The sequence below is a fragment of the Buteo buteo genome, chromosome 25 (genome assembly GCF_964188355.1).
Source record: "Buteo buteo chromosome 25, bButBut1.hap1.1, whole genome shotgun sequence".
Taxonomy (NCBI): domain Eukaryota; kingdom Metazoa; phylum Chordata; class Aves; order Accipitriformes; family Accipitridae; genus Buteo; species Buteo buteo.
In genome coordinates, this window is record NC_134195.1 from 2,566,925 (window position 1) to 2,851,793 (window position 284,869).

The 284,869-nt window shown below is 42.0% G+C and overlaps 11 protein-coding genes and 2 long non-coding RNA genes across 23 annotated transcripts in view; 8 read left to right on the top strand and 5 right to left on the bottom strand.

The window, feature by feature from the left end:
- The first annotated feature begins 4,089 nt into the window (after window positions 1-4,089).
- F7 (coagulation factor VII) lies at window positions 4,090-12,459 on the top strand. Of its 2 annotated transcripts, XM_075057348.1 has the most exons (8): window positions 4,099-4,209; window positions 6,410-6,570; window positions 7,117-7,141; window positions 7,235-7,348; window positions 8,236-8,376; window positions 10,805-10,911; window positions 11,421-11,541; window positions 11,753-12,459. In XM_075057348.1, the coding sequence occupies exons 1-8, from the start codon at window positions 4,140-4,142 to the stop codon at window positions 12,289-12,291; spliced, it is 1,278 nt and encodes a 425-aa protein (XP_074913449.1). In that variant the 5' UTR covers window positions 4,099-4,139; the 3' UTR covers window positions 12,292-12,459. The 2 variants fall into 2 exon arrangements, with proteins under 2 accessions (XP_074913450.1, XP_074913449.1); XM_075057349.1 differs by lacking the exons at window positions 6,410-6,570; window positions 7,117-7,141 and having other exon boundaries at window positions 4,090-4,209.
- Window positions 12,460-14,469: 2,010 nt separating this feature from the next.
- On the top strand, window positions 14,470-26,935 carry F10 (coagulation factor X). Its single transcript, XM_075057347.1, has 8 exons — window positions 14,470-14,805; window positions 17,152-17,312; window positions 18,789-18,813; window positions 21,494-21,607; window positions 22,559-22,699; window positions 23,563-23,813; window positions 24,638-24,755; window positions 25,556-26,935. The coding sequence occupies exons 1-8, from the start codon at window positions 14,736-14,738 to the stop codon at window positions 26,101-26,103; spliced, it is 1,428 nt and encodes a 475-aa protein (XP_074913448.1). The 5' UTR covers window positions 14,470-14,735; the 3' UTR covers window positions 26,104-26,935.
- Window positions 26,936-40,181: 13,246 nt separating this feature from the next.
- PROZ (protein Z, vitamin K dependent plasma glycoprotein) lies at window positions 40,182-55,373 on the top strand. The gene is made up of 8 exons (XM_075057441.1): window positions 40,182-40,632; window positions 46,491-46,654; window positions 47,289-47,313; window positions 50,237-50,350; window positions 51,719-51,850; window positions 53,627-53,712; window positions 53,792-53,915; window positions 54,447-55,373. The coding sequence occupies exons 1-8, from the start codon at window positions 40,467-40,469 to the stop codon at window positions 54,956-54,958; spliced, it is 1,323 nt and encodes a 440-aa protein (XP_074913542.1). The 5' UTR covers window positions 40,182-40,466; the 3' UTR covers window positions 54,959-55,373.
- A 156-nt stretch (window positions 55,374-55,529) lies between these two features.
- On the bottom strand, window positions 55,530-70,488 carry PCID2 (PCI domain containing 2). 3 transcript variants are annotated; one of them, XM_075057444.1, is made up of 15 exons: window positions 70,360-70,488; window positions 68,545-68,629; window positions 66,945-67,034; window positions 66,307-66,380; window positions 65,493-65,560; window positions 64,897-64,936; window positions 64,352-64,406; window positions 62,544-62,647; window positions 61,731-61,806; window positions 61,465-61,606; window positions 60,250-60,350; window positions 58,140-58,213; window positions 57,844-57,969; window positions 57,512-57,635; window positions 55,530-56,474 (listed from the first exon to the last, which is right to left on the bottom strand). In XM_075057444.1, exons 2-15 carry the CDS (start codon window positions 68,578-68,580, stop codon window positions 56,385-56,387), a joined length of 1,200 nt encoding a protein of 399 aa, XP_074913545.1. In that variant the 5' UTR covers window positions 68,581-68,629; window positions 70,360-70,488; the 3' UTR covers window positions 55,530-56,384. The 3 variants fall into 3 exon arrangements, with proteins under 3 accessions (XP_074913545.1, XP_074913543.1, XP_074913544.1); XM_075057442.1 differs by lacking the exon at window positions 70,360-70,488 and adding an exon at window positions 69,008-69,135; XM_075057443.1 differs by lacking the exon at window positions 70,360-70,488 and adding an exon at window positions 68,731-68,994.
- Window positions 69,680-106,571, top strand: CUL4A (cullin 4A). Its single transcript, XM_075057440.1, has 20 exons — window positions 69,680-69,932; window positions 70,449-70,564; window positions 75,123-75,226; window positions 77,409-77,478; window positions 79,252-79,325; window positions 80,824-80,986; window positions 83,504-83,593; window positions 84,973-85,055; window positions 88,223-88,290; window positions 88,823-88,941; window positions 91,475-91,667; window positions 93,083-93,187; window positions 94,959-95,069; window positions 95,409-95,494; window positions 96,511-96,618; window positions 97,822-97,935; window positions 99,039-99,144; window positions 103,498-103,670; window positions 104,498-104,650; window positions 104,938-106,571. The coding sequence occupies exons 1-20, from the start codon at window positions 69,761-69,763 to the stop codon at window positions 105,031-105,033; spliced, it is 2,304 nt and encodes a 767-aa protein (XP_074913541.1). The 5' UTR covers window positions 69,680-69,760; the 3' UTR covers window positions 105,034-106,571.
- Window positions 106,572-110,551: 3,980 nt separating this feature from the next.
- LAMP1 (lysosomal associated membrane protein 1) lies at window positions 110,552-131,302 on the top strand. Its single transcript, XM_075057679.1, has 9 exons — window positions 110,552-110,752; window positions 120,545-120,660; window positions 122,022-122,235; window positions 122,341-122,502; window positions 126,193-126,410; window positions 128,136-128,258; window positions 129,219-129,288; window positions 129,460-129,630; window positions 130,291-131,302. The coding sequence occupies exons 1-9, from the start codon at window positions 110,710-110,712 to the stop codon at window positions 130,428-130,430; spliced, it is 1,257 nt and encodes a 418-aa protein (XP_074913780.1). The 5' UTR covers window positions 110,552-110,709; the 3' UTR covers window positions 130,431-131,302.
- A 3,332-nt stretch (window positions 131,303-134,634) lies between these two features.
- Window positions 134,635-174,051, bottom strand: GRTP1 (growth hormone regulated TBC protein 1). 3 transcript variants are annotated; one of them, XM_075057370.1, is made up of 8 exons: window positions 173,809-174,051; window positions 171,052-171,203; window positions 164,674-164,832; window positions 157,397-157,521; window positions 153,904-154,000; window positions 137,591-137,763; window positions 137,283-137,468; window positions 134,635-135,137 (listed from the first exon to the last, which is right to left on the bottom strand). In XM_075057370.1, exons 3-8 carry the CDS (start codon window positions 164,777-164,779, stop codon window positions 135,048-135,050), a joined length of 777 nt encoding a protein of 258 aa, XP_074913471.1. In that variant the 5' UTR covers window positions 164,780-164,832; window positions 171,052-171,203; window positions 173,809-174,051; the 3' UTR covers window positions 134,635-135,047. The 3 variants fall into 3 exon arrangements, with proteins under 3 accessions (XP_074913471.1, XP_074913470.1, XP_074913472.1); XM_075057369.1 differs by lacking the exon at window positions 173,809-174,051 and adding an exon at window positions 172,996-173,472; XM_075057371.1 differs by lacking the exon at window positions 173,809-174,051 and adding an exon at window positions 172,476-172,869.
- Window positions 174,052-192,801: 18,750 nt separating this feature from the next.
- LOC142044686 (uncharacterized) lies at window positions 192,802-204,660 on the bottom strand. The gene is made up of 2 exons (XM_075057388.1): window positions 204,035-204,660; window positions 192,802-200,049 (listed from the first exon to the last, which is right to left on the bottom strand). Exons 1-2 carry the CDS (start codon window positions 204,088-204,090, stop codon window positions 194,838-194,840), a joined length of 5,268 nt encoding a protein of 1,755 aa, XP_074913489.1. The 5' UTR covers window positions 204,091-204,660; the 3' UTR covers window positions 192,802-194,837.
- A 21-nt stretch (window positions 204,661-204,681) lies between these two features.
- ADPRHL1 (ADP-ribosylhydrolase like 1) lies at window positions 204,682-226,352 on the bottom strand. Its single transcript, XM_075057390.1, has 7 exons — window positions 225,881-226,352; window positions 221,958-222,122; window positions 215,588-215,713; window positions 212,837-212,977; window positions 210,079-210,206; window positions 206,629-206,761; window positions 204,682-205,571 (listed from the first exon to the last, which is right to left on the bottom strand). The coding sequence occupies exons 1-7, from the start codon at window positions 226,092-226,094 to the stop codon at window positions 205,414-205,416; spliced, it is 1,065 nt and encodes a 354-aa protein (XP_074913491.1). The 5' UTR covers window positions 226,095-226,352; the 3' UTR covers window positions 204,682-205,413.
- Window positions 207,288-215,555, top strand: LOC142044691 (uncharacterized). Its single transcript, XR_012654396.1, has 3 exons — window positions 207,288-208,077; window positions 213,552-213,703; window positions 213,825-215,555. It is a non-coding gene; the product is annotated as an uncharacterized LOC142044691 (long non-coding RNA).
- LOC142044690 (uncharacterized) lies at window positions 226,291-230,063 on the top strand. Its single transcript, XR_012654395.1, has 3 exons — window positions 226,291-226,430; window positions 228,566-228,993; window positions 229,724-230,063. It is a non-coding gene; the product is annotated as an uncharacterized LOC142044690 (long non-coding RNA).
- A 137-nt stretch (window positions 230,064-230,200) lies between these two features.
- Window positions 230,201-259,116, bottom strand: DCUN1D2 (defective in cullin neddylation 1 domain containing 2). Of its 5 annotated transcripts, none has more exons than XM_075057392.1 (7): window positions 258,977-259,116; window positions 256,109-256,478; window positions 252,752-252,920; window positions 249,946-250,076; window positions 236,887-236,969; window positions 234,394-234,490; window positions 230,201-233,650 (listed from the first exon to the last, which is right to left on the bottom strand). In XM_075057392.1, the coding sequence occupies exons 2-7, from the start codon at window positions 256,281-256,283 to the stop codon at window positions 233,571-233,573; spliced, it is 735 nt and encodes a 244-aa protein (XP_074913493.1). In that variant the 5' UTR covers window positions 256,284-256,478; window positions 258,977-259,116; the 3' UTR covers window positions 230,201-233,570. The 5 variants fall into 5 exon arrangements, with proteins under 5 accessions (XP_074913493.1, XP_074913492.1, XP_074913497.1 ...); XM_075057391.1 differs by having other exon boundaries at window positions 256,109-256,325; window positions 258,977-259,112; XM_075057396.1 differs by lacking the exon at window positions 258,977-259,116 and adding an exon at window positions 258,418-258,533 and having other exon boundaries at window positions 256,109-256,325.
- Window positions 259,117-259,267: 151 nt separating this feature from the next.
- Window positions 259,268-284,869, top strand: part of TMCO3 (transmembrane and coiled-coil domains 3) — a 35,338-nt gene continuing 9,736 nt past the window's right edge. The window contains exons 1-11 of one of the 2 annotated variants that reach the window (XR_012654394.1): window positions 259,268-259,496; window positions 259,829-259,927; window positions 262,289-262,831; window positions 267,469-267,648; window positions 271,358-271,549; window positions 272,372-272,500; window positions 275,383-275,475; window positions 276,556-276,742; window positions 277,630-277,747; window positions 278,327-278,522; window positions 284,781-284,869. The exon at window positions 284,781-284,869 is cut by the window's right edge and continues 62 nt beyond it. Coding sequence is in view for 1 of the 2 variants with exons in the window: in XM_075057389.1 (XP_074913490.1) it covers window positions 262,385-262,831; window positions 267,469-267,648; window positions 271,358-271,549; window positions 272,372-272,500; window positions 275,383-275,475; window positions 276,556-276,742; window positions 277,630-277,747; window positions 278,327-278,522; window positions 284,781-284,869 (1,631 nt within the window). In the remaining variant the exon portion in view is untranslated. The remainder of the gene's footprint in view (window positions 259,497-259,828; window positions 259,928-262,288; window positions 262,832-267,468; window positions 267,649-271,357; window positions 271,550-272,371; window positions 272,501-275,382; window positions 275,476-276,555; window positions 276,743-277,629; window positions 277,748-278,326; window positions 278,523-284,780) is intronic. The other variant, XM_075057389.1, reaches the window with a different exon arrangement.

The window sequence follows — 284,869 nt, forward strand, 5'->3', positions numbered from 1 at the left end:
CCTCGGTTGCTCATGCGCTGTGGTTAGCTCAATATATCTCGTCATATGTAAATAAACACACACACCCCCATCGTCAGTGGGTTCCAACTGTTTCGCTTGGTCCAAAGGGCATTCACAGTGAAGCATCCTCACCCAAAGCTCAAACCTTTTCTTGAGAAATTTGGGGGCAACGCTATGTCCGGACAACAAAGCCTCAAGAGAAAAACAGCAGCTTGGTGCACGCAAAAAGCAGGCTGCAAGACAAAGTGGTAATGTTTCCCCATCTAACCTAGCAGCATAGCAAGAAGATGAGTCCCTCAGCCCTTTGCAAGGAGACGTCGAGTTGCAGCCAGGGCAAAGGCAAACCACAAGGAGCTCTGCCAGCTCCTCCAGGGCTCTGACCCTGCCGAGACAGGCCAAAATCACCTACAACATAAAGTCCCTATAGCAGGAAGACAAGATGACGCACTAAAATATGCTTGGCAGGCATCTTTGCACCTCTCCCCTGCCTGTACCAGTGGCAGCCTAAAGATGGTGGTAGAAAATCAAGGATCAAGTTTTGCATTTTTATTCTGAAATGTTTTTACTCAGATTAGCTGGTTTGGTGCTGAAATATTATCTTTGACAGATCAATTGAAGTGAATCCATCAGTCACCTTTCAGGTTGTTGTATCTATTCATTCCACATCAATTGACAAGACAGCAAGGTCCCCAGCTGCATTTAAAAGACTACAGATTTACCAGTGGTGCTGTTGCAGCTGTGATGGTCTCAGGACACAGTCAAGAGAAGGTCTCTAGTAGAGTTAGTATCTCTTATCACCAATGGAGATAGGTGGCATTAGACAAACAGACAAACTTTGGGGCACACGGCCTTTATTGCAAATTTATTTTGCACTGCCTTTTCTATGTCTTTTCCTTCCTTTATTATCCAGGTATCTTCAGATATCCTTCTCCTCGGGCAGCAAAAGAAGAGAAAGAAATAACCCACATCAAGATTAAGAAACAAAATAAAACATTAAGCACTTGTATTCAGAGCTCGTCACAAAAAAAAATTATCAAAAATATTATCTCCCCATCTTCTGCTTCCTCTTTATGAGAATAATTGCTGTATGGGGATACAGAACTCAGTCAAGCAGGCAAGTAATTTTCTCCTGGAAAGAAATAGTTCTCTTTTGAGGTCTAAAACCCAAATCATTTGCTTTAAAGCTTAGCAGCATGATATTCATATATTTAGATTAGTACAACAGACAGGAAATTATTAACTTGATCACAGGCTTGGCTTGCTTTTAATTAGTCTGATAAATGAAGGATGGCAAGTTAGTATTGTTAGTGGAGATTTAAATTGAATTTTCCAAAATTCGTGAGGCAGCTTGTTCCTAAACCTTTCTTACCTAGACACAGCCTTGTCAGCTTACTCAAATGGCCTCTTTGAAATAGAAATCATTGATTTATTTTTTTAAATTGTTCCTGAGTGCTGACTAGAAAACTCACGTTTAAATGACCAGTGACCTGTTGGATCAGATCAAGTTGCACAGTTTCCACTAGCTTCCATACCTGTCTTCTCTTCAACCCCAAATAGGAAACTAAAAATAACAACATTGTTAGAGTTTTTCTTTGAAAAATGTCAGTAGGAAACAAAACAAAAATAAAGAATGGTATGTTCTGAGACATCAGTTCATCATGTCTTCCAGGTTAATGTTTCTGCTTTAGATTTATTTATTTTACATTGTTAACATTTTTCATGTTTAATTTTTTTTAACTTTTTTTTTTTGGGGGGGGGGGTAAAGCAACTTTGGCACATCCAAAGCATACACTAAAAAATACCCTAAATCTTCTGAACAGCTGTCCCCAGACTGATTCTAGTAGCACCCATGAGCAGCAGGGGTGCACATTTGCATTAATATACATTCACTTTTAATTGAACAGCGGATTATTTTTCTTGGAACTGCTCAGAAAACATAAGCCAAGGCTGAAGCCTTCCCAAGCAAGGAGATTTATAGAGCAGAATGCCAGGGCAATTCTCATGAACTACAGCAAGACCACACAAGAAGAAAAATGAAGTGAGACTTAGGGATCTTCTGGGGAAGAAAAGCAAAGGAACTGACGTTTGCTCCTCTGGCTGGGGTCTAAGACAGTAAGGAAGGGGAGCACTTCCTTAAAAACAGAGCTCTTCAACCAAAGAACTGGCCAGGCTGAAGTTAGTAGGACATGGCTGTGAGACGAGGTCTGTCAATATGAAGTTCATGAAGGAAGAGCTGTGATGAAGTCCTGGGACTGCTGAATCCCCAGTGACCCTCCTCGTGGGCACAGTCATCCCTGATGAAACCTAATCGCATGAATTTTTCTTGGAAGAAGGACTGTCCCCATATGAACCGACTGTTGTTCCCAGCACTTGAGCTTCCCCCGGGCTCTAAAAATAACAACACTGTTTGGCCGTATTCCCAAGCAATAAAAGCAAAATCTTTCATGTTTAAGGGGATGCCAACAGAGGAAGAAAGACAGAAGGAAAATACTGCATCAGTCCTAAAGGATGTACAGGATCTGCACACTGCGAAAGAAGAAGAGAAAGCAAAGGGCTGCAGAGGTGCAGAGATGCTGCTGTGGAGTGGCAGCCACTCCCCCCAGCAGGGAGATGCCCCCCAGCCTTGGTCAGTGCGGCTGGGGGGGCAATAGGCACAGCCTCACGCTCTGATCTGCGTGACTCATTCAACTAGACAGGGCTAGGTCTTTCCCCAAGAAGATGAGACAAAGAGAGATTTTTCAAGCGGCTTCAACAAGCTTGGCTTTGGTCTTGCTAAGCCGAATGTGCCCTTGCTATTTTCAACTCACTGATGTAGGCAAGCAAACAAGGAATGAGGATCATCGCATGCTATGAGATGTGGAGAGGGTTCCCAAAAAGCAGAGATGGGGATGGCGTGGGGCTGCTGTAGCTCTTTTGTATTCCAGTAAGTGGCCTCCTTCCTCTGCCCCAGGACAGGACCTGCCACCCGTCCCCGACCATCCCAGGAACTGGGCTGCTGGGAATTACCCAGGCTTCGATCCAGAGAACTGCCCAGACGCCCCTTCTTGGGAAAGCGATTTCAAAGCAGGACGTCCAGCTGTGCTCACCGCCGCCAAACAACAGGATCGCATGTGAAGAACGGCCGGGAGCTCAGCTTTCCTAAGGAATCACGGCTTCTGCAGGGAGATGCGCTGAGTGTTGGCAGCAAAGTAAAAATCTAGCTGCTGCTTTTCTTTGCTGCAACGTTCAGATGCAGAGCTGACCTTCCTTCTTTTCCATGCAGGAAGGGGAGAACAGCCTGGAAAATACTCTGGCCTTCAGCCAACGCTTCACTTCTCATAGGCAAACATGCTCTTTACCTCGCTGCTATCTTAAGTAAATATTTCCACAAGAGTGTTGTCAACTCTCTAGTCTGATGCCATTAATTGATTTCCATTAAATCAGAGGACTGCTTATGTTCCACATAAAACATTTTCTGCAGATTAGCCCCTCAATCCCCTATCGTTACTAACAAAATACAGCGTGGATCGTGGATCAGCTCAGTGCCTCCTCCAGCCAGTACAACTTGTGCAGGCCACATGGGTCTTGCAGGAAAGATGGAGAGAACAGCATAGGGTGCCTCTTGCTGGTTAATTAGTGTTTCCAAGTCAAGTCAGCCAGAAGTGCAGAGTTTCAGCTGGTGGAGAAATGGGAAAAGACAAATGTCATGATTCAATCATACTCCAAAGCACGGAAAGGCCCTATCTTGACCACCAATTCAAGATAAATGTCACATCGCTGCTCTCTGCATACAGGACTTTGTGGCCAAGTTAGTGCCAGTCATATGGCCGCAGGGTCCTGGCATTTATGTTTCTCACGAAAAAAAGCATGTTAGATGGAAAACAAAGGTGGAGATAGCAGCCTGTGTCATCAGCATAGCCTTTGCACAGGTCAGGAGAGCGTGCTTCAAAACCAAGCTCCCCGCTTGTGTGAAAAGGGCACATTGCAGGATTTGCATGTGCCCTTCTGCTCAGCTCGCCGGGCTGTCATGGATCTTTTTCTGTTTCCATGACTCGCCGGCCCCTCCTCTGGCTCCGAGCATTTGAAGTCGAGCTCTTTGGCCAAACAGTCTTTGCTGAAATGTCAATACACTACCGGGACGCTGGCTCTCAGGGTTCATCATGGTTTCCAGGCAGTGCGTGGCTTTGTTTCTCTGCTCTCTACTACTGGTTCCTCTTTCTCTGGATGCAGGTATGTTGTAGGATATGGCTGTAATTATGTTTACTGACAATGGACCTCTCCCCTGTTACTCAGGTGTTATTTTCATTGCAAGTTTTGAGCACCGTTGCATGTTTGTCCTGCCTCCGGTTGTCCCTGTGAGTTATTCTAAGGCTCTTGTTTGCTTTCAGTGATGGCATCCACGCGCTTGTTTTGCCAACTAGGGAGAAGCACCTGTAGAGTGCTAAATGAATCTATTATCTCACTGCACAGACAGCAGGCAAACCATCACCTATGTGAAAAAAGGAACTTGGATTTATTGTTATTTCATTTTGAATTGTGGCATTTTTCAAACCAAAGAATCGATAGTCTGTCATTCAGCTGATGAGAAATTAAAGAGGTGAGGATCCACCTGTTTCAGCAGCAGTAGAAGGCCGTGAGGTCGTAGCTCTTCAGTGGCTCTGGTACGTGTCTGAAAATCAGCTCCCAAATTAATAAAGCAGACCCAGTGCTTTCAGATTCCCAGTTAGCCATTGACTGGGTCTCCTGCATTGCAGTGAACAAAGCTGGAAAAATACATAGCAAAGTCAAAAGCATTCCAATGTAAATAAGTGGAGAACACTGAAATAAAAGCAGGAGGATGTCCCCAGCCACGCGCCCAGGCACGCTCCTCTGTCAGAGTCTGTGCCTGTGCACTGACATGTGTCATGTCTCTGCAGTGTAAGGTTAATTAAAAGCCTTTAAAGAAAGCCATATTAAATGCATACAGCCTGACTTTGAAATCACGGCAGAAAGACCCAGTTGACATTCCTGAGCAAATGTTTATGAAACACCCTGGGATAAATTCAATGCACGCCACACAATATTTTATTCCTTAAGTAACTTTGAAATACAGGGAAAATTCCCACTATTATGCCTGTAATTCAGCAAACGTTCTGATTAGACACAAACATTTAGAGACACCTCACCCGACTGGAATAAACTCTCTCAGTATTTCTGTTTGTGTGTGTGTCAGTGAGGACACACATGAGTCCTGTCCTTCAGCAACTACCTCAGGGCCCTTCCAGCAGGTAGGAGATAACTCCTGCTCTCTCAGGAGTCATGTAGTGGAGAATGTCCTGAGGGAAAGGCAGGTGATATGCATCAGCCTCAATCCCCAAATCTACCCACAATCCCAGATGAAAGAGTTAAAAGTGCTGACATGTAAGTTACTGTTATGAAGCTCCAGAATCCCCTGCTGACATAGAGGAGATTAAAAAAATGCAAAATTAATTATTTCAAGACTTGCTCTGTGTCGTACGTGGAGCAAGAGCACACCGCAGCACTGGGCCTTCTTGTTCCTTATCCTGAATTATACCGGGACAGCATAGCTGTGTGATGTGCCGGTATCCTGAAGCTGAGGAGCAGGTCAGCGTGGTGACAATGCTATCGGCTCTTTCAGTGCACGCTTCTGTCAGCTGCAAGTTGATGTAGCTCTAGGAAGCGAGCTCTGCTGATGTCTGCTGTCGAACCTGAGTACCCGATGTCTTTCCGAAGCACGGCAGAGACGCACAGGGAGAAGACCCCCGTGGCTGTGGTCTATGGTGCTGGCAGCAGCAAGGAGCCATCCGCGGGCTCCACCAGGAAACGCAAACAGCCTTGTCCAGCCTTCCCATGTACTTTAACGTAGCCTTTTTTACAGAAGAAAACTAAAGATAAACATATTAAAGCAGCGGTTGTAAAATTGTGGTCTACTAGTGGTGGGGTAAATGCCTTCTGCAGGTCCAAAGAGTGAAGGGGTGTGAGATAACACGTAACTGTGGGCGAAGGGGTGACTGTGGTCCACGTGTCACCAAGTGACTGACACTGTAGCAAGTACAGAAAAATCAGGTGTCGCCATGTACATCGCTGCTCGGTGAAGCGACGCGGGCTTTTCAGCTGCTAAAATTGAAAGAAACTGTGCTGCGCGTGTTGAGACCTACTATATGACGCGCGATGATACCTTAGGAGTCGCTGATGTACGCACTGGTGTAACGTGCCATCTTCTCTTAAGGTCTGGGCTCTGTAAAATTCACGTGCTGCCGCTTTACCTGGGAGGCACGCCAGAGAAAGGAGTCTCTTTCACAGTCACCCATTTCTTTTCAAAAGTGTCTCAGAAAAAACTTGGGAAAAGCTTTGAGGGGAAATCGTCCCCCTGTCCTCTCTGTCTGGAGAGCGCAGCTGATGACAAAGAGACCATGCTGCTGTTTTTCAGTCTTTCTAAAGCAGGAAGAGGCAAGCGGCTTTTTGGAAAGGCAAAGGCGAGCCAACAGCTTCTTCGAAGAGCTAAAACTGGGGTCACTAGAGCGAGAATGCATGGAAGAAAAGTGTTCCTTTGAGGAAGCAAGAGAGATTTACCATGATGATGAAAGGACAGTAAGTGACACAGGCCTGGGTGAGCGCTCACTGTCAGACTGACTCCCCCCGCTCAAGGGTGTGCTTTGACACTTTAAGAGAGAAAAAAAAAGCACTTTGTGTCCTGCTGTTTGCATCTTTCTCTTATATTTATGGGGAGGCACGCAGCAGCAGTGAGGTGCAGGAGGGTATACTGTATGGGCTGCCCCAGGCAGTACCGATCTGGGGGATGGTGGGAAAGTGGACGCTCTCTAAGTCGTCTCCGCAACCTCGCAGTAATTCCTGGCCTGACAATACCTTAAATTATTGTATTGTGCAACATTTGTTTCAGTCAACCCCCCCTCAACTATATGGAGGTTATTATGGATCACCTCTCTGTGTGTGCTACACAGTGCCCTTCTCTATTGGTATATGAAAATAATGTAGAATATTTTATGGATATCAACTGTCATAAAGGCAAAAGGGGCATCACTGTGGCTGTCTGTACCCCCTCCTGTGCTATAAGTGCTGTAGGACTTAACCTGAGTTAATTTTTCTTTAATTAAATCTCGCATCTTTTTCTTCCAGAAAGAGTTCTGGCACATCTATTCTGGTACGATTGTTCGGGATGTTCTAACAGCTGTGAAAACACTCCCACTGCTGCAGCTCTTCGTGTGAGCCGGACTGACACTGAATGTTTTTACAGACCCTAACCAGTGTGACTCCAGCCCCTGTCAGAATGGCGGGAGTTGTGACGACCAGTTTCAGGATTACGTTTGCCGCTGTCCCATTGAATATGAGGGCAAAAGCTGTGAAAAAGGTCAGCTCTGGCATAGCTTAACAAAATAAAAATGCCATTATTAATTCAAATGCAAGGCATTGAGATAAACAGTAGCAATCATTATCATTCTGCGTAATTCTAGCCATGACAGCTACTGTTCACACTGCCTGTGGTGTCACACGATGGATGTAATCAGCTGGCAGTCAGGCACTGCAAGGCAGTGAGATAATTATGACCCTATGATGACTTTGTTAAAAAAACATAAATTGCCTCTTGTGCACCATCTGAGAGAAAAGAAGGAATTTCTTTTCCTACCCAAGTGCTGAAGTTACTTTGACCTCAAAGCTCAGTGCAGTATGTGAATGATAACTGCGCTGCATATGCATCGTACAAAGCCAGAGGGGAGAGATCCAGCAGTTAACGAAGTCAATGTACGTCTTTCCATTGATTTCAGTGGGCGCTGCACATTGAGTGTTACACTTACAGCCTCAGAACACACTGAGCCCAAAGAAGGACTAGGCATTCATCAGGTCTAACCAGGCAGCATCAATGGTCATCCCAGAGCATTCCTTCTCCCAAATGGCAAAATACAAGAGAGTTACAATTTTTCAGCCGTATATTATGATGGTTACCACACAAGTACACCACCTCCATCCTTTAGACAGTTCAGCTACTGCGTAAATGCAGACTGATTTAATTTTAGGTGTATGTTTCTTAAGCATAGCCTTTTCTTCCCTAATCCCTGGAGATCCAGACCTACTTAGCTTTTGCCACATGGAAGGCGCTTTTGATGCAGTCACTGTACATAAATCACAGAAATCTGCTTTGCTGCCTTGCTTCCCTGTCAACATTTCAAGTCACAATTGACTCATGTTAAGCACCAAAATCCACGTTTGGAAACCTAAATGCTCTTTCTCTGATTTTAGCTGTGGCTGACAAACTGAAGTGCATTTACGACAACGGTGGCTGTGAGCAGTACTGTACTGACGAGCAGTCTGAAAAACGAGTGTGCTTCTGTGCGGACGACTACGCTTTAGCGAGTGATGGTGTGTCCTGCATTCCCCAAGGTAAGATACTACTAGCCCGATGCTAAGTCTAAGCCAGCTCTGGAAGAAAAGTTTTCAACACGTACACATCGGGAAGTGCGAGGTCGATCGCGCTCAGCCACCAGCTCCCCACCTCTTCTTCAAGGGCAGAGTCCAGAGCAGTACGTTTGGGCTTCTGGTGGAAGTTAGACACCCCAGAAAAGCAGCTGGCAAAGTGTGCACACCGAGCAGGGAGCCTTTTGGACCTCTCTTCGCTGGCCCCAGAGTTCCACTCCTCCGGGACATGGGAAATTCGGGATTGAACATCCCACCTGCTAGGAGGGAGGAGGGAGCTGGACCCCTGTCTCCTCCTTGGGGAGTGTTCCCACCACTGGTCTAGTAGAGAAGAGCTGAGCAGTGGAGACAAGCTCATGGCTGGGTGGTCTAAATAAAGCAGAGCGGCAGGTAGTCAGGGATTTGGGGTCAGGCTGAGGGGTTTCTGGTGAGTGGAGGGGCTCTGGGCCTCACAAGTCCTTTTTTTGTTTAGCTGACACCCGCAGTGGGAAAATATTTTGGGGGCAGCATTGTTTTAGTGTTGGATCTCCAACCTGAAATTGTGACTATAGATTTATTACCGTATTTATTTCAGCGCAGGAGGCAAGAGAGGAAGAAACCTATTAAAAACCAAAGAAAACCAGTTATTCTTTTTCTTTTCTTTTTTTCTTTCTTTTTTTTTCTTTTTTTCTTTCCTGTTTGGCAGGACTAATACACTTCTGGTACTCCTCTAGACACTATGGCTAGATATTTCTCTCACTCATCTGACAAGGTAAATTTCAACTAGGACTAGGGTAGCACAAGTTAAATATTTTTCCAATAAATGAGCTGGCACCTGACTCTATTGCAGATGCCTACTTGAATTACTTTATTAGAGGGGAAAAAGAGACCCCTGGGGATATGAACATAACGGACAGAGCTGCAGGGAGCATGCAAAGTAATTCTGAGTGGCGATGCCCCCCCACACACACCTCAATGGAGCACTCATGCAGAGAACTGATAATGACAACCTAGCTCTCAACAACAGCAATTTCATTAGAAAAAAAAGTCTACTAATGTGCTTATCCCTTATTAACAGATTCTGCCATATCACATGATGGGGAAGCTGCTTTTGTTAAAAGCTGAGAACAAAGAATTCAATATTCCCCACAGGCTTTTCAGCATGTCTTCCCCTGCGAGGAAGATGTATTTGCTGCTGCTTGCTTCTTGGGGACCAAACCAGCCATAGCGCTGACCGTGTGTCGCAAGGAGACACAACTGTGTAACTGCTCAGTCCTTCACCGTCCTTCTGTCGTCTCTCACAATGGCCCTTTCAAATGCCCAGACCGGCGTTGCCCTGCATACAGTGTTAGAGGGTTTGTGTCACGTCTATTCTGCTCTTTCACCAGCTGCCACCAAAGATCTAGTTCTGTTTCTCCATACCTTGCCTGTACCTGTAAAAGCTTGACGCTGTCTTCGTATCAGCTGAGGCAATCGGCATGTTCAGGCTATTACAGATCCGCGGAGATGTCGGATTCAGCTCAGCATAGACTATAGGGCCCTGGCTCCTAAAGTGATAGAAAGCGAGCACTCCTTACTGCATTATCGCAGAGTGACAGAGCGTTCAGTTACAGCACAGCCACGTGGCACACAAAAACCCCCAGAGGTAGACCATCTTCTTCTTGAAAGGAAAGCTCTGTTGGGTGAACGATGTACTGAAAACACGAAGGCTCCCCCTGCACTGCAGCTCAGTCGCAGGTTCAGTCCTCAAGATTTGATTCTCTTACTGCCAATCTTCACATGCTTGCCCAGGCTAAAAACAGACCTTAGATGGAGGCATGCAGTCCAAAAGAATCAAGGATGCTCTGGACCCAAGCAAACTAGGCACAGTCTGCCGGGAGGCATACCAGGAGACATAGTGTCTGCTCTTAGGAGATCTTTGAGTCCACCCGAACAAGGGACAGCAAGCTGCACGTCCCACGCTTAAGCCGGTATCTCACCATGCCGTGGATGCTGTGCACTTGGTACAGCGGAGTTAAAAGTCAGCAGGGTCGCTGAAAATACGTAGACTATAAAGCTGGACAGAGTCACTTCTGCTCTCCAGCCTGCAGCCTACCTCATTGTGTTGATATATCTCTTAAGCAGGTATATTGTTTGCAAAATCCTGTGGTAGCTGAATATATGTCAATGATAATGTATGGACCTGCACTCTATCTATAAAAGCATTTCTGGCTGTTTCCAAACAAAAAGACTACTTATCTGCTGAGCTGCTTTAAAGTACTTTTGAGAACCCATGGTCCCAGACTAGAGACCAGTTTTTCAGCTAACATAACTTCACTGAAGACCTTACACATTTTGCTGTGAATTCAGTGCAATAAAATCACACTTGCTGCCCTTTGTTGTTTTTGGTTTTGTTTTTTTTTTCTTTTTTTTTCAGTGAAATACCCATGTGGAAAAATACCAGTACTGGCAAAAAAAAATGCAACTACACGAGGGAGAATAGTAGGTGGTTCAATCTGTCCTCCAGGTGAATGTCCATGGCAAGTGAGTCTTCAGAAATCTTTCATTGCCTTTTTTTTTTTCCCTTATGAAACCACTATCTTAAACTCATTGTTTTAAATCTATTATGTTAAAAATCCATAAAAAGTGCCAGGTCTGGATAACCAAATTCCCTCTTCATCCATAGGTAGCAGATCTACCTGTTTCAATTATGTATCTTAGCCTTGTTCTGGAGTGCCTGCTTTCGTAGGAGTGTAGTGGTAATACAACCTCCTCTATCTCCTGACTCCTTAGTCCTTAACCTTAGTGCCAGCAAGAATTTTAGTTGCAGCTTGCAGAGATACACTTTTGGCCATAATAGGCAGGGTCCATACTACAAGATGGAAAAAATGTCGATGGGAAGACTCCCCCTCCTAAATTCTCCATGCAATCAGCACAGTATTCTCAAACACAGTTGCATAAAGTGACAGAAGGAAGCAATAGGAAACCCAACACTACTGAGATTCAGGTCAAGCCCATTTGATGCAAGACATACATTTGCTTTATGTTGGCAGGCCCTTATAATACAGAATCAGAAAGAAAAGTGTGGCGGTACCCTGCTTTCCCCAGAGTGGGTGGTCACTGCAGCTCACTGTTTGGAGTATACTCTTCCTAAACAGCTTCGGGTGAGACTGGGTATGTATCTTCCCCTCCTCATGTTATCGAGCTGTGGTTGTGGCGGCAGCTTCTCATCCTGGCAAACCAGAGTAAAAGACCAAATGTGCAGGCTTTGGTAGTATAAGGGAATTGTCTTTAGGAGGTATCAGACTAGAAACCCCTTATCTCCTCAAACTTCTGAGGAATCAAGGAGCTGCCTGACATGACCTGCGATTTATAACTTTTCCAGGTGAACATGCAACAAATTCCGATGAGAAAACTGAGCAAGAAAGTGGAGTTGCCAGGATCATCATTCATGAAGGATACACGAATGGACAAGTCAATAACGATATTGCCCTCCTAGGCCTGGAAACACCTGTAAATCTCACCGACTATGTGGTGCCGATATGTTTGCCTGAAAAGCAGTTTGCAGTGTATGAACTGTCCTCCATCAAGTTCTCCACAGTGAGTGGATGGGGACGCCTACTAGATAAAGGTGCCACATCTTCTATTCTGATGAGAGTTGATTTGCCACGTGTAAAGACACAAGAATGTGAAAAGGAGACCGATTTAAATATTACAGAGAATATGTTCTGTGCAGGAGACGTGACCGGCGTTAAAGACTCCTGCAAGGGAGACAGTGGTGGACCTCATGCTACAAAGTACAAGAACACTTGGTTTCTGACTGGGATTGTCAGCTGGGGAAAGGGCTGTGCTGTTAAAGGCAGCTATGGGGTTTACACAAGGGTGTCCAAATACATCGACTGGTTGAAGAAGCACATGGATTAATGATAATGAACCAGAGCATTTCCAGATTGTGCTATTGCCCCCCAACCCCTCTCTGTCATTTTCCTATTGAAGCATTTCTTCATTATCTCAGCTATGTGATGCATGTGATACCCACACCACTACTAATGATTTGAAACGAGCCTAATGCCTACTTGAATATATAAAATAACTTCCCTATCGGTATTGTTTGTAAACGTGTGCGTCTTGTCAAGCGGGCACAGAATGGCCATAACAAATCAGACTCAGAGTCCCTCTCGTTCTGCATCCCTTTCTGCTGAGGGACAGAGCTAGATGCTGAGAGAAACTCTGTCAGCAGACCTTGATCCGTCTTCCAGCTACCCTCTCAACTTCTGGTAATCAGTGATGTACAGACTTCCTGAGCCAGAAGTTGCATTAGGTTGAACAATCATGAATGAACTTGTTGTCCACAGATGTGTGCAATCTCTTTTGAACATGTTTATGCTTCTGGCTTTCACAACTTCCTATGCTGATGGGTCCTGTAATATAATGATGCAATAGCAGAAGAAATAGAAAAAGTGTTTCTTTTAGCGTGTGTTAAAGTAGCTTTCTACAACAGTTGCAGTGGCAACAGGTAGATTTGATGAGGAGGAACTGTAGAGAGTCTCCAGGACAAGAAAGCTGGAAAAAGGTTAATTCCACATTTACAGATCTGCTACAAAAGCTTGATCTTAGTCTTCTTGCACTACGCATTATTGCAGTAAGGCTGTTAAGTGTAGTATTTAACTCGATGAGTGGTGAAAAATACCACTGATTTATCTTTGCCTTGCTCATCGATACAGAAGAGGGAAAATGAAAGGGAACATTTGTTTCATTTGTTGTCCAGTATAATCTAAATTGTACTCTCTGTCCTGAGATCTAAAACCAGAATAGAATAATTGTCTGACTATCTGCAAAACACTGGCCAAAGACCATTCTCTAAAGCCTTAATACATAAACGGTAGAACCTGAAGCACTCTGAAAATACCATCAACCATTAAAAAATGTACCTTCTGATCTAAGCATGAAAACAGTGAAAAGGTGAGGGACAGAAAATGGACCAGGAGATTATAAAACTGTTTCAGTATCTTACGCAAAACTTACACTTTGGATTAATTCAAATCATGCTGAATATCAGCTCAATCACAAAACCATATCAGCAAGCAGGACACTTACTATTGATCATACTCTATTATTAGGAGAAAACATTGACATTATATAGTACATATACCATGCAATACTAAATAACCTATAACCTGCTTTACTGGCATAGAAGAATGGTATTACTGTTCACTTAAGGAGTGACCTGAATTGGGAAAAGCAGCAAATTTCAGAGACCTGAGAAACAAGAGGTCTTGCAGTATGAAAACGTGCTCCAGAGGTTCTCATTACTCCTAAAAGGAAAGCATATATGCCAGCAGAGTATATTCCCTGGGGAGGAAGGTGACTAGGAGCAGCGACCAGCAAATAGTCTCATTTTCACTGAGATGAGGCACTCAGCATTGCAAAAATCATCCCTCCAGACCCCTCAAGCTAAAACAGTTTTGAGTTTTCCATGCTCCATAGGATGATTTCTTCTCCGCAACGTTCCAATATTGACAGTTATGAACAAATCATCGTCTTGCAGAAAAAGGGTAAAATGCTGAAAGAAACCAACCAGTACTAAAGGCTGCACAGAGCGACTTTTTCGAAACAAAGCTGGGGTTTAGGTATGTTTTTAATACAACAGCCTGTTTAAGCAAGCCGAGAAGATGAAGGAGACCCGACGGCAGGCTCTGGAAGCAGCAAAGACGGGTCCTCCACAGGGACCCCCCCCCCCCAAAAAAAAAAAAGGGGAGATGGAGGACAACTCCCGGTAAGCCCCAGGCCGAGATCAACCGGGCCCTGGGCGTTGAAAGCCCGGAGCCGGCAGGTGAGGGTTGTCAGGATTTGGGGAAGGCTGACGGGATCTGCCTCGGGTGGTTGGGCGGGTGTTTTGGGGTGGAAGCCCGGTTTTCCCCCTGCTCAGCCTGGCGCCGAGCCCCACACCTGCCAGCGGCGGGAACGCCATCCTCAGCCGGCGCTTATTTATTGAAGTGACGTTCCAATTCCCCACACCCCCCCCTCCCGCAAATCAAAGGTACGATTTAAAAAGCCACCTTCCTTGGTTTATTTAAAGAAAAAAAAAAAAGAAAAAACCCCAGTCTCCTCGTCAGGCCTCCCCCCCCACCACACACACACGCACCCTCCCGTCTGAGAGATCCCGCCGGCGGCTTTCCCCCTTCCCCAGCGCTTCCGCTATTTCTGGGCAGGGTGAGGCAACGCCGCTTCAGTCTCTCCCCACCCGGGGCGGGTGAAGGCTTCGGATCCCGTCCCCGTGTCCCCCCGTCCCCGTGTCCCCGTCCCGCCGGCGTGGCCCCCTCAGGACCGGCACTACCGTGGCGGGGGGCGAGGGGCTCCGCGCCACCATGGCCGACCGCCTGCTGCTCCTCCTGCTCTGCGCGGCGCTGGCGGGCGAGCTCCGGGCTGAGGGAGGCGGTAAGGCGGCACCTTTTTTTTTTTAGTTATTATTATTTTGGGGGCGGAGGGGGGGGGGGGGGTGACCCCTCTCCTCACAGCCTTTGGGAGGGGGGGGCTGTCGGGGGAAGGCGGGAGGCGGTGGCCGGGGGCTGCGGGTGCGTGAGGGGGAGAGAGCCTTCCCGCCCGTCGCCGCTGAGGGAAGGGGTCCCGCCCGGCCCCTGCCTGAGGGAACGGGTACCCCGGGGGCTCGTCTCCCCCGGGACGGTTTCCAAAAAACGGCCGAGGGATTGTCCCTGCTGACCCCCGCGCCCCGCCGAAAAGATGGGCGACCTCCTCCTGGGGGGCAAAGGGGGCACCTCGGGGTGCTTGAGCCCCGGGGGTGCCATGTCCCGCCGCGGTCCACCGAAACCTTTCCCAGGCTGTTGCGCCTTCCCAGTTTCCCGCCTTCCGTGTTTCCCCCTCTATAAAATGGGGTTCCTGGCCCTCGCCGCCGTTGGGTGCCCTCGCACGCAGCCCTGGGGGGGGCTCATGTCTGTGAGGGGAAGCTTGGCCAAGGCTTGGTTGGGTGCGCTTGGCCGTGGAGGGGCCGGGGCGAAGGGAGGGAGCGCGTCCCCGCCGTCCTCTGTGCTGCTAGGGTCAACACCAAAGTCCAGAGCACCGGCAGCGAGTGGCTTTTCAAAAGTCATTAACTCTTCCTTCAGTGAGTCAGCCCGCTTAGGCTTTTAAAATGAGGTCTTCGGCACGTTTCTGGAACGTCCTGCTTCGGCTGACCAACGCCTGTTGCTCCTTGGTGTCTCCGAAGAAAGAAGCGTGACGGAAAGCTTGGGAGAGAGAACGACCAGCGGAGAGTTCAAGTTTACAAAAACATCCAGTTAGGCGGATGATAGGGAGGCAAAGGAACACAGAGGCAATAACCCCAGCGGCTGCGTCCTGTCACTCTCCTGTGGCTGCAGAGAGGGTTTTAAGGGCAAACAAGGTAGTGGGTGAATGAGCTAACAGTTGCTGAGCTACAAGTTACAAGCACTTTCTGTAAGCCTTCCTTGCGAGGAGCCTTTTCAGAATAAGCAGGGCTTCAAGTTATGCATAGGCTCTATGGGATTGCTTCATAGAAATAGCACTAGCAGAAGTTGGCTTTTTGTGGCTGATCCACCAATTCCAGTGAAAACACAATGAATCCCCTCTGTGTTCTCTGAGAGGATATTATGGTATATGAGTACTATCAGCAAATTTATTGCTGAATTGAACTGCACGAAGAACGCTCCACAAGGTAGGTGCAAGCTGCCCACTGAGTGTAAGCCATTGGACTTGAAGTCCCATCTGCAGCACTGTCTTCCACGCTCCGGTCTGTGATTGGAAAGTATTTTTTCTCTTTAAATTCCAGGTGTTTATAACATAATTAAATGCCAGCTTCCAAACTCTGCAAACTTTCCTAGAATATATACTTTTTACAGTAATTGGCGATTTATTTACTCCAGTGTTGTTTCTGTTTTTCCTGTCTGGTAATGTGTTCACAAGTCAGTGGAGAGTAATGCTATTGTTCATGCAGCCAAGTGGCTGAGCTGAGTTTAATGCCTCTGATCCTTCAGTTTAATTCAACAGCTTGAACTTGAAGGCAGCAAGTCTTATGCTTCCGTGACACCAAGCTTTTAAAAAATAAAACAACCCACATAACTAACCTCAGGCAGTACTTCTCTGCTAAAGCTGACATTCGTTTACTCCTGCTCTTTGTTAAATTTTAGAATGCAGCTGCCTTAGCTCTACCTGCACACATATCGGTAAGGCAGGAACATTTCTACAGGCAGCTGGGAGGTGGTGTTAAGAGGGAAGGAAGACCCCAGGGCAGCACAGTGGGATTTGGGGTGGTGAAGGGCAGTGGAATTCATACATGGGCTTTCCCCATCTGTCGTAGAGATGTTACTGCATCCTGAGTTCGTGTGGCATTCAGTTTCTGCACCACAAGCCCCTGGAGCAGGTGGTGGTGGTGCCTGGTGGTCAGCTTTAAAACCAAGTCAAGGAATGCAGTCTCCCTGGCCTTCAGGGAAAGTCATTCTGTTCAAGACTGGAGTCCTGAGCAGGACCAACACAAATATAAACCCTCAGCGGCAACCTGCATGTTCTTATTTTCAAGACTAAAAACAGTAGGAGAGAATTTTGGGGGCCTGCAGTTTGTTCTGGAGTTGCTGATTCTCAGAGAGAGACTTCTCTGAGAGATTCAGAGATGTATCAGTCAGTGTGAGGACTAACCTCACAGGTAATGTTGTCTATAGGTAGAGTGGTGAAAGGGTCTGTTTTGGTTTTGTGTCTACTTCACTGATTTCTAATGGCTCTTCACCTGCCACCTGTATAATTTTCTCTGTTGTCTAGTATTCATCAAGAAAGAAAATGCTGACAAGTTCTTGGAAAGAACAAAACGTGCTAACTCTTTTTTGGAGGAATTGAAGAAAGGGAATATTGAAAGAGAATGCAATGAGGAGCGCTGCTCGAAAGAAGAAGCAAGAGAAGCCTTTGAAGACCAGGAGAAAACTGTAAGGACGAACTAATACAAAACATAGGTCTATAATATTTCATGTTTACAAAGTATCATTAAGGTCTTTTGAGCTGGTCATCAGAACTCACAAGTTACTCCCAATCACTTAACACAAAGAATAAATGGTGATTTTGTCTGTGGTTGGAATTGCTTAGGCTTAACTTAATTTAGCTCTTGCAAGGCCAGCCCATGTTAAAGCCTCCGTGCTTTTACCTGTTCTGATCTGTTTAATTGCCATTGTGAGGTATTTGACCTTTAAATGCTTTGATACTACCTGTGTTGGAAATACGTTCACCCTATCTGGGTGGCATAGCTGAGTGTCATGACGATGGTCAAGAGTTCTTAGGTGGAGAGTCCACAGGAAGGTTGAGAAGGAGAATGCTGACATGGAACTTCATTGGAAAATTTTTGCCAAACTTATCTGAAGCAGCTTTGCAGTGCTTATCATTTTGTGGCTGTCTTTTTCAGTACCTGATTTGACAGAATGTATACTGTGGACAGTTCTTACATGCTTTAACGTTAGATTGCCCACATGGAATGAAGTTTGTATGTGCGACTCTTATGTCACCTGCCCTACCCTGATGGCTGCTGAACTTCAGACAGAAATGTGATATGTTTCCAAGTGCAAGGGAGAGTTAAAGAGATGGGGCAGCTGTGGGGGCTGGGGTCAGTAGAAAAGGTGATATTTGAAAACTCAAAGTGTCCTGGTGGTGAAGGGGAATTGGGAAGATCAGCTGTAGCTATGTGGCTGTTAAGAACAGCCCTGAAACTGGAGTTAAGGCCAGATTCATTTCACTTTAGCATTACTTGATGGCCAGAATGTTCCTGGAGTGGCCCTGAGGTGACCTGGGTGGGGAGTCATGGGTGCATCGCCAGGGTACTTCAGAGCATAAGGGTTGGCTGATCTATAGCAGAACCAGCACAGCCTGTTCTGCCTGGTGCCCAGATGTCACTGAAAAGGACTGTCTTGGACAGACAGCATACCTGGAGTCCTCAGTGCAGAGGGAAAGAAGAACACAAATTGGACAAAATATTTTTAAATCTCAGGATTTCTGAGGTCCTGATTGATGGGAGTACGGGGGGGGATGGAGACTGAGAATTTGGCATTACAGGAATGTAAGTAAATTCAGTCAAAACAGATGGAAAGATGCAATTGTGCAAGAAATCAAGCTCCTTATGCTGAATGAGTCACACTGGGAAATGTCTGAGGAGTTCTAGATATTTCTGAAAAACACATGAGACTTGTTTCTGTAGCGCTGGGCACTATGGATGGATGATATAGTTTTAATTTACTAAATGGTAATAGCAGGCTGCAAGGCACTGTATGTGCCTGTAACTTAAATATTTTATTTAACAATTGTTAGCTGCAAGTATCCTCTGTATGAAAGCTCTAATATTTTTCTGAGGAATTCAGTAATTCTTGTCTAACTTTTTCTGTCTCCTTTTATTCCCCTTTTCCCACACCTGCCTGTAGGAGGAATTCTGGAACGTCTATGTAGGTAAGAAACACTCTGTGTTTGTTTAGAGAATTAAGCTTCCTTATTGCAAGGTTAAAAAGGATGCACCTCTTAAGTAACCACTTCCTGCTCCCTTGCTTCCTCCCTTTTCACCATGGGACACCCTCACTTTGTGTTTCCTCTGAAGAAGGAATATGATTTACTGGCCTTGCTTTTGCTTGAACCCAGTCAGTTAATTTGAAGACAAGGTTCAGCTGCCTCCAATTGCTGGGATAATCTTTGCCCTCTCAAAAAGAGAATAGTGGCCCTTTGCACACAAAGGACAGTGAGAAGCAGAAAACTGGGTGTGTGACTCTGCTGGTCAGTTGTCCTCTGGAGGGGGAGCCCCGGATGGGGGAATTCAAGATGCAAAGAGTCATAAATGAGGGCAGCGCTTAAATGCCATAGCCAAGACAAAGTTAGTAAACTGTTTCGCACAGTCACTTGCCAATTTCGTGTCACCTTTCATGCCAGACTGTTGTTGACTTCTGTATTATAGCCCGTTTTGGGGGGTGTGTTTTCTACAGGTCTGTTTGCCATTTAAGGAGGACATGCCAGTAGATTGGCAGATACTACCCATCAGTCTTTTCTGTTTTTTTCTAAAGGTCTGAGTTGTTTTTATTAGGATTCTAGTGTTGGTAATCACTATGCAGGGACAGATTTTTAATGTATTAGTGTTTGGTAACATGTTCTCCTGAAAGTATGTGTCCAGCTTGTGTGTTAGGAGCAGTACCTCAAAAATGTTGACCAAAGACAGCTCGGCTTTGTCTTTTGGAGTCTGCAGAAAATTAAAGACAGTTGCCACGAAGAAGATGCAGACTTTCACAATCCTCTAAGCAGGGGATGAACTCTGGAACCTACAGGCTGAAATTTCAAGCAAAGCCTGCGTCACTGTTGCAGTGAACAGGAGTGGAAAATTTCAAACCATTTTCTCATGAGAGTACAAGCAGCCAGTGCTCTTAGCGGAAATGCCAGTTTCATACATCTTAAACCACGGTCCACGAATGCTTTATCGGTGTTCAGAAGTATTGAAAACCACAGCTATCCTTAGCCAAGTTACTAGAACAATTCATTCTTACTTCCTTTCATAGTAGGGGATTCTGCAATGCTTTTGTGCAATATTGATGTAAAACTCATTACCACAGTGGCAACTGCAATGTAGGGAAAAACTAAGCGAGTATGGTTTCTAACAATAGGATGCTGCTTAGCTAAGACTACTACAGAATGGAGTGCCCTGGTACTGCAGAGGAGGCGGAAACCAGGAGATGTGCTGCAGGCCTCGAGTCTGTCTGTCTTTTGGTAAATGGTGCTCTCACCTTCCCTCTGTTGAGGATGGACATCTGTGGTGGACCACACAGATGCAGCATTCGGAGCACTGTTGGTTTTGGTCACGTGCAGGTACAGAAGGGATGTTGAGGTGTGAGGGCAGTACACAAGGGCCAGCAGATGTTCCCTGTGGCAGATAAAGCTGCAGCAGATGAGGTCACAGGCCAGAGCCACCATGCAGGTGGGAAGCAGGATCCTTAGGATGAACAGCTTCTTGCATCTTGTTTCCTCTGTGGGTATTGCTGTTCTGCCAGCTGCTCCAAACAGGGGCAGAACAGGTGGTAAAATACAGAAATGTGAAGAGCGTATTGTGTAAAGCAATGAATTATTAAGCAAAAGTCATTCTCTGGATATCCTGCTTTTCTTACTGAACACCGCAGAAGAGCCCAGCAGGGTCATGTGATGGGAACACATTTGTTACAGCAGGTCACTGAGTGGGAGAGACTGTGGCAGCGAGCATCGGTGTAGGAGTGAGGTACCTTTGTGTTGGTGGGAGAAAAGGCTGCTACGTGGAACTTGTCTCCGAACGCGGTGCAGCCTCACTGTCCTACGTGTAACTGAGTTTGTGAGATTACATGTGGCTGGGGCCCTGGAGTCAGGTCAGCCCCTTGTGTCCAGGTCACGGAAAGAAAGAAAGAAAGGCTGCAGAGCTGCCTTTCAAATGTGGGAGATCCCAACATAGATGTGGGGAGCGTGAGGTAAGAGCTAATATTTTGAAGTTCAAGCTCATACTTTGACGGATACAATGGGAAAGTGTTGGTACTGTAAGCAGCACAAAAAAGGAATTTGGCCTGCATGCTTGAATTTAGCAGGGCTTTGTAAAGCATTTTTTTGGTTTTGTGTATTTTCTGGTTAATACGCTGGTGTCTGTTTCTTCAAAGGAACAGCACTGCAGGCAGAAGACAGGCACAAGGGATGAGATGACCTTTAAAGAAATAAAAGTTGAGTTGCCATTATTATGCAGAAATTGTAGGGAAATGCAAGAGGCCAAAAGGTTAATATCTTTAGACAGTAGTTGCAATGTAGAAATGTCCTGTCTGCTTTTACAGACTGTAAATGATGTATACTCTGACCATGATGTATTACTTTTATCTTAGTACAAAAAAAGGCTCATGTATGCTCTATCATAAAGTAGCTACCAAAAACAGATTGCAAAACTGAGGATATGTGTAAGAATCATTGCTGGTTTGGAATGATTGCATTTATACTCTTTGTTCCATCTGGAATGTGGCAACTCACAGGACATACTTTTAAAAGGAAAGATGAAAGATTGCTTATTAAAACTAACACCCCTTCAGAGTTCACTGAAGATGCTTAGACTCATACAATAATTTGTTTTTTTGGTTTGTTTTTGTAGATGGGAACCAATGCAGCTCAAATCCTTGTCATTATGGTGGACATTGTAAAGATGGAATTGGTTCCTACACTTGCTCATGCTTGGATGGTTACCAAGGCAAGAACTGTGAATTTGGTAGGTTTCTGCTTTATAGAACTGTGGCAGTGAATTTCCCAGGGAGCTGAAACAGAGAGAGTTAACTCTTTCTTAACGAGCATTATTCGTCTCTTGGAAAAATGCATAGAATAGGATGGCAGTCAACAATGAGTTGGAGGACAGTGCCAGAAAGTCAAAGCACTGGTGGCTATACAGCTGGATAGTGTTAGTGAATGCTCCGAAGTTTCACTTGCTCCAAAGAAAGCCCTCTTAATTATGATAGTGCCTCTACATATGAACTTGAATCCCCCAAATATGATGATAAAACTAAGAAGCATAGGATTCTTATAACTGATATCGAAGAGCCTTTATTCCAAGCTCAGAAGTACAGCCTCCCTGCTCAGCTCACAGCAGTGAAGAACCAAAGAAAGCAGATTTCGGTAGACAATTCAGAGACTTTTTCAGCTTTGCAAGGAATCATTTTTTGCATATAAATCCTTCCCAAGTCTCACTTCTGTAGCATACAGCTACTACCCTAATGATGTCACTGGAGCGTGTATCAGTAGCCAGGAAGTAAGAGTGGAGGGTGCGGAACTGAAGTTCAGACACGGGACTGCAGGGAGTGATGAGGAGTGGAGTTTTTTAAGGCAGGAGGGAGGAATCATGTGAGGATATACCAATATGTGGACTTCTCTGTTAGTGTTTTATTCATTCTTCCACTGTCATTTTGTCTCTGCTTTTTTAAGCTTACCATGATATGGCCACTGGGCCCACGCAGACTTGGCAAGATTGTTTCATGCGGTGGATGTGACTGCTTTGTAGGGCATAAGCTATTGTTAGCCGCTCACATTGTTACTAAGACATGCTTCAGGTTTTACAGGTGGAGATATAGATCCTGTTTAAAGAGTGCGGTTTAATTTGGTGAACTTTGAGATCTTCTGTGAAGTCACTGTTTATTTAGTTTTTTCTCTGAACTTATCTCTTTTATAGTCATACCAAAGTACTGCAAAATAAACAATGGTGACTGTGAGCATTTCTGCAGCATCAAAAAAAGTGTACAGAAGGATGTTTTGTGTTCCTGTGCAAAAGGGTATGTTCTAGCAGAGGATGGCAAACGCTGTGTTCAATCAGGTATGAAGCCACGTAATAAACGAATAGCAATGGTGGTGAGACTTGTTTCACAGTTAAAGAATGTCTTTTCAGCTATCAGTATTCTACATGACATAGATTTAACACTGACGCAAGCCAATTTGTATTTCCAAAGCCTTCCATGTGGGAGGTGATGTGATGGACTTTCAAAATCTAGCTGATTTCAAACCCTTTCCAAGGTGCCTCTCTCAGAATTACCTGAGTAAACTCCACTGTTGGCAGGAGAGAAGTGATGGCAGTTATATCTCATTTACTTAAGCACTTACACTCCATATAAAATAGCAGCTTGCAAAAACTTTTCTACTTTAGATTTCAGTTAATCTGATCAAATAGTAACTGATGACATTAAATAATTCCGGTTAATGCTATTTACATTTGTATATTTTTGTTGTATTTCAACAAACCTGGGGGGAGGGATAAGCCAACTATATACTCATGATGTCAGTTTTTATATCCTTTATAACTAATAATAATTTTCTGTCATGAGCCATATTATTCCTAAAATAAAACACTTCATTTCCTAATTAAGGTGGTTTTACTAAGAGCAAGGACATGAACATAAAAATGTAAACAATTTAAGATGGTGTTTTAAACTTTAAATACATTGAAAACACTGTCCAGAGACTGAACCTATGGACAAGTTTTTGGACTACAAAATGGCTTTCATTTTTCAAACCATCTGGTCTTCCTCCTTTGTTGCATCTGCCAAGGTTTTGCTAGTGTTTTCAAAACGGGACAGCTGCCAGCTGCATTAACTGATTTATTGTGAGGTGGTGTTGTCAAGGAGTTTCCTCTTGTGCTGGTGTTTCTGTCTGTCTCTGATTTTAACATTCTTGTCTTTACAGTAAAATATCCTTGTGGAAAAGTTTTTGTGAAAAGAAAAAAAAGGTCAGTTATTTTACCCGATGATAATAGCAACGTAACTAGTAATCAAGATGGGCCTCCCACAAATGGAACAAGTTTGGAGGCGGCCATTGTTACTACCACAGAAAGCACAACTGTCCGTCCTGGCAATGGTACAAGTAGCAAGACTCCGTACGTCAATACCAGGATAGTGGGTGGTGATGAGTGCCTTCTTGGCGAATGTCCATGGCAGGTAAATCTGGTGTTTGTGCTCTGCATGTAAGCAGGATGTGTTTCTGAGGGAAAGCATGCAATTGTTCATTTAACCCGGTTGCCTCCTGAATGTCACCCATGTAGTACGCCATTTGTAGCTGGAGGGAGCTGAATTGCCTGAACCTAGGCACTTGGATGTGCTGTTCTGCAAACTGCAGCCTTAAAATGTCAAAATGAAAGGCTTTGTGCAATTTTAGATGGTGATGCTTAACCTGTCACCAGAGAGGGTTTTTGAGTCATGCTGACCTACCAGTGTCATTTTTGCAGGTTACATTCCAGTTCTGTCTGATAGCAGTCCGTTTAGGTAGTATACCTGAGAGCGTGTCAGGTCAAGCATGCATTTGCTTCACAAATAGGCTTTCATATCTAAGTTTTCCTGTTGAGTTTGGACCAGCCAAAATGAGTTCCTGTGTTTGGGACGCTAAGCGGGGGTCAAACGGGAACAGAACTTGGACAGGACTTCTTTAGGGTGGTGAGTCCAAGGGATGAGGTGATTTGGGGGCTGCACTCTCCCTGCTCAGTCAGTCAGTGTCTTGTTCCTAAAAGACATTACTAAGCACTGTGAGTGAGGTGACATAGAAGCCAAACATCTACGTCACGTAAAGACAGTTGAGACTCTGTAGCGGTACACGCCAATCTGTAGCATATGCATGTGTGTATGTAATATTAGGAGACACCTGCAGAGTAGTACATGTTGTAGTAATAAGCATATATGTCATGTGCAGAGGAATCAACTACCTGTTTATAGCTCATTTAACTTAAACTTCTCTTCTTAATTCTGCACTTACCTTTTTTCTTTTGCAGGCTGTTCTGTTAAACGAGGCAGGGGAAGAGTTTTGCGGTGGAACTATTTTAAATGAGAATTTTATACTTACTGCAGCTCATTGCATGAACCAATCTAAAGAAATCAAAGTTGTTGTTGGTAAGTGGTTATTTATTTTACTCCTGTGATGTTTGAGCATTTGTTGCAGACTAATCCTTTGTGCTCTAAATCTTGTGTGAGGTGTATTCGTATTACTTTGTTATGGTTTGTTACTTTGTTGTTGTTGTTTTGCTTTTTATAATTTCTTGATGTTGTAGGAATCCTGCTTTGTAATAACAGGGGCTAATGTGAAAGGTGATAATGGTGCATCCCTTTCTTCTTTGCCAGCTAGTTGGAAGTGATTTAAGAACAGATGTTCTAGGAGCGTTGGCTAGCATTGTGTTCATCAGAGTGGTCCTTTAGAAAGCTTATCATTCCTGGCACATCTGAAGCATACAGATTTGTTTCTGCAGGAACACTCAGGAAAGCTGTGATGACACATTGACTAGGGGAAGAAGAAACAAACTCAGATTGTGACTGCTCCACTTCTGAGGCATGATACTAGATCAACACAACTTTATATTTGCACTAAAACATAGTCTTGACCCAGACCAGTTTCTCTTCCCTGATATAAGCCAGGCTTAAGCTCCTGTGAGAGCTTCCATGCAAAACTGCATTAGTTTAGCTGAATCAGTTTATGCCTTTATGTAAACTGATACAAAAATCTCCATAGACAAAAGCTGGGAACCGAAACTGATCCAGGTGCTGCTAATAAATATTGCAATACATCTTTACTTGTATGGTATAAAGGCTTAGGCAAAGTGTTAGGAATGGCTATAGTACTGTCCTCCTTTATCAAGGTTGTTCTTAATTTCTTATATTATCTCCATATTAATGACCCTTTTAATAATCTTGTACAGGTGAAGTGGACAGAGAAAAGAAAGAACATTCTGAAACGATGCATACTGTGGACAAAATACTTGTTCACTCTAAATACATTGCTGAGACTTACGATAATGACATAGCCTTGATAAAGCTGAAGGAACCTATAACGTTTTCTGAGTACATTGTCGCAGCATGCCTCCCTGAAGCAGACTTTGCTAATGAAGTTCTGATGAACCAAAGGTCCGGGATGGTTAGTGGCTTTGGGCGTGAATTTGAAGGTGGACGACTATCCAAAAAACTGAAAGTGCTTGAAGTCCCCTATGTTGATAGGAACACTTGCAAGCAATCCACTAACTTTGCAATAACAGAAAACATGTTTTGTGCTGGTTATGATACAGAGCAAAAAGATGCTTGTCAAGGAGACAGTGGAGGTCCCCATGTAACCAAATATAAGGATACTTATTTTGTTACTGGAATTGTTAGCTGGGGAGAAGGATGTGCAAAGAAAGGCAAATACGGTGTCTATACCAAACTGTCCAGGTTCTTACGCTGGGTAAAAACAGTCATGAGACAACGTTTCTAGTGGTGTGGCTCTTGATCCTTCTATTCGCTAACGAGACACAGTTTCTGTAATGGGAACTTTATTCTTTTTTTTTTTTTTTTTTTAGCTACATCTGCTAAACTTGTTTTGAGAGCTGATTCCTTAAAAGTTATGGTGCTTTTCTTTTTGTTTTATTCCTGGCTTTAAGCATGTATATGTGGACTGCTGGTGTTGTTTTGAATTTGTACAATGAGGGGCTTTCCCCAAACAAAATTGCTGCTCAGTGGGGTCTTTTCTTTGCTTGTTTGGTTATTTTTATATTGCCGTTTTGGTTCCTGTCTGTTTGCCCAAGTGCTTCCACCAGAGGCTCCTAGGCATAATATGAGCCTCCACTAATCATGATGAAAGTGGCAAGGACAGGACTTCAGTTAATCCTCGTACTGCAGCCAGCTGGCTCTGTAGGGAGTTTGTTATTACTAGAGCTGTTTAGCAGTTTGGCTTCTACCTGCAGGTGTATTTAGAAGATTAAGGGAGCAGGGAAGCTTGCTTGGTAAAAGCTGAGACACAAGTAAGTATTCAACATGTGATGCTAAATAACCACATGTTCCACAAAATTGCCTGCTTAGGTCACAGCAGCTAATTAAAATGGGGTTTTGCTTTATATGGATTGTACTTCACTTTATTTTAATTTGAACACTCTGTTCTGCTCATCAGGAAAAAAATAATATGTGCATGTTCACTGTTTCCTGTATCATGTTCTGGATTGTGTATGGCTGAGGATTGGAAAGCTGCTTGCCTGTTTATTGTTCTAGGTGTTTCTGTAAGGTGCAATATTGATGTACACCAGCATTTGAAATAAAATATTCCTTCTTTTTTTGTTTTTTTTTTAATTTATTCCCTCCAGTCGGCTTACAAATATGTGAAGATAAAATTTCATTTGAGAGTGAAAAAAGAGTGAATATCCCTAAACAAATATGTGTGACACATTCCACCTGCCTTATGTCAAGGAGGAGGTAGAGAATGGAGGGGGGTAATTAAAAGGCTTTCATTGGCCTAGAGGTTCATAAATGGCAAGAAAGATGCCAAGATACTAATTTTCTTAGAAAGAGGCAAACTCAGCCAGTGATTCCCCACACATAGTCTGTTCAGGTACTATGATCTGATCTGTGCTGTAAGGTTTCCAGGCAGAAGCTCTGCACGCACTTGGATGGTTTTTTTTGTATGTGGAGCGGTGTTCCTCTGTATATTCTTTAAACCTTCTCAGCTTCAGTCCTAGTTACAGAAATCATGGAAAAATTTACAATGGAAGGGACAGATGAAAGGAATCTGGTCGGAGACCATGCTCAAAGTGGGGCTAACATCAAAGTTAGAGCAGGTTTTGCACGGTCTGGTCCAGTCAAGTTTTGAAAAACTTCAGAGGCATAGAATTTGGTACCCTCTGGGCAACCTGTTCCTGTGCTTTAGCACTCTCATGGCTAAAATTTCTCATGTTCATTTGGAATTTTGCTTGTTGCAACCTCTGACTACTGGCTCATCTTCTTTCTGCGGGCACCTCTGGGAAACGGTTGGCCCTGTCTTCGCTGCAGTCCCCATTTAGGCAGTGGCAGACTGCAGTTAGATCCCCCAGCTCTCCCTGGCTGAACAAACGCAGAGCCCTCAGCCTGTGACTGTGCTCCATGTCCTCTAGGCCCCTAACCATCCTGATGGCCTTTCCAAGGCTCCTCTGATCGGTTGCGCTCCCCTGTTGTCTGAGGTGCGCTGAACTTCACCAAGCACCTGCTACTTAATCTCTTCGGGTTTGAGCTGGTCCTGACTACTTTCATATAGCAAGTGCTGTGAGCAAACCAGGCTGACAAACTAGAAATACAGCTCCGGACAGCAGCGAGGTTTTGCTGCAGTCAGCAGTAAATGTGGGCAGGAAGGACTGCAGGTCAGTTACCCCGGCCTGGTGGTCTCCACCTCTCTAGACCCTCAGCAGGCTTACTTCAATGTTTGTTCAGCAATGTTTGTTCCCTGAGTTCTACTGTCCGTTGGATTCCTGCTCGAATCCCTTGTCCCGCTGGTAGCCTGCCCTGTGCTCCATCGAGGTGAAACATCCCTCTTCAAAGGGACAACCTCAGGCTAGGCACTACCCAAACCCTATTTACGTACTTGTGCTAAGGGCATTCTTCTACTTCGGTGAAGCTTGCGGACAGAAGTGAAACTGGACTACGTAAGGTGTTGAGGTAGCTGAGGGGAGGACCTCCCTCCGGCAACGGTGGCAGTAGCTGGGTTTTACTAGCTGGTGTGTGTTCCCGTTCTTGTCAAGCCAAGCAGCACCTTGAGAGCAGGCACAGAGCTGGTTTAACAAATGAGCGTGCAAGAGGGTGATGAAGGTCTGTGTTTGTGTGCAACATGACTGTGCTTAGAAGTGTCATTACGCTGCTGAGTATGAGAGACGCTGTCCTTGGGCTTCACTACCAGAGTTTGTCTTTTACAAAGGAAACCGGTTCCTAGAGAGCCTTTCTTCTGTGCCATGGTGCCTATAGTGCCCAAGGCTCAAGGGCTTCATATACATTCCTCATTCTGTAACAGTGTCTCTGCCGTGCTGAGAGGACACGAGTGAAACATCTGCTTGCACCTTGGCCTCCTACTGAACCCCATAACCAGCTCTAGGGCCTGCAAGAAAAGAAAGAATTAAAGCACTCTTTTTAATGTAAACTAATTACTTGGGGGTAATTTCACGTAGCAAAATTTGAACAGATTGTAAAATCCAGGAAAGAGGTACAGCACACAGCTGCTGAGTAAACTGGTGGATTTTAAAATACCAGAACTCCTCATGGCAAGCAAACAGTGCTCGTTTAGGCAAGAGCTGACATTTACCAAGGATGGCGGAAGGAAATACTCTAAGCTATCCTCTAGTGCTCAGGTTTCCTCAGCCTTCAAGGAAAAGCAAGTCCCAAGAAGAAAGGAAGGATGGTGAGGAAAGAGTGCAATCACTTTGAAGCTTTGAAAAGGACTGATATGATGAATAAAAAGGTAGGACATTGCTCAGGCCTACTCCAAGATGACGTATCTGCGCAAGAGACTCTTGTGCATGAGGCACTGGGCTTTGAAAAGATGAGGCTTCTTTAGACTAAAATAGAGAAAGCCTGAGGAGGAATGTAGCAGTAGCCTTCGTGCGTGCAGAGACATAGGAACTGATCAGATCTTCATGTCTGTGGTGAAGATAAAAAGGCACAGCGCATCTCAGTTGCAGCGAGAAAGTTTCAGGGAGATCCCAGGGAAAACCCTTCTAACGCAGTGACTAGAAAAGCCCTTTAATAGATTTTGTCCGGAGGGCTGTGAAGTCTCCGATGTTGGTAGTCTTTCAGAGCAGGAGAGGTAGGGAGCCGTCAGGCGGGCAGTATGAGGGGGACTGACCGAGGGAACAAATATGGATGAGCTGGCCTTCGTCATGGCATCCTACAGCATGGCAGGAAGACATATTTTTGCAGGTGCAGTGTCCAACTGGAAGCAATTTCCCAGAAGGTTTCTTCGCTGGAGCCTTGGCCAACATACCAAGAATAATAGAGGTAAACTTGATCCCTTGTTGGTTCAGTAAACTGGGCTGGGTGATCCTGGAGGTCTTGCCAGCCCCTGTTTTCAGTTTTTCTGTGTTTAAGCAACACAAGCAAAGGGTCACTGTTGCGGTCATGTATTTGTGACCTGCGCTAGCACAGTAATAACAAGCAAGGTTTTCCTTCTTCTTTACTGCTCCCTGACACAGGTGACTCACTGACAGGATTGTCTTCCATAAGCACAAGGCCCTGTCAACAGCTGTCCTCAGGGAGCGGTGGAAGCCAAAAAAAAAAAAAAATCCATCCAGAATAAGACAGCAATTGATGAATTTGTGAAAGTGTGGTCCGGCCTGGTGCTTGTGACAGAGACTGGATTCTGTGTTTGCGAGAGGTCCCATCCAGCCTGCTTCATCTGTACAGGATACCTGCTTACCAGCTCCACTGGGTTCAAAGGCTTCACCTACAAGCATGACAATCAATTTCACCCTACCTCAAGCACTTCAAACTGCAGGGGTTTGGAATAGAAGAGACCAAAACCTTGTGCAATACCTTACTGGCCTAACCCAGAAAAAAGCCTGAATTTTCCCTCAGGTTTTTTCTTGTTCTGATTACCTCTGTGCTTTACTTGCTTCCTTAAGGCACTACCAGAGCTGGGAGGCAACATCTTTGCACTATGCTTTACTGAGCTCTGCAAATTTGGTGCCCTGAGCTACTCCTCGCTTCTGAGACGCTTTCCTGCTTCTGCCCAGCTTGCGGGAGGCACAAAGCTCTGGCTCTGGTTGTTCTGCCTTCCTTGGGGCATGGGCGACAGCCAGATCATTTACTCTAGCTGCTTGCTGCCTGGCTAGTAAAGCTCTTTTAGGGGGGGGCTTTGCCCATATTTCCTGAAGACGTAGAGGCACCCACAGCAGACAGGGAGAAAGGGAATAGCCATGGACCATGGTCCTGCAGAGGAAATCACCAAGCGGCAGCCTGGTACCTGGAGTTTCAGTAGCATAACCAAGTTTAACCATGCGACTGCATGTACTGTACTGAGGCATAACCCGCCCTGGTTTATGGGCTCCCCTCTTCCTGAGGAGTCTGAAATACACGGGTGTCACAGCCTCGGTGGCAAACCCAGCTCCACGCTGCCCATGTGGGAGAGGGGGGCTTTGCCAACACGAGATGCCTGCAAGCTCTCGCAGTGGCATTGCTGCAGCACAGTGGCTTTTTTCTGTTTTAACATTGTCCTGTGCTGACATTGAGCCCAGCCTTTGCTCTTAGAGGTTTTGTTTTCTTACGAGTTAACGACCTTTGCACTGTAGTGTTTCTCATTTAGCAGCTGCCCAAAGCCCTGCAGGGAATCTGGTGGGAGACACACAGTGAGCTTGGAGGATGGCAATGGCAGGTCATCGCGGGACAATGTGGCTTCTTCCCGTTGTCCTCCTTTTCCTTCAGATGGTGCAGGCAGGTACAGCCTTTGCTTTAACTTGGCTTTGTGCTGCTTTGCCTAAGCCACGCAGATAATTATTTGCCATTAGTTGTGCTTTGTGGACCAGGGTGACATGAGCAAAAACCTGGTAGCTTTGCTTTCTCACCCACCTTGCTCCCATTTGTCTGCTGCAGTGCAATAATATATCCAGGGCTGAGTCACCAGGGAAATACCATTTTGGACTGAAACAATTGTGTCAGTGTAAAATATGGGGTTAATATATCAATATGCAGGGCTTTCAAACTGACAGCACAAATGATGTGCTATTCTTCATGTCCTCAAGAGATGTGATAATGAAATAATCCTTACTATCCATTCATAAGCTATTGGGTGACAAAATGAACCCCACAAGGTTTAACAGTGCAGAGGGGGACGAGAACCCTACACCGTCACCCACTGTGCTTGCATAAGTCTCAACACAAACATCACATTTCCACTTGAGGAAGCGTCCCACCTGTCTTTGAGGTTGGACCCTGAGATGCTTCTCTACAGAGTAAGTGTGTGAATCATACTGCAGACATGATGCATGCCTTGTTGTTTAATTTTGCTGTAAAAGTCATTTGGTGATTACAGAGGGGTGGTTGGAGACAACTGAACAAACACCTGAGTCATCCACTTTACAAGAGCTCAGAGTTAGATGAGATTTTGACATCCCAGAAATGAGGTGGGAAAGGTACTTAGTGGGACACATGGTGCCCTGAGAGTCTTCAGGGTGTTTCAAGGAAAATTTTCTCATATGAACATGTGGAAAGCAATTTTGAGCGCACTCATCTATATTTGATTTTAATCAACAGACTAGAAGTGGCTGGCAATACAAAGACAGAAGATGACTTTAATAAAGGTAACTGTAAAATGACAGAGGTCATGAAGGAAGTAAAGAAAAAGAACAAGAGAATAAAATTAATGATGTATCTTTTAAAAAAGAGAAAAATCAGGCTACTTCTAAAAAAAACCACAAAACCCCAAAGTGTTTAAGGCACATGTCCAAACTATCCCAAGGTCAAGAAAGGACAGGAGGATTAATTAAAATCATGAGCTCCTTCATGACCTGACCTCCAGAAGGTCTGTGTAAAAGAATCTCAAACATCCTAGCATAAAACCAGAAAAGCTAAGGAGTAAATACAAAAAGATAAACTTGATGTGAAAATCAAGAGCTGATCTAAGTATATGGATATTGGAAGAGAAACCAAGAACATTAGTTTGTTCCCAATGGAGAAGAAAATCTTTATTCCTTAAGGTACCAGATTACTTGTGTCCAACAAGGAGGAAAGAAACTTCTGAGTTGTACTAGTCAGGAACATATCACATCAGTATCCTCCAAGGACAGGATAACAGGCTGTCATGTCCCAGTTTCTCAGGATGATGACTCAGGTTTGCCAATTCCCAAGTCAGGATTAAGGTGAAGTGACGCCAGGGATCCATTAACTCAGAAAATTCAACTTTTATTTGCTCCCAACAAGAGTTGGCATGAAACTACATCAGTAAACTGTGTAACACGTGCTAACCATACATCACCAAACATACGCTACAAGCCTGGCTTATTTGGGGATCAATTCAGGGAGAAAATAAGGAGAGCCCTCCTGTTGAGTCAGGAGGTTCAGAGCAGACCCCCTTGCTTTCTAGACTCCTTCTCAGAGAGGAGCCCAGGGATGGGTCCACTCCTAGTCCCAGACTTGGTCAACGGTTTTGTGGCTAAAGCGATGAAGTGCAGGGATTGTGGGGAAAGAGAGAGAGAGAGAAAAAAGAGAAGAAAGAGACAAAGATTTCACCAGCCCTGGGTCCAGTCAGTCTAGTGGTCCAGTTCGGGAGGGTGCGCGCATGTGGGGCTTCGATTTGAGTCCTTTTATAACCTCCTTGCCCCTCCTTCAGGTGGGCACTCGAACTCATTAGGCTAATTAGGTGTCATGCACGGTTTGTGCTTCCAGAACCTTCAGGAAATGGGTTGGTGGGTTGGGGATCGTTTGGGGAGTAACTTCTCCCCCCCTGCAAGCATGACCATTGTTTGATCTTTGGCCATGCCTGGTGAGCTGCCCCGCTCAGCATATGAGAACATGGAATTGCACATCCTCCAGCATGTCCTCCATGTCCTGTTGCTGATGGGCTTCGGCTTCTCACCTTTGGTTGGTTGGTGTTATGCAGAACTTGCCCCAACGCAATGTTTGAGACGTTAACTCTTTCAGTCTCTCACACAGGCTGGGTGGCTGCAAAAGGTGTAGTACGTATCAGGTGTCTCCATTAAGGGAGGCTTCTAACATCATTTTATATAATGCTTTTATTGTAACAGAAAGAGAAACAACTGGTCTGGATCAAAGCAGTGTAAGTTTGGTGCACGTCCAGTTGAGAAACTGCTCAGTGGTTGAGAGATGACATGGAGTGCAGGGCTCCACACAGGTGAGCCTGAGGACCTCTGATACTTGGTATTTTCCACAGTGACATGGAAGACAGAAGAGAGTGTTTACTCACTGCATTTGTAGTTCATTCCAGACTGGAAGGACTACCATAAGTCGAGATGAGAGTTCAAGACAATCCTGTGAAACTGGAAGAGTGGTCCAACATAAATTGGAGGCAATTCAAAATTTCACCCTCGGTCCTACAACACACAATCAAGGAAATTTGTAAAATATGTAATAAAAGCAAGAAGTCTCTCCATTTTCACAAGGATGAACAGCTAGGACAGGAAGTGATGGGATCCCATCACTCTGAGGGACACTCAGGTTAGATATTAGGAAACACTTTTTAGACATTATAAGGCTAGTTAGGGAGCGGATTAAGCCGCGTGGGTGAGCTGTGGAATCTCATTGTGAATCTGTAGGAACAGGTTAGACAGCATCTGTTAGGACTGGTTTACCTCTCCTTGCTCTCACACTGTCAGTGCCAGGAAGAGCTCTCCCATTCTGCCTGTGATCTTGCTATGCCAGGGACTGAGCTAAGGTGAGTAGTACGAGCTGTATACAGGTGGAAAAGGAATATTGCAAGGGTCTACCAAGAGTCCAATACTTAATTTATTACTGATACTTTAGCTGTTGCTAATTATTGCCTCTTACCCACACCCATGTCCATCTTTGCCTTAGTACGATGGCTGTTCTGGTGAGTATGGATTATCCCTTGCTTTGCCCTCAAAGAGCTGCCAGTTATAGCTGAGAAACACAGCATAAGATATAAAGTAATAGTGGTCTACCTAAAGTTGACAGCTTACCATTTTTTAAATAATGATAGTTACAACTGTTGTTATTACTAAGGCCTTTGGTAGGAATTGCACAGAATTTCCCCAAATGGTGGGGTGTTTGACTAATGTTTGCAAGCAAGGTTTTATGAGCTGCTTGTGCTTTTATGAAATCACCATGAATTTGTAATCTGCCTGTACATTTGTCTCCTTTGCAGTCATACCAAATGCGTGTAAGGTCAGCAATGGGAACTGTGAGTAGTTCTGCAAAACTGAAGATGAAGGAGCCATATGTTCCTGTGCTGCTGGCTATGCCCTGAGCAATGACAACAAAACCTACATTCCTGTAGGTATGAAGCCACACTTAAAGTTCATTCTATGGGACACACATCCCATCCTCACCACCTTTGGGAAGTGCTGGTGTGTTGCACTGCTACATAGTAGCCTAAAGAATAATGTTAACTGTTCACGCCTCTCACATGGCTTGCCTGAGGTGTTGCCAACAAATCTAGAAAGATCTTAGCTAAAGGTCATAATTTAAGTAACACCAAATTGTGCAACTGTGAGCAATGTGGAGTAGCAAAAATAGCTCATGGAAGTGTTCTGTGCAAGTGGGTGCGTTCTCAGAGGGGACTGCAAAACCCATGTCCCAGCAGGTATGAAGCCATGAGAAACTGGTGATTACATTGGGGCTCAGATTCCTCTTCTCTCACAGACTGAAACAGGTCGTTCATGCTTCAGGAGATTTTGTTTAAAAGGAACAGGTTTGATTTATCATTGGGGAAAATTGGTGTCTATTTTCAAGGCCTCTGGGATGTGCTGAACACACAGATCCAAACAAGTAGGAACCCCAGAAACTTCTGGCTTTACAATATACACTTCACAAGGACCCACTGTAATTTCAGGGGTAGTGACATAATGTGATTGTCATATCTCACTTGTTTCCCCTCAAATATCACCTGTTCCATCCTGCCTTTCTGTTTTCTTCTAAAAGCAGGTTTTCTGCAGTTAACATATAGTAGCCTAAATACATGAATAAATACTGACATTGAATTTAAATCCATCAGTTTTGCCTGCATCCAAAGTGAATATTAGCAACTATTAATCTTAATCTATTCTTCTGTCTGTCTGATATTTGTTATAATGCTCTTTGTAATTTAATACCAAATTGCTGTCATGAGCTTATAATTCCTAACATAGAATACTTTGCTCTGTTTCCCAATTACAAAATATTTAATAACAGCAGGTACACAAAAATACTGGAAGATGTTTAACTTTTAAATACTTTGAAAGTGCTGAACCCATTAGCCCACTTGCTCAAAATGGGTATGTTTTAGACATGGAAAATTATTTTCTTTTTTCAATCATTCTGGTCCTTTTGCATTTGCAAAGTTTTTGTTAATGTCTTGAAAAATCTAGCAAAGCCATCCCTGCATATCTAATTTGATTGCAAAAGGCTTCTGTCAAGGAGTTTTCCTTGAACTGTTAAGGAATTTTTCTCTTGTTTTCATGAAGAATTGATTCTCTGAAAGTGACCTGCAAACCATTTTCTGCCCTTGTAGGTACCTATCTGTAACTCTAAAGGCTGCTTTTGACTGCAGAACTCATGTTCCAGCAGGTTTGAACAATTTCTTGCGATGAAGAACAACACGAGGTGCACTGGAAGCTGGATGTATTTTTCTGACCACGAAACTGTCTCTTAGAGCAAGGGCTCTGTCAGACAAGCTCTGCTGAATGGCACTTTGGTGACAGAAATTGTTTTCAACAGCAACTGTATGTCCTTCTGCTCTGCTGGCAGGTACTGTCCCTTGCATGTCACTTGGCTTGGTGCCTCAGGGACAGCACAGGCACCATCCCCCCAAAGATGGAAGACCATTGTCTTCCGCATCCTATATATTGACTTAAATCAGCAAGAAAGGTAGCTCTGAGCTAAAATGAAGGCTGGTAATGGCAGCTGAGACTTCACAGCTCCCCCTTCTTGCTGGCTGGACAGGAGAAGCTGAAAAATATTAGTATAGACACTACTTAACAACAACTGAAAACATCAGTGCATTATCACCATTCTCCTACTGAACTCAAAACATAACACTATACCAGCTACTAGAAAGAAAATTAACTCTATCCCAGCCGAAACCAGGACACTGTCAACTTCCAAAAGCAATCCAGCAGTTGCACAAGTCCACAGAGTCCATGTGTCCCATGGCTTGGGAATCAGGTTTATGGCCACTTCCACCACCCAGTGGCATCTGTCTGGGCTGTGGGTGGAAGCTCTCAGGTGCTGGCTTTGCACTGGCGCTGCTGAGGTCAGTTTGGGGCTTCCCTCCTGCTGAATCTGTTGCAGAGGATGTGTCTGGCTGGTCACAGGAACACCTTAAATCACAACATCTGGACACAGCTGCAGGGATGCTGCCCTACGACCTCAGGGGAGAGAATCAGGCAGAAAGAGAGAGGAACAGGAAACAGCATTAAAAAGTCTGAATTCCGGCTGAACTCCAAACACTTTCTTATCCCATAGGCAGGGACACCTTCCACTAGACTAGGTTGCTCCAAGCCCCATCAACCTGGCCTTGAACACTTCCAGGGCTGGGGCAGATGTCAGAGTAGTTCCAACGTGGCTTTTGTTTCTGCTGCCAGGCTGTCAGGAGACTTGCACAACCTTGTGGCTAGGATCAAGTCCTTGCTGTGGGTGCAGCATGGAAGAGAATCAGAACTCCCTGGGGTTACATTCCTCCCCCGTGCTCGCTCCCCCAGGATTTCCTGCAATCTGTAACCAAACCCGAAGGACAGTGCTGATGCTGCTCCAAAACGGCTGCAAGTTCCTCCAGCTTTTAGAAATGGTGACGCACTTTGGCTTTGGCAAGAAAAGCTTTTTCTTTTCCTGCAGGTAGGAAACAGAAGTGGCTGATGACAGTCCAGCTGTTTAGCTGAATTATAACCCATTTTAACTGCACTAAGCATTAAGCCTTTGCAGAGGACGTGCTTCCTCTCTGCTGGCAGGGCAAAGTTCAGCTGACGCTTTTGTAGCTTCTGTACACACAAAGACCTGTGCTGCTTATAAGCATCCATGGTGATAACCGTGCTTTGTACAAGGAGACTGTACTTCGGCATGGAAACGGGATCAGCTTGTGTCACTCATTAGGTCTTGATCAAGATTACACATGACCACAGTCACCTGTTTTGGACCAGCTGATGCCTAGTCAGGGCTGAGGGATGCACTCCCATTTTATTGTTCCTAAACAGTTGTCTACAAGGGAGCATTTCTTTGAGTTGAAAATGCTCTCCCTTGTTCCTGAATCTGCTGCTTCCCCTTTCATATTCTCTATGCAAAGAATAGCCTAAAGCTCCACAGCATATTTGTCCCCAAAATCAGCCCTCTGACAAAGGAATTACTGAGTTAAGCCACAGTAAAGCCTGGCCTCTGCCCTCTCCATCTCTTTGGAGCTGACAGCAATTGCTGTGATTTGCCTGCAGCTTCTCCAGGGCTCTTCCCTATGGGGAGGGACAGACCAGTGGGGCCGGGGGTGGCTGGTCCCTATCCCCTCCTCTGCCTCAGGAGAAGGGATGAGGCTTTGGAGAGCCATCAATACTCCAGGCACGGGCAGTTTTTGTCTTCAGTTTATCTGGCAGGAGACAAGTGACCTGCGTGGAAATTGATGGCGTGCAGGACAAGGAGGTGGCTTGCTGTAGCCATGGGAGGTTTAACACAGATGTCTCGGAGCAGAGGGGCCCCTGCTATTGCCTCTCCTCCAGCAAGTTCAGCTTTGCCAGGTCACTAACCACCGACTTACACATCTCTACGCACATCAGAGAAAACACATCCTGCTTTCTTCTGCCCCCACGCTCCCAGGGCTGTGGTCTGGCAATGGGCACACAGGACCAGGGCGGGGGGCATGGTGCGAAGCAACACCAGAGGGGTCTGCTCCTTATGGGCCCCATCCCCGTCCCTCCTCCTCCTCCCAGTGCTGCAGCAGCAAGCAGCTGTGGGCTTCCCCTTATCCCAGGGCTCCCAACAAGCCGTTGAGGGCTGATGCAAAAAGAAGAGGCTGCAGAGAGAGCAGAGGAGAAACTGGAGTTGCTCCGGTGAGCCTGAACCTCCTGCCACGGGGCAGGCGAACCACAGCCCACTTCACCTTGAACCATCTCCAGCGTCCACGACACACAACTAACTGCTGTGCCCATGTGCCACTCGGCGGGAGGACACCCCCGGGGAGAAACATGGCTGCAAGCCCAGCCACCGGCTTTCAATATTTGCTTAGTGCGGGGGTGATGTTTTCTGGAAAATAATTGCTATCCCCTTTTGCTAGCTGAGGGGTGCAGCACAAAGTGGGTGGCATTGGCACGTCCCCATCATGTCCCCATCACTGCCCGGGCAGCTGGTCTGCAAACCCACTCCCCACCGGCTTGCCACGCTGCTGGGAGGGCTTCCACGGGAACCAGGTGCTGAAGCAGGACCAACTAACCCAGTTACTCCATCCTGAGGAACTGCAGATTTTGTATCTGACACCACGTGCAGGCTTCACGCTGGAAAGAGTCACCCGTCAAGCAGGAGGCAATCCTTAAGCGGGGCTGCAGGAAATAGGGGCACGGGACTCCTTAATAAAACACGTCTCCATGCGCTTACTGAGGTAATTAAAGGAATGGAAAAAGAAATCCCAGTAACTCTTGATAAAGAAAGATGGGAGGAAAGGACTGCCCTTTTAAAACCCTCTCTTTATGCAATTTTCCATAGTAATACAAAAATTAAAATGTAAAGCCTGTTGCATTGATATCAATACAGAACAAGCAAAGTCAGCGCCATAACATATCGAATACACTGTGGCCCGTTCCCAAGGATGCAGCTGCTCAGTCAAGAAGTATTTTTTTAAAACAAGACAGTAAGAAAAAAATGACTAGGTAAACTAAGATCTGGTGAGAATACAGCTTCTGAAGCTCCGTGTTGTTAATATTAACCTAATTTGAATACCTACAAGACTTCTTTAATTGACATAGGTTTGCAAAATATAAACAGCTTGTTTTAAAAAGAAATAAATCTGCAGATTGCATTTTCGTGCTGGGTTCTGCAAAGTCCTGTGCTGACATCAAGTGGTGATATATTTTTCATGCTGAAGGGAGCCGGACTTGCTGTATTGCATATGCTCATTTATTAAAGCAAGCTTGACACACAGTTAACCAAGGAGGATGGGAAGCTATATTAATTAGTTCTGCAGAAATATCAAGGAGGGAAAAATAAATACGTAAGGCTGTGAATAAAATCAAGCTTCCTATTAGAAGGGTTTTAGCTCTGAGTGAACTTCTGGAACAACATCCCTGTGGAGACTGTGGAGGAAAACCCTCCCACAATCCAGTTTTAATGCAGAGGTTAATTATTTGCTGAAGGCATTAGGGTCTGTGATGTGAGCTGTAACATCAGCCCTGGGTTGGCAGGGACTGACCTTGGTGAGGCATGTGGTTTGCTTCACTCGACTGCCTCGCTACTCACTGTAGCTGGTTTTAAAAGCTGCAATTGACGGGAAGTGAAATTTTATTTGGGGATTTACCCATGAATACTCAGATCAATTATACTTTGTTAACAGAACTACATGCTCAAATAATAGCTGGGAATTAATGACATGAAAACACAAAATGGTCTCTATGTTTCTAACTCAGGTTAAAAAAAAACAACAAACACTTTCCATCTCACCGGTTGTTGCTCTGACTGTAGAAATGGTTTCCTGCTCTTCCCAGGAGGCAGCCTATGCTAGGAGCCAAAAAAAATCTCCCTGCAGCACCATTGCCATTGCATGCCAATGGGTTTATCCTTCCTCTCATCCTGGGCCGGGCAGGAGGGCTGCAGCGGCTGCTGGCTGTATGGCACAGCAACCCGGGTTGCTCCAAAAGCTGATGGGATTTGACCAGCAGAGCTAAGCCTTGGCAGATGTTTTGGGACAGTGTATGAAAGAGCCACGCTGTAAAACTGATCTCTGTAGTCATCATCTGGCTTGTGCTTTGGTACGGTACAAAGAACTGTCCATCTCTCCCCTTTTTGTGTTACGGTAAGTGAAGGCTGGGGGGTGGGAGGAACACCCCAGTCTCGGAGCGTCTCTCAGCAAACCTGCTCCACCTTCAGCCAGTGCACCAAGAGAAGGAGCACTGCTGCACCGCTAAGCAAGGGTTTTTTTGAGCTTTTTTTTTTTTTTCCCCCTCATGTGTTGACACCGAGGCCAGGCTTTGCCCTTGGCAGTTTTGTTTTCTCATGAGCAGCTGGACTTTAAACTCCAACATCTCTCGTGTAGCCGTTTCCCCAAAAGCTGCAGGGAGGCAGGCAGGCGGCCATTCAGCTCAGAGGGTAACAATGGCAAGGTGCTGTTGGAAAATATTGTTTCTTCTCTCTGCCCTTTTCCTCCAGACAGAGCAGACAGGTATGGCCTTTGTTTTGTTGCGGCTTTGATTCTGATTTGTGCTACTGCTCCTCTAAAAACACCAGTAATTTTGTACCTTGTATTGTGTTTACTTTGTAGCATGGGGTGGCATCACTGAGAACTATCTGTCCCTTATTTTCCTTACATTTCTCCTGTTTATTTCATATAGCTAAGTAAAAACTGTGGTAAGTTACTGAGGCAATGTAATTTTGAAGTACCATCATTCACACCAGGGTAATATTTTGTCTTTTCTTATCAGTCTTAAAGAGTGCCCCAGATATTAAATAGAATTTTGATTTATATTTCCAGTTGCTGCTGAAATAAAAATAAGAGAGTCCTATGAAAAAGGCTGAGATGCATGCTTGTTATAGCTTGAAGAAATTTATGTTTCTGTATTAATCCTCCACGGTTTGTCAAAAATAATGAGGAGGAGCTGGGCAAGGAAGAAAAAGATGGTGATCGCTTAGGAAGGTCAAAACGCCCCTGGCAGCAGCAGAAGTGCACTGCCAGTTATGCCGGACGCGTCGGAACCGCTGCACAGCAGAAATGTGCACTGCGCTGCCAGATAACACTTTAAAATGCAAAACAGTCTCGTGAGGCTTTTTTTTTTTTTTTTTTTATTATCACATGCAGGCCTGTTGCTTAGCGGATATCCTTCAAAAGCCTAACTACGCATTTGTACGCAGTTTCAGAATAATGTTGTTAGAGCTGTCACTTTTTCCAATTCTAATATTATCGATTATTTCAACCTCGGTGCCTAGCGGTGCTGGGCCCCCAAACACTGTACAAAATTTAAAAAAAAACAAACAAACAAAAAAAACAACAAAAAAACGACAGTCCCTGCCCCAATGGGTTTACTTTCCAAGCACAGAACTGACAAACACGCCCTGACACCCACAGCCACGTACCGCTTAAAATCAAAGGCCACAGGCGGCACCAGCCATCTGGCTGGCAATTTTTGCTGTGGGCACCGTCGCAAAGCGGAGTTTTAAGACCTGACAGCTCTCGCGTCTCCGGCCTCTCCTCCTCCTCACCCAAAAGGATCATGGCGTCGCCCGCCCAGTCAGTCAGCGCGAGAGCGGCTGAGGCGGCGCGGCCGTTGCCAGGGGCAGCGGCGGGAGATTTGAACGGCGCTGAGGAGAGCGGCGGCCAGCAGGGCGCGGCGCGGCGGTTAGTTTGCGCGGGCAGGGCTGCAGCCCCCCCCTCTTCCCAGCTGGAGAAGGCTGCTCAAGCGGTGGGCTCCGAGGGGAGACCCAGGTACGGTTGCCCCTCGGGGGAAAGCCGTTGTTAGGAAAAATGTGGCGACGCAGACAGGGCTCCCGAGTAAATGTGTGGCTGTCCGGGTCTCTGGCTGCGGGGAGTGCCTGAGTCTGTCACAAATGATGGAGGGCAGCGGGGGCACCCCTTGTGTGAGGTGTGACCGGGTGGATGATCTGCTCGGCCTGGTGGTAGAGCTGAAGGAGGAACTGGAAAGGCTGAGGAGTATCAGGGAGTGTGAGAGGGAGATAGATCCGTGGACCCGCACCCTGCCATCCCTGAGGCAGAGGCAGCAGATGGAGGCTTCGCAAGAAGCGGAGGTTTCCCTGCCCTCCTGCCACCAGGCGGGAGGGGACCTAAGAGATGGAGGGGAATGGATACAGGTCCCTGCTCGGGCAGGCAGGCGAGTCCCCTCCCGGTCTCCCTCACCTTCCCAGTTGCCCCTACACAACAGCTATGGGGCTCTGGAACTTGAGGACCAGGCCAGTGAAGATCAGGTTGTAGGTGAAGCCCTATCTAGGAAGGTGCCTAGGCTCAGTCAGGCAGCCCCATGCATTCTCACAGCCTCCGAAAAAAGAAAAAGGAGGGTAATTGTCGTAGGTGACTCCCTTCTGCAGGGGACAGAGGGCCCAATATGCAGACCTGACCCGTCCTACAGGGAAGTCTGCTGCATCCCTGGGACCCCGGTAAAAGACATTACGAGGAAGCTCCCTGGTCTGGTTCAGACCTCTGATTATTACCCATTGCTGGTTGTGCAGGTTGGCAGTGACAAGACTGCAGAGAGAAATCCAAAGGCAATCAGAAGGGACTTCAGGGCACTGGGACGATTAGTGGAAGAATCGGGAGCACAGGTAGTGTTTTCCTCAATCCCTTCAGTGGCAGGGAAGTATACTGAAAGGAACAGGAAAACACACCTGGTTAATATGTGGCTCAGAGACTGGTGCCATCGGTAGAATTTTGGGGTTTTTGATCATGGGGACGTTTACACGGCACCGGGCTTGCTAGCGACAGATAGTGTCCAACTATCTCAAAGGGGTAAAAGAATCCTCACTCATGAGATGGTGGGGCTCAGAGAGAGGGCTTTAAACGAGGTTTGAAGTGGGTAAGGGATAAAACTAGGTGCACCAGAGATGAGCCTGGGGGCAGCGTGCTGATGTTAGGGGTGGATTCGATAACCCAGCTCAAATGCATCTATGCCAATGCACGCAGCATGGGCAATAAACAGGAGGAACTGGAAGCTATTGTGCAGCAGGATAGATGTGACTTAGTCACCATCATGGAAACATGGTGGGATGACTCCCACGACTGGAGTGCTGCAATGGATGGCTACAAGCTCTTCAGAAGGGATAAGCAAGGTAGAAGAGGTGGTGGGGTGGCTTTCTATGTTAGGGAGTGTTTTGACTGTACAGAGCTACACGATTCTGATGACAAGGTGGAGTGCTTATGGGTGAAGATGAGAGGGAAAGCCAACAAGGCAGATATTGTGCTGGGAGTCTGTTATAGACCACCCAACCAGGTTGAAGAGACGGATGAATCGTTCTACAAGCAGCTGGCAGTAGTCTCAGAATCATGTGCCCTTGTCCTGTGGGGGACTTTAACTTTCCAGACATCTGCTGGAAATAAAACACAGCAGTGACTAAACAATCTAGGAGGTTCCTGGAATGTGTGGAAGATAACTTCCTGACACATCTGATGGGTGAGCCAACCAGGGGAGGAGCCTTGCTAGATCTGTTGTTTGCGAACAGGGAAGGATTGGTGGGAGGTGTGATGGTTGGAGGCTGTCTTGGGCTTAGCAACCATGAAATGATAGAATTTTCAATTCTTGGTGAGGCAAGGAAGGGGGTTAGCAAAACCACTGCTATGGACTTCCAGAGGGCAAACTTTGGCCTCTTCGAGGCACTGGTTGAGAGAGTCCCTTGGGAGACAGTCCTGAAGGGCAAAGGGGTCCAGGAAGGATGGACATTCTTCAAGAAGGAAATCTTAATGGCTCAGGACCAGGCTATTCCCATGTGCCGCAAGTCAAACCGCCAAGGAAAATGACCGGCCTGGCTGAATGGGGAGCTTTTGCTAGGAGTCAAGAAAAAAAGGAGAGTTTATCATCTCTGGAAGAAAGGGTGGGCAACTTGGGAGGAGTACAGGGATCTTGTTAGATCATACAGAGAGGAAATTAGAAAGGCAAAAGCTCAGCTAGAACTAAATCTGGCCACTATCGTAAGGGACAACAAAAAATGTTTTTACAAATATGTTAACAGTAAAAAGAATCCCAAGGAGAATATCTATCCTTTAATGAATACAGAAGGGAACATAGCCACCAGAGATGAGGAAAAGGCTGAGGTACTTAATGCCTTCTTTGCCTCAGTCTTTAATAGGGAGACCAGTTACCCTCAGGGTACTCCGCCCCCTGAGCCAGAAGGCGAGGATGAAGAGCAGAATATACCCCCCTTATAATAGGAAGGAAGGAAATAGTGATGTACTGCGCCATCTGGACACTCACAAATCCATGGGACCTGATGGGATCCATCCAAGAGTACTGAGGGAACTGGCAGAAGTCCTTGCCAAGCCACTCTCTATCATCTATCAGCGATCCTGGTCAACAGGGGAGGTCCCAGAGGACTGGAGGCTTGCCAATGGGACTCCCAGTTATAAGAAGGGTCGGAGGGAGGATCTGGGGAACTACAGGCCTGTCAGCCTGACCTCGGTACTGGGGAAGATTATGGAATGGTTTGTCTCGAGAGCACTCACATGCTCACAAGTCCAGGTCAAGGAGGGGATCAGGCCCAGTCAGCATGGATTTACAAGAGGCAGGTCCTGCTTGACCAACCTGATCTCCTTCTATGACCAGGTGACCCGCCTAGTGGATGAGGGGAAGGCTGCGGATGTTACCTACCTCGACTTCAGCAAGGCCTTTGACACTGTCTCTCATGGCACACTCCTTGAGAAGCTGGCATCTCATGGCCTGGATAAGTGCACTCTTTGCTGCGTGAAAAACTGGCTGGATGGCCGAGCCCAGAGGGTTGCAGTGAATGGGGTGAAATCCACTTGGCGGCGGGTCACAAGTGGTGTTCCCCAGGGCTCGGTGTTGGGCCCCGTTCTGTTTAATATCTTTATCAATGATCTGGATGAGGGGATCGAGTGCACCCTCAGCAAGTTTGCAGATGACACCAGGTTGGGAGGCAGGGTCGATCTGCTTGAGGATAGGGAGGCTCTACAGAGGGATCTGGACAGGCTGGATCCATGGGCTGAGGCCAATTGTATGAGGTTCAACAAGGCCAAGTGCCGGGTCCTGCACTTGGGTCACAGCAACCCCACGCAGCGCTACAGGCTTGGGGAAGAGGGGCTGGAAAGCTGCCCGGCAGAGAAAGACCTGGGGGTGCTGGTTGACAGCCGGCTGAATATGAGCCAGCAGTGTGCCCAGGTGGCCAAGAAGGCCAACAGCATCCTGGCCTGCATCAGAAATAGTGTGGCCAGTCCCAGCAGGGAGGTGATCGTCCCCCTGTACTGGGCACTGGTGAGGCCGCACCTCGAGTCCTGTGTTCAGTTTTGGCCCCTCACTACAGGAAAGACATGGAGGGGCTGGAGTGTGTTCAGAGGAGGGCAACCAAGTTGGTGAGGGGCCTGGAGCACAAGTCTTGTGAGGAGCGGCTGAGGGAACTGGGGCTGTTTAGCCTGGAGAAGAGGAGGCTGAGGGGAGACCTTATCGCTCTCTACAACCACCTGAAAGGGGGTTGTAGTGAGGTGGGTGCTGGTCTCTTCTGTCTGGTGGCTGGAGATAGGATGAGAGGAAATGGCCTCAAGTTGCGGCAAGGGAGATTTAGGTTGGATATTAGGAAAAATTTCTTTACTGAGAGGGTTGTCAGACATTGGAACAGGCTGCCCAGGGAAGTGGTTGAGTCACCATCCCTGGAGATATTCAAAAAGCGCATAGACGAGGTACTCCAGAACATGGTTTAGTGGGGATGGATGATGGTTGGACTCGATGAACTTGGAGGTCTTTTCCAACCTAAATGATTCTTTGATTCTATGATTCTATAAGTGGTGTTGTATGATATAGCCCTCATAAATTTTCTGAGCATTGCTGAGGGGTAGCTTTTATTTATTCTCCATAAGGGAGATTTGATTGACAGCTCAGCCATGTCATGGTTTTGCTTCTCAACAAAAAATCCCTGTGAAGTCAGACTGAAGGGCATCAGTTTGGATCCATCATCGTAAATTAATACAAATCATTTTCACTTCTACTGATGAGTCTGAAAGCCCCATGCAGTCTTACAAAATAGCCTCTGCCTTTATGATAATACTTTTCCCCTTTCCCTGGCTGTGCCACAGCAATGCTGCTCTGTGTGTCTGGTGCAGGAAAAAATTGTGTCGGGAAGGGCTTCAAATTCTCCCTGCTTGGGAGCAAGTCAGGCACTCCCCAAAAGTAAAAGGTCACGACTCCTCAGCTGAGTTTGGGCTAAGAAAGTAGGGCTCTTCCAGTATGTAAGTTTAATGTGGCTGAAACCCTGAATCAGCCAAAAGGATTTCTCTTTACAAAAAGAACGTAAAGGCATGTAAGGAAAGGAATCTAAGTACTTACGTTAGCATTTTGTCATACAATGTTCCAGTGTTTATATCGGCTGATGATGCAAACAATGTTATCAAGAGACAGAGGCGTGCCAGTTCCCTACTTTTGGAGGAGGTCCTCCAAGGCAGCTTGGAAAGGGAATGCCTTGAAGAGAGATGCACAGAAGAAGAAGCAAGAGAAGTATTTGAAAACGATGAAATGCTTGTAAGTATTTTGTTTTCCTGCGTGCATAACAAAAATTACTGCCTTGGTCCTTTACTGTCAAATACAGATCCACAGCCTGCTTCATTTGTTTCAGATTCTCTCCATGTGAAATCTTTGCACTTTCCACCACAGCAGGTAGAAAGCAGGTGTCCTCAGTGGTCAAACTGGAAATGCAGAGGTCAGCTCTGACACTTTTGCAGTTCCCTCCTGACAATGATGTGTCCTGCACCTTACCTTGCGAAAGTATATGGCTGTTGTCCCATCCTGACCATGCGCAGAAATACAGCTTTGGCATCCCTTAGGGATGAGGAGGAGCGAGGGGATGTTGGAAAGGAGGGAAGCAATGCAGCAGCGAGTAGCAGGACCTATAGACAGAGTCTTACTTGGTCAGTGGCTGCAAGTCCCCTCATACAAGAGGCCCTCCTATTACAGCTTCTTAAGAAACAATAAAATAAGCAGATTGCAAACTGCCTCCCATCTCATTCAAATTTTGCTGGCAGGGCAGAATTTGTAGTTGTGCAACTGTGTAAACGTTAAACCATAGCATATATTCTCTCATGCAGTGTTTTTGTTTTACTAAAATATTTATGGAAGATTATATTATTTGAGAATTAATTTTTTTTTTTTTTTCCAGAAAATGTTTTGGGATGGCTACTACGGTAAGCTGGCCTCTTGATTTCTGACCTTCATAGTGGTGTCGCACTATGAACATTATGATTCAGTCCAATGCTGGTTTTCTGAGAGTTTTTAGCAGTTTATCCTACAAGAAACACCCACTTGCTATTTGTTGTGTTTCTAGTAAAGCAGGAGGAAAAGTATTGATGTGAAAGGTTTAAAAAAACTAATAAATAGGAAAAAACATTTAAGACTGCAAAGCGAATAAAAGTTGAAGGTGAGTAGAGGTTAGCATGGTAAATAGGCTATTTCTTTTCCTGAACTTAAGGCTGTTCTGAAACAGCCTGGGACCTGGGAATGCCTGCTTTGCTGATACAATAGAGCAGCACAGCTTTACCAGCAAAACCTCCCAGATACAAACCTAGCACTTAAACTTGGGTGAGATAAATAGGTGTTAAAAGCTACTGGGCTATCCGCAGACTCTGAACACTGGCACTGCATCATCCTTTGGCAGCCTTCAAGGCAAGAAACAGATCTGTAAAAGCTGAGGGGCTGATGTAACTAGATGCCTCCTGACAAGGAGCCTGGGGTACCAGCTTATGGTGACTATGCCCTATTCCCTTCTTCTTTTCTGCATGGCTCGTCCTAAGTTTTTCTCTAGTTTTTGACTTAGCTTTTATTATTTTCTAATTTTAGGTTTAGACAGTGGATAAGGAGGTGACAAAACCAGCAGTTAGTATTAATTTTCTGCAGAAGCCATTAGAACACTGACTCCAGGGAACCGTTACATGGAAGAAACCCATCAGTGATAAAAATGTTATGAAGAATACCTAGCCTTTCATTACTTCTGTGAGGGCGGGATTAACTTCTCCTAATTTCAGTCATTGGATGTTTGTACTAAGCATGTCATGCAGGCTTCCTCTCTAGTCTATGAAGAGAGAAGGGCAACCAGTTGAGAATGGTCCATCCAAACAAGCTTAGCCACAATCAAGATGCATTACTGGCTTCAGCCTCAGGGGTGGCTTCCTTGCTGTAATTAAAAGCCATCATGTCCTGTCGTCTTCCTACAGAACAGCAGTGTGTGTTTCCTTCTTTGTGATGTCTTTCCTAACATTTTGAAGAGTGTTGCCGTGCATCTCCATGGCTTCTTTCCTCCTCACCAAACAAACTCATTTTCTCAACCTGTCTTCCAAAAAATCTCATTTTCTAGACCTCTGGTATCCATGTTGCTTTCCCCCCATAGTCCAGGTTATAGTGGGTAAATCTGCACTGTGAATAAAAGAGGGCTGGGGAGAAAGGCTGAGCGCCCACCTAACTGCTGGCTCACCCTTTGGCTCCGTTTCGTACTGCTCCACCTCAGTCTCGTCAAGTCAAAGCTGATGTAGTGGCATCTTGCTCTAGCATGGATGTACCCAGTCCAGGCACTTGGCCTGAGGATGCACTTGTCCCTGACCCCCTTTTATTAACAGTATAAATGTAGCCATTGATAACCTCTCTTTAAATATCACTTTCCAAAGATTTTTATGCATGCCTTACAGTAGTCTGTTTTCCTAGCTCACTTACTTAATGACATTTCTACTCTGTGATGTTCACTGATTCCCCACTAGGTCCCTTATATAATACAATTAGATTTAATTGGTTTGGATTATTTGATCTTGAAAAATGCATGCTGGTTGTTACTTACCACTTTTTTAATTTGCTGAGTGCTTACAAACAGTTTAATCATTCCAGCAGCTTTCCAGTAACAGAAATCGTGCCGATTTCTCTATAATTCCTTGAATCTTCTCTTTCCTCCTTTAATAAAGCTAGGCGCTTACTTTTTCCTAGTCTTACAGACCCTCACCTGACCCCAGACGTTTTCTGAGGCTTCCTTACCTATATTTGAGCGTGCATTTCAGAGGCTTGACACCATCTAACTTGCTGCAGGCTGTAGGTATAGCCCTCCCCTACCTCCAGCTCCCCACCACTGCTGCTGGAAGTCCTCACTCCTCACCTCTACCTGCTCAGCTCTGCTGATGACCCCCCCCCCAGCCCACCCAAAAACCCTCCCAGGAGACCTAAATTGTGCTGGGGTATGCTGGTGGCACCTGACGGCAGGTGGACTGAAGGTGGTAAATGCTTTAAGCCAGTATTTTAGTACCGTTAAAGCTAAAAGATACACATGCCCATAGCCTGAGCAGGTAGTGGTTTGGTTTTTTTTCCCAGTACGAGGCAGAATTTTCACCTTTCCTTTTCATCAATTACAGCAGCCTGCTGACTGAAGTTAAGCTCTCTGATGAAGTTTTAAATTTTAGAAAGGTTGGAGAGCATATCTTGGGTTAGGCTTTTCTGGCTTGCTCCCTGATCTCTCATGCCTGTGCCATAAGCAGTTGTTATTTGGAGAACATTTCCCAATTCTTTTGGAGTCTTTCCAGTGGGCAGCTTAAAGGGAAACTGGCAGCTCTGCCTGGTGCTTCACCTGTGGCGAGGCATCCTCTGGTTTCAGTGTTGGGTTCATCAGAAAGCCTGAGCTTGCTTGTGTCCAAGCTGCTCTATAATAATTGTACAGATGTGTAACAGCCAGATTTCCTCCTATCTTTTTGCTTGCTGTATAATTTTGATCCCAGCTTTTCTTATCCAATGCCTATCAACCTAACATGGGAGACCTAAAACACCAGTCGTGCATTCTATTTGTGACGAGCACACAAACTTTCAGTCAGTGCTTTTCCCTGAAGCAGTGCATCCCTCCTCCAGATGTGGGCTCTGCCCCTGGGCACCTCCCAACCTCTCTGCCAGGGGCTGCGGGAGCCCCTCTGGAAGCAGAGACTTGGGCTAAAATTACTCCCGAGGAACAGTTTGAGATGTAGCCCATTTCCTTCCGACCTGCTTTTTCGCAATGCTTCTCCGAGTGACTTGCGCGTGAGGAAGGGGGCTGCGCAATTTGCGTCGTCGTCGGTGACCTGTCCCTCTCCCACGGCGTTTTTTCAGGTGGCAGGAGATGCTCATCGAGCCCCTGTCAGCACAATGGCGTGTGCGAGGACAGCATTCGCAGCTACACCTGCACCTGCACCGAGGGCTACGAGGGAAAGAACTGCGCTTTCGGTAAGGCATTGCTCTCCTTCTGAGAAGCCCTATCTCCTCCTGTCGTAGGGGGTCCCCAGGAAACCATACACAGCTATCCCACTACAGCCAGTTATTGTCTTTTCGGTTAGAAGACACAGTTCTTGGCAGAGCAGGGGTGATGCGTGCTGCCCGTCTACCGAACTGTTATGGAATCCTGAGGTTACACAGGTTGCCTCTTCCCCCTGAGCCTCCCTTCTCCAGGGACGCGGAACGAGGGCTGAAGCAAGAGACTGCTTGTCCTGCTGCGGTCCCAGCCGGCACATGGCCTGGAGAACCAGGGCTGCCATGCTGGGATGGCTTCCCAGCCACCCCGGTGCCTCTGAGGCTGCACATCCCTGCCAGGACAGTCCCTGGGGACGGAGGGACTCCAGGAAACAACGCGTTTTCAGTGAAAAAAGCATAAAGGAAAACGGATGCTTCCTGGCACGTAAAACACCCTGGGCCGGATCCTGTGTTTTCATATCTGCCAGGTTGTACTTTCCAGCCCTTACGTCAGTATTTCTGCTGGCTCGGATGTCCCCTGGGGTGGGAGATGCCCTGGCTGCCACAAGGCAGAGGTCATGTTCTGGATAAGGGGATGACCGTGACCAGCTTCTGGGGGAGAGCAGAAGGTGACACAGCTTAGACACGTGCTGGGAACTGGATCTGCTCAGTGCGGATCCGCTTAGAGAGCCATGTTACGTGAGGTTTTTTTTCTACTTCTCCACCTGTGAGCTAGATCCACCATCAAATGGCTGTTCCTCCTGTTGCTTTGTGCTGAAGGTTAAGTGTTTGCTCAGCTATGGAAAGTTGACAGAGCACATTTCAAAGGTGATTAATACTTCTTTTCTTATCTTTGGCAGCTGTTAATTTTAAGTTTCTTAGCACAAGCATGAGAAATAAGAGCTATGCATTTGTTTTTGCTGAAAACCAGAAAGCTTTAGCCGCCTTCTTCCTCAAGCAATACCTGCATTCTTAAGATGTGCAACAGTTCTCCCCGCTGCCGATACTTACATGTTTTGTTTAAGAAAGCAGAAAAGAAACCCATGGCACCCTTCCATGGATTCACATGGAAGGCCTAGTTTGACCCTTGGCTAATGCTCCCCAAAACTCAGAGGTGCAGACAGTCTGGTGCAGCATCAACACAGTTTGCAACAAGTCTGTGGATGCTGCAGAGACTCAGCTGTCTCCAATTTCTGCTTAACAAGGGGAAAAACAATGTGGTGGGAAATACTACCAAGCCAGGGTCCCTATCCACCTTCACACAAAGCAAGTAAAAATAAACCGCTTAGTAAAGAGGACTCATGCTATGCAAGAATACTCCAGCTGAATTGTTCCAAATGCTTTTCCTCCACTTGTTCTGTTTAGCTAAAAACGAATGTCGCCACCAAGCAAAGGAAGGATGTGACCACTTCTGCTACCCGGGTAGTAATTCCTACCGCTGTTCCTGTGCTGATGGCTACGAGCTCGGGAAGGACAAAAAACAGTGCATTGCATTAGGTAGGTGTGAGCACGGACGTACAGGGGGCACAGGCTCAGTGCTGGGGTGGGCAGGCCACTACCTGATATCCAGATGCCATCAGCCTGCTTGGAGATTCAAGCAATGAGGATATTACTGACCATCCAAACTGGGCAGAAAAAGGAGGAACCTAGGGACCACCACCCAAGATGCCAAAGCAGTGGTAAAAGAAGCGGTATTTGAACTTTTAAACATGTGTCTGCAGAGAGGACTTGCATCATCCCACATATCACTCACAGGGCCAGGTTTTCCACTCCTATGCCCGGTAAAGAGTAACTCCACTGGAGACCTGTCTGTTTAGGAATGAGGTTCAGTTGATTCCAATCAGGCACCTGATGATCTGATAAATGAAGGGCAATGCTTGCTGCCATATTGATTAGTTTGAAGCAGTAGCCCTCTTCATTTTTTCAGTCTCATAACTAGGTATCTCATTGAATCTCATCCCCTTAAAAACTAGGTCTACTAAAACCACATTATTATACTTAGGCCCTTGTCTATATTAGCACGTAGGGTAGCAGAATAGGAATTGAGCTGTAGAGCCATGCTTTTGGTGATGAAGGCTCGATGTCCACACTCAGTGCACATTTCAGGTGGCCTTTGCTTCAGTCTAGCTCTAGTTTGGTCCTGTGGACTAAGCACCCATTAGCTGTAAGAGTACGTTATGTGTGCTCCTGGAGGGTGCCTTCTGGTTTAGCTTCACCTGAGCAGAACCCAGTTTGCGTGACCCAAGACAAGTGTGAAAAATGCAGATAACTGGGGGATCCATGTGAAAAGCATGTGTGCTGTTTGAACCCGAACAGAAAGGCATGCGCATCCCTAGAGTAATAGCTTTAACAAGGATTTACCTTGTCCAGATCGGGCCACAGCTATCAGGTATTTGGCACAATTTGGATACAGGATACAAAGATGACTGTCGTGGTTTAACCCCAGCCAGTAACTAAGCACCACACAGCCACCCACTCACTTCCCCCTACCCACTGGGATGGGGGAAAGAACTGGGGGGGGGGGGGGGGGGGGGGGGAGTAAAACTCGTGGATTGAGAGATTGAGATAAGAACAGTTTAATAGAACAGAAAGAAAGAAACTAATAATGATAATAACAACAATAATAAAAATGACAATAATAATACTAATAAAAGGATTGGAATATACAAAACAAGCAATGCACAATGCAGTTGCTCACCACTCGCTGTCTGATGCCCAGTTAGTTCCTGAGCAGTGATCCCCCTCCAGGCCAACTCCCCCAGTTTATATACTGGGCATGAGGTCACATGGTATGGAATACTCCTTGTGCCCCTCCAGTCTTCTTGCTGGCTGGGCATCAGAAGCTGAAAAATCCTTGACTGACTTAGTCTAAACCCTACTGAGCAACAACTGAAAACATCAGTGTGTTATCAACATTCTTCTCATACTAAATGCAAAACATAAAGCTATACCAGCTACTAGAAAGAAAATTAGCCCAGCTGAAATGAGGACAACGAGGAAGCCTCATTTCATTAGTGACAGACACAGTGAAATCTGGTCACCACAAGCCTAACGCAATGACCCAAAATGTTCAGTGCCATCACTAAGCTATTAGACTACAGATGCCAAGTGAATTATTCCAATTTTCACTAGCTGAGAAATTATCCTTCTCCTTTTCCTTGGTGCAAAAACAAAAGCCCAAAGTCAAGGTGGAAGCAATAAGGTATTTGCAGGTTATTAGCTGTCTTGAAATGATACACGAGGTTTTGATTTTCTTTTTAATTCATTTGCTAGATCAATGTGCATGTGGCAGACTTCAAGGCAGTGATAATCTGTTAAGTGAAACCAGGAAGAAACGTGATGAGCGATTTCCTTGGCAGGTATTTGTAGCAACTCATGAAACCCATCACTCAACCTCACATGGACAGTGCTATCTATCATCTTTTTGCATTTTCTTAGGTCCTGCTGCTGAACTCAGAAGGAAAGGGCTTCTGCGGAGGAGTGCTGCTGAAAAGTAACTTTGTAGTGACTACAGCAGAATGCGCCCTTCTGCACAGCCATTTCGAAGTCAGGGTTGGTGCTGGTAGGTGATCAAACACATTTTCTCTTGTTGCAGCACATTTTATATTGACAAGCTAATTTTAAAAAAAGCTTACTAAAATTTTTATTGCATAAAAATATTGTTAAAGGGAACAAATCTGCTGTCACCTCATTTAAGCATCTCAGTTAAGTATCTTGAGCTAGAACTATGGCTGCCCCATAACCCCCTACAAGCCAAGCTGAGACACAATTGCCTCTTGAACGCAATTCAGAAGTCAGCACGTGCTAGGGATAAGCTAAAGCAGGAGGATTTAGAGGCGGCTTTTGTTTCATGCCAAAATTCACTTCTCTTGTTGGGTATTTGTCCTTCTCTCTGAAATTACGCATGCTTCTACACAGCATTAAAAAGCTGTCAATATATCATTCCTAGTTTACCTTTACTGCAGCCGTTTCAAGAAAGAGCACCTTTAGTTTCTCTACTGCATGTATTTCTCAGCATGATTAGACAGTTTGCATGCAGTTTTCAGGTCTCATAAATTCTTCCTAAGAGCAGTGAAATGTCATTGCTTCACAGGGCCTAATGGAACAAGTGGAACTGAGAAGACAATGCAAGTTAGCAAGAAACACATACACATCCGGTATGACGAAGACACTGGTGAGAACAACATTGCATTGCTACAACTCCAAGAGCATGTTGAGTGCAACAACCACCAGCTTCCTGTGTGCACCCCTGAAAGAGACTTTGCAGAACACATTTTAATTCCAAAATTGGCTGGTACGGTCAGTGGCTGGAGAATGGAAGGCAATGAACTTCAAGGTGATGAGCTGCAGGTTTCATACCTTCCTGCTGAGGACTGCAAACAAATACTCAACATAAGCCTCACAAACAGGCAGTTTTGTGGACACCTCCAGGAGCCTGTAGACAAACGACTGGCTGGAGGAAGCTTTTTAGCTACCGAGTATAAGGGCACTTGGTTTCTAACTGGTATCCTGGGATCTTGGCCACTAGAAGATGCTGACTGGGAAACATTCCTATTCACTAACACCGCAAGGTATACGATATGGTTTAAACAAAAAATGAAATAAGACACAAACACAACCAACCTTCCAGCACCAAACCCCTACCACTCACTGCAAGGAAACACCTTGATGCAGCTAGTACACCCATTTGACTCTGTCATGACTTGCAGCAATGGAAGTTGCAACAACGATATGTATATAACTCCAATTCATACAGAAAAATGCATCTGTCTTTCCTTCTTCTGCTGACAGTACTGTGAAAGTCACGATGCGGTAAATCTAGTTATTTTACTAAAAACTGACTGAACTTTTAAGTTTCTTAGAACTATTCATCCTAAAACTCAAAAAGCATTGCTGTTTTTCTGGGATTTTAAATGTTGCTAGAAGAAAATTAGTCTCTTTAACTCTTGTTACCCTGAGGTTTGATTCAGCAAATTCATCTTCTTATTTCAGCATCCATACAAGTAAAACTTATGAAGACTGGGGGAACTCCAAGCCTTTAAACACCTATGTTGATGTAGGACTTGACACTCTCATCACACTAAAAAAATGCTTCCCTTCATACATGGTACCTGTGTTTTCCCTTATCAATCATATCCATGTCAGTCAGTGGGTAAAATAAAACCAAACTCTCAACGAGGGAAAAAAAAATGTTTTATTTCCTTTAAAAATAATTTAAAACTCCCAGAACTACCATCCCATCACTATGGACAAAGTTACATTGTACCACCCCCAAACAAACAAAACCCCCGAGGTGGTAACACTTAAAATAATGGATCCAGTGGCAGTGTCTTTCCCAGAAGCAGAATAAAACAAGTATGGATAAGTTACTTAGATAAGCTTTTGTTCAACATAACAAAAATGAAACAGAATATTACCAGAATTTAAAAAACCCAAACCCATCTGTGGGCACCTACAGATAAAAATCTCACATTTACTTGAACCCGTAAGTTCTGTGACACAGTATAAGTCCTGTGACGCAGTAAAGCTTTTTGTGTCAACCTCTTCTGTAGTTTTTAGAGAAAGCTTGAAGAGAGTATTCAATATCAGCAAGATAATTGAAAAGGCTTAAAAAAACCACAGAAACCATGAAAGAAAACATCACTTCCATTCTGAAGAATGGATTAACACAAGTAACAAAGGATGATACTTCCCTCTGAAAGATAAATGCAGAAATAGTAACAAAGTACTTCATAAAAGCTTGTAAGTAGTTTGGAAAGGATGTGGAATGCTTTGCTTTATTTCCTCATGAAATACTTTGAATGATCTAGAAAGCCTGGGGAAACTATCATTGAAAAGTTAGCATTTCATTCCAACGTACTTTGTAACACTGGCAGCCTTGGTCATTCTGGGAAAGGAGCCACAAACAGTTCCCGGTATTCCAGTCCTGGACATGAACCAGGTCATTTACAATGTTCTCGGGGTGATTACGAGCAGCTCCACTGGGCAAGCTGAGCATCTGAAAAGTACTCGCATGGATAAGACACAATACTCAACACACCGTTGACAGCGGAGGAAATGGGTTCTGCTTACTGACCACAAGCTTTTGATGCTGATGAGATATATAGCCTTTGATGTGACCCTGGCAGAAGGAGAGAAAGACAGCGTTAGTACTGGAAGCTGGTAACACAACGCCTATAACTTCAGCTGTCTTCAGACTACATCAAGCAAAGCTATGTGTGTATACTCAACCAATGTGTGTATACTCAATCACCACTGCACTACTGTACTTAGTATCTATAAGGATCCAATTTACCTAAGCAGGTCAACTCACAGAGTAAGCAGAAAGTTGGAACCATAACCATGTTCGCGTAGTAACGGCGCTGTCAGGCTGAGCGCCTGTTGCCAGGGTCCCTACTGGTCTGCTCACATTTACCTTGAAGAGACAGAGCTCTACAGAAGTTTCTAAATTTACTCTTGCTCACTTTAACACTAGGATTTTAATTAATCGCTATTCCATACCTAATAAACTAAATGACATAGTACTTCCTTTTCAGACATAACGTGGTAACACTGAAAAAATCTTCCAGTGACCTAATCCCACCCTCCATTACTCCTAGACTACACCAAATAATCTGTTTCAGAAACAGAGAAGCGGTTCATTTTCTTGCTAACACTTCAATGCTGCTCCAAAATCTTCAATTTATTAGAAATCTCTAGATTTCAAGCCTTTATCTGTTCATGAGTAGTTGAGATCCACTTTGAGTAAAAGACAAAGTGTGAAACAAAACCAAAGAAATCTGGTTTTAATTTCTTCTAATGTTAGAACGTCAAGAGTGTCCTACTTCAAATGCAGAAGAACAAATCCCTTTTGGGGCTAGTAACAATTTTTGTATTTTTAAACCAGTATTTATGCATACATAGAAATGTAAGTAAGTACTGGATTTGTAACGTAAAATTCAACTTCAATTTTAACTGATTCCTGCAAAGGAGGCAGGAACTAGAGGAAGCCCACAGGGCAACTGAAAGCATTTCTCTTTGGCACAAGTGAATCAACTTTTTTACACAAGAAAACCTGGAATTACTGATACGTTTTTTGTTATAAACTTTTATTCTCTACCTAATATTTTTTACTGTCTGAAGTCTGGAAGGACCAGACAACAAGCAGTCAGCACATACCATATATATAAGGTTAGCTAAAATGCACTGGACTTCATCAATATCAACATCATCTACTTGCATGAATTTCAGGGCAAAGAGAAAGGCATCTAGAGATAGCTGATGGGTTTTGAGTAGTAAGTATCTGAAAGAAACAACAGGAAAAAATCTGTTATTGAGAAACAATCACCTAAAAATTCTGGTTCTTAGGAAAATGGCCTTTCTACAATAAATTCACTTTAACAGGAATTCAGGTCTGTCAGAGAGAACTAAGGAGCATATACATTTCCATCTCAGTCCTAGGTGAAACCATATTAAATCTTTTGCAAAAACGTAGGTTTTGTTATGCTTACACTTTTTTAAAGAGATTTCTGTACGTGATGATTTTCAGCTTCTCAAGGATAAGAAAGATTCCACATCGAATAAAGAAGGTCTCATGCTTTGTCAGAGCGTCATTCAGTAGGAGAAGATTGCCTTCACTAGAAGGATGAAGCAATGAAAACATGAGAAGGTCTCATCCAAACAAGAAAAGAAACTGTCTGCCTTGGTAGGAATATCCCTCCCCTGCCTTCCTCAATCATCCCAGAAAAATACATTTTACTTAATACTTTTTGAACTAACACACAATGCAATAAAACAATAATCATACCTCACAGCCTTTGTTACTTCAGCAAACTGCATAAGGTCATACTTTTTTAAGAGCTGAACTGTTGGCATATGGCCCTGAAAAATAAATGGTTTCCAAGTTTTCCAGGGTAAAGTCAAATGCGTTTTAAACATAATCTAGTAAGCTATAAAAACATTTGTTAGAGAAAAAGACAAACGTTTAACCACTTTTTTTTTTGTTACAGAATAAGAGGTGAATAAAAGTATTTGTAAGACAACCCCCTTTCCCCTGCCAAACACCTTGTAGCTCAACTCACTATGTATCATAGTTTAGGGAGCCTACTGAGTATTTCTTCATGTTGGGGAACAGTTATCAAACTTGTAAAATTAAGATCCTGTGACATGAGGCCTAGGCAGATCCAAATTTTATGTCATGCCTGTACGATGTATTCGGCAAACAGAAGAACCGCAGGAATCCCAAGCATTACTAATAATACAAGCGGTGCTTCAGCACTGTCAAGTGCTAGCTCAGTCTACCAGATTTTTTCTTCACTATGCCTTCCTGTGGAAATAAAAATGTCCTCTCAAAAAAAAAACCCCACCACCAAACAGAAAAAGAATGTTTAAATTTAAAGAAATAAAATTAATTCTCATTCCTAGATCAGGTAAGACGGAACCACCTACACTATCAAAAAGAAACTTTGTTTGTTTCCCCCTGCACAGCAGAGATCAGATTGCACATTGACTTGGGTCAGACTTTAAATTTAGTTACCATCATGCTATGCTGTTGGTAACCCCTTTCCTGGTTGGAGGATTAGCTGAGAGCAGAACTCAGCTGCATGTTTACTGAGAGCTGCTAGGAATAAAAAAAACCATCCAAGCTATTTTAGTACAGATTAAAGTTAGAGTTAATGTTTGGGCTCTGATTAAAAACAACCAACTGTAAAAAACAATGACCTTTATCTAGTTTCTTTAGTGCCTCTTGTACACTAGAACTGCTCCAGAAACACCACAGTAATTTTAGGCGCTAGCAGACCCATCAGTTTAAGGCACCCAGTCAGGACTGGGGCAAAGTTTTTAGGAAGACTGTTAGTTTTCCTTTGTCAACCTGACCATTGATTGATCTGAAGACAACCAGTAAGAAAGTCAATAAATAAAAAATGAAAACCAGAAGCCAATTACCATACTCACTATGCTTCCCCTTTACCCACTTGACACTGCAAGGGACTGGAAAGGGAGCACTGAACGGAAAAGGAAGGATGGTCATCAACAGGCCAGGGCAAAGGTGGGACGTGGCAACTCACAGAAGCAGGTGGTAACAGCATTCTCCACGGGTAAACGTGGGTAATAGGGCCAAGAACAGGAAACTCTAAAATCTAGTTCTTGTGCCCTCAGTTACACTGAATTAATTGTTAGCATAATCCCACTAACTCAGGGATACACAAATGCTAGCACAGCACATGGGAAAGGACAGGAACAAGAAGCAGAGATGAGCTTAATTCTTTTAACAGAAAGATAAAATGATCAAACAGTAACCAGTCTTTATTGATTTGTTCAAAACCGAAATGCTCTACTTCATGACCCTTCTGACATGCCTCAAACGGGCAAACGTACAGGGTGCAAACAGAAAACCCAAAGACAGGTATCCTTTCCCTCCTGGGGCAAACCCCCCTCAACAGTCTTCAGCCCTCTGTTTGCACACCCTCCTTCCCTCCACCAGGTGAAAGCGGCAGACGGATTCGCACTAGTGAATCCACACACCTCCTGGCCCATCTGTGCGGCTGATGACCAGACAGGCACTCTGCAACACGACCCAAGTTACACTGTGAAGTGCTGCTCCAAAGAACTCTTTATTAAAGAAGTAATCTCAGGCTGCACTTTTACCAGGGGTGGGAGAAAGGTAGGGAGAAAGGAGGGTGGGGTTTTTGTTTGTTCCCCCCCCACACACACCTTCTCCCTTCCTGTGTTGCTATAAACAACAATTCAACATTTTTTGTCCTCACACACGAAGAGTGCATATGCTGGCTCTTACGGGGGTCAGGCACAGATAACCTCTGAATTCCAGTAAGGGAAAACCAAGAACAATAATGAGCATCAGTTCAGTTATCTGCCCCCCGCCCCCCAAATTATTTAGAAGAGTAACATCTACTCACCAACAACATTTTTACTGGCAGCAGGTAGATCAAAATCATTCTTTTGTTCTTCTGGCTTGAGCGGTGACAGTGCTCAAAGGCAAATGACAGATACTCTTCAGCTGCAGACACAAATAAAAGTGCTAGTAACATGAGTCAACAACAAAAACCGGATTAAAACTGTAACCCAAATTCTGTAATTTTGTGCTCAATGTCCATCTATAGCTTGAACACATGATATTTGAAATGATATAAAAAAGAATCATACCAATCAAAACACACTAAGAAAAAGGCTGTCAGAATTATTGGAGATTCACACAAAATACAAAGTATTACCAGAAAAATAAGTCCTCCTTCAGAAAGTCAAAGAAAACTTGTCAAGGTCTAGATGTCAGAGGTAACAGTTACAAGCAATATTGGAATTTTCAGCTCATTTCAGTATTATGATTGTGCTACTATTACAAGAGGGGAGAATCTCAAGAAGAGCTGATGAAACAGAACTCTATTTTCTAAATTCACAGATTAGGTTCTTCAGTGGATGCAAGCCGCATATGATGCACACATCTGCTAGCTGCAGAAACATGCCAGTGAGATCACACAGCATAACAACATGAAAAGCTCTCATTAGTTTTCACCGAGAGAAAAATTACAAGCTTGACTGGCAGAAGACACTGTTTAAAGTAACAAAACCGGCTCCAGAATAGATTTTGGTCAGGGGTTTGAGTTAGTGATGAAAGTTGTACACCTTAGCTCTAGAAGCATTTCTATTAGTGACTCTGTTAGAAACCTCAGAAATGCAGTTTCTACATCTCCCAAAATCAAAGCACTGAGAAACTAATTCTACAGTACGGTTTGCTGAAGATTTCTTATGTGGCATACAGCAACTTGAAGAGGACAAGAGAGTTGCAAAGCCTCCTTTGCGAAACCTTGTACAAACCTATTCTTTTGGATGCTGGTACATCTTATTATGCACATACATAATGCGTAAGACTATAGAGAACTTCACTGCCACCAGTATTTTAAAACTGGGCATACACTACAATTAGAAGCGTCACGTAATCTCATCTCTGATCTGACTCAGCCTGTGGCCCTTGGATCTTTCCGCATGACTTTTCCTTTGATCAATGCAAACACAACTGTACCTTCTACACCCATTTTGAGTCACACACACACGACATCAGCCAGATCTCACACCAAGCAGCAAGACTTTAGATCTGTCTCACTGGCACACAGTACCTTGCTTAAAGTCACTGTCAAACATGGCTTTGCGCCCAACATAGTATCTGTATGTAACACGCTGTGCCATACTGTATTCATCCTTCAGATTTGAGCTGTCAATTGCTCTAATTAAGGGCTTACATAGATGAAGCTTGTTGATCTGTTAAAAAAAAAGATTAATTGCATTTTACTCAGAGAGTGTAGATAGATAGTATCATATAAAAAGGGTGGGTCTGACTTAGAATATGAAATACAAAATACAGCTTACCAGACTTGAACCCTACCTTAAAATAAATTTTAAACAGCTGATTCACGAGAAACAACATGCCCCACTTTTTGGAATCTTCAATGCCTGCTCGACTGTCATAAGAAAAGAAGAAAGAAAAAAACCCTACTAGTACTGAACATTGAAAGAAAAATGACTTCGTCCTTATGGTAAATTCCCTCCATAGATTTTTTATTTATTTTTAGGGTAAAAACAGGTGTCTGAAAATAAAAGTCAAGGCCAAACTCCTTGACTTAAACCATACCAGCACTGTCAAAACAGAACATGTGTTCCCATCTTAAACAGCACTGCTACATTTCTTCTCAACATAATGAAAATATGTCATGCAAAATATCATTCATGTGCATCAATGTCCTCACTCCAGTCTGGAGGTAACACTTACACTAGCATCGCAGTTGCTTATAATATTCAAGGTGAAAGAAAGATGGGGAAAAAAAAGCATTTTATGCACTTTGGCTGTCTTAAAATTGCTAAGACTGGAAACCAAAGAGTCACTTCTTTTCCATCTAATCATAATGAAGCAAACTTCACAACTGAACAGGGCACAAAAGTGTTAATGATCTTTCCTGAGCAACAGGGACATAATCAGTCCCTCCCAACAACATCTGCTAGGAATGTTAAACCTCAGGGAAGGCCTCTCCAGCTCTAGTTAATAGTCACGAGAGAACAGACTATAAATGAGAGGAAACGAGCCTCAGAAGTGTGCATTCTTACCCAGATATGGTCTTAGTAAGTGGGAAAATATTATGTAAAGTTCATTAAGTTCTTAACAATTTAATAGTGCAAGTTCTATAGAGGATCTTTCACTTACGTGTCACTGGCACAGACTCGAAAACAGCTCATCAGCAGTTCTGCTGCTTTTTCCAACATGTCGCCAACTTTGCTTTTCCCTTTCTTCACTAGCTGTTGATCTGCCTATCATTACACAGCAAGAAACAATACGTAATTCTACATCCTGGTTTGCTGGGTTGCAAACAGTTCCTTAATACAGCATTTTATAAAGTATTATAGCAATAGGTTTGTCATGCCTGCTATCCACTAAATCTAGAAGGCAGTCAAGCTCACAGAATAAAAGAAAACACTAGGAGAGGCTCCTGAACATGTACCAAACCAAATGCACAGGAGGACAGTCCTTTGAAAATAGCACTGACCACTATTACCTTTAGCACCACTAAGCTTAATGCAGCTCTCAGAAACCTAAATTCAGGATCATCTGATAGCTGAATTGGAGCATTAACACTTCTACTCAAGTTTTCAAAGACCAACAGTCTGGCAAAAAAATGTCTTTTGAACAAAAGCAAGCTAAAATTATTCCCCCCCCAGTTATGGAGTTTGAGTTTTAGGATTTATAATTAAGCTTCTCTCCACAGCCACAAAAGCTAGATTTTATTTCTAAACCATATTCAACATTTTCTAGTAGTAACACACACTGCTAGGACCTGGGACTTTCAAAAGAAATGGAAAACATATGTTACAGTGGCAAGAGGAAAAAAAAAAAATGAGTTGCCAATACATGGGAAAGATCCATGCACTGATTAATGCAGAACTTAATAAAGAGTGGTGGGGGGGAAAGAGTGAGTAGGTATTTACTATGTACTTTCTAAAAAGTTTTATTAGAATGCTTGCATTCTCACTAGCTGAAACGTAAGGAAAAGAAATGGAAATGCATCCTTTGCTGCAGAAGTCTTCTCTGTATCCACATTCTTTGCGTATACTAAGGTTAGAAGACAGAGTTCAAACACTTACGGCGTGACTGATCCAACTTTCCCCTTTCTCCTGCACCTCAGATATACGAATTTGCCTTTCAGACTGAGAATCGAGACTTGTTACAGAGCAGGCACACACACACGCAAAATATTATCTGTGCAAGCACATCAAATGCGTTGTTTTATGGGTGGGTGGGCACAAGAAAGCATTGAGAGGACAAACACTGAAAATACTGCATATTGTCAAACTCTAATCTAACTTGAACTCTGGCTTCACCTCTTCAGGTAAAGTGACGAGGAGCAAGATCACGATCCTGCCACTTACCCTGGCCTAGCAGTTCTCAACAGATCCCTACACAAGCTACTTCAATTCACTAGCCTGAGAAAAAGAATGTAAATTTGGGGTTTTTTTTGCTCATCAGCATTGTGTGGGCTCAGCAGGGGCTCCAATGAGCATCAAGAGCAGTACACACAGCTGGAAGAGGGGAAAGGAGGCAGAAACTTCCCTCTTCAGATGTGGTGAGGGGTTAGACTAGCTCAGTTGTCTGGGATATCTCCACCCTTACAAAGATCTCCACCAAATCCCAAGGAAAACGCATGGAAATAGTGAGTTGTGCCACCAGGCTACCCTATAAAGACAGTACTTAATCACTTCATATGCTCTAAGCAACTGCTGTGAGTTGCACGCGGGTCCTCAGAACCTCTCTAGTCCAAGCTGCAAATGGGAGATGGGCAGACTAAGCAACGCAAGTTTTTCAATAGGACTGTATGAATTTAGTGTGTCAACAAAATCCTAAACAATGAGTTAAACAGTACTGAGCAAAATTAGGCTATGTAATAAAGTCTAAAAGATTTCCACCAGGGAAACTCTTAACAGATGAAAGTAATGAGGCTGTTAATAAGATCTACTTACATTATTAGCAAAAATTCGAAGATCGAGGGCTACAGCATACATGATAGGTAAAGCCCTGGAAAAGTAAAACATAGTATTCTTAGTATGTGCAAATCATGCCATAAGCAAGACATGAGAAACAAGCTTTTTGGTTTTTTTCTGCTAGTTGGTCATAAAGCTAGAAAAGTATACATTAAACTTTAAATACAGAAGGATGTACTTTTTAAAAGGAAAGGTCTTCAAGATCTCAGCATTTCAGGAATCCTACACTGGAAGAAGAATTAATTCTGAAACTTTTTTTACTGTGGCTTTAATAAAATAGCATCTCACTTTGAATAAATTCTTCACCTTTACTTATGGACAATTCCATGTAACTAAGCTCAGATGTTTACTTTTCACACTTTTGGACCTAAACACTCAAACAGGCAGCAAAACCAATTAGACTGCATTTAAGCATCGCTGAGGATAAATAAAAAATGTAAGCATACTTTTAGTTTGACGATTATGGTATTATACAAGGGAAATACAAGAGTCTAGTTTCTAGTAGCTCTCTATGATGCACTTACCAGTTTTCTTCTTTATGTGCCTGAAATGCTCGCAGGAAAGATGTATTGTATATAGGAGAATTTAAAATGCTATGAAATGAAGCAGAGATTTAAAAAACAGCAGTTGAATGGTACCATATACTACTACATGAAAGGGCAGAAACCAATAAAGCAGCAAGCAGATGAGGAGTCAGGATGCAAAGACGCAGCAGGGAAGAACATGAGCACAGCCGCACACTCCTTGGTGTGGCAGTAAGAAACACTGGCCACGTAGAGATATGATAGGAGCTTGCTTTATCAGCATCTTCCCCTCTAACGAAGTACAAACTGGGAGGTATGTTAATGATTTGAGGGTCTCCTATACTCCACAAGAAATTAATTTTCTATTTTAGAATTTAAATTTTCTATTTTTCCTGGTTTCTCTTCCTTCTTAGTCCTACAGAAAGTCGAAAGGAGAAGAGCGTATCTGGATTTGCTTGCTTAGGAACCTAAATAGCTGAAGTGTATTTGGAAGCAGACCACATTCTACTAGATTTTAAAAGGGGTAAAGATAACTTATTCTACAAGAAGACATATAGTTAATCTGAAAACAATGTACAAGATTTATGGAAAAGGATATTGGACGATAACTGTTTGGCATTTGTATGCTTCTATAAAGTCATGGTTTCCGACAGCATAAGTACACCTGTCAAAGAAAAGGTGCATTAGTGCATCAGAAAATACCATATGCGCCAAGACAAATACTTCTTTTTGCCTCTTAACAGGCACAGAGCTTTATGGTTTATTTAAAAGAGACGCAGAAATACGATTAGAAACGTTCCTAACAAAATGGCACAAGTATTTTAACACAGCGCTAAGCTTGATAATTGTAGAAAACTGATCCGAGAGATGAATAGGGATTTGCTTCTATAATATGTACAGTATCAACTGTAATATGCTAATGCTTATTGAAACCGTCACCAAGATTAGCACAGATAAAACAAAATTCCAAGACTGCTGGAAGTGAACTAAGGATGCATTAATGCAGGAATTTTTTAAATAAAAGCCTCACAGAATTACTTAGGTCCTAAAGCTGTCTTAAGAGTACTTTTATGACTAAAATTCCCTTTTAAAAATATTTCTTTCCCTTGCTTATTTCACTCTAACTTCTTGTGTAGCTTGCCAATGCAGAGCAAAGGAAACAGCAAGCACCAAAACCAAAGCTGTGTCAATGACTGTAAGCAGATGACCGCCAGGTACATAAAGCAAACTTTACATGGAGAGGAAAGAGCAGGTCTTTATTTCCTGCAGTTCTAGCACTACTTGTAAGAGTAATAAACACCAAGTTCTCAGATGTGAGCCCTTTAAAATAACTAAGTAAACTTAAGGATATCCTTCCCCATCCCTGCTGGCTGCCTCAGAACTGACTTTACTTTCCTGGTCCATCTTTACCTTAAGTGGGCTGCAAACATTTCATCGTATGGTGGTTCCAAAACTTGTTGACACTTCTCCTCTGGAGACGGAAGCTAAGTATAGAATAAATCAGCAAAACATTAAAGGAACATCCAATGCACCAGAAACAGAACATCATATGGATGTTCTGTCATGGCAGTTTTATGCATACATGCCTTTGCTATCTATCAGAACCTTAAGTTACGTTAATAATCACATCTAGTGTAATGAATGGCTAGTGTGCATTCTTTCTGCAGAACCTGATTAGAGCTCACCTTAAATAAAAGCATCTGAAATGCATATAGCACAAACACTGGACCCTTGCTACCCACTGGTTTTCTCTTTATAGTCACTTCCACTGTGCCACGTTACTAACTAATGTAGACCTGGCCAGAAGGGACTTTCAAGACCGTATCTATCCAGAAAACAATTCAAAGCGGAACACAAAAAGCCACCCAGGAAAAAAAAGGAAATACACAATATCCTTGTAAGAAGAAAAGGGAAACAAACCTACAAGGGGATCCTGCTCTGGCCTGTGAAACAGATTTCTGAGGTTTATCTCCAATGGAAAGGAACCCATATAGAGAGCTAGGAAAACCAAAAGCAAGACAAAAGAAAGGTCAAAACCAGATTCTCACCTGTAGCCTTGGGTTTGCAACATGTGGATGTTTAAATGATACCAATTCTGCACAAAATTGTCCATCTCTGCTGTCAATGGCTTCTTGTACCTACCAAAGAAAACAGCCCCGTTACAGACTAAAATCCAGTCACAGCCATACAACATATTTACACGTGACTACAGAAGCCACCTTCTTGTTACCACTGTTCATCCACATCAATACCAACACAAACGTGAGTTTTTAAAGGTTTAAAAGTGAATGAATCAATATTGTACTCTCAATGCACCTGTTTTTCAAAAAGGTATCAGGGAGAAGGTAGGGTGAACGCTATTATTGTGGCTTTTTCCTTATTTGTAGTATATGAGCAAACCAGAGAATCCCCAAACAACTTACATGGATTTAGCATTGTAAAACAGCAATTGTGAGCCAGATTTGGTCAAGCTTTTTAAAATTTCAGTGGGACTTACAGGCATCAAACATATATGTGAAGGCATAAACAATCTTTTGAGTAACACTTCAAAAATGAAGACAGGTAGATTAAACACACAGCTATCATTCCACAGGCAATGTCTGGTATTAGACTAGCATCTATATAGAATACTTTTGAAACCTGCCAAGACTGTAAATGTTATATTCTGTGGGAGAATGGTTTGATTCTGCTTCCTGCTAACAATAACTCCTTGTAAAAAACCGTCTGTCTGTGCAGCTTAGTCTGACATCAAGCTGGAAATTTCCTCAGTTGTGGAAGTAGTTTTAGATATTACTTCTTAAGAGCTCCTTTCCCACTGTTTGTGCTTTATTTGTCATATTTTTTGTGTTCCGATAGGAAAAAAAAACAAAACCACCACAACTTTTTGCTGCATGGAAAGCTCATACCAAATGGGAAAAATCCTAAGCTACAACAGCAAGGGAAACAGCAAGAGGGAAAATCAACTGCTTAAACTCTTTCAGAGATTGGTGGGTTTTTGCAAGTAAAGGAGTGCCAGTTTTGTGTTTTGGAAGTAGTTTTTCTTACTAAATGTTAAATGGGCTGTCAACTGGACAAGATGCTGACTTTTCAGAGCAGATCAGAGATGAGAGATCTCAGCCGCTCCATTTTGAGACTGAAAGCCAAACAATTACTCTCTTTTTGTGCCTTTCATTCAATTGACTTGAGTGATCTTGGCTGAATCATGGTTCAGAAAGAAGCAGTCAGAGTGACCACAGTAAAAGCTTGACACTGAGGGTTCAGTCCAGCTGGCAGCCTTGTGACCCCGCTCCTGTCTCTCCATCCTCCACGCCACACACACTGTGTATTTCTGTACTTCTTAAATCCCTGTATTTCTTGAATCCCTGAGCTGCATTTGTTACCGCACGCACAGACAATCCCACCATGTCAGGTCTTATGGATAAATTCTATCTGTTATATCAGTACATTCAGGAATTCCAGGTATACACTCTTGGTGCACAGCCGGTATACTTAATACAGACTTAAGAAGTATATTTCTTTACCACATCACACATTCTAGGTTGATTCATTTCTTAAGCAAGGCAACACATTTACAGGGAAGTAAAATACATCCACGTCCTCTGAGCAGTGCCCACAAATAAAAACAAAACCAAACAAAAACTTGCTTACTTGCTGCAAATACTGATTTATGGTGATGTGCGCCATCAAAACCTAAGAGGCAGGAGTCCCGAATGAAAGGCAGTCGTATCGCATTCTGCAAAACGAAGAGGAGTTTAAGAGCACACCAAAGCAATAATACCCCACACAGACACCCCCCCCTTCGCTCTGAGGAAGCAGGGGATGGCTTCACCGAACCTCAGCCCCGGGCTACGTGAAGGCAGCCGCGGGGAGAGCGGAGCAGAGCAGAGACACAGGCTGCCGGCCGGGGGGAAACAGCCTGCGGAGGGGGAAACCCTAGCACGAAGGCCCCGAGGAAGGCGGAAAGCCCTGGAAGCCCGCGGGTGGCCGAAAGCGGAGGGCAGGCGTTGGAAGGAGGCAGGACCACGGCCCTGCTGGCAGATAATGGCGGAGAGGGACACCTGTCCGCCCCCCACCTCAGCCCCGGCCCGCCCTGCCCCACCGCCAAGCCCACCCTCAGCCATAGGCGCCGCACTTCCGGCTAGTCGGTACGGCGCTTCCAGCAACTTCCGCCGCGCTTCCGGTACCCGGCAAGGCGCCGGGCGCCAGCCAGCGAACTCCGCCCAGCAATAGCTGCGGCCGCCGCCCCCCCTTTTCCCCGCCCACAAGCAGCTCCCCAGGAGGCGTGGCTTTACCCCGGTAGCCAATGGAAAAGCGCGATGGGCGGGGGGGGCGAGGGCGTGCGTCGGTGATAAACCTCGTGGGTCGGGGTGGGCTGCGCGTTCGAGGGGAGGCGGGCGGGCGGGGAGTCGGGGGGGGAGGAAAAAAAAAAAAAAAAAAAGAAAAAAAAAGTAAAAAAGCTAGATCAAAGCGGTTTTAACTCGAGACCACCGCTCTTCAAGGCACTCAATGTGAGGGGTGTAACGGAGGGGTCCCCGCGGGAAGGGGGGGGGGGGGTGTCCTCGGACAAGCGTGAGGGCCCCGGGGTTGCCCCGGCTGGGAATGGCGGGGGGTGGGTGGGAGCCATTTTGTGAGCTCCGGTCCAAACCCGGCCCCGCAGCCGGTGGTTGTGGGCGGTGTCGGACGGCGAGCCGGGGATTCCCGGTGGGAAGGGTGGAGGGCGGGCCGGTTGTGGTTGTCTGCCGGCCCGGTGACGGCGGGGAGGGCCGGGAGAGAGGAGGAGGAGGAGGAGGAGGAGGAGGAGGCGGGGACCGGCCGTGCCCAGCCCAGCGCCTTACCCCGGCCGGACACGGCGCCCGGGGCGGAGATGGCGGACGAGCCCCAGAAGAAGCCGCACTTGTCGGCCTTAGTGGGACACACCAACGGGCTCACCAAACCCGCCTCGCTGGCCGCTGCCGCCACTACCCGCGCCGGAGGAGGAGGAGGAGGAGGAAGCACAACCGCCTCCTCCAAGAAACTCGTGATCAAGAACTTCAGAGGTGGGTGCGGGGCGGGCCGGGCCCTCTGCCCCCGCAGGTGCCACCGGCCCCGGCCCGACCCGTGTTTACCCGGCCGCTCCCCGCCCCTTCCCCGCAGGCAGGGTGGGTTGGTGGGTTTTTTTTTGGAGGGGGGGGGGACAGACACGACGACCCCGCCGCTGTCACCCGCCCCGCCGCCTTATCTGGGCTGAGGGGAGCCTGCCGGCGGGCTGATAACCCTCCCCGTCGCGGTTTTTGGGGCTTGACCGGGACAGGCGTGGAGGGGGGGGGGCAGGACTGTCTCCCTTATAGGCGAGCGGGCAGAAAGCCACCTTAGTGTCAAAACTAATTAGCGGGGTGGGGGGTGCCGGGGTCAAACGCAGCGAGCGAAGGTCTCGTCGCCCCCCCCCGGGGTGTGGGGGGGTGGAGGGGGGGGGGTGTTCGTTACCTTCTTGTGCCAAACCGAAGGGAGCGGGGTGAGAGGGATCGGTGCGGAGTTCCCGTTGAGTTTCCAACCGCCCGTGTCTTCTTTCGCAGAAAGACCCAAACTGCCGGATAATTACACTCGGGACACCTGGCAGAAACTTCATGAGGCGGTGGGAGCCATACAGAGCAGCGTTTCTATTAAATACAACCTTGAAGAGCTCTACCAGGTAAGGCGCGTAGGGTTGGTTTGGTTGGTTGTTTTTTTTCTTCGGTGTAACAGAAGGAAAATCAAATGCTTTGGGACCTTCACAGAGCGACACGTGGAATATCAGGCGATTTGATTGCTTAAAAGCTGATTATATTTTCGGAACTGTTTGCTCCGCACTCTGTTTCCAGTCAAGTTTGCAGTTTTATCTATCAGTTCTTGGAGAGCTACCAGGATCTGGGCCCATGAAAAAGCAGTTTATGTTGGGAGACACAGAAAGCTGTGCCTGGGCACGGCTGAGATTTAAGTCTAGGTCTCTTTTAGTACAGTGCCCACTCGAGATGCTGGAAACGGGATGTTCCTCTCGCTGGGTGATGCAGATACATATTTTATGATGATTTCCCTTTTCTACATGCCATAGTCTCTTGTGTTGAAATATTTGTTGTTACGAGATAATAACAATTAGGCTTCAGCATCAATACCCTGTGGGGAATTAAAAAAGAATCTTGGTTGAGCAAGCAACAAACTGTCAGTTTACCTGCGTTTCAGATTACTGTTACGTTTTCGTAACAACTGGGATCTTAGTTTTATTATTAAAATGGTGAAAAAGTATTTCTGGGACATCTGGACTACTGGAGCAGGGGCTAGGGAGGGTAAGAGAGAAATACTCATGAGTCGTTTCTGTCTACTTTCTCCATTTACATATGGTTTAGTTCTATATTATTTTAAATGTATGTGCTTTGAGGTAGCTAACTGAAGCTGTAACTTTCTACAGTGATCATGTTGTAAAAAATTACTGATGCGCTAAGTTGTGCTACATAGCTTAAGTTAGTTACGAGTTTTCTGTGGGTGCAGGTGTTTGAGCTGCAGATGTCGATCTCATTGCCAGATCGGGACTTAAGACTTTATTATATGCTCACCTAAAATTTTCTAAATGTTCAGTTGAGGTAGGTTTGATGTTGTCTGCAAAGTGCAGGCTGTGAGGGAGGGGAAAGCCAGCAGTCCATATGGGGTCCACACTCAAGAAAATAGGGATGAATTTGAGAGCTGACTGTACTTGTCCCTGTGATTAGTTAGGGTATATAATATCTGGGTCTAAAATGGGTGATTATGTAAATGCATATTGACTTAATATAATTTATTCCCTTTAAAGAGATTAACTTGACTGTGATATATGCATCTATTAATACTTGCAGGTTTGCAGAGTTTGAATTACATAATATATTTCATGGTTTTAAACTCAGCATCTGAAAAATCCTGCTTTTTCATGCCTAGCAAAAAAAAAACAACAAACCAACCCTCACAGATGCTTCGAGCGTTACCTAACTTGTTTTCAGAGGCTCAGAAATGAGATTATAGTAACACGGCTATGAAATCGCCCGGGTACAGACTTGAGTTTTGGCAGAAGAGGAGGAGAGAGATTTCAGATCAACTCTGAAGGGAGAACTGTACTTCTTGCTTTTTCTGTTTGCCTGCTTATTTGTAAAAACTGCGCAAGGCCAGTCCAATAATCTGTAAGGCGGCGGTGCAAATCAGTGAGATTTCTGCACGGTGGGTGGTGGCGGTCAGCGTGCCTGCACGTGGATAGGTACGTACGCTCCTGCCAAAGGAATAAAAGATGAAGTTCAGCATCTGTCAGAAACCTGATCTGTACTTACAGATCGTTTTAGCTGCCTGTTGGTGAGCACCGAGTCATCTACAGGAGAAAATTTCTCTGTATGCATCAGTTCTTACTATCGGCCCCCCCCCTCCCCGAGTCTTTATCTGACGCTATGGGAGGAAGTGAGAGGCCTAGGAGAGTTCAGTGCTAGTGTACCAGCCTGCCTTTGAACTTTCTGATTTATTTATTCAATTTGGCACGGTGGCAGAGGAAAAACTGAAGAACAATGACAAGGCTTTGTGGGAAGCCCGAAGGATACTCCTTTCCAGGCTTTAGAGGCAGTGTGGGATCAGGCACGAAGGTGCTTGGCAGAGACCTAGTCAGTGAACAGTGGGAGGGTGGCAGCCAATTTTTTTTGCGACTAAAATAGAAATGATGTCTGGGATTGGTGGTAGATTGCACAGATTTTGATAGAAGGAGCTTATACTTGATGGGATGGAGAAAGTGGGGCAGTGCAAAGAATTGCCAAGTGAGGAGTGAGTGAGAAAAATAATGGAAAAAGAAAATTCCCTTTGCAGCAAGGTCCTAAATAACCTGAAATGGGGCAGCGCTGCCCTTCTGGAGGACATAGAGTAGGACGGTGTAGTAGTGAAGGGAAAAAAAAATGATGGAGAGTCCTGACCAGACTTTTATTTGGATGGATGGATAGGAAGGGCAGCTATGTCTTAGACAACACAACAAACTGTCCGCAAAATGGTTATGTGTGAATACGGTTTGTTGCAGCTTTCATTTAACTTATCTGGTTTAAAACCAGATGAAAAACATAATACAGGCACTGTGTGATAGTTTTGTTTGTTTGCTTTCTTTAATATTGTATCAAAATTGAGGAAGCCATAGTTGGTGTACATTTAAATAAGACGACATCAGGTAGGTTAGAATTATCCCACAGGGAGATCGCTGGGAAGCAGGTTCACTTTGTGTTTTGGAAGACAAACTCTTCAGGATGTTAGAACCTATAGAGGAAATAATACAAGAAGTAGCAATAATTTGCATGCTATATGTTAAAACAGAAGACTCTGCTCAAAACAAGCTATTAAAAGGTTGATTTGAAGCAGAACTTTTATGAGGTTTGTGTAGGTGAAGAGTCTAAAACTGTTGTCTTTCTCGTATCCTTGTACATGTGATAATTACTGTAGCTTTTTTCCAAACTAATTGTGTGCAAGATGAATAAAAGTCAAATCAAATTTCTTCAGAAAGAGAGGGAGCAAAAATTCTGAATGAAACAAAAGGTGAAAAAGGAGGAAATGACTGGATTTCATGCCCCACCACCTGCAAAAAAAGCAGAAACAGCTAGTAGAGGTGTCACTGAGATGATACAGCTGCAGTTTGAAATACACTTTTAGCCAAGCACTGTTGCCCAAGGAAGCAGCCCTGCTTTCCCCCTCACGTCTCTCTCTGCCCATGCACTTGCTAGCCTGTGTGTTTGGGGGATCTTAAACTGAAACGGAGTGAAGAACATTTACTAACACTTTGACAAAGAGGTACATGCTGGCTTTAGGTACCGTAACGTTTCATATTACAAAGAAGTAAGATACACCAGAAAAAACTAAAGTTTGGGGAAAACTGAGTAAAGGCCAAGCACTGGATAATACTGAAACTTTGTCCAAGTTCCTTGATGCTATCAGTAAATTTATCAACAAAATGCGACACTATAAATCCTCTGGAGCAAAGGAGAACGTTCTTGGGTCGGTTTTAGTTGCCCAGGTGAAATAGCGCTTTAAATCTTAGGCAATGCTCTCTGCAGTATCACCTCATAGCACAAAGGCAGTTGAGGTGAAGTTCAAGACAGCTGGATTTTTAGTTCTGAAAATCATGTCTAACTCCTTCAGATAATTTTGTATGAACCACTGAATGGCCAAAAATACTTGCTGTAAACTTCACAGTTCTCACAGAACATTTGGCTGTCTTCATGGTGATTCATTTCAGATGCTATGGTCTATTAATAAAATAATTTATTGAAATACAGCACACAAGTTAAAATAAAGTGTGCCTGGAACAAAGTCTAAATATAGGCAGTGGTATCAAGCAAGGCTACGTTTTCTCTCTGGCATTTTCATTGAGTTTCTTGTGAGGAAAAAATGTTAGTGTAAGACAACGTAATTACTGAATAGCTGAACAGCAGTATTCTAGAGATGGTCAGAGCTGTCTCAGCGTAGTCTGGGTCAGCTGTGTAACAACTCTATTTACATTAATGTAGTGACCACAGGAATGTTTGGTTTGGGGCAGAATCGGTCGTCTTGGTCAGCTCTGGATAAATACTCAGCTAAATCCTGTGAGGTCCCAATAAATCATTTCAAGTCTTTATTTAACAGTTAATGTGGGGGTTTTGTTAGTTTTTATTATTATTATTATCTTTTCCCCTCAGTTTACATACCTTAGCATGAGTGTGTCAATCAGTGGAAACACTTGGAAAGAAATAAGTTAATAAAATGACAGGAAAGCAGCTGTGTTCATTTGCCATTTAGAGATAGTAGTTGAAATGTGTACCTGAAAATTATTAAGAATGCAAATATTTGGTATGATTGTGTTTCCCCCAAAAAAGTGCATGTGCGCTTGCGCTGGAAGATGCACAAAATGAACCTACGGAAGAGTTCCGCTGCCAAGCAGTATTCAAGTGGGGGAAAATTCGAGTAATGTTTAACAGCACATCTGAAATATGACCCAGGTGGTGATGGTGGACCTTGTTTGTACACGAAATCCGGCAGTATAAGAAGGGACCGAAATCAGAAAGGAATCATGAAGTCTTAATCTTTCTTCATAGTTCAGATAATTTCATTTTGAAGTTTTGTTTTTGTGCACAGCTTGAACAGATAATGCTGATATTTTTTTTTCTCTTTGTTGTTGGCCTTGATTATGCAGGCACAAAAATTTGAGCTGTTTTTTTCTTTTTGTCTCTTCATAATCTTTTTTTGGTTTTTAGGCTGTTGAAAATCTCTGTTCTTACAAAGTCTCTGCTACACTGTACAAACAGCTGCGACAAGTCTGTGAAGATCATGTGAAAGCACAAATCCTTCAATTCAGAGAATATCCTTTTCTCGTGCACAGAAATGGTTAGAATGGTTAGTGTAAATCATTATTTTTTAAAACAATACTTTGTAAAAATTACACCCATAATTGCCAATGTGTTAAAGAGGTTCCTTGACCACTTACATTTTCAAATCAGGCATAAGCAACTTTAGCCATCTGAGTGAATAATTTTTGTGTACCAATAAGTAGCATGCTAATAACAATTTACTTATTTTAATAGGAATGCAAATGTTACACCTAATTTAGAAAATTTCAGTAGCACTATGATATTTAACAGCAGGTATGGATTTGTATGGCAGGTGAGTAGTGGAGATGCTTACAGTAGCAATAGCTTTAAAATAAAAAAATCACTGCAGTAATTTTCAACAACAGTGTCTTCTGTAAAAGAATTCTCAAACATAAAGTACACCTGTTTGACCAAAAATAACTACTGGCCAGCGGCTATGTGTCACGGAGGCATTCAACAAGCCTTTTAGGTATCTTCTGTGTGCTTAGGAGGTTCTTGGGAGAGAGCTCTAAGTTCAGGAGATCACTTGGCTGTCTTGGGACGCACAGAAACTTGAAGTTTTACAGTAAATTTCCCCATAGTTTCCTGAAGTTACATTGCTGGGCTTTTCTTCTGGCTGAACTGGTCACAGAAGTAAGTGCCTGTAGATCTTCTCTGGACACCTGGGTGCAGCCACCCCTATTTTCTGAATCCCATTGTGCTTTGCATGCTGAGACCATGCTTTATGTGATAGTTACCTTTTGTGTAACAGCCTAGGGGTTGCACTTGCTTGGGCAGTAAGATAAATAGAGTGTACACCCGCCTGGCTGTCCCCACGTTGCTGGGGAATGCCTGAGCAAGCAGATGCTGGAGAGTGCCATACTTAACGGCACTGTTTCCCACGTGTCTATGTATTTTATTAGCAGAAAATGGTAGATTATAATAGAAAGAAGCAAGGGACTGGGGCCCAGAAAGAACCTTCGTTCCAGGTGAATGCCTTAAATGTGCTTTGGGTTGTGACTTTCAGTTTCTCAGTTCACTGCATTCCCCAGGTAGGTGCCTGCACTCGTAAAGAAGATCCCAGGTATCTCTTCTTTCCTGCCCCCCTGCCCCATTATCTAGTTAAGTCCCAACATGGTTTTGGGTTGTGTGGTTTTGGGGTTTTTTTTCGAGTCCCAGTTAAGACGTCTGGCTTCTACATAGCATATAAGAAACATAGGTACATAAATCAGCACTGTGAATTCACCTCTTATATGGCAGCTGAATTTTTCGTTACATTTACTTTGATGCATTTAAAGTCACATCTGACTAAAAAGTGCATTAGTCAGTGCAGTAGTCTCTTAAACATAACTGATCTCTCAGAACCAAATCTTACAGTCTGCTTTAAAGCAGAGTACAGTCAACTATTTTTTACAACCTTGCCTTTTCAGACTTCAGTTGATCTTCTGAAGAGATGTTTTAAAACTTTGCTTTCTGCCTGCCCTCAGACAGAGCTGGTGGCTTGGAGAGTTGAGAATTTTATATTTTACAGGTGTACCACTTTATATCCCAAGGACATGAGATCAGATTAATCAGATTTGGCCAGAGGGAGTTGGGATGATACTGTGCAGGAGAGGAAGGTAAAGCCACATTAGGATTTACTCATACAACACACAAGGATTCTGTTATTCATAAATAACAGTTGGATCTGTTGAGTAATGAAGAAAACTCTATAGTTTACTTAGGGAGACCTGGAGGTGTGTATGAAAAGGGTGGTATTTGGATTTGTTGAGGATTATTTAGAACTGTAACTGCTTTTAAGAGATTAGGGTCACTCCTGTTGTGCACAGCATGAACTCATTAAACAAACAAAATAAACCTTTCTATCCCTCTCACCTCAGTTGGTGACAAGGTTGTTTTTGACACTGGTGGGATTTCTTGTTTAAATCTATATCAAAGTTATGCAGTACAGCCACTAGATGGTATTACTGAAGAGCAGTGAGTTATTCCTTGAAAATACAAGGGAGGCCTTTTGGAGAACTGCCAGCCCCTCCGCTGGGCAGGAGCTCTGCAATTAGTGGTTTATCCCTGGGCAGTCACAGTAACATCAGAATATTCATGGAGCAGCTTTTGCTTAATGGCTAGCAAAGCTCACCTCCAGTATCTGGCCTCAAAAGATACCGGCAAGCTAGTTTTCCTTAATAGCTGCTGTACAGATTCACTGGATAGTCTTTTATTTTTAAAGAAGATAAATAAATGCTGGCAAGATCATTGCAGACAAATGGTAAGTTGAATGTTTGTTCAGAATACATATTCTTGAGGTGTGAAATCTGGCAAAAAGGAGTTTGTCATGGTTTTAACTTGGGACTGCATTGCACCTCCTCCTCAATTTCAGCATTGCTTTTCACTTTCCCCTTTGCTAGCTGGGGGTGGTTTTGTTGTTGAAAACTTATGTTCTGTTGTGTTAACTCTGACTTTCATCGGTTTCATATGAAGTTGGAATATCACTCAGAAATATATTGACACCTGTTTTCCATGGGTGGAAAAAAAATGTAGTGGGGCTATGCTGAAATTGTTTGCTGTTTGTAATTTTAAGTAACTGGAGAATCCACAATCTTTGTTTATAGCTAGCTCCAAGAGCTAGGTTAATTTGTGACTTTTTTTTTTTTTTTGCAAAGCACAGGTGATTATCCTGACTATAGGGCTAAGAAACAGGAAGATTAAAGAACTGAAACTCCCTCTCTCTTTCTTTCTGCCCTTCTTGTCCTCTACTTCTGCGATGAATTATGTTACAGAAAAAAATCCTCTTGCAGACACTCTGTGTGAATTGTCCCTTTGAGAATGCATCATTATAATTTTACACCAGCATTGTACAATGAGTTTTCATTGCATTGTCACTTAGCTTTGGCTACAGATGCCCCAAATGGTTGAATTTCTATTTTCGTTCCTTGAATCCACCACTCTCCCCTCCCCTGTGGGGGATGGGCAGAGGTATGTGATTTTTATCTGAAACAAAAATGGAAAGTGTTATGGCAAATACTCAAAACAAATTCAACAGTCTGATGAACATAGAGTTCAAGTTTATTGCCTTCAAAATGTAATTAAACTGGACCTGTGTTTTTATTTTATAAAAAGGCTTTTACTATGAACTCTGTTGACTTTAATTACTTTTGAGTGGGGTTTTTTTTCCCTCCTCAAACTTGTAGCAAGTGGCTTTCTTGCCCATGTGCTGAGTTAGCACTTGTGGTATTAAAGAAAAAAAAAATTTAGTCTCGCTGCTGTTTTGCTTTACTGTGCTTGGCTGAAACTATGTCAGCTTGAGAATTGCTTCAGAAGCAATGAAATCTTTTAGGGGAGGAGTAGGTGGACAGCTGGGGATAGAAATCTCTGTAGCTGGCCTGGGGGTGAGTTAGTTACTGACATTCTGAGTTATGCTAATGCTAAACTGAAAGCTGGGCAGCCTTTTTATGAGCAAAGGTAAAAATGGATTTTGAATGTGGAAGAGTAATAAGCTAAAAAACTACCTCCCTCTCCCACTTTTTTAATTTAAAAAAAAGGTAATGTCTTATTATAACGTCTTTCCTCTGTTAGAATTAATGTATCTCTATTTTTCTCATGAATTTTGGCAGCTAACTTCTATTATGAAAAGATCTGTTGCATAGCTTATTGCTGTCTCTGCTTAAAGCTGCTTTTTTTTAAAAAGCAAAAACCATGGCAGCATGCTATTTCAGGGTGTTTACTGAATGTCTTGGTGGTACTGCTTGAATGGCTTATGTATTTCAGTAGCAATAAAATCATAACAGGCTAAGGAAACTATTTAGTTAATGGTTACGCATTTGAAAACTGTCATGGATGTACTTGGAAATACTGCTTAGTAATAGCATTAACAACAATAAATTACATGTCAGTGGCTGTACAAGTCACCATAAAAGCTGAAAATACATACATCAGTAATTAAGGTGCGTGTCTATGTGATGTAGTTTTTCAGAAGTTGCTTTATAATTTAAAATACCACATGATGGTGAAGAGAAAAACATTTTCTTTTATATATTTTCAGATCATGATCAGAAGCATTTTCTTATTTTTGGATCGTACATATGTACTTCAGAATTCAATGCTTCCTTCTATATGGTAGGTATCCATGTAAGTATTCCTCAGATCTTTAGAGTTTGAACATGCTATTATATCTGCAAAAGTTGCAAATGAATTTTTCACATTATATTTGATCTGTATAACGGGTCTCTCAAATTTTGTGTTAACTTACGGAAGTACCCGTGTCAGCGTATGCAGGTGTCATTTCCTCCTTCCCCAGGAATATTCAGTGTAAAGTGAGGGTAAAAGAAGAAAAAGGTCTGTGAACATAACACTTAAAAGTCAAGGCGTGTATATATATAGCTGTATTTGCCTCAGCCTGGCTGAGGCTGGCTGTGGGGAACCCCCTCGGCCTGCTGCCTCTGGGCCCTCACTGCTGGCCCAGCGTTACCTCAGGTGCTCCTGCTTTTGGCAAAATTCAGCGCTCCGCTTCTTGCTCTGTTTTTTTGGAGTCAGTCAGATCCCCTGACGAGGTGCAGATCATCTTTCCAGCGCTGGCCTCTTGAGAGTCGAGACCTGTGGCTCAGAGCGTTGAGAAGATGCCACTGTACTTCCAGCATACCACGGCCACCATTTTGGGTGTTCTGTTTTTAAGCATCCCACCTGAGGGACGTTGTATATCATCGCCCAAACAAACAAACCCAGGCTTTGCCGAAAATTTCTGGTATTGTTACTCCATCTAAAGCAAAAAAATACGTAAAGTACTGAAGGAAGAGCGTACCTTTTCCCTGCCTGGCTGGCTTTTGTGCTCTCAGGAGTCCCTCAGGCTGTCTGAGGAACCCGACATTCCTCCTCCTGCCCCTCGCTTGTCCTGTGGACATCTTTTACTTCCCGACCTCTGCAGTAGTTTTTCCTCCAACTCTTTGTCTCAGGCTTCCTTTTACTAAAAGCGGTTGAAGAGGTTTGTTCATACTTTGTGTCTTTTTTCCTCATACTGGGAAAATTCCCTTTAGTGAAATCCTGATGCGTGTGAAGAAGTTGGAGGTAACAAGTTTTATCTAAGATTCCTCTGTTTTCCTTGGCCGAGCCCATGTTTAATAATTGGCTGCTTCATGGCATAGAAGCACTGTTCCTTGTCCTCTCAGAATGAAACAAGAATCTGACACAGGTGATAATAAGGTCCTAAACATACAGAGAATTCATGCTTTTGACCAGAAGTTATAAATTACATATAGATTGACTGATCCAGGGAATCTTATGTACATGTTCAGATATTTCACCATTTTTCTAATAGTAATTTTTTTAATAAACAGAGAATGTTATAGTCTATTACGTGAAATATGGACAGGCTGGTCGCAGTTCTCAGCTGAATTGCGTGCATCTGGTAGCATGTGGCCTGGTATTTTTATGATGATTCTTCTTACAGTTTTCTTAGTGGACAGTGTCAAAAAGCTTATATATACCTTTAATACATTCTCTTTTTTTATAATATATATACACTATATATATTTTATATGTATTTACTTTTCTCAAACTGAGATACAGATTTTTGAAAAGAATCAACGGTGTGATTTATTAATTTTCAATATTCTCACAGGGATATGGGGCTGGAGTTATTTAGAAATCACGTCATTAGTGACAAGCAAGTTCAAAACAAGACTATTGATGGAATCCTCCTGCTGATCGAACGAGAACGAAATGGTGAAGCTGTGGACAGAAGTTTGCTGCGGAGTTTGTTGAGCATGCTGTCTGATCTGCAGGTGAGTACAGCAAACTTTACTGATAATAGCTATGTTTAGAAACAGTTTGGACTTTTCTAATTCATGTGTTGGACAGAAATAATCTTATTCTTCTAGAAAATGTGCTTCAAAATCTAGCTATGAGACTGATAAGATTGCCTCTTCTTTACCCGATGTGCAATCTTTTATTCTCTGTTCTTAAATGAGACCTCTTTGCCTGTTTTCCTTAGCAGAGGTAGTGGCTTGCAGACTCTTAAATAATAGATTTGCAAGTCTTTTAGTATGTGCGCTATTTTGTCTGTCTTAATCACTCATTTTCTAATCCTAGTGCCGATTAAATGTAGGGACAAAAAAAGACCACCTCTGTCACTGTAAAAAGGTGTCACACTTTGGAGGCCAAATCCTGGGTCTGTATCACAACAACATCATTGTATTGGCAACTTCTTAGCAGAGATGTCAAGGGTAGAATGGGATGCAAAGTTAAGGCCAAGGTTTTCAAATAGATAAGGTCAATCTGTAACTTACTGGAACTTTTCATTAGCATACTAAGTAACCAAATAGACTAAAAAATGCTGTGCGTCTGACTTGGACATCGTTGTCCTCCAGTTGACATTGCAGCCTTGTGTGATGTGCAATAAATCTTCGGAGCTGCCTCTCATTCTTGAAAACTGTTGAGGCTGCTCCGTTCCCAAGTGGTATACAGCATTACAGAACTGGCTGAAGGTTTAAAAAAGAGTTCGAAGAGGAGGACTGCATAAAATAGCCCTTTTTGGTCAGGCAGCTTACCTGCTTTTCTGCCTTTTGTGTTAAGGCTCCTGACTTTCACCTGTAACTTTCTGTAGTGTAACAGAAAAATTAATAAGTAATTATTCTGTTCAAGAGAAGGCAAACTTCTGTCAATGATTTTTCTGATCACATAACGTGGAGGGGCAGATCTGATTTGTGTGCTTTTTCCCCCTTTTTTCCCCATTGTTACGTGCCAGGCTTCTCTAACTGCATCAGCTTTTTCTAGGTATTGACTTTTTAACATTTATTATTTTTTAGCAAAGTACTCTCCTAACTAAAGATAAACAGTCCCCTTTATTGGATCCTTCTTATGGAATTGGATTTAAGTCTGCATTCTTCTTCATTGGCTCAAAAGTGTAGTTTTCTTTTTTCACTAGGGAAACTAACCTAGTCTAATCTGTTCTTTTATAATGTCTGTCACTTCACTGAGATGGAGATGTGCTCGTAATCCTGTAATTATATGCCAGGATCTCTACTTCTCCCTCTTTCAACAGAAGTTAGCTTCTGGAGAAAGATTAATTAATTAAGCAAATCTTATATTTAATTTGAACAATTAATCTCCTACTCATTCCTAATTTTTAGGCAATTACGCAATTGAGGCCCAGCTGCTGAAAGTTGATTCCTCCTTGCATAAATCCTATTCTATAGCTGTTTCCTATTGTAGAGCTTTACACATGTTTTATGCAGAAAATAGTTCCATATACTGTTATGTTAATGTTTTCCCAGTTACCCTGAAGGAAAGCAAGATAAGAAATGAAATCTAGTATTTGATTCTGTTGAACATGGAGCTAGTGTAAAGAGAAGGCTGAAGCAGTGAGTTGATGTCTACTTGTGATGCTGCATTAGTGAACTATTATGCTCTGAACGCTTGTCAAGCAAGAGGTTTCATATTTAAGTCTGCATTGAAAAAAAATAAATCAAGCTTTTAGAAGTCCTTAAGAGAAAAAAAATGGTCAGAATGTAATGAGTTTACAGCTCTGCTATATGTTTTGGAATAAATATTTTCTTCTATTCTTCCACCACACTCAAGGAACCTTTCCTTTTTCTTTTGCCTAACTGTCCCTCTGTCGACATGTTGTTCCTGACCTACCTTCTCCAGACTGTTTTAACTATTTTATGTAGTTGTCCTTTCTAACTTGTCTCCTGTCTATACTAAACTACTAATCATTATGCAGAAATTTTTCGATGTCTGTGATTGTCGTTGGTGCCCTTTTTTACACATCTTATTCCTTCCCTGGAGAAAGAGACTTCACCTTAGTTGGTATAATTCATTTTTCCTGGGCCACTGAGATAAACCTGGCAGATCTGAAGATGCATTACTGAGCGTATTATTATTCTGCTGATGGGAATTACCTGTTCTGTGCCAATGTTCCACTAGTTGGAAGTATTTTATTAATTTTTTGCCACAGAAATATCAGTGGGAGCCTTGAGCTCAGGTGGATTGGATGTCATTGCTGTGCTGTGATGGTGGGTACTGGTGTTGGGCTGTGTGCCTTAGACAGAAGTCTGTCAATTTATACGATATGAGTACTGATGGCTGAAACATGCTATTGCTGCACTGGGAAGTCAGCTCTGATCTAGTCTTTCTAAAACCAGTGGGCACAGAACTTCTGTGTTAATGTAGTGTTGCTCTGACACTTCTCGTAACTGTGTGCATTCTTGAGATTTTACTTGCCCTCTATGCCTGACACCCAAAATATGCTACCCTTACTGGCAGCTTAATGTAACTAACTAAATTGATTTCTTGAGCAGGTTTACAAGGAATCATTTGAACAGAGGTTTCTGGAGGAGACAAATTGCTTATATGCTGCAGAAGGCCAAAGATTAATGCAAGAAAGAGAGGTAGGTGCATGCTGTAGATGATTGCTTTTATGTTAGTTTTATCTGCTATGGGATTACATGAGAACTTGTGGCAGTACCATGGTGTATTAATGTTCAGTGAAATTCACTGGTACCCAGGTATGCATGTACACATTCACATGTTTTGATGTGAACCATGGTATTCTATCAAAGGGAAGAGCAGGCTCCAGATTGCCTTGGTGCTTGAAATATATAATTAAGGGTGGAGAAACCCAGTGACATTTTGTGTAGCGAAAGTCACACTACCAGAAAGTCATTTCCACATAAAGCTTAAAGGTGTGCCATCAATATTATTTTTGCCCAAGAGCTGTAAAATATCCAGTGGCATCATTTTACTATGTGGTTAATACGCAAGTAAACTGTTTACTTTTTTACTATTTTATTGCATTTATTTTGCTGTTTTGTTTCTTTTCCTTATTAGTTAAATAGGCTTAAGAACATTTTTGTTTTCTGCCTTCCTGAGATAAAATTACGCTTTGCAGTGGGCAGCCTGCAGATGTGGTTATGTCTGAAAATGTGTGCGTTTCTTGGTGGTCTAAAATCCAGCAGACTACCTTTATTTTAATTCCATTTTAACACGGAGTCACTACGCCTGTTTGCGTTGCACTGAGGTGAATCCTTGTGTCCAGTCCTGCTCTATTCACCTCATTCCCTGGCATTCCACTGGGACCTGAGGCAAAATGCTTCGACACACATTTTAAGACCAACAGTCTTGCTGCTTTTATATGCCTAGTGGAAAGCTGTGGAAAAACACAAAAGGAGTAAGGCGCTAACTTAAACAGTATATACATGTACATACTTAACGCATATGCACATAATGCATACACATATATGCATCTACATACATACACATGCATGTGTACATACGTGTGTGTGTATACGTGTACATATATATGCATGTTTGCATAACTGGTTTGATCATTTGAAGCCTGAGTTTCATACTTGTGGCTTAGTATGTGCTAAATGTGTTAACTCTCCATAGGGACAGATACTCCACTGGACAAACTGCCATTGAAATAATAGAACTATATGGTTCACACCAACTGAAAATCTGCTCCATGATGCTTTAAGGGCTAGCTTAGCTCAGAAGGCTTTTGAGAAAAAAATAACTTCCTCTGAAAAATTCTTAGATTTCTGTTTTTTCTCTTCCTTTCTGTCAGGTGCAGTTATAATACTTTTAATATAAAGTAACATTGATTAATAAAAATATAGATTATGTAGTACATAACAACATTCTGGTGGAATAGTCCTTTCCAATTCATATTCTCTTTAAATTTGTAGTTCAAAATAATTGTCATGGAACAAGATTATCTGCCTTTCATACCTCTGTAGATGAACTTGACATTCGCTTGTCTCACTAGGTCCCAGAATACCTTCACCATGTTAATAAACGTTTGGAAGAAGAAGGAGACAGAGTAATAACATATTTAGACCACAGCACACAGTGAGTACAAATGTTGTCATTCTTGGCATAAGTCAAGCATCCCTCATAAACAGCGTGATTATCTGTGGTTGTAGAGACACATAGATTATTTCTGCATTATCTTACAGATATTATCTTGTTGACAGTGCTTGTGATACAGCTTGGTTTTTTTAAGACTTCATTTTTATCAAAACTGATTTCTTTAAAATCAAAATATTATTTGAGTAAGAGGGGAGAAATTTGTCCAGAAAGATTTATAGGTGTATACTGAAGTTAACAAAACATTATATAAGAACTCAAATTTGCGTTATTGAAGTAGCAGCTGATTTTACTCATTCATGTACTAATAACAACACTGACCACAAATCCCTTGAGGGAAAGAAAGACTCGTTAGGCAAAAAAAGAAAAGGTTAAATTATGGTGTAGGATAGAGGACATGAACACCACTCATGAACAGTCCAGGATGTGAACTTAATAGTAGATCAGCTTTGGTGTAGCTGCTGCCAATGTATTGTGCAAGGTAGCTTGTCCTTTTTTTTACTCAGGTGTTGAGTAATATGTGTGTTTTGCTGGGGTAAGAGTGTGCATTCAGGAAGTACTGCAGAGTCACTGACATGCTGTAAATCCATATATTATTTGTCCTGCAGTAAGCTGTTGGGGTTTTTTTGGTTTGTTTGTTTGTTTTTTAAATAAAGAACATAACAGTTAATAAACAACATAACAATTTATTTTATTTTTTAGTTTTCTGGGTGATGTGTTGGCATTTCATTGGGTGTTAAAAGGATAACTGAATAAAAATTATCTCTTTAACTTAGTATTTTCTTCAGACGTATTTTATATATATATTCACACACAAATGGGTTGCATGTCATGGTATGTATTTGAACCCAAATCATCTCCCTGTAAATGCTGATTGCAGGGTAACTAGCTTTTTCTGGCAAAATCACTCACACAAAAATATATGGAACTGTTTCTATGCATGAAGTTAAAGCATATATATAGTTCTTTGCGGTTTAAGTTAAAAAAATAGGTTGATATCATTACGTTTTCTGTCTAGATATACATCAAGTCCTTGCTTTGAATCTCGTCGTTAGTTAAAGGCTTAGAGACCTACTTTTAGAAGGCTTTGCACTAATTTCCTTTCTTTGCATTAAGAAACAGCAGTTATTAAAATTAGTGCCCTTGAGTTGTCCTCAGGTCACACTGTCTCTCTGGGTGTGCATGAAAAGAGCAGGAAGGATGTTAAATTTAGTTACTGGGTTTGATCTTGAGATGGGAATGATACTTCCAGGACAAAACCATCATGGGAAACACCATTCAAAGTACTTCAAACCAGATTTGTGCGACAGATGGGGAGTGTGGTGTTGCAGCCCGTAGAGGGATTTATTCAGCCCATCAGTACATGCCTTTCTGGGCAGCTGACCAGAACAAGCACATCTCCTGGCCGGTCAGTAGATGACCGAGGTAGATGACTTTGAGGCCATGCAGAAGGTACCTTCAGGCTCATTCGTTAGCTAGCAGTCAAGATAAATACTCATTCTGTCTGCTTGTCAGGAAATAGTGCTCTGCCACTCAGTCTCAAGCAGATGAATTGTCCTTACTTCCCCTGTAGGCAGAATAGGTCTTCCAGGGCAAAGGATGGTATTTTATACAACCTTGACTCCTTCTATTGTTGGACACAGTCAGCAGCTGTAGATAGCAGTAGTTGGAAATTTTGGGGAATTTGGAAGTGACCATAAAAATGACCATATGTGTTAAGACCAAGGGTTTGTCTAACTGGTATTTCATCTTTGCTTATGACCACTGAAAGGAAAAAAATAAAGTAAGTATATGTGATGCCCCGATACTCTCCTAGTGTCTGCCTGTTTTCAGCTTAGGGTATTTTCTGAACCTGTTGTGGTTTGTCTGGATCTCTTTCAAACACTTGCACTGTCTCACTGGGATTCACATAAGCTTTTCCATCTGTGCCAGCCTTTGGCAAAGCGTTCCACCGGTGCAGTAGCCACCACGTGATAAATTGCTTCCTTTTGTTTAACTCTGGCTCCCAGTACCGTCACTGATGACTCCAGTTCTTGCACTGGAAGGGAAAGTGATCAGTCAGTTCCCTTCCACCTTTTTCCTCCCTGCCAGTGCACTGTATCCCTGCTAAGTCATCTCTTTCCCAGAAAGAAGAGTGCTAACACATAGAGTTGTTTCTCTTGTAGCTGCTGCTGCATAGTTTGATCATCCCTGTTCCCTTCTCTGAAACTTTCCAAGTTCTAATTTAATCTTTTTGAGATGAAGGGACTAAAACTGTGTATTGCATGGAGGTCAGGCAAGTCATTGATGGGCTGTTTCAGGAAAGGTGGTGTTTTAGCAAAGGTAGGGACGTAAAGTGGATGCTGCTACATAAAAGGCTTCCATCAATCCAAGTTGAGCACCTCTCTGCTAGAAAATCTAAATTAAGGGTGTTTTATAAAACTTAGAAAGAAACGGTTGGTCTTTTGGTGTCATATTGTAAGCAGCGGTAGAAGTTGAAACGTTGAAATCATCCCTTAGCACTTCAGGCATTTCTTTCTTCTTTTAGGCTATAAAAGACGTAAAGGAAAACTTGCCACTATTTTTCATTCCTGTCTAAAGTGAATGTATCAAACAAATATTTCACTAATAGTAAAAAGTAGGGAAAATTCAAGGACAAATTTAAAATGTTTTGCAAATTTGAGTCTTGTGGTTCTAGCTCAATTTATGCTTATGTAGGTGCATAACACAATTAGATGAAAAGTTTCAGGTTTGAACATCACCAGCATGTATTGTGTTGTTTTGGAGTTCAAACTGTTGGAAAGTTTTGTTTTGTTTTGTCATTTTGTGTTGTTTTGTTTGCTTGTTTCCAAAAAAACATCAATTTGACTTTTTTCCAGAAACATTTTTGTATTGATTTTTGGTATCTGAACTTCTTTATTCTACTGTGTAAGAACTTGCTTTTTAGTATTGAAGCCTGAATTTCTTTTTTAATTATATACATGCTTTATTTTATTCTTGACTTACATCATGTGACATTTTTGTCTTAATTTGTACCCTCTGTTTTAAGTAGAAAATTATTGATTTTTTTTAATTATTATTATAGTGTAACTTATTCACAAATACACTGTGACAGCAGGCAATTCCCTTATACTGTAATACTTCTAATGTACTTCTCTTGCCTTATTTAGAAAACCACTGATTGCTTGTGTGGAGAAACAGCTGCTAGGAGAACACTTATCAGCTATTTTGCAAAAAGGTAATTTTTTTTTTAATTAATGTAATATCTGATAACAGATTCTCATACTCTGCAATAACTATAAACTCTACAGTTTAGGAATTTAAGGAGCTATATTAGCCATGGGAAAAACTTCCACAGATAGAGAAAGCCATCCCTATGACTGTTACACCCACTGTGACAAGTAAATTGTATATGTGGAAACAAATATCTCAAATATAATTCCATATTTGTAAAGGTTGCTAAAAAAACCCTGAGCACTGCTCATAAACATTCTGCAAAAGGCAGAACACCTTGTTGGGAAAGTACTTCAGTTGAAATAGTTTTAAAATATTATACCATAAGTCATTTCAGCCAGTTTAAACAAGGGGACATGTTAACCCTGAATGTATTGCTTACTTTCAGAAATTTAGTCTTAAAAAGTTCATTTTTTTAAGCACACCAGAGGGTCTTGTCTTTTGATGTATTTCATAGAGATTCTTCTAATATATTTCTAACTGTATTTGTGCAATTGTATTCAAATTTGCTTGCTCTTCTAATTTAATTTTTTTAGGACTTGATAACCTGCTCGATGAAAATAGAATATCAGATTTGACCCAGACATACCAGCTGTTCAGCCGGGTAAAAGGTGGACAGCAGATCCTTTTGCAACATTGGAGTGAATACATCAAGGTATTTCAAAGGTCTCTTAACTAACGTCAAAATTTATGCTGTTACCATGTATGTATTCTATGAAAACCAAGAATAATATGTAGGTGTATGCATCATAATTCTGTTTTAAGCAAATACGAGGAGGGATGTTAATGGTTTCCCCCCGATAACAGTCACATGATGAGAAACAGCAACACCTAAGTTTTGGTTTTAAACTTCTACTTGGAAATTGCTTTCCTTGTAGGTTTGAACATTATACAAGAAGTCATTTTGTTTTGCTTTGCTCTTAAATAGAAGGACATGCACATGTGTTTAAAGTATGCTGGACTGTACTATGTGTTGTGTTTTGCTACAAATCCCCTCAGCTGTTTACATATCTGCAAAATCCAGTGAAACATCAGAATGTAGCTATTCTGCTGCAGGTTAGCAGTGCTACATGCAACCAACCTACAGCAATGCTGATGAACGTTTAAGCTATTTGGAACGGAATACTCCTCTTGAAAAAAATCCATCATCAAAGTTGTGTTTAGATGCTTCAGGTTTATTTTGCTAGGCATAATATGCATATAGTACGCTGCCCCAGAGAGCTTGCACTCTAGTGCTCTTGTAAGATGAAGGCAGGAGAGCTTCACAGAAGAGATTTCTCTCTGGAGTGGATAATTCCTGATGTGGTGCTTCTCCCCTGAATCGCCCACGGGTTCATCAGCCTTCAGGACTAAGTTTCGGAGGTGCCTTTCCTGCACACCCACGTCTGGAGTTCGGCATCGTCCACCACCAGCATGTGCCCACGGAAGTGGGAGTACGGTCCCCCCTCTGCCCCCCAGAACCGAGGTGGAGTTTGCTCCGCAGGAGGGAACATCTTCCTTGCTCCCAGATCACACTCCTGACTTAAGCCTTGTGCTGCCTGCCACTCCGTAGACCCTTTTGTGATCTGTTATAACACAGTACCTGGGCAAGGTCAGCTTTATGCCAGGTTTAGTGAGCTGAAGACGCTCACAGAAAAGTCTATGTGCTAGCTCAAGGAAAGAAGCAGGAGTTTGGGACAGGTAGGAAAATAAAGAAAGGAGGACCAGAACCTCTCCTTTCACAGTGGCAAGTTGTTAAGTTGGCTTATCGTACCTTATGTCTCACAGAATCAGACCTTTTGTGGCTTGCTTTTTAAGGCATTTTTCTACAGACTCAAAAAGCTAGAAACCATTTTCTATAGTGTCAGTGAATCTCCTCCTTTCAAACATTCTGTATGACAGAACGTGTTGAAGTGAGGCTTCGAGAACTTTTATCTTGTGAGCCAGTGTAAGAAAAAGCACAGAGAGCATGCCAGGTTACTGGAGTGAAAGTCTGTGCTCTACTGTAGAAAAATTTTTATGATTTTAGAGGTGCCACTTAGCTTTCTTGTATCTCAGTTTGCCATTCGCAGAATGAGGGGAATGCCCTGCAATTTATGAACATAACCGATAGAGACTGTGAGATGTCTAAATGCTGTGTTAATGAAGGGGAAATTGTGCGAAATGTAAAATATGATGGACTAGATGATCTTCAGCGGTCCCTTCCAACCCAAACCATTCTACGATATACCTATTGAATCTAAGGACCTTGGGCAGCCTTGTGTTTGGCTTCACTCTGAAATCTTACTTGAGAAAGATCTCAATGAAAGATCACAGTGCATAATTAGATATTGAAGCGGAAATTCTGAGATTTGGGAGGGATTTCCCCATCTCTCGTTGACTGTTGTTGTGGCTAACATACTTCAGGTGATGAAAATACACGGATTGAGTGCTGTTTTGCTGTTTCTGTTCAGATGTTCCTCTTTCTCACCTTGGAAAACTGACCATTCTGTTTAGGGTGCTGATCAGTGTTACTAAGAAATTGTAAATAGTCTGATAGGTTAAAATCCTCCCTTACAGGATATTTTGGTTTACTAGACAAACAGTATTGTATCTCTGACTTTTAAGATAATAAATATAGGAACAAGAAAAGAAAGTCAGGTCTGTGGCTGCTTCTTGAAAATGGGAAAGTTTTGTTTTATTGCAAGTCAGCTAGGTTTTTTTGCTTTTAAGCCCTTGCTGAAAGAGAAATCTTGGAGTGATGAGCAGCAGTTGCATTTTTGCCACCAGTTCCATCAATAGAGCTCTGTAGTGGATTTAAGAAAAATAGTGCAAAGTTTTCCATTACGCTTAACATTTCTGAGGCAGTTGCCATATAATTTCTTTTATATGAATCATGTAGTTCTGTATCTAACTGTGAACTTGCACTTCATAGAGTCATGTCTACTGTGTATTTTTTTATTTATTGGTTTGGTTTTTGGTTTTTCTTTTAGCTTTTGTCTTAAATGTATATAATCTTTAAATCAAACACTAATGTTTGAAATCCATTAATGTGTGTCTGGGTTTTTATTTTGAATTTCAATGCATCTCATTTTTTGAAAACTTGGAAGTCACATAAGTAGCTCTGTAAAAAAAATTATTCTTTCTAATGATATAAGGGTAAATGTGTCTGTTGGGGGAGATAGGTAGCACTCTAAAGTATTTTATTATCAAAAGTGTTTGTTTTACAGAACTTTGGGACAACAATAGTGGTTAATCCTGAAAAAGACAAGGATATGGTGCAAGAGCTACTAGATTTTAAGGATAAAGTGGACCATATCATAGAAGTGTGCTTTCAGAAAAATGAAAAATTTATAAACTTGATGAAGGAGTCCTTTGAAACATTTATCAACAAGAGACCAAATAAGCCTGCAGAATTGATAGGTACACAAATATTTTTCTGTAAAATATTTTGAAAATCTATAGAGAGCATGATAAGATAATGCTGCTGAGTGTGCTAGTGCAATAGTGATGCAGTACGCATTCTGCTTTAGGAGATTCATTTTTGGGATACAAGGCAAAAGTTAACCTGGGAGCGTTGCGGGTTCAAAAAGCTTGGGTGTGCGGTTAGGTGTGTGCGCGGCGTCCTGACGGAGCATGCCAACTTCTGCTCTCCCTCCGCTCTGCTTTTTGCACGGTGCCTGGTGCTAACAACTGCTCACAGAGCGTAATGCTGATGCTACGAGTGGAGTACGTGGTTAGGGGGAAGAGTAGCTCTGGCAAAAAAAAAAAAAGGGAACTGTTTTCAGTTGTAGTAGAGGAGTTCTTTGGATGTTATGGATCTCTCAGAGAGGACTAAGTACAGCCCATCTATCTGCCTTGAAGGCTGAAGGTGGGAGAACAATTTTAAAGCCTTCAGATACAAGGAGTTTTAATAGCAAAAAAAAGAAATTATTACCTTGAAGGGGCACTAGTGCTCATTAAGGGGAAAAATAATAAAAACATCTTAAAAATACTGTTACTGGGTTTATCCCTGATCTGGCAAAAGCTGTTCTGACTGTTTTGCCTGCAGCAAAACTGGAGCTGTAGCATTTTACACTGGGAGAGGATACCACTCCTTCGTTGTTTGTTTTTCCTCTGTACGTTCTTTTGCCTTTATTCACCTTATTTTGTGGCGTCCTTCTAAAACCAGCTTTATGTAGGACAAATTGCACAACCTGGTGATACAGGTTAAAGCCATGATACGGGCTGCTGTCGTTTGGGGATTGTGGTGTTTCAGCTCCTGCAAAGGTTTCCTTCTTACGCAGAAGGTTGTGTAAGGGTACTAATGTGGCTTAATAAATACGTAGCTAAACTCATGGCTTAACCTTATTTCTGGCATTCTGAAGCTACTAACTTGAGAGCATTGCTTCTGTTTAAATTTTGGTACGCTCCTATGAAGGAGCATGAGGAACGTGGTAAAGGTCTACAGAAATATAGTCCTTTTTGTGTTGTTTGTTTCTGTTTCTCATAAAATACATTCATATGCATTGTACACTTCCAAAACATTGTCTTTCAACAAGTAATGTGCTTGCTATGACTATTTAAACAAAATGTGGGAATTTCTAATGCATTATTTTTAATGATTATACTGTATTCATTTTCTTTCTCGGACGGTTCCTTTTTTGTGATATTTTTCCATTATGGCAGTAGTACAGTAGGGCTCTATCATTCCACTAAACCTAGGGATGGGAAAAGGGAAAATAGAAAATGTAACACTTGTATTTTAACGTATAGTAATATTTCAAGTGGGAGATGCTTAAGTTGGTTATTTTAGAATTTTTTTTTTAAAGCTGTTAAACTGTTTTATTTATTTGTAGCAAAATATGTGGATTCCAAGTTAAGAGCTGGTAATAAAGAAGCAACAGATGAAGAGCTGGAAAGAATCCTTGACAAAATCATGATCATATTTAGATTCATTCATGGTAAGAATAGCAGTTCACCGTTGATGCAATTAAAACTGTTTTTATTGCTACTAGCAGAACTGCATTCCTCTGAATGTAAGAAATCTTTTTTAGCATGAGTTTCTGCTCGACTTGGTCTTAAATTCAGTTTGCCTTACATCTGAAGGAGCACAATAAATACACGAGGGAGGACAAACTTGTTCTATGGAGATTGGCATGTTACAGACCTTTCACAGTCTGTGAGTGGAGACCCAAGAGTTAGAGCTGTTGGTGGAAGTTTTTTCACATAAATTAACCATATCTGTAACCACAACCTCTCCTGTAATGACAGAGAACAGAAAGGTTAGTGCAGATTTTCTCTTCCCTGCCCACCTCAGTATGTCGTAGGTGCAAAGTACGTGAAAACCCAGCAACTAATGACTTCTCTTTTCTCATCATGGCTGAGAATGAACACAGAGGGTGATTCAGAATGATGGGAGAAAATGTTATTGCTGTGTTTTACTGCTTTTGAAATGCACTTTCCTTACATATGTCCCTATCTGAGCAAAACCCTTGAATGTGTTAGGAGAATTTTTTTTTTTTTTTTTTGCTAGGTTGGATATCAGAAAAAAGTATGTGGCTGAGTCCAAGAGACACATGGTCACTATTTTGGGGGAAGTGGGACGTGCATCCCAGGCTGGGGTGGAATAAGCAGGAACTACCTAATTCTGTATTAGTTTTTTCTGAAATCTGTGGGGTTCCTTCCTCATAAAATCCAAAACAAGTACAAATAATGGGAAAGCAGACAAGAAATCAGTCATAAAGTAATATCATTTGCATCATGATTTTTGTCAAATGCAGAGGGTATTGGATGGAGATGGTGAATGAAAAGAGTATCACTGGAAACTTGTCAGCCTAAGAGATTAATTTCTGTTAATCTGAAACTTTGACCAACTCTTTTTCTCTTAATATTTTTTGTAGTACTGAGCTAAAAGTGCAAATTTATTTTGAGCCATCTGGTGCGTAAGAGTCCTTTTAAGAGCAGATGATAATTAGTAGTTAGTTTCTGGGCATTGGGCTTTTTGATAGTATCTTGATGCTGCTTCATGAAAAAGCACTTCCCTAGAGGGTGGGATGGAGAAGGAAGAAGAGTGTCGGAGGAATCACTATTGGAAGGTGTTTGCAAGGAATTAGAAGGGGCTACTGTAGGCAGCACAAATAGTGCCTTGAGTTACACTGAATTTCTTCCTCTTAAAAGTGACACAACTTGCTGATATCTTCGCACTATCAATAGAAAAGGTTTGCGGAAACTGTGGTTTAAGGTGTGAAAGTTTGTGGGTGCCTGTACGACTTCTTTATTTCAAAAGGTGATTGGCAAACCAAGTCAGAAGACTTATGTCAATTTTTCTTCACCTTAGGCTTTTAAAGGATATTTCTTTAATACATAGGAACACTTTTTTTTTTATTTTTTTATTTTAATAAATCAGACCACTGAAGGGAGAGTGTTCTTCTGGAACCCAGAATAATTTAATGTGATTTGCAGCTGATCTGATGGGAAATAACAAGGCAGCCCATGTTCCTGGGCAGAAAAAAAAAAAAGAAAGAAGTAAAAATTTTGCAAAATATGTTAAGAAAATAATTAAAATACAAAAAGAACAAGTTATCTAAATGTTTTTCTTCACTGTTGTGTAGTGAATATTGTTCTGATCAACATGTGATGAGAAGCACTTGTGTCACAAACCTGAAGTGCAATGACGCAAGTAGAATGTATGATTTCAGTTTGTATTTTATTTTTGTTTCCATTTCCATACAGGTAAAGATGTGTTTGAGGCATTTTATAAGAAAGACTTGGCCAAAAGACTGCTGGTTGGAAAAAGTGCATCAGTAGATGCTGAGAAGTCCATGTTGTCAAAGCTTAAACATGGTAGGCACTTTCAGATGTGTTAAATTTTTATTACTTTTTGGCATGTAAATTGGAATCCTTATTTTCTCACACTTTAAGAAGTGACAACCCAGATCTTAAGTAATAGCTGAGCATATCACAGCTTTCACTGTGCTCAGCGAGAACTATTGAGGTGACCTCTTAGATATGCGACTGGTTCATTTAATGTACCTACAGAGAAGCAAAATCCTTAAAACTTGTACCTGTTTGTGGGTGCTCCGTAACCTGGCAAATCTGGCTCAGCTGTCTCAGGTTAAACCTTTATTGCTTGTTCTGTGCTTCTTTGTAATTGTGGGATATTTGCTTTAATTCGTGTGACAGAATGTGGCGCTGCTTTTACCAGCAAACTGGAGGGCATGTTCAAGGACATGGAACTGTCAAAAGATGTCATGGTTCAGTTTAAGCAGGTACATTTAGCTTCTGTTTGTGTACTAAATTTTCAAGAGTGATGGGGAAGCACTTAGTGGCGTTATACCTTGGATTAAGCTAAAATTAAACAAAACAGCTTTTGAGCAGGTGCTCGTCATAGTAACAGTCTACTTCTAGTTCTATTGATAGAATGGAATTTATTGTATATCTATTCAGAGATAATCTACTTTACAGTTTTATTTGATTCCTTTTAAAGTAAATTACAGTCTAAATACCACATAGTAATTTAGTTGTCTGACATCCTTTAAAGTCCGTACCCCTTCATTCTGTAAACCGTTGCTGCTCTGATGAATTCTTTGTGAATGACCCACACCAGAAAAACTCTCTGGAGGTTGCTCAGTGCACAGAAACCCTGTATGTCTCAGCCCCAAAGCTTCCAACCTGTTGGTAACCGAGGAATTGCTTGGAGGAAATACTGTATATGCTGTAAACTGTTGTTGCAATTCTCCCTGGGTACCTGTTTTGGGGCCTTATTGAAGACAGGGTACGGGGGTAAAGATCTGTCCCAGGACACCTGCTCCTGTAATAAAACACAGTAGTGACTTTTCTGTCCCAGGCTTTGCAGCCTGGCTTGACTGATACTATGCTCAAGTTATATGAAAAAGTTTTGTCTAACGGATGTGGAAGTCCCAGGGGATCCTTTTTGATCTTAAAGTTCTTGCCCTGGCTTCTGATCAAAAGCTTTTCTTTTGCTTTACTTGCATGTCATTGAAGTTCCTTTGACCTTAATAATCTGTAAAGACAGTGGGCTAGGATACTTCAAGGCACGTTGTTCTTTTCTTTTTACTTCCAGCCACTTGCTGTGTTTTGAAATTGGGGAGGGGGGCATTAAATAGTCATTCAAAATCCTGGTAGAGCATGTCTAACCAAGGATGTGGCCTGTAGAAATTTTTTTATTGTTATGCTAATTTTACGTTTTGAATTTAAGTTTATATATTTTCTAATTTAGCATGCAGACAGTATGCTTGAATGATTTTTGTCTCTTGTATTTTAGTATATGCAGAACCAAAGTGACCCAGGAAATATAGACCTGACAGTAAATATATTAACTATGGGATATTGGCCAACTTATACACCTATGGAAGTCCACTTAAATTCAGAGGTTAGTGTTTGAATTCTTCTAAGTGCACTTTACAGAGTGGCTATCATAGGGTGAACTAATGCCCGTTGTTCAGTGTTTTTCTGCTTAGATATTTAAGGGGTTTATCTCATTTTAAAGATTCCAAAATTGCAAAAAATAAAACGCAGTGGATAAAATCCACTTTTTTTTAGGACGATTGTTTCAATGTGGTTTTTTACCTTTTTAATAAAAATAATATAAAATTAGTATTAAAATAAAATCAGTGTCCTGCTTAACATTGCAGTCAAGCACTTAAAAGTTTAAAACAGGACAGTTCACCTTAATTTAGTCAACCTTTAACTATATTGGTTAGGCGTTTTGATCTAGCCAATAGTTACGTTACTGCACATTCTTTTTTTCTGTAAGATCCTTCCTCTGTTCCCAGCAATGTGTCACACAAAACTAGCCCCTGCATTTAAATGGCATTTGCCTGAAAAAAGATTGCTTCCAAGTTGAGAGATTTTTGCAAAGTTCCTATCGGTAGCAATTTAAGTTGAAATATGTATTTGGAGTCCTATCTCCTGCAATACCTTGCTCAACCTGAAATGTGGGGAGCACTTCAGAGGCGAAAGGTGATAGCAGGGTTCCCGTTCAGTTCAGAAGATGTGGAAGCTTTTGTGCTCTTGCTCCTGCGCTGTCTTTTCCTCCGTAGCAGACTACTTCGGAAGGATCCAATCTGAGTGACACGTCATGAAAACGGAGGGGTAAAACCCCCTTTCTTGGAAGTAAGAGGGTATAAAGTACTGGAATCAGACTTGAATCTGTATAGGACAAACTAAAGGAAGAACTGGGGAGCAGATGGCAGTAGTCAGTGCATAGGTGTGAGATGTGTGCTTTTCGTCTGGTGGCTTCTTGGTCAAAGCCCAGGACAAAACTAGTATTCATTTTTGAGGTTTAAAGCCCTTTACAGGGGGTTTATTTTACTTTTATTTAAAACAAACAAACAAAAAAAGAAGAAGAAAAAAAAGAAATTAAAAGCTATTTTTGAATTGAGACTTTCTTTTGTGCATAATAGTACCGGTGTACTTGAGAGCAGAATTTTGCTCTTTGGATTTAGTTTTTCCACGCAAAAACACTTATTTTATGAAACATTGCTGAGGAGAATAAAGAAATTACATGTGTGAAATCATCCAGCATCACTGCACTGGTATAATGTTAATAAACATTTTTCTCTCTGCTTTACAGATGATAAAGCTTCAAGAGGTATTTAAAACCTTTTACCTGGGAAAACACAGTGGTCGAAAACTTCAGTGGCAGACCACTTTAGGGCATGCTGTCCTAAAGGCGGAATTTAAGGAAGTGAGTTTGCTTGTTTTAATGCTTAGACTGTTGGGATAAAATTTAAGTCAATTATTTGGAATCTAGTTATGTATTGTATTTTTTATAAAGGTAGTAACATTTTTGTGGAGGAACAATCACAATTCAGTATTGTTATTTTGTACAGAAAGTAGGCTTTTTATAAATAAACTGAAATACTGCCTAGCTAACAGAAGACAACAATGTGATACCTTTTGGTAACATTTGTATTACTTGATAGGAATTGTTGTTCAGTCGAATAAAGAAAGTTGTAATAAAGTAAGAAATTAATGAAAGAAAAAGAATGCAGCATCTTTCTATTTTTAATATGGAATTGTTTTGATCATAGAAATAGTGGTGATGCTTTTAGTGTGCTTCACTGATACAAAAAGAGACTGAAGAGTGTTAGTCATGTAATGACTGTGGTTAAAATTTAAATGCTTGTTGAATTATTTAAGTCTTAAATAACCACATTGTTTCTTAATGTGGTTTTGTTTTGTCTCATGGAGTACTTTGCCTTGCTAATAATGCAGCTTAATCGAGCCAGGGCAAAGACAAAAAACCCCTGAATTCTTTTACTAACTCATTGTGAATATGAAACTTAGAGGTTTAGGCATTATGTAACAGTAAGATGGATAGGTTTGTAGTTGTTGATTGACTAAACCAAAATTATCTTTTGTTTCTTTCATATTTGGTTCAATGCCAAGATTTCTTTTGTGTTATTTGCTCATCTCTGTAAAATAAATGAAACTTGGGTGAAGTATGAAGAGAATCGCTGTTGATAGCAGCAAAGCCAGAATTTCATATATTGTAAGGAAAATGAAGTAAATGATGTGAAGTAAATACAAGGCCATTCTAATGAGCTTCTGCGGTGTGCTGTATTGCTACTGTTAGAGGAGGAAAAAAAAAAGAGGTTTTAAAAATGTCCTGTTTCCTCAATACTGCATTCAAGCAGATTCTTCTGTGTGCTAGACATTCTAAAATGCACATCTTTTCTTCTAGAAATAGAAAAAGGAATGTATAGCTTCTGTAACTTGTCAAATTTGGGGGATACAATAGAAAATGCTCTGAATATTATTTCTAATTATTTGATATTTCTTTTTTAGGGAAAGAAGGAATTTCAAGTATCACTCTTTCAGACACTAGTGTTGCTTATGTTTAATGAAGGAGATGAATTCAGTTTTGAAGAAATTAAAATGGCCACTGGTGTAGGTAGGAAGAATACTTTCTAATTCTCAAATTTATTCATCAACTGATTGCCAGTTGTGATTTGGTATGCAAAGGCCTAATTTTAAGAAATTTGCCATGATCATTAGGACAAACTTTATGAGTCAATAGTATATAGACACCAAAAGAGATGAGGAAAACACACTGCTGATACTTCCTAGTGTAGATAAAAGAGATACTTCACAAAATTAATAGTGAGAGCTGTGTAGCATATGGTACTACTAACAACCTATTAGACTTAAAAAATGTATCATTGCAATTCTTAAAATTCAAGTGGTGATAAAGTCTGGTGTCTGTACACATTGTTTTTGTTCCTTTACAGTTTCAAATACTATATTTTGAAAATGATGCGTTGTAGAATGCTGTCATTATGGGGTGATTCAAGAGAGTATTTTCAGTTGAACTGTTCTGAGAGCTTGCCCACCTGTTTCCATGACTGTTGCTGGAGTGCCCATTTACAGTAGGTCTGATTTGTTAAGAAGAGCAGTGTCCTGGTAGGGTGTATACTTGGTAGCTGTGTCCCTCTGCACTTGAAACCCAAAGACAGAAAGGACAAAGAAAACTGAGGAAAAGTATAGTTTTCTTTTTAACCATCTGCAGTATCTGCCTTCTGTGTTCTTATACTCTTGGATGATTTTTTTTTTTTCCCCCAAATTTTTACCCTTCCTTGAATTAGAGCCATTGGCATTAAAAATGATAACACTATCGTCCTTTTACTCTCTGGAACTTCTGCATCAACCAGCAGGTTATACCTAGTAGCCCTTCACATGTTGAATCTTAAGACCAACCCAGTACAGCAACTGCTGAAAGAGTATTTGAGCCCATACAAGTACTAAAATAATGTAAATATATTTACTAAAATACTGTAAAATGAGGATATCGGGAATCCCTGTGGCTCAGAATGATGCGTTGCAGAAGGCAGTACAGCCCGGGTGCTCCAGCTTGTCAGCATCAGTGCTTCAAGTTGCTTAGTCATCCACTCCATTAATGCTAGGGGAGCTGAAGAAAACTAATGCCAGTGTGAATGATAAGCATGAGGAGAGTCCGGAGAGGCTCATTAGGTCAGAGTACAGTGGTTACAGAACAAACATAAGTTCACGAAGCCTGATCCAGATCCTGCTTTCTCATCTTGTATTGCTGTACCTTGGAGCTTGCATTCTGGCTGCCTGACAGCAACAGATAAAATCTGCTGCATGGAAATGCATTCCGTTATAGCGCAATAGAAGGGATTTCAGTAGACTGTTTTTAAGGCAGCTGGCTACAATTGATAGTTGGGAGCTACCTATATTATGTTATGTCATTGCACTGAGTGCCATGTCTGTGTTTCTCTCCCCTGTGGGGAAATAGTATAGGAATGCAGGTAAGGAGGACAGTTCATGGTCCATGGGGTTCCTGTGGGGCCAGGATGAATGACATAAAATCTCTGTCTTCCCAGGCTCTACCTACCCAAGGCATTCGCAGCTGCTTTAGAGAGGTCCCATTCCCACCCAGCAGTCTCCCTAATTCTAGAGAAGAGGCAACTCTTACGGCCAGAAATTATGGCAGAAATAGGTCCCACACTGCGCCCTTCCTGCCTCCTGCTACTTGGATGATCCTTTCGCTCAGTGGTACCTGGCCACAGGCTGCTTTCCTGGCTAGTTTGAAAAGAACAGCAATTCAGTTATTAGAAAAAGCAGCTGAATTTGTGATGCACCACAAAGGGCAGAGGTGCAGACAGCCAGAGTCTCAGAGACCACCCTGCATGAACCAGAGGTCCTGGCTCATGGGTACAAATTACAGGACATGGTAGAAATCCTGGAGGGCAAAACCTGGGCAGTAGGGTTGCCATAGAAACTGTTTCTAAATGTTCTAAATACCATGTGCAGGGCTCAACAGACAGGCAGAACTGCAATGTATGCTTGAAAAAATGACATACAGAAGAAGGTTTAGATTTATTAGGCAGTAGGAGAGCCTTTGAAACAAGGGGAACCTGTACAAGAAGGGTGGGCTTCGTCTAAATTGAAAGGGAGTTGCTGGCACATTTTAATGTTTTAGAAAGTCTGTAGGGTTTGTCAGACTTCTCCCTCCACCATCTAAAAATAACATAGTGGATCTGAGAAGAGTTCAGAGAATGGCAATAAAGATGGAAGACACAGGACAGCTTCTTTAGAACAGTGGTATGTGCTAGGACTAAACTAAATGGACCAAAAGGTTAAGAATAAAGTGATAAGGATTTGTTTTCTTACTCAAAAAAAGCTAGAGGGCAAAAAACTGAAATGAGCACAGGGTGGTGAAAACTAAACAGCATGTTGTAAAAGCTGAAAGTTTACAGAATTCAAGGGGACAGGTTCAGGGAAGAGCAGAGCACTGAAGGTTTCTCAACACATAGAAACCACCTCTGGCTTAGGAAGTCCTTGAGCTCTAAGTGATTGGAGACTTAGAGAGCGGTAGGATGAGGAGAGGAGGAAGAGCAGGGAAGTGTGGAGCTGTATTAGCTCCATTTGCTCTTATATGCTGCTCTGTGCTCATCTGCTCGTGGCCACTGCTGGAGACAGTGCTGGGCTAGATGGACCTTCTGGCCCAGGGTGCCTGTTCCTCAGTTATGAACTAAACACCAAAAGGAATACTGAACGTCCCAACTCTGAAGAACTGGCCCTAATCACTTCCTTTACTTTGGCGTTCACATGTGCTAGCTCTTTCTGGGAGGTGGTGGAAACCTTGTGCAGTTGTTAGTGAATTAACATTTGTTTATATTGAGACCCTATTATGAGGTGTTACCCAGTCTTTGCATATTTGTGTTTACTGCAGAAGAGTTCATAGGGCCACGTACGTGCCCTAGGGCAGAATAAAATATTGCAAATTGAAGTGTCAGTAAGGGTTTTAGAACAGATGAGTAAATCAGACAGTAAATTAGACCACCACCAGCTGAACAGTATTCACCCCGAAGCTTTACAGGAATCTGTCTAGGTTATAATTTAAGTGAGCCTTGGTGCAAGCTTGACAAGAGCAATGCTAAATTTTTAATCTATTTTTTATGTTTGTGGGGTAATTCTGCAGATTACTGCAGGGTAGCACCTCTGTACTGGGAAGAACAGAATTGGTAGGCCCATGGATAAGTGTATATTAAGGAAGAGCCAGCATGATTTATGTGATGCATGATTTTCCTTTCAAATTCTTTGAGACAGTCAGCAAGCATATGCACAATCATAATTGTGCACTTGGCTTTTTAAAAGTTCTTGATAAGAGCTCCTCACAAGCTCTAAAATAAACTAAATTTTCATGGCTTACGAGGGAAGTTTCTCTTAGGGGTGAATAACTCATTAAAAGACAGAAAAGAACAGGTAGAAATGAATGGGCAGCTTTCACAGTGAAAGGAAGCTCTTATTTGGGATCTCCAGGTATTATTCAACATGGCCATTAAGGATCTGACGAAGATGAATACTGATGTGACAGAATTCGGTGCCAATTACTGAGGAAGGTCAAATCTGAAACATGTAAAAAAAAAGTTAGAAAAGGATCTCACACTGTTGAATGATTGGGAGATCAAATGCCATCCAGTTACATTGCACTTGAGCACTAGATTGCAAAACCTTTCTTTTTAATTTTTAGGCTAAAACTATGTTCAGGAGGTCCAATACTTTTGGTGATAATTTTGTATTGTGAATAAAAGTATTCCAGAGGTTGCAGAGGCTGTTTTATTGCAAAATCTTGATACAAGACTTTGCCACATAATTATTAGAAAGTTTTAGACTTCATTTGATCTACTTGTCCAAATGCTTTTAGCTTTAAATCTTACTAGATAAATTTTTCCTCACTCACTTGTTTCTACTACTTTCCTGTTGTGGGGAAGTTTGTGACTGTCACAGCTGTCAGCTCTACCTTCTCACAAAACATCTTCCTATCAATTTAGACTTCTGGGTTTTTATTTTATTATGTATTTTCTGGTGTATGTTAAAACTAGTGATGAAATCATAAAATGGGTGGCTTGAGTTTCTTGTCGTCAGCTAATTTTTTTTCTTCTAAAGTCCCCTTACTACCAAACAAAACTGAAGCAATAAAACCAGGCTCACATTAATGTGCAAACTTTTCTGACACTACTTTTGGATGGAAAGCTCACTGAGATGAGCTGGAGTCTGTCTTCCTGACATGCACCATTCTGTGCGTGCTCTCAGCACTTACCTATGAAAGATGTGAGACCAAGCTTGAAGGCTGTGAGCTGATACCTAATTGGAACTTAGCTGGAAGAAGGTGTTAAGATAAAACCAGTAACTTTTCAGTTGTATTTCTAGATTAATCACATAAAACTCTTCATGTTAATGTTTTGTTCTGCTTTCTCCCATACTTTGAACTTCGTCACAGAGGACAGTGAATTAAGAAGAACCTTGCAGTCTTTAGCTTGTGGAAAAGCACGAGTGCTAATTAAAAATCCAAAGGGCAAGGATGTAGAAGATGGAGATAAATTCATCTTTAATGGTGATTTCAAGCATAAATTGTTTAGAATAAAGATCAACCAAATCCAAATGAAAGAAACAGTATGTATTTATTTTTTGCTTTCATTCTGTTTGTGTTAACTTTATCCACATGTCCCACATGAAGAGACAAAATCGCTGCATTTCCTCGCGTAGTTTTTGCGTATGGAGAAAGGAAACAGATACTAAATTTTTTTGGTAGTCAGGATGACTTGCAGAGGCAATAAAGATTTCAAAACTCACTGAAATCGAAACAACTTAGGTTCCTTCCTGTGCTTGCAAATTTAAATGCATGTATATTAAACTGATAGGATCTTGTAGATGTTTCAGTCCACCTTAGTTTTTCTGTGGTATGGCTGAAGTGTTGGTACTATATTTTACTCATGAATGAAATGTCACCATGTCACTTCTTTTCTTTATTTAGCAGGTAAGAGTGTTATTAAAGTCAGGGTTGTCCCTGTTTTTGCAGTGGATGTTGTTGTTGTACTTGAATCCCAATTCTTGACGCAAGGTGACATGTTTTAATTGACACTGACTTGTTTCCTTTTTGCCTTTGCATATTAAAATCCCTAAAAGTCAAATTAGAGTTACATGTTCTTTCAAAAATCTGAATTGAGTTTTTAAGATTTAGTTTAATTTATCAAATAGATTGAAAATAAGATGTACGTTATTTTTTTCTTTACCCTTTTTCTTTATCCTTAATTTTATCTTTGGCTTGCTTTAGCAGTACACTGCAGAATCACTTAGCTCTTAGCATGCAGTAATGCATGCATCTGTCTCAAAGATGAATAAGAATACATGAGTTTCATTTCATTGTAAAGGTTAACTATAGAAATATAACTGATTAAAAAATAGCAATAAAAGGTGATATTCGTGGTGTTGCTCTTTAGGTCGAGGAACAGGTCAGCACAACTGAAAGAGTATTTCAAGACAGGCAATATCAGATTGATGCTGCTATTGTGCGAATAATGAAGATGAGAAAGACGCTTGGTCACAATCTCCTTGTTTCTGAATTGTATAATCAACTGAAATTTCCCGTAAAGGTAACCGATTTTGTTTTCCAAACTATCCTAGGATTATCTGAAAATGTAATATATTTTTCCATTCAGCTTGTCCATAAGAGTAAGGAATGTGAAATATGTCTGAATCAAATCCAAAGATTAAGGTATTAAAATGAGTGTGTGAACAGAAATAAGCCAGAGTATCAGTAGGAAATGATATTTACTATGGCACGTTTTCTTATGTAGCTGTCAGCAGTCCTATTTTTAAAAACAAAATATATTTGCATTTTTATTACTAACTGCTATACTAATCTCATCTTTTCTTGTAGCCTGGAGACTTGAAAAAGAGGATTGAATCTCTCATTGACAGAGACTATATGGAGAGAGACAAAGACAACCCCAATCAGTACCACTATGTTGCATAATGGAGAAGAAATACTTTTATTTAAAAAAAAAATAAAAAAACAAACCCAAAAAAATAAAAACCAAAATCATCCACATATATCTTCTTCAGGACACCAAATACCTATGCTGTTCCCGACCTTCCTTTTAGCAGATTTCAGGTTGATGTATATTATTCAACCAGCTGCATGCACTGCTGTGGAAAAGAAGCAAAACAACATGTTAATTGATCATCCTTGTCAAGACTTCTTACTAATTTTAAATGTCATGTTTTTATTTCTTTTAGTTACTCTTTTGTTCTTTTGGGTTCTTCAAAATTCAGTTTTACAGTTTTGTTTAACAATGTCATTGAAGTTTGATGGAAAGGTAAAATTACCCGTGTGAGAAATACTCCTGTGATGGATGCAAGTCTGGTTTCTTCATTTACGTGTTCCCAACTGCATCCATAAAGACCCTATATGCTGCGTTCTTTAGCTACAGTGACAACTTGGGTAACTTTTTAAAAACGCTTAATTGATGAACACTTATGTACAAGCAGTGTTGTTGAAATACACTGAATTTTTGGAATTATGCACCATGAAAACCCTTAAACTTGTGTTCAGTTAATTTTCTTTCAAATTATTATAAACTTCAGTCTGGTTTGGATAAATCAGGTTTTGAAGTGAGATCTTTGAAGTGCCAAGAGGACAACTGCGTTCATGTGTGTAGTGAGTTGTTGGGTTATTTAGCTAAGATATGGATTATTATTTTATTACTACTGCTGCTGGCTTGGGTGGCAAAGATTAGATCTGAGTCAAAGAGGCCCTACCTCATTTTAGGGCAACTGGTGTTTATCACTGTTTAGGTAATTGCCGTAACATTTAGTTTTGCCTTGAAAATAACATACAGGGAACCTACTGTACAGCGTGCTCCACTTTAAAAAACAAAAACTTTTTTTTAAAAATACTTTTATGGTCTTGATATTGTGAAAGCATAGTTTTTTGTCTTGAAAGACTACGGATTTTGTGAGTACTTTGTTACATATTGTATATATGTAAGTTGATCCGAATTAAAGAATGAAAGACACTGTAGATCTGTTAGGTAATTGTAACTGTAAGGAAGACACCTTTTGTGGTAATACTTACAAGACTCTGTTTATTTTCCGGATTTGCATACTGGTGTGTTTCATTCTGAAAAAGAGCTACCAAAGGAGTTTTGATCATGGCACAAATGAGAATTTAACTGAGCAATATTTTCTTGAAAGAAATCTTACTAAGTTTATGTAACATGGGGTTTGTGCATCGATTAAAAGGCCGCCACCTCTTCTTGAAGTAAACGTCACTAAGAGTTGACATCTTGTGGATTTACGTATTAAAGTCCTTATTCTGTCATCTGGTGTCATTAATTGTATTGCATTCTTCTGAATTATTTTTGTTCCCTTTGTGTTTAGAAACTAAACACATTTAGTTTATTGTATTTAAAGCGTATTTAATATTGTAATTTAATGTAGACTTATTTTAATATTTGAATCTTCAGTTAATGCAAATAAAATCTTTGATGCATATTAAATATTAATTTCTTAGCCTTTGTGGGAATGTGGCACTTCAGTTTATTTGTGCAGTTTGTTCTTTAGTGTTAATCATACCATTCACCTTGTAATGCACTTTCTATGCAAATGGAAGCTGATCAGATCCATCTTGCTAGACTTTTAAAACAAAAAGGAGTACATGCCTCACAGAACTGTAATGGCCAGAGGGTTTATCCACACAGAAATTTGGCAGTAGTATGCAGTAACTGATACCAAGCAGTGAATGTGTACCGCCTTCCCTTTCTGAACCCCAGCTTCCTGGTTCAGCGGTTTTAAACAATAGACTAAAAGCAGTGGTGTTATCCTGAAGATGATTGATATGGTTCTGCCTTACAAAGCAATGTTAATTGATTAAAAGTGCTGAGATGTGCAGTATTTCTTAATTGCCATAGACTCTTTGGCCAAATTACTCTGGTATAGCAATTAAAAATGAGTTGTTCCACAAGCAGTGGAAATAATAAAGCCTGTCTTTGTGAGGTGCGCCCCTGTCCCCTACTGTATCATCCCCCCCAAATAACCTCAAGCAGCAGCAGTGCTGCAGAGGGTTTTTCTGCTTAGTTCTGCCTTTCTGCTTGTGGGAGCATTGGTTTTGTTCTCCTTTATCCAGCTGCTGATCTCCACTCATCTCCTTACCCCCCAAACCTACAGAGAATGTCACGATCTCTGAAGATTTTTACTCTCCCAAATTGGTGTGCAAGTGGCTTCAGAGGTTTGAAAGCTATGGGAGAGATGGACATGCCAGGTGATCGTGATTCCCTTTTTCTCAGGTCCTCATTTTTAATTTGATTTCCTCAAAATTCTCTTGCTGGGATTTTGGATTTTGTATATGCTGAACCGAACAGGTAAGCAGTTAGTTTATTAATCAGCATGGTAATCACTTCTTCATAGCAAAATAGCTGCATTTGATTGCTTTGTGATAGCTGGTGATAGAATTTGTCTGAGCATCCAGTCTCTACTAGCTGTTGGTTTGATGCTGGCTATTTGGGTTCACATCGCCCCCCGAGTTGTGCCCACAGGGCAGAGGTTGCTAAACATTTCTTCCTGGAAGATCACCCAGTGTTGAAGACATCAGGCTGTAGCAAAGTAACGTATTTCCTCTGTAGCACATCTACGTTCAGAAGACGTCTTGAAAACCTGGCTTTTGGCAATTCAGCATCCTTGGAACAAATTGTGTAGCAACTTCTATGGAATGACAAAAATAACAGCAGGAATCTGGGATTCAGGCAGGGGCTCTCCAGTCTTACCAAAACCTTCCAATTTGACTTGAAACTTTCCAGTTTAACTCAGTTTAACTTAAACATTCAGATAACTCATCCAGACTATATGTTACATGTATTTAAAAAGCAGTTTTCCTCAATGTGATGCCCTGTCATCTAGCCCAACATTTCCTGGGGGAAAGTGAGTGTAAGCCTCACAATGCAGGCTGATGGCTGACTTGCAGGTGCATCTCAAGTCTGGCAATTACAGCTCTCCTTTACCAGCCACCAACAGCCTGCCTTCCTGCCTGCTCTTTCTGTCCTGTTTTCTTAGTTCTGTATCTTAGCTTCCCCTCTATTCCTTTATCTGAACCTGGGTTTATCATTTAAATCCCTTGGTCTGCTGCAGCTTCCTTCGTTCTTTCTTTCTTTGTGCTACACATCTGTGGAAAAAACACTACACACCTTTCAGGCAACTTCAGTGCATTGATTTGTTAGGCACACAGGCCTGTTTGTAGGTTTATGATCTTTGGCATGTGCACTAGGGAGAGCAGACTCTGTACCATAACCTTGGTTATCTATTCCTAGCAAGTCTCTTCAGAAAGAAAATAACCCTGTGAAGTCAGACAATACGCCGCAAAAGGCTACAGGGAAAATGGAGTTTATTCCATGGAAATTCTTTCCTGGTAAAAATTCCCAACCTGTGCTCCTGTCTCCCATGCTAGTACTCTGCCTTGACTTTGCAGAACAGTTCATACTGTAGTAACGTCTCCTAGATCTTGTGGGTATTTCCCATGTTCTTCCCCATAAGCAGCCATTCTGCATCCACGGCTCTGAAGAGGGGCTAGGAGGTGTACCATGGTTAATCTGGAACTGTGTGTGTGTTGGCTGGCCAGCAGTTCTGTCAAACAAAATGCGCAGGGGCTGGGTCCGGACTACATTTCCCTCGGTGACGGCGCTAATTTGGATCTCTGGGCTGTCTATACACCAGCTTTTACAGAAGCTGTTAGTTCATGTTTGTTTATGTCTTACCCTGCTATCAAGTTTGATTGATGTCAGCCAACAAGTAATTGAGCAGTGAGGCTGATGGCCAATGTGGTTGCAAAAGACTTGTTCCATTAGGAGAACAGGCTAACAAACACCCTGGTAATAGTTCTACTGACAGTGATGTGGAAATTGGTTATTGTGCGGTTTCTACACCGCTATAAAAGGCTTAGTAAGCTAATGATCCACAGCACACAAGATCAACATAATTCTCTGCCGATAGCCTTACATTCTTTATTTACCAATTTCTTGTCACAATATTGCTGCTTGATGCAACTTATATATTGATATTAATTGGTAGTTTTCCAAGCACCTGTCATCATTTTTCAATTCATAGATGCCTACCAATTTTCCAGTAGAGGGGCAGACTACTGCACAGCAAGTTTAAACCTGACTGGGTTGGGCCTCCCTCTATTTAGTTTTCTGGCAGACTTCAAGTATTCCGCAGGCCTTCCTCCACTCCTGGTGCAGGTTCCAAAAACAGCGATTAAAAAAATGAGAAGAACAACCCATGTCCCACCTCCATTAACCTCAACTCCTCTGCAGATGACTCATTCAAACACTTGACCAGAGCTGTTCCTTACATCCTTTTTCAAGCTGACTAACTTCTGCTTTTGGCAATACGTGGCAAGAAGACAGACTGCTAGAAGTGCTGCAGGGAAAAGCAAACAAACTAAAATAAAACATTACTGTCTCTAAAAATGCAGCATTAAGAAAGAAATGTCTGCTTATACCAATAGCACTGAAAAAGAAAGGCAGATCCCCAAGCCACCTTGAAGAGCAAATGAACTTCTCTAGGATGTTTTGGGGAAATGGGAAGTGTAAGTGAACTGAGACAGACATCAGGGAAAGGTCGTCAAGTGTAGAATAGCTGGACTTGACTTTAGCAGCTGGTAGCAGCAAAACCGCATTTCAAATTGGTTCCAAGTAAAAATGTATGAAGGCAGCTTGGGAGCATAAATGATTCTGCCTGAGAGCAGAGTAATCCGGCGTACACTGCGATGAGGAGAGGGATGACATGGCAGTCACCCTGAGAAAGCAGAAGCACCCTGCTATTGGCACACTTTCCACCAGTACCAGAAATGGGATTTCAGGAGCAAAGTACTTCTGAGGTTTCACATGAGGAAAGCATATCCTTAACAGCTTAGATAAGAAAGAGCATTGAATTGCAAAGCGATCAAATGGCCTGGACTCCCCATCTCCGCTACTATGCTAACCCCCGAGAATGCTGATAGACTAACTTCACCTCTTTTTTTCTAGTTTTCTCCAAAAAAAAAAAAGGGAATTCTTAGAATTCTTGTTTACCAAAACATCAGACGACATCCAAAACCACGTGAAAGCGCAGCTAATTTTACCCACGCAACCACAAGCTTTGGCTTGGGACACGTATGCGGATTATACGTCTCCGCAGGTATAGACGGAGGCACCACTTCAGAGGTAACAGACCGTTAACCGCCAGTGCGTTTACACAGCCGGGACCGAACCAGCCCTACGCAAGGCGACGGTATTTACCTCAGACTGCCTTTAAACTCAGTGGCAAGAAACATATTCTGGGGAGGGGAGGGCGCAACACCGAGCCGCGGCGGGTTAACTCCCCACCGAAACCCTTTCCCGCCCTCGCCCTCCTCCTCCCCTCACACAGCGCCCCGCCCCTCCGCCATTCCCCACAGACAACCCGCCCCGCCCCCTCCCCGCTTTGCTCTCGCGAGAGCCTTCCCACCGCCTTCGCCGGGTGACGTCAGAGGCCCTATGACCGGCCGGGGCCGTCGCCACTCTCCCGAGCGGGGTGCGCTGCCGCCGCTGCCCCCCCCCGCCCGCCGCTGCCACCGCCGCTCTCGCCCCTTCTCCGCTCTCCTCCCGGTGCCGCTTCGCCTCGTCCCTTGCCCCCCGCCATGGCTGGCGCCCGGGGGCTGCTGGCGGCGGCCGCCCTGCTCGGTAAGGGGGGGGGGGCGGGGCTGCCGCGGCCTGTGAGGAGCCCGGTGAGGCGGGCGGCTGGTCCTGTGGTGGTGGTGTGTGTGTGTGTGTGGGGGGGTCTTCCCTCCCTGCACCGGGTAGGGGGTCTGAGGGTCTGCACTGGATCCAGGGAAGAAGCCGGGAATAGGGCTTTGGCTCTCGGGAGGCGCGGAAAGGCGGGCAGCGCTGATGTCATGGCTAGGAACGGGGGGCTGTTTTCGTGCTGCCTCGCTTAACGGCTCTCGCCCTGCCGTGTCCTGAGGGAAATCTGAAACGCCGCTGGAGTAGAGAGGTGTTAGCGCGCCGGTGGGAAGGGTTGTTAGCGCGGCAAGGCTGTTTTGTGAGGGAGCGTGTGGTGCCTGTTTACTGGTAACTACCTTGCTCTGGGTTTCTTGCCTCGAAAGCCACATCGCACGTCACTGTCAAGTTTCTGAAGTGTGGTCTTCGCAGCGAAGGAAACCTCTTCAGCAGCTGGAGAAAATATTTCCTGAATAAAGCAGCAGTTGAGAACCGCTGTCTGCTCTCCTTTTGGAGATTATGACAGCCTTTGAAACTCTTGTAGCTTTTCTTTGGTAGTAAATATCTTTATCATTGTTGACGGTACTTTGGTTTCACTGAGCTTGAAAGAAAGATGTCGCTCACAAGGGGCACTGAGCAGTTCAAGTATCCAGCTCTTGTGAGCCAGTCTAGCGAGCACTGTGACTTAGCGCTATCAGACTTGCTTTTTAGGATTGGCAACTTAAGTGGCATTGAACTGGTGTTATAGTGGGAGTTCTTTGGCTTGTTTAGTGGCTTCTTTAATATAATTATGGCTTAAATGAAGAATTGCCTTTGTTTGCCTTCTGATCAGCCTGCATGGTTTTTAGGTGGCACTACAGCTAATATTTTCTGGGAATGTAGTAGTCTTCCCCTGCTTAATTACTACTTTCTGGCATGTCAAATCTGTTAGGTTTCTGCAGCTGAGGCAACAGACTAGTTTATTTTACTACAGAGTAACTATTTACTGTCGGTCGGGACTTTGTACCAGTGTCTAGTAGCTGGATGTTTCTACATAACTTTATCCTACAGTCTCAGGGGAAAACTTTGGTGGTGCAAGTAGAGACCCCCTCTTGGAGTACAGATCTTCTGCCAGAGTGTGGGGCTTGGGTGGTAGTGAGAGGGAAAGAATATGAGATAATGAGAAGATATGAGCTGAATTCTTTACATGTTTTTAGCTCGTTTGCAGCCTTTTAGTCATCTGAGTGAACACTGATGAGGATAAGGTAATGATCACAGGAGGCTGAAGGATTAGCATGGGTGGGTCAGATGTGAAAGCTTGTTTGGCAATGCCTTGACTTTGGGATAATAGAAATCTTTTTTTCCTCCAGAATACCTCGCCACACCTCGCTTACTGTTTCGGTTTTCCATTGACATTGAGCAGCAAGCACTAAGCTGAATATTTCGTATGTCAGCATTAAGTATATCGTGATGAATTTCCCCACTAATATCAAACGTGCATATGGAATGATTTAGGTACAGTGATAAATATAGAGAAAGGGGGCTAAGGGAAATGAAGTATCTCCTCTGAAACTTAGCTGCTGCATTTTGAAATATGGAGGAAGATGGTGCTTGTTCAGCACGATGGGTCAGTCGGGATGTGTGCCAAGCCCAACAGAGCTACTTCTGCTCTTTGAGTCCTAGAGCACCTGTAGTTTTTTTCCTTACTGAAACACAAATGCATAAGAGAAAACATCTCTGAAAATCTAAGTTTAGAGTCAGACATGGATTCAGTATTAGAGAGTAAATAATGAAGCATATGAGATGTAGGGAAGGAAAAATGAGTTTGACGAGGTAGTGTGATGCCATTTCAGGGTTATTGACGCATAATCCACGTGCTTCTATTGCACAACTCTAGTCCGAAGGGGAATTTCAAACCTTGCTACCAGTGTAGGGGTTGTTGAACGAAATGTGGATAATAAATTCCAGCCAGTGCATAATTTGGCTTTGTATTGTTTTCCTCAGTTTTGGCATTGCTAGCTGGATGGAACTGAGACCGTGTATAAATTAGTTTTCACAAAATATAACTGCTTTTATGTTGTGTGACTTTCGAAACACTGTTTTGCCAAGTGCTGCCCGTAATGTAGTGTTTGCTTGATAGCTTCTTTAAGTGTGTTGACACAGTCTCTAAGGATCTGAATTTGTGTGCTAGTCCCAAGCCTGTCATTGTGCGATAGGTTACTCAGCTTTGACTTAGGCAGGTTTTGTGACTTGTAAAGTAACTTCTCACTAGCTGAGTAAGAACGCCGCACGCTCCCTGGCGCGCTGCTTTTGAGGTATGCTCCCTAGGTTCCTATTCAGGCTGACTGAGAGGTTTCATTTTTGGTGTAACCTGCTTCTGGATTGTTCTGTAGTGAATAGGATATTTTCTAATCAGTAGCAGACAATAAACTGAAGAATTACCTCTAGGTACAGAGGAACCCTACTCAAAGATGGATATTTTATAGAGAAGTGAACTACTGTTTTCTCTGTTCGGCCTTTCTATGTCTTAATAACATTTCTAGCACTATGAAGGCATGCCTCACCTTTGCTTGTTGCAGCTTAACTGCAACAGTTTGTCTTTTCTCTCAAGTCAGACATGGTTATTGGGAAATTCCTTGAGAAAGCTTGGTGCCATAATGGATTTCATGGTATTTATTCTCTTCAGCTTGGCACGAGACTTTTTTGCGTATGTGAGTGGCAGTAGTTACTTGCAGCTATTTCAAATCTTCCTTGCATTGTCTTAATTCTAAATTATATATTTTAAAATGTACTTTCTGTTTTGGTAAATCAGGCTTCCGTGTTTTTTGTGCATCTGACTTCAAGATGGACTGGTGTCCCTTTCAATGTAAGGGTAACAGTTTCTTAACCTTCTCTGTCGCTTGACAGCACCACTGACTGTCAGTGCTACTTTTTCTACTGTAATTCAAAGTGTGAGTGTTGGTAGCACCCTGGCAGTAGAGTTTCAAATGCGGTTCAGCTCTGCGCGGTGGGCACTTGTCTAGCTGTTCCTTCTCCGGTGTTCAGGCTTGAGTGCAGTAGTCTGCACTTAATACATTTAGTTTTCTTGTATTAAACTTCAGTGGCTTTCGATGTGTTAACAAGGCAGGACTGAGTTTGTGTAATATGGGAACGCCAGTATGTCTTTACTCGGCGGTGAGATGTGCTCTCTTTTTGATAGGACTAGGAGAGTGATTTTACTCAGGCAGTTGGTTTATTATCTTTTTCCCAATATCCTCTCCTCTGGGGAGGCTTTCTCTTTAAATTGTCAAGCCAGTGCACCTTCCCCCAACACGTTATTTGGGGCTGCCAGCTACCTTGAAGGATGTGTGCTAGTTGTGTGATGTGATACAGCAGCACTGACCAGAGCAAGTGCAAAATGGACTTGTGTCATTGCTGAAAAGGGTCTAGCCATGGGAGTTCAGACCTCCCAGTGGACTCATGTAATCAGCTGCTGTAGCACTATCCCAAGACTTCCTTCCTCTAGATAGGAAACTCTAAAAAAGCTTCATGTGACTAAACTTGATGCAATTGTGCAATTCTCTGGCCAAATGGCAAGTGTGCAGTTGCTAAATAGCCTTTCTTTTATAATGCTTTTGTACTGTTAAAAACTTTTTTATAAAGACAGAGGTTATTCATCTGCAAACTTGAATCAAGAAACAAAATGTTTACTGCCTTAATGGAAAACAACAATATCGAAAATGTAATCTGAGATTGCATGAACTTGTGTCTGTTAGTTGGCAAGGATGGATCTTCTAGGGCTGGATCAGGAACTCAATGTAATCAGGTGCTGCACCTGCACAAGTGCAGCTGATTCTCTTCTCCCCTCAAGTACTCTCATCTGTCCTTGAAGTAAGCTCTGTTCCCCCTTTCTACCACTGTGTTTCTGTTCAAGTGTGTCCAACAGCAGTTGAAGTGAGTCCAGCCTTGTATTTTGTTGCTATGCTTTCCAGATAGCCAGTGTTTCGTCTTCTGAGTCCGTTGGTGACAGATAAATGTAACTCATAATTTTGTGAAGCCCATCTTGTCTCACACAGTAGTTCATACATTGAGTCTGTTAAGGGATTTTTCCTCCTTTCAGTTGTTCCCCAGAAATGTTAGGGTTAGTAAATAGTGTGATATTTCAAAAAATGTATTATTTTTTAAGTTCTTGGTTTTTCTGTACTATCCCAAGGTAGTATAGATCCTGGATCCTAAGCAAGTGATCTTGATTCGGTCTTCTGAGAAAGGACTTGAACCAGGTGTCCCTCTGGGAGTGGTGCTTACCTTAGAAGACAAGTGATTAGAGGAGAGCATAACTCCTCAGGGATTTTTTCCATTATCTTCTCTGGCATAGATTTAGGAGTCTAAAGCGGTGACTAAGGTCACCACTTTGTTCACAAAATGGCACTGAGATGACAGGATCCTTCCAAACTGTCAGAATGAGTAAATTACTGGGGACTTCTGTTCACATGTACAATAGAAAGAAAACCTTCTTTAGATAGGAACCAGCATTTCTTATCTCCTTGGATTAATGCCCCATAGATAGCAGTGTGTGTTGTGTATACCCTGAGAACATCTGGGCAAAGGTGCCGGGCAACACAGCACTGCTGTAGCTTAGGTACAGAATGATTGTGTAGTGCTGGCATCAGTCAGCAAGCATCCCTTACCTGCAGAGTACTGCTGCACGGTAATTACAGGGTAGGCTGTAGCAGAGGAGAGTCTTTGTGTACGGCCAGGCTGTGGGTGTGATTCTCTGAACCACTCTCATGGCACTCGTGGGGAGCTTCAGCCATGGTTTTCCTCCTTAATGCCATAGTCACTCAATGTAACTGCGAACAGTCCCATCCACTAGACATCTGTATCGCTTAAACAACTGATGGTGTGGAATGTGTGCCCAGGTGGATTTGGATGCCTTGCTGTCCTTTCTTCCAAGAGAGAAGAAGAAAAATAGTGAAGAGGTTTTTACTTATGCAGGAAACATGACTATAGTAACAAAACCCAAATTATTTAAAAGTAGCTTTTGTGTTTGAGATCCTTATTGTCAATGTTCCATGTTTCTAATTGGAGACAAAGTAAATCATTAACTATAGTAACAGAAGTCCTCTTTGCAAGCAGACAGTGTAAACAATTGCCATTAACATATGCTCGCTTTTTTAGAGCACAACAACCATTCATCTTTCTCCCTTAGTAGGTTTCTGTTATATGGGAGAGTAATCCAAGGGTAGCTGTGCTTGGCTAACAGGATTTCAATTATGAAAAGGTTGAAACCTGAAAGTCTCTTTGTGTGGTCAAGGGATGGGGAATCCTGCCATTCTAAGAGCCATGTTCAAAAGGGCTCAGATTTAGATTGTTCAAATGTGCTATATTGTTTTGTTAGCTTTGTAGTTTTCCGTTTAAAACAAACTTACATTTTTGAGGTAGATTTCTTGAAGATGAATTGTTATATAGCTAAGAAAGGCTTAGTTTTGAGTTGTTTATTGCATCTCAGTGTGTTAATACACTCTGCTTGGTTTTTTGACGTAGGTATGTTAGATAAGCAAGGATGCTGGATTTAATTCAAGTAACATAACTAGCTGTTGCTTCAACAGTTTTACCTTCAATCTCTTCTTGCGTGAGACTATAATTTCAGAAATGGGGTATAAAGGGGGAGATTATTTTGTGATTTTCAATTGAAAGTATGTAGCTAGAATAAATATATAAGCAGCCCTTTTTCAGAACCTATTGGAATACAAAGGAAGCATCTGAACTAAGTGAATTTTCTTTCTTTTAGTACATTTTTGATGATTCCTCTACTAGATATCCATAACATAACATTTCTGGCCAAGTGACTAATGAACTTCACAAGACTTAATTTTTGTTCTTGAAAAGTCTAGGAGCTGTTCAGCTGTGCGTAAATCTGAAGTACTGCACTTGCTCTACCACACATAGTTGTCAAACAGGGTGCTGCAGTTTAAGAAGAGCATTTAAAGTCTGAAGTTAAGAAGCTGGAGGTTTTATCAGTTTATGTTAAACAGCAAAGAACAATATTGTTATGAGAAGTACAAGCAATATTCTCAACTTGCAGATATGCCATGATAAAATTGAGCAATGCTTTATGTAACTTAATTAGAAGTATTCCCAGGATGGATTGATTCAACATCAGTTTGCTTTTCTGTATTCTTGACATTTTAACTGTAGGCTCTTACTGTTTGTGGGCTGGTGATGATTCATGCATTAATCACTAGTCGACTCTGAAACTGCCTTCACAAACTCAACAGCTGCTTTCCTGCAAAACCCAGCGAGCTGTTCCTCTGCTTTAAACTGGCTGGAGTGAAGAGTAGGCAGAACGAACTTTCCTTCAGTGTCTTGATCTGTTCTTCAGTGTTTTTTTGCTAATTTTTCTTTGCTCTTATGTCCCTTATGTTTATTTGGTTTCACCTGCATTCCTCCAAGACCACGGGAGCAGATGGTGCTGCAGCACAGTGGTCTCTCTGATCGCCATCCTTGTGCATGCCAGCTAACGCGCAGTGGAACAGCCCACTTGCCACTTCATCGAGGACAGCTCAGTGTCTTGTGCTGGATGCGTCTGTCTATCACTGACACTGCAAATCCAGCAGCTGCTGAACGTTTCGTAAGAAGGAATGGGGCTTTATAGCGTTTGTTCCACACTAACGAAATCGGGATTCATATCATGGTGTGAACTTAACTTTGCAAAAATCTAGTACTTATGCAGGTGGTATTTTTTACTGTTTGTTCACACCCCTTGTTCTCTGTTACTTAAACTTGCTGAGGGTGATTTGTCAGCTCTTCATTCCCAGAATCTGTCTTCCATTTGGTGCTTTCTGGTACCTCTGCATTGTCTTTTGTTGTTCTCTGAATCATCTATAATGGGCAGGTCTGTCACATTTTCCTTTAGGTCAGCAACATTTTTCTTAATTGTTTTTCAGTGTTTTCTTTCCCCTGAATTTCTTTTTAAAACTGATTTTTTTCCCTTCTTTTGTTCTTTTACTGCCTATTACTTGTTTATTTTAAGCTCTAAAATTGCCAAGATTTTTAATAGCTATCAAACAAGGGAGTTGGCATGCACGCTGAAGGTTTTCATTCTAGCACGTTTTCCATTTGTGGTGTTAGTTCAAGTAGCCATGGACTCATTCCCTGCCTCTGCGCTGTTTTCTATGCTGTGCTAGAAATCCACAAGAAAGTGTAAGCAGTTCTCTTTTTGCTCTTGAGAAAACAAGTGCTTGGGTAAAACATAAACAAGTTCCAGATGTAAGTTCAAATTGAAGGGAACTGTGCGAATTGAAACTTCCATGCGGAGGAGCATCGACTGTTGCTGGTACTGCTCTGAACTGCAATAAATAACATTTTCTTTGTGAATATGTGTTCCTTAATGGACATTGAGCTGGACATAAATGCAAAGGTAGGACAGTTTTGCCTTGAAATACCAGTGTTCTACACTATCCATTCGTAAGCAATTTCTTTCTTCTGTCTATCACTGATTTCAAGTCCAGATTTTTTAAACAACGTGTTGCCAAAAAACTCGGAATAAAAAAAAAAACTTATCAACACCAATTTAGTGTAGATAAGCAGACACTTCTTTATTAACGGCCGGGTGTGCAGGTGAGTCTTCTCACGAACCACGCACACCTGAACACCAAAGTCATACACCTTATATTGAACTCATTCATACATATTCATTAGATTTCCGGGAAATGTTATGCCTATTCATTAGATTTCTGGGAAGTCATTTGCATATGTAAATGTCCTTTACGCAGGCGCATTGAAGGTCTCTGGTGGTCTTCTGGAGTCCTCTGGTGGTCTTTCATAATCTTCTTCACTTGTCCGCTTCTTGACCTTCTTTAGGTGACTCTGTGCAGTTTGGCCCTTGGCAGGTAACTAACTGTTTCTTGGCAGATAACTACAAGTTGCTTCATTCGACTCTTCTCAGTTCCCATTAATTTGAAATTCTGACATTTTATACATTCTTCTAAGCTATAATATACTCCTACAAATAAACACTATATCCATATTATCTTAAATCTTAAGCTTGTTATCTAAATGTTCCTACTAGGTGATTTTGACCAGTTCCTCCGGCCTTGGTACAGGGTTATACAGAGGATTTCACAGCAGCTGTTGGTTGTTGGTTAAATGTGTAAAATGCAATGGATATATAATTTTTGCTAAAATATTTCTTATAATTCTATATTCCTATTAAAATTGAATATGATTAATTCTAACTAATAACAAATCAATGACAAGTCAGTAACAAACAGGGTAAAGTGTATGAATTACAGCTTAAGTTTTGGCCCACTTTGGTGCTGGGGGAGGGTATATTGTTGCTAAAGGGAAAGCAACAAGGGAAAAGGCTTGCTGAGTGTCAGAGGAATTGTTTCCAATTGTTTCCAACAACTGAAGGGCCTTCTACCAAAGTCCAGCTGACAGAAGTCCAATTTTTCCTAATAATTGTCTTAAAACAATTGTACGCACCATAGTTTTATAGTGAAAAGCTTTAAAATTGGGATTTTCTTTTTGAAAACTTCTTGAGGAGGGAAGCTAGCTAATGGGTAATCCCTCAGCTGGATCTTTTTGCTATATCAGCAGTTGAATGGATTAGCATGTTTGACTCTTGAAAGCTTATTTGCTTGAGATAGTGCCTTATGTCTTGCAGCTGCTTTTTTATCAGGTTTTCTACAAGACTGAAGTTGTTGCAAATGCAAGCTGATAAAGTGTCAGCATGAAAATGGTGCAGGTTTTTTGCAGCAAAGTTTGTTTCGGATGTGTGTGGGGTGACAAATGGAGAATCAGAAAAATAAAATAAAATACAATAATGAACTTGGAACACCTTGGTATGATTTCAGATACAGGAGCACTATCAGTTAGCCCTCGCGAATGACATATGAGATGACCAGCTTTCCGTCTGTATCCAGCCTGCCACAACACATGCCCTAGGTGAAGCTTCCATTGGCAGCGGACGCTGGCCTAAGTCCGTGCCGCTGTCAGAAGGGGTGATCCTGCGTTCCTCTGGGCCCATGTTCTTACCTGGTTAAGTCACTACTGTTGTGGTCAGTTGTACCAGTGCTCTGAGCGCCGGGGCTGGAGGGGAGCGAGTCGGGAGAGAAGCTGTGCTTTTGTCAGCAGCTCTGTCTGAGGTTAAACCAGTCAGGAAGACGTAACCTCTGTCTGTGTCAAGGTCTTGGCCCCCATCCTCCTCTCAAGTGCGGACAGCCCGATGACATTAAAGAGAATTTCTCCTGGCAAGGGTGGCACGCTCCATCACGCTATTTTTGGCAGTCCCTCCAAAACATCTGCAGTCAATCCAAGCTTTCTAAATGCTGCATTCAGTGCATGTACAGCTGAGTGTCCTGGTACAGCAGGAACGAAGGCTGCTTGGTGTGCTGCGGGGGGAAGGCTGCGCACTACAGGCACACGGGATCAAATATGCTAAGTCAGTTCTGGCTGAAGCTTGCAAAATAGTTGCTGTGTAGGGTGAACACTGAGTAGCTGCCTTGAACAGTGTGACTGGTGTTTGTTGTAAGTTTTTTCTTACCCTCTGAGGACCCAGCATGTCAACAGTTTCGGTTTGGGTGGCTTTGTCTTTTTATAAATGGGGCGTTAAATTTGTCCTCTTGTGCATCAGTGATGCTGAAGCTAGTACAGAGACCGTTAATGCCCAAGTTTCCAAACTCAACTGCCGTTTAGGATGTACTCCTAAAATGTACAGTTGTATGTATTTGTCTCTTTGGGATCAAAAATAAAAACTTACGTGACACCATGTTAACCATTTGTCATTCTTAACAGGCTTTTTACAGGCTTCCTCTTCATTTGAGGTGAAAGATTCAAGTGGTAAGGTCTGCATAATTGCTGATCTGACAGTAGCCTTCTCAGTGGAATACAAAAGCAATGGGCAAAAAGAGGTAAGGGGAGTATCTCACTGCTTGTCTCTAACTTGTGTTTATAAAATGTGTGGTATTTCTGCATGTGCGCAGTATTTAAACTTTGAACAAATACTTAAGCATGAAAAACTGCTTCAGCAAAGATTTCCCCCCTTCCAGTCATGTTGCATCAACTTTTCTTTATTACAGATGCTTCTTCTAATTAAGCAGGGTTAAGGCTGCCTGAAACCACCACAAACACCACGTGTGTGAGATTACTTTTGTGACTGAAATTCCACACCAGCCCTATTGGTAGCTAAAGTGGCTTTCATTGGAACCGTAAAGGCAAAAATGCTATCATTTGTCTTTTGGTGAACTTGGTCGTACTTTAAATGGACTAAATCTGAACTGAAACGTCCATTGGCATGTAGCTTTTAAACTTCCCTAAAATCTCTGATCATCTTGCTAAGCGAATCTCTAGCTTCCAATGTATGCACAGACTAGTGCAGTGCATGAAAGTTGTTCCATATTAACAGCAAAAGCCTGTTAATGGAAAGTTAAGAATTTTATTCACAAATAATCTGCTTTTCAGTTTACTTTTTTGGTACCTTTACTACTGAACAGGAATTGTGGGTTATTTGTAATCTCATTGCAGTAGCATATTTTGAGGCACTCTTGTTGATTTTTTTTGATTTTTTCCTAGCCATCAGTGTAATGTGAGATTAAAAAAAATCCTACTGCTTTGCCAGTGGTGCACTTGCTATGTGTGGTTTGAGCTGAGAGTTATATTGCTTAGTCCACTTTTTCAGTGATGCTGATGGTTTGAAATCCTGCTGATACTGGTATGGAAGTTTGCACTCAGAGGTGACTGCTTTCATAACATGCTTTTGGCCGTTCCTTCTTGTAAGCAGTAAGCTCAAAACTTTCCAGTAAATATTGTATTGGTCTTCAGGTACCACGTTACTTCTCAATATGTAATAAACTCAAAGTATTATAGCCAAACTATGTAGGCTGTACCATTTGCTTTTGCTCTTGCTCAATTGTATTACAAGAAGCAAAGCTTAAATTCTCTCTTTTTCACATATGCAGAGTTTGCCAGATTTGATTCACCTAGTACAGAAGTACCTGCAAATTCATAGTGCTACTTTAGGGAGGGAAAAGAAGTCTTAAGAGGTGCTGTAAATATGTACTGCTTTGTCCTCCAATTTCAGAGAGCAATATTCTTAGAAATGTGAGTGCCAGTAACATGCTACTTGCTATATACAGGTATATAAGTAGACATCTTATAGCACATATGAATGTCAGCTGTATGTTTTATAACAGTTTCATAGGATATTTAAAAAGCAGTACGGAAAAGCTGTTCTGTCATCCCATTTACATGTGTTTTGTTTTCTACCCTACAGTTTGCACACTTTTTCCTTCCACAAAATGCTACAGTAGAGTCACAGAGCTCATGTGGTAATGGTAACAAATCTCATCCAATTCTGGTATTGGGTTTTGGAGCGGGACATTCATTAAGCCTGAATTTCTCAGAACATGCAGACAACTACCAAGTCGAAGAGCTAGTTTTCCACTACAATCTGTCAGATGGAACTTTATTCCATAATTCAACTGCAGGTAAAATGAAAACTTCCTGTTCTCATTGTGTAACCCTTCCAGATATAATACTGATTTGTTTCTGTAAATACTGTTACATACTAATGCAATGTAATCTTTTTACAGGAGAAGTGAAGAAAGTATCACATAAAACTACTATTCAGGCACACATGGGCACAAAATACAGATGCATCAACGCTAAGCACATCAATATGAAGAGTGTGAACGTTACTTTTAGCAACGTTACTTTGGAAGCCTATCTCACAAATGGCACTTTCAGTATGAACAGTAGGTATCTTGTAGAAGAAAATGTGCTTGGTGAGCTAGTGTTTCCAATAACAGATTATTTCGTTTTATGTCCTGACTAATCATATTTAGGCAGGTACAAACTGGATCTGAAGCTCTGATAGCAGCATCTTGTGACATGAATGGACCTGCTTCAGGTTTCCTCTGTAGGGATGTCAGCATCCATGAGCAGAAGATAGTGCACTGTGTTCCTGTGGGTTTTGTACAGGCATTAGGGAACATTCCTTCTGTTTATGAGTATATATTGGTGTAAACACGTCAGCTGGGCATAGGGCCAGAATCCTAGTTTAAGAAGTATCTGATAACTTCCAAGTATTATGCCTCTACCAAAGTAATCTGAAGTAGTTACTGTGTGCTCTGGGGAAAATTAGTGATATAATGGCAGACAATAGAGAACTGGTTTGTAGGGAGCAGATATGTACATCTTCCTACAGGAGGCTTTATGTAAGCTGTAACAGTGATGTTCTTTCTCTGTCAGGCTCAATCACAAAGCGACTTCTTGTCCTAATTGCTTGTATTGAAAAGCATTTCAGAATTTCACTGCTATAATTATTGGAAGACAAACTACTTCATGGTGTCCTTTGCTTTTGTGGCAACACTCTTCAAATGAAGAGCCATGTAAACTGATCACCCATGCTATCTTAAGGAGTGACAAGTCTTTTCCTTGCTTTTGGGGCAAGTGAGAAGTCTTCATCTTCTTTGGGAAATGTGGAACTTTTCTTACGCTGTCAATCCCATTTATGCACCTGTTAGGTTGAAATGAATCTTAAAAACAAGGGTAGTCAGTGCTGGCATGGGATGGATTCACTAAACAGGTGCCTTCTACAGGAGTATCTCTACCTTGTCCCTTATCGCTGAAAAATACCTTGACTGATGCATGATAATACTGGCATTGACTTCTTTTACAGCTGCCTTGCATGACTGGCTCAGATTTCAGTGTGTCATGTGAGGCAGAGGTGTGATGAGTCTTGATCAGCCTTTTCAATGAACTCGTAGGTCCACATCTTTGCTGCAAACATTTGTAATTTAGAAGAAAAAAATAATAATCTGATTTCTATTACTTCAGTTTTCAGAACTATCTCATTTTTTAAATATGATATCTTGATGCAGTTATCATACTGGATAAGTATGATAAGTGATCAGTTACCAGCAGACTTGAACATAAGCCATGATGTTGGGAAAACCTGGGTTTTAACTTCTACAAAACTTCAATAAAATCTCCCTACTGTGTAGTACTTTTCCTTTTAAGACCACCTATTATTTGTTCTTACATAGTCCTTTGGTTAAAAAAATTCAATATTGCATTATTTCTGGAGGGTGTTCCTTATGTAACACAAGTTTGTCAGCATTTGCTTTATTTGCTATACCTATACTTCCTTCTTTTCTTTTTTAGATTAATATAAATGCTTTAATTTGCCATGATCACTTCCACAAAGTTGCTTTTCTCCATCCTGTGGTATCACTGTCTTGATGGAACTATTGATCCTCAGAAAAAAACCAAGTGATTTCCTATGATCCTGGGATAGACATTGGTCTGAGTTCAAGCTTTTTGTTTTCTGGTTTTGGGGGTTTTTTGTTTCTACATTCCTGTTATCCATACTGCCATTTGCAGTTTTTTCTGCATCATCCCTAAGTTTTTATTACTGTCTTGGGTCTGCACCCAGATATATTTTTTTTTTCCTACTGCACAATGAGCAATTTCCTTGCTTTGTTTTGGTTTTTTTTATTCAGATGGTTAAAGAATTCTCACTTTGTCCTTTTTTTTAATCTTTTTGACCCTGAAATCACATTGTTCTTTCCAGATCAGTTCCTTCTTTCCATTCTTGTAGGCTTGAGATGTCCCCTGTCCTTTTGTCAGTTAGTTATTGATAAAACTTTAGATCTGGAATTCTCCCTTAACTTTTTTTCCCTGCAGCTCTTTCCTTAGAGGGTATTTCTGCTGGTAATCTGGGCAAGGCTCACTGAAGGGAAGAAGAGTCAGCGTTCAGTGCATCGGTGTATAACTAGTGACGGTAACTTCTGTCAGTGTACCTAGAAGTTAGTGACTGAGGTTATGGTAGTGATTATCTGCAGCTCTGAAGAAAAGGAGGCTTTCATTTTATCTGTTTTGGTAGTTTTGTCAGCTGCTTTCCTGTAACTGTCAGAAAAAGATGTAAGAATTCGTCTCATCTTCAGATCTGTCTTGAAGAGTTACTAGATGCTATGCTGTAAATCAGTTCAGTAAAAATACTGTGTCAAGACTCTACCTAGGACAAGCTTCCACCTGAAGTGATTTGGTTGTTTCCATCTCTGCCAACTTGAGTAAGAGGCTGTATGTGTTGAGGTCTTGAGGATGGAGGGAAATTCTCCACTGAAGTACCAAGTAAAGGTGCTGTTTGGTTTATTTGTTAGGAAATGATCACATCTGGGGACCTGACCAGTATTAGTCCACAAAAGATAGGGTTACTCCTCCATTCATCCACCTTCCCTTTGCTCTTTGACTTTCCAGAAATGGAGTAGAAATAGGAAAGCGTGCATGTTGGAGTCTGTGTGACTTCAGAAGGTGTGATTAGAGTTCCTCTTTCTGAGCCATAATGGAAAGTTAAGTTGCTTTTTAAGTTCAGAGGCTATTTACTATATACCTAGTACTTGCAAGGTATGTATGGATCACATTTTAGAAGTAGGCCCTCTGAGTCAGAATTGACTGCTGTTGCAGTTGCTGTCATCCTTATAACATTGCAAGCTGTTATCCCTGACGTGGAGATGACCTTGGCTTGGAACATAGAAGCCTCTGCTACAGTAATGTCTTTGCTATGACCTTTGGTTTTGGCTTAGATATTCAAGGCAGGAACCTTCTTGGCTCCCAGATCAAGTTAAGATCTTGCTGCCAGGTGTTTCTTAGTACTCTGGCAAATAAATCGGTGTCACCGCTCTGTCTCCTTTTGCCTTGGAAGTTGCTGCTGAACTGGATGAAAAGAGGAAGGCAGTCTTGCACATCTTCACTCAGCCTTGTACCCCGGTGGTGGGTGGCTACTAATGCAGGACTCTGATGGGAGGATGGACTTGAGAGTATATAGCAGAACATTTCCCATCAGAAGCAGTGTCTTAGAATCCCTTTGTTAAGGATAGAAGAGCCGCAGCACTGCTACGAGGACACGAGAGGTCCAGTAGTATTTTAATGTTACTGTGGGCATTGCCAAAATAATGACATGGGGTCCTCACAACCTGGTGGTGTAACTGAGGGAGGGAGGGGAAGGAGGGCAACACATCTCCTGGGAGGCCACTTTTAACAGTGGGCGGGAGAACTGTTCCTCTGCTTCTAGCACACAAGCGCCCGGAGTGTCTGAGAGGCAGTCCTCTCAGTGTTGCTGGCTCTGTCAACGTAGCAGTATCTTATTTATCCTGACTTGATGGCAAAGTCAAATGACAGACATGAATGAAAGCAGATGCGGTCACCGTGAACTTCTGTAAATAACAGCAGAGGTGTCGTTTTCACATGCCAGGCTTTAAAAGTGTCTCAAACTTTGCAACAAGAGTTTAGGTAATGCTTTACTGTTGTGTTTCTGGGCTTTTATTATCTTCTATTAGGAAAAGCTACTTGAAATTGTGTCCTCCTTTCCCTTGAGGATTAAAAAGGTAGCTCATCCCACAGCTTCATTTTGTTTGGTAATGACTGTTTTCCTTTCTCCCCAGAGACAGAATGTGCTGAAGATATGGTATCTACTACTGCTATAGTGCCTACAACTCCTAAACAGACTACTAGCCAGGTTCCAACAACTAGCCCAGCACCAACTGCATCCCCCCCAAATCCTGCAGTTGGTAAATACAATGTGACTGGTCCAAATGGAACCTGTGTACTTGCCTACATGGGGTTACAGCTTAATATCACCTATCAAAAAAAAGATCAAAAGGTACAATTTTTCTTTTTTCAAAGCCTTCAGATTCCTTCTTTGGGGAAGACTTAGTAAATCATTATAGGCTAACTTGTTTCTTTAAAAATCCTAGTTCTTTGTAGTGTTCATCCATGATTGTCCTCTTATTTGCATTGCTTAACTTGGACTAGACTAGTGATGATTCAAACAGTTCTCTTCTACTGAAAGTGGTCATTAAAGATTTTTCCATTCAGTAAGAGTACTAAACTTGTCTGTCAAATCCAGTAAGTGTATACAGTCATTCCACAGAAGCAGTAAAAATTATCAAGATATGGGTAGGGAGAGTCCTATTATCAAAGATGCTGTCTAAACAAGATTTTTAAACTGTTAAATAAAATACAGGAATTTGGCTTGAGGCACCTGAATGAAAACGGTGAATGACTATTAGAAGGGAAAATTATTACTACTGTAAAACTGGATAGGCTTGTGACTTAGCTTACTTCCAGCCAGCACTGACGAGGCTTGGGTTTGACTTTAATGCTTAAGAGCTACTTAATGGCTGATTTTTAACAGCAAAAATGCTACATGGTTTATGTAAGATCTAGCCCTGGCACAGGTTCTTTCTCTCCATTGTTGATGTAAAGCCGAGCTCTCCAGCCCCGTGGACAAACCCATTACCTGCTAATTGGTCAGGCAAAGCTATGAGTAATCCCAAAGGGACTGCTGAAGGCCCTCAATAGGAAACAATGACCAAGAGTCAGCAAACCTTTATGTTCAATAAAGCTTTGTTGTATGGACCTTTGATCACAAGCTGCTTCTTCCTGTCCTGTGGCTTAATCTGAGCTAAGTAGGACAAGTGCAGGCAAGCAAACTGCACAAAAGCAGCCATAATTTAAGTTGGATCTCAGTGATAAAGGACCTGGTGTGCAGAGGGTGGTATCCATATAGGATTTACCTGCTTAATGCTGTATGTGGTGGTGCAAAGGAATCTGTTGCATTTATTGATGATGATGACTGAGAGGTAACATTGTGAGCACTGATAGCTGGTGTGTGGCTGTACAGAAGCTGGTTATGATGGCAACTGTGTTTTAGCCACCTTACTTGTGTGAAGTTCCCTAAGCTGCATGCTGTAGCATGGCATTCTAGCTCTGCTGGAACAGCTGATTTCTAGTGTAATGACCAGTGAAGAGGTGGCAAATAGGTTTTCCAAAGTCATATGAGGATCAGCTAAGAGCTATTGAAAAGTTTCTATTTGATTGTTTAGCAAGTGCACTTAACCCACAGCCTTCTGCAGATACAGGATGGTATAATCGTGTACCATGGGCAAAGCTAGAGCATTTTGAACTGAAGTGACTTGCAAGATGATCATGCTTACCGGCGGTTCCCTTGATTGCTTCTCCATTGTGTCAAAGCAGTTTTTTATAGCTGGTTGCCTCTGTGTAGTGGCGGTTACCGTTTTTCCTTATGCTGCTAGGACCAAAGAAGTTTAGTGGGGAGAAAGCAGCAGGTTATTGGCAGCAGCCAGTCAGGGCTGCAGAAAGCTTCTAGGTGTGCAAAGGTGTCCTTTGTTCTCTGTGCCAGCTGGTAACTCAGGTGCAGCTTACACCAGCCTGCGACTTGCACATGTATCTGCCCGGTTGCCTGTAACGTGTGGGCAAATACAGCACTGTATGCATGTGAGTACAAGCAAGCTAGAAGTCGACTGAATGTATGGTGATGTGTTAAGTCTCTTCAAAGGTCATAATTGATTCTCTTCTCTCATAGATGGGATTGGATTTGCTGAATTTCATACCACAGAATACCACTTCTTCTGGGAGATGCGACAATACATCTGCCTTCTTGAATTTGACTTTTGAGAAAACAAGGGTTACCTTCCACTTTGTATTGGTAAGAATCTCTAGACAAAGCGTGTAGGGTCTGCAGGACTCTTCATGTGGGAAAACTAATCGGGGCAAGTACAAGAGAAAAAAGATGCAACTACAGGAAGGGGAGTAAATTCCTTCGGTTTTAATACTAGGATTTAGAGGGTTTAATACTTGGTAACTGTTGTGAGGAAAGAATACATACATGTATATATGCACACAAACATATGTATACACAAATCCATTTTGTTTAGAATGGGAATTTCTTTTAAGATTGTATTGCCTGCTCTCTAAAGCTTCTTGCCCAAACTGGGAACAGCCTGTGACAAGTCGGCATCTCATTTAGTTGTGCAAGTCTGGAACTGTATTGAAGTCCTCATTAACATTCTGTATACAGCCCAAAAGCCATGTGTGCTTGTCTTATGGTCTCCTACGATGGTTGGGAATCGTGTTTCCCACAGCCCTGCCCCAGTGCTGTATGAGAGCTGCGTACCCTTGAGGACTGAATCCACTGTGTTTGTCAGAGAGCTTCACGCTCCTTTTAGTACTCATGGGATTGATCAAATGCGATCACCTTGACCTGTTGCTATTAAATGACTCCCCACATCTCTGTGGGGTACCAAGCTGCTTTAAAGCTGTATCTGTAGCACAGGTGAGATCCTTGCACTAGCCTGGTTACAGTACGGGTGGGACTACGCCTGTAGTGTGGAAGTCAAGGCAGCAGTCTGAGGGGTGACAGTCCCCCTTTCTCTGTCCCCCTTCCTTCCCCCAGAGTAATCCTCCCTAAGGTGCATACATGCTGTAGCTTTTCTCTCCTAAAGTGCAACTAAGCTCCTCCTTTGGATGCTAATTCCAATTGTGGACTATCCTTTGAAAACCTTTCTCAAAATGCATGCAGAATTGAACTGGAATGTTAACAGCTTATGTTGTATATCATTAGCTTAAATGACAACTACTGGTTTGTATTTTTTTTTTTTTTTAAAAGAATGCAAGTACTGAAAAATACTTCTTGCAAGGTGTGAATGTAAGCACGACTCTGCCTTCTGAAGCAAAAGGTAGGGACTTCTAAGAAGTCTACTTCCAGTGACTACTTCTATAAATATTAAGGGTTGCCTGCATTAAATAACACGTTGGAAATGTTGGGGATGAATGTATTGAATTTAAGCCCTATGAGCTTACGGCTCCTGCTCTTCAGGATTCTGTAAATAAGACTTTCTCTTACGCAGAGCCAAAGTTTGAAGCGTGGAACAACAGCATGAGTGAGCTGAGAGCTACAGTAGGGAACTCCTACAAGTGCAGTGCTGAGGAGAATCTCCAGGTCACGGACAAAGCCCTTGTCAATGTATTTAATATTCAGATCCAGGTTTTCAAGATTGATGGAGACAAATTTGGGGCAGGTAAGAGGTTTATATTTTGGGGGAGAACCTAAGATTCATGGAGTACACTTTGATATAGACATAATATTCTGTAGTGAAACATCAGCTTGTGGGTGCTATGCTTGGTCTCTGCATGCCCTATACAGATGTTGGGGGGGCTGATACGGTGTCTGAGTTGAGGCTAGTGCGAGAAGTATGTAAAAAGCTTTGAAATAATTAGGACTTGTTCCTTGTGGTTCAGAGAAGAGTTAAGGAAGAACGTTAACTTCCCCCCCCCACCAACTGTATGGAGACAGTTGTATGAAAGGGGCGAAGTTCTGGAAAGTTCCTGAGTCTTGTAGTTAACACTGTCCTTTGCGACTGTGGTTAAAGCAAAATGGCTAGAGGAGGAGTCGCATGGATGTATTTGTGATGGCTAAGCTTGTGCATAACAGTAACAGCTCTTGAGAAGGAAACAATTATTATAAATCTCTCTATTGTGCATACAACTAGTACTAGAAAGACTTCATCCTGAATGGTCACAGTTAGTGGACTTGGCTTCCTTTTGGTTCTTGGCAAGCTAAGCTAGAAGTTAACTTGAGCCAGTTTTATCTGTGTGCTGAGAGCGGAAGCTTGAAGTTCTGGATATAGCCATCTGTTGGTGCACTAGTGCCTAACATGGATCTCTTTCTCTCTCTTCAGTGGAAGAATGTCAACTGGATGAAAATAACATGCTGATCCCTATAATAGTTGGTGCAGCCCTTGCTGGTCTTGTTCTAATTGTTTTGATTGCTTACTTGATTGGCAGAAAGAGGAGCCATGCTGGATATCAAACAATTTAATGACTTGCACTAAAATTCAGTGTAGATGAAAAGCAATTGCAAGAGGCTGGGAAAAAAACCCACACACATTTCCCCTGAGCTAAGATTGATATTGTAAGGGAACACCTTTTCTTGCAAATTGCTGCTTCTTTAAAGTCTGCTTTATTAAATGTGAAATCATCTTGCAGCATTTAACTATGCACAAAACTTCTGAAAATTCTGGTGTTTAATTTTGCTAACTAGTTTAAATATTTACCCACTTAGAAACAAGCTAAAAGTTTTTTAAGGGTGCTTTTTTGGAATTGGCATAAGGTCATGCCAGTTAAAGATTCCAGAGAGGGATGTTGCTAATTCACACTGACTCAGTTTCAGAACTCTTAACAAAGGGAAAAGGTTCACTCTTCATACTGCTGCCATCCAGTGATGATGATAATTATACTGATGATGCATTTAAAAAAATTTAGTAACAACTGACAAAATTGAAATTTAAAATCTAAACTCCACCTTGTCTCTTAGGTGTGTATTTTTTACTAAGCTTTAAACTCAATGCCTGGCATATGCAGGGTGTGAAAGATGCAATACTCAAACCTTACAGGAACTCTTTATGATTGGACAACTCCCCTGTTTGATATTTTTGATGCTATGCCAGCTTGTTAGGAGCTGGTACTTTTTTAAAATGGGTGTTATTTTTATTTACGTTTTTTTGTAAAGTGATTTCAGTCTATTCTGTTGGAAAGTCCAGAGAGATCCTGTTACTGCACATGTGTACAATATAGATCTCAATCTGCTGATTCTCTTGCTTTAAACTTGGCTGGGGGGTTGTACACTTTAAGGATCAGTTCTTATGTATGCATTGCCTGTAACAATGCTAATAAAGACACTTTTTTTCTGTATATCTTAGTGTTGCTGATCATTCTAAAAAACATTTGACTGTTTGATAAGTGCTGAAGTCTTGGTTTGGCTCTACTTGGGAAGCTTTAAACAATCCTTCGTGTGGGGTTTTGTTAAATAAGTGCGTTTTTTTTTTTTTTCTCTGTGGCACAAAGATGAGGCTTAAGTGTGTATGCATCTTCAGAACAGTCGTAGAATCATTTAGGTTGGAAAAGATCATCAAGTCCAACCATCATCCATCCCCACTAAACCATGTTCTGGAGTACCTCGTCTACGCGCTTTTTGAATATCTCCAGGGATGGTGACTCAACCACTTCCCTGGGCAGCCTGTTCCAATGTCTGACAACCCTCTCAGTAAAGAAATTTTTCCTAATATCCAACCTAAATCTCCCTTGCCGCAACTTGAGGCCATTTCCTCTCATCCTATCTCCAGCGACCAGACAGAAGAGACCAGCACCCACCTCACTACAACCCCCTTTCAGGTGGTTGTAGAGAGCGATAAGGTCTCCCCTCAGCCTCCTCTTCTCCAGGCTAAACAGCCCCAGTTCCCTCAGCCGCTCCTCACAAGACTTGTGCTCCAGGCCCCTCACCAACTTGGTTGCCCTCCTCTGAACACACTCCAGCAACTCCATGTCTTTCCTGTAGTGAGGGGCCAAAACTGAACACAGGACTCGAGGTGCGGCCTCACCAGTGCCCAGTACAGGGGGACGATCACCTCCCTGCTGGGACTGGCCACACTATTTCTGATGCAGGCCAGGATGCCGTTGGCCTTCTTGGCCACCTGGGCACACTGCTGGCTCATTTTCAGCCGGCTGTCAACCAGCACCCCCAGGTCTTTCTCTGCCGGGCAGCTTTCCAGCCCCTCTTCCCCAAGCCTGTAGCGCTGCGTGGGGTTGCTGTGACCCAAGTGCAGGACCCGGCACTTGGCCTTGTTGAACCTCATACAATTGGCCTCAGCCCATGGATCCAGCCTGTCCAGATCTCTTTGTAGAGCCTCCCTACCCTCAAGCAGATCGACCCTGCCTCCCAACCTGGTGTCATCTGCAAACTTGCTGAGGGTGCACTCGATCCCCTCATCCAGATCATTGACAAAGATATTAAACAGAACGGGGCCCAACACCGAGCCCTGGGGAACACCACTTGTGACCCGCCGCCAAGTGGATTTCACCCCATTCACTGCAACCCTCTGGGCTCGGCCATCCAGCCAGTTTTTCACGCAGCAAAGAGTGCACTTATCCAGGCCATGAGATGCCAGCTTCTCAAGGAGTGTGCCATGAGAGACAGTGTCAAAGGCCTTGCTGGAGTCGAGGTAGGTAACATCCGCAGCCTTCCCCTCATCCACTAGGTGGGTCACCTGGTCATAGAAGGAGATCAGGTTGGTCAAGCAGGACCTGCCTCTTGTAAATCCATGCTGACTGGGCCTGATCCCCTCCTTGACCTGGACTTGTGAGCATGTGAGTGCTCTCAAGACAAACCATTCCATAGTCTTCCCCAGTACCAAGGTCAGGCTGACAGGCCTGTAGTTGCCCAGATCCTCCCTCCGACCCTTCTTATAACTGGGAGTCCCATTGGCAAGCCTCCAGTCCTCTGGGACCTCCCCTGTTGACCAGGATCGCTGATAGATGATAGAGAGTGGCTTGGCAAGGACTTCTGCCAGTTCCCTCAGTACTCTTGGATGGATCCCATCAGGTCCCATGGATTTGTGAGTGTCCAGATGGTGTAGCAGGTCCCTAACTAATTCCTGTGTTTTGGACTTTGTGCTTGGAAGCAGGTAAAGCTTCTGTGTGTTAGTAACCTGAGATCTGGAGAAGTGAACTCTTCCATTAAATTAAATGTCAGTATATTGGTCTGCCCTGCTAAGCATCGCTTTCTGAAAGTGCTGCTAAGATACTTGGTATAAGGGCTCTGTAAATGACATTTTATGTTTTTATTTTGAAGTTGGATTCTTACCACAGAATAGGAAATGCATGTCTGCCGTGGTATATGTGTCGTAATGTGCTGTAAATGAACCTTTGCGTTTAAAGCTTCCCTGACTCCCTCCTGCAGTAATGTTTTGGTGTTAACAGTACCAGCTATGCAGGGCAGGAACCAAGGCACACTGAAATACTGCCCAGAACACTATTCTTCTGGCAAGGAGAACTGAACACGTGGCAGGAAGGCTGGTATACTTTGGACCATCTGCCCTGCTACCTTGAAGGTACCTGGAAACTGGATTTTAGCAGTAGTGGATAAACTAGTACTTCCTAACACCTGCTGATGTACTACTACAAGTAGGGTACTGCTACTGACCTTGTAATTCAGTACTCAAGGAAAAAGGTGTCTGTCTGGTACCATAAAGGCTAGGATAGCTGGGACTCGTACTGTTGAGCAGCTGTCTTTACTTGTCTGGAAGAGCACTCATCTGCTTCCTCTGAAAAAAGAGTTTGGTTTTTTTCCCCCTGCTGAGGAATGAAAGAAACTTAATCTGCTGGGGGGGGGGGGGGCGGGGCAGGCAGGGAAAAAGCCTTCCTTGACAAGGAATGACGATAGGTTGGAGTAGAGTCTGAAAAGGAGTGTGGTGGTAAAAGGTGAGGCTTTCTGTGGTGTTTGTTCAACAGGGAGAACAAAAAGCACAGGTTTTTTTTCCTCCCTTCCCTAGCGGCAAGGAGAGGGAAAGGATTTGGCCACGAGAGGGCCCTGTAAGGACAAGGAAGGGAGGACGGACACCGGCCCCGCAGGGCTGAAGTGTCCCCAGGGACAGGGACAGGGCTGCTGCGCTGCTTGTTTCTGCCCCGGGCTCGGCTGTTCAGGCTTGCATTGAGGTGCAGCTTTGCCCCATGGCTCAGCCTGTCAAGAAGTCTGTTCGTGGCTGTCTTTACAAGCGTTTCTCCCAAAAGTTGCAGGGATGCAGGTAAAGGAGGATATAGCCCCTGTAGTGCAACCTCAGTGCACCAGCAGAAGTACAGCATCTACCTTCAGCATCCCTTAAAAATACTACTTCCAGAGCTGAGTCTAATTACTTGTTACCTACTGTGCTAGAGCTAGAAAATCCTGAATAAGCATATAAAATACTAAGAGTGGTTATAGAGGAATTCTTGCTGCTGCTTTCTGTAGCCTGGATTTGCACGTTCCCTGCTGCCTTTACCTGAAGAGCTGTTGCATACTGCATAGAGTAACTGCTCGTGAAGATAAAGATCACCTTCCTCAGTGCTGTCTTGCCCTGCACTTTGCTGTAGTTATTGAGTTCTTTAAGTGATGGCAGTGAGGAAAAAGGAAGGTGCTTGTATTTTAGCCCACTAATGGCAGTCAGGAAAGAGATAAGATATTTTAGTCTCTTCATACCAAGAAACAGGTTCTGACAAATTAAATTAATTTATTTTGTACAAATGATAATGGTGGCACAGTTAATACAGTAGGAAGGATATGTAATTTTATACACCTGTTTTAACATTACAAAATGCCCTGAAAAGACAAGGATGGTGACTTTTTTTTTTTAAAAAGGAGCATCCTGACACTGATTGATTACATCTACTCCGAAAACACTTTAATCCTTTAAAAAACAAACAAACAACAAACAACAACAGAACCACCAGTTTGTTATCAAGTCTGACATACAGTACAAAGTGTTAACAACACTTACTTGAAAGTCAGGAAAAATTGGTCAAGTGTCAGTTAACTCATGGAAAGCTTAAAGTGTGCTTTAGTCAGTGCGAATAGAGGAATGTGTCAATTGCTGTAGTATCTGACCACCTGGTTAGATCTGGCGAGTTATCCCTGAGAAAGCAACTTCTCTCTGCAAGTCTCTCGGAGTTTGTTGATTGTTGCCATGGACAAGCTTCCAGGGTCTGTGAATATTTTCTGGAGGTAAAAGGAGAAAATTCTCAGTTAAAATGCTGGCTTTAGACAACACGCTGGAATTCTCTGAAGTGTGAAGTCCCTGCTTTGATATCCATAGTGTGAAAATTCTTACTGCTCTTTGGTCTCCCTGTAACAGGGTAGCATCCTCATCGACTCTGCTGTAAAGACATGGTAAACCTGCAGCTCATAACAAGTGCTCTAAGTTACACAAAAGCAACAAGACAAAAGCTAGTTTGAATATAAGTGTCCAGTTAAAATTATTTTAGAAGGCATTTGTGTCAGTGGATAGCAGGCATATTTAAAACATATTAAGCCATCCTGGGTAATGCTACAAAAGCAACCAATGCATTTGTCATGTGGTGCTAGCATGGGTTGTTCAGGCTCTGGAACACATACATGCATAAAACATTACACTCCTGCTGCAAAAAATCAGTCTTAATCCCTTGCTATACTACCTTCACTCTTCCCTGCCAGGGCTTTCCAGGGTAGTAATGTATACGGATGTAAGAATTTGAGGCATTTCAAATGCTGTCACACATGTCTAACTTTTTTTTCCTGGTTTGACTTGTTGCTCAAGAACAACACATTTGTTTCCACTATTTCATCTGAAACTTCTGACTGAACAAAACTATAAAGCAAGCTGCACGTTTATGCACTTTAATCTACAGTTCAGATGTGCAGGCCCCTCAGTTCTCTGTAGTTACAACTGACAACTCTGGAGACAAGATCATAAATGAGCCAGTTCTGAACAGCATTCTGGTGAAGAAGCCTGCATTGCATTGAACTAAAACCGAAGGTTTTGTTCAGAGGGAGGGAGGCATAAAATACTCAACGGTAGTCACCTCTACTGCTACTAGTATCTGTACTGCTGAAAAAAACTCCACCCAAATGAACAAATCCGAACCCAAAAGTATGTGTTTCAAAGTTACATAAGAACCTAACCTAAATTGTTTATTTAATTGCCTTCAAAGCCCCCTCACTACAGTAACCAATGCAGTTAAAATAAACTGTTTTCTTCAGGGTAACTGCAAGAAAAAGATAGTTGATTTTCTAGAACAGCTGCTGTAAAATATAATTAAAAGGGGGGGTGGCAAAGGTCCTTCAAGGACAAGTGTTTGTACCAGCCTCTGAACTGGTATTCTCATGGCAGTTAACATTTAACAAAACTCTTATTCTAAACCCTTTATGGTGTGGGAAAACCCTTCAAACATCTGCCTTCTAGATTAAAGCTGTACCTGTGATTGATTTTTCTTTTGCTCCTTTACTTGAAAGACTCACAAACACTGGGAAGTTAAGCTTATTTTTCTTCTATATGAGCAAAAAAGAAACATAACATGAGTGAAATCCCACTATGACAGACATATGCACAGAGCTCTGACATGAGCGTGAAACTCTTTTGGGAGTAAAAGTCACCTACTGGGATGTAGTTTTGTGCTCACTTGGCAAAAAATGATAGTAGAGTCAAGTAGTAGGCCAAGCAATTTATGACAAATGTTAGCTGCAAGAAAACTTGTGCAGGAGCACATTTTTACATTTCCATCTTCTGAGTTAAACTCTGAATCTAATGTTCTATACAGATTTGGCATCCAATCTATTAATAATTTACAAGAATAATTCTTAGTTTGCAGATAGTCATAACACTTGAGCACTCAACCTCGTGGCGTTTTTGTCTGGAAATAAGAATTTAGTGCTACCTTTTTGTTCTAAACAGAATGCTTTATGTTCTGGCACTATGAAGATTTATCAATGCAAATTTAAAATTCACTTTGTGTCTGTCTACTCTACAATACTCTATTACAATTCATCTGAAAAAAGCACAGGAACACAATCCATAGTTCACTGAAGAATGCACTAAAGTTATTTTCTCATCAGACTTCCTGCCTTAACTGGTAAAAAGGGCAAAAAGAATTTTCTTCCCTGTACAACAGATAATGTAAATGGACTGCTATATATAGATTTAGATAATAAGTCTTTTAAAAAGTTCTTAGATGGGTTTGAGTTTCTTATGTAAAAACATTCTTCATCCTTTTGGCAATTCCCACAGATACATTTCTCCTAAGTGTATCCATCTTTTTGACTGAGCAAAACATTTCTAAGTCAGTCTTGGTTTTAATTTGTAACAACAAAAAGCTGCAGAGAATTTACCTGCATGAAGCTGTGACACTCTGTTACAAATGTTCCTTTGGTGATCTGCTTAAATTTATCACAAATGTCAGGGAAATTCGTGGCTTCCAAAATAAAAGTTTGGTGTTGCTTAATTAATGTTAAGGCCACGCGGAAGATGATCTTTGACCCTTCATAGAATAAACAATCCCATATTCGGAGCACAGTCTGCAGGAAAGGAGAGAATTCAGATTACAGCTTCTTGATTTCCTATAGGTAATTATTGCTAAAGCAGTACAAATGAAATAACGATTATGAGTGTATATTAAGAGAACTTTGGTACCAATTACCTCTACTGGAAGAATATCAATGAACAAGCATATAAACCAGCGTGACACCACTAGGGTCCACATGACTCCATGTCTTTCCATCAGCTCTGCCACAGCTGGAACTTTCATTTTCACAAGTTCTCCAAGGACTTCCTGATCAGTTTTCAGGCCCAACATTGCAGGACTGTAGTAATCTTGGAGAGAAGAAACCAAAACTCAGGAATCTGTGGACATAATCTTTCCACAAAATTGAAGAGAATGTCCTGTGCAGCTGAGAATATAAAGGCACGTTTGAGCCTATGAATCCCAAGTTGAAATAATTTAACCCATGCAACAAAGATACCTGCATTGCAGTCATGCAGCACTTCTCTTTCAGCTAAGGCTGATCCCTCTACGCAAACACTTCATTCATGCCTACCAAAGTACCTTCTTTCTCTCTGATGTTTTTTGGCAATTCATTCTTCCTTCCCAAGGTAGGATAATCTCGGTAGTTTTTAACTGCTAACTTAAACTACAAAAGTCTTACTAATACTTAAACAGTTCAATATAACCACCACTGCCTCCTTCCCATGTTGGGGAGCTGCACACCTCCCAGTCCACACAATACTCAGACAGGTAACAAAAAAAACCCCAAACAATACCTAGCCTTTAGACTGGGTCCAGTCATAAACTGGAAATGGAAATTTCTGAGAGTGTCAGCTGTGCAGGGGTGCTGGAAGCCAGATACCACCTCTCCTAGGGTGTGAGCTAGCTCACTGAGTTAAGAGTTTTTCCTTTTTTCTCTGACCTAACGAAATCCTACTTTTCATAGAATAATTCCAAAAGGCAGTGAATGACAGGTCCCTCAGGCAACATCTCTTCCGACTTAATTTATCCGCAAGAGAGGTTGAAATTAGACCTACATCTCCTACACTGCTCGTCACTGCACTAAACCGTTAAATCCAAAATTAAGAACAGTGGAGCACGCTACAACTGTTACTCCACAGCCTGTTTGACAGGGTAAGCATTTTCATTACCAAGGCGCAGACTGAATAATAAGCACCTCAGTTCTATAAACAAGTAGTTCTGGGTATACTTAAGGGAAGAAAAAGATTATTTTCGTTCCTAAGAGTTCAGATGGCCCAGCAAGGGACAAGAATTACACAGATGTTTAAGGAATTCATATTTGGGGTTTATATGTAGACAGAAACATTTAAGCTGGACTTGATGGCTCCAGCCCTGGGAAGCAATCCTTGATGGTTCAGTAGTGTTTTGCTGACAAGACCTGTGTTACTAACATTATTTACTGAAAGAAATAACTGGTAACACAAGCTCCTTCCTTCACTGATTCTGGAAAGCTGCAATTCAGGTTTCTCTAACTTAGCTGGTTTCTGCCAAGGTTCCCAGACACACACAGCACAGGCCGATGGTTCACATGAAAGTGAAGGAATTGGAAAGAGCAAAGTCCATTTGTCTGAAATAATTTTAATAAAACCTCCCTGTGCCACAATTAAGTTTAGGAAGATGTCCAAATTATGCAGTGCCATTTCTAACCACTTTAATTTCTCTACTGAAGTCACAAGAGCAGTTTAATATTCCACTCTTTCCTGCGTCAATGGTTTTTTTTGAACAGACTTCCCACCCCAGGAGCTATTTGCTCTACATTTGTCCTGTCCAAACTGCAGAACATCTACAGGAGTTTTTACAGTACTAAGGAGCATCGCATTCAACCTTTAGGAATCTAGCTTTTTGTCTGTGATCCTTATTTTCTTTGTTCCCACTGAAGAATGATAGGTAAAACTCCTCTACAGACATAAGGGTCACTACCACTACATACACTCCTTTAACCATTTGCTTTTCAATTGCTGTAGGAAAAGCTCTGAGAGCTAAAGCACAAGTAATCCCATGAAAAAGCGTACTAAAACTAAATGGAGTCACACCATGACCTCAAAGCCAACTCAAAAATCTCTCTACATATTTTCTGTTAGTCTTGTGCTCATTTGTGAACTGGAATGCAGGTAAAGTAACATTAACTGACTGAGTAAACCTTTCTAAACTGCTACTTTAAGTGCAAAACAAACCACATTTCAAATAACAGAACAAGCCTTCTTCCCTTTCCTATCCTTCCTCCTCTTCTCATAAATCCACAAGCTTTTTTTTTTTTTTTTTTTTTGTGCTCCTGAGACATGCGAGTAGTTAAAACTTCAAGTTACCACTAGTGAGTGCCCTCAGGAGGAAGGACAGCAGCCTACACGCTCTCTGCTCTGCTGCAATCATCCGATATGCTGAAATCAACAGCAGCTGCTATTTTTAATTTGTACAGCAAAGTAAATGTCAGGATCTCAGTGAGAACGCAACTGGATACCCACCCAGCTTTTTGAGAGCTGGCAAATAAAAAGTTAACAACTAGGCAACTTGGATACGTCACTCCTTGAATTACTGAAGCAGCAAGCAGCTGGGAAGCCTTGGCGTAAATTAAAATTTCATTCAAGTTTGTTAGATTGTACTGCTGGACAGAAAGGAAAAAGGAACTATTCATCTATCTGGGGCAGCCTCCTGCCGTTCCTCGTGGAGCAGGAGCGACTCCCATGTGCCCTGGTACACAGCACTGCAACATTCAGCCCAGCGCCGCTGCAAAACAAGCGTGAGGAGTGATTAACGATTTTATGCAAATGCCAATATCTGAATAGCAGTTTTTTTCCAGGATACTAGCTGCCAGTTCACAACAGAAAGAAGTTACATGAAAAGAATCTGCATCCAAGACATTTTGATATGTAATTATTATACATTAATTATAGTTACTGTGGGTATTAATTATAATTGTTACATGAAATTAATATGTAATTATAATTTAATGTATGTAAATTTACTATATATATACACTTTTATACAGAAATGTGTGTATATAAAATTAGCTCCTCAAATTAGGAAAGCCACATTTCCAATCCTCCAGAAACATTCCTACAGGACCCCGTATTTGTGCGAAACTTACCACAGATCATTTACGAGGAACATAACGGCGTTGCGGTAGCCCAGGGGATAGCCCAGACCTAACTCTAGGGCTCTGACATCGATCTTGGAGGGCAGCGTTCCCCCCGGGGGGGAGCCAGGCCTCCAGGCACAGCCAGCAGCACCCACACCGGCACTCTGCCCGAGGGATCCACACCGAGCTGTCAGGGTCACGCAGGGATAGCCAAAACTACACTGGCGAGTCGGAATAGGATCCAGTGTCACGCTCGAGCCACCTTTCGTGGTCCATGTCTGATCTCATTAGCAAAAATGATTTTGTAACTCGGTTCGGTGACTAAGAGCTTGGTAACATTTAACCTACATGGCTCTTCTGTTCTGTTCTTACTTGGTAGGGATGCCCAGTCCCTGAGCCTTCTGGAAATGTCCCCTCAGCAAAAATCCTGCAGCTGTCCCTTGCTGCAGACGTTTCACTGTGTGCCCTATTTTTCTAATCTCTTATAATTGGCTGCTCTGCCCAGAATCTCCCCTAAAGTCAAGATATCCTTGTTTATAAACAAGTCCATGCAAGCTTAATCCTCCCCCATATCACAAAGCTGCTTTTCACAAGATACTGTGCAGAAAATTATTTTTACTCACTTCCCATCAAAATACATTAGCTTTATATTCCTTCCATATCTTACAAATTATCTGAAATTTCTAGATTTGCATGATCCACATTTAATTAGCATATTAATTCTTTTTCCCTCTCAATAGTCTGGCAAAATACTAAGCAACTGATGACCCAGAACGGACCCGAGTCACTAACTGCTCCCAATCTGCCACTTACTAATTTAAAAAAAAAAAAAAAAAAAAAAAAAATCAAACGTAGACTAATTATATTGTGCATCTATTGATCTAGGTGGGTTTATAGGAATGTCCTCTGACAATATATCATCCCCCTGGAAAAACACATAGCCAGATTGCTTCCTTTTATTCCTCAAATTGTCAAACAGAAGTGATAATGTTAACATTTAGGTGACTGCACACTACATTACTTTTCATCGCATCTTCTGGAAGGCAACAAATGAAATACTGTATTATAAATTATTGTTATAATACTCTATTATCAAATTATTATTATTAAATTCCAGAAAAAAACATCTAGATGAAAGTTAAGTTTCCCAATATGAAACCACATTTCCAAGCTTCTTCTGTAAACTGGTCCTAGGCTTTCCTTACTTTCCTCTCAGCTTTCCTTTGTCTGTTGCTTACCCACATGCCCCTGCTTTGCCTAGTCTGTCCGTCCTGGTGCCTGCCTGTGGATTTTGGATGCCTTGCCAAGAGCAGGAGTGCCTGAGAGTGTAGCAGAGGGCAATGCTGGCAGCACCCCATGTGGAGTTTGCCCCACCGAGTACCCCTTCCTCATCAAAGTCCTGACCCTGAACAGCAGCGCAGTGCAACGCAAATGGCTCTGCCGGGATCATCAGCTCCTCTTCCTCTTAGAGTCGAGCAGCAAAAAAGAAAAGCCAGCTTCACCAGCTGCCAGGTATTTTATTGCTACTGTACAACACAGGTGACTAGATGAAGGGACTTTTTCCCTTGTTTAAAGGGCTTTTTGGTACTAACACTGCACTGACTGTGGCATCCTGTCACTGAGCTTGAAACCTGTTCTAGCTCAGCATCTGGCAAAGAGATATTCCTTAAACTACATTTCACTGTCTTTCTATCACGATAATTAGCACCTCTCTGAATCCTACCAGCGTGTCCAGGACTAAGACATAACTGTCTGCTTGTGCTCCAGAGCGGTAATGAGATTTGCAGGAAATAAGGATAAAGCTTGTAGGGACTGTATGACCTTGTTCTCCACTACAAATAGATTAAGAGGTTCCAAAAATAAAAGTTTAAGAAGTAGTACTCTTACAGCCTTAAATTACCTCTACAAGTCAGAGCTGCAGAAGTTAAAAAAGAATCCTTTAAGTCTGTTGTGCATATGTCAGGTTAAATATAAATACTCCTACTGGAACTAACACCATATGAATTCTTAGTGTTACAGAAATACACAAGACAAGACCTCAGCTCTGCTGCTTATCTTCCAGCATTTCTAAGTATTATTTCAAGAGCCTATATAACCCAGCTGGGGACAAACTGAGTGATTTGTCTTGGGAATCCAGTTTATTTAACCAAACTGAAAAATTAAAAATTAGCTGGTTTAACTTTTCTCACAGTCATAAGCAATGTAAAGTATTTTATTCACAAGAATATGTTTATAATGTCCATGAGAGCCATGGCAGCTGGAATTAATGTTGTCTCTACTCCCCCAAACAAGAAAAAATGGTTATTTTTATACCAACATGCAACATTGAAAAATGTCTCCTTGCTGTAGCTGCATGATATCATTTGCTACCTGACTTCACTGGAATCTAGGGGACAAACAGAGCAGACTTCAATGCTGGCAGGCAAAAGCAGAGGTCACCATGAACAGAATCAGCCAACTTCGAGAAAAGCACACAGTTCTACATTTCAAGTCAAAACAGAAACAGATTCCACCACGTGCCTTTGTGGGAAAAAGTCCTTTCCCGTAATCCTTCACTATAAAACTTAGCTGTTTGCATGTTACTGAACACAGGGGTTATTTTAAATCATCTTGGCAGTGCAAAGCTTTCCTTTCCAAAAAGATCTGCTATCATAGCTGAGTTTATGAATTTCATGCAACACACATGGAACGAGTTTCATTGCTTCAGTTACACAGAGGTCAAACTAGATTATGACAGCAGTCCCTTCTCACTTTCAGAGCATCTAAATACCATTTATGATATTCCTACACAATTTACTGACTCACTTATTCTCCCTATTGGCGACTCTCAGCCTGCTTTGTCCAAGAAGGCAGGGCAATGTTCTGCTATTTTATTTCTACCATGGGAGAGTCCAAAAAGATGCAATAGGTCTTCTAAGAATCTACATCATGGGCCTGGCATGAGAAGCTGGACAACCTATGTTTGGGAGGAAATCAGAAAGTCACAACAGGAAAAGGAGGAAAACCAAGAGTACTGCCAATTCTTTTTGCAATATCAGGCCAAAGTGACCTCCTGCAGATGTCCTGGCCAAAGTGATATCCTGCAGATATGTGGTTAAATGGCAAGCTGAACTCTTAACTATGTTCTTTTTAAAACAAATTCCTAATCATCCAGGGAACTGAAAAAAAATAAAAATCCAACTAACAAACCCCAAACAGGGTCAAGCCATATTTTATTTTTCCTTCATCAAACCAAAATGAACCAGAACTTCTGTCCTGAGGTACTGAACTCACACCAGAACCAGCAGTAGCCGTATCATTCACAACTGAACATTAGCTTTAAAAAAAAAACATAAGCAAGCCCAACTCATTTTGGATGGCAGAACTACCTTAAAAAAAAAAAAAAACAAATAGGAGAATGCAAGCATTTTATGGATGATTACTGGCTGCCATACCGAGATTACACAAAAATTAGAATAATAGCATTTTGAGAAATGATTTACTATTAACGCCTTTTCAGCAAGCGCAAAAAGGCAATGTTTGATCGTTTCTACATAATCCTGTCTGCCTGTATTCACCTTTGGCTTCTGATCCCAAATTTGGAAAATGGACTCTGTGGAGCAGAAGGAAACCTTTGGTTTCCTATTTGCATTTCACACAGCCCAGTGGATTCTGAGCAGATGTAGTGGCTACCATTTGGAAACTGAAGAAGTATGCTTGTTAATTACAAAGAAAAAAGAAAGAAAGACAAAGATGATATCCTTCCAGACATTACAGAAGGCAGAGATGAAATACAAAGAAACAAAGACTCCATGTGTAACATCTCAGAGAAACAAATTGAAGTTAGCAGCATGTTAGAAAGCACAAATGCAACTTTCAGACATTCTAGTTATGGAGAATGAAACTGTTTGTTTTGTTGTTTTTGGGTTTTTTTAATACTCTCTGTTACATGCTGCTCAGTAGAGACATTTGCATTATTAAAAGCTAGTCTAGATTAAAGTTATAGCTACCAAAGCACTCTTGTACAGATTAGATACAACTCTGAGCAAAATGCTGTTGGCCAATTCTCCTTTCTTCCCTCTTACCCTTCTTCGTATCCGCTGTCATAGGAATTGCACCTTTTGTGGATAGTGTTTTTTTCAGAGTATCAGTGAGGTGATAGACACCAGCGGACGCAGGTTATTCACCACTTGGCTGTTTCCAAACAGCCTGGCCCGACTCTAGTCATTTACAGTCCATGAACTGTGCCAGTCTGAAGAGTTACACACTTTGGAGAAGGCTGCAGCTTACTGGGTTGTCAATGGTCCCAGAAGCCAAAGGGTTTTAATTCACAAAACACTCTGACAGACTTTTAACACCAATTTCCTCCAAATTGAAGGGAAATTCATGAACAAGCATTGAAGATTACCACAACTGCTTATCATGCCTGTAGAGGAAGCAAACTTTTTCTTTTTAAAAAATGAGTTTACAGTTGTACAGTGAGTCTTAATGACTGATGACTTCAGCTGAATAAGGATTCCTGGATCTGTGGCTTTTTTAAATCCTCTGTGGGTTTAGGAAGAATAGCTATTTTATCAGTTCACCACACTGACAAGATTATTCTTAACACCTCAGCACAAAACATAGCATGTATATACTCTCACAGTTAAGAAGTCCAGTGTTACATTTTCTTCTACAAGAACACTAGTCACACCATGGGAACTACCAAACACATTATTTAAAAGACTGGGACAGAAGCAGGAGGCTTAAAATAGAGAGCTGGACAGACACATGCGGTTCTGGCCTGATACTTGGAGAGGGAAACCAATCCAACCCTTCAGTCTGAAAAGAAGGGGAATGAAAGCCACAATCCTCTTACTTCAAGCTCAAAGAAGCTAACAAGAATTAATTTTAATCTTGAAGCAACAGGTTTTAAAACTATAAGAGGAACAAATGAGACTTCTCCACTAGCCATAAACTTAGTAAAGCATTCAAGTCTTCTGGACATAAAACACATAAATCAACCAACATTTTATTTCCCAAGCATCTCTCTGAAACTAAACAGAGTCACTTCTTGTACATTTAGGTAGACAAAAGTTACCACTATGCACTACACATGGTTTTCTTCATATAATTTCCTTTACTCTCAAAGCACGTCTCCTTCCACAAACACATTCTTTATGTAGCCACCTACGCTGCATATGCATCGTACTATATTTTGAAACAATATCAAAGCCTGCTGTCAGTGCTTCTTCATACTATGCCATATTAAAAAAACCCACCAAATCTTGACAATACAGTTGAGCAATTTAAAATAAACAATTTTGCAGTATTTTAAGTTGCAAATATGATAAATCCAGAGTAAGCACGTTTTAGCTTAGGAAAAGCCAAAGTAATCCTTGGATATATTCACTGCTGAGGGAGAGTATGTCATCTCTGTATATAACATTAGCAAAACCGAGGTTAGAAAACTGCATCCAGCTCTGATATTGACATTTAAGGCAGGAAGTTGAAGAACTGAAAAGGATGTGAAAGAAAGGGTTACAAACATCACTTAAAAAAATAGAGCTCTGATAAGGTACGTCTCTGTAGAATTTATGCAAGCAAAATGAAAAGTAAACTTGACCACTTCATAGAGAAAACACTCTAGGCATTATAGCCTTTTCAATATAGTATGAGACAGTCTTAAAAAGAAGCAATAGCTACAAGTTAGGACAAGGCAATTCCCAATAAAAAGTATAGCAAACATTTTTAATAAGAGCGATTTATAGTTTGAATATACTACTAGGAGTGGTGGTAGGGTCTTTCTTTCAGACCAAGTTTGGGACCTTTCACAAAGACAAGCTCTAGCCAAATGAGTCTGCTGCAGAAGGAATGAGAGGAAATACTACTGTTTCCTCAGCTGGCTTCTTGTACAGCAAATCCAGTTACATTTCCAGTTTTATGAGTCTTGGTATTGAACACATGGATTACTTCAAGCATATGAATACATCTTATGGGGATTTACAAGTTAAAATACAAAACTGCATATTAGGATCTATGTTGAGCGCCTATAATGGCACATTACACATTCGTCAGCAATTACATTATGCTTCTTGCTTTCATAGTGACATATTCAGGAAGGCTGCATTATTAAGATTGTAATTGAACATGCAGAGCCCTGGCTGACCATTAGAAGAACAAAACAAAAAAAGCTATGAGGAATGAAATAAGCTACTCAATTTGGCTTTGCACCTCTGCTGCTTTAATTATGCAGTTAAAACAGCACAATCCCTTTAACATGGAGACAGTTCTGTCAAAACTATAGTTTCAATACCACATGTGCACATTAGTGCTTTCACAACTAGAGCCATTAGCTAAAACTTAAAAAACAAAACAAAAAAAACCCTCCCAAAAACCCACACAAACATCCCTCCAACACGGCTATTCGGATCACATATGGCTTGGCCACTAATTGGTTTTTACACATCCCCCCCCTCCAAAAAAGGGGGTGGGGAATCTCTTCCCCCAAACCCACACTTCTGTGTTTCCACCACTCTACCTACCCTCCGCCTTTGTACGCAGCCAGGGAATTCTACTTTTGATCAGTCCCAATGGAACTAAGATTTCATTTGAAAAGTTTGTTTTGCTGGTGGCTTTTGAAAGGGATGAAACTTTGATTTACTGGTGAGATAAACAGGCAAATACCCCTGCCTGCACAGACAGCCAAAGGCTGCAGTCCCATCCAGACTAGCACCACAGAAGGCCTACTGAAGATACCTCTAGTTCAACGTAATGAAATTTATATTCATACAAGGCTTGCCTGCCAGAAGGAAAGAGGCATACTTGACTTTTTTGGGTGGAGTAAGTAATTTAGATCCTGCTTCTAGTGTAAATACAGCCATATCAAGGAACACAATATTATTCTGCATTCTTAAACACTATGGGTCCTTCTGCTGCATAGCTGAAACTTAGTGTGTCTCCTCACAAAAGTAAGGCTGACAACATGTATATTCTTGTCATATACAGGAAACTTCTGTTTTAGACAGAACTGTAAGATTTCTAGCCAGCTACCTAAAGCATACCTACTAAATATTGAGATTGTTCTTTTATTGATGAGGCTTGTGGCTGGGGGGAGGGGGGGAGGCATGTATGATACATGTAGGAAATAAATTATTCCAAAAGTCTAAATATATATATGTATCATTTTAAGGAAGAAATACATCAGTTACTTCCTGCTTGCTCAAGTCTCCCGAATCTCCTAGCAGTTCAGATTTGTAAGTAATAAGCATTTCAGGCTTATCATGGTTTCTAAATACAGGCACATGATGACTCCTACATTCCACCTTCAGCTTAACAGGACACTGCATGCTTAATTCCTAGGTAAATGCAACTGACCTCTAATGTTCGAAGATTAATGCTTTCATCATGGCTGCTGGTTAACAGTAAACCATGCTGGAGTCCCATATTTCAAAACTCCTAATTATTCAGCCTACCAGCCAAGCGTTCCTCTCTCCTAGTAGCAGACGTGATGTTGTACTTCAGAGGTGCGCACTGCTACGGCTTCACATGCGATTGCAGAGGAACTTTCTAAGGATGAGCGAGAACTCTGCCAGCTCATGGCCCTGTAGCTGTGTGCTACCAGACAAGGAAGATAAGCAAACAGCCCAGAACCGATCAATCTGTTTAAACTTTCTGGGTTGATGGTGCTATAAAAAAAAAGCTTGGTTATCAAAAACTACTTTGCAAACATGAGGTCATGCATGTTATGCATAGCCTTGCAAGGAGCTTTCCACACCAAAGGCACATGCCTGTGATGCTGAAGTGTTCTCTGTGAAAGGACACACTTTTCATCACAACAGTCTCCTTCACAGGCTGCAAATTCAGCTCAACATTACTACTATTCAAGTCTACTGGTGTCTGTCTTTTACCTGCACAGCTGAATAAAATGCTTCACGTGAAACAAAGTTCCACTCCCCTTTGGAGAAGCAGGTCTTAAAAGATGCAGCTGCCTAGCCAGTTCTGCATTCAGAGGCTCCCTGGCAATACCCAGTCAGGGTATTAAAATAAATTCAGCCACAAGAACAAAATAAAGACATGCTTAACTGCAATTAAAAGCAAGCAGTCTAAATAGGAATATTGTAAAGGTAGTACAGGATTCTGCATTTCTCAAGTGGCCCTTCCCTTCAAACCTGGAAGTCTGTATGATGGGACTTTAAAGAATGTTAACTCGAAAGAGAAGGATATACAAGAGTTTGATGTGTAACTATGTTATTATTCAGTTCAAATATTCATGTCTCTTACTATGCTTAATCTCTTACTCAACAGTACCTCCAAGTCTATGGCTGATACAACTGAGAACCATAGAGCGCTCAAAACAGAAATGTTAGATATCTATAATCTCAACATGCAGACATTTGCCTTAACCAGCAGCTGCTAAGCTACCCACCAAAGCGGTATCTTGCATTGCACCTTGTATCTTGCAGATAATGTCAGTTAGCTCAGTGCAGTCTACTACTTTTGTAACTACTTCATCATTCAAACTCTGTTCTTATTTTTAATTACTGACAAATAACCAGGCAGTACATGTGGGTAAAAAAAAATTAAAACCCAAAAGGCTAAAAAGTACCAGGCTGAAGGAAGGTTGTTAGATTGATCCTTGAAGAATGCATGTAGGCTACACCTAATGTGAGATTTTTATTAACAACGTTGGAGAAAAAGATAAAGCTGGTATTTGTTAACAAATCCAAACTGAGATATTGTCCCATGTCAGTACACAAGGCACAACAGAGTAACACAGTGAAAAGATTGGAGTAAGAGAGACATGATGATATTTAAAACAACAAGGACAAGAATGTGCAAATAAAGTTCAGCAAAAAGGTGTTATGGATTCCTGTAAGCTGTGCAAAAACATCTGTTGACAATGAGAAGCTAGCAATAGCACATGCATTATTACCGAGATCACAAATCAAAACCAGAGTGCCACAAGGGAAGAAAGGCGAGGGAGATCCTACAGTTTTTCTCTCTCAAATAAAATACTTTCAGCTGTGAAAAGAGAAATAATGCCACTGCACAAGGCACTAGCAAATTTCTCACTGGAAAAAAGAGGGTGCCATTTTGATCAAGTTAACAAAAAAAAGAAAAAAAATCAATTCAAACTGGAACAAGCACACAAAATATTTATTAGGCTAAAATGGGAACAGAGAAGAATTTGACTGAAGCAGCTTAGTAATATGAAAGAACTGTAAACTGAATTGACTGTATCCTACAAATACATGAAAGGTAAGCACAAGAGAAAGGGGGACTTTTTTTACCCCCAAAAGTCAGCATTGGCACAAGAACAAAAGGATATAAAATTGGCCATGAACAGACTACTGCAGAAATCGTAAGACCTCTCTTAACCATTGAAAGAGTATTCTACAACTAGTTTTCAGTAAGAGTAAATAACTCCAGTATAATAGCCCAGTAGACTAATTAGACTATAGCTTGATAAACACTGCTGCTTTCAGACTGAGAACCCACTGAAGGCAGGGGGGGAGGAGTGTTCTGCTATATGCAGGCATAACTGTCATGCTAAAGTGGTCCAAATTGTCAAGTTTTTCTTCTCTTAAACTCACCATTTAATCACAAATATGCAAAACATGACAAATTTGCTCCTTAAATTACATACCAAAGTACCACAGTTAAAAGTTCCCACCTACCTGATGCTTTCTAAAGCAACCTCCCCAATATTTCCTCAACAGAACAAAAAAATTTCTCAGCAAGAACCAGTGATGAACAGAACAGAAACACTAAGGCTATGCTGAATACAAATTGCAGACACATCCACTCTGAGCTCAAATTGAATCCATACTGCATCTTGTGGGCAATACTGTCTGCTCCAGCCATCTGATTTGAATGAACCTGGGGAATGAAAGATCTTGGTAACACCCAAAACTTCAGTTCAACAAACAATTCTCTTCCCCCTTGCTATGTTTAAGTGAGATATGCTCCTAATCCCTCCAAATCCCTGGTGTAGCAGCTGACAGACACAACAGGCAGTAGACTACAGGCTTGCCTTCAGCAGAAGCAGGATCTTTCTGGCCTCACCCAGCTGTACCCAGCAGTGCTACGTTCAGCCAGACGAATGGCACGCACACAACTCCACATACCAACAAACCAAATTGTAATTTTTGCTGGCTCGCTCTTCCAGCTGTGCTAACTCCATTTGAGTGTAACAGAGCAATTCAGCCAGAAAACCTCAACTGATGGGGTCCCATTCCCAAATTGTCCCCCTCCAGTCAGTGGGTGGAGCAGTTACATCTTCACCATATCCTATGGTACATAGCTCCACACAGACCTAAAAAACGGTACAAGTGGGGAGGTGAGCCATCCCTTAGGGAGCCCTTCTCTGTCACTTCCCCAGAAAGCTGCCACTGATGCTCCCGTCTGTCACATTCTACATTTTTCAATCAATGACATTGATTTGTGGCTCGCTTGGTTCATCTGCTGACCAAAAAAAAACCGCTGTCAGCATCAAGGTACTGGAGCAGCTGTTTAATGTAATTAAATGCCTGTGGGCCAGGGGAAGGAAGCATTCACAGGGACATGGCAGAGGGCAAAGAAGGGATTTCTAAATTGTCCTAATTTTAACTGGCAGCGACAGGACACACTCGAAAATGAGGACATGACCTGGAGGCATATCTGTTGCAATGAAAGGGGAAAGCATGTCGATTATAATGCAAACAGATCAACAAAAGAGCATTAGCAATGAAACTAAAGGAAAAATGTTGCTAATCAGACCATTAACATCCAACAAAAAAAGATTGCCACTTTTCCCTCTGAAGATCTGGAGAATTTATAATGTTTCTCTGCTTGTCCAACAAAAAATTATAGGGCTTTAAACTGAAATGCACTGCCCCTTGCACTGTTAACAGAAGGGCAGTACTTACCTGAGTAAGTTTCTTTATGGATACAGTCTGCCTGCCTGCCTGATTCTCTCACATACACACAAAAAATTATGCCGATTATTTTATCTGTCATGCTTTGAGTTGTATAAATGTACAATTCAAGCATGATATAGGAGGGTAGTGGGAATAAAAGGGGGGGGTAAAAGAAAATTGGGGGGGGAAGAGCATCAGCAACAAGTTTTCTGACAGTGAAGCATTTTACTACTCAGTACAAATATTTTTACTACATAAAAGATTCATACTACCTTATTTGGGCTCTTGTTGAGGCACTCAAGCTGGAAGGGACACCTCAAGCTCTCTTAAAACTGACTTTGGAGGGGAAAAGGGGCACACTCAGATCAGCAATTCTGATCAGATATCCCCTTCCCCACTATCAAAGAAACATAAGCATGCATGTTTCTAACTTCAGCACCTTAGATGGATGTCTGTATTGGATGTGCTGAACCCAGGCCAAAGTCTGTAACAAGGCTCTTGTTACAGCGTAGTAAAAATATATCTATAAACAGGGTAGTAAAAATATATCTATAAATATAAATTAAGTAAATGTACATCTCTTTTACACACAGTAATTCACATTATGAGTTTCTTCTCATCACCAATGCTACTGGCATAAGATAAATTCAACAACTAAGAGGGAAGTCTAAGAGCAACTTTTGTCATTTAGGTATCAGCTAAGTATAGAAGAAGTATATACAAGAAGAATTAAAGGTTTTATGACAAACTAACATAAGCTCCCTACCAAAAACAATGAATAAAAAATTCTGAATCTACTCCCTTGACCCAAATAAAAACGTATAAGACTATAAAAAAGATTAACAGCAAAAGTTGCCACACATCACTTCGCAGCGAAACTTGCCTTTTACTGAGGGCCTTATTCCTCACACAGTGATGTCATTGGAAAGACATCCACTGACGTCAGCCAGTGGCAGGTCACATGGCAGACTGCAGCCCTCAAGTCTCCTACCTGTTTGCACAGCTTACAGCTCTCAAGGCTGAACAAAAGCAACAGACACAGCTGATTTCTTTAGACTATTTTTATAGCTTGAAAGTAAACTTCAAGGCTGCAATCCCTCAAATATTTGCAGATTGATTCAACAAGTCATAGCGCTCCTTGCCTGTCTCTACTCTTTCAATCTGCAAACGAAGGCCAACCGCTCTGCTCATATGCAAGGAAAACCTGTGTTCCTATAGGGTGTATTCACTGTAAAAGATAATTTCTTACAGCTGTTCAAAAGCCGTAAAAGACTCCCTCAGCTCTTTTTCCTTCTTTCTCAGTCTTTCCCTTCTGTTCAGTAAGGAACCAAAAATTATATACTTTTGTTTAATCTTAAACAAGAACAGAAAGAAGCAGAAATGAAAGTATCGACCTTCATGTCCTTGACCACCACTTAGTTGACACTGTGATACTGAATTCAGCCTCTAACCACTTGGGATAAAGATCTGTTCAAAACTAAAACTGGGCTAATAGGGCATTTCAAAGCCTCCTTAAAGAAAAAAATAGCCTTCCATTTTGAGTATGGCTTTACATTAAGGGTGTAGCTGTAGTCAGTCCTGTTCAATGCTAATGGGAATTCACAATGAAACACCATTCTTCCTCTATAATTAAATCCCAAGAAAGAACTTTCCCAAGTGTATTTCATAGGAGTATAAAACATAGCTGTGCCTGATGTCTGCTTCTAGTTTTAAACTACTTCACACATGTGGTGAGGTTCAACTTATACATGGGTCAAAACTCAGTGTGTAAACACCTCCTGCAAATCCAGAGATCCAGGCAACAGAACCTAGAGAGCTACTGCACTGACCAAATGTAGATACTGCCTATAGCTTAGGGCGTGCTGAATTTCCCTCCGGACTCTATTGACCAGCCTGCCTAGATCACCATTGATTGTAACAGAGCTTTGACAAGAACTTCACATACAGACACAAGACAAGGATTTTGACATTTGTTTGCTTTGTTGCAAAATCATGATGTGCAAAGTGCCCAAGATATCCCTGCTCAGAAGTAAAGGACACAGCAGAAACTACTGTGCCTAGCAGAAACTACCACCTTGCCAAATACCTCACGCTGCCTCCAGCCAAGCCACTGGGAAATGCTACTTCAGGTTCAGTGCTCAAACTGTGCACATCTCCCATCCTTGCTCTGCTCTGCAGTCACTGCTTCAACTGTGTCTCATATCATATTCCTGCAACGAAAAGTCCCAAATCCCAGACACCTTCACAAGTTCTGTTCCCCAGCACCATACTGATATAGGAAGACATCTACCTAACAGGTACAAATCAGGAGTGAGAAGTAAGACTGCAAATTAACATACACATAAACCACTGTGTGCTGCGTCTTCGTCTTGTGTTTCCAGGACCCTAGAAAATCTTCAATTCATGCAAGTCTATTTTAACATCTAAAACCTCTAAAAACAGAGAAGAATACAAAGATAAAATAAAAGCCAAGCTCCAATATACGCATACAACTATACATGTTTTTAGCATACCAGGCAATATTCTTCCAATAAGAGCATCTAGCAACCAAAAGGACTCCTCTTCGTTCTTTGTAATAAGAATCAGGTATCCAGCTATGAAGTTCATACCCTGAAACAGAAAGAAGGGGTTTAAGACAACTACAATTCTACAAAGCGGGCATATTAAGTAAAATCTAGCAATAAAAGCCACTGGTTGAGTAAGCTGTTAAAGCTGCATGATGACAGCTAACAAGAATTATTAACAAAGATCAAGGAGAGCAAAATTAAAAGAAAAGCTTAGTAGTCTCTAATTTACCTTCAATTTTCCTTTTCTTTTTTAAATCCCAAAGCCCTGTCCCAATGTATCTGAAGACTGCTTTGCCCAGAATCAAAACACAGCTGTATTAGATGTGTGGTAGAAACACAACACACCTGCAGGTAGACAGTGCACCTGCAGAAGGAGAATGCCTGACCCAAACACTCTTTAGTAAAAAGTTGCAGCTCCAGCAGCTTTTACAAGCTGTTGCTGCTTAACTCATCAACTGACTGTATAAAAATCATTTACTTCCACAACACCTCCAGTACTCCACATGCTACTCAATGACTAGCCACTGTAGCTCGGGTCTTTCATAGTGCAAACAGAAGGTAAACACCAGTGAACTACTGTGCATTTTTTAAGTACGTCTTTTCCATCGTAAACAAGCTAACAATCATATAAGTATGGTTTTTTCCATCGTAAACAAGGTAACAAGCATAACAACACAGACAGCACATCAGAATGACAATATACAAAAGCTGCCTCTGAGGTGCAAGCCACCCCAAAGTCTTCCTTTATTACCTTAAGTTACCTTTAAATATTGACAGGCTATGAAGGCTGGTGTTGGTTACATTGCCTTCTTTGGTTTCATCCCTTATTTTGGCCTTCTCCCTGTTCTCTCTCCCTCCAAGCCGGACTTCTCCAGCACGTCTATCGCCATAGGCAGCACCACTGCCTGTAGGTATCCTGCAATGCTGCCAATCATGGCTGTGAGCCAGATGACAGCTACCAAAAAGAACACCCCTCGCAGTCCCTGGAAACTACAACTTCCTCCCTGAACTGAGATCTCATTTTTTATATTCAACAGATTTGACTCGCCTGTCCCACCTCAGAATGCCTTGCAACACTCCCAGAACATGGAAATATTAGGACACTGCACCTTCTCCAATGTTTCATTTTCAAGCTTTGAGTCACTACAGGAGTTGTTACACAAATGGCTTGGATAGACCTTGCATGGCCTTACTCGGTGCTTGGCCTTCTAGCTAGGAAGGCAACTATTTTCTTCCGTGCTGACAGTTCAGTAATTGCATCTATGGTGACAACAGACTGGCGTATAACGTGGCACGCACAAAGAACTGCTCTGGAGCTTAGGTTCACAGGACACTGAATTTTGCTGGTTATACCAGGATAGGCAACACTGTACCACTGTCAGAGCACGACAATGCAAAGCCTAATACACTCCCAGATGGGAGACTTAAATGCCAGCAAGTACGATAAACGCCCTAGCATTATGGAAACATCCCCTAAAGAGCCTTCAGTCAGTAAAAGCTCTGCAAAACTCTTGGGGGGGGGGAAGGGCGGAATTCAATTTTTCACTCCAAGTTTTCTAGTGTTTACAGGGTCTCTCTTATCATGCAGTGGGTATCACTATATCTATCTTGATGAAGCCTGCTGCTTCACTAGCAGAAAAGGTGATTTCCTGAAACTCTGCTTGATTTACAACATGCCTTGGAAAGCAGATGTTGACCTTTGGTTTATGTTCTAATTATTTAGCCAGAAAAGATAACATTCATCCTGTGAAGAGACGAGAGGTGAAAAGAAATCACATAAGGCTTTTTAAGTCTTCTTCTGTCATCTCCAGTGTTCATAATGCCAAGTCAAAACGCAAAGATTAGCCCATTAAACAGCTAATGTACCAAAACTTTTTAGTAACAATTGGACAAAAATTTTTAGGTAGAAGCTAGCATGGTCTACAGCAAAGGTCCTATGAGGAGCAGCTGAGGGAACTGGGGTTCTTTAGGCTGGAGAGAAGGAGGCTGAGAGGAAAACCTTATTGCTCTCTGCAACTACCTGAAAGGAGGTTGTAGTGAGGTGGGGGTCAATCTCTTCTCCCAAGTAACAAGCAATAGGCCAGGAGGAAATGGCCTCAAGTTGCAACAGGGGAGGTTTAGATTGGATATTAGGAAAAATTTCTTCACTGAAAGGGTTGTCAAGCATCAGAACAGGCTGCCCAGGGAAGTGGTGGAGTCCCCATCTCTGGATGCATTTGAAAGACATATAGATGTGGTGCTTAGGGACATGGTTTAGTGGTGGACTTGGTAGTGTTGGGTTAATGGTTGGACTCTATGATCTTAAAGGTCCTTTCCAACCTAAATGATCCTATGGTTTAGGAGCTGTGTATATTTGTGGGTATAACTACCTCTGTATAGGAGCCTGACACTTATAAAAAAGAGTATTCATAATTCTACCCCTTCTGTTATTCTCAAAATATTAAAATTGTATTTTAATAAATACATAATACTGAAAATAATAAAAATCATTAATCTTTTATTCCCATTCTTCAAGTAATTTCTGTACTAAAACTGGTTGGGATACACAAAAAGAAATTTTTTTCGTGACTTCAGTTTAGGTTTAAGTCCCTCTAAGTCTTCTCCTCTCCAGATTTCAATAAACATAATACATATTCTTTTAACTTAGTACAGTAAATACAACTGTTCCAATCTTTCTCAACTGACATGACGTATAGGTTAGCACACGTATCCTTGGTGAGGAAGGGGAGGAGAGGACTTAATAAGCGAACTGAAAACACATTTTGCTCATGATAGTTCCTGCTTCTTTATGATCCTTAAAGATGGCTGCTTTTTCCTTGACTGACATGAATCAACTTTTATCTTCTTTGTGTCCCCCAGGAAACTTTACAGTACTTGGCAGCGACAACAGGAGCTTTTCTGAGCTGCCATCCAAGCAGGATCAGGTTGTATTTCATTCTTGTATTTCTTACTTGCCTGTCTATACTGGGAGATGGCACCAAATAAACACTACCACCCCCCCAACTACGTGATGTCACATGAATGCTGGTCTTCCTCTATTTTGAAAAATGTGACAGTGAAAACAAAGGAAATTGAGATCTCTTAATGCTTCACACATACCAAGGACTGTCTTGGGAAAGATGGCAGGAGGGAAGAAAAGGGAAAGGCAAGCTCTCTTTCTCTTCCTCTCCGAAGTGACTAATCTTGATACAATCATATGTGGCAAAACATTTATTTGCAGCTAACAAATGGAACCAAACATGATCAGCTACCTACAAAAAAGGCCACAGAAAAACTCACAAGGACATTTGAACTTGCTGGAAGTGATTCATTCCCCCCCAGGGCCATTTTAAAAACAGAAATAGTTTGTGGATCTGCTTCTAAAAACACACAATCAAATGGACAAGAACAACTACCATTGGTGAAATGCAGCATTGTTTAAACAACAGTGATTACATACCTGACAATATCCTACTGCTTTATTATGATGCCCATATGCTACCAATACATTGTAGAGTGTATGCTGCAAACATGGATCAGCAGTTTTGCGGAATTTTACATTATCTGGAAATGTTCTGTTCATGTCTAGACAAAAGGGAAAAAGACCAAAATTAAGAGCCATTCCCTCCTTCACTTTTCAAACAAATTTTTACAGCTCTTCTGAAGTACAACTGAAACTTCACTATGGTTCATTAAACTGTAGTTTTGGTGGATGGATTTTAAGAAACAGGTTTACCTCTATTTTGGCTAAAAGGCCATCTGTGTTCAAGGATAATCTATTCCTAGAAAGATTAATCCTATTAGTGTACAGAAATCCATTTCATGCAGGACTAAAGAAACTCTCCTGCAGATTGGACTCTGTGTCTGACTGCAAAGGCTAAAATGAAAGCAAACCAGACATTTAGACTGACAGAAACAACGTGTACCAAATTTATCTCGCCAAGTGGCATGACATGAACTGTGCCTCTAGGAAAGCATATTCTCATAACAAGTCAGATGAACTTCCAATTGACTTGTTCAGTGAACTTCTACCAAACAGTCCCAAACAGCTCAAAGAAAAAAAGTGTCCTGTTCCTGCAGCTGGTGACTTCCACTTAAAATCACTTTTTTAGAGTTTTTTGAAGTTTCTCCATGATGTAACCATGAGAAAAGTTGTTTCTTCATTGGTGCAAAATCACCAAGAAGAACAGTGATTTTTGATATTCAAGCAGCAGAGCACATCCCAGATGCTTCATGCTCAGTCCTAAACCAAGTTAAGGACTATGCAATTACTGACATTTCAAAATATTCATTTCTTCCACACTAAACATGAATAGTAGGACTCGTCTCTCATTACAAAGGTCTAAAAATTAGACATGCAAGTTTGAGCTAGTCACCCAAAATTCCCTTTAGTTGTTGGCAAGAAACAGGCAGAGTTAATTTTTTGGCCTGCTTCACTCCATAAAGAGGGAACCCAAAGACACTAGTCCAGACTCAAGCTTCTAAAAATCAGATGCACGAGTTGGGGAGAAAAACCCTATTCAAAAGTTACTTTGAAGATTTTCAAACCCCAAGATTTATTAATAAAATATGAATAGTTGTTTTGGTTATATTTAACAACAACAAAAATTGGGTTGAAGTTAAAAAAAAAAATCAGTAACAGCACTACTGTACAGATATCTATGTCCTAAGAGTTATCACTTCTTATCAGCCTTTTCCTGCATAAAAGTCGTCTCTTACAGCTTTGACACAAAGTTGAGCGGTAAACAACCAAAGGAAGAAAGCTCTCCAAGAATCACAAGTAGTGTAATGGAACTCACAAGTATTAAAAAGTTATCACACTAATCACTACTTCTTCCTTTTAAAGTGAACAAATCATTTACAGAAATGGGAGGGCAGGGAAATATTTCACTTCACCTTTCATGTGACTGAAAAGAAAAACCACAAGGAAAAAGACAATTTTTAAAAGGACTTGAGCAACAGCCAGTTGTAAGGTAAATAAATCTGTTTTGTTTCCTTCTTGGTAGCAAGAGCAGCATAGTATTTGCATAATCAAAATTTGGGTTTTTATTAAAGTATATGCTAGATGTTACAGAAAAGATTAATGCTGACATTTCAGTTACAGCTCTTCCCCTCAGCTATGCAGAACAAGGGTGCGGGGGAGTACAAGTCCATCACACACAGAGCACAGACTACTCAAACTGAACTCATCTTTAATTTCACAACCTGAGGAAGGCCTACAGCTGAGAGAATCAGCTCCAATTTGCTTTCTGATTGCAGAGCATGTTTTTTTCCACAAGGACTGGGGGAAGTTTTCCCTAATTTTATGAAGGATTTAAAACTTTTCTTATATTTAGTAACAGCATTTTAGTTTGGGGGGAGGTGACAGGCACAAAAAGAAGATACAAGAGCTAGAAGTCTTTACACTTAATAGAAGATATGGGGCATGGTCTCACAGGCCTCCTTGTGCCAGATTATTATCTTGAGCACACCAAGAGCTGGGGGTCCCACTTCCTCTCCATCCTCCCCTTTCCGCCCCACTTGCATGCTCTCCCTCTTCCTCCAGCTATCTGACTGCAAGGTGAGGGAAGTCAACCCTCGAGCACACACAGACTGATATGTTTTACCATACTACAAGACAACTGCCAGAGACGACTTGAGGCAAACAGCAGGAGCAGGCCAGAGCTCTTCACTTGACTTGAGCATTTACACCCACTTTAGTACATCAGTCCCAGAGGAGACATCCAAACGCTTCCTTCTGCTGCTCTGCGCAGCCCACACTCTGACCTGCTATGCATTAATCTACTTCATTCTTGATAGACATTAGCATCCAAAGGAACACAGCCTCAAACTAGTCCAGTTTGGGGAAAAAATATCAGAATTGTTTTCAAGCAGGGAAATGAACATTAGAACTTTATACTCCTAGATAAACCCCAAAACTATGACCATCTTGTGGTTGTGTGCAGATCTGCTGGCTACAACCAAACTAGGTGTAGGAGCATGGGACCAGGGAGAAGGCCTTGCAGTAAATTCAGATTAAATCCCAATAGCATTTTTTTTAGATGATCTCTCAGTGCTGTGAGATGACAGTGTTACACTGCTGTGAAACAAAAACAATAGCTTTCCTTTCTTGTTGATTTATCCCTGTGCAGCAACCATGAGAAGACCATTGGCTTGTTTCTTGCTCTTCACAGGTCTGCAGTATTTCTACCTCTCATTTAATAATACAAACATAGACAGAAAGCCACATTAGCCTCAGTTTATAAAACAGACACCTGTTTTGGTACCTGGAATCACAATTGTCGATGCTATTTCTGGAGCAAAGAGATTTAAATGTGCAGTCCTGAAAATTAATGCTTTTGTACCAGTCTTGTGCTTTTTATATTTAGGGTACTTCAAAAGTCGGCCACCTACAAGTCAACCTTCTGCATCTTGCCATCTCGTCCTTTCTGTTCTTACCTTCATATCCAGGTGCTTCCCACACCCTGACACAGCACCCAGTAAATTACACAGGTATTTTTTATAACGAACATCCTATACTGCACTTACAGTCACTTCTTTGCTACTGCTACCTCTGCAACTTGAGTAGCTTCTGCTCTGAGTATCTTCCAGGCAGGTATTTTATTTTTTTTAACTAGTAAAGAGTAGAACAAAAATTTGCCTCGACTGCCAACTACAAGCATTCGAAAACTCCACTGCAAACCTCCAGAATAACGAGGTTAGGTCATCAATTGCAACTTGTAAAAATAATATACTTAAAGGGTATTTTAAAATTGTTGTAAGTGGATATTTAGGACTCATCTTCAAGCTTTTCCCTGCAACACCTGGAACTAGAAATTGTTTTGGAGGTTTGGGGTTTTTGGGGGTTTTTTTGTTTTGTTTTTTAAGTTAAGGTCAAGTTTGCTATCAGAGACACTGAGCCTCACACCACCACCAGCACTAAGTAACAGTTCAATAGCTTGCAGCAATCAAGAAAGCAAACAGGGTTAGGATTTCCCACAAAAGAACAATAATGCCACTGTATAAATCCGAGAAACCCGCATAAATTCCAGTCCCCTTCATCTCCAAAAGGTGGTATCAGAATTGGAGAAATCGCAGAAGAGAATGGCAACAAGGAAGATCACAGGTATGAAATAGCTACCACACATAGTATAAAACAAGGTGGATTAGAGCTCCTTAGTTTGGACAGAGATGCTTATGAGCAAGACAGCACAAATCTGCAAAATCGTGAGCAAGGTAAATGACATGAAAAAGGAGCAACCAGATTTTTTTTGTGAATTTTTTTTGTGAATTTTTTTCCCCATCCAGTGTGACTAACTACAAACATGCAGCGTATGACTCAGGAACTCCCCAAACCACAGATAACTGGCGACTAGAAAAAACATTCTGAGGAAGTATCACTACACACTTTACTCCTCCAGTTCCTCCTTTAGCTGTTCTGGTAGACAGAACACCAGGTGAGGTAGCCATTCAGATATGAACTGATATGGCTTCTCCTACAGAGAGCCAGAAGAGCTGACACAGCTGTTCCCCTTGCTCTTGCACAGTTAAATGCTCTAAACTCACGTGAAAATTCCCAACCTTCACTAATAGTTTAACCCCATTCAGAGAAGCTTATTAGTGCTTTGATAGTAAAATATTCACTGTCTCCAGTGAAGTGGCAGTGGCTATTTTTCAAATTACCTTTCTGAACCCATCAAACTAAACTAAGATCCTGCAACTACTATCCAATCCACACAGTCAGATCCTTGCACCAGCAGTCATGCAGTGCGGTGCAGGCTCAGGGGACTGACTGATAAATATCAGACCCTGGCTTTCATGGCACCTACAACTCCTCCTCATGAAATGCGAGAGTGGAAGTGTGAATATTAGCTGCATGTGCATGCAAGAGGACTTGCAGACACAGACATACTTACTCTGAAATTCAATGGCCCAGCCTAAGGGGGGCTTACTGCAAGGAAGCTATGTCAGCTTACACCCCAGCCTTTCTGTAACCAGCACGTAGCCTTTGCGTTAGGAGGACAGCCACATTTGTATCCTGCCAACATAATTTATCCTACTAAACTTTACTATAATAGGGCATGAACAACAAAGCTCAGTAGGAATGCATGCCCTTCTAAATGTGTACATAAACTAAGCCATGAAAATTTCCATCAAAATTTAGAGACCTGCATTCTTTAAGCTCTTATTTTTTTATGTTTAGAGTAAGAAGCCTGCTGTCTTCTACATTTCACTTAAAAAAAAACCAAACCCCAAAAAACTATGTTCAAAGAGCAAATATATAAAACAAAATCAGCAACAAAGCCCATCAGTTAAGGATCAGCAAGTTAAAAAAATTGGTGAAAGGACAGTTTAGATTTATTTAGCTGAAACACTTTTGCTGCTATTACTAATCAGATTTTTCTTTAAAGATTAGACCATTTCTCTACAGTCTACCTGCACTTTTTAACCTGATTATATCCCATTAAAAACATTCCCATATTGAAAATAAGTTCCAAGCATACACAAAAATTGTTTGGAGCTTCTAGGCATGTAAAAGAAACAGGACACGTTGGTTCTTACACAAGTTTTAAATTGAATTCGAAATAAAGTCTTTCGTTGGCCTTGTCCTCCTGCCCCTCTCCCTGAAAAAAAAGAAAGCGTGGTGGTGGTTCTCTTGGTTTTAAACTGCAGCATTGTCCGGGGTGATAACTTTACAGCTAGACCCGTTAGGACTAAATACAACACAATTGCCTGAAAATTTTGGAAACTGCAGACATGAGAAGTAAACAGCAGCAAGATTCCACGTTTTACTTTAGTTTACTGTTAAAAACAACTACAGTGATGGGAAAACAACACAGGCAGAAAAACTGAATGTCAGACAACAATTCACACTGAAACAGTCCTCAGCTAAAGCCCACTATAAAATACAGTCAACAGGTGCATTGAGTTTATTAAACACAAAGTTTCCATTCACCTTAAGTACTTTGCTCCTTCCATCCGTCATACATTTACATCGTTTCTTCCTTTCTGAAGGGAAATCTATCACCCTGGAGTCTGAGGTCCTTTTTTTTTTTTCCTCCACTAAAATCCTCCAACCCATTTTTCTTTACCCCTTCCCTCATTTGCTCCTTGTTAGTTTTCTTTCTGCAGTTTTCCAATCAATGCAGTAGCTCTTCCAAAACTTTATTTCCTCCATAATTCACAAATAGATCTTTATCTTCTTCCATTATTCCCCCCAAAATATTTTTATTTCACAGTATAACCTGTGTGAAAAGCCACCTACTGTCATGATATGATCCTTTGTGCCATTGTCTAGTATTGGAAAAGAAACTGCTTGCAAATCTCTCTTGCAGCATTTATACCCCAACTGAATACAGTTTGATTCTTCTCCAGGCTGGCTTTGGAAAGTCATCTTAGTAGCTCCCTCTATGAATAGAGGGAGTATTCATAGTGAGAGCTCTACTGTTTGTAGTTCTGAGCAGGATGTGAGCCTGAAGATTTCTGGCTAGTCTTCATATTCATAGGAACATGAAAGTTTATGCTCCAAAATGCCTTAGTAAGGCGTGTAGTCCCAAAAGCCCACAGTGCTGCTGCTGCTGCTGCAGGGAGAGGCGGAGGAGAAACTCAGCATAAACCAAAAAGTGTTCTGATGGTTATGCAACTTGAATAAAAATCCATAAAGCCCCAGCTTTAACTACCTGGCTTTTTCAAGTGGAAAAAGACGACAACTGCACCTGCTATTCTAACAAAACAACCTCAGCATTGTGCTTGTCAGGAGCACAGCCCAACCTCTCGACTCATTAATTGGGCAATTCCGCCAACATCAGCTTCTCTACAAAAAACTCTGCTGCAGCAGGTTGAGAAGTTTCAGGACAAACATCAGTTACATCAAACTTCTACTTGCTTGTCCTCCCCTACTGCCTCTTTTAAACACCCAGTGGGCCAGTCTGAGGTCTGGTTGCCCTAATACCCTGTCACCAATTTTGGCCACCAATCAATGTTCGCAGACAGCACATATGAAACTGGATTAGTAGAGGAGGGGTATTTCTCCTCCTTTACTTCAATTCTTTCAGGGATTTACATTTAGTGTTCAGGATTTCATGCATCAAGTGGATATCCCCACCCTTCAGTTTGTCAAATTCCTTTTTAAACTAGTTCATACTTCTGGCCTCAGCACCACCCTCCACTAACAAGTGCCACAATTCAGTAATACGCTGTTTTAAACCTGCAGCATGGCAAATTTCATTCAGTGTCCTTGGTTCTCATGTTACAAGAAACAAACGACAATTGCTCCCCATTCACACTCTCTACACCATCTATAATTCATATAGGTCTATCAGCAGCTTTTTCTCAGCAGCCTTTTTCCTTGAGCTGAAATCCTAGCATACTTCACCTGCCTCATACAGACACTGTATCACATCTTCAAGCATCCCTGCTGCTCTTCCAGTATCCTATTGGGAAAGAAGTAAGGAGAAACAGACCCAAAGGCAGGTCTCATGGTACAAAGTTATCACTTAGGAGAAACATAATAATGTTTTCTAGCTTGTTCTCTGTTCCTTCCCAAATAATTTCTAATCTTCTTTAATGCTTTTGATCACACGATGAACCTGGAAAGATCTGTGCTGTTAAAGAGTTTATGGCTAATCTAATTTACACGTTAATTCAGCTCTTAAACCACTACTACAGAAACTAAGCTTTCCATTACATAAGTCAATCTCTGACATTTAAGGACATAGGACAGATAAACACAGATAAACAGTGTATCAAAACAATAACCTGTTTTGATTGCTTCAACCAGCTTGTCATTCTTCTCTCCTTCAAGCAGCCTGTGGTAATATCCAGGGTTTTGTTCCATGTTGGCTTGGGCCCCACTCACAATCATCCAGATCAATGCACGGTGTTCATTGGGGATGCCTTTCCTGATATATCTCTTCACTGCAAAACAAGAAGTTTGGTGGTTTGTTGTCTGGGGTTTTTTTGTTTGGTTTTTTTTGGTTGGTTGGGTTTTTAAATAAATAAAAAAAATCCAGCTGATTTTTCTTCTGGAAATGAGCAACAGAAAGTTGAGACTTCACAAGAAAACTCTTGACTAGACATTATTATGCTTTCTCTCCTATGCTACCATTTAGGATAAGCATTTCCTTCTCAGCTACATAGTATATTTTAGACTCACTCCTAAGTTCTTGCCACTCAGACTCCCCACACAGATCTCCAGACTGAGGTTTTCCTCCCTTCTCTATTCCCCCATTAGGATTTTGAATTCTTTCCTCTACCCACCTTTCCAGATAGAGATACGAACAGTAAAGTTTCCCCTTGATCTTTGTCTTTTTTTCATTCAGACGAGCACTGACTTTTTCTTTCCCTATGTTACCAATGGCCTCCGACATGATAGCCCTTTCCATTTGCTTGGTTATGCTCTAGCATAAATGGCTATTTTAACATCACCCTAGGATTTCAGCTTAGCACCTAACCACTGAAAACACAGCAGAAACTGATAAATATGAAATCTGTGGCTACTATCTAAATGAGCTTCTGGAAGAACTGGAGGTGTGAGTAAGCAGCAGATGATTTTTTCCTAGAATAACTGGGGAAGTCTTTTCAAATCTAAAGTAGCTCTTATCTCCTGCATCATATTCATCATCAGGGTGTGCTTTGGGTTTTTTTTTTTAAGCAGATGATTCAGTGTAAATAACTAGGATGCAAGATTGCAGGAAGAAGCATCAGGCTAATGACAGCCAAAGCAGCTTCCTCCTAGGAATGGTATGAAAAATATTAATAAGGAGCCAATGCTGCTCATTGGTTCATAATCTTAAATCAGCATTACCCCTTCTGACCCAAAAAGACAGTCAAATGATTGAGATCCTTCTGCTTTTTCCAGGGAGCCGAAACTGACAAAGGAAACACATTTCTTACCAAATGAATGAGACTGTGTCAATTAGAGTATCAATTTCTCCTCCCTAAACTCCATACCACTCAAATGAGAGTGGGTATTTTTATTCCCCACCCACCACGACCCCCAATACCATTACTTAATCTGGTTTTATCCAGTCACAATGATCTGTACCAGAGTGAAACAAGGTTTTACAACAACTCAGCCAGCCACTTTCTAAATACATTGCACCTACCTGGAGCTGCCTATCCTTTAGGAGCCAAAGCTGCTTTCCCAGTGTCCACAAAGAGATCTGTGCATCTCTTACGGGCATTTCACCCACCTACAGTCTGGTACTTTCTCTCAAAGAAACACTCCTACCCTCAACATTTGCAATAAACACCTGGTCGTCAGGGTACAGTTTCTGTTTAGCTTTTCAATGAGTATTTATACTATGGGTTACAGTCTCTACTGTTCTAGCTGCAAAGTAACTTTAACTACAACCTTCTTTTAGACAGACTGGAAATAATTTACTTGTTCCCATGGTTATTTAATAATCCCCACTTCATCTTTTTTACAAGATTTTGAACTCTAATGCTCAAGAAATCCTATAGATGGACATAGCAAATGCAGGAATGAGTACGAGGAACCAGTCCCATTTAGGTCAACAAGAAGAAATGTTCGGATGAGACTGCAAGTGTCTCTAGAAGCAAATTTACTGGCTAAATTACTAGATTATCATATTCTAACACATAATTCTAACGGTATTTTTTTATCGAAAACCTGTCAATTCTGAAAGCATAGACACCATCCATATCCAACAATACACGTTAAATTCAAGAGATGCAGGGACAAGCCTTTGACACTGGCACAAGGGGAAAGCAGCCCTGCAGCACAGCATACACTCATTATTCCTTAGTGTCCTCGTTCTCATGGTGATAGACAGCCAGAGGCTTGTATTGCCCCAGGTGACTACCCACCCCTGCTCCCCGACTCCCTGAGGAATGGAAAAGCGCTTTACATGGTGCTTTTCTTCCTCACACTGTTATCATACTTGCCAGGATCTGCAAACTGGCATACAGAAGCAGCGAAGTAGTTTTGAAAACAAGAACAGTTGCAATTTATTATGTTTTATATATACTTATATTATTTATATATGTCATATTCTATACATAAAATTGTATTGTTTTATACAAATATGTATTTATTTTGTTTTCTGTAGGCCCTCTTCCACCTTACCCTCAGGAGGTAAAAGGCCCACAACAACAGTCCACACCACAGAATATCCTCCCACTGTAACATGTAAGAAGCTTTCACAGATGAAGCCGGATTGTGCATGTGTCTCCAGTCACACATCCGACTCCCAATTCTAAACCAAGGGCTTGATCTCTGAAGTAGCACTGCTGAATACCACCAAGCCCTGAGCATCCACGTGCAGAATCACTCCCAGGATAACAACCACAGTGCACAGAACTCAGTCTAAGCTTTAAAAGGTGTTATAAAGAAGTATCTTTATGTGAAATTTTTGCCTATGTTCATTAACAAAATATGAAACGTCCATTTTTAAGCAAACAAAAGCAGTCTTAATAATTCCATGACCTCTGACACCCAGTGCCAGTTTCTGCAGGTTTAGAGTCACACTTTATTAATATGTTTTTCTTGTTACAATTAGTATGTTTTCTTGTTACTACCTTACATGATAGGGTAGTATTCTAGAACTGCTGATAAATGCCCCAAGTAACTTCAAGAGAAAAATATGCAGAAAATAACATTTTCCAATACTGTGCACTACTTACAGTAACAAGACTTAAAAATAAGTAAATCACTTTAAACCTGCCTGTCCTTGTTTAATGGTAGGACATGAAAATTTTGGAGGTTTTTCCTTCTAGATGATGTTATATTTACCTTTTCCCCCCATTAGCATAGTCTACGGTGTAGAGAGAAACAAAGTTTATGTAGGAAAACCCCATTTAAAAACTAAAATGATCTCGTCTAAAATATTAGAAGAGTGTGATTTTGAGAAGCATCTCACTTTTCAGTTACTTTTTCAGTTACTAACAATTACTGTTGAATGCTGAGGAAACTAACTTGGACCCTAGAGGAAAAATTCTACAAAAGAGCTGAAAACAGCATACAACAAGGAACTGAAAGTTTTATTTTACGAATATACCACAGATACAAAGCAGATCTGTGCTGTAAATGTTCAAGTTACAGTCAAACATGAAAACTGACTAAGATGGGTTGGAAGCCCTGAGCTGGAACAGAAGTGCTCCTGCTATCATCACTGTTTATAGTACCATCACTTTCACTGTATTTTATCAGCCTCAAAGACTAGAAAGCACCTTCTGCTACTGGTCAGTTTTGACGAATCCACTTACGGCCAAATTATTTTACATAGCATGCTTTTAGTCAGAATTAAGCTACTTTGGGCAATTATGTCAGACAGTTGCCCACCTGTAAACAAGCCAGAGCAGAAAGCTGTCTTTTGGTCCCATAAAGGTAGCAGCTGAATGGAGAAGAGCAAAAATTAAGAGGATCTCAGTAGTCAGAGAGAGAGAGAGAGAGAGAGAGAGGAGGCAAGTGACCAAACACTGACTGAATATTCACATGTGCAGAGGAAACAGTTAAGATAACAAGGGTAGAGGGGGAAACAAAATACCAGAAAATAACAAAAAGGAAGAGACTGGAGAATGTGCAAAAGGAACTGTCAGTCAATATTCCCAAGGTCCGCCCTGCCGGAAGACTGTAATCCAGAACAACAGGATACACTGCTTAATTACAGCTGTTAGAATGTAGTCTAATTATTTTTCTTTACAGTAGAACAGAATTATATACATACATACCACCCTGGATTGGAGGCAGACACAGTAGCATGTGAACACGCCACATTTCCAAACTGGAAAATTAACACAAGTCATCACTTCTTCCTGTTCACCCAGACAGGAATTATGAGCTTCTCTATGTGTAAAGACAAATGGGTGTGGAGCTACTGAGATACCACACGTACAATGCCTCTCTCACATCTACTCACAGCAGGATGCATTTTGAAAAGGCCCCAGTAGAACTCCAAATAAAGATATGGATTCACAGATACAGCTACTGCATTTGGGGCAGGGGGAAACGGCAAATCAAATATTCTTCTTAATTCTAGCTTATGGCCAACTTGCAGCAGCGGGGAAGTTAATCAGAACCAGCAGCTCCTGAACAAAGCTTCAGAGCAATGAACTCAGGTCCTGGAGGAGGGAAACACAGTGCACCACAAGGCAGACCTTCTGCTCTCTGCCGGCCTGCAAGGAAATCACTGCAGGATCATCTTGCAGGATAAAGCACACGCCTAAAAAACTGCTTACATAATTCTAAGTGCACATGCCACAGACTTCAATCTTCATACTGATACAAGAAGGGAATTATTTAAAAATCAGTAATTGTACAGGTTAACCAGTTCCCTTCCTCTTCCGAGATATCAGTTGAGGATAATATGGGAGGCTTATTGTTAACAATGTAGAATGTACACTCAAAACTACATTTCCTCAACATTATTTATTCCAGTCACTCTCCTTAGAGCTACATATTACATATATGCATGAGAATGCACAGTCTACAAATTCAAGTATCTTTAGCAAAAAGTTAGTAACATCAAAGATGACGTACCAGCCCACAAGGGCTTGCTACAGTCAAGAGCCATTGCCTGTGTCCATTCAGTGCATTTGTGGTATCCCATTTTGCACAATAAGTAGTAGTATGTTGGAGACGATTAAAGCCACATTAATGGTTACTGCCATTACGTGGCTAGTGGGGCAGCATGACCATCAGTACTGAAGCCTGGTGGATAAGTTGAGAGATTTGGTCAAAGTTTTGGCTCTGAAATAAGACCAAAGGCATTCACACTGTTTGTATCACAATAGCATTCTGTGTCCACAATGCTGGAACAGGGAACACAAGGGAAGAGAAATGTAACAAACTCACAGAAATTGCTAAAAGCTGCCACTGTCACAGTTCACACATTTTTAGAGAAGAAGGAGATGAATCAAAACCTGAGATTATTTTTCCACAACAACTAGAAGACTAAGTTCTGCAGAATCTCAAAATCCTCACTAATTCAAAATACCGCACAGTTATTGCTATATTCAAACTTGACACCCTAAACAAAAGCTTCTTTACATTTGGAAGACAGAGAGTAGAAGTAGCTACTTGCTGGTTAGCAGCATATGATCTAGCCGCAATAGCTCAAACCTAAATTTTCTGGGATTCCTCAGCCTTAAAATGGACATCCATACACTAAATACACTGTTATACTTAAAATGTCTCACTAGTTACCACCTCATTCTTGGTGCCAAGAAAAAAAAACGACCCCAAAACAACAAAACCACCAGAATTAGCAGTCAACATCTGCACCTGAAGCACAGCTCTAAACATTCAGCTGTTACAGTCAGTGCTTGATCAACTTTTGCTTAGTTTTACTCACTTTAACATACTTACAAAGAACTCTGCCCCACTCCAAAAGACTCCCAAGAGAAAGCAAGATGGATAGCATTATTAAGAGCAAAGAGGAAAATTTAGATGCTTATATGAAATAATAAGCCAGAGAAAGAGTGGGAGGAACCCCCCACCCACCCTTCAGTTTCACAGGATTCCCTGCTACCTTCTGACTCCATTTATTTCTCCTCATCTCTCTTGCAAGATAAAACATTACTAGAGGTTTTCTGGCTTTTTGAAGTGACCATTAACAGTTCCATCAGCATTTTATCCAATGTTTTATCAGCTCCTGCACTGATTTTACTTTCTTCATAAGGCATATAGCATCAGTTCTTAGTACACACCTTTTTAGCTGTGAGGTGAACATCACTTTACAAAATGAGGATAAGAAGAGCTAGAAAATCTCAACAATCTAAAAAACTGTCAAAGAGTCAGCAACTGAGAGCCCTGGGGTTCAATACAGTGTTTTCTATATAATCTCATATCTTTTTAAAGAGAGCACAGAGCAGACTACAATACAACAAACAGCTGTGAAACGGCATCTTGAAGTGCCAGTGGCCGTAATCTCTGTATTATGGATGTAGTAAAATATTATAGCATATGCTTCGTACTCCTTCGTAAGCTTTAAATCAAATCAATGATCCCCCTAACAACAGCATACTTGCTTATGTATTATTACTGTTTATACTACTGTTTTTCATTTGAAGACAAAAATAGTATTTAACATTCTAAAACACAAACCGATTTAATACGATAGATATTGGTTCCAACATAATGCACTTTTACCTACAAACAGGCGTACAGCTTACCTTTTAAACTCTTCTGTATACTGTTATTCCCCTTTAGGAGCTTGGACCATTTTATTGCTCTTCTAGTGAGTACCACTAGATATCTGGAAAAGAAGGCTTCATAGGATGCATAATCAAAGTCTTCTGGCCTTTCAAACCCATATGGATCAACCCTACAAAATAAAAAAGAATTCTTGTACAAATGTTTCTACATACCTGCAGCTGAAAAAAAAATATGTGCAAGTATGCTTTAAATAACTTCCAGTTGCTATTTCTAAAAGCAGCTCAAAACTCCCTCCAACAAAAACCTACTTTACACAGACTGTTACACTCCATCGAGCATATCAAAGCTGTGTAAGTAAATGAATTTAAACATGCACTGTTCAGTCAGTTTTACAGACTTCACTACTTTCAGAAGTAAGGAGTTTTTAGAGCACAGGGTCCATTGTGTGCAAAACTGACCCAAATTACGATCACACAGAAGTCTGGGAGGTATTTTTCTCCACAATACAGACAAACAGTTGAAAAGTATGAAGGTATAGCACAATAGCTCAAATATGGCCTGAACTCACTTTCCACACAGTTCTGCACAGAAAAATAACAACAAAAAGTGTAGCAAGTTCCAAAGATGATTTTTAAAAGGGGTAATTTCTGAAATTATCTTCGTGAAAGTATACAGCTTGGAAAAAACCACAAATCTTTGTGTCAATCTACCCTCTTTGTATGTAGTACCAAAAATGCTTATTTTATTATCTTTAACAGTTTTTCAGTGTCGCAGCACGACACTGATGGAGTTTCAGAACTGGAAGTCCAATTCTGTTTTAGCTTGATATATCAAGTCACCTTGCTAAACTAGATTTACAGCAACTTCCCAGGACGCTTTATACCCACCAATTAACAACCTGAGTACATAACACTCATAGGCTTCGTAGAAGTTAAAAAGGCAGAGGGGTCTGTCTACGCAGAAAAGTTTGCAAGACAGACATGGAGGCCTGACTTCCAAAACCACTGCCCACTTCATTCATGGAGAAGGAATTTGCCCATGGAGCGGAACCGGCACAGCCTTGGGTAAACTCCAGCTCACGGGATTGTCACGGGTAGTAAAAGCATGAATCAGAAGAGGAACATTTTCATACTCAGACCTCCAATTGGTATTACCTAATTGGCTGTTAGAAGAGTCACCTTTGTACCCACGTACTCCCCAAACCTGACACAAAACCCACAGGTGTAAAAAAACCACCGAAACCCCCAACACCAGTTTCTCTGAAGGCACAGAACGTGAAAACCCGCACACAAAAAAATCCTAACACCTCCACGAATGCACATCTCATATTTATGCCAGCGACTGCCCAGGCGGCAAGCACAGAATAATTTCACTCTCAACTCCATTCCTGAGGTAAAAAGGGAAAATAAAGAGCCAGGAAGTACGGTTTTAAGGAAGTTACCTTCCCTAACCTGCCTCCAGGTTGCCATTGCTCCTCGCTGCCCTCACCGTTCGCCGGTTTGTACCGAGGGTTTCCCCCGGGGAGAAGGCCTCTCCCCCCCGCCGGCCCCCCGACCCAAACCCCCAGGGCTCTGAGAGGAATATCTCGCTCTCCCCCCATCAACCGGCTCCAAATTCACCCTCCGCCACGGCTCCCCTCAGCCCTTCGTGTTTCTGGGCAAAAAAAAAAAAAACCCCAAACGCCCTGCTTGGGCGCTGAGAGTCACCGCTCCCGCCTCGCTCCCTCCCTCAGCCAGCGTGCCGCAGATTCACAAGAAAGCGGTAAAAGCGGTATTTTTAAAACGTGACACACACACACTCCCCCCACACACACACACCCCCTCCGCCCCGGCAGAGCCCGGGTGGGAGCGGCCACGGCCGGTCCCGGCGGGACGGACACGGACACACACCCCCCCCCCACCCCGGACTCTCCCCTCAGAGCCGTCCCGCCACTCGAGCCCGGCGACCCGCAGCAGCCCTACCTGTACGCCCAGTCCCGCCCGTCCTCTCGCTTCTCCATCGGCCTCTCTCCCCCCCCCTCCTCCTCCTCCTCCTTCCCGCCTCCCCCGGCGGGGAACGGTCTCTCCTCAGGCTGAAGAACGCGGCGGCCCCATAGGGGAACGGCTCCCAAGTTGGACTCCTTCTCCTTTGCCGCCCTCTCAGGGGCGGGGGCGGCCGCCGGGTCCCGCCTCTCATGGCAGGGAACGGGGACGGGACGGGGGGTCGGTCCCGGTCCCCTCGAGCGGGGAAGAGATGTTGGTCGGACTCTGGTGGTGGTTTAGATTCGTCTACTTCGCTTTTCTGTCACGTCTTGGGGGAAAAAATTAAAAAAAAAATAAAATCCGAGTGTTTTAGCGCGAGGGGAGTGTCTCGCTGACATGGAGGGAGAGCGGCTGCAGGTACGGCCCTTCAAACCGAAGGAATTTCCCCACAAGCAACGAGAAGGGGTGGTTGTGTCAGTATTTCGGTTTGCTTGGTTGCACTGGGCTTCCCCCCCCCCCCCCCCCGAATCCTCACGCTCTTCCACTTAATTTCCCCGGAATAAAGTCAATGCTTTATTACATGGAAACATCACCAACTTCAGCTTCTGCCCGCTTACCTTTCCACCATAAGCTAACGATCATTCAAATATTATTTAATAATAAATGGCAGGTTGTCAAAAACATGGAGTAATACTACCCAAAATCACATCCAAAAAAAAAAGGTTTCCCCATTTCCAGCTCTAACACTAGCACGCTTCCCTTCACCTTCGGAGATGTCAAACAAACCCCAAACCCACACGGACTCTGCCCTACCTGGCTGCCAGCAGCTTAAATTCATAACACGCTGCGTAACAGAAGGGAGAGAGCGAAATTATATCCCTGCTTGTCCTTTCTGAATCAAGTTCTGACTTTGCACCCAGCAAAGCGCTTGGAAAATTACAGCTACTGCCGGAGAAACATTATCGCGTTCAGCCAGCGAGTTTAAGAGCTGCTGAAGACAACAGATGGGATTTCACAAGGGAGAGCAACAGTTGTTCCCTCCCAGCACACTCCTGGAGAAAGCTACCTCCTCTCCGAGGGATCAAAGGCAATCACCCACGCAGAAATGTGGAAGTAGTTCGGCTCCAACGGCGGGGAAAAAATACAGAGATTTGTACTTGGTCTAACTGCCGTCACAGAGCCCTAGAAGTTCACGACTGTTCAGCAAAACATAATATTTTAATTTTTTTTTTTTTTTTTTTTTTTTTTGTGGGAAAATTCTGTGCTTCAGCAGGCGTAGGGCTTTTCCTGCAGGAGAGCGGTCCCACTCAAATTACTGTGCGGCGTCACGAACACGCTCGGGTACTGGCAGGACTGGAACCTGATTACAAACCAGCCCGTGCCAAGCCTCTGCTTTGACATCCCGCCAGCGTTGCCTTGGCAGAGCGTAGGATGTTTGCATGCTCTGCGAACAGCTCTGCCCCACTGACTTGGTCAAAGTCGCACAGAAAATCCTTGGCAGAGCTGTGAATAGAGGGAGGCGACGGTGTCCCACGGAAGGGAAGAAGGAAGCCTCAGTTAGCCTGAATACCCCTTTCACCCCCAAATCCTGAAGCCACAGGCTTGTTCGGTAACAGGGTGATACTTCACCTGACAAAGTCAGGCTCTTCGGTGCATGTTCCTTTTAAAATGGACCCGTCAAAAGTTCCCTGCAAGCAGCAGATTGTTTCTGTGATTAATTAAGGGTACATCTGCAGTGCATCAAGGGTAGCCTTGTCTATACCACAGTGCATTTTTACTGTCAGCAAGCCTTAAATGTTATATATGGTTTCTGTTGCTCTAATACAAGCATAACAACTGCGTGGTTCACTCAGATCTATGCCCGTTTCACACAAAGGCTCCTATCGAGAAACTTCACATAACTCCTGTTAAAGAAGCAACATAGAATGCTAATCGATTAATAAAAATAATTCCTAAATTTCAGTGCAATAATTGCATCCCCATATTATGGCTGATAAATGAATCAGCCTGCTACTGTCTGGCAATAGATAATACCTTGGTTGTCCTTCACAGGGTATCAATGCTGCTCTCTTCTGGGCAGATTATATCATGCTGCTTTTAAAGGCATTCAAAGAAACTAGTGCATAAACCCTCGAATCTGAGAACTGCATGTGATGTGCTTGGTGGTGTGATCGGCAGAAAAGGACACTATTTACTTTTGATTCTTTACTTCTGAAGGAGTTGGTGGCAGTGGCAGAGTGCAGGAGGGCAGACTTTGGTGACGTTCAGACCAGTGAAGCTCACAGCCTTCCTACCTACCCCCTGGCACAAAGGAAATGTACCTTACCTAACTTTTCCCCCCCTTTTGCATCTGAACCTTATCCCTGTAGTTTTTACATTATGGTGAACGTGTTTGGTAGGAAGTCCTATCCCGCTGCTGCCGGAGTAAGTCCTTAAAATAGTGACTTCCCTTTAAGGGTAGGTATTTAGATGTGTTCCCTGCAAAGGCAGATGAAGACAGCAGACAAGTGTTTCACAGGCTAGGGCATTCAAAGTTTTGCTTGTCCTGTACCCTGTATTTTAGCAAGCAAGGCTTCCCTGCTTGTGTTTGCAGAGCGGTTGTTGTTCAAGAACAATACCAGCAAAATTTTCAGCCTTATTGGGAATTAGTCTGGGGTGGCTTTCTGCTTCCCAAAGCTGTGAAATGTGTGCTACGCCACGTATGCTTGATGTATCAGCAGTGCTGAAACGTGGTCCAGCTCCTCACATACCACCCCAAGGCCGTTGTTACTTCTAGGACAAAACTGGGGAAGGAGCACCAGAGAAAGCCTTTGATAATATTTGTGCCTGCAAGTATTTCCTTGGCTGCCTGTGGGGGCCTTAAGGATTCTTTACCCACCCAAGAATGGAAGAAATATCTTTATTATTTTGTGTATCATAAACGTGTCTGTTTTCTTGCCTGAGGTTCTCTTTGCTGGCTGCAGGAATGTCAAAGAAAAGAAATTGTTAGGGGGAAGCAAAGTGCAATAGGACCAAGAAAGGGATAGGGTGTGTGTGGATATAGTGTGCCTACTGTTTTTAAGACAGCATGGGTGAGCCTGTTCGTTGAGAAATACCAGTGAGAAACACCATTCCCAGCAAAGCTAGCAGCTCTGCTTTTCCAGATCCAGACAGTAAATTTTAAAAAACACCTGATCACTCACAAAACGGTTAATAACCCCTGTTTAGAAAATGTGAATGCAGCAGCATTGGAGAAGAGATAATTCTTGCTAGCGACTGGATGTTGTAGTATCCCAACTAAGCGATGAAATTCCTACAGCATACGTGGCTTCCCTAGCTTGTGTGGTTTGTCATACAGCCACTCATCTTTGTGTCTGTACTTAGTAAACCACACCAGACAAGCATGCCCTGCTTTGTTGGAGCTCTACTCTGCATCTGTTTGGCTTGAGCTGCTTTCCCATGGCCTGAAAAAAATCTGCTACTCCATACCTGGGGAAAACAGCTTAGATTAAGCAGATTTCGCAGTATAGAAACATCCAGTAAGAAGTAAGCATATATGTCTGTATATGTAAATATTCATCACCACAAGCTGATATTCTAACCCAGGCACAATGTGCTCCAGGACTAGACAACTCATCCAGCTAGCGAGGTTAAGGAATGCTACCATCGCATCCAGACACCTTTGGTTCCTGTTACAACCGGCTATACCTACCAAGTTTAGGCAACCTTTCGCCTATGTATGGATTGAGGATCTGGACAGGTAATGAAATGCTGAACTTGCTCCATATTTTTGTCTCAGAAAATTACATCATGCTTACATAATTGCAGTCTGCAGGCCTGATTAAACCTGTTCACGTGAATTGTTCCAACAGCAGTCAGAGAACTTTAGAACAGACTGCATAGCAAGGACAGAAACATATTTTAAAAAGTTAATTTCCTCTATTCCCTGAAGGCTTCACAGCTTCATGTCTATGAAGGTTACTAGCTGGTAGGACAAGTTACAAATCCACGTGTAGTCTGGGAAGTGCCAGTATTTTGATTATTCTCAGTATGACTGTGGCCCCAGGAGTCAAAGCATACTGATATGAGCAACTATAAAAAGGAGCTCTAAAGCTTGCTGCATACCACTGCAGCCGCCTGGAGAATCAACATTACCCATAGAAATCTCTGCAGAAGGGTTTTTGCACTCAGCTGCCATCCTCCAGCTGCGTCAGAAAAGAAGGCTCAAGGCTGTAAGTGACAATGCTGGAAACAGCAGGGAAAGAGAAATGATATGGTAGTGCCCTCAGTGTGAAAAACTCAGCAAAATTATATGGCAAAAGTGATATGGAAAAAAATACTCAAACATTATTAGCAGGAAGGGTTCCTAAGACAGGGACAAGGATGTCCTTAGAAAAAGGTCAGTAACTATCACAGACCAGTAACCCAGCACTGTGGAACCGAGTAAACCAAAACAGAGGTTCATAGTGGCTAATTACTTGATGAATCTAGCTTAGGTCAGGCTGCAACTCTGTAAAACGTGTTTGTTATTTCAACTGACAAAATGAAGCATTTTCTAGATGGCTTTGTTCTGTTTGTTTTTTTTCCCTTATCTGCTTGAATGATCATGAGGGGTATGCTGAAAGCACTTTAAATTCATGCTAATGATGTTTACTTTCCTGGCTGCATGATTACAAGGCTTATAACTGAACTTTGAGATTTCGCAGGGAGAGATGACAGATGAGATTGGAGATTATTAACTCCTTCTTACTTCCCCCATCCCCTTTTTCTTTCTTGTCCCTATTTGTGAAGGTATCATGCCTAGCAAATCCGGCAGCTCCAAGATCTGCTGATTAGGGATGGGGTTTAACCTGGATATTCTCTGGCTGTCTACTGTGATTTTACATTTGGTCCTAGTTGGGAAATGCGAAGGCAAACCTTCTCCTGGCCTTCAGTTTCCTCTGCATTAGGAGTCCTGCAAGGACTTCCATTTCAGCTGTCTCCGGCAGTATCCTATTCCATAAGAAGCAGGCAGAGTTATCATCACAGGTATTTAAATACAATCATTGCATGTAAATACATAGTGTGAGCTGTGAAGCACATTATTTATTTCACTTAATTGTCTCTATGCAGTTAAGTTTCTCTAAAAATCGTGCATTAAGGAAAAAAATCCTGAAAGTAATGACACAGTTTGGTGTAAAAAGAAGGTATAGCTACCCATTCAGGAAGAGACATCCATTTCTCACATGGAATAAGGCAGGAGCTTTCCAGGAGCACAGATAATCTTAAGTTTCTGTGATTAAATACTACTTCATAATGCATAGGTACAAGGGTACTGAGTTTAGGTCAGATCAGCAAATTCCCTTTCTGTAAGTTCCAAGCTTTGGAGTGCTGAACTCTGCAAAGGTAACGTGCTCCCAAGGAGGTTGTTCTTCACTGTAGCTTTCTGCATTTTTATTCCCTACACATTTTTCAAACTCACAGGCTGAAAGAAAAATAAGTTTTGTGAAAACCCAGGTTTGGGGTTGGCAGCAAGAGCGGCTGAAGCTTATCTGAACTGCAAGGTTATAGCAACAACCATCTGTGCAGATATGCTTCAGTATTTAGATGTGATCAAGATATCAGCTGAAGTATCATGTTTTTAAATTCCTTTGAAAGGTAAGAAGCTTTGATTGCAACATCTAGGATCAAATTATGACTTCTCTCTGGCTTGCTTTGTCAGGTTGCAGATTACACATGACTAATACTGGAGGAAAAATTCAATTCTCATTTTGTGTTAATTTTCAGGTAGATGTCCCCCAAACACTAATGTTATCACTAGATGACACATTGTCAAAATTGAAATAATTTAATTTAAATTTCCTTTTTTTATTATTATTTCAGGTATTTCTTACACTGTTCTTTCCTGTGTTGAAGTGGTCAAATTGAGGAGGGATGTGTAGCACTGAAAACTATCAGGAACATTTTGGTATTTCCATGGTTTGCTGTGTAAGTGGTTACAAAGATATGTTCACAGCCAGCTGTTTGATTCTTTTTTCCATTGAAAGTGTAGCTCATGTGTCAAAAATGCACCTGATTTTTTTTTTTAACTGAGAAATTTTATTTTAGCTACGTGTGATCTTAGGAAAATTATAGAACTTAATTTGCTGTTATTATCCAGTGAGCCATAGCAATCATTGTGTATGACAGTGCTGCACATTTGTATTGCTTCTGCAACAGGTACCTTCTATTTCTGTATTTTCATATTTCTCAACAACATATTTTTCAAGAATTTTCTTCTCAGAAACTCCAGTGGTATTATTTTTATAGTAATTTCCTTCTACATGACATCTTGTCAATACCAGTCCTCCATGAGCAATTGATGCAAACTTCTGAACACAGTCAAGTAAGCTTTATGATAATTATTATCTTTCCTGATCTATGCTAAGTTATTTTTTCATATGGTTGCAAAAGTGCAAATGTCTTCTTATTAGATGTTGATGGAAAATTGACCATAGTCATAATCCGCATGTAGATGCAAATCAACCCACCAAAATGCATGAGTAATACTTAGAATTGACATTAGACCATTACAGTTTTGCCTGCTGTGGACATGCCTTGTAGGGGTCCTGATGCTCTGCCCCACTCAAGTTACAATTTAGCCCATGATACCTACATGTGATGAAACCATTTAGCATTCCAAAGAACGAGTCTGTAAGTAATTCCAGCTGCAATTCTCTTAACTATGCTGTTCTGGAAATATCTCTCAGACATAGCTTTTTGCATTTTGATGACAGCATGAATGCCCTGTATAAGATTTGCTTAGAATTACAGGCTTTGAGTATTTAATGGTTCTTTATATGTGTGCAACAGATTAGTTCAGCCTTCCATCCAGTAGAGAAAATGCGGGTGCGTTGTCTATTGTGCAGAACCCCACAGAGTTTTCCCCCGGCACATCACAGGATCAAATATAGCTCACAGCAAAAGTTGCAGTCTGGCACCTATATGCAAGCTGAGAATCGAATGGTCAGATACCAGGAAGAGGGACAGCTTCCCCAGAACTTCCTCAGAGCCACCCAGTGCCTCAGAAAATTAAAAAAAAAAAAGAAAAAAAAAAAGATAATTTCCACAAAGGGGGCTCTTGGAAATTGTCTTCTGGGGAGGACTCAGCTTGTGAAAGTGCACCGTCAGTATTTGTCAGCATGACTGGGACTTACTCCGTGGAAAAACACTGGTGGCTCTTTTGATTGCAGTGGCTGCATTTTAGAGTACTGATGTGTGGTTACTACAAGGGGTGGTTAGTGTTCGCGTTGGAGTTTCTAGTATGAAGCAAATGCCAAATTAGCAGGGTGTTGTATTTCCCACAGCAATGATAGTGTGTTCCCTGGCAATACCATTCATACTCCCAGGGGAGAAGGCTAGCACTGATCCTTGGAGTCAAGCCTATGTGGTGATAATAAACAGTACTTAAAAACCTCACAGTTGCTGTCAAGGGTCCTCACAAAGGGGACACTTGTAAAGAAACAAGAGACAGGTCTGACTGGACTGTTTTCTGGGGGAAAAAAATAACAATTAGGTAACACTTACATAAGAATCAATGGCTGGTTTTAGCTTTTCAATGGTCTGATTTTCCACTTGAGCACCCTTCAGTATCTTTTGTAAATACATCATCCTGGGCAGAACTGGCTTTTGGGACTTGCACTTCCGTGACCCACAGAGCTACCTTCAGGTGTTTGGGGCTGGGCTGCATTTAATGTTTCTCACTAAACACTTTTGAAAACCAATGGACTAACATCAAATAATATTTGAGAAATTTGCAGCAGATGATTGCCAAGAGCAAAGCTGTGAATGCTGAAAAGTTGATAATAAGGACATGTGAGATGCATATCTTGCCTCTTCTGTTTTAGCACCTACCTTTAATTAAACTAAAAACCTATGTTGACCAAAGGCATCTGGGGTCTCCTCCCTGATTGTACGTGCTTCAATACAGTAATTGAGTTGATGGTCTGTTCTATTAAAGATGGCTAACAATAGCTTAGGAGAAGGTGAGGCAAAATCCGTCTTTGATGGTGTGAGAAGAGATGAGGCAGGACGCCACAGAGAATCACTGCATCACGGTTTTTGCAGCTCTAATCTGAACATGGCTGTTTTTAGAGGACCTGTTGTACATACCAACAACACTAATGACTGCCAGCAGAGACAACCACATTCCTAGAGCAAGTGACATCGTGTGGAGCTCTCAGGATTTAGCTAAAGCGTATTTTTGCCAAGTAGGCGTTAAGTAATTCATTCTTTTTGTTTCCATCAAATTGAATTATGCTTTTATTTTACCTCTCTTTCCCTTTGGGTTGCCACTTTTTAAAATAAAACTGTGTGGAACAAAGGACTTACAAAGTAGGGCCTGAGAGGTTTCCATAGGCAAAATTAGCCTGAGATAAATGAATGATGTAAAGCCAACCCAAGAGCAAGCGTGTGTGGAGTGCAAGGGGAAGGGTGGCTCAGGGGGCGTTAGGCTGGGCCGGTTCAACGGGGTATAGGATCTGACTGCCCAGGATGGGTGAGAATTTACAACTATTAACATTTAAATCTGATGGAGGAGGGTAAGAAGGTGCAGCAGAAAGACACCAGTCAGAGCACTGCTTCTCCATGAGTATTCCCTACTGGAATATTCAAAGGCAGTCCTGGAGGTGAGTTTGTGCTTTGAAGTGTGGAGTGAATTAATTACCTGAATTCTGATCAGTTACCTTTTAACTCCAGAGAGTAATTTTACAGCCTTTAGTTCTCAGTATTTAATGGAGTGAATGGCTTTTCTACAAAACTCTGATTTTTTTTGTGTTACAGATGGTATCTGTGATTGCCCATTGCCTTCTTTTTATTGCTATTCTGTGGTGCTTCTAACATTTTGGGAAGCAAGGCAATCCCTACCAAGAATCTTGTCTCCCTCATTACTTAATCCTGAGAACAGCAGAGAGCAAGACTCCCATAATCTCTAGCAGGGGACGCGCAAACACATTTGCCATATAAACCCACATTCGGCTGTCAGAGGGGCATCCTGAGCTGGCCCAGAATAAGGGATCTGTCGCAGAGCAATATTCCTTCTGCCTTTGCCAAAGGCGGCTTTCTTATCCCCGTTTACTATTAGCAAGCTGTTCACTCACAGATCTACCCGCAGTGCGGAATGATAATATTCATAAGTGATAAAGCAGCCTCGTTAAAAAAGCTTCCGACTAGCCGTTGGGGGGGGGGGGGAAATGCAAGTTGAATGGCAAGCGATGGGGGGGTCAGAGAGAGCACTTTGATCTATGCCCGCAGCAGAAAAACAGCCAAAGAAATCACTGTACAGACCCTACCGGGGAATGTCAAAAGGGCCTTGAAGCAAATCGTGGAGGATTTGATTGTTGACCTCAGCAAAACACCCTCCAGACCTCTTCAAGCCTGGAAAATGGAAAGACCCAGACCCTACAAAATGCAGGGGCTCCGGCGAGGCAGAGCCGCTTTGCTGTTGGGTTTGTGCTCAGCGCAGCTCCTGAGCCCATTGCAGACACAACGTCAAACCCCTTCGCCCTGAAGTGGCAGAACTTCGCAGAAATTTGGGGGGGGGGGAGCCTCCAAAAGGACTTGTGTGGGGTGGAGGGAGCCGGTGCTTTTAGTGGAGAGAGATGGCCAGGGGTGCAGTCTTCTTCTCAGGCCCACTCCACCACATCATCTAAGTGACAGCAAACCCTGGGATTATTTTTGTCAGCAGTCGAATGATTTCCATCCTATAAAGGTACGCTCTGTGCCAAGTGGTAACGGGGCTTTACGACCCCGATACTTCTGAGACCCTGTAGCTACTTCACTCTCAGCTGAGCATTGGGAAAGGCAGAGGTAATAGCATAAGGAGCCTTGCAGGGAGGCAAGAAGGTTTAGTCAGCCAAAAATGCTGGGTTTTTTCAGCCAAAAAATGCTGTGCATGCAAAGCGAATGCCCCTGAGCTAGTGACATATGCTAGTGAGGTATTGCCTCTGCTCCCCTTAGCTCTGCCCACATGGCCCACAAAATGTTGTGGGGTCAAAGACAAGCTATTAAGACCTAGAAATGAAGTAGAGTCTCTGGGTTGCTGGAAGGGAGGAGGTACTGAGCGCTGCTCTTTGCCAGCAACATGCTCTTCTGAGCGCAAATCAAGAAGTTTTCCTCTTTATTACCACTCAGCCTTTGCTGTGCGTTTCTTCTTTCCTGGTACCGTAGGAAACCTCCACCCTCCTCGGTGCTCCGCAGCTGCTCGCCAGCAGCACCCAAGCACCTCCAGTCACGGCAGCAGCCCTGCAGCACCAGGTGCTGGGTGTGCAGGGGAAAAGCCATGGGCAAATACACTCACATACGTGTCCAGGCTCTTGCAAACCTCCCCCCATTCCCTGTGGGTGAGTGGGGGACAGTGGCAGCGGTGGCAGAGCAAGGGGAGGCTGGTGTTGAAAGCAGTTCTGGAATCAGTGCTGCCCTACAGCTCATCTGGTCTTGCAGCTTGTAGAGACGGACACGATGGCAGAGTTCAGCCCTGGTGCAAAATACGACAGGCCTGGATTTTTTGCTGTGCATTTATGGTCCGATGGCTGAGATACAGCATCCTTCTGCAACGCTGGAAGTGTCGGCGGGGATGCCGCTACCTGCTTTGTAGCAATACTGTCCCTTGTGCTGCCCAGGGCTCCAAGATGCAGAGGACCCTGCCTTCCTCCCCCCAGGGCTCCTCCTGGTAGAGGGAAAATCCCAAGCTATCCAGGGAGGAGTGGGTACCGCACTGGAGAAGAGGAGGAGTGGAAAAACCCACCCACCCATCCCCGCCCCTGCCAATGTTTTAGTTATTTGGGCACCAAATTGTCACCAAATTTGAGATTTGCAGCCAGAACGCAGTATGTGTGTGCATTTGTGTAGCTGATCAAGATAGCACATTGAAAATGTTTTCTTGAATGGCTGTGCTTTCTTTAACAAAATAACAGTGAAGCTTCAGAATGGGAAGATTGCAAAGTTACTGAAAACTCTGTTTTAGGGGTTTTCCCAGGAATTAATGAGCAGCTGCATGTAGGAAAGAAATTCCTACTCATGAGGCTCTCGGGAGGGCTCAGAAATCTTTATTGAAAAATAAATGGAAAATTTGAGCCGCAGAGCAAGTTGTCTATGTTTCTTGGAAACACATGATTCACATTCCAGCCTCATTTTCTAGCCCTTGGACAGGACAGAAATGTAACGGGAAAAGTAGGAAAGTGGAAAGGAAGAGAGGGAAGCCAGCAATAGGAAATGTGTGTGTCACAGGATGAGTTTAGTGGAGTTTCCATGTGGGCAGTCAGGGAAAAACTTGTATTCTTGTGTCTATTTAAAGCACTGTTTTCAACATCATATTTTTACTTTTGTGAACTATTCATATTTTTGCTTTTGTGAATTGGTGAAGTAGTCCAGATGAGTTTAAAACACAGATACGGATTTTGAAAAACAGATATGGAAAACATATTTTCCCAGAAGTATGTGATGGTCCAGTGGGGCCCAGACTCAAAACTTCTGACCTCCTTGGAGAATTTGGCTCATGACGGCTCAGAGATCAGTAATGCTACAAGTCATTGCTTGAGTCTTAGTCTTGGACCTTATTGTGGGACCTTTGGAGTCAATCAGTCAATATGGGTATCTCTTAATTCATGTCCATGTATTACTGAAGACCATAGGGGTGACAAGAAAATGATAGAATGGTCATCATACACCTTTAATTTGCCTCCTGGAAGAGCAGTCTTAATGACTCTGTGCTGTGGACTGTGGCTCCTGCTGAAGCGGGTAGCGAAGTTCCCTATTTCCATTGCCAATAATAATGTTTAATGATCAGCCAAAGTACTGATCTTACCATCTTCAGGGCAATATCCTCATGCCTAGTAAACAGCTGGTCATGCACACAAAATTAAGCATTATGGGAGAGCTCTTAGGGAGGGTGAAGATTTAACTCTTAGCTATCGTCTTCAGCCGGTATTTGTTTTTCAGCTTCCCTTAAGGATGCAGGGCTTTTCCCCATCTTGTCAGCCAACAGCCACCTCTCCAAATGGCAAACTCGCCATCTTCAGGCCAGCAAGACAACTCACAAGGACGAGGGAACAAAACAGCCCCACAAGCTCAGGGACACCTTGCTTTCCTCTTCTTTTATGCACCAGTTAGCAAAAGGAAATCGCCCTTTGGGTGTTATCCCAAAGAAGTTCCCAGTGTCTGTCTCTGGAGCTTAATTCTATCCCAGTGGATTGTTTAAAAAAATGTAAAAAAAAATTAGATTTCATGTTCTGCAGCAGGCTTCTCCTACCCTTGCTGGCAGTCTCTTCAAGCCTGCTCTCAGCTGCAAGGAGCGAGCACGCTGCCCACTTCGGCTTCTCAGCCTGGGCCTTAACACCCCCCCCGCTACTAGAAATGGGCACCCATTTCCCCGTGAAACATGGTTTTGATTGAAACATACTGTTTCTTAAGCATATTTTTTCCGTGAGAATATATTTTATTTTTTAAAAGATGCTAAACCACGGTGTTTCTGGGAGTTTAAGCTTTCTTTGTCAGGCTGGAGGAACGTTACTGGAATGCATTTTTTGATTTGAAATAAATTTTAAGGAGAAAAGTTACCTTATTTCAGTGGCTGTCTTGTAGTGCTCATGAATCACAGTTGCATCCAATTAACAGTAAAAAGTCAAAACCTAAAGAAAATGTTTCATTTTTTTATAATATTTCAGCCCTTAAAAAAACCCAAGAGGAAACTGAGGCAGCCTCCGTTTCACCCCCTTTTGCACAAAAGCTATCTCAAAGCTGCTGAAAGGAAAACACACGTATTCTACCTCCCCCAGCAACAGAAAGGTTTGAAAGCACCACGGAGGAACCAGAAAATCTGCAGCCCTGCCTTTGCCAGCCCTGTAAGCCATGTCCTAAATACCATCATGCGGCACGTTAATGAGAAACAGCAGAGCCTTGTTACTGCTATGCCTCCTGCCCATAATTCACCGCTCATTCGGCCCCAATGATCCTGCCAAATGTGAGCGAGACCCAAGCCTGTCTGCCGTGGTCTCCTCTGGCTCTTTTCGGAGGTTTGGGGGTGGTCTTGTCCCACCTGGAGCTTCTGCTACGGAGTTTGCTGCCCAGAGAACTTGTCAAAGCTTCGGGGTCCTGTCGCTGCTGGTTGACTTAATATGCTCTTACAATCCTTCATCAGTCACAGGGCACGCCGAGAGGAATTTTAACGATCTTCACAGAGGCTGTCGTGATCTCACGGCCTTCAGAAGTGAAGCTGAACTGTTTTTCAGCCCCTGGGACGTGGATAATTATCTCATCATAGTTTAGCCCCTGGGATTTGCAAACAACAGATTTTTCATTTAAACCCAGGTTTCTGAAGGAGAAAGCATAAAGAAAGACCTGAGTGTGCATTTCTGTTTGCCTAGAGTTGGGCGCTAGTGGTGTACATTGGAGAGCAGTGGCCACTTATTGTAAAAAGGTATTTAAATAAGTCAGTGAACCAATTTTTTAATGTAAAACTAAGCCTCAGTTTTAGCTTGTTTGGAAGGGAGCATGCAGAGGTTGCGCTTGTGCTGCTTGTCTGCTTCCAGGTGAATTCTGAAAATGAGGGGCTGAAGTTAATAGAAAATAATAAATGTAAGCTTCAGTCTGAGTTTCCACATTGCCTGGAAACTTCAGGTGAGCTCTTGGTTGCAGTCAGATAGGTGGTACATCCATGTACATACACTTGTGCAGACTGCCATGACCGAAAAACCTTATATATCACGTATACAAAGACAGGCACCAAGGTGAGGGGAAAAGTCATTCGTTCCCATTACGTGGATGGAGAAGCAAGGCATAGAAAGAGGTTGATCCTTTTGATGTCAGAAAGACTTACTGTATTGTGTGTGTGGGGGGGGTGGAAATCAAGACTTACCTGTGTTTTCATTATATTTTCTTAGGACAGCTTGTGCTTAAGTGCTTGCTTCCATGTGGTACTCGTACAAGTCTGTTTCTTCTAATTCTTAGTGACGTTCAGCTTCATAAGTGGTCCCTCTGGGAATTGCGCTCCCACACACTTTACACAGACCCTTTGTGCCTTTTTCAAACAGGGTTTGCACGAGCCCGTGAAGAGAAACGCCAGAGGAACATCAGAAGTCCCCAAGCAACTGCTAGCATCATTTTGGGTAATAACAGGGGAGTTGCAACTCGACTAAATATTCAGCTCAAAAAGCGTTGCCTGTGTACGGGATCGCTCCGATAACCTGCGTGCTCGCGTGGGTTGTCTCCTACCGCAGCTCTGCCCACTCTCCACCGCTCTTCTCCCACTCACCTACACATGTCCCCTGGAGAATTCACACGGAAAGAGCCGGACGGGAGGCGCAGATCAGCGGCGGTGATTTTGGAAGAGGAGTCCGATGCATGGGACAACGGCGAATGTGGGCGGGCAGCCTCCGTCCTGGTTTCCCAGTGCTGGTCCGGGTGGTGGGTCCAGACTGGGTGCTTGCCGGACCTTGGCCACAGCGGGCACCCGAGCTCCCCGCTGCCTCCGAAGCGTGTCCTCTGGTTCGGAGGTGGAGCGTGTGGACGGATTAAGCGCCGACGGTTGCACAGACAGTTCGTGACGAGAAGGAACAGAACTGAACTCGGCTCCTCCAAAACTTCTTCAGATGGGGCAGGGTGATCTCAGCGAGATCCCTCTCTTCCCTTCAGCGGCATCTGTGGGAGCAGAAGAAAGGCCAGGCTCGGGCAAGGGTCGGGGATCTCCCCAGGGTTTGCTGCTCACAGGCTAGCCCCAGGTTTGTCCGACTGCTCCAGACAAGCAGCAGGCAAGGCTGGAGTGCTTGCAGGTCACCCTGGACTGCTCTGTGGGTAATTGTATTTCCACATTCAAAGGTTCAGTTTTGCTTGAGTTTCGTGTTCTGGAGAGGACAGCATCCAGCAACCTCAACAGTAAATGCTGTTTTCCTTAAAGTTTATATATACGAAGGAGCTGCCTGAGGCATTTCTGCAGCTCTAATGCACTAACGTGGTCACCAGGTTACTGGCTTCTCCTGCCAACCTTAAATCACAGATAACCAAACCTCCTCCAGCCTTGCCCCAGCACCCGGTTCGTTTCAGGTGTGCGTTTAATCACTCCCATCACCAAGCAAAAGCAAGACAGGCAGTCACGTCAGGTCATGCAGCCCTGGCCGGCCACCCTCACTCCATGGGCAGCGTGGGAGGAGGTCGGTCTCATCAACCTGGTCCTTAGCCCATCGCTGCTCCTATTTCGGTGGCTGGAGTCACCTCCCTGGCACGCAGCTTGCTCTTTGCCCAGGTCTGAGGAGCCGGTGGGGACAGGGCAGCGAGGAGCAAGCTGCAGAAAATGCAGCTTGTGGTGCTCTTTTCAAAGCCACAACATTTGCATAATTAATGCTCCATGTTTTCTACCTATTCCCAGCTGTCCCATGAAACTCAGCATGTGTCAGCTCTCTTGGGCATAAGGAAAACAGTCTGCATACTGATGAGATATTTACAGGCGCTGTTTGTCTTTGTTTCTCATGCTCCTTCCTTGATAATGACAGAATGATTACAAAACCGTTATTTTGTACACTTTTATTATTTTCATCTTCTCGACACACAAGTAAGACTCAGTGGTACAAATAAGTAACCCATCTAAGAAGGAAAACAGTTTTATTAAGAAATCTGTGTGATATGACAATGGTACAGGCTTTCTTGTTACATGATGGGTGTAATTTAAATGAGTTAATAAAGAAGATGTCTTTTGGGGATTTCTGTTCTTCTGCGACAAGTTTCCTGGAGTCTGGAGACAGTTAGAGCTGAGATACTTTTGGTGGGACCCTATTTGGGCGCTTGGATCACCGCTGCCCGCACTGTTCCCATTCTTCAGAAGAATGAAAGATCTCAGTAACTGGGGCTAGCAATCCAGAGCTGCCTTTGGGTAGTCCGTTGTATCGGTACGAATCCCAATGGACACAAGCATTTCACTCTGATGGTGTAACTTGACTAAACACAGTTGTTTCTTGGTAAGGATGGACTGGCTCTACAGTGTCCAAGAGTTTTCTTGCTTTCATGCCTTCCAGAAGCCTCGGGGACCACAGCGATAGGAAGGACTCGCCTTCTTTTTAGGTGCATCTTAACCACATAAAAACTCTATCACGTCCCTGCAAGGGCCACAGGCCAAAAAGTTGTGCTGTCCGCAGAAAGTGGTTGCAATTCCTTGCGGGAAAAGCGACCTGCACTGGCTGCATTCACCCACAGGGCTGTGGCGAGCTGGCCAGTCCCTGCTCACCAATTCTTTTGTTCACAGCCTTTTTTTTTGTTGATGCAGGAGCAAGTAGGTGCCTGTGAAACTCTCCTGTATTTCAGAAATCTGGGTAAATTTTTTTAAAAGGGGCTTTGGTTGCCTAACATAAGGCATCTTATGAATGAAGCTTGATTTTCAGACAGCAAGTACTGAGCACTTCCCCAAAAAATCAATCCTTTGATAAGGTGTCCCATGTTGGATATTTGGAACCACTAACCATTTTCAAAAACATAGGCCCAAACAGTTATTTGGGGGCTTTTTGAGGCTAACCAGTTCAGTGCATTATAGATTTTTATGGCTTTATTATCTCAGGAAATTTTCCCTCTGGCAGTATATTTCTGCTGCTGCATGACACACATCATTGAAAGGCTGCTGCAGCATTTGCTTGCCAAGTGAAAATCCCACCATTTTACAAGTTGTTCTTGCACCTGCAGCTCAGTGAAACACAAGTGACTGAAGGCACGGTAAGGACAAACCAAGCACCATAGCGGGAGGTGTCTGGCAATTCCCCAAATTGTTTCAGGTCCTTCAGGTCGTTAAGAGGTAAAATACTGACCTGCTGCTGCTTTGGCTATTCAGTATACAAAAAGTCTTTTAGTTGGCAGGAAAGCGGATACCCAGCAAGATTTTCCTCCTGTGCTGAAAGTTCTCATCAAGGAGTGAAAAATGCTTCATTCTATAAAAAGAGATGCTCACAGAAATGAAAGAGAGATATAAAGCTTGGAGGACATGACACATTTTGGAAACCACATAGTGAGTGAAGTAGTTAAAATTGTTTCTCCTCATAGCTGATAATACCTCTATGCTTATTTCTCAGGCAACAGAGATTTCCTTGTGCTACAGAGCAGCCCCCCACCCCAAAAGCCATAAGGATCCCCAGTTATTACTTGTAAGGTTTCTCTGGTCACACAGACGAGTTCCTTCTGGGTGATGTACAGTCCTTACCGGCACAGGAATAAGAGAAGAAATGGTGAATTTCCCTACTATTCCTACCACTATTTCCACTTTGCCTTCATCCCTGCTTTACAAATGCAGCCATTAGGTGGAGCGTTATTCCTATCAGCAGCCCAGAGATCTCCTCTGCGGCTCCTCGGGATGCTTCACCGAAATCCTGAATAATCCCGGTGTGCTGGGATCTGCTGGTGCAGGTGGAGGTGAAAAAGCTAAAATGGGGGCGAAGGGGGAGCTGCATTTTAATATGAGGTCTTTTCTATTCTCTTTAGTGCTTTCTTCTATTACCAGCTCCACTGACATCCAAAAAAGTATAACGGGGAAAACCTGAGGCAAATTGTACAACTTAAGGTTGTGGTCTCTATCTTTTTTATCATGTACAATGCGTTAAAGGTCGTCTGAGAAAGAAGTCTAGAAGATGCTGATAAATTACTCAGTTATTTCACAGTTCAGAGCCAGAGCTGTGCATTCATTAATTATTTTTTTTTTGTTTCGTTTGAACAATGTGGAATCAGACAGCACTACCAGGACAACAGTTTCTTCCTGGTTTTGAGGTCTGGAGAAAAATAGTGACACATTTCCCAACTTTGATGTGGACCCGTCATGCCTCATGGTACAGTACTGGCCTGAGTTCTTCCACTGGCTAAACCTTCTCAGGGCTTGGGCTGTTTTTGCTAAGAGTAGCTATGCTTTATATGCCCTCTTTCAACTTAAAAAAAAAAAAGAAATCAGCAAGTGGGAGTTCTTCGCTATAGTTTCATGGAGGCATTGCTCATCCAGCACGGCTTTCTGAGCTGGGGGGAGAGGGAGCTCTCAGCCCTTCCCTGGGTCCTCTGAGCTCTCTCGGCTCCTGAAGCCCCAGAAATACGGACATCACGTTCGCTTCATGAAACTTTTGGAGAAAGTGGCGGTCTCTTTACAAAGCTGGGACTCTGGAGACCCGGGTCTGTCCCGCTGAGCCCCAAGCATCTCAGTTGAGGGCTGCGTTGCTGTAGGAGATGATGGGCACGTGTTTGACGGTGGGAAGGAGACGGTGCTTCCACACCGGCGTGCAGGTTTTTTTGGGGTCCCTGCTTGGCTACCCAAATCACCCCAAACCAATCCTTCTGTGAATCCCCTACTACTAAGCCCATCTGAGAGGTGTCCTGCTGATACAAAGTGCTAGGGGAGATTTTTACTATGGCCTCATAAGAGAGGACATTAAAAATCTGAAAGACTTTACTGATGGCTGCTTCTGGAAGTCTGCCTTATTCTCTGCTTGCCCCAACCTCTACCCCACCACTTACCACCAAACCCACCTCAGACCAGTTTCTTCAGCTGGGACCCTTCAGGTGCCCCAGTTCCAGCTCGGAGTCGGGACTCCCCTTAAACACCTCCTTTATTGAGGCTTTCAAAAGCTCCTGGAAATCTATGCTTTGGAGAATGGGCTACACCCGGTGAAATGACACTGTCATTCATTTTGTCCAGTCCCCTTAAAAAAATCACTTTCAGAGGTTATTTGCGTAAGAATCTGAAAGTTCAAACTGCGTCACGACAGAGGTGTAATGCTGAAAAACCTTTTCCACCTGGGCTTTGTTTTTTCTTTATTTTCTGTGTGCCTGGCCTGGTTTTGATTGTCTGTCTGTGTCTATAGCTAAGCCAGGGCTTTAAGGAAGCATTACTAAAACTGGCAAAAAACCCCTCTGATGCATTTAGTGAGGGCTAAGGACCTAATGCCTTCAGTGACCTTGAGAGATACTTGCCTCAAAAGATGCGTTTTAGTAAAGCAGAAGGCTGTAGTATGGTGGAGCAACAGAACTGTACAGAATTATACCCACCACGCAAAACTAGGAAAGCCAAGAGATGTGCCAGCAGATCATCAAAAATACCTGTTACCCGCTCAGACAAAGTGAAATAGCAGCCTGGGAGGGCTCCCTCCATCGCCTCTCCTGTGACAAGGTGGGAGATGTGCTTAAAGGAGAGCAGCGGCTCGGGACCTCTCCTCCCGGGGCAAAGGAGGCCGGGAAGGATTCCTGGGCACTGGGAATGAAACCATATTTTCTGTTGCGTATCTCCCTCGGGCAAGGGTGTCACCAGAGTCCGAGCCTTGCCATTTGCACCCCTTCTGGCACAGCTGGCGTAGATCTGCATACCCCTCCTTGAACTCCTGTTCTTTCCAAAATACCCATTTCTGACTTTTCTTTGCTTATCACCAGTGCTAAATTTCCTGCCAGCATGGTCTGGAGCGGCTTGTTTTGGGCTGTTGACTGCAAGACATACCAATCTTGTACTGCTCTTCTAGCCATCACCACTGGAATTCGTATGGCCTCGCTCTCTCCTTTCCTGGAGGATTAATTGTGTCAACTCCTGAAACAAAACTTGGTGATTTGCTTAAGTGAGGCATTACACTTAAGGATGCATTTAGTGCAAATCTCTGTCAAGTTTTAAGTGCTCTTCAGGGAGGAACAGTCAATTGACTTGGATGGATGATTTATGTCTTACCAGCAGAGATTAAGTCATGCAGCAACCTAAAAGTTAACCCTCACAAGATGACTCTGCCTGACTTGTCCTGAACGTAGGGTGCTGCGTCTGAGTCTCCTAGTGCTGTATCTCTGTTGAGAAAAACAGACGTTGCAGGTGTAAATTAGAGGAGTTGAGGGTACCTCCTGGTACGCACTGACTACCTGCTTAATATCTGGCAGGCAGAAGTCCTTTAATTTGTGATAGAGTAGTGATCTTTCCAGATGTGAATAAGGGGCAAAAAAAAACCCCTTTAAATTTCTTCTTTTAAAAGATTAGAAAAGAATAATTAGAACGGCTTCTCCTGTGCTTGCAGGAAAAGCCAGCTCATAGAGAATTTACTATTCAAGTCTGCTGCAAAAGCTTTATGTTGTAAGGACTTTTCTCAAATGGGAAATGAAATCATGGACAATAAAAAGTAAATTACGGTTTAGGTTTAGTACAAAGTGGCCTTTATGGTTGCCAGCTCATAAAAGCTCAGTGGGCGAAACACACCTCTGTGCAAAAGGGCAGTCTTGTGCCTCCGATAAATTCTGTTTAGCCTCTGTTTTGAGGACCGGTGTGATATACATATGTGATTTTAATTTTGTGAGCCTCCGGATGCCAGAAAGCCTAATTCTTGTGGTGAAGGAAAAGAAATCAAAGTCTAAGCCTCTTCGGCAGTCGGGGGACACGACGTTCACCTCCCCTCTCCCTCCCGGCAGCGTGGCCGGCCAGTCCAGCCCAGTTGTCACGGATGTGACTGGTGCGCATCGTGCTGGCAAACGGGTTTGATCTCCGCTTGCTGCCAGCATCCTCGTGTCCTCGTTCCTTTGCTGGCAGCGGGTCGGGACTGCGCAGAGAGAGCGTCCTAAAAATCAAATTCCCTTGCTTGTGTAAAACCCACTCTTTTTCCGGATAGCTCTGCGACTTTCTGAAGCCGGGGGTCCTTAGGGTTGCTCCATGGTAAATTTTAACCTGAATGCACGGTTACGACGCTAAGCTAATCCGGCATACGGGAGAGGGATGCAGTAAGATTTCTCTGCCTGTCGCAACTTTGCTACGACACCCAAGGCAGCAACCCTGCCCTCGCTTCTCTGAAAAAAAACATTCGTCACGCACAAACTTTGTGCGGAAGCCGCTGTTGCCGTAAACACACAAAAAAATCGTATCCCGTCAGCAGGATCCAGTGGCGCCGGCTGCTTCTTACTGCTCCGTTTCACATTGCGTTGTAAAATAAACACTTCCTAAGACTTTTAACGCGAGCTGCGGCACCTGCCTCATGTCTGCGTGCCCCGGGATTTGGAGTGGGGCAGATGTCCCGGGAAATCTGAATTGCCCTGGCAAGGTGTTGCCTCTCTCTGGCTTACATCGTCCGCAGGAGAGGTCCTCAGGGCCTTTCAGCGTCGGGCTTTTCTGAGCACTTACGCTTGCTGCGTGTTCCTCTGCAGTAATTAAGAACCCCTTGAAAGGGCGTATCTTTACCACAATAATGCACACAGTGTATGGCCAAAGTGCAAATAGCTTCAGAGGAGGTTAAATCACTATTTTTCCAATATTAATATTAATGAGGCTGAACATTTGCATTCGCGGTAAATCCTCTTGTAGCGTCAATGTCCTTTGAGGATTTTTCTGCAGATAAATGAAGCGTTCCCCTCCTTCCCTCACTACTTCTGCTAACAGCGTCACTCAGTGCAGCAATAGATCAACAGGTCCTGTTAATCTGTGAAAAGGCAGAGCTTAGAACAAGCACTTTTTGACATAATTAAAGCTGACACTGCCTACCACCATTCCTGGAAGAAGTACTAGCGGAGTTTCATTAGAATAAGTAAATACAAATAGAATTCACCCTGAACAGTCGTCTTTGTTGCAAACAAAACCCATTAGTTAGCAAGGAGAGTCTGGAGCAGGGCTGAATTCACGCTGATCTCAAAGCCCTTCTCGTATTTAATTTATAAACTGATGATTAATTCAGTGATTAGCTAATTCACTTGCAGTGATTAATTTAATTCTTGTCTTCAGGCTAGTGTTTAAGAAAGGAAAAAAGGCCAGCTCAGATAGATGCACATCAATGTCCTTGTGATTAAAAAATGATAATATAATGCCCTGGAGAGTAAAGGAAAAAAGAAAGATCGAGAGAATCGGTGACATGATCAGTTGTAAGTTCTTGCCTAAGCTGTAGCCGTATTTTTTAGCTGTGATGTTTAAATGTGTCAGTTACTCTAATGATCAATGGTTTGAAAGATGAATCTAAGAGTCTTTCGCTGTAGCTTTCCACTGTGTATTTTGAGAATGACGCTGCTTTAGAGCAGTCCTCCAGTTCTGCTTTTTCCTCACTTGTTTCGCCAGCTGCCTGCCAGCTCCCCTCCCTTTCAGCAACCTCTTTCTCATGCTTCACCAAATTCTTTGATGAGAGCACTTGGTACTTCTTAAATCCAGACTGCTTTTTTCGATTTCCAGCAGGATTTTCCTCGTCTTTTGATGCAACATGAAATGAGGATGATTTGGGGGACTTCTCTCTATTAGACAAACCGGTGTATTTTGGGACAGTATTGCTTTTACAATTTAGGCCATCACTTGGCAATGGAGCTTGATAGCTCTTGATGTCGCCCGCAGGACCTTCCTTTCCTGAGCTGTCATTGCTGAGCTTCTCTGATAGAGCTGAAGAGCGTAGCTGGTATTTCTCTCTTCTCTCAGGTGCGCTCTTCTTTTCTGGACTACCAGTTTTATACGTTGCTTTTTCGTCAGGTGGCGGTGGCGATTGCTTCTTTTTGGCTGTGGCATTCTTTTCTTGAGGCTTCACCAGCAAATTTGAAGATGGGGACTGGCACGTCCCAGAACCTGGATCTTTGTTTTTATCTTTTACAGCCCTTACATCAGGCTTTGTAAAACTTTCAGATACAGTTTGTTGTTTTCCTCTTCCTGGAGCATTTTTCTCAGGCTTTGATGATTTACTTGAAGGAGGTAACTGATGGTTCCCAGAACACTGGTGTTTATCACCCTCTTTTACAGCTTTTGCTTCAGGTGACCTGATGTCCTCCGCTGCTGGTGTCTTCTGCTTTCTATCTCTTGAAGCATTTTTTTCTTGGGACTTCACCACTTTGTTTGAAGAGGGTGACTTCTCAGAATTTGGATCTCCATCTTTTTCTTTTACAGCATTAGTACCAGGCTTCTTAAAACCTGCAGAAGCTGATGTTTGTTGCTTTTGTTCTGGAGTATTTTTTTCTTGAGGCTTAACCAACATTTCTGATGATACCGATCGGTATTTCTTGGAACTTGGAAATTTGTTCTTCTCTTTTGCAGCATCCGTATCAGGCGGCGTAAAATCTTCAAATCTTGTTTGCTGCTTGTCTCCTCCTGGAGTATTTTCCTCACGCTTTGCTGATTTTCTTGAAGGAGGTAGCTGGTACTTCCCAGAACACTGGTGTTTATCACCCTCTTTTACAGCTTTTGCTTCAGGTGACCTGATGTCCTCCGCTGCTGGTGTCTTCTGCTTTCTATCTCTTGAAGCATTTTTTTCTTGGGACTTCACCACTTTGTTTGAAGAGGGTGACTTCTCAGAATTTGGATCTCCATCTTTTTCTTTTACAGCGTTAGTACCAGGCTTCTTAAAACCTGCAGAAGCTGATGTTTGTTGCTTTTGTTCTGGAGTATTTTTTTCTTGAGGCTTAACCAACGTTTCTGACGATACCGATCGGTATTTCTTGGAACTTGGAAATTTGTTCTTCTCTTTTGCAGCACCTGTATCAGGCGGCGTAAAATCTTCAAATCTTGTTTGCTGCTTGTCTCCTCCTGGAGTATTTTCTTCATGCTTTGCTGAGTTTCTTGAAGGAGGTAGCTGGTACTTCCCAGAACACTGGTGCTCGTTATCCTCTTTTACAGCCTTTGTTTCAGGTGACCCAGTGTCTGCCGCTGCTGGTGTCTTCTGCTTCTTCTCTCCTGAAGAGCTTCTTTCTTGAGGCTTCAGCACTTTGTTTGAAGAAGGTGACTGGATCTTCTCAGAGGCATGTTTAGTCTTTTTTTCGGACAACTTAGTTTCAGGCTTTACAAAGTCACCTGGTGACACCTGTTTCTGTGACTCTAGAGGAGACGATTTCTTGTCTTGCTTCATCAGTGGATTTGATAATGGTGTTCGATTTTTAGGATCACACGAAGTATTCCTCTCTCCTTCACAACTCTTTTTAGGCTGCACGGGTTCATTTTTCAAATTATGAGGGGTATTCTCCTCATCAGTGGTCTTATTGTCTTGCCTTGATGTATTTCTTGGTGGCATTGAATAATTCTTGAAGCTTGACTTGATGTTTTTTAGCCCTGCACTGTCATTTGCATGTTTCATTGGTTCATTTGATGAGGACAAGTGGTGTTTCCCTTTATTGCAGGTGACGTTTTCATCTACTGCCATATCATGTTCATGTTTCACAAAATCTCTTGAAGGTGTTAGACGCTTCAAATCCTGCCCAGTATTTTTCACTCCTTGAATGTTGGTATCGTGCTCTGATGAAGGTGACTGGGATGTTTGAGGTCTATGAGCATTCTTCTCATTTGAAGAGTTATTATCATGATCCCCTGTATCACTTGGTGTGAATACTTGTTCCTCCTCAGATTTATGCAAGACATTTCTCTCGTCTCTCTCATCTGTCTCTGTCCTATCACTCTTATGCTTCATGTCGTCACCTGATGACAAAAGCTTATCCTTTGTATGTTTGGAGACCTTATTTTTACCTTTTGCATGCTTCTTTTGGTCTGAGACCAATTCATCGGATGAAGGAAACAGGTTCTCTTCCAGCATATCACTTCCTTTCTTCGTGGTATCATCTGAAGTTGGTGTTCGGTTCTTCTTCAAGGCTAATAGGGGCTTTCTGGCTAGCGTGGTCTTATTTTCCTGTTTTCCTGGCTTCTTGGTTGAAAGTGAAAGACAGTTCTCAAATCTTGGACATGTATTTGTCTCTTCAGCTGTAGAGTTTTCATTTTCTGTTGCACGATTTGGGGGCAGAGCTTGGTTCTTAAAATCAGATGCAGTTTTCTTCTCCGCCGTCGTATCATTCCCATGGTTTGTCGACTTGTCTGAAGAGGGTGGTGGATGCTTCTCACAGCCATCGCTGGCATGCTCGTCTCCCACGCCACCAGCTCCCTGCCTCACCAGATCAATAGGTCGAAGGGCTGGAGGATTTCCAAGAGTGCGATGGATTCTTTGTCCTGCAATCCCACTCATTGGTGTTGGTAAAGGGGTTGACGAGGGTGGCTGCCGTGCCTCAGGGTCAGGCCAGGGCATCTCATCTGCAGTGGCCTCTTCACGCTCAATGAAAGATTTGGATGGCTTGTGACAGGTCTCCAGGTCAGTCAAGGCACCTCTGTGCAGGGCTCGATTGTTTGCACGATTCATCATTTCATTTGATGAAGATAATTTGTCCTTCCCAAAATCTTCCGTGGTATAGGAACGGTGCTTCACAAGGTCACCTGGCAAAGGGCTTTGTGTCTCTTCCGAATGAGTAGAGATGTGCTCTTCTTCTGCAGCACCAGGCTTCTTCTCCTGGCTCTGATTTGAGGAGAGTGTGAGTTTGGTCTGATTTGCATCTGGATTTGATACGTCCCCACTGAAGTTACCAAAGTTATTTTGTGGGCTGGGCGTTTGAGGAGGCTGTGGCTGCTTGGTTTTGGATTCATTTTGCATTTGGCTGTTGGGTGTTTTATTCTCCTTTTCCTTTTTAGCTGGGACATCACTAGCATTTTTGCTAGAAGTAGAGGATATTTTCTCTTCGCTGTGATATTTCGCTCCTTCTTTGGCTTCTTCAGAGCACCTGCCTCTTAAACCTGGTGCCTCTTTTTGGATTATCAGTGGCCTTTTGCCAGAAGCTGGTGTTTGGAGAGTTAGCTGTCGATCCTCCACTGGAGGTTCAACTTCACGAGATGCTTGGACTCCCGGAGAGTGAAATGGCAGAATGTTTCCCAGTGCTTTCTGCTCTGGAAAACATTTTTGGCCTGCAAAGAAAGGATCCTTTTCTGGCTCTGTGAGCTCTGTGTCAACTTCCTCTGAACTGTATACATACATAGTTATTTCAGGAATCTCACCTCTTTTAGTATCCCGAGGACTTTGTTCATGGGATCCTTCAGCTGTGCCAGAATGAGGCGAGTTAGGAGGTGGGCTGTCTTCCTTGACATGTCGCACAGCATTGGTAATCCCCAATAGTGAAGAAGTATCAGGCCCAGCTGGCGTGTTATTCCCATCGCAGCCTAGACTATATTCAGACAAGGGAGGAACGCAGTCTGAAAGAGATTTGTTTTTACAGGTAGTGGAAGAGCTATCTAGATTAGGAGTAAAGTTGGGTCTTTGCTTTGTGGAATCTATTTTAGCCTTGGCACGGTCCTTTGCATCAGACATGGCCTCAGGTGCCAGCGGTAACTCTTCTTTGTCCTCCCTGTCCTGTGCTGTATTTGCGGGTGTTTTGTTCTCACCGGGCTCTCTATCGGACCCCCCCTGTTCCTTCAGTGGTCTATCATGACCGAAAGGCTGCTTCATGGCGTTATTTTTCGACCAGCTCCAAGGATGGTTAATTTCAGTAACGATGCTGAGTCTGGGCACCGGGACCGTGGAGCACACTAAATATTGGGATTCTGGACTGTTTATATCTGTGGCTGTCATTGCTGCCGTGCGCAGGACTCTGACCTCTGGCTTACGAATAGTTTTTCTACTCGGGAATTTTTTAGTCTTTTTCTCACCTTTGCGCAAGAGCGATGCTTTCACCTCCGCAGCTGAGCAGAGAGCATTTTGTTCGAACTTCTCCTTCAGTTTGGACAGGACCGAACTCCTGTTGACTATTTTCGGCAAGCCGTTGTCCGGCCCCTTCTTTTTCCAGCTGGGAGACTTCTCCTTGGCTTCTTTTTCTTCGGCAGCTAAAAATTTCTTCAGGATGTCCTTCACTGTGTTTTTCCCACTCGCGCAGCTCCACCTGGCCCTCTCGCTGGGTGCTGTGTCTGCATCTTCCTCTGCTGCTTTTCCATCTCCTCTCCTGTCTCTGCTTCTGTCCATCTTGTTACCAGCCCTGCTCACCCACAACTTCTCTTTAATGACCAGTTTGCCGACTTCTCTTCTTTTCTTGGTATACGGCTCACGATTGTTGTTTAGAAATCTGGACCGCAAGAGCTGAAATCTGGTGGGATGCTGGCCCCTGTTTGGATCTGGACGTGGCTGGTTATAACTCACCTTGTTTTCTTTACCTTCTGCCCATTTTGTCCTCTTGTTGCTGAGCTGTGGGTCGCCGGCCGCGAGCTCGGTGACGTACAGCAGCAGGCTGCTGAGAACAGCAAAGGCCCCTTGCTCTGTCGCCATCCTATTGAGCTTCTTCTTCAGCACCAAAGGGTCTACCAGCATCTTATCATCTCCGCAAAAGCGTGTGCTTTTGGTGCTGCGCAAGAGAAAACACGAATGTTCTTTTCAAATCATCAACATTGCCGCTACCTCCTTATTTTGCTTTAATGGCATGCTGCCGAGCGTAAAATGGAAAAAAATACTTTAATTTAGAACTTCTCAAGAGAGTTGTCGTTAGTGGCCTGTTAAAAAGCATGCAAAAAGTGCTTTACAAGCTTCGTGAGGCACGGTGTGGCGGGAGCGCGCACGGCTACACACAGTCTCCCACGGCACCGTCGGCTCTTTCTTCTGTGTTTTGTGGGCAGTGGAAGCACTTAGGGGAGCAAGCAGCGCTAGTCGGGGTGACCGCGTCTCCTCTGTGCCCCTCCTCGCTCATTTAGTATTACCGTGTCCTAATGCAAGGGCAACACCGAAGGTATTTTCCTCTCCTGCGTAGGTAAAGCGTAGGCAAAGATAAATACAATGAGAACGCAGTTAGCAGGAAAACATGGTTCTGCCTCTGTGTTATAAGAACAGACTCAAACCATTGAAACACAATCTCAAGGCTGAGGAGCACAAATGTGCCACTGATAGTTTTTGCTATTGGTACAGGTTAGAAGTCAGTAGGTACCTCTCCAGAATTAAAAAAAAACCACCACAGGCTTTGCATTATTTGCTTTTGGATAGCATTCAAATCTCACATCAGGACTAACCCTCTTAAATCTGCTTTGTGAAGGGCAGCACCACAGCAGCAACCCTGGCAACGTCCCTCGACTACAACCCCTTTTAATCTGGAGGAAGAAGGCTGGTATGTTGGACCTACGCTTCAGTTTGAAGAATCAGGCCCTTGGACAGCTGGGGATTTATGCAATGCTTTAATTGGTGTGGATCTGTTACTAAATAAAATACTGAACTCAGCACAAAAGCTGGAGCGTGAAGTCAATAACAATAGATGGAGATAGGAGGGAAAAAAGCAAGAGGTGTCGGCTTTCTGACACCGCGAAAAGCTGCAAGGTTACTTCGCTGGGCAGTGAAATAGCTTCACGCACAGAATGCAGCCTGCATACCAGGAGGGGATTAATTTTTATGAGCAGAAGTGGAATAAAAAATTCTTTAAATTAAGCCCACGCGTAGAAAATGAAGAAAGGCTGCAGAGAGACTCATCCTTTAGGGAATGTCAGCCTCCAAAGGTTGGGGAAGGCCCAGCTGTGCCCCAGCAGATGGTACCCCACGGATTTTGAAAGAAATTGGACCTGGCCCCCCACTGCGATATTATGGAGGCTGTTTGTAAAGTGGGGGGGCCGGTCCTCGTCCCGTCGGGTTGTGACATTTGGATTCCACTTGGCTGCATTTCAAGTGCACATATTGAAAATTACATCCCTCAGCAGTGGGACGAAGTGGCCAACTTGAATGGAAGAAGGTCTATTTATAATGACTTTGTAGATATTTTTACAGGCCAATAAAAGAAAAAAGCGTGACAACTGGCCCATGTCTAATGTGACAAACAATACTTCGTAGGTTTTGATTGGGAATAACCACATTTCAGCACAGCACAGGTGCACGCTCCCACGTGCACAATGTGGTAACATCCACCCTTTCTCTTACTGAATTGGCCACAGCCGAGGAGGAGGCAAGGCTCCCATGTTACGCCAAGATCCCCGCTTGTCGCAACTATGGCAATTTTCAGAATAAAGAAAAATCAGAATTCAGGGTATCATTGGCTAAAAATATCCTGGTTCACTCTCCTTCCTATAGCCAGTCTGCTGATATTTTGACTGAAATCTTGCCATGGCAGAAGACCGCTCCTCTCCTCGCTAAGAAGTGGCTGGTGTATTCAGAAGCACACGTGGGGCCATCAACCAGCGTGATTTAGGGTCCTCTCTGATCTCTCAGAACAGCAGTGGAACCAGATGTCCTGCTTACCTGTCCCTTCCGGACTACTTTGGATACAATAAATGGCCACAGTAAAATATGGACTAGTCCTGCTTTCAGTGAGGTCAGCATAGCCAAACTACTATTGATTGTGAAGGGAAGAAGATCAGACCCTCCCTGCAAGGAATATTCACAGTAATTAATCACTTATGAGCTGTAAAATTCAAACAGCTTCATTAACATATATTACTAGTGAGCTCTGTTTGGGGTTTTCCTTTTCCACGTTAGAGGGTTCTTATAGGATGCCATCTGAAAGGTAGCATTTGTGGGAATACTGCACTGCCTTAAGTACCAAGACAGGTTGTTGCATGGGTTGGGTGTTTGATCCGTATTCACCAGCAAGCAGCAGAAAACGAGCAAACAGCTATGGCACCTATTTAGGGCATTTGCAGGTCTTCCAAGATGACCTCACCTGCAAACCAGCATCACGACCATGTCAATCTGAAATGCGGTCTGTGCGAGGGCTGTGGTACAATGACACTAAATTCTGAGACCACCGCAGAAAATGTGGGCGGTGATGAGTCTGCGTTGTCCCAATGTTTGGAAAACGCCATGCTTCCCCCTCAGGGAAGGAGGGCAAAGTCAGATGGTTTCTCACGTTTGGGAGCATGACCACCACTTCCAACAAGCCAAGACACCATCCTTAATATTTCTTCGCCACCTTTTCCCAAGTTCCATCCTGCTGTTCTTAAACTATGTGACCTATCAGTGAAATATAGTCACCTCTATATCAACTACAGATAGTCAACTCTAGTCCCACCTGTGGGGGGAGGAACGGGGCAGGGAACCCCACACCAGCAGAAGTCACTTCCCAGCGGTGCGAGCTACGCCAGGCGACGAGGCAGATACTTGGGCAAATCCCTGATGCTGTGAAATGGCCTAACATGGACTTCAGCCTCCTCGCCCCTCTCCTCCCACCGAGACGCTGGTTTTCACTGTTTTGTTTTGGTTTTTTTAATGTGCGTGACGCTGCCTCAATGCGCTGCTGGTTTCTGGAAGCACCGCTGCACGCTTGTCGGCGGCTGGAGGACACACCGCTTGGACCTCCAGAGGAAGCAAAGCCACCTTCAAAACTTTCCTGACTTCTTGGCCCACGAAGAATTAACATGCATAAGACAGGCGGCTCAGTTATTTATTTACAGGTCCTTCGGCGACACTTATCACGGCAGCGTCGGAGCGGCAAACGGCCTGATACGCTAACGGGCAGCAGTGCAACCCTATCCCGCTGGCTGGTCCATCCCAGGAAAACCTCCGGAGCGGACACCACCGTGTCGTGGAGTGGAGGAGAGCCGACGTGCCGCGGCGGCGGTGGGAGAGGAGCCGGCTCTTTGCCCCAACCCTGCCTGCACCCGGCCGCAGGAGCGGTGCTTTACAGGGTCGGGCTGTGGGAGTCGCCTTTTAAATGAGATTCTCTTATTTGTCTCTGAAACAAAACTTGGTCCTCCTCAGCCTGCGTAGGAGGTAGAGTGGGAACAGTTGTGAGGACTCTTCAATTTTTTGGTGATTATTTTTTCTAAAGGAAGAGGAAAAGCCAAAATACTGGAGAAAATCCTACCTTATGCAGGATATGTTCTTCTCTCTTCTCTATTGCTGAATTTATTACAGGTATGCTAGAGGCATCCTAAACTAGAAGGAATGTTTTTAGAAGGTCTTTGTATTCTCTTAAATCAAAAGCTACCGACACGAATGCTCCTTTTGGTTTAACGTATCTCCAAAGCAAACAAGAAAGCACCTTGCGAAGCTGCCAAGAGAAAACATGCTGAAACAACAGTGTGCGAAGTAGCTCACAGTACGGAAAACCTTTTTCATACGGATATTGTCATGCAGGCTGCTATTCATAACGACAGGGATCACCTGCTCCTCTTTCTGCCACATAACGTCCCAGTGACGATTCCAGCAATTGCTTACATGGAAAAAGGGGTAGGAAAGTACTTATGTATTTTTAGCTATCTTTTTAAAACGCGGTTCAGCAGCTGGAGAAAGATAGGAGAAACCAACACCACGTAGGCAATCACTCACGGTGGAGTTTGGAAAGTGCTACGCAGACCTCAGTCTCTGAACTTCTGAGGTAAAACATAAGGTTAAACACTGGGGACAAATTCTGCACTCACATCTGTGTCATTTCATTGAGGATTCCAGATCTGTGCCCGTGCTGCTGTGGGGGCATCAGAATCTCCTTCACCGGGGTCTGCTATTTACTTTGTGTGCTGTATGCAACTTTTAACCGAATCATAGTTTGTTGGTTTTCTTGAAAAATAAAAATTTAAAAAAAAAAAAAAATTAAAAAGGAAGAGAAAAAAGGAAAATGAAAAAGAAGAAAAAGAAAAAAGGAAAGAAAAAGAAAAAAGGAAAGAAAAAGAAAAAAGAAAAGGAAAGGAAAAACGAAAAGAAAAAGGAAAAGAAAAAGGAAAAAGGAAGAGGAAAAGAGAAAAGAAAAAGAAAAAAGAAAATAAAAAGAAGAAAAGAAAAAGTAGAAGAAGTTGGCGAGGAGAGGAGAGGGGAGGAGAGGAGAGGAGAGGGGAAAAAAAGAAAAAAGGGAATAAAAGGAAAAGGAAAAAAGGAAAAAGGAAGGAGGAAAAAGGTAAAGCAGTTGTAACTATTTTCTTCCTGGACTTTTTGTGGTGCTCAGACTTGTGAAATGTACCACAGCCTGACTGCTGACCTATTACAACTGCTTGAAGACCTCAGCCAAAAATTCTGATACTGATACAGCAACATATAATCTGCTCAATCTAAAAATAAAGAATGATGCTTAGAAAATAGTGCAAGATTAATTTATTTACAAATATTTCAGCCAGTTATATTTTAAAAAAACTTTTGTTCTGAAGACTGAAGAAGAATAAAAGCATAATTCAGAAATTTTAGACACACTGATGGTTTGCTGTTCCTTGGGGGTATTTTTAGTGTTGGCTTTTCCTTTTCTGGAAGCTTCTAATGTAACAATTACCTTGCACCACAGTGCTGATGCGGGGATCAGTGGTTCATTAAAAGCTAATCCGTGAGACATTAGGTTTACAAGTGTCACAGACACATTAGATTCGAGAACAAGGAGGAACACAGTGGTGAAAGGATTGTAAAATACACAGAGAATATCCCCATAAGTGGGTACTACCATTAGTTTTGCAGGAAAGCATTAGTTCTGAAAATTAATTTCATATGTGTAATTACTGGTCACGGCTGTTTAGGAAGTGGTATTATAGCAAGTTAGACTGAAATCAGTCAAAAGAGGTTTTATTTATTTTTTTCCATTTGAGATTATCTCACTGGTTTAAGCAGCACTCTTTATACTCAGAAATCCCTACATCGGTAAAAAAACCACAGACCGTGAATATCTAATCAGTCTCGAATAATTCGGCTATCTTCGCTTGCACACGATCTACATACAGCCTTTCGGACTAACTCTCGGCTAATTCCTTCGCTATGAACGTCAGTCAGTTATCTACAGGGTTCGATATAGTCTTTATAGAAAGAGAAAATGGCAGAAACCGCTTTACTTTTCCTCCGTGGATAGTCGGTAAAGATTCTCGCCCAAGTACTCCAGCCTCTCCCGCTGTTCCAGGTCCTGGTACAATCCTTTGGGAACTTTGCTCAGGCCGTAAACCAAGCCGTAGAGGCAGCCGGCGATGGAGCCGGTAGCCGCGCTTTCTCCTGCAGGTTTAAGCACAATCGCAACGGTCTCTCAACGTCACCTCCGCAACCAAAAACCGCGCTGCGCAGAGGGGGAAAAAAAATATTAAGCCGCTGATGGAGCGTGGTGGGGGCACGGTGGGTCAGTCCAGAAGGCTTGTGCCACCCGCCGTGTCCTGCCTCACCGGTGGAGGCGAGGATGATGAGGGAAGAGAGCGATGCCAAGGCAAGCGCGCGGCGATGCCTCGGCGGCGTGCGCTCCTGGGCTAGGAGCGTATTTGTTTTGGGGGAAATCCACTCTGATGCAACAGCTTTTGCAAGCAGCTCACCATCATTAGGAAAAAAAAAAAAAAGAGTGGTTGTGGGGGTTCCTGCTACCTGGAAAATGTCCTGGACTGGAGAGAATCCAGTCCTGGATTTACAACACGTGCTTTGCTACACCCAGCCGCGGTGGGTAGCAGCGATGCTCCGTGCGGTACCTGCCGGTCCATCCCTGCGAGGGGCTGGGGGCTCTCACCGCTGTGTCGGGGCGAGCAAGGGACCCACAGCCGGCACGAAAGGACCATGTCAGGCAGGGATGGAGCGGGGGATTTGGGGCTGGGGTCCTTCCCCCCCCCCAGCTACACTGGCCCTCTCGAAAGCCCGGCAGGAGGTGGCCGTCAGCGAGAGAGTTCTCGCTTGCAAAGCTGTAGAAGTAGTTAACTGTGTGCCTCTACGCGCTAGATTTTATCTGCCTGGCACTTGGCTGGGCGCTGTATTATTTTTCTCCCTTACTCGGTTTCACAACATGCAGCTAAAAGGCTGTTGCTTTGCCAAAGGCGCTAGCGTTTTGGCGGAGAAGGATGCCGGCCCCTTACAAAGCCGTACTGGATTTACTCCTCGCGCACCCACCTTTGGCGAAACCCTAAGACTTAAACGAAGCAACGTTTGAAAAGCACCGTAAACGGCTCGCGTGGCAGCTGCTGCCGCAAGAAAAGGGTTAAAGGGGTAAAACCGAGGGCGCAGATATCGCAGGTTGCCCAACCGACAGCCAGGAGGGAGCCGGGGAGGGGGGTGGCAGGTATTCGGGGACCCTCACCTCCGTGGAACATGGAGCGGTTGCAGAGCTCCGTCCAGTCCCCGCCGCAGCCCAGCAAGGCGTCGTAGGCGATCATGGGGGCATCGTGGCCTCGTCTCCCCCCCCGGCCCTCGGAGCTCCACCGCCGGTACGTCTGCGGGAGAGACGGCGGCGTCAGGGTAGGGCGTTGGAAATGGGGACGGGGGGTGCGCGGGTCAGCTTAGGAGATGCTCGAGGTGCAGCTCACCCCGGCTTAATGCACCCGGTTCTCGGCAGGCCAAGAAGCTGGTGTGATTTGAGCAAGGCAAGGATGCCAAAAAGTAGATGGAGGTAGATTCCAAGTTCACACCCTAGAAATTCCTTATTATTTAAAAAATGAGGGTCGGTAAGGACTTACTTTGTCAGCCCTCTTCCTGCCTCTTGGAAATATTCTCAGCTCCCCTCGTGACACGTTTGCAAATGTTTCAGTTACCCAGGTTTTACGGGGGGGGGTGAAGAAGTTCTGATTCAGTAATTTCTTTAGGGGCTCAATTTCAGACTAAGTTAATTCAAGCCCCCTCCTCTGACTTTTTCTTGCCAAGCCTTTTCTCTCCTCTTCTACAAGCCTTTGTTGAACAAAAGGGAAGACAATTTGCAAATGTAAGAAACATTTCTTCCCCAGGAGAAGAAAGAAGAAAAAAACCTCCAAACCCACAGTGAGGTTTTTGAAGGAAGATCAGATTGTCTCTAGAGGGAATACCTCCAGAACTCACTCTTTCCTGCCCCAAATCCCTAAATGAAGTCAACACTCATAAATTTATAGCAAAACCCCCCCCTTCCTTTAAAGGAACCGGGCAGCTTTATTTCCTGAAGTTTAAGTTGCATGATGGTAAGTTGAATTGCTGCTGCTTGGCTGGCGATCGGCTTCTGCAACAGGTACGGAGGGTTTGCATTTCTATTCAGCCATTACATACTGGCTTGCGGTTTATCTGCACATAGATTGAACAAGCTTCGCTCCGCCGCTTGCTTTTTTTTTGCAATCTAGAGAGAGTATGTATGTCTTACGCTTCCCAGCCTTGTTGCTGGGATGCTGGCGGAGCGGTCCTGACGCGTGTAATACTACCAAAGGCAAGAGGACGAGGCGCGGAGATGCTATTCTGGGCGCGCAGGCAGGCGGCTCAAGTGTCGGCTCCATTTAGCCCTTAAGATCGCCGATGCTCTGCACCCATCTGATGTCACCTCGCCTTGCTGAAGCAACTTTGCGGTCGGGATAGCTGTCCTCGGGACTGAGCCTTGTGACTTAACTGCACCGAGGCAGCATTTCTCGAGCTTTTCAGAAGCGCCAACCTCTTTGCGCCTTCGTGCAGCCCGGCGACGTGGCACCAGCCCAGCTTCCCCAGGGCGAGGACCGGCAGCCCCGAGTGCGTGGATGGAGATGTCAACGCTCGCTCCCTCCCGATGAAGGCACTGAGCTGCTGCCAAGCCCTGGAGGTAGTTCATGCATCCCCTCCTCGCTGTAAACCCCTGCGGTCAGTAATTACGGCTGCCCCTGACTTGCTCACCCTCCGGGAGCTGACCTGCTGCTGGCTAGCATTCCCTTTCCATCCATTTTGTTTCCCTTTCTGGGTCCTTTCACCGTGCTGGTTTAAGCAGCTCCATCTTAAGGGGACAAGATCCTCAGAGTCTAATTGGCCTGGATGACTTTGGTTTGGTTCCCCTCTTGTTTTGTCGCGCACCGTGTCCAGCACGGGAGAGGAAGCAGAGCGAGTGATTTGTTTGCAGAAGCAAGGCTGATCCCGAGCGTGGTGCAGTTCCTGCCTGTTCACTGTGTATCTAACGCGTTCCAAACGCACATCACTGAAAAATGATTTATCCTACATCAGCCCATCTTGTATTTATACATTTAAGAAGGGGTAATTTGTCTTTTACCCCCACATTTCTAGTTATCTACAAATTTAAGTGGTATACATGCTTATACAGACTGTGCTCTTTGCTGCTTAGCATTTCGAGGTGTGATTATTTTTAGAGAGGGAAATTGCCTTTGCAATGTACTCGGATCAACCCAAGCCACGTTTGAGGGCTTCACTTTCACATCTCCTGCAGCTGGTATGAGCCTGCAGAAAGGTGCATGCCTGGTCGAGCAGGACCTGTTGGCAGGAGGGGTGCCAGATATTGGTGCTTTATTAATTGCCTGTAGAAAGGCAATCAGCTATGCCTCCAGACACAAGTGGCCAGTTAATTTGGGGGAGTGCAAAGGAAAACACTCCTGGGAAAAAGGCAGGCAGGATGGATACCTTCTCCTCATTCGCTCTTTCCATGGCTATAAGCACGTTCGGCTTATAAGCAAATTAAGTCTCTCAACTTCTGTCGGGCTGTGATCCCTGGCTGGTGGTGGAGTTTGAGGGTCAAGCAACATTTTCCTTTCTTGTGCATGAAAATGAATAGCTCAATAGGCCAAATTAGTTGGTCTTGGGCAACGGAGGTAAATTTTCTTTCTGCGTTAGGAATTCATGCAGTTCTCTCTTGAAATGATCATGGGAAAATACTGTTGGGTTTAATCTCTCCTAAACCTCTGCTAAGACTCTGGTAGAACTGGAAGGAACAAAAAACTAGTAACAAATTCATGGCACTGAATTAAGAAAATAAAACCGGAGGAAGACCTATTCTTTATGTTTAGAGTGAGCAATTTCTTATTATCCACAGTCAATCTATCCATTGGCACCTTTCACCGCATAGATGAGCACCTAAAAATATATAAAGTGGATTCTCAGAATAGAACTGTGCTTTAATAGTCTGGAAAAAAGGATTGATTTATGGCAAAAGGTGACAAGAACCACATACTTATTGCTTAGCTGCTAAGTGGAGAGCTTTGAGAGGTGCCAGCACGTATCAGAAAGCTGTAAACACCAGGGAAGAAGACACATCATTTCTCTTGAGTTAAGACGATGAGGCAAAGAAAAGATCATGTACACTATGAAATAGTATCTCATGGGGTGTGGTGAAACACCATCTTTTGAGACACTTAAAACTAGCCTGGGCACAGCCTGCGTTGGCAGAGGATCGCTTCGGACGGCCGTCTTCTGTTCGAAGGACCATGACCAAGTCCGGCTCCTAGGACCCGGGGGGATTTCTGTGGGACTCGGGCCACAGCTCCATTAGGCTTTAATGAGAGCCCCTGGTGAGACATTTGCTGTTTCCACCCTCAAATAGCCGCGGCTTATGTTTTGTACTTGCTCTGGGCATCAACACATCCGACCATTAAGTTTGCCGCTCTGCACCGTTTCCTCCCATTGCAGCAACCCCAGGGCCATTGGCAACTCTTTTTTTATGCTAACACATAGCTAAGCCAAGGATGGGAGTTATTTTTTTCTTGAAATTTTAGAAAAAAATTAAGACTCCCCAACTACTCTGGGGAAAAATACCGGTGTGTCTCTTTGAAAATACCTCTCTCGGTCCAGAGCCTTTCTGAACACATTCTGAAGTTGCAGTTACCTTTTCCCTCTCCTCTGCGTCATAGTTGTCCGGAAAGACAGGTTTATTCTGATTTTCCTCATTGATTTCTCTCTCCTCCAAATAAAACTGCCACTTGGCTTCGAAGTAAAACCAGTGCTCCTGATACTCTGAATGCAAAAGAAATTAACGATGTAGTATGTTATCTTGGCAATATTTTCAGTTCTACTTTAATAAATTTTAAAGAAAATGACTGTATTGACTGACCCAAAAACCTAGGAATTTTACAGTAACGTACATTAAGCAGGCATATGTACTAAGTATGCATTTTAATATGGAGTGGGACATCTAACTGGAAACAGAAGATGTGAAAGAAGAAAATATTTTCAGAATCTTGTGTTATCTTTATGGTATATTAAAATTACGTTAAGATACAACAAGGTGAGATTTTTAGAGAACTTTCTGAGGAACACTCCGAGGAAAAGAGAAGAGTCAACAAAAGGCACATACACATGCACCCATCTGCAGAACTGAAGCCTGAGTGAAACCCTGCCTGGGAAGCTGGCAGGGGTAAAGAATTAGAAATCAGTGAGATGAACCAGACAGCTAAGTATGCCAAGGCAAACTAGCAGTTCGGTATGGGACTGTTGGTGTACAGCTTAAAACAAAATCGATCATTGCCACTTTTTGCTGCTTGGTCGCTCAGTTGTGTGCTGCAAGTGGCTGAGGAACATACACACAACCAAACCATTTCTCTGAAGGACGTAATCTGATTTTGCTTCTTTTCCTAAAATGCCATACAGGTGATCCTCTTTGGCAATTAAGGTCTTTAAAGCGGTTCAACTCCATGTAAAAAACCCAAGCTGCCTTGTAGGACCTTGTGAAGGTATTCACAAGGGTGCTGGTTCCCCAGACAGGGATGAGCCTTTAACAATGTGGCCAATTCCCACCTGGGAATGCCCAGCTGCCCTTTTCCTCAGCCCATGCCCCAGTTTTCCCTGATTACAAGGAAGCCATTCATTAGAACCCTAAAAAAAGGGGAGTGTTTAGGAAAACAGAGCAAAAGTGGACTCGCATCCATCAAGCCGAGGAGACCATCTTGAGGGAAAAAAAAGTGGCACAAAGATGTTCGTTGAAGGAACCTACTGACACCCGCTCCAGCAGCTGGGTACAAGACTGCTTTTAGAGATGCAGGTGACCTAACAGGTTTCTTTCTTTGTGTTTTTTCCCCCTATTTCTCCCATGACCGTAAAAACCGAATGCCTCAAAAAATGAATATTTTCTACGTAGCGCCTCAACAAGCAAGGAAGTGTGGTTATTCCAACGCACGGGCTCAGAAACAAAGGGATCGCGCAGTTGCAGGAGATCTGGGATTGCGTGGACGACCTGTAGCACGGTCAGAAACCCCACGCCGACAGCCCTGGCGAGGGTCTGCCCCATCCCTCGAGCCCAGCCCGAGCCGACGGTCACGTTCAGGTCCATGGGACTATCCGGCATCTAGTTGCCACCGACCGTCAGAGAGGGGGTGTTGAGTCGAGCCCGCGGTGACTGAACACCCTGTTTGTTACCCACGGGGGAGAACGCAGCTAAAAAAGAGTTTTCTAAAAGTGGAGGGCTCTGTTCGGAAGGATTTCTTTGCGGTGCGTTTCACCAGCCAAGGAGCTTAACTTTAATGCAGGAGACTTTTCCCGCTACCAAAATAGGACGAAGCTCAACAATACGAGCGCTAGCCGGAGAGCATGCCTCAGGAGTCCAACGCGCATACCTCCACGCCGAGGGGTCCTGCTGGGGTGGAGTGACAGGGACCTGCTGCAAAGCCACCCGGAGAAGAGCTCGCTCACGCTAATCCTGCACCTGCTCCTCATAGGTCTCGGCTAAAAAAAAATCCTGGTGCGCAATGAGGCGCAGACGAAAATGGGGGGGGTCTTTCAGAAAGGCTCCCCGGTGGTCCTTTCAGATTTTAAAGCGGCAGCTTTCCTTCCCGGGTAAATCTTCATTTCTGGGTGCTCTTGAGTAAAGGTTGCCATTGAATTTGATCTTTCTCAACAGCCGCCCCTTCAGATTAACAGAAAAACCTCTTTCCTCCATGTTTTAACGTAACGATACTCCTCTGTCTACGGCGGGTCTCACCGTTACAAACGCATCATTCCCTGGCAAGAGAGGACTAAAATACCTTTGCCCTGAAGATCACATACATTAGTAAAGTAGCAATATCAAGTTCAGTAGTTGTGTGACGCTCGGTTGTTTTAAAACAAGGATATGACAGGTTGTATCTTAAATACTTGTTCAGAAAAGCACAAGTCAAATCTGAATTTGTGGTGAAAAGCTAACCCTTGGTCAGGAGGCATCTGCAGGTGAACTTTTCCTGGCAAAATGAGGAATGTCAGTGGGTTTCATATGGAAAATATTGGACTGTGCTAACAGATGGAAGGGAGCTGAATAATTCATATCTCAGCAGTCAGTTTGCCTAATAACCTGCTAAATATCATTTCCTCCCTCCCCCCTGGCCAGAAATCTTTGAAGACTTCCTACAAATAAACCTGTGCGGTAGGACATTATCATTGCTATTTCTCTTTGTATTTTTGCCACCAATATACCAGGCAACTAATGGACGGTAGAAGAAGGTGGCACCACCTGCGAAGAGCTTACAGCTGAGCAGAGAAAGCAGGAGGACAGCCTGGGGGGGTGGGAGAGGGGGGGAAAGCAGCAAAATGGGGAGACTGGGGAGTGACGTTTCTTCCGTGTCTTTCTAGCTGAACATGGTTTTAGGAAAATAACTCTTTTGATTCAGACACGTTACCTGCCATGTGGCGGATGGTCTTCTTGCAGTATTCCTCAGCCATCGGCACAACCTTCATCATCTCTCTTCCCCACTGCACGAGGGGTTTCCCTTGTATTGCGTATGCCACAAAAAGAGCTGTGCACAGGGACCCCAGAAAGCCTGGAATTCACAGATAACAATGATTACCGATGTGCCGTCTGTGCTTGTACCATCCCTGTCATGTCCCTCGTAAAATCATTAGTGGAATGCCTCATGGCCGTCGGCTAGATTAACGAATGTACATAACCTATCTCCGTCCGTTTGCAGGGAGGCTCGTGGCATTTTGAGATTCTTGGCTAATGCATGGTGCCCGTTGGTTTATGACTTATTTTACATAGAAGGGAGCTTCTGTTCTCAGTGGTGTAACATGACAGAAATTGAGGTAGGGGTCAAAAATAAACATAATCCACTAATGTGATACTGAAAAATCTTCTAATTGGAGTCACATGAAATAATTGACTTGTGCGAAGTGATTCAATTACAAGCTATATCACCTTGCTTACAGAGTCATCCAGCCCAAGGGCTGTGGTTGTTAGATCTATCACTATTTCTGGCTCATTTTACTCCAAGGGGACAAGCCCTTGTCCCCTAACAGGAAAGAAGCAAATGTCCAAGTAAGACATGCTGTCTGCCAGCCCAGCTAGGTCTTCTACTTTGGATACGAATATACTTAAGATGAACTTTCTGTTAACAGGCACTCAACGCTTCCATGATGTCGGAAACAGAGGGGCTCGCTTCTCATATTTGCTTGTGCTCTTGGCATTCAGTCAAAGGCAACAAAACCAACCCAGAGCAACATGCAAAAGAAGGATGGGAAAACAACTCAGTCATTTAAATAAGCCCCAGGTGAGTGAAGTATTGATGTGTGCGCTTCTCTCGGTGCATGGGCCCAAAAGTGTTCACTCATGCATAGAGGTAAGCATGAACTTAATGTGTTTTGCTGAAGGTAAAAACCAAATTATTTTAGGAGGCTACAAGTCCAGATGAGACAATTACTCATTCTCTCTGCTGTGACACCCGCAACACTGCGTCAGGCCAAAGGCACGTCTAACCCAGGATCCAATAGATGCTTTCAGAAAGAATAAAAAACCAGGTAGAGCCAGCCCAAAGGGTCTTACTTGGGTAGACAGCATCTAACCCAACCGCCACAAAGATGCTCTAGCGTCACATTCGGCGTGAGGGTGGCAACAGAGGGTTTAGAGGGTGAAGCAAAGGGCTTAGCGGTGGGCAGCAGGCGGTGAAGAGGGTGGTGGAGGTTGCGACGTGCCCAGAAGGTTTTAGGGGGGCTGGCAGTCTTTCCCTGTCTGTTCTCCAGGTAGATCCCCCCCTTCTTGCTGCTATGGCCCTGCTGCCCACGCTCCTGGCAGCCCTCGCCGGGGAAGAAAGCGAGCCCCAGCTGAGATTTCTGGCTCTGCAAATAAAGCCCGTACAGAGTGAGCCTAATTGGTTTGGTTTCTCCGCTCCCCAGAGCTTCTGGACTAGCTTAGGGGCAATTTTAATTACTCGGCTTGATTGCTTTTAACAGCGACAGCCCTTCTCGTCCACTCGCCTGATCCCTTTTGAACCCCGGCGTATCTGTGGGCTTTGCAGCTGCCGGCAGCAGCAAGGTCTGCGGCTGAACTACGTGCGGCACGGGGAAATATTTCCTTTGTCTGTTTGTTTCAATCCTGACTGACACCTCAATCGGGTTCTCCCCGGCTTTGAGTTACGGGAATCACAACTGACATTTCCCTGGCACCTTTCGGGATGGCGGTGAGGTCCGCGGTGGCCCTTCCACCCCTCTCCTCCCCGCCGAGCCACTTGTCTCTTTTCCCGGCTGAAAACTCCTTCTGGGTGTAATTTCTCCTTGTATGGAAGGGAATTGATGACTTGAACGCTCCTTGCTGCCATTTTTTCTGGCTCTAGTAGGTACCTTCTGAGGGGGGAGACCCAGAACTGCAAGCAGTCTTATTGCTGCTAATGCTCCAGGGACTTTATATATTGGCTTAATGTTATTTTCTGCTTTGCTCTGAAATATTTTCCTCTAATTCTATGCCATCCTGATGGCTTTTCTGACTGCTTCAGAGCACTGAACATGTTGAACATGTCACCATTCATTATGGTTTTATTTTTTGCTGTTTAGAGCTGACAGAATGTATACACACTTACGTAGCATAAAATGATCAGAATGACAGACCTGAATATTCAAACCAGCATTAAATCTACTTATTTATGTTTTGTTTAGAGAATGTTTCCGATTGTATCCTAAAATATGTGAAGGTAGTTTTTTTGGCTTTCTACCTTTACCTGCAGTGATTCGATATGACAAAACCTGTCAAGAGAAAAATGTTTTTTATCCTCTGAACCATAAACTAGCATGATAACGGTGAGTCATCTGAAAGTACGTGAATCCGAAAATTTGATCAGGGCAAGTGACATGAATGTGCTTTGGACAAGACAGGTTGTGTTTAGTTATTGGGATTTTAGGAGGGAAAACTCCCAGCCTGAGGTTGCTGTCTGCATAATATACAAGAAAAATATATGAGCCTATATAAGTAATATATGCATGTATATACTGTATACTTGTAATATATACTTGTATATACTATCCAAGCAAAATTTGAACCAAGGCCTTGGAATCTGCAAAGCAGAAGCAGTTTAACCAGGTGAATTCAGAGAAGCCGCGTTACTCCCCGCAGAAGTGAAGAGCAGCCTTAGGGCCCTCAGCGCGTATACGCCAGCCGACATTACCTGTAGGGTGGTTGTGAGTCATTCGCCCGCATTCAATGCTCACTTCGATAAGGGACTCCAGCCTTTCCGGCTTCCAGTACCGCATCCCCAAACACATGGCTTTTGTGGATGCTCCAAATCCAGAACCTACAGTAAGATAACACCAAGCAGTTAAAAGGAGACTAACGATACACAAATATGTTGATACAACGTGAAACGAGCGCATTTTATTAATTCAACTCATGTGTGGGAACTCCTCGGGGAACGGGATATTAGTATGCGAAGAGAGTTACAAGTTTTGAAAGTTTCTTGTGAGGAATTTTGCTTCTACATAGTCATTCTGGTTTTACAGGTATATTCCAATATTCTCAAGTGTGACAAAGAGCAAAGCGGGTTCAGAAAGCAGTGTGCTCTCTCGTTTACAGCACTTCTTTGATTCAAACTCTCATGCCATCTTTGTTCGTTCTTGGCTGACACCGCTGTTTTGCTTACTCCAGATGCCAGCTCTGGAAACAGAAGTTTGAGAAACAGATACACTTTTACTACGCCCTTATTTTGGTAGTCTTCCTGCTGAAAGCACAGAACTAAAACACTTTATATGAGTATCACAGTGGATCTTAACATTTTAATGTACGCTTCATCCTAGAGAGCCCCCCAGGTAGTTCACAAAATAGTTTCTGCTACATACAAAAAAAATGCGTCCAAAAAGAAACTAAAGGCCGCGGAGCCAAATCCTCCAAAGTTAGGCAATGTCAGAACTGAGGTTTCCCTGTGTGACCTGAAATTAGTGCTTGTGTGCACACTGATGATGGTACAGCCTGCACTTACTGAGCCTGGTCTTGGGAATTTCTGCTTCGTGCAGCAGGGAGTTTATTTGTTGAATAGCTAATTCAGAAGTTCTTTAATCCTCAGCATTGAGTGCATGATCCCAGGTGTTCAACTTTTAAACACTTCATTGAATGGAGTGTTAAATTTACTAATGAGTTTCTCTGCAGTACTTATCACAGTAATATCAGGATCCCACAGAAGTTTTAACGAGCTTATCTTCAACAGGCACCAGTGAGGTGATTATCTCCTCTTTCCAGCTGGTGAGCCAATGCCCAAAAAAGCATTAACTCATTGCAGGCACCCACCCTGAGGTGGATAGGGTTCGATTTTTCAAAGTACTTGGCATTTTTCAGCGCTGTCTTTGCTCAATCACACTTCCCAGTGACCTTGGCTAGAGCTGAGAGCAATCAGCATTTCTCTACTTGGTCCCTGGAAGATAAGGGGCATATTTCTGCCACCTAATTTTAGCCTCTGTGGAACCTGCATTAGGAGCACAGTCTCCCTTCTTTCCCAGATACGCAGCGTGGAGAAAGGCTATGTCTCCATCAGCCGCTACGATGGCGTAGTAGGAGCGATTAATGGGCCGGAGCAAATTGAAGCAGCAGATGCCAAGGAAGGGGGGTGAGGGATTGCAGTCACCCATCCCAAGAAAAGCCCCCGCTGCTCCCCTGGGCTGTGCCCGGTGCGGGTGCAGAGCACCGGGGGTCTCTCGGACCACCGCTTGCCGTTCCGTGCCATCCCAAGTGACATCCCCAGCTCAAGTGTCCTACATGTCACGAGCGTGATCCAAGTGCGGTGGTGGGAAAATTTGCTTCAAGACAAACCGAAGCCTGAGCCAAACTATGTAAGCCACCCGTCGGCATCTCCAGGTGCAACACAGACCGACTGGGATTTGGATTTCTCTCTCTTCTCCCCGGAGAGCAGCGATCCTGAGCGAGCACGCTGGTTAGGTCATCTAATCAGGTTAGCTGAAGACATTCCTTCCCTTCCTCCTCAGAGTCTAATGTGCAAATTCTGTGCGCCGTAACTCTTCCAAAAAAGGCCAAACACCCGATAAATGTGACAAGAAAGGCTTTGCAAGACACCATTTTATTCCCTGCAAGCTCAGAGCTTGCTTCCTCACCCCTCGCTCGCCTTCGTGATAGCAGTGAGAGGGCCCCTCTCCAGATCACCTCTGGCCGCTGCTCCTGGTGAAAAGGCTGGATGCTCGTCCTGCAAATGGTGGGTTTGCTCCTGCACCTCACATACGCTGCAGCTGTAGTGCCTGGTTATTAAGGAGCCAGGAGCCAAAAAACCTGTCTGCCTATCCCACAAATCACATAGAAACCACAATGAAGAATCAGGAAAGAAATCCAGTCTTCCAGAGCATCAGTCAACTTAACTGGGAGAACATATCTTCTGCTCGCAAGACCAAACTCTTCATTAAACCATCTGCTGCTCTATGGCAGCAGATGAGAGTCTTCTTCACTATGTGGTCCTGGTTCCTCCAAAGGACACAAACCATGCTGGTTATCCAAGAGGGAAGGGTGTTGTGCTACACAGAGCTGCTAATTAAATAACATCTGTAAGTATATCCGAAGCAGAGGAGGAACCACAATAATCTGACTGCTGGTCTGAAGGAGCTTGTCTTTGCAACTTCATTGTGTTCCTCCAGCCAAGGAAGTTATATGAAAACCTTCTGCAGAATTAGATGAGTGAACTCGGTAACAAAAAATTGCATCACACGGACTAACATTAAGCCTAGACAGGGCTTCAAGGGATGAGCAGCTGTTAGGTCCCATGTCTCAGTATCTACCATTTGAATCAGTGAAGTAAGGGACAGCGTGACTAGTCCAAGCACTTAAGAACGTGTAAGAACATAAGGACAGTCCACCACGATCAGACCAAAGGTTGACCTAACTTATCATGCCTGACGGTGGCCAACGGAGAGGATACTTAAGAAAGAGTAAAAGAAAAGTATGATGCTGCTACTCCTTTGTACTAACTAAACTGCTGACAATTTTTCTCCCCCATGCAGGAGGCAGCTGGCTATTCATCTTTCTGCTTAATAACCCTTGAAGGATTTCCCTTGGGTGAATTTGCCCAGCTCTTTTTTGAACTCACATGAACTGCAGCATCTGCAAATTGGCATTGGAAAATAGCTGTGCAGCTTAATTAGGTGTTGTGTGAAGAAGTCCTTCCTTTTCCTTGCTTTGAACTCACGGCCTGCTAGTTTCATCTGAAGTCCCTGGTTCCTGTGCTGGAGGAGACGGTGAGTTTTCTCTGTCCCTATTCATGTTCTCCGAGTTATCTATGACTTTACAGCTCTCTGTCATACTGTCTCAGACATCACAGCCTATGGAAGCAGTTTTTTACTAATCCAACCATCCTTCCTCATATCCTTTCTAGCTCTCTTACCTCCTTTTGGGGGGAGGGAAGGACCAGATTATATACAGTAATGAAGAAACAGCAGCTATGGATTTATACAGTGGTGCAAACACGTTTTGTTGTCTGTTCCTGTCCCAGCCATTTCTAATAGCCTATTTGCTTTCTGGCTCTTCCTGCGGACCGAAGCAATGTTCTTGTAGAAATACTATAGCTCCACGATCCCTTCCCTGAATGGTAGCTGTATCAGCAACCACAACAACGTATATAAAATTAGGATTTCTACCCCCACCCCATGTATGACTTTTCACTTATCTGCGTTGAATTTGGTTCTGCTATTGTGCTGTGCAGTTATTCATTGTTGTGAGCACATTCCACAACTCTGCATCACATTGTCTTTGATTTTGCTGACCCACTATGCGCTTTTGTGGACACGTTGAATAACAGAGGTCCAACACAGGTACCTCCTTCTCTATGGAGAAGACAGACTGCAATCTCCAGCTCTTCATTTACTGTCTTATAACCAGTTGTCTGTCCTCAGGAGAACCTTTCTGCCATCCTGTAGCAACTTTGTGCCTCATCACTTAGTGCCTTTGGTGAGGGACCTTGTCGAGAGTCTTTTGGAAATCCTAACAGACCACCTTCACAAGATCTCCTTTTTCCTCCTGTTTCTTGGCTACTTCATGAGCTTTCTAATAGAATTCTGAGGTGTGACTTCTCGTCACAAAAGCTGTGTTGACACTTTGTTATTACATCATTTTCATTTGTGCACTACATTTATTCTCTTTTAGTATGTAATACCTCAGTGTGCTTTTCTTCACCCTACATCTGTAGAATAATTAATAAAGATCAGCTTAATGGCTGCTAAGCCCTGATGAAGATGTGTCTTTTGTGACTACAGATCGTTCCGCATGAGAACTTAGAGCCTGGCACCTTTATCTCCCATCTGTCTGCGTCTTATCCTTCTCTTCATTTTTGCTCCCCAACTTTCTGCATTTAACTCATGCTTTTTCCTCACACTCCTCTACCGATGCCACCAGGAAAAAGGCGCTGTGTGCTGCTCGGAAGGCGAGCAGCTGCTCCGGGAGCTGCAAATAAAGACCTGCTTGGATGCTGCAGCCTCAGCCTGAAACACACACGATACAGGTAGAGCCGAGCTGCAGTTTGACCGCCCTTTCCGAAGGCACATCTTTGGCTCAATCTTACTCAGATTTTGGTTCCAGCTCTCAAACATCAGGGATTCTCTTCTGAACAACGTGAGGTTTTGGCAATGGAACAAAACTTTTTTAGCTTGTCTCAGAAACAGCAGACTCACCTGCATCGAAACTTTAAACAAATGCTGACAGACAGAGGCAAACACTCAACGGTGAAAATTTTAGCCTTGAGCTTATCAACATCATCATAAATTGGAAACAAGCTCTTAAAATGGAAGGGGTTAGACAGCCTCGGGCAGGTCTTCTGGTGGTCACAGGAATTTCACCAGCTGTTAACATAATCTGGGTACGGCTGTAATGAGCGTGGCAAGGAGCACGACACGTTGGCAAAGAGCCACATGGGGCAGTTTGACTTAAGAACTCGGTGTGCTGACTACACCCACAAGAGTTTGAGCAAAGAGCATCACGTAAGCAATACAAAATGACCTAAGCTAAGATTTCACTGGTCCATGAAGGCTGGCACATGAATTCTTGCTAGAAGTGAGATAAGATAGAATGACCACAGGAAAACAGCATTTTGGTTCCAGCCCACCCAAGATATCATCTGACTGCTAGGCATTCCATGCCCACGGAATATTTTTGCCTCGAGAAGAAATTTGTGAAAATTCAATTAAAAAGTTAATTACGTCCGTAGCAGTGTCAGGTCCCGTGGTAGGCTGAACATCTCCACCTCAGGTCACTGGTTCTTTTGCTCTCAGGGTGAAAAAAAGGCTTCTTGAGATGTTCAGGATGATATTTGTCAGACCAGATGAAGAAGGTGGGCTTTAGCTGCCAGGTCTCAAGGTAGGAACTAATTTTAGATCCTTCTAGCTCAGAGTGTCCCAAAAGCAAATAGTTTGTCATGGAAAGAAGGCTAAAAGAAGAGACGTAGCTCCAACCCAGCAACGGGCCAGGGAACAGCCGTGCTCCACTGCGGGAGGTGTTGAGAGCTGCTCCGGGCTCACAGCAGCTCCCACAATCATTTTGACCAAATTTTACTCACCGTCAATCAGAAAACATACGACAACTGCCAAAGGGGCACTTTCTCAGATCCGCCTGGCAGAATACGCGGGGAGGGGATCCTTTTCCCTCCCAGCAGCTGCTGTGAGGAGCAGGGGCCGAGCGAGGGATGCTTTCTGTGTCAGAGAAAACTGACTGCAGAGACCCAGAAATAGCCGCGGCGTCGTGCCACCGGGTCCTTGCCACGACGTTGCATCAATAGGCAATGCCGTTGAGCGGTGCCGGTACATGCTGCGGCGGTAGAACGTCACATCGACACGGGGCAACGCCTGCGTGAGCTGCCATCGTCTTGTGGCTGTCTCCGTCTACCTCCTCGGACGATGCGATGTCTCTCTACAGGCTTTTAAGATTAATTGCACTGTGGGGGTATATGCGTACGTCTGCGCACGTAGCTGCGTGCGTGTTATTTAGCTTGAAGCAGAAATTCAATTCGTCGTAAAATGAAATGGTCATAACGAGAAAGAAAGAGAGGGTCGTGGGTAGGGAAACAGGGCTAGGAATATTAGGGATTGTCAGCAAAACAGTCATAGCTGTTAGCAGGGCATCCACCTGGAGAAAAGTGTCTGCTTTCCCTCCTGTGAACATGTTGGTGCTTAGAGCAATTTACAGCCTCGGCTTTTTGTTTCAGATCTGCCATCACCAAAAAGATTCAAGACTACAAATGTTTAAATGAAAAATGGTAGAAAATATTTCTTAAAATAGCCATTAAACTCAAGGACAAAGATCTGGACCCTGAGGCACAGAGCCAAGAACAAAGTCTCTTTAAATAGACGTTAAAGAGGGAAGGGTTCATTTACGAGAGGACATAGTGCCCTGCAGAAGGAATTCCTGGCAGATCTCTTGCCATCCTCAGGCAAACATGGAAAAGTTTTGGGGTAGTAGCCTTTGATGTCAGGGGGAAAAAGGAAACAATTTCCATATAGCCACAAACGCTGAAAGCATGCATTATTCAAGCCAGGATCTATAAACGGAAAGCGGTACCGTACCCTTTTCATTGAACGGTGTGTGCCAAGCGAGAAGGTAGTTGTCTGGTTTTAATTCCCTGCAGCCTTCGATGGTAGCAGGGTCTGGCCGCCTCCCCGGGAGCTTGTCGATAGCATCCACGTAGCGCTTTACCAGCTCCCGGTACAGGTCTTCCAAACACCAGTAATCTGCTCGGAGGAGGGAAGAGAAGGTTGCTGTGTGAAGGCAGAAGAGCAAGAGAGCACTGAAAAAAAATCCAAGCAAGCTCACTATGCGTTTAAAGAATGTTCCTATTTCCACTTGCAATACACTGAGTTGTGTTTCTGGTGCCACTGTCAACACATTTTTACACACCGTGAAAGCGGGCTGGAGGGAGAAAACTCCCATCTCTCTGTTCTCATCTTTTCCCACTTTCCTTTCTGCCTGTAATTCCTTTAATCGGAAAGATGAAGGCATTCTGTTTGTTGACAGTAGCTGCTCAGGGGCGTTATTTAGGCTCCGTGGTGTGAAGTATTTGCAGATTTGTCTAACTGTAAGGTGAGTGCGTGGCCGACGTGGGACTGGGTGTGCACCTGAAGCCACCCTGGCTCAGATTTGCCATTATTTGCAGATGTGAATCCAATTTAAAAACGAAAGCCTATTTTTTTTTCAAGTACCACTGAGTTATTTTAAAGAGGTATGTATGATTAAACACAAAAGCACATCAGTGGCCTTATTTTTTATTCTCTATTTTATATTTATCTTGTCTAAAATGTGTAGGTCTTTCATGCAGGGATCCCAATCTCTTCTGTCAGTACAGTAACCAGAACAGCGAGCTTTTATAAAAATTATTATAAAGATCAGTAAGAGTAGTAAATCCCAACAGTATATTGATTATTTTTACCAAGGCCTACAGTCTTGCCTAAGGAGGAACGTTCCCCCTCCTAAACACCCACTGTTTCTTCAGTATCGCTGCTTCTCTTGGCTGCTGTTGCGTGTTGTTGGGCTTGAAGAGCCCTGCCCTTGGCTCTTGCCAAGGAAAAGCTTCCACTGGCATCTGTTACAGTTGTGGAAGCAGTGGGAACTGAGGAGGCTGTCGGGATTTGTCCATTTATATCTTTTCCATGTACTTAGAGAAACCCTGTTTAATACTTGGTTCGACTCACAGATCGAATGACACAGCAGGGGAAGTTCTTCTACAAATATCCGCATTTTGTCAAAGATCGGTGATTTCTTGAAATCCACAAAAGAGGTTCAATTAAAGAGACAATTTGGAGGCCCATAAGCCAGAGCCACTCAAAAGTGCCATTTATGGAGACAGGTGAATAAAGATGCAGGGTAAAAGCAAGATTCCCCTCCTTTCACATAAAATACACCCTATCCGTTATGCTGGCCATCCCACATACAATCCTAAAGGAACATGATACTTTCAAGCTGCCAACTCTTTCCAGATTTAGGCATCAGGTGTCAGTTTATCCGGATCGCAGCCAGGAGCAGGATTTACTGCCCGGCAGCTTCTGCAGAAGCTTTGTCCCCAGAGCCAGAGTCCCTGTGGTCCAGCACCTCCGGGCTGCCCGAGCCCACCACGGCTCCCGCACCCGGAGCCAAGGCTGCTGTCTCAGCCATCAAGTCAATACAAGAGGCTCTTTCTTTAGAAATGAACCCTTATTTTTTTTAAACCTGTGTTTAAGTCGGAGAGGAAAAGGCTTTCCTCGTTGCGGGGATAGTTCCCTTCTTTTTGATGATGCTGTTCTCATTCCTCCCTTATGGGACAGATTCCTGCTGGAATGAAGCAGACGTTTCATTTATCCTTCGTTGTCGGGTCGACCTTTCAGTCTGTGCATGTGGTGGATTTGGGGAGCACGAGCTCGGTCTGCAGCAGCCCCCGCTGCTTCTGGCCATGGCCCTCCCGGGACGTCCTCCACGCCGCCGGCAAAGCGCTGGCCGAAATCGCCTCCCCGGGTGAGAACTGCCTTCGTCCTCGGCACAAACCCCCACCTCCCACAGCCTCAGGCTGGGAGCTGCCCCGAGGACAGTGCCGTGGCCACGGGACTTGACGACGAGCCTAAGCCCGGGGCACGTCCGTCCCAGCCGGCGAGCATCCCGCATCCCGCATCCCGCCTGTACCTGCAGGGATGCACCCAGGGATGTTGCAGCCGGCGGGCAGCCAGCCAGGTGAAGGGGATGTGTGGGGTAGCAAGGGACACGAATATTTTTATTGCTTATTCCCCCCTCTTTTTTTCTTTTTTTTTTTTTTTTTTTTGGCTGGTAACGCTCCAGGCACCCAACATATTCTTTAAAATCTCAGTTGATGCAGCAGCGAGGCAGGTCCCCTTGGCTGGCGGCAGCTGCCTTCAGCCTCATGGACTCCGTTCACCCTCAGCTTCACTCCATTGACCTGGGTAATTTTGGACACAGGCCGGGCCATGACGGAGCCCAGTGGCTTTTTTTGCGTTCCCCTTGCCAGGAGGAGATGCTGCTGTGGGCAGAGAGAAGGTCTCGCTTTCCCCCATTCACCAACGTTACTATGAAATGAAGATTTCTTACTAAAATTCCCCACAGTAGCTTGTTGCTTTCTTGCCAGCCCATAAAAGCACGTTTTTAAAAAGTGTGTCTGATCAGGCCAAAGAAATGAGAGTGTAGGATAAACACAGCTGATGGGATTTATAGCTGACTTTTTTTCTTTAGAGCCACAGTGCTCCTGCTATATTTAAGAAATAAGATTTATTATTTTACTGTTAGTCTAACTGGCTTGATTACCCAGAAGTTATGGCTTTAGAGGGTTCAATAAGCAAGAAACATATGATATGTATTTAATCATAGCCTATATTCAGAAATATGTTAGTCATCTTTTTTCTTGATAGGCTGACATCTTGCCCTTATCTTTAGTGTATTAGCTACCCCTAAAACCATTGGTTAGCTAATAGCCAAGTATGAAGTGTCCAACACACTCTTCAACTGATCTCTACGTCCTAAATTTAGAGCAGATTGGAAGCAGGCAGATAAAGCAGTGAAACAGAAGCGCAAGGGAAATTTCATTGACATGATGGATACTTAGCTACATTGTGAGCTTCTGCTACTGTTAGTTATCCAGTGTTAGGCGTTTTAAGAAAAATCAGGAATGTTTTTACAGAGATTAAAAAAAATTGACTCATTCTGAAGAGGCAAAATATTGCTGAGTGGTCACTGCTGTCTGGTGTACTTTTGATGATGATAAGCTTGACAGTCTTCAGAGAGGTCTAGTTGGATGGGTAAGGTGTCGATACAAATATCGTCGTACCTTACAAAAGACTGTTCCTGCCTTAGGAAAAACCAAATGTTCTCTTTCAAACTATTGTGATATTAGAAGATATATATTCATAACTTCCACTATTCTGATAGACTTTGTAATAAACATAGTATGTTAGAATATTTTTTGGACTAAAGACACAGAGCTCTCCTTATAAAGCAAATTTTTCCTTTTCTGGCCTTGCAGGTGCAGCCCTTTGCCCAAGGGGCAGCAAAGAGGAGACAGCACAAGTGATTTTAGCCTGCAAGAGGTATTAAGGTGACTCTACTCCAGCCTGCAGTTCTGGACACAAACATGTTAAAAATGCACTTGGAAGAGCTCTTATCTTTTACAGAAGAATCCCTAGTGGCTACAGTATTCCCTGACGTATTCTAGCATATAGATAATCTACTTTTGTTACGCTGGACATGCGGTATTTTAGTCTTTAAGCTTTAACCAACTGTATAAACCTAGGGGAAATGCAGGGAGAGCCCCGCCGCGCTCAAGAAATCAAAACTCCCCAGTCTGTGCGACGGTCGCAGGACGAGACAAGCAAATGAACATTATCATTCACAAGCAGCAGCCTTTCTGACACGCTTTCTCATGACTTCCCCAGCACTCAGGTTTATTCTAAGAAACGCAGCAGCTCGACAGTTTTGCTCCTTTCCAGACTGCGTCCGCGAGTCCCCTCGTACCTACCTGTGATGACAGCCTCTGCCGTAGCCATGTGCATGAGCGTGTTGTCACTTACTGGCCACTTGTCGGGAGAGAGCACCAGGTTCTCAAGCCCTCCAATTTCCTTCAGCTCCTGCTGGATTTTGGCACCTAAGGCATTGTTTTCTCGGGAGAAATTGCGATAACCGAGGGCATCCCCTACCCCAGCCAGCACAAGGGCAGCCTTAAATTTATCCATCCCTGAGACGCTGCCCGCTTTCCTTTTGTCCGAGACAGCCACCGAATCTTGATCTTCCTTTGTTCCTTTGCCTTTGGCTCAGCTCCCCTGACACTTTATATCAGCCATTGTGTCACACCGAGAGCACTCTCTATAAGGCAAGGACCTCCTTTTCTGGCTCTGCAGATGCCATCTCTTGTCTGGGACCCGGCGGAGAGGAAATATTTCATAACCCAGGGATTTCGCTGGGGCTTTGTTCAATGAAACCGCAAGAGCGGACCCGCAAAGCAAAGTGCAAAAGCCTCGTTTCTGCAACCCAGCGTAAAGCAAGCCAGGAAATCCTTAGCCCTACCCAGCGTAAGTAACTCTACACCCAGAAAAACAGATGTCTCCACAGGGGTGTTTATTTATTTAATAACTTGTAAATTAATATATTTTCCTGCCCTTTTCTGATATGCTGGAGTCAGCCTCCCGTTCAGGGACCAGTCAGAAGGAAAGCCTGTGATAAAAGGAGTTTCCAAACTCTGTAAACACTAGCATGAGGGGTCAGGCAGTAAGAAATCTAGTCAAACGCAGACGACCTCTCCCATTTCTAACTACACCCTAGGGCAATACTTTGTCAACAGCTTTTATTGCTCTGTTCCACCTATTACAAGAAGGTTTTGCTAGTTCGCTGCACCCCTGGATGACTGCTGAGCAAAACACCAACTTCAATCCCACGCCTTTTACTCCCTGGCAAAGAGTGACTTTTTCCTAATGCCAAGCTCAGGTGCAGCCCACATTTGGACTCTGGAAGGAAACTATTTTGAAAGATGTATTTAAATGGCATCCTGTGAGTCTGAGAAAGTTCACGTATGAAGAAATCTCACTTAGTAAGAACCGAGCTTTATTAATACCTTTCTCTCAAACTCAATACTCGTGCAATTATGCACTTCATTCTGTTATTGCAGTTTTTTTCTGTGATTGTGCCATGCCATGCAAGAAGGGGCTACGTAGTCTTGCAGCTTTTTAACCATATTTTGCTCACAAACTTTGTCTCTGTGTAGGCTCAACATCATCCTTCAAGGGGTCTGCTCAGCCTGACTCAGAATGTGGTTCCGAGTCACCATCCGTGCTGTCCTAAAGACTCACAAGTTACTACTACTTTACAGATAGAAACACAAATGTAAATATAAACTTAGGCAGATAAAAAGAAAGCTTTGATTGGCTTGACTGTAATTTTGATAAAGGATACCTGGGGAAAGGTCTTTGTTTATCTCTGATTTTTTTCAGAAAGCAATACTGACCGCTATTCGGATGGAAAAGGCTGGCAGTGTAAAGGATGCATCCTCCTATCACCCAGAGTGATAAGGACTTAATCACAGACTGAGTTATTGACATGTGCACTTCACAAGAAACCTTCATGCAGTTTCAGAACACAGATAAGCATCACCACCCCCATTCCACATTATAAGAAATAAGGTGCCGAAGTGGTGGAAGTAGCCTTTGTTAGCACGCTCTTGTTTTAAAGATGAGGATTTGGGTAGCAGAAGTGTCGAGTATTAAGAGGAGGACACTGAGAGTGTGTCTTTGTTGCTAGGAGGGAACACGTCTGCACTGAAAAAGCAAAAAAAAAAAAAGAAAAAGGGCATTGATGCCTGCGCCATCAGCATCACCTCAGGTTCTGTGACTCTGAAAGTGAACACCCAAAATGGAAAACTACGGCCAAGGGAGCTTACAAAAACCACGCCAGGCAGAAGCACTGGTGCTGATGTCCCCATGCCTTCTGCATGGACCTACCCCTTCTCTGTTCCCGCAGAGCATTACGATTTGGAAGCAGGTGGGAATTTGAACTTGCAAAGCAAGGACAGGAGAAATCACCTGCTGAGGCACTGCAGAGAGCTAGTAAGGGCCTCATCAGATGGAAGGTTCCTTCCTGAAAATGGGCAAAGCTATTCTTAGTTTTCCATTTATCTCTTCCTTCTGAATGTGGCTGGCAGTTGCACTGCCCTTTAGCTTCCCGTGGACTTTACCCTGTTGCACGCACACTTGGCTGCTTGTAACACAGCCCAAATTAGGAATAAAATCTTTGGCTTTAGAAATAAGGCTGTAACGAAAACCCAGAGAAAATTTCAGGGAAGTTCTATTTTTCAACTCTGCAAAACAGAACATGCAACAAAGAACCGAGCTTTTATTTAATTTGTTAATTGCACATGACCTCCTTTTCATGGGGTACTTTCAACCACTATGAGCTTTCTGGGCAGAGGTAAGATAGGCACACTGGTATCTACCTCTACTCCCCCCAAAAGAGACAATTATTTGTAAAATATCATACTTGCATATCCAAAACACAATACTCCTTTAAGATGGATAAGTATTCACTTATCATACATATTCACAATAGGAAAAAAACCCCAAGTAGACCTGGCAAAAAATGTTTGGTAAATGTTAAATCAGACAAAAAGGCAGCTTTGGTGGTGTCCTCTCATTACTGTACATATGACTGCTTTCAGATGGAGAGAACCCAGAAAAAAAAGGAACGGGAAGGCAGGACAGAGAAAAGACTTCTCTGTGATGGTGGCAACACGCTGGTGTTAGAGCTCAACTGCATCAGAAACCCTAAGTGAGATCATGAACGCCTGCCTTCAGCAAAAGGGGCTCCACCTGCGGGGATGTGAACCAGGGATCCCCACCGCCCCGGAGAGGGCTCCGGGCTTGTACCGGCGCTGCTGACTTGTACCAGTAAATGAACTGGTAAAGGGAGCACAGGCTGAGACTGCTCTGTCAACACAAGCCCTTCAGCATTTTAAATTAAAAGACGACGACGAGACCCCCAACTACTTCACCCTTGAGTGAGCGAGCGATGCTTCTGCCAGTCAAAGACAGAGAAATGCTCTTGATTCCAAGCTTACCCATCCGAAGGATGCAGAGCCATATCCCGGTAACGTAGGGTTGATACCACGCGGGTGTCAGACTTCTGTCAGAGCTGCATCTTCGCTGCTACTGTAGCGAAGGGTTTCACTCTGGCAACAGGATCACTCCTTTAGGAACAATACTAATTATAGAACACGTTCATTGAGATCCAGGAAAAAATAGACTGGTTTTACTCAATTCTTTAATAGTGAGGATGAGTCATTTTCATACCGCTTTACACCACCACCTTAGAGGAAAAATATTCCTTTAACACGACAGCATGCACTTCTTCCTTCTTTACCCTCTTGACAGAAAGTCTGTGTCACGACATGAAGCCTGTAGGGTTTGCCTAACAACAAATAGAGTATTTCACAGCTTGTAAAAGAGGCACAAGAAAAAACTCATGGGAATTTGTCAAGTATATGCACCAACAAGAGGAAGTGTTCCAATAATTATACTCAATCAAAATTTGAATGCGCTTAAGCTTCCCCAGGCCTTTTTAATTAAGAGGTAGGTGAACATTTTCCCTGCTTGTCTGAAGGATGGAATTTTCTGCCTGTGGTTGTAGCAGTAGCTGCAGTTGTAGCCCCCTCTATCAACAGTTTGTAACAAAAAAAGCCCATTTTAGAGGCGTGTCATCCTCACCTAATTCTACCCAGCATACTGTATATGACACAAAGGTCAGAAAACACGTTTTGTTGAATATATTTTTAAAAAAGTTCTCACGGTTGTAAAACGTTACACTTTTTCCCTTTCAGAAGGGCTGTGCCTTTCGGTGTGCCAGATGCTGGCTGGCATCAGCTGAGGGAAGCTACTGGCGCTGATGCTTGAAAGGAGAAGAGCTTGCCACGGTTCAGGTACCAGCGTCAGCAGTTTTGCTGTTATAGGAGAAGGAAGACGGACTCGTGTGATGCCAAAGCAGCCAGTGGTTGGTGAAACCACTGGAGAGGGATGCCAGCTGGGAGAGTACAGAGGACAACCTACTTATTTTGATTTAAACTTTCAGAAGAGAATTAAGGACAGTTGAATACATACCTCTAAAGGTCTTTGCATAGACTTCTGAGCGTGCTGCTTCTCCTACAGAGCTCAGAGCCTAGGACCGAGCAAGACTTTCCCTGCAATTACACCTCTCCTTGTCAGTACAAACTAATGACACAAATTGCAGAGTCTGGTAGCTAGCAGGTACATGTAGTGGATGCAGCACCACAGCTAAACACAGCGAGCTTCTTAAAAGCTTAAAGGTGCAGAACAAATATTTATTACAACTGCTCAAAAATTAATGAGTTACATCCTTGCCCTCTTCTGACTGATGGAATAATAATGCAAGGATCTAATAAATTAGCCAGAAAACAAAACAAAACCCAACTGGCCTTTGCAAGGCTTCCAAAGCAGAAAGCTGAGAAAAAACATACAGACAGTTCGCATGACTGACTTCAATCCTTTATGTTGACAGTCCATTTATTCCTTTTTCCATTGCCACAAAATTTACACACATACAGCTTACTTGGCAGCAAATCTCTCAGGTGCATTGAATGAGCAGATGCCTGCAGGTTTGCTCTCCTTAGCATGACATACATGATAAATTACATTTAAATTTAGAATTGGCAAGTACAAATCCTATGGCTCAGTTCCAAACACTCTAGGATGTAAAACCGAACAACTTGGCATCAAGTTTAAAAATACATACAGTATCTCTAGGAACTAATACTGTATGCACTGAACAACTTGAAGACATCTGTACCATTTATAATTATAAATTGATCAGCCTCAGTGTCACCACTGTACCAGCTTACCTAAAAAGCGAATCAAGAGTGCCCTGTAAAGTGGAACTGTGGACAGCAGCAAATTATTAAAATACATAAGGAACTCATAATTTGAAAGCAGTGTATTTGCATTTATTTTCATGATTGTTCAAGTGTGAAGGTGACACTCCATGCTATTATTTATGGGAATGTAAAATGCATACGTGGTTTCAAATGGGTAGAAGACTAGGAAGAACAAAAGAAAAAGCATACTACGCCTAGGAAGCTGGCTGATAAGGAGGACCTCCTATCTTGAGAGTATTTTGCCTAGTCTTCCTCTGTTGGAAGGTGTCTTCCATGAAGGATCCTCACAGGAATGAGGCTTAAGAGTAAGCGAATAAGTATGTATATATAGAAACGGAATACTATGCTAAGCATCTTCCTTCTTCCTCAGATTAACAAGGCAAAAAACCTCAACCCACGCGCATTTTTTATGCTCTATTTATTTTAAAAGGTAGAAGGTTCATCAGGTTGATTTGAAGGAGTTTTCAGCATGAACAAATGTTTCACAAGCTCTAGCGCTATGAAACTATTCAGTTATATAACATACCAATAGATTAAACTACTTCTGGTCAGTTATATTATAGCTATATATTTTAAGTGGCAATTGTGTGAATAACAAGCATTCCACTGCTTTTGGCTGCATAAACGCACTTAATGTTATGAGATGTTACACATTCTACAAAGCCTACAGGACAGATACAGAAATGGCTTGTTTTGGGAAGGAAGAGTAGGTAAGTCAAATGCGTTAAAAAGAGCTTAATACTGTTTTTAAATCTGTTGACTTCTGTAGAATACCTGTACTTATGTACACAAATGCCCTTCTAAAAAGATGTAGTCAGTAAGTAATAATTTGGCTTAATATTACTTCCTAACTCTAGCCAGGAGAGAGAGGCAGCTGAAGACTGAGACACGGACATCTAGTGGCTGCCATGCAAGATCTAACATTTACAAAGACAGCTTAGGGTAAAAAGACTACTACTAATAAATCACTCGTGGGGCATTTGTAAGTTGCCTGCTATGTTCTTACTAACAGGAAATTTGCTAATTTGTTCAAATTTGTCCTAATCCTGCTTTTTAAACATCATGCACAACTGAAATTCTCGCAAGTGGAAGAATGAAGGTAATCCTTCTGTATGCAGCACGTACATTTGTTCTTGTAGGCTGCATTGACATAAATGAAAGCTGACTGCTAATATGAAACTCTAAATATTAGAGTTTAAGAGAATATTGTAAGCTTTTATACCCTCACAACTACAAAATAAAATAGTATGCTGTCATGCAATACTTAAATGATGTGATCCAAACATATATAAATTATATAACTTAATGCACTATTTTCTCCAAAATTCTTGCATCTATTCAGCTTTGATTACAGAAAATATATTGATCATAGCTGTACATACTCTTTAGCATCTCTTTGTTTTAATAAACTTTTACAGTGGCTATGACAAACTCATTTTGATGAGGTAGCATTTAAAAGAGCCCTGTGTGAAGACATGCTGAATAGTTCCTGGTAAAACTTTTTTGTGCTTAGGCATTGGAAGACACTGTTGAGAAAAAGGAGACTGACCTCTGTACACTTTATAATCAATGGCTGGTCAAAGGGGAGACACAAATGACTGAACAAATTCAGATTTGGTGAAAACTGGTCCAATTCCACTAGCCTTGAGATCAACAATACTACATTAATTTACTCTTTTTTTCCCCTTTAAATAAATAAAACTGAACGCACAATACATCCAGAGGCATGAATGCTTATCATCATTAACATAAAGTCTCCTTACCTCTAACTATTTCTCCAAAGTGGAAGCCAACTAGTTAGGTCTTTGGGCTTATTCATGTTTATTTTCTCTGAGAAGTGCCAGGAATTGCATTCATAACTATGTTGCATTTAGCTAGAATTTAGGATATGTTTCACGCTACAAATAAAACTAGAAGTTATATTCCACCAGTTTGTTATTTGAAATAAATAAAACACATAATTGAAGACTAACTGAATTATGATAATCAAACATGAATTATAAAAGCATCTTTGGTTGTTTAATGTCTACTTTAAAATGGTTAATAAAAAAAGCTGGAGTTGCAACATAGCATAGAGCAGCAGCCCTTCCTCAGCAATGCTACTGTTACATGTCCAAGCACTTCAAGAATAATGAGGAAGTTAACCTCACTGGGAGAAAACAGAAGGCTGGATATAATCAGTCTATATATCTAGGACTTAAAAATACAAATTTAAAATTTTTGGCAACAAGTAAAAAAAGCATAAGTGCTTTTTTGTTTTGTTACAATTCTGTATTAGGACAGATCCATGGAACTAACTTTTATAAAAATACAACATACTGCATAAGTTTTTATTTAGGGATTTAATTTATATACCACAAATACTGCTTTTAATATAAGTACAATATAATACAGTTTTATTTATGTAACTGCTGGTGTTCACTTTGGATCATGAACTGAATGGCATGCTGTGCTGTCAAAACTTTAATAAAATGGCCTCTAGTTAAACTTCTCCAAAGTATAAAATCATGCAAAATCTACATCCTATATGATACAACCAGTACAATAATTGAAGCCAATAGCCTACAAACAGCCTGGACTATCTTCCGAGTTTGTTCTTGAAGCGTCCACAAGTCAGCCATTATTTTCTTTAGGCAGAAAGGAAGAATTTCAGTTTTGTCTGCAGAATCTCATCACGACCACTGAAACCAGCAACAATGTGCACAGTCATCAGTCAACAAATCTTCATTACCTAATGCAGTTCAGAGCGCATGTTAAGTCCATATTGACAAGTCTGGGGTTATGAAGTTTTACGTTTTCCTCCTGTAACTACTGGTCGTGCATATTCCACAAAATCATCTATAAGAACAGGCCACGCTCCTAAAGAGAAGTCAAGCAATTCAGAAATTAATGTATCATTATCAGCAATAAACTGGTGTAGTCTCCAAATACAAAAGATCAGAAGCTCACTTTGACATTTCTGGCCTAGTCTAGCTTTAACACGCATGACATGACAAACACTTGAAAAACACACCTGACTAATAAATTAAACATTTGAATCTCTTCTTGCAGCAATAGCTCTTAGTACATACAAAATGTATTTAAAGCATAAAAATCCACACTACAAAGTTTATGAACGTTAGTTGATAGCAAAACCATGGCATTCCTATTAGAGCCATTCATAACTTCGGAAATATTTCTGTACACAGTCATTCCAAAACAGGATTTGCAGGATTAGTAACAGAGTGGAAATTGCTTTTAGATTAGTAAAAAAAATGTCCACATAGACATTCTTGCAAGCAGAAAAATGATGTATTTTCTTGTAGTTAGCAGCACTTTTGTACAAAAAAATACAGTTTCACTGAGACTCTTGTAGCATAACAGGTTCAAACAGCATGTGCTATATCATGTTGTGACAGTATCTTTAGTTCTACTTACATATTATAGCAAACTAGGTAACCTTCTTATTACTGTTTCGGCAACAAGTATGACACTATATTTGCAGCTAAACCTCTAAGGGTAAACAAATTAAGACAGAAGGTAGCAGCATGTTCTGTTGTTTGTTTATAGCAATATTTTAATTCTGCTGTACCAATTTTTAAAGATATTCAAGTACTCCTTACCTTCTTCATCATAGTTGGACATATCATCTGCAATCATATTTCCAAAGTCTAACAAAAGATTCCAAGTATCTTTTGGAATTGATCTTTTATGATGTTCCTGTAAAGGAGGAAAAATGGTACTGTTCAATCCAAACTATTTTCAAATTCCACAGTAGTATTTTATATTGACGTATACAGAAATAGACGTTTTAGAAGTATTTCTTCTTCTCTCTCTTTTTTTTTTTCTTTCTTAATTTAAATAAAGTTCAGAGCTTCCAGAGAAAGCTACAAAATAAACGGCAACTAAAGAAGGCAAAAATGTATAAGAAGTCTTTGATAGTTGTTTTATTTCTTCCATTCTGCTTTTAGGGTATGTGTTCCTAGCTTGTTATGAAAAAGAATAAATGAAATGCACTTTATATTTCTACTTAATGGCATCCATTCCAGGTTCTGAAGCTGTGCAGCCATGGGTTAGCATTCTGCCATTTCAACTCGAGCCCTTTTCTCCTTACCCCTTTTTAGTTACGCTTACCCAGTCTCTCTTTCAACTTGTTGGTTATAGTTGTATTTACACTTTTCTTTCTCCCAGACTGCCTTCCAGATCCATCATCTCAGCCTCTCTTCAGCTATTCTCTCCCTCACTGTAATGCAATATCTGCATTTGCTCCACTTCTGCCCAGTCTCTTTTTTCCCAGTCTGTCCTACTCTCCACTACCACCACCTTGTCTGATTTCAAATACACTCTTTCTGTATCACCCCATTCACAAGTACTAGTTGCCACCCTGGCCAGTTTGAGCAGCATTCCAAAAAGCTTCAGTCCTAGTCAGCATTCTCTCAGCTTTTAAAGTTAGCACTCCCAAAAAAAGAGAGTGTGTGGGCAAACACAACTACTCAGCAGTTGTGAGCTGTAGAATCAAGTCAGACCATTCACATCTCCCTTCATCTGTTGATACTGCTATATTACCTGAAGATAGCAGGTGATTAACAGGGAATTAAATTTCAACACCTGGTTCTGGTTTGCAGTAAAAAGTTGCAACTGCATGAAAATACTTGCTCGGTGAAGGATTGGGTTTTTTTGTGTTTGTGGTTTTGGTTTTGTGTTGTGGAGTCAGTTTGTTTGTTTGTTTCTGTGGGTTTTTTTTAAGCAGTAATACTCTGAAGTATTGAGAAGAATAAACTCCATTTCAAAAATCTGGAACTTGATCAAAATGAGGCTGATGCCCAACACAGCAGCAAACATGTCCTCTCACTCAAGCCAAAGGTCATATCTTGACTGCAAAAAATATGACAAGCAAACACACCTTCTGCAAAAGATTTAAGATCCTTAAAACAAACAAAACACAAACAAAAAAGCCCATCCTAGAGAGTCCTAACTTGCTTCTTACTTAGGTTGAATTTTTTTAATCTAAACGTTTCTTCTAAAGTAAACATTCAGGTTAAATATTTGTAGCGAAGTAAGACACTTTATACCAGATCATCTAGATTATTGCTTGAAGTAGAGATCTGCAGAACTGTCTGATGTAACAAATTTAATCACATAGCCAAGTGGGAGACAAATGTTAAGACTTTTCTTCAGTTACATCTATAGATCTGAATTTGGATGTGTTAATGGTATTAAGGCAGTTAAAATGTGAAATGTTTTCACAAGTTCTCTTGATGAAACTGGTACATTATTCAGTGAATAAAATAAATATACTGTCCAAAAATTTAGAAAAAACTCCAAAAAATATTGCTAAAAGTATACACTTCCTCTATTAAGCACTGGTGATTATGGGACAAATGCAGAAAGACTTTTTAATTCTCCTAAACTAAAGATAAAAAGATATATTAAAAAAAAATCAAGATAAATTATACATTATGTAACATTATATAAGGTATTTTTTTGCAAGTACATAGAAATGCAAGTGTAGAAACTTGGATGAATGAATCGGGTCTTTAATAAGAATATTCTGTAATTTCTAATTGATAATAGAAAACTGTCAAGATCAGTGCACAACTATTACCTAAAAAATGAGTCAAAATAAGTACTCAAGACAAGAACTTCTGCTTAAAAAGAAAAGTCTCTCAGGTTAAGTCAGTCATAACAGAATTGACATTTAAAAAAGGCTGAGTTCATGCATTAATACCACAAAAGGCAGAGCATGGTAAAATACATGGTTGACAATAATCATAGCTATCTTGAGAATAAAGACAATCTACAATCATGGCTTCCTTTCATGCAGAAGCTTTCAATAAGTAGGAGGATACAGGATCAAGCAAGCAGAACGCTCTATTACTTTGCATGTAGCAATCTTTTTGCATTCTTCTCAATTAGAAAATTATATAGAGAAGATTTAATTTGGCTTGATTTAAGACTATTTTATAACAGTTTTCAAAAAGACTATTTTATAACAGTTTTCAAAAAGAAGAAAGTTCGAAGCAAGTATTCAGACATCCTGTCTTTTTCTTTATTGTAAGCACACAGCCTACAAGCCAGACTACTGTGGACTAAGATAGTCAGGAAGGAATACTTACCAACAAAAATTTATTCCAAAGATCTAGAAATTTAAACCTTCCTGACAAGACTAAATTCCAATATGCAATTGCCATTTCTAGATCTGCAAAAGACAAAGCAACACATAAATACTACAGCACATTATATGCAATAAAACTCTTATGGTTGAACGATTAATGCTACATCCAGTGTATTATGATACAAATGAACAACATTCTTTTAAAATCACTACTCTCTACTCTCACTGACCCAAAAGGTGGAAGACAAGCAGTAATGGTATAAATTGCATATTGAACATCACGGCCATAAAGACTAAAATATTTCTGTCACCATCCAGCAGTGCCAAATTAACACTACTTTCAATCTACAGAAAGAGAACAAGATACTTACCAATAACCCTGTCTACAAATAAAAGTAAATAAATAAAAAAGAGATATATGCACAAACACAGCAAATATTGATAGAAACCCAAACATTTAAGTCTGCAGGTGCCAATTCCTGTTAATTTATCACATTTCAGACCCACTTGACTTTAAAGGGAAATTAAGGACACAAGGGGATAAAACCAGATTTTTCTGAAGCATGATAATTCTACAGCACCCCTTACAGCAATAATTCTGTTCTTCTGGAATCATCCAGCACCTACACCCAATACTGAAAATATAAGTCCAAGAAAGCAGCCCTTATTCTGCACCGTGAGCAGTGATCCAAGAGCAGAGTTCAGCTCATGCATGCCAACAGGAGGGTGCAGCACTGCCACACATTCAAGCGGAAAAGTAGGAGCAGTATTAGATGCAGCATAAGGGTAGAAAGGATGTTTTCTTGAAGGCCTGTTTTCATTCTCAGCAACTCACAATACCTAATGGCTTCTGTGCTTGGTCCCACAGATAATAGCACTGAATGTATGCGTACTGCTGTGCAAACGCAAAACAAAGCACAGCCCTTCTTAAACCACAAAAAGATTTCAGTTTGTGCTTTCAGTGTAAAGTAAGTATAAACAAAATATGAAACTCAGTAGAAAGTACTGTCATAGCAGATAACATGGAAGCTTAACCTCCACCTACAAGAAAGGAGCATGGTATTTGAAATTGTACATACCACATTACGAACCAAAGGACACTGTCACCTGAAATCAAGTTTCGAGTCTGAAAGAGATGTTCCAGATTTTAACATAGCCAGTGCCCTAGAGTCTGCATCATAGAGGGCTGGGGCCCAGACAAAGTGCAATAGTTAAGATGTAGAGAAACGCAATATGCCTGTACCTAACTATACAGAGACAGTGCTGCTGGTGTTTGTTCTACTATGATCAGAGTGCTTTTCAGTACAGAACTTGTTTTATGCCCTAATAAACTTCTTTCAGTCCTTCCTGTCTTTGCCACCTTGCTCACTTTTCACAGAAAATAAGTAGAATAGAATAGTTAATAGCATTTACTTCCTGTTTAGAGGTGCAGATTAATTATTCATATTTGTTATCCCAAATGAAAAGCAAAAGAAATGGGAAGGGAGAAACTTGAATAATCTAAAGGGTTTCTAAACTTCACTGTGAAGTGACTGGCTTTGATCCCATTCACTCAGGCTTCTTTATGACGACTCAACCTTTCCAAGCCAATCTTGCAAATCTATCATGTGACAACATTAAGCAAAATGCACTTTGAAGAAACAACACTTTAATAGCAGGAGAGTTTTTATACTTCTGATGGAAATATTACTTGGAAGAAGGTACAGGCAAGGAAACAAAGATGGTTAAAGGTGCCACAAAAAAGTTAAAAGGTAAAGAAGAGGACACACTTCCTTGGTTTATTCGGGTATGTGTCAAATGCAGTATTATGTTAAGGTGAACTTGATTATTGCAAAATTGTGTTTAACACAATGCATGTGAAATACTATCTTAATTAAGTTGATACTTGAGGGATACATTACATGCATGTGCAAATCGGTTCTCCTGCACAAAGACACAGGAATTATTTGCTATAATATACAACAAAAGCATATCCTGCTGAGGATGCTGCTCTGTAGTGGCTGAAACCGGTCCATGCTGGAGCTGCTCTCCCCATTAAGCACACAGAGGGAAGTCCCATTCTCAGCTCAAGGGAAAAAAGTAAAAAGAGTAAATCTTTCTCATCTGGTTCACTGGAATCACACAAACTCATGAACTAACACAAGAGAAATTTGAACAAAACGACTAGATGGGACTATCACTTTTCGTAGTGGTGCCAGTTTATGCAGTCTTAAAGTATTTGAGGAAACTAGGCCTTCAGGTGTGCTACATTCTCAGGGGATATGGCTACACTTTTGTTTGAAGACAATTCCCTACCTAAATTGAAAAACAGCACTGGAGGACAGATGAGATGATTTTTCTGCTTTAAACGGAAGACCTAGTTACACAGAGTCCCAGTTCTACATTAGGATGCTGTAGTAGTATCAATAAACATTAATGCTGAGGAGTTTGTGTACCTGCTACAATTAGTGCAGCACTAAAAGATACTAAGAAAAAAAATAAAGGCCTCATGCCATGGGAGTTTTGCATCCCCACAGGAAGATGCTTTGGAAGGCATGGATTTTTTAGGCAGTCTTAGGAATACCTATTTCAATGCTGTATAAATATGAAGGCATCATTACAAATAAAGTCAAACTACAATTACAAAAATATGCTGGTTTTGTACCAAAAAATATGCTTCCCACATTATAGATTAATAATGCAAGTTTTATAAATGGAAAGGAAAAGACAGATGCATAAATCTCTGGAAACTAACACCTAAGCAAGGACCAGTTCAGAAGAGATTTCATTGCAAACATCCATGTTCATATCCAAAACATAAAATTGCTAAACTGTTACCGTATAAAGAACATCTTAAAAATACCACATCATAGACTGGACATTATACAATGGTTTGAGCTTTCCCTTCATGCCAAAATATTTTCAGTGTCACTATCTAGTGAGTGTTGTATGTCATGCAGCCCCTTCAGCATAATGGCTTCATGGTCCAAAGTTTTTGCATACACTGAAACAAAGCTTCAGTATCTAGATATTCATCTTTCTGGATATCTAGTCTAGTTGTGGCTACATAAAGCATCTATAAAGCTTTCTGTAGTAAAACCCTAAGAACTGAGCCACCTAAAAGTGATACCGATTACTATTACAAAATTATTAAAACTAAAATTACTTAAAAAATTTTAAAAATATATACCATATCTAGGTAAAACAAATTCAAGGAGGAAAAGGCTAGTAAAATAACACTGTAATTATTTTAAACATTATTTTGCTAAATAACATTTATTATAGTAAACATGTTTTAGTAAGTTTTAAGAGTTCTTTACACTTTTGAATTATTTAAACAATCATCTTTTCAAAACGAGAAGGATTTTGCATGCCGTATGATCTATCCTGAAACATTAAAGCCTCATTCTAAAATTGTTTTTAAAAAAACCCCTCAGTCCCTTCTACCCTGATTGAACAGAAAGCTCGAAGTGATAACAAATTAGCACAATTAATGCAGGAGAAATACATTATCAGTTAGACAGCCTGTGTCTACTTTCAAGATCTGATCAAATGCTTATCTTGTTAACAAAAACCGAAAATCATTATTAGATTCTTGCATGAATAGAAAAAAAAATAATCAAATTAAGCTCCTCATCCCTTTGCTAAGATTTTGGACAAGGGCAATGAAGTCATTGCACACAAGTAATCAAGGAAGTGAGAAAACAGAAAGATAAATCAACAGATAGCAAGGAAATGGCTGGAGAGTAGGATTTATGAGGAACATGAAATGAAGTTCATTTAGACCTGCTGTGCCAAAACAGCACTCTGGGACTGCAGCACTCGCTTGTCATCCTCTGCCAAATAGAGCTTTCCAGCTCTCAGACTGCCCTCCCAACAGAGCTGCTCATGCAGTCCTGTTTGAAGCTGTCAGAATATTAAAACTGTTTCACCTAAATTACTGATATATTTAAAAGAAAAAAAAGCTAAAGGCATTACATTGGCCTCCTAATGACATTTTAAAATCTTTAAGTTATTAATAAAAATACTTTAATATTAGCCACTGTTGCCCTCATAATCCCTAGTTAGCCTATTGACTAGGTTCTGTATATTATGATGGTAGAATCTATCATGTTTTTGAGCTTGGAAACAAATAATTTATTTTAATTTCATCTTTTCAGATTAAATGATTGTCCAAGTATTGCCGCCTTCTTCCTTTAGAATCATAGAATCATTTAGGTTGGAAAAGACCTTTAAAATCATCGAGTCCAACTGTCAACCCAACACCACCATGCCCACTAAACCATGTCCTCAAGTGCCACATCTACACGTTTTTTGAACACCTCCAGGAATGGTGACTCCACCACTTCCCTGGGCAGCCTGTTCCAATGCCTGACAACTGTTCCAGTAAAGAAATTTTTTCTAATAACCAATCTAAACCTCCCCTGGCACAACTTTATTGATGTTTAATCTTCTTACCAATATTGTAAAGCTCTGCTACTTTATATGTCGTCTCTGTGAGAGACTTTGGGCAGCTTGTTATAAGCATCAGTGCTCACCAATGAGTTTTATTCGGAGTATTCTCTCAAGCTACATGGGCAGGATATTTTTTTTTTTCCAGAATAAGTGGATGCATCAGCCTTATCCAGTCCATCTACAGACACAAACCAACCAATTAGTAAAGAATGTAACAAAGCTTGTGGGAGGAAAAAGTTACTTTTATTAGACCAGTTAATAAGGATTAAAGAAAAAAACAAAATGTTTTGGAAATGAAAATTTCAGTGCCAAGAACCCCTTTGTTTGAGGCTTTCTCTCCCCAATGCTTTAAACAAAACTTACTCTATAGCTTTGAAAACAAAAAGATTATCCAACAAACTCTCTTGTTCCCAACACTGCATAAAAAAATTAATCTGGACAGGTGCAAGACACAGAAATCTATTTTATCATTCAATTACCTTGTAAAAATATATGTAGCCTCTGTAAAAGGCTGAACTTCAGATGTTTTCTTTATAGTCATATAATTTGCCCTAAAGTATTATTTGGTTGATATTCTTTAATCTCTTTCCTCTTGTTTTCTCACTGTGATCACAGGCAAATATCATACTTCTGTAAAGCTAAAACAAAACCTACATTGCACAAAATTATTTTGTTTTAATAAAATTCCTGGACACCACGCAGAAACTGGTGCAGATGGGGTAAACAGTGGAAACTGGTGTCAATCTATCTCAACAATTGGACTATCATACTACCTGACCAACAAACGTCAAACGAATACTTGCAAGATTCAGTGAGTTACTTGATTCCTTGTTTCCTCATCTCTGAATGATTTAAATAGTCTTCTTTGGCCTCCAAATTACTAAGAACATGGACACAAGAATTAGTTTCTTTCCTAATCAGAATGTTTTCTTCTTCTACAAACAGATAAAATCCACATAGCAAAATAATAAGAAAATACCATCAGAATTCAACCTAAAAACGCTTCACCAAATTGCCAAAAGTTTAGAGCAAAACAGCCCTTATCTGCAGTTAGGAGCTCTCCCCCTAGTAGAAAGAGAGAAGGGGAAAAACAGGTAAGGGGTATGATAAAAATACTGAAAGTGGCTAAACTCAGGATCCAGCTGAGTTGGATCCATTCATCCCTGCAAAAGCCGTAAGCAAAGAGCTTCCCAGTGCTCTACGTTAGGGGACGTGTAACGCACCGTGTCAGAGTTAAGTCCCTGTGGTGGAAGACAGCATGTGGATTTCAGAAGAGCTCTGCAGGAATCCGGCAGAGTCTGACTGTGCTTATTAACTCTATCTCAGCATCTGCCACGCTGAAGCAGGCTGATTCTTCGCCTTTCATATTTATTATCTTGCGCATCAACTGCACAAAAGCAGATAAACTGCTCCTGAACGCCAGCTAGGCTTAGAAGAAGATAGCTATCTCGAAGCCAGTTTGAGCGCAGCCTAATGAACCTCACTGTAGCCAGTTTCAAAATCCTTCCATCTCTGCAAATCTCTCCATGTACAATTCAGATTAAGTAATCTGTTGTAGTTTAAGTTGACTGCATATACGTTTCCCAAATAAGAGCCAAACGTGTAAAAGAATCAATGAGGCATTACTAGAACTGGCAGTTATGCCACACTTTTGCTGCTACTATTGGCCTTTTTTGATCAGAGCACCCTGTTCTATACTAAACTTCTCTTAAATTGCTGGCATTTTCAGAAAGAAAAATCTGAATAAAAATAAAGTAAGGACCATACACACAGACCAAGGCCATTGAAACACGTAAAATACAGCATTCACAGACCTCTTCCAAAGTAAAGTAAACATGAAATTCATTTATTGAACTCCCTCAACTTCTTCCATCCACTCACTCCTACAAACACCCTACAAATGGATCAATCTAATTCTTCATTGAAAGTGGAGGAAATCTTGATAACTTGTTAGGGGGAGAAAAAAACCAACCAACAAGAAAAAGATATCCTTCCCTAATGTCTAAGTGTCTCTTCAAAGAATCTTGAGATACTGCTATGATGAAAGCCAAAGTTGATGTTGCTTCAATTAAAAAGAGCACATTATACTCATCTGCTCACAGAAGATGCAACCTCCTTGAAGTCCACATACCGGATGCAAATATAGTCATTCTTCTGGTCTTGAGGTAATATTTGATTCAAGTCTGAATGCCCTCCTCATGTATCATCTCTTGCTTGATCCCAGGAAGCTGGCAGAGAGAAGGAAGCACAACCTTTTGAGCCAGCAAGCAGGCGAAGGGACCACAAAGGAGCGTTGAAGGATCAAATCTGCTTTTTGTTTCCATGTTGAAAGTCGAAGACCATGAAAGAATGCGTTAAGTTCCTCCACGGTGCTGAAACAAACTGTAGTAAACTGCTGAGCATGAGGAATCTCCTGAACATGTCTTGTCGGGGCTCAAATGGAGACCCATTAAGAGACTTACAGTGAGTATCATGTTAAAAAAAAAAAAAAAAAAGATGGAGCTAAGGCCTTGTTTTGAGCTTGAGCAGTGTCCTTAGAAATCTGAACTGCTCTGTATACAACATGACAAAAGATCTATAACCCTATTCTTTAGTACACTTATCAACCAAGAGCTAGGATGCAAAATTTCACTCAGACTGCAGTAGAAAAAGCTAAAACTTGGGAGCAGAAAGTGAGATAAACCTCTGTAAATCTGCACCATGCAAAATGAAGATTTATTGTACTAAATATAGTAGCGAGAACATGAGAGAGCAGATTAGACAGAATTACAGTCATCCATAATAATTATTTTTAAAAGTCTCCTGGCAAACGAGACCTTAATAAACTGCACCTTTTACATTATCTCAAAATATATACAAAACACTCAGATGAAGTTTAATATATCTATATATTATGCCTGCCAGGTCCAATATGCAGCCATTGAGACGGCACTGCCGTGTTGAAACCTTGCTGTCTTTTTCTCCTGAATTCTGTCCACCACTTACAGAATAATAGTCTCAGCAGTTATAAGCATCTGTCTTTTTCTTAGATAATAATCAGATCTATTCAGATCTCAATTGAAAGACACTTCACGATTGGGTCCTGAGTAACATTAATCAGAACATCATTTTCTGCTTAAAGAAAATCATGGTAGATCTTATACAATATGTTTTTGCCTCCTGCATCTCACTACTTACACGAGCTATCACCTAGGGGGACTGGTACTACTTTTAAACAGCATGTGTCCAGACTGAAGCATACTACTTGACAATATTAAGCTAATAAAAGTAAATGGAAACATTGAAGTTGGATGAGACTACAGAGACTGAAGTCTTGCAGATATAAAGAGAAATAAAAATTCCCTAGTATCACCACACAAACTGTGGAAGAGAGACACCTATAAAAGGCAGTGCTGTTTCTAGGAATGATTATTGGTGTACTGAATTCTGTGCCTATTTTAGGGAATGACAGAATACATGTAACTTAATTTATTGGAGAGGATTCTTCCCATCTAATTACATAAAGGCAGAATTTCTTGCATTGGTTTTGAGGGGAACTGTAGAATAAGAAGAAATTAAAAACCAATAGAGGACAGGCTGTTCTAAAGATAAATAAAACACAAAACTGCACACATGCACCTCCCCCGGACCGCTTTCCTGGAGCAAAATCCACTGCATCACAAAGATGACTGTGTCAGGTCTCACCAAAATTCTTCTATCACCAAAAAAGCTCCTAAGAAGGGCTTCTATGCCTTCCCACTTCCTCCCTTACAAATAGCAGCTGGTGTAATAAAAGATACTACGCATCCTGCTGATATCTCCCAAAAGAGAAATGTTTGGGATATACAGAGATTTTTGTTTCAAGATATGCTCCAGGCAAAAATGTTCAATGAAAACTGACAGTAATCTCAGAAACAACTTTTAGAAATTCAGTCTGGAAGCACTGGTGCCCAAAGTGAGGCTAGACATGGTGAAATTTATCTCAGTATGCTGAAGCAATCTCAAACTTCTGCCTACCATCTTTGAGACTTCATAGAGGTCAAACAAGGTTCTAGAAGAACTTCAGTGGTTCTCTGCCAAATTGGGAGAAAGCTACTCACCCATGGGAGTCAGTCCTGTATCTAACACTGTCCAGTACTTAAGTAACTGAGGTGATACAACAAAGAAAACTTTTAATAAATCTGCAACTTATACAAAGCCTGAAAAAAAGCATAGCATGGTAGAGGACAGAATTAGAATTCAAAATTATTTGGACAAATTGGAAAACCACTCGGAAATAAATAAGAGATTTCATTAAAGAGAAGTGCGAAGTCATATAGCTAGTGGGAATGACTGACCGCAGAAATATAAGATCAGAATTAACTGGGTGCAATGCAGTTCTGCAGAAACCCAATAATAGAACAGATCACAAACTGCAGACAGTATCAGTGTTATAAACATAAGTACACTTTATAATGGGATGTAAAACAAGGAGCAAAATATCTAAGGCGCGTGGAAGATATCTTCTTGTACCCAAACAAGCTAGACAAGAGAAAGTTAGATCAATTGGATTGCAAAGGAAAAGTGAGTTGGAAGATACAATTCCCATGTCAGAGAACTGGAAGATAAAATTTATCAGGGTAGTCTCTGGACTGAGTAAAACCGACTAAGGGAAGACACATACATGGTTTCCAAATACGTAAAAAGTTGTTACTAACTCTAAGGAAACATGTATTCTGCTTATTTACGCTGGACAGGTAAGTACTGAACTGAAGAATTCAGGAACAGAAATTTAAGTTATATGCTAGAAAAAGAAAAAAAAAATCTAACAATAGGTTTGAGCAAGCATGGACCTGTATGTATGAGACCTGCCATCGGAAATTTAAGATTATATTATGTGAAGGCAGTGGCTCCCAAACTTTTTCAGCCAGAGGACCACTGCCAATCAGATCTCAAATCTTCCTGGTAACTACTGAAACTGAAAAAGCAAGTTAGCAATTATATATTGCTAGCATACCACTGAACATGTGGTTAGAAAAACATGTGCGAGGAATGGTTTTGGTAGATGTTGATCCTATCTGGCACAAGGGAATACACTATATAAGTGTTTCTCTATCTTTTAAATTCAGAGACCATCTAGCATATTAAAAAGGAACCCATGAATCACCATATTTCCTGATGTCCTTCAGGGGACATGGGGCAAAAAAATAAAGTAATAACTGCTGCTTATTGCTTCTTAGAACAGCAGAAATAGATTAAAAAAAAAGTAATCTGAAACATATTAAAATACTGAGAGCAATGAACATGACTCTTAACCAAAGCATCACTGTTTGGACATTTTAGAGGTATTTCAGTAATTTCTTATAGTTTCAATATGTTAAGATAAGAAACATGAAAAATAATTGCATAAATGAGTCTTCTTTGCCTATCACAGACATTTTCCTGGTGAGCTCTATTCTCAAGAGTTATTTCTGTCAAGAAAAAAAAAGATGCGTTAGCAGTAAGCCTGAAGGATCCAACAGAAGGACCATTTTAATTATGCCTTCTTTTATAAAAAGTTTTTATTAACAATCTGCTAAGAATAAGAATTTCCCATTTGTCACTGGCACTATGTCAAATTTGCTTAGTTTTCAAATAGGCGTATTCATAGGTCATGTGTATACCTGAGAATCAAGCAATATTCTTTTAGCCTACAGATCACTCCCCTAAACAATGAGTGCAACAGCTACCAGCCTCGGTGATATAAGCACCAAGTGTAGCAAGAGGAAGCATTGGATACTTCACACCACAGAAAAATCACAATAAAATATTTTGTAATTAAAAGTTAGGAAAGAATTCCTTTTATTATTCCCACTTCATTAATTAAAACCATTCCCTGTTATCCCTACTTGACATAAACTTACTGACCTCTCAGTCTTCACGTCGTAATTCATATGTGAACGTATGGGAATGAGCAGGCAAGCCCTATCATGGGAGCATGTCACCAGAAACATTTTAAGGCAAGCAGCTAGGGCAGTAGCTTAGCAGCATCCCGTACTTCAGTAGCACTGCATGTCACCAACGTGCATGTGTGGAAGAAAGGGAGGTCAACACCTTAAGATGACCTAGACAGAGCTAGGCAGAGATTTATATCAGCTCATTTGGTAACAAATCTAATTATACATTCTGTTTAACTGTCTGGACTGAATTCATAAAGCATCCTGAGCCAAGGCTCCAAACTTAGTAAGGGAGAAAGAGACTTTGTACACGGATGAGATAAATCCCTGCATCTCCTTGACTATAGGGCACACGGTCATTGGGACACAAATACCAAACATCTCTACATCAGCTGTAGAGATAGGGAGGGAAGATGGACAGTTTCTCATTCTAGGAGAAAATGCATAGTGGATACAGAGAAGAGAATGTAAAATAAAAAAAGCACCTAAGCCTATACTAAATGTAGCTGAAGCAACTAGAATTCTCAGCTCAGACAGACACTCCCATAAGATAATTGACTGAATTTTTTTTCCTTGCTGAACACTTTCTTGCTGAAAGGGAACAAACATAACTCTTAGAATAATTGCAGCAGAAAGCTGTAGGTTGTAAACACCAACCTGTAAACTTATTTTTTTCCTCCACCTCTCTGCTCCACTATAACAGCATTCCCTGAAAAGAGTCCAACTCCAAACCTATACAGTGTTAATTTTTATTTGGATAAGCTATCACTGACCTCAATCACTCAAAAATGTCATATCAGTCAATATGCTTGCTCAGCACTCTCTTTCTACTCAACCTATAGAGATCCAAGTTCGCACCAGACAGAAATATGGTGTATCTCCACTGAAGAGCAGTGGCAACTGCTTATATTTGTTTAATATCTAGAATCATCTTAGCAAAACCAGAAAAAGTCTGACTAAAAATGTCACCAAAAACCTTCCATGTAAGAACTAAGCACTACTTGAAATTAAGAAACAGTATTACCAGAATTCTTAAAATTCCTAAAAACCAAAATCAGCAACGGTTCCAGTTAACTCTTTCTACAGTTTATTTTAAGCTTAACTTTTAACTTTTGCACTTCTTACTTTCTCCTGCTAATACTTCAACTCTTAGTGCAAGAAGGCACTTAGGTGTTTTATTGCCCAAAAGTACCATTCTTACACAACAGAGAAGACAGACTTACAAATGAAAGGGCCTCCATACCAAATAAACACAAGTAATGCAAAACAAGTAAGTTTCCTTCTTCCTCCTCATGTCAAATAAACAGTACATTCAGTTCCATAATCTGGGCTGGGCTGCCTTCCCTCTCCCTCTCTGTGTACAGACTTAGGTGAAAAGCTTTTGAGACATATTTCCCAAGTACATGAGTTTCATGTTGGAAGTGATCCAATTAAAACAGGAAGCCATTTGTAATATTTCTTTAGGTATCCCATAAATTCCAACCTCAGCTGTAACTGACTTACCTTTTCCGCAATCTGAAAGTACTAGGCTTTTTAATGAAGAGAGGCAAGAAAACGAACAACTACTAAGGGACTTGAATTCCAAGCAGCCTCACAGAACCACTATAAGACTACTTCATTTTGGTGTCTGGAAAGGTGGCACATGACCCATGAAAGAGTGACATGTAATGAAAAACAAAATTGCTGCAAAAACAATAAAGAAAAATGGAAACTGGCTAAAAGTTGCCCCCAGATTAAAAAGAAAAAAAAAAAAAAAGACACTGGGAAAGACAAGAGATATTCAAAGTAATTCCCAGGAAAGAATGTGGAACAGATGCCTCTGGTTGAGAAGGTCTAAATCAATATTCTGCTCCTCCATCTCACTACTCTTCCAACAGTTTTGCAAAAAAAGTATTTATTAATGTGCTTGCCAAGTAACATAGACACTGAGTTAAAGTGGCTATGCTAAAAAAACCCCACTTCCTCTTACCCACAGCACAAAGAGAACAGTGATGATGGTACGGTGTTATTCTACACACAAACCAGTTTAACTCCTTCCTACACAGTGTCTTTTGAAAGCGGACATAAGAAAGGATATAAAATTTCAATTTTTTTTCATCTAATTTTTTTGATTTTTTTTTTTTTTGAAGAGAATAAAACATTGGAATTTAAATAACATATCCATTTCACTCCAGCATTACAAAGCATGGATTAGGACAAATCTCAAACTTTATTTATAAAGAATAATAATCTAATACTTTATAAACTGTATACCTGTTTCTATTCACTAGCTTTGAACCAAGTCCATAATATTCTTCTTCTAAACTTTACATAAAAACTGTGAGCTAAAACTAAAAATTCTTAGAAGAATAGTAACTTTTGCCCAGAGTTTTCGCCCTCTTTGTAAGCCAATATGGACATCTTGTTTCAGTTGTTCTGAACAAAATGGAAAACACAAGGAGTTCACCAGCTCAGTCTTTTAAAAAAAAGTAATTCTGACAGGTCTCTAAGAACTGCAGGAACTTCCTTTGACAAGAGGAGAGAGAATGTCAATACTAGCAGAGAACCCCATTAAATTATCTGTACCAAGGGGACATTAAAGAAGAGATTAATTGAAAGAAGATGGGAAAGAGAAGTCAGTGAAAGAAATCAATAATGAATTTACTATACAATCATCAATGAGAAAACTGTATTATTGGAAGAATTTGGAATTGACTTCACTGTAGATATTTTCTCGATTTTTTTCTACTTACCTAGACCTTTTTGTCCAGGGTTTTTAGCAAAGTTAAAAGTAAACTGATAAAAATCTTTGAACTTCGTTGGATCCTTTAGCTCTTGTTCCAATCTTGGCAATAAAGCTTTTAGTTTTTCTGTGGTGTCACACCTGTTCAAAAGAAGTTACATTATTTGTAAATATTTAAGACTTCTCTTTACTTTTTTTCTTCTTTTTTTTTTTTAAGGTTTAGTTTCAGAGCAAAATAAAACAGTAGTTAAGATAAAAACAAAGTATCTTTCTGGATAGCTTTCTTAAAAATATAAACACTCATATGTCTTTACTAAACAATTTTAAGTGGAACATTATATATAGGCATCCATTAAGTACACAACCCCAACAAGATTTAGTGGTTTAACTTCTTTTCTCAGTCTCTTCATGAGTTTATGAACTCAAACTATAGATGTTACTCTGTTCTTTAAGAACATATAAACCTCACTGAAATCTGATATCCTTTCCCTTTTTATAGCTGTTGTAACACAAGGGTGTGGGTTTTTGCTTTAATCTAGATAGACATTATTTATTCCCTCTGCTCAACCTAAATGAAGAGCTGCATACTACGTTTACAGTTAACCTTAACATTAGGGGACTTTCCAACAAAATGAACTATGATTTGCAGTCATCCTCTCCCCGCCATAGAACACGTGCAGATAAAACCTAGGAAAAAAAAAAGACCCTTTGACAATAGCTTGAAGGCTGACAAGCCATTTAACAGCCTGGCACAGGTAAGCTAAGATAAAATCAAGTTACTGAGATTCTAATAGAAACACATCCCTTAATAACACAAGACTAGAGCATTTTCAGTGAAAGCACCTGAGCTGACGAGAAGCAATTTTAAAAGAAAAAGGATTTCCCTCACGCCAAGGAACATCCAAGGTTTATAGGATATTACCAATATTTTGAATTGTACCTAGAAACTCAAAGTGAAGGAAACAGGTTTCAAAGAAGCAGCTACCATAACTAACATCTTGCATTTGAAAGTTCTCAGTAGTTAAATGTTTGTTTTTATTCTAAAGATTCAAGAATAATTTTATTAAAGGATGGATAATAATAGCAAATCTGTAAGATGCAGATGCAGTTTTAACTGTCTTGCATGCTACAGATAAAAATAAGTACCTTTCTGGCCTCCAGCAGTACCTGGGGGAGAAAAGATAAAGAATTCTGCCAACAGACTTCGACTGAGAACTTCATTTTCACCAGGACTTGATCTAGTTAACAACAGGGACAAATATCACACCTTCCCATATGTATTCTAAAGGTACCATATGAACTAAGCCTCAGGGAATTTCTTTTCATTCAAATCTTCACCTATGTTCAGTGCTAAAAACAACAGACACTGCACCTCCAGTATGTAACAAGATCATTTCAAATTCTCAATAAGCACTATACCAGGGCAAGCAGGTATGATCAGTTTATGCTCCCAAGAACACAATATTGTGTGTTGAGCAGAAAGAGATAAAAATCACAGACATCTGTGGAACTGTATCAGAGACAGTCATGAGGACACAGGAGCAACATGACAATAAAGTTACAAAACAAAATCCAAGCCAGAAGCCAAGGTTTAGCAAAACCTTTTTAATCAGTTGTATCAAATAATGCTGGCAGCCTTTAATACAACAGCATGAGCACTTGATTGCTGTCCATGGCTAGAAAATCATAATTATTCTTACAGTCTCTACCCAAAGGGACAAAATAAAGCAGTGCACTTCAGATGATATCGAAAGTTATTTCATCACAATTTCTGAATACCCTTACCTAAAAATGAAAGCTCAGAAAGAAGTCAATAACCGATGAGGTCAGTAGCAACAGACTACTAGGACCTCTGCTCAAGAAACAACAACCACATTTGCGAGAAGTTGGTCTACTATAGAAAGGTATTGGTAAGGTGCCATTCTAAGATCAAATGAAATTATTTAGCTACAAAAAATATGCACAACTAATTAACTGTAGTTCTCCACCTATCCACTGCAATCTGTTTTTAAAAAAAAAAGCAACAAAACCATTTTGACACCTCTGTATAGTAGAAATACTGCATCTCTTCCAAGGAGAAGATATACACAAAATATTATTTTATGGTGATAAGTGCTTGACTTTATTGCTAAACAGAGGCAACGTGGTTTAACCTCAAAGTCTATTATCCAGAACAGCTCCATAAGCCAGGAAGGAAAAAAATTTTTATCAGTTACATCACAGTCAGACTAAACAATCTTTTCTACAACCAATACCCTCGTTTTTATTTCAATTTCTTATAGATACTTTGTACAAATTAAGTATCTAGTAAGCAAGGCAATAAAAGAAAACCATGGTTTGTAAAACTGGTAGAAAGAAAAAAAGTTGCATTTGGTGGTGATAAGGTAAAGGGAAAGAATTGAAGGTTCTTCTCTGCTTTCCTGTTTCTTTTCTGCTTCAACACTGACTGAATTTTTTTTTTCCTTCATACATCTCCAGTGACATTCAGCTTTTAATAGCACATGGTCCAACTCAAAGCCTTAACATAACCATGCATGTGTTCATATGAATTACATGAAAAGATCAGCATATCTGTCTGTTTTCCTTGCTGTACAGGTAGGAATTATTTTGCTTCACCCTTACTGTGGTCATTGTTAAGACTTTGCAGCAAAGCAACAATTCAAGAAATATGGGCCACTACAGCCATTTAGCACCTGTTAAGGTGGCACTAGCATTACCAGCTTTTTGAAGGTTCACACTTAATTTAATTAGAAAAATTTTAAATGTAAACCTAGCTCAGGCCTTACATTTTGAACTATGCAGAAATGGATACTTACCCCAACTCTGTCATGCCATCAACAAATTCCTTTTTACTGAATTCACATTGAGTAGCTGCCCTGAACTTCCATGCTACAACCAGAACACTGATACTGGCTGGGTCCAGGCTTAAATCATCACAGAACTGTTGAATCCCATCAATGCCAATTTTATTTTCATCTTGTGGGTCTGCAGTTCAAAAGATAAAGAGGGGAATTGTAATTATTTACAAAAAATATTTACAAATAATCACCTGCACAGCTTTGATATGCTGCATAACACATAAGCTTCACAAATATCTTCACTTGAAATCTAGTTAATTTTAGAAGTACCTCGAAGACTATCTGTAAATAAAGTATTCTGCAAACTTCCCTAGAAGTTTGTTTGCAACTTTTTCCTAAATTCATCAGCTAACGCCAGCAAAATAGTTTTGTCTTCTTTCCACAATGCTCTATGAAAGATCTGAATTAACTGAGGAGATGCCTGACTACATCCAAAACCAGCAAGGCTGATAAACACATCAAAATATACAATATATTTATTGTTTAGCACATATTAAACTTTAAAGGAAAAAAAACCCCAAAAACCCACCCCTGAAAACCAACAAAAATACACCTACCAAGTGAGCCCACAGATTTTTTTCCTGATAGGGATATATGGGAATCCACTATAACTGTTTAAGGACCACAATTAACTCAAACATTTTTGGTTTTTAATAATAAGTCAAGAAAATCATCAAAACATTGCTCAAACAATGCCTTCGCATAACAGGGTCTTAAGCCAAACAATACAACTTAGGAAACATTATGTTTCAGTAGTACTAAGTTTACCACCTTTTTGAATGTCAGAACAACACTTGGTAACTACCCATGTCAGCGGAGATGTCATTGTGACAATCCTGTAACTGTAATGAAATTCTCTCTCTCAAAAAAAAAAAACACCAACCCCCCCCAAAAACCCCCAAACAAACACCCCTGCATGTAAACTTAAATAATTGGAGGGAAAAAATAAAAAACAAACAAAAAAAATTAAGAAAAAAAACCTCAAACCCAAACCATCTTTAGTTTTCAAAGCTTAACAGTTTACAAACTACAAAACTGTCTTTCCCAGCTTTTGATACATTTCAGTATCAGAAAATTATCCCTTGAGTAAATTTAACTCCTCAAACTGGTAAGTTTTTCAACTGTGCTAATAAGTCCTTATCCAATGAGATGATAAAAAAAATCAAGTCTAAAGAAAACTTTCTTTTTTTTATTTTTTTTGGGGTGTTAAGCTAAGATCTCTTCCACTTTTCCAGCCAATACTATGGTGGAAGAAATGCTAAAATGCAGAGAGGAAGTTAATTTAGCAAACAAAAACTTATACCCATTAAACAAAGAATTACATCTGTGGTATAATTCAGGGACCTTTGAGCAGGAATAACAAGTAAACATATCTAGTCTACTATATGCCAGATCTAGTTCTAAGACATGTAAAACACATTTCTTGTATATTTGGGGAGTAATTGAAGAACTGAAGGCAAAAAGCGCACTAGCGTTGAAATCAGTGGAAAAATTCTGATGGATTTCAACAAGGACTGCTTCATCCTTATCATGTTTCACATCATCCAGGTAACTAGGAACAAGAATGAAATTGTTGTTTTGACAGAGTTGCTGGATAAACAGATAAGAGAACTAACAGAAAGACAACACAGAAAATGAAAGACCTCTGCTCTCAGATTTCAAATATAGTGCAATGTATGTAGTATTCTATAGGCCATGTAGGTCAAAAGAATTCCTTGTTGTTGTGAGGCCAATGACTCAGGTTTAAGCTACATATGAAAAAAGGAAAGGTGTTTAACCAAAACTTTTATTGTTTTCTCTCAAATCTTGTGAAGGTTTTGTTCAAGTTTACAATTTTACTGAAAGTGTTAAAGTGCTAGAACTGCAAAGGTGTGCTGCTACCCAAAACACGGACATAAAACTGACTAGACTGTCTTTCATGAAAGCCAAGTGGTGCACTTTGCCACTGCTAGAAAACTATGAATAATAAACAACATTTGTGGGGTTTGGGGTTTTTTTGTTTGTTTGCTTATTTTAGATATTCTTAGTAGCATTTACAAATTTGCGTGTATTTTTGACCCAGCAATCTCCAAGACTGACATGCAAGGAGCAAGCAAAAGACTTTGATATGCATACATTTGTTTTATATATATACTTACATATATATATATAAAAAAAATAATCAGAAAGTGGTTCTCTAGGTTTTGGTGGGGTTTTTTTGGTTTTTTTTCCTGCAAAGGAAATGCTATAGTGTTGCTGGTTCTTTGTCCCTACACAATTCATTACCACATAATAATGAAATGTTAAAGAATGTCTATACTTAAAATAGAACACATTATGTAAACAGTAACAAAAAAAGGTGAAAACAATATCATAAGAACAGGATAAAGCGTATACAAAGCATGCCATATACTGCAATTAGAAAAGTACCTAAAATGATACTTGAGTAATTGTTAAGAGTTTGCTTTTTAAAACAAGAGACATATGGATCTCAGGAGGGGCTGGTAATGATTCCAGCCCGCTCTGCTCTAACAAGTAATGAACGATGCACACCTTCACGTCGGAGGGCCACATTTCAGAAAGCACTATTACCTGGATCATGTACATTCTTATCTTTACATGACTATCTTTTCCTTTTATTTTTTCTGTTCTTTCCAACAATGCTGTAAAATAAAAATAAATGGAAAAGAAACAACTCTGCCTTTAATCCACCTCCCTGTGGTTTTCCCTCCAAGCCTCTCTGAACAGGCACATCACTTTTGCTGTAATATGCAGCACAAAAAAGTAAAATAAGGATGGAGTTTCTATGACTATTTTTTTGGTTTTCTTATTCGACTGTTTTGTCAGACTCCTAGCTGTAATGTTATCTGAAACATTTTTTACTTTAATGTATAGATATACTACTATCTTTGAACAAAACTCCCCCCAAAATTACTATAAGAATCATATGTATTATTTTGCCACATGACGTGCACTATACGTATATTTAGTAGCAGCCACTGGCAATAAATCAAATAAGTTGCATAATAAGCTTTACTCTTTTTTCCACCATGTGTAGCTGACACTATTTCCTCATGACAGGTTTAATTTCCTCCTGTGAATTTACTTTAAATGCTACAGGAATAACTACAGAAGTTGCGTACTGGACATTAAGAGCATTTAAAACCTTTCTCATTCTTATCTCGCTACTGCAAACACAGAGTGAGAAGCAGAAGCTAGCAATCTTTCCTTAGAAGTCCTTAAGAATGGCAGAGGGAAAAGCAGAAGTACCACCCAAACAAAGTAATTAGAAAAAAACCAAAACGCACAACAAAAAGAAAAAAAAACAAGCCTTACCTTTGTATCGATTATACAGTTGTTCTAATTTCTTCCTGTCTACTGAATTTTTCATGGATTCTTTGTAGTACAAGTCTGGATTCTGGAAGTAGTTGTCTGTTGCCACTTCTAGTTTCCATTCATTCTGCATTAAGCAGTATATAGCAGTCCTTTCACCAGCCTGGGTAAATGCCATAAACTGGCGGACCTTGTCCTTCTGAGACGATTTAAGCTTATGCTTTGGGATGCAAAAGAAGCAGGAAAGCCAATGAAGCTAATCCAGAAGTTTGTTTCAGCATCCTACTACTAATGCCTATCTTTAAAAGCTTTTAGTTTTCTTGTTGATGACAACTTTCACTTCAGAATTACAGGAAGACAAAGCCTTGTTCTTCTGCAGTTAAAAAGAAAGCATTTTCTTCTGAAAATTGAAATGACAGCATCTATATACACATTTTTAGCAGCACATATTCTGGCAGTAATAAATTTGTATTTCTGCTTTATTGCTCACATATGCAGAAGTTTTTCTGTTCTGTAAGAGCAGTAAACACAAGTTTCGTAATACAACAATATGGTTATCTTCTGAAAATATGCCTAGCAGTTATACAAACAAGAAATTGCAAAGGCACAACTTCTAGATTCTCAGATTCTGTGTAAGTCCTTCATACATGGAAAAAACCTGCTCAACGGTTTTCCTAATATTTTCCTAGCAACAACGAACAATGCAAAGTTTAATCATTTTAAGTGATCAGCTGAAAAAGGCAGAAGCATTTATCACATTTTTATGTTAGAAACCATTGCCAACAGAAGACACAAGACAAAAAGAAAATAGATAAAACAGACATGTCAGAGATTTGCTGAATGTTACAATGAGACTATAAAGTTGCTGTAAATGTGATCTAAAACTTTAATTAGCTCTGAAAATTATGTTTCTACTATTCATACATTAAACAACAAAACGGCCTATTATAGTGGTATACAGGAACCAATAAGATGTTTCTCTTTATGGCAACTAATTACAGCAACCCCTATCGACACAACATCCCTAAACCTCTGGAACACCCCAGAGGTGGGAACAGGGATTTTATAGGGATCAAATTTGCTATTAACATAGTTTGACATTATTCTTTACATGAAATTGGAAGAATAAGGAGATATAATAAAAAAACAGAGTTTGATTTAAGCTATTCCGATACTTTTCAGTTTTGTTAAGCCATACTTAACACATGTTCTGGGCCAACAATTAAGCTGAGAAATTTGTCTAAGTTCTTCACTACTGCTTAAATCATGAGGTATAATGGCAAATTCACTGGTCTCACTTGGGGAAAAACTAAATCCTGATTCAGTGATCAGTAAGCAGTAAACATAGGACCATCTCTCAGTTTGCTTGTTATCTCTTGTACACATATGGATGGTGACATTGTGACTACAGATGGTCCTGAGGCAAAAAAACACATCGTGTAAACAAGATAAGGACTTTGGTCTTTCCTACAAGATTTTTCAATTTTATACAGGAAGAAACGGGTAAAGTTTCTTTTCATACACGAAGAAATGCGTAAAGTGGGAAAAGAGCTACAAAAATAACTACAACGTATTTTGTTAAGAAAATACTCAATAATCCTTTGACCGCAAGCTTTGTGCAACCTCCCCCCCCCCCCCAATTTTCATTAAGGTCTAACTGTAAGGGTCTCTCTGCACTAAGATCTTCCTCAGTTACATAGAACTCCTCTTCAGCAACCAACTTAGCGACGACCACTTCAAAACAGAGGCCTCCGACAACAATTCCAAAGTAAAACCCACGTCCTCTTATAAGTCTACTTACGCCGGGCGTATTTTCTAGGTTCAGAATGAAACACCGGGTTATTTGAAGAAATCAGAGATAAGAAACGCATTCGACTACCCAAGCTACCCCTCTGCCACGCAGTATGGCTTCTACCCTTCACCTCTACAGCAGTGGGACCTGTCTGCTCTCCACGGGGCAGGGGGGGAAGGTCTGCCAGTCGTTTTTCCAGCACGCCTTCTCACTAACGGAACCCAAACACGCCGGCGTACTTCGCATCAAGGCGTAATTAAGTCACCTTTTAGAATCCCTCTCGGAACGGTAATTACACCCCCCCGGCAAAGCCCAAGGAAGCGCTGAAGGTGAAACACGGACCCTACGAACCCTTCCCCGGACACCTCCGACCGCTCCCTGACCCGTCCCACCGGAGCCGGTCCCGGCTACCTGCCTCCTCACCCCAACAACCCTACCCACCCTTCCCCTCACACCCCCGGCACGGCAACTCGTACCGCACCGCTCCCACCGCGGCCCGCCCGCCGCACCTGCCGCGTACCGGGACGGTGAGGAAGAGGAGGGCGGCCGGCGGGAGGGCCCTTCCCGCTGCCGAAAGGCGGAGCGGCAGAGGAGGGGGGGGGGGACGACAAGACACGGGGCTCCGGCAACCTGCCCCGCAAGCCCGAAGCCCAAAAAAGGGAAAGGTACGCGCCGCGACGGCTGCCCGGCGCTCGAAATACCCGCGGCGGCCGGCCCCCCCCTTCCTCCTTCTCCTCCTCCTCCTCCTCAGCCTTCCCCGCCCGCCCCCCGGTGACCTTCCCCGTTCCCGGCCGGGGAGGCCGACTACCGCACCGGGTGTGTGTCCCTTCTCCCCTCGGTTCGTCGTCCGTCCGTCCCCCCCCCCCGCCTAGGCGCCGTTCCCCCCCCACCCCGCCGCCCTGAGGAGAGGAGCGGGACCGGGCGCTGAGGGAGAGAAGCGGCGGGAAAACCCCCGGCGGGTGTGTGTGAGGGGGGGGACACGGGACGCTCAGCTCGCTGGTCCGGGGGTTGTTTGAGGTGTCGTCCCCTTCCCCAATTTCCCTCCCTCCCTTCCCCCTCCCCTTGCTCCCACAACCTACCATTTTATCACCGGCGCTTTGCCCAACTTCACCGCCCGGCGCCGCCTCTCGCGCAGGCGCCCACCGTCCCCCCTCACCGGCCGCGCTGGAGGGACCAGGCGGGAGCGGCGGATCGAGGTGCGGGGCTGGAGCCCGCCGCTGCCGCCCGCCCTCCTCCTTCTCCTTCTCCTCCTCCTCCCTGCACCGCCGCCCTCCCCGGGGAGAAGCGACGCCGGCGGGGCTCGGGGTACGCCGGAGCGGTGACTACGCCTCCCGGCGTGCACCGCGCAGAACGGCCGGAACGGGGAGGGCGCGAAGGGGAGTGTGTGTGTGTGTGTGAGGGGGAGAAGCCGCTGTTACCCGCCAAGAGGAGGCGATCGGACTACAGCTCCCGTCCGGCTCTGCGCTTAAAGGTGCCGGACCGGTAACCGGGCGCAGGGTGAGGGAGGGCGGCTGTTGGTAAGGACCGGGTTGCCTCGGTGCCTTCCATTAGCGGCCATCGTCTCCTTACCCCCGCGTTCCCGCTCCCTCCCTCCCTCAGGTGAGCGGGGCGGAGGGAGGGAGCGTTGCCCCCGGGGCCGGCGGTTCTCTCCGTCTGTTTCCCCTCAGCGGCCGGGCCAGCCGCCGCGCCGAGGTGGGCGGTAGGTGGTTGCCGGTGGATGGGGGAAGGGGTGGTTGGGGGCTGTGAGGAAGCGGCGGCGGGTTTGGTCCCGGAAAGTTGGGTGCCGCTGCCGGCGGGCTGTGAGGCGGCCCCCTCCCTCCCTGCGCCGCCATGAGGGGGCGGGAAAGGGGCTGGTGGTCCCGGCGTTCTCCTGATAATTCTCTGTTCTTCCCCTTCTCCTCCCCGGCCTTCCTTCCCCCGGCCTTCTCCAGGGAGAGGTACCGGCAGGCGCTGCTCGGAAGCCGGCCCGCGAAGAGAGGAGGAGGAGGCGGCTGTGCGGGGAGCTGCCCTCCGGCTGCCATCGCTCCCAGGTGGGTGCGTGGCGGGGCGAGAGCCGCCCCCGCCTCGGCTGCCCCTTGCGGGGTGCTGAGAAGGGGCTGGGGTTGAGAAAAGCGGTGGGCGGCGGTGGCAAACTGGTAGGTGTGGAAGGAACCCGGCAAGCCTTTCGGAGGAGAGCTTGCGTTGGAGGCAGGGTCTAGCACCAGCTTGATGAAAGCCGGTGCTGCGGTAGGGTGTTCGGGAAGGAAAAATGGGGAAGATGAGCTGGAATCCATGTGAAGACAAACTGTGCTTAAAAAGGACTCCAAACGACGGGAGTTCCCTCTAATTTCATACTTACTGGTGCATGGAGAGGAGTGGTTTGTTGGTTCCCCCCCCCCCCTCTTTATTTGCACTGTGAAGCATATCACGTATTTTTTATATGTGAGGTCATTATTCCCTTAAGAGCTTTTGAGCACTGGTGCCACTTTTCCAAATAGTTTTTGCTAGCCAAGTAAAAAACACTGTTACTGAAACAAAACTGTACTGTGTCTGAACCACGGTGGTAAGTTTACACAGTGCAACAATGGGCAAACTTACTAATATAAATCTCTGCTCCGAATTTAGTTATGGGGTTTGACATACCATGTAAGATGTGCAGTAGAGTCTTTTACTCACCTCACTGCAAATGGAGGCTTGAATATACACTAGGCATTTTCTCCTCTCTCTTTCTTGGAGGAATAGGTTGTAATATATTCAGCAAAATCTCTTCCCCCAAACATGTTAAACAGGAAGAGTATTACTTTTCATACCTGAAGAAATATTTCCTTAAGTATCACTCCAGAATTTTGCCAGGTGGTGGGGATTGTTATTTTTCCTAATCTCTTAAAAATAGTAAACCCCATTGCTTTATCAAAAGTTCTGAATTATTTCTACTTTATTATTCTACTGAAATTAGAGTGAGGTAGATATGCTTTTGCTACTTTAATTACACTGTCAGTTCTTAATTCTAAATGTTTTAGCTCTTCATGTTGTTAAACCCTACCCCATAGTCAACTATTAATAGCTAAATACTTTGTAAATACTTTGGCTTGTATTTCATGCATTGAAAAGAAATAAACGCACCCAGGCTTCCTTGGTTCTCTCTCAAACAGAGATGGGAGGGCATTTTAAAAAGAAAGGTAGTGCATGGCTGTGCTTGCCATCGTCCCTTCCCATTCTATATATTGACGATGGCTGGCTTGGGTACTTGTGATTGCAACTGCTACTGCATTATAGGGAAAGAAGATTCTCTCTTAGGCAGACTGCTTCCAGATGACTATGTCAGTATGTTGGTTCCTCATTAAGGCTGTTGGCCCAGAGATCAAGATGGCAGCTAAAGTTTTAGGGAAATACCTGCTCTATTGATGATCTGCTAACATCTAGTGTGCGTTGCGCATTTTTAGAATGCCATGCTTCAGTGGTAAATGTATGTTTTGTACAGGCATTTATATATCGTTATGTATAGCTTTGTGGTGTGTGTGGGGTTTTGGTGGGTTTTTGTGTTTGTCTGCATTTTTTTTCTAAGAAATGTAACTTTGTTATTTTACAATAATGTCAGTGTTTTCCTGTAGGATCTGAGGGAAGTAAATTCGTTCTTAGTTTCTAAATTCTATCCTCCTTGATGGTAAAAGCAAATACAGCAGTTTAAATGTAGATCTTCAAGTAGCTTCTGGGAAATGAACTTATGAATGAATTGATTTTACTTTTAGTGTTCTTATAACTATTTTAAAATCATGAGGATCAATAATAGCTTTGAAGTAAAATGCCTCAAGGCCATGCAGCCTTTCAGGTGAAGGTCTTTGATCCAAACTAGTAGTGCGTAGAAGTCTAGGAAGTTTTGCTGTTATTTCTTTACTGTAGAAGTGTTTCTTTCACAAGTATGATTTATAATGTAATCTGTTTCAGTTAAGCTTTTTTTCACTACATTTTGTATACTTGAGTGTGTTAATGCTTCTGAGGCTGTATAAATAACAATTTTTCAGGATAGGTTTGAAAGACTACAAGAGGTTTGCTGATAGATAAGAATAAGGAGTTCTGGTGCTAGGTTGAAGTACAGCCTATGGCATCGTGGCTTAATATTTTTAATGGCTTTTCTCTCGTATAAGAAGTGCAGGTGACTACCATGTGAAATGACTAAGCTTTCCATTCAGTGTTTTTAAAACAAGGTGGTACCTAGAAAATAGTCAAGGGGAAAACAAAAATCTATCAATAACCTTGGGCTGTTTCTTGGTTTTGATAACTGTTGACTGAAGGAGACCGTATGCATGCTGTTAAAGATCATAGTGTACGATGCATTCTTAGGTTTGTTTTCTACGTTCGTTTGACCTAATGGCCCAACATTATCGTATTTGATCACTGGTACTATCTTGCAGCATGGTATGTGAACTGGAGATGCAGAAACCATGTAGCAGAAAGCTTTGAGCACTTGTGGATTATCAGTTTCTTCCAACAGCAGTAAAAAGTGAAGAATGAAGGTGACTGGATTTATTTCCCTATGGACGTTGGTTTCACTGCCTCGTGGTCAGTTAGCAAATCCTGCGGAACATGAAGATGTAGTAAAGCATGCAATAAAGCTGCACCGTGGGAAAGGAGCTGTTATCACTCAGAGAAAGCAGTGGGTGTTGGAGAGCTGCAGAAAACTATCTGGTCTTCTTCGCCAAAAGAACGTTGTTCTCAACAAATTAAAAAATGCTATAAGAGCAGTTGAGAAGGATGCTGGACTGTCAGATGAAGAGAAACTTTTTCAGGTGCATACCTTTGAAATTTTCCAAAAGGAGCTAAATGAAAGTGAAAACTCAGTCTTTCAAGCAATCCATGGCCTCCAGAGAGCTCTACAGGGTGATTACAAAGATGTTGTAAATATGAAAGAAAGCAGCAGACAGAGACTGGAAGCCTTGAGAGAAGCTGCAATTAAGGTTAGTTCCCCCATGTTTATTACTAGAGTATTAATATTCTACTTGTTATTTTAATTTTATTATTCTGCGGTTTCAGTCTGTTTTTATTAAAAAGTGGATTTACATGAAACTTGCAGTGTTTTGGTGTTTAAAATGGTTTTTGAATTAAGTATTTGTTCTCATGAGTAAAATTAGAAGTAATTCTGGTATAGAGCTTAAAACTTACTAGTAGTCAATAGTTCTTATTTTAAAACAAAGCTAAGCATAATCATAAGACCTATGGCAAATATTATGTTAAAGGGAAGGGAGTACAAGAAGTGAGTCAGTGCACACAGCAGTTGCAGTAGATAAGCCAGTGGGATTATCAGAGTGGAAATAATGCCATAAATTGGCAAAACACTAGCTGTTTTTTCCACTTTAAATGAGAATTGCTCAACCAAAATCTACAATTTAAAGAGAATGACTTCTTGCCTTTTATTTCTGTATTTGTATAGATGTGGGTAAAATCGACATGCAAAATACTACTGGGTTTTTAATCTTAGGATAGCACTCCTAGCCTAGGAAGTGCAGGTTTGAAAAACAGTGCTTCCAAGAAAGAGCCAGCTGAGGTAACTTTACCAAGAAAAGCATAGATGAGTAACAGTTGAGCACAAGTACTTCATGAAAAATCTGAGTTCCCATGTTGATGCAGTCCTGTTGGGGTATGCACAATCTGCTACTGTCTACTGGATTTGGTGGTGCTTAGACTGTGTACTGAAAGTCTCCCCTTGTAAGTGTCGTTTAATTGATTCGGTATTTAAATTGCTCTTTTCCTCACTCTACCCCTCAACCACTGGAGGAATATATTAAGGATTTTCTTTGTTTTCTGTCTTCTAAAAGAAGAGGCTGCCCTTGCACAAGGGAGCAAGAGATGGGGAAAAATGTAATTGGGATATAGTGTCTGAGCTGGGAGAATCTCTAAAGGGCATTTGTGTAAGAGATGTGCAGATCTTAACAGGTGAAGGTTACAAGAGATGGTGTGCAAGAAAGGTGTGTAGTGAATTGTGGCAAGAAAAGCTGGTGGAAGTAGAAGTTAGGATGCAGACTTGGGAGGCTGGAGTGGTCTGTGCAGTGAAAACAGACTGAATTACGACAAATTTGGTTAGGGAGGAGCTTGGATCTAGGTGTGTTCCAGTGAAGTGCTCAATGTGACTTTGATATTGGTGCTTAATGGCAGCGCCAGCTTCTGCTGCATAGAAATGGTAGCAACTGTCATGAAAATGACTTGATTTTCCACCTTTTTTTTCCTCAGAGCTCTTAAAATAGCAGCAGCGAAGCTGTCCAGAATCTTCTTTCTTATTTACCTAATTCTTGGCAATGTTACTGTAAAATACTGAAGTAATCTATCCTTGAACTTGAGAATGGTGCTTCCTCATTTTTCTCATAAAAGGAGGCCTGTGTGTGTAATGATGTGTTTTAGATGTGTGTCCTGTCAAAACTTTACTTCTGCAGAGGTGGATTGTGTAGGCTTTTTTTGTATTACCATATCAAGATATACACTTGAATGAGCAATCTTTTACACCCTTCCTTCTTATGTCATGCACATGATTATTTAAAGAGAATATTTGTTGTTCGAACCTTACAATTGTTACATAAACTGAAGCAAAGGATGGTGGGGAAATGCAGGCCAAAAAGATGAAAATTACACGGGATACATTTTTTTTGGACTTGTTCTTACTTCAGAAGACACACATTAGGTCCAATTTTGCTCCAGTTTCATTTTAATGTAATGATTACTTTGTTGGTGTACTGATAAGACATCCTTTCCATTTTTCAAACAGTGATTGAACAGAAAATACAAATGGTTGTAGAGGGTGCTGGACTCTTCCCTTAATTTTATTTCCGTTGAGTTGAAGTATTTGGAATTCTTTAGTGTTGGGATATGTATGCATGTCCGATGCATTTCTTGCTGGTTCTGCTGCTGGGAAAAAGGTATAGCAGAGTCACTCATGGGCTGGGTGGGAGGAAGGAAGAAGTGCTGAAGACAGCTTCTGCCTTCCTTTGCTCCAGGAACCTGTATGGAGGTTCAGGAAAAAGCAACAAAATCTTACCTACTTTTTATCACCTTCTAATTTTTTGGGTGCCTACTACTCAGACATCGATGGGAAGAAAGCCCTCACAAGTAGTGCAAAGATGCAGCCTCTTCTGAATGTGCTTTTTTCGTTCCTGATTAAACAGTAGAGAGCAACAACACCACTGTGTTCTTAACCAGCATCGCCCCAAAGTCTTACTTCATCTTACTTCATTTTGCTGATATGTTTCTAGGTGTTCCAGTTTCCTGTTCAGTGCACAGTCCTTACCTGTATTACCTTGCTTAAAAGATTGTTTGTTATGTACCTTGTGATCAGATGTCTCCAATCCCAGCCTGAGTTGCAGAACAGTGTTTGTACTGTGATGCACTGCTGCTTAACATGTAGCAGGCTGTTTGAGATAGCTTGTCCTTTTCATGGACACCATTCTCTGTGATTGTCCTACTCTACTGCCGTGACACTGGTCAGTAGGTGAAAACGGAGATGCCACTTTAATAGGCTACAAAACCCTTTGTTTTCATTAATTAAAGGAACTTACAGTTAAACTCAGATTTTTCAAAGCTCTTCTACCTTGATATTCAGTGAAAGTTAACTTCTTGCAAATTAGAGCATTATTTATTTTTGTGCAGTTTACCTCTAGCTCTGTTCAGCTTGGTTTGTCTCAGCTGACAGAAAGGACTGATCGGCTCCCTCCACCCAAAACCTGTTCCATTTTCGAGGGGAAGGAATCTAACCCTTACCAATTCCTTCTCGTGTTCTAAGTTGTTACTGAATGAGGATATAATCTGCAGTTCATACAGGGGCTGGTTTTTTACATCTTTCGAGCAATGTTTGCTAGAGAACAACAGATAGGAAATGTTTTTCCTTGAGGCTGTGTGAGAGTGACTGTGTCTCTTGCTTATGTGTTGCATAAGAACGAAAGCAGTTGACATTCGGCCAAACAGATTAATAGTTACATTTTTCCCAACCCCAGTTATTTTGGGAACTGGGTAATTTTCATCATGCCAGTGTAACTATGGTAATTCTAAACACCAACAGACAGCAGTTCTGTGGTTTCATCACAACCAGAGGTATTCATCTGACTGTCAGGATTTTAAAAGGGTTAAGCTATGGTTACAGGCTGTACTGAACATACTCTAGTCTTGGCATCAAGGAACTGATTAAATTATATGCACGTTCTTGCAGGATTCAAGGGGAAAAAAATGTCTACCTGCAAATGTGTGGAGGAGGGGACACTCCAGTTATTTAAACATAGGAGTTTAGGACTATTTTAGATGCCCAGGTTGTCCAAGATACCTGTGTGAGGTAGACAAATGAAGCACACAACCTAAGGGAGACCTATGTTCAGTCTGACTTCCAACTGGGTATGGCAGGGCATCTAGAATGGAGACAGAAACTTGTGTTTTCTGGGAATTCAGTCTGACCTAGAGATTGTTTGTATTTTTTGCCCAGTCTGTTTTTTCCCTTGGTAGTAATATTGGCTCTTTTAAAGAACAGATGTAGGGTCTCTCTCATCTAAATATTCTCAGGATCCCGAATCTAACTAAAAGGAAGAAGCCTGCCATCGTGTGTGTTTCCTCATTCATAGTTGTTCTCTCTCTCAACCAGTGCATCTTTTAAAGAATGTATGCATGTAAAGTGAAGCATCTTTTTTCCAAAAAACCTCAAATTACACTCAGTCCATACACAAAGTATTATGTTTGATCATTGTCTCAGTAACCATGAAGAAGGCGCAGTGTTAATTCCAGTCTAGATCAGTAGTAAATAAAACTTTTTAGTTCTCTTTTTGAACCTGAAACATCCAAAGAGAAACGAAACATCATAGCTTTATCAGGGAAGCTACTGAAATTATTTTTACACCATATCAAATGACATCAGCATTTTTTCTTTTCTTACTTCTGAAGCCTAGAAATGGATTTCAGAAGTCATTAGTGCAAGTTTGTAAGAGACCCAAACTGAAAAGATGGACAAAGTCAAGTATTTTGCTTCTGATAGGAAAAATGCTTCTTGGGAGACATAAACAGGAACCTCAGCTAGAGTGCTGGGCTGCTCATCTGTACTCTCTCCCAACTGCTTTTATTTTTTTGTAGCTGTCTCGACAGTTATTGTAATTTCTGAAAACCGTAAACAGACCTCTTCCCATGTTTATAAAATGGCATATAAAATTAAGATTTATTGTGTTTTCCTTCCAATTTGTTTGTTTGCTGTAGCTAGTAAAGCTATGCTTTCAAGGTTATTATGCTTCCCTGCTAAAGCACTGAGCTCTAAACTTTACTTGGCTCTGAAATGTTTCCTAGAGTTCCTCAAAGTAGTTCCTTGTATTTTCTGGATTATAACCTTGGGGTGGCTCTACTGTTTAATGGATTAGAAAAGGCTATTGATGGATATTTTGTTTATTTCTTGCCCACTTTCTCCAATGAAAACTGGCACAAGAGAAAGCAATCTTCAAATACCATTACGAAGTCTATACTGCTTTTGCAATTGCACTCATAAGATGTTTTGTGTCAAAAGAAGCACACATTTATGTCAAATGTTTTTCTGCTCGAAGGCCTGGCCAGCACTTTAACTGTGTGTTGTAAAATTCAACAGGAAGAAATGGAATACGTTGAACTCTTAGCAGCAGAAAAACACCAGGTTGAAGCCCTTAAGAACATGCAGCATCAAAACAAAAGCCTGTCAATGCTTGATGAAATTCTAGAAGATGTCAGGAAGGCGGCTGATAGATTGGAAGAGGAGATAGAAGAGCATGCCTTTGATGACAACAAATCTGTAAGTGATGTTTTAGACTCAGTCTTTCAATTGGTGTGCATTTATTTTTTTAGTTGATATTTGCACTGTAGGCATGTTTCTCTTGTGTTAAATAGTTGTTAGGATTTTAGTGACTATTTAAAAAAAAAACAAACCAAAAACTGTTGGCTCTACATTTGTTTTTGCTTCCCTTTCAAATAGTGGTAGAATGATTGCTTGTTAGGAGTGAGCAAACAGGAATAATTATTCCTTTTTGCTAGTGATTTTTTGTGTTTTTGATCTGAAAGCCCTCCCTGCAGCTGCCACTTTGACAGTGACAAGTATAGTCCATCTCACTGATACAGCCCATGAGAGTTATGACATCTCAGTGGTGGTGGTGAGAACTGATATTTAGACCTTGCAGGATACGGAGTTACCATGTTAAGCGTAGTCTCCGCTTTTTTCTCTTTCATTTTGTTGAGAAAGTTATGGGAGAACAAGAATCCTTGCAGTTAGTTTTCACAGTCTGGGAAAAGATATGTTGTCCAAGGTAAGGACCTGAAATCTGTTTGTGGTGTTGCTTTCTTCCACTTCTGAGTTCCTCCACTTTTCATAGCTGGCCTGTTTGCATTGTTCATTGTTTCTATGTTGCATGATGGACAGTATCCCTCAGGTAAGGCTGTGTGTATTTGGAGCTGGGAGTAAGTCAGTTTATTCCAGCATCCCATTGTGCTGTCCTCGGAGACTGACTCTCTAAATTGGTCCTGTTTGTGTAAAGGTGGGTTGCAATTTTATTTGGCTTTTGCTCTTGAAAGGTTTTTGTTGACCTGAGGTGAGCATAGCTCTTGAATTCTGCTAAAGAGGAAAAACAGTTGCTCTGCAGTAGAGCGCCAGGCCATTTTTTTGTAGTCGTATTGAGAGAAAGTGCAAGCAGCTTTTTATTTTGTATACACTAGACCGCAGCATTTGTACCCAGTGGGAATCCGACCTAGCAGGACCAACAGCGGGGAAGGGAGAAGCTAGCTGGAGTGCCCTCTTCTGTTCTGCTGGGGTATGACGGCACGTTTGAAGGGACCAAGAATGAGGTTTCTTCTGCTACACCTGTTAATTGGCAAAATGCTACCGCATCCTTTTTCTCCAGCGTATCTCGTTGGTTTTCTGCTTGTATCTCTATTCATGAAAGAAAAGGAATCATGAAATGCAACCTGGAGGACTGTTTACATCTCCATCTTTGCAAGGAATATCTAGTGTTTTTTCTCTTAGGCTAGAACACTGGAACGTTAGAACAAAGAAGCTCTAATAGAATCATCAGTAATCTGATAAAGATATGAAAGCTTCTATTAAAATATAATCAAATAGAGAAGTGTAGTAGGTAAAAATGAAAAAAAAAAAAAACCCAAAACCAAAAACCCCCAAAACTGACCCAACCCACTTAATGCAAGACAAGAGTATAAGCACACCATATTCTGTTACGTACAACCCACTTTCAGGAATTGGTGTTTTAGGAAATAAAATCCTGAAAATAACTATTTTCTCTCATTATGTCCTCAAATTTATTAGTATTTAAAAGCTTATCTGAACCTGTGCCATCTACTCTCAGTCTTCTAGCATAGTCTGTCTTATCAGTTCCCTTTCTTTTGTAAAAGTAAAAATACACCATAATATCCACACAATGTAAGATTTTTTTTAATATAGATTACACAGAAAAAAACAGATTGTTTTTCGTAGTTGTCTTAATCTTATAAGCATCTTACTGCTTTTCCTAATATTGTTTCTGACCTAGACTGTGAACTCTACTAGATGAGGAATGTATTTATCCAGTTGCATTACTTTTATATGATCTTTGATACATTTTTAGTTTTGATGCAGAGAAGTTTGGTTAGATTCCAGACACGCAAGCTACTAAGTACAAAGGAACATAAACCAAACTCTATGAATTCGGAATTCCAGAGCTTCAAAGTAGATGCTTCACTGCTGATGTATTTTGTAAGATAATTTTGCTTAGTGAACGCTATTGCTGATGTCATAACATTAAATTCCCAAGAAGATAATAGAACAGATGTTGGCTTATCAGCATATTGTTTTTTAGGCAAAGTAATTGTCATCTGCAAGATGGAGACACTGCAGTGAACAGTGAAATAATTCCAATGTGAAAGTCAGTGTAAAGTATGTTTTATATTGCAGAGCCAATGTTTAACAGTAAGCTCTAAGCTCTCTTTTAGTATCCCTGGAGTAGCAACAAGGGTGTGGGAGAGGCGGTCAAGAGCAAAGATGACAGAAAAAACAGTAGGATTGGGTACTTATTGTGTATTCTGATTAGAAACAGTTCTTCATGTTTGCTGACTGTAGGGAAGCCTTTCTTTGCTCCAATACTGTGAGAATAGTTTGCATGTACATGGCATGCAACTACTGCTTTCTCCCATCAGCTGAAAACGTGAAAACAAGTCTTTTAGACTTGGCAATGGACACCTCATTCTGGAATGCAAAATAGCCTGGTAAGTGGGGAGCTTAGGGAAGTAAAGGCAAAATAGATATAAAAAGACAGCTTTTGGGCAAAAAAGGGTGAAAAGACAACTTTCATAATGCATAAAAAGAAAATGGTCATCAGCCTCTCACTCCAACAGCTAAGAATACTGATGTTTGAAGCAGCTATTTTACGCTTCTAAATAATTCTGCAAACTTAATAATTTGTTTCAAATTGCTTTTTTTCCCCTCTGTCTGATTCTTCTTCAGAACTTCCAGTTCTTTAGAGGCCCATCATATTGTGTGATGTACAAAACCAGGGGAAGAAGTCATTCCCATGATAAAAGTTTTCTTATTTAATTGTACACACACAGGAGTGGAAGAAAAGGATAAAAATTGCAGGTTAAATATTAAATATTGAAAATGCAATATTTATCTGAACAGTTTGGGGAAATGTGCTGAGGAATCAGCAAAGAAAAATAGGAGGCTTTTTTATAAATGGCTTACGTGAATGCATTTCTTCATTAAATTGGGGAGTTGCTTTGGCAAAATATGGCAATCCAGAAAAGTTGAATGCTTTGTAGTCAGTCATTGGAATGACAACAGCCTACTCTCTTTACTGGAGTCTAAAAGAAGTAACACCCTTAACTGTTTCTGAATATTGGTAAAATCTACATTATTTAAAATACAGTGAATAATAAAGTCATCCTAGTGTCTTCCACTCTGTAATTACAGGCACTGAAGACAGAGCTAGGTAGAAACAGTTCTTATCCTCACTCCTTCAAATTTTCAGGACAGTGACTTTTTCTTGACTTTGAATGCAGTCTTATCTCAGATTTTGTGAACTGAATATGACTTTGTAATCTCTAATTGTTTTTGTTCAAGGGAACAAAACGTTACATTTCAATCCAACCTTTTGTGTTTTAAATGCAATAAAGCTTTTTTTTTTTCCCAAGTGTCAGATTAGATGCAATTGAAAATTCTGAATTGGAATTGTACAGCTTTGAACCCTGCCCCTGTATTTTTTGGTTAGACAGCTTGGCTAAAGAGGTCTGGAAAACCCCTTGTTTTTAAAATGTAAAGCAAATTATAGCCTTTTCAGTTATGGACATCAGGTTTTGATAAAGAGACTGAAAGAATTCTCTGAGAAGAAACTGCAGTATTTTTAGTCAGTGTCAACAAATTCTGGAGCAACTTCAAGCACAGCTATTAGTCTTTCCCTTTGTACTCTATGCTTCATTGACACCCCCCCTCTTTTTTTTTTTAATTTGCTTTCTTTTTCTTAAAGGTAAGAGGTGTAAACTTTGAAGCAGTTTTAAGGGTGGAAGAAGATGAAGCCAACTCCAAAAGAAATGCTTCAAAAAGAGAAGTAGAGGATGATTTAGGTCTTAGTATGCTTATTGATTCCCAGAACAATCAGTATATCCTTACCAAGCCCAGAGATTCAACCATTCCTCGTGCCGATCATCATTTCATAAAGGTAATAATTTTAGAGACATTCTTGTCATTTGTTTTGCTAAGATTTAGTCCCACTAGTTTGCATGCCAGTACTGCTTGGTTGGATGGAATATAGTTTCAGCATTTGTCCCTTTAAAGTTACCCTAGCGTTCATGATTCCCTGTCTACTGGTGATCTGGCCAATGTGTTCCCTACTCCTAGCACAGTCTTCACAAGACTGATCGTGATGCCGCATGAATCCTATTTTTTTGATTTACCCTGTTGCACCTTTGGGGCAACATCTCTTCTCTCAGACTGCGCAGTGTTAAAGCAAGCTACTGCTGTGCCTGATAAGCCACTTGCATATTGTTACTAGAGAGCATTTATCTGTTCATGTCTTGTGATGAAAAAAGGGATGCTGGAAAATACATGGAGATGTTTTTTATTGTATTTGTGCTTCATGAAGAATAACTGGATTGGGATTTTTTAATTTTTTTTTAATAAAGAAACCGAAATGGATCTGTTTCACCATTTTGTTTTAATGCAAAGTGTCATTCCCCTCACAATTGCCCAGGAAACTGTCTACTTCCTATGGTGTATTTAAAATATTTAATAAATTGATCAGAAGTCCCCAAAGCTATCAGTTACTTAAAGTCAATACCTTATCTGCTTCATCTCAAAACTACAGTGCTTACACCTACAACAAAGTGTTCACGTTAGTTTCCTGAAGTTGTGTTTTCTTTTCACAGGCAATAGTCTACATTTAATTTTAGTGTTGTTTATCTTTCGAAAGATATAGTCTTTAATTTCATCACAAATTTGTGTGTCCTTTATATTAATGCATTTGTAAATCTTACATATTTAGGATATTGTGACAATAGGAATGTTGTCTTTGCCATGTGGCTGGCTATGCACAACAATAGGATTGCCAACCATGTTTGGGTATATCATCTGTGGAGTACTCTTAGGACCATCAGGGCTAAATAGTATCAAGGTAAGTGTGCAAGTTGCTTTTTGACTGATTTAATTTGTTGAAATCTTCTAAAGTAGTTTTAAAAGAATATGGTATTGCCAACCTCAAATATATTTAAAAAAAAAACAAACCCAAACCTGGACCTTTGCAAAATGAGACCTTAGAATTTTATGTCTTTGAATCACTTTGGTTTTGTTTTTTTTTTTCCTTTCCTCCTATATAATCGTGACATAGCAATTGTTGAAAGTGAAAGCTGAAGGTTGTGTGTTGTGGGGGTTTTGTTTGTTTTTTTTTTTTCTTTTCTTTTTGTCTTTCATCATAAAGCATCATGTTTGAGAGCCAAGTTATTTAAATGGCATTAAATATTCAGAAACTTGGAAGAAGTCAGTGTTGGCAGTGGGGGAAGTGTTTAAAACAAGTAGCTCCCTGAGTAGCATAGCTTGGCTTCTGAGAGAGTTATTTTGCATCTCTGTAGCTCTTTCATCGATCCTAGTCACTCTAGTTCTTTTCCAGTCCCCTGCCCACATTCCTGAAGTCTCTTGAACCTTTTTAGCTCCATCACGTGTACCCTGATTACTAGCTTATGTGAAACTGGGCTGTGGTTGGCTAGACATTGCACATGTTTTGATTAGTGGTCTGGTGTGCATTAACAGATTGTTTAGCCAGCAGGCAAAACAGAACACATATTAAGGTTGCATGGTAATGTCTGCTTAAGTTACTTGTGTCTGTTACACTGATATTCACACAACTGCTTGAAACTTATTGTCTTTGCAACATCTGCTCTTACGTGGACTTTTGTTGAAAATGACTGTTGGGCTCAAAAGTAAGTAGGGATGAGTAGAAATTGTTGGATTTTGTTAATCTCATATTGGAAGAGAAGGCTACAAATACTATCAAAATTTTATATTCTAAAATTGAGATTAAATAATAACCTTTGTGTTGTACATAACTTCTGGGTTGAGAAGGTCTGGAAAGCTTGACCACTTAAACGGAGAGACAAGTTTGTAAGCTTGGCGTTAGAAAGAGATTCAAGAATGAATTTTCAGAGACTTACACTGAGGAAGATAATATGGTCAGAACAGACATGAGAGGTTTCTTTAGGACAGTTTGTTAGTGAGCTGCCTATTTCCTGTGGAGCTGTGATTAAATGTTATTCATCTGGATAATGTTCATGTTGACTGGGTCTCTTGTGTGTCCTCTCTCCTTTTGTCTCTTCTGTATTTCATAAAAAAGTTGAATGTCGGAGGAACTGAGGCAGCAGGCAGATTCTAATCTGGCAGGGAAGATAGTTTCCATCTCCACTTCTCCTATGATTGATGATAGACCCTGTCCTGTTCTGCTCTGTACTGTAAATACATAGAAAAGTTAGGTTTTTAGAATAGAATAGCATAGACTATTCAGTTGGAAGGGACCTACAATGATCATCTACTCCAACTGCCTGACCACTTCAGGGCTGACCAAGGTATAGCATGTTATTAAGGACATTGTCCAAACGCCTCTTCAACACTGACAGGCTTGGGGCATCGACCACCTCTCTAGGAAGCCTGTTCCAGGGCTTGACCGCCCTCTTGGTAAAGAAATGCCTCCTAACGTCCAGTCTGAACCTCCCCTGGCGCAGCTTTGAGCCATTCCCACGCGTCCCATTGCTGGATCCTGGGGAGAAGAGCTCAGCACCTCCCTCGCCACGTCCCCTCCTCAGGAGGCTGCAGGGAGCAGCGAGGTTGCCCCTCAGCCTCCTTCCCTCCAGACTAGACAAACCCAGAGTCCTCAGCCACTCCTCACGGGACATTCCTTCCAGCCCTTTCGCCAGCTTTGTTCCCTCCTCTGGGCGCATTCAAGGACCTTCATATCCTTCTTAAACGGTGGGGCCCAGAACTGTAGACAGTACTTGAGGTGAGGCCGCACCAACGCTGAATCCAGCGGGATCATCCCCTCTTCTGACCGGCTGGTCACGCTGTGTTTGATGCCCCCCAGGATGGAGTTTGCCCTCTTGGCTGTCAGGGCACACTGCTGACTGTACTGAGCCTGCTGTCGACCAGCACCCACACATCCCTTTCTGCAGGGCTGCCCTCCAGCCACTCCTCTCCCAGTTTATACTTGTGCCTGGCATTACTGCATCCCAGGTGCAGAATCTGGTATTTGGACTTGTTAAACTTCTTCCCGTTAATCATTGCCCAATGCTCCAATCTATCTAGATCCCTCTGCAAGGTCTCTTGTGCCTCAAGAGAGTCAACAGCACCTCCCAGTTTGGCATCATCAGCAAACTTGCTAATGGTGTGTTCAACTTCTGCATCCAGATTGTTGATAAATATATTGAACAGAACTGGCCCTAGAACTGAACCCTGAAGAACAGTGATGATGACTGGTCACCAGCCAGATGTAGCCCCATTTTTCTGTTGTGACAAGGAAGGCAACCACTTTTTTTGCTGTTGCATCCTTCTTTCCTAAGTGGAAAGTCTGATAGTTGTACTGGTCTGAGAGATGGATGCATAGAGTCTATAGGATGGAGAGCAGAACAGCAGCTACAGTTTAGCAGAATGATTATACCAGTAGATCAATAAAATAGCTGGAAGTAAATTCTGGAATGCATGCCTTGGGGCTTTAATAGCATATGCATAAAATGTAACCTATTTATTTTCAACAAGCAAGCAAGCTTACCTAGATCAATGCACATGTGCATTTTGGGTGATGAGCACTATCCAACCAAATTATCTAGTAGCAGCCAGGTGATGGAGGAAAAAGTTTGAACCCTAAAGGTGCTGAGGGAACTTCTGATGTTGTATGACCAGCAAGTGAACTACCTGTGGAAACCTAATGAGAAATGATTTGTTTTGCAAGTGGACTTATAATTTGTATTATAAGTAGACTGCTGTGCACTGATTTTTATTTTATTTTTTTTAAAGTCTATTGTACAGGTGGAGACATTAGGAGAGTTTGGTGTATTCTTCACTCTCTTTCTAGTTGGTCTGGAATTTTCTCCTGAAAGATTAAGAAAGGTATTTTTGTATAATACCTCTGTATTTAATTTGCTTCTGCTCTTTAATGCTTTAGAAAGAACAGAATGCATTATTTATTTGGTGTCTCCAGGAAAAAACTTCGCTATTCCTCTTGATTTTAGTAAAACAATTTGATTACTAGAAAAATATCACACTATTTATGGCAATCCATCTCTGCTTTAACACGCAGTAACGTGCAGTTACTGTTGTGGAGTGTCCAGTGATGTTTGCCAGTCCTGTTATTAAAAAAATCAGTTTATTAAGTACTGCATACTGAATTGATGATACATGCTGTACTGGCTAATAAACTGATTCGGCAAGCATGTTAGCACAATCTGGAATATTACATGATGTGGCCATCAGGATTCAGCAGAAAGGTACAAGTTTCTTTTGGTCTTAATTAAAAAAAAAAAAGTTATCTCATAAACCAGCTAGAATTTTAATAGTGGAAAATACTGCTGGAAAATATGTAAAGACTGTATGTATGTAAAGAGTTGCATTGTGTGGTTTATTCCTAACTGATGGTTGTGAGTTCATGAGACTATAAAAGCTTTAATGGAATTGTATTAAAATTTATGAGCATTCAGCTTAATCTGCTATTTCTTGTCCATCTGAAGTCAAAGATAAAAATCAGTAATTCAAGGGTTTGTAAACTGTAGTATGTAAATTGCTATGTCAGAATTGTGTGCACGTTAGTATGGAGTGGGCTGCTGGTATTGATGACAGTCTTTGCCACTCCTGGTTTTTTTCTACCCTGGAATCACATCCAATAACTGGTCTTCTATTTGATGACTTGAATATATTTCAACCCATACTGGACCTTTGGCCCTTAACTTGTCTGTGAGCTCTGGGAAATTTACCTAATTTCTGGTAATGAGTCTTCTGGCACAGAATATCTGCTAGGCATAATAACTCTAGAGTTTTAGGATGTATAGGATGACAGCCTGCTACTTCAGTGGCCCAGCACTGCAGCCCCAAATCATGCATGTGTAACCACTTATTTGCACTAAAAATCATTGTAAGTTATCAGTAAGAAAAGTGTCATCAGACTTTATCATAATAAATTGTTTTCTTCCCAAGGTATGGAAAATATCTTTGCAAGGACCCTGCTACATGACGGTTCTGATGATTGCCTTTGGTTTACTATGGGGACACTTGCTCCAAATTAGACCAACACAAAGTGTCTTCATTTCCACTTGTTTATCTTTATCAAGCACACCACTGGTGTCAAGATTTCTTGCAGGTAGTGTTCGAGGTGATAAAGAAGGTAAGTATGACTTTACAAAGGGACTACTGTAGTGTCTGCAATAAAATTTGAAAGATGTTGACTTTGTAATGAGAGAAACTAGTTAAAAAATGAAACAAAACAAAACAAATACCACTGTTAAGTCTGGTTTACAAGTGATCATCCTCCTTTAACACTGGCTAGTGTTGTGTATATTCCTGTTATGAGGTGTACCTGCTATTTACGTAGCCAGTCCTCTTTGGAGAAAGACAGTGTAGTCCAAACAGTACTCTCCATGTTAAGAATTGTCTTCACTGAGGGTCTGGAATCCTTGTGCTTTTTAAGAGGCTACCAGCAAACTAAGACAGCTCAGGTAGTCTTTCATAGCTAACAGCTAGTCAAATAAGTACCTTCAAGTACCATATTGCTAGCTTCTCAAAGACTTCTAAATGTTTCCTTTCAAAAGTTTTGCCATCCTGCTTTCTTCCCCTTAAACCTCCTTCATACATACCGCATTAAAGTTCTCCCCCCACCCCGAATATTCACATTCTAATGCCTAAATTCAAAGTGTATATTTTACACGTGCTGGCTCTTACATGTGTTTGTTATTCTAAAGACTGTATGTTTTCAGTAAAGGAGTTCTAGTAACTGCATAACTAGTGCTTAACTGCTAAGCAAAGTCTATACTTTTATTGTGTAACAGAAACTTCATACGAATATTTTATTTCTATTTTAACATGTCTTTATCCATATATATTTTTTAATGTACTTACTAGTGGAGAAAGAAAACCCAGAATTCTTTGAAAGACTTCACCCCATTGAGAACTATACTTAGCCTCCATTTGATTAAGACATTTCTAGATTTCTGAGCACTGCAAGCCTTTGTAGGTTCTGTTGAATATTTCCATGACTGCTTTACTGGTGTGCAGGGGACATTGACTACAGCAGCGTACTACTTGGCATGTTGGTGATGCAGGATGTGCAGCTTGGTTTATTTATAGCTGTCATGCCTACACTTATTCAAGCAGGAGTGAGCACATATTCCAGGTAAAAAAAAATTATTGTATGTATCTTTTCCCCACCCCCTTCCAATTAGTATGTAGAACACCAGTATGAATACAAGAGTGCTACAGTTAATGTCAGTTCCATGAAAAATAAACACTCCCATTCTGTGAGCTCGCTTTACTATTTGTACTGGTCATGTTGTGTGAGGATATTCTTTTTGCTGTAGCTGCCTTAGTCCTGTTCAGTACTTAAAATTTGTGGTGAAAAGTTTGTTACTGTAAAGGATAACTGCATTTCTTCAGTTACTTTATTCTCTCAAGACGTATTTTTGTCGAAGACTATGTGATAGTATTAATAATACTATGAGCCTGATGGCTTACCTTGAAGATCAATTAACAGAAATCTTTTTGAATCAACACGGAAGTAAATTCTAGGCTGTAAAAGAGATTGCTGGGCACTTAGCAGATTTAGTATTCATCTTGTTTACTAATGTATTTAAATATCTTACTGTAGCTACTCAGTTTTGAACATCTGTGGAATTAGATCTTTTCACTTAAGGGGAACTGGTTGGGAGGTGTGAGAGCACTTGAAAGAAATGTTTTGTTTGTTCTTCTCTTCCAGCGTTCTCAAGGAAATACTGAGAATACTGATACTGATTGGCCAAATTCTCTTTTCTCTGGCTGCTGTTTTTCTTGTATGTCTTGTTATAAAGACTTATCTCATAGGACCGTATTATCGCAAGTTGCATGGAGAAAGCAAAGGGAATAAAGAAATCCTCATTCTAGGAATAACTGCATTCATCTTCCTTATGTTAACGGTAATCTTTTAATAAAACATTTTGATACATGTGGTAGTTTACTGCATCAGTATCACAAAAGCCATCGCACTTACTGTTATTGCATATCCATGTACCTCCATAGTTAATTATTTGGTTTTAAAATGTTTTAAAACAAACCCCAAATGCACAGATGATTCATGCATTACAATGTAGATGAGTAAGAAGAGATAAAATTTGAATGTCAATCAGGTGAACTTCTGCTAATAACTTTTAATACAGCCAGTTAAAGAATTATGATTCCAGTTTTAATTTTGGGCTACTTCATGCATTTGAAAGTAATATAGGATGGGTTTTGAGATGCTGATAATGGCTAATTGTGACATTTGCTCACAAGTTTCTTTTCAATAGCAAATTCTCAACATGGTTTTTATTATAAAATTATTTTTTTTTTCTGTGGGAGATGAACAGTTTGGGATGAAGTTGAGAAAGTAGAGAAATACCTTAAGGTTCATAGATTTTGATATCCTTTTTGGGTTTGGTTGATTCTCCTATGAATCTTCCTTCTATTTGTTTCCATCTCACATTTCAGCCCTCTGAAAAACTATCCTGCTGGAGAACAGAATGTGACAGTCAGTGATAATGTTGTGGGTTTGAAACTCCATTATCCTGGATGTGCAGTTTCCCAAGAATTTCTGGGGAAAAATTATCCAAAAAAGTTCCCGTGCATGTGCCTTTTTTTGTAGGGATATTTGCTTAATTATTACAGGTCCAACAGAGAAAGCTGACCTCCTTCAGGAAGAAGGTCAAGAAAGAAGTTAATGAGAGCATAGCTTTACAATGTGTTGATTTCTATTGTATAGGTTAAAAATGCCCTCCCTCTAAACAGCTATTCATATCCCAAACATGTCATGTAGTAAGAGAAGGAACAAGAGTAGCTTCTCCTTTTTACTTTCTAACAAGCAGACATAACAGTTGTAGAATAATTTCAATAAAAACCAACAACCAAATCACAAAAATTGCATAAAATATTATGATATCTAGAAGCAGTCTTACCTTCATTAAAAATACAGCCTACATAGACTGATCTGATTGAATTGGGTGTATTGTGCCCAAATCATGTATCAAATGTACAATTCTGTCTACATGACTTTACATAATATACATGTTTATACAAACCTGAGGGAGAATATGTTTGAGTGTAGTGGATTCGTACTGCAAAACAGAAGCATTTTTCAGCATGGGAAGCGTTTGTGAAGGAGCAAATATTTTGTGTACTTTAAGTGAAATCAATTTTTCTTTTAAAGTTGATAAATAATTTATCAAAGGGAACAGTACAAAGGATACTGCATGTAACCTCTGTAAACCTGCTGAGATGCTTGATATTCACTGGCACTGATACATTCATTATAGTAATGCTACAAGTTGTGGTTTGAGCACAAACACTAAAAAAAAAAACAAAAAAAAAACAAAAAAAACCCCCAAAAACCGACAAAATTATTTGGTTGTCCAGTTGAACAGCTCAACAAAGAAATCTTAATCGGTATAGATGCCCTACTATGTCAGGAATAAAACCATAGGATGGGGGATGGCAATCTAATTTGAAAAAATGTTGCATGTATTTGGAAAAGTTTTTGGGTGCCAGGTAGGAAAACAATTAAACTGTCACCGTTCCTGCAAAGATCTTTCTCCTTGGAAAACAAAGCCCAAATATTAACCAAGTTTCTGTAATTTATTGACCAAGTTTCTGTAATTATCTGCAAACACAGAATTTTTCATACCAGTGTTAATTCTAAAAAAGCTTTTGAATTTGTAGAGGGAGGAATAAGAGAGTGCATGTTTTAATGGCCTTAACCAAAGATGACTCTGTGGCTCCATTTAGAAAACTTGAGAGACGTTTTTAAACAAAATATTTTAATTCTTTATCTAACATGTGAGTTATTCTGCAGGCCACATCCTTTCCAATACATGACAAAGGGGCTAGGAATGATATGGTATTCCTGCTTCATGCATACAGTTACTTGTTATGTGCTTCAGTGTTGACTGGGTTTCTGGGGTCCACCTAAGTTTATCCTGTATTGGGCTTCATCTGTAACACTAGCACATGTAATGCACGTTATATCTAAACTTAATTTATTTTACTTGTTTCCTGTGTTTGAAAATCTTAGATGACTAATTAAACAAGAACTGCCGTTTCTTTACCAGTAAGGGCAAATCTATATGGGAAAACAAGAGGGAGGATAGGACAGAAGAGGTTCCTATACTGCAGAATGAGTAAGCAATTTTGATGTAAGGATTATCCTGTCAGTTGAGGAACTTCCTGTATGGAAGTGACTTTTGAGCATTTCTGAACTGCTTGGCTCACTTGTATAGCATTGCAGCTCATTAAATCTGAAACAGGATCTTAAATACGTCTCTGCTTGATAACTAACTTAGAGTAGAAGAGATACAACAAATCTCAAATATGAGATATTTTACCAGGATTTGGAGCTTAAGATACCTCTTTCTGTTCCCAGATATTCTCACAAGTAACTGAAATTCCCTTCTCTTTTGTCTCTCAACTAGTTAGATTGGGGGGGGGGGGGGGGAATTGCATCAAGTGCCATTCCTATAAAAATCTAGCTGACTTTGAGACACAGTTGTGCATCTTTCAATCATGTACCTTGTCATCAGTACCAAAGGTTCAGTAGATCATTATTACACTTTCAGCAACTCCCTTTTACGCTTTGAGTTATGCAGATAATGCCTTTTTTTTTTTTTTTTTTTTTAACTGGGGAACTGTTCTCCTGAATCACAACATAAAGAGCAAATCTAGCTTATGGTTTTAAATATGACCATTTAGGATCAATGGCCAAACTGGTACTTTTAGGTTGAGATATATACCACAGTGTAAGTCAGCCGGAGTGTTCACTGGTGTAGTGTTGCTTTTTCATGTTCTGTATGTACAGAAACATTACTGGGAGAATTGTTTTAAACGCTGTCCTGATAATAAATTGCTGTATTGGACATCTGCAGGACCCCAGTGGTCAGTTTTGTTATGTTTTAAAACTAAGTTGCTGAATGTTATTAAAGAATTGGAAAAAAATAAAACCTGACCTGACAAGAAAGATAGCGGTTACATTTAGATGTTTATAGGACTATGCGTACACATGGGGGGGGAAAGTGGCTTCCAGTTTGACTGCCTTATGGTTGACCTGGGATGATGGCAGCAAACAAAGGGAAATTGCCAGCTTGCTTTATATAGCAAAAAGATGAAAAGAAAATATAGCTATGTTATTGCAGTACTTTATATATAAAGATGCATGTACTTTTTCCTGCAGTGTATCAGGAATGTCGTTCCTTGTTTGCCTGGAGTACTTCTCAATGGCTTATAACCTGCTTGTGAACTCTTTCCTATCAATTAAAAGGAGAAGATTAAGGAAGAACTGTAATCTCAAATATTCTAGTTAATTATTTAATAAAATACAAGGCTTTTCACAAGGCTTACTAAAAATTGTTTCCATTTCCATTAAGGCTTTACTTCCATAAAATGCAAGCTTAGAATTCACCTCTTTACTCTGGGGCAGATTTAAGTTATTAAAGCCTGAAGTTCTAATATATTTATTTCCATCAGGGATTTCTTTAATTTTACTGGCTTACCATATTCATTAAGCTTCTGTGATGATTAAAGAGTAGCAATAAGATACACATTATTAGAGAATATAGGCAAAACAACTGCTGAACAAATGGTTGAAATTCAACTGGAACAAGTTATAGCAGTAATGTTTATTTCTTTCTTTATTACTGTGGTAGAATATTTGAACATAAAAATCCAATATCCTAGTGAAAGCAAGGCAATCCTTTCTGAATTATAGTAAAATGGGACCTTTGAAAACAACTGAAAATTAAACTGTACTGGGAAAAACATGTAAATTGACAAAACTTTTCATTTAATTTTGACTGAAAAAGCTTTCTGTAATGTAGGAGTTGAGAAAAGGTCAGTGCAGAGCCCAGGGATTAGTAATGGTTAGAGCCCTGTTTGGTAGAGGCAAAACATAAAAAATGATGAAAGCAGAGAGGGAATACTAAATGCAAAATACTTTCCAAGTTTTGCTTATGTAAGAAATTTTGTTGAGAATGCCTTCCTGCCAGTAAAACAAACCCTCTCCAGTGTGTGGGTGTGCGTACACACCCACACATTATATATAATAAACCCTGATGCTGCAGCTTTAGTTGAGGAAATGTATCCACTTACTGGTAATATTATTGGACAACCAGAGACCAGGATGGGAACAGTAAAAGGAATCTCTGTATAAATCTAGATATGAATCTGAAGAACATACTGGAGGAAGGGGGTTGGTGTTAAGAAAATAATGTAATTTTTGGTTCTTTTCTTGCCTTCTTATCCACTTCACACTTCTCTGTGTGTACAGTGACCTATAGATTATGTAGACCTGAAGTTGTGTAGTACCTAGAGTAGTAGACAAGAAATAGCAAAATTTGCCTTTTTATCTACGAGACCCTTGAGCTCATACTTAGCTTGCCATAGAGTGAAGGAATGGAATTCAGTTTTTATGCTCTGGGAACAAACCCAGATGGACATACAGTTTGCTCCAGTTATGTCTGATGCTTTCTGAACAGGCATGTTTCTTTCACACTTAAATTGCTCCTTGCTTGAATAGTGATTCTCCTAACAGCACAGTATCACGCAATTCCAATACAAGAGCTGCTGAATCCCTTCTTACATGGTAACCTAACCACGTATGTGGGAATACTTAAAATATTAGCAGTAAAAGTTTTGATCTGAAGGTCTGTTATAGCTGATAACAGTTAAGTGTGGGAGGATTATAGCTGAATAGTAAAAATAATTCCAACTTTATTTAAAGAGGCTATATTGGATCTTAATCATACTCAAGAGGTTGTGACTTTTAAAACAACTTATGTGTGATTGAGAACTTAAATGTTTCCTCTTTATAACTGTTTCCTGTATTGATCTTTTGGTGATTTTCAAAGCCTTTTATATACATTTACTTCTTCCCTCTTACAGTTTCAGATTGTGAAAAGCACTGAAATGCCTTTTGTTTTAAAATGAGAGTAACATTATAATGTTGTTTTGTTGGTTTTGCCTGATCAGCAACTATTTGCATTAGTTGACAGAACCAATTCATTTTCTTAAATGTCTTGCAATAAATTACAGACTGTTGGCACAAATGGAGTTATGTGATGAGCATTCAGACATTAATACTTCAATACACAAAAGTCTGGTTTATTTTTAGGTGGCATTTTATGCATAGCTCGGAGACTTGTTCATTGTATCTTTTGCTCTCTTCCATTAATTTCAAGTCACTTGAGTTTTAGCTTCATACCTTACAGTGTAACACCGTTCAAGATATGATGAATGTTGTCCTTAAATGTACTATGGTGTATTGTTGCTTAATCTAAATTAATATGGAAATAAGTCTTCAGTTTTAAATGTTCTATTAATATTAATAGCATTGCCCTTTCTCAGTAAGATGACTGTCTGCAGCAGCATGATTTTAAAGTAATTATTTTAAAACATACTTTATACCGACTAAAAGTACTGCTTGCTTTTTTAATGTTCCAAGCATTGCCTTAAGCAGTTGCTTTGTTTTTAGTTCAGTCTCTTTATACATGTTTCATCTTTTTCTTCTAGTACTGTATTCAAATAACAAAAAAGAAGGAAGCAGTCTGAATTCTTTCAGACAGATACCATGCTTCATTTCAGTAGTTAACTTCACATGCTGAAATGCATCCCTATTCAGTAAAGCACGCAGGCATGTTTAAGTTCAATTTACAATAATAAAATGTAATTTATGCCTGGGACTTCTGCTAAATTGAGACTATTCTCCCAAATTAAAAGCTTTGATTTTTATTTTTTCCCCCCCCTGTTGTTTGACAGCTGGAAAATATGCTGTTCTTACTGCTTTATTTCACAGCCTTGATGTATTATGTAATCCTGACTCCAAAGCCGTTACAGTCTTTCTGGTTTTTGTGAAATCAGATGCTATCCTTAAGAGTGACACAAAGCATTACAATGCAGATTAAGAAATTTATTTTTGTTTTTGTAGGGAAGGTGGTAACATGGAGGGGAAACTGGTTTTGTGAGTCTTTTGTATAAATACAATACTGCAGAACACTGAAATAAATACACTGAATTCTATTTGTTGTTGAACTTGCATAAAGACAAAGTAATTTCCTACATTCAGTATAATGTACGGTTTTATAATGTCACTGTGAAATGCTATATAAAGTCACTCGGGGCTAGAGAACAACATTAGATTCTCTGTTATTCCTTGACAGATCACAGAGCTGTTGGATGTTTCAATGGAGCTGGGATGCTTCTTAGCCGGAGCTCTGATCTCTTCTCAGGGTCACATGGTTACTGAGGA

Bases quoted from the DNA above. Each gene is read 5' to 3' on its own strand.
- LOC142044686 (XM_075057388.1), bottom strand. From the start codon at position 204,090: ATGCCCCCACAGCAGCACGGGCACAGATCTGGAATCCTCAATGAAATG. The intron at 200,050-204,034 runs GTGAGTGCAGAA...TCTCTTGCGCAG, and splicing joins CTCAATGAAATGACACAGAT to CACCAAAAGCACACGCTTTT.
- DCUN1D2 (XM_075057391.1), bottom strand. The intron at 236,970-249,945 runs GTAAGTAGAAAA...TGTCTTTTGCAG, and splicing joins CCCTGGACAAAAAGGTCTAG to ATCTAGAAATGGCAATTGCA. The intron at 233,651-234,393 runs GTAAGGAGTACT...ACTTCTCTTTAG, and splicing joins GTCCAACTATGATGAAGAAG to GAGCGTGGCCTGTTCTTATA.
- PCID2 (XM_075057444.1), bottom strand. From the start codon at position 68,580: ATGGCGCACATCACCATAAATCAGTATTTGCAGCAA. The intron at 64,937-65,492 runs ATCCTTTTCCAT...TATACAATACAT, and splicing joins CCAAACAGTTATCGTCCAAT to CTTTCCTGCGAGCATTTCAG. The intron at 56,475-57,511 runs GTATGTGCTGAC...TCCTTCTGCCAG, and splicing joins TAGCTAACCTTATATATATG to GGTCACATCAAAGGCTATAT.
- CUL4A (XM_075057440.1), top strand. From the start codon at position 69,761: ATGGCGGACGAGCCCCAGAAGAAGCCGCACTTGTCGGCCTTAGTGGGA. The intron at 85,056-88,222 runs GTGAGTACAAAT...TGCCTTATTTAG, and splicing joins TATTTAGACCACAGCACACA to AAAACCACTGATTGCTTGTG. The intron at 88,291-88,822 runs GTAATTTTTTTT...TAATTTTTTTAG, and splicing joins ATCAGCTATTTTGCAAAAAG to GACTTGATAACCTGCTCGAT.
- F7 (XM_075057348.1), top strand. From the start codon at position 4,140: ATGGTTTCCAGGCAGTGCGTGGCTTTGTTTCTCTGCTCTCTACTACTG. The intron at 6,571-7,116 runs GTAAGTGACACA...TTTTTCTTCCAG, and splicing joins ACCATGATGATGAAAGGACA to AAAGAGTTCTGGCACATCTA. The intron at 7,349-8,235 runs GTCAGCTCTGGC...CTCTGATTTTAG, and splicing joins GGGCAAAAGCTGTGAAAAAG to CTGTGGCTGACAAACTGAAG.
- GRTP1 (XM_075057369.1), bottom strand. From the start codon at position 173,033: ATGGAGAAGCGAGAGGACGGGCGGGACTGGGCGTACAG. The intron at 157,522-164,673 runs GTTATTGTTTTG...CCTTTTGTCTAG, and splicing joins GGTTGAAGCAATCAAAACAG to ACATGAACAGAACATTTCCA. The intron at 137,469-137,590 runs GTAATTGGTACC...CCTTTCCTGCAG, and splicing joins TTGATATTCTTCCAGTAGAG to ACTGTGCTCCGAATATGGGA.
- LAMP1 (XM_075057679.1), top strand. From the start codon at position 110,710: ATGGCTGGCGCCCGGGGGCTGCTGGCGGCGGCCGCCCTGCTCG. The intron at 110,753-120,544 runs GTAAGGGGGGGG...CATTCTTAACAG, and splicing joins GGCGGCGGCCGCCCTGCTCG to GCTTTTTACAGGCTTCCTCT. The intron at 129,289-129,459 runs GTAGGGACTTCT...TCTCTTACGCAG, and splicing joins TCTGCCTTCTGAAGCAAAAG to AGCCAAAGTTTGAAGCGTGG.
- PROZ (XM_075057441.1), top strand. From the start codon at position 40,467: ATGAGCAGCTGGACTTTAAACTCCAACATCTCTCGTGTAGCCGTTTCC. The intron at 46,655-47,288 runs GTAAGTATTTTG...TTTTTTTTCCAG, and splicing joins TTGAAAACGATGAAATGCTT to AAAATGTTTTGGGATGGCTA. The intron at 47,314-50,236 runs GTAAGCTGGCCT...GCGTTTTTTCAG, and splicing joins GTTTTGGGATGGCTACTACG to GTGGCAGGAGATGCTCATCG.
- ADPRHL1 (XM_075057390.1), bottom strand. From the start codon at position 226,094: ATGGATAAATTTAAGGCTGCCCTTGTGCTGGCTGGGGTAGGGGATGCC. The intron at 210,207-212,836 runs GTAACGTGTCTG...TTTTGCATTCAG, and splicing joins GACCATCCGCCACATGGCAG to AGTATCAGGAGCACTGGTTT. The intron at 205,572-206,628 runs GTGAGGGTCCCC...TTAAACCTGCAG, and splicing joins CCGCTCCATGTTCCACGGAG to GAGAAAGCGCGGCTACCGGC.
- F10 (XM_075057347.1), top strand. From the start codon at position 14,736: ATGGCCGACCGCCTGCTGCTCCTCCTGCTCTGCGCGGCGCTGGCGGGC. The intron at 17,313-18,788 runs GTAAGGACGAAC...ACCTGCCTGTAG, and splicing joins TTGAAGACCAGGAGAAAACT to GAGGAATTCTGGAACGTCTA. The intron at 21,608-22,558 runs GTAGGTTTCTGC...TCTCTTTTATAG, and splicing joins AGGCAAGAACTGTGAATTTG to TCATACCAAAGTACTGCAAA.